The sequence below is a fragment of the Barbus barbus genome, assembly GCF_936440315.1.
Source record: "Barbus barbus genome assembly, chromosome: 13".
Lineage (NCBI taxonomy): Eukaryota > Metazoa > Chordata > Actinopteri > Cypriniformes > Cyprinidae > Barbus > Barbus barbus.
This window is the reverse complement of record NC_136741.1, coordinates 18,850,098-19,107,866: the sequence shown is the minus strand read 5'-3', so window position 1 is coordinate 19,107,866 and position 257,769 is coordinate 18,850,098. Positions and strand designations below refer to the sequence as shown.

At 36.8% G+C, this 257,769-nt stretch overlaps 5 protein-coding genes across 7 annotated transcripts; 3 read left to right on the top strand and 2 right to left on the bottom strand.

The window, feature by feature from the left end:
- Positions 1 to 24,522: 24,522 nt before the first annotated feature.
- On the top strand, positions 24,523 to 46,249 carry LOC306878979 (pituitary adenylate cyclase-activating polypeptide type I receptor-like; the record flags this gene model as incomplete). Its single annotated transcript, XM_079431620.1, has 13 exons — positions 24,523 to 24,582; positions 32,225 to 32,321; positions 39,078 to 39,188; positions 40,152 to 40,252; positions 40,404 to 40,501; positions 41,590 to 41,722; positions 42,166 to 42,319; positions 43,089 to 43,149; positions 43,272 to 43,341; positions 43,469 to 43,560; positions 43,682 to 43,811; positions 44,118 to 44,159; positions 44,646 to 46,249. 13 exons carry the CDS (start codon positions 24,523 to 24,525, stop codon positions 44,832 to 44,834), a joined length of 1,338 nt encoding a protein of 445 aa, XP_079287746.1. The 3' UTR covers positions 44,835 to 46,249.
- A 3,819-nt stretch (positions 46,250 to 50,068) lies between these two features.
- On the bottom strand, positions 50,069 to 81,865 carry ghrhrb (growth hormone releasing hormone receptor b; the record flags this gene model as incomplete). The annotated part of the gene is made up of 13 exons (XM_079432019.1): positions 50,069 to 50,251; positions 51,626 to 51,667; positions 51,941 to 52,070; positions 52,380 to 52,471; positions 52,809 to 52,878; positions 53,022 to 53,082; positions 53,980 to 54,133; positions 54,785 to 54,917; positions 55,023 to 55,120; positions 58,253 to 58,353; positions 67,538 to 67,645; positions 77,196 to 77,304; positions 81,782 to 81,865. 13 exons carry the CDS (start codon positions 81,863 to 81,865, stop codon positions 50,069 to 50,071), a joined length of 1,365 nt encoding a protein of 454 aa, XP_079288145.1.
- Positions 81,866 to 93,931: 12,066 nt separating this feature from the next.
- Positions 93,932 to 102,259, bottom strand: LOC306879397 (ubiquitin carboxyl-terminal hydrolase CYLD-like). Of its 3 annotated transcripts, XM_079432316.1 has the most exons (16): positions 102,175 to 102,259; positions 101,998 to 102,026; positions 101,166 to 101,754; positions 100,544 to 100,828; positions 99,749 to 99,830; positions 99,396 to 99,571; positions 99,110 to 99,263; positions 98,784 to 98,925; positions 98,439 to 98,543; positions 98,065 to 98,156; positions 97,763 to 97,829; positions 97,215 to 97,356; positions 96,843 to 96,951; positions 96,600 to 96,718; positions 96,115 to 96,340; positions 93,932 to 95,285 (listed from the first exon to the last, which is right to left on the bottom strand). In XM_079432316.1, the coding sequence occupies exons 3-16, from the start codon at positions 101,598 to 101,600 to the stop codon at positions 95,101 to 95,103; spliced, it is 2,319 nt and encodes a 772-aa protein (XP_079288442.1). In that variant the 5' UTR covers positions 101,601 to 101,754; positions 101,998 to 102,026; positions 102,175 to 102,259; the 3' UTR covers positions 93,932 to 95,100. The 3 variants fall into 3 exon arrangements, with proteins under 3 accessions (XP_079288442.1, XP_079288443.1, XP_079288444.1); XM_079432317.1 differs by having other exon boundaries at positions 101,998 to 102,255; XM_079432318.1 differs by having other exon boundaries at positions 101,166 to 102,026; positions 102,175 to 102,245.
- A 23-nt stretch (positions 102,260 to 102,282) lies between these two features.
- On the top strand, positions 102,283 to 194,046 carry zc3h3 (zinc finger CCCH-type containing 3). Its single transcript, XM_079431239.1, has 12 exons — positions 102,283 to 102,373; positions 105,544 to 106,984; positions 107,739 to 107,935; positions 159,858 to 159,996; positions 176,202 to 176,347; positions 177,644 to 177,716; positions 177,824 to 177,982; positions 178,073 to 178,142; positions 182,142 to 182,273; positions 189,429 to 189,592; positions 189,795 to 189,964; positions 193,512 to 194,046. The coding sequence occupies exons 1-12, from the start codon at positions 102,328 to 102,330 to the stop codon at positions 193,580 to 193,582; spliced, it is 2,808 nt and encodes a 935-aa protein (XP_079287365.1). The 5' UTR covers positions 102,283 to 102,327; the 3' UTR covers positions 193,583 to 194,046.
- Positions 194,047 to 199,849: 5,803 nt separating this feature from the next.
- mafaa (MAF bZIP transcription factor Aa) lies at positions 199,850 to 203,853 on the top strand. Its single transcript, XM_079431644.1, has one exon. The coding sequence runs from the start codon at positions 200,635 to 200,637 to the stop codon at positions 201,580 to 201,582; it is 948 nt and encodes a 315-aa protein (XP_079287770.1). The 5' UTR covers positions 199,850 to 200,634; the 3' UTR covers positions 201,583 to 203,853.
- The last annotated feature ends 53,916 nt before the right edge of the window (positions 203,854 to 257,769 follow it).

Sequence of the window (257,769 nt, the reverse complement as noted above, 5' to 3'; positions counted from 1 at the left end):
TAAAAGCGTCTGCTAAATGCAAGGAAACTCTAATGCACATAGTAATCATATTAATTATTTTATTCATATTGGATAGTGATGTCCAGTTAGAAGGATTCAGTCCTCCAAAGGACCTACTGTTTTTCTTCTCCGTTATAACAATTAGATTCACTCCAATGCAATGCATTTTCCTCAACTCTTTTCTCTGATGAAGGAAATTCACAAAACACACCATACAAACCTATTTCTTTGCCTTGCAATGTAAGAGAAAAGTGGCCAAAGAGCTGAGATAGTTGCAAAATCCTCTGTGGGGTTCTACGTCATCCCAAGGAGGAACTTTAATTAGATTTGACAGCAATTATCCAAATGCCAGCGCCTCCTCTGCCAGTGCAAATCTCCTCTGTAGCCCTTAACACCCTGTCCCTGATGTGAGGCCCAAGTAATGGGGGTACTACTGAGACTAAGGTCAATTACTGGCTAATTAGTAGGTGGACTGTGTCACACAGAATAACAAATGTTCATAAAATGCTCTGCATTGTTAATGACTTCTATGTCTGAGAGAAGAGTTTGAAGGCAGGGAAAGTCTGGCAAACTTGATATTTAGTATTAGGGGCCATTTACATAGACTGTTTTGCATTCCACTGCGAAGCTTTTATATTCATTTTATGTCTACATGTGCTAGACATACACGTTAGACCACTGTGTTCATGTCTTTTGTGGTTCAAGTTCACTTGTATTTTTCCCATTTTACTGCTTGTGTATCGTGTTTTTGCGTTTGACTGTGCTACTTCTGTACTGTTGTCTGTGTGAACATCCATTAGATGGACGAGTCTGACCAGAGTTTGCAGAGTTTAGCTCCAACCAGCTTTGACACAATTCCCTCGAAGTTTCTAGTGTTCTACTTTCTAGTCTAAAGACCTTTATTTGCTGGTTCAGGTGTGATTAATTAGGATTGGAGCGAAACTCTGCAGGACAATGGCCCTCCAGGAACAGGACACCCCTGACCATTGTGCTTGCATCTTGTGCCTTTTGCAGCGTCTCATAAAGTGTTAAAAGAAATTCAGCTTTTTAAAAATGCCTTGCAATCTTTATTTTTTTCCTATTTTACTGCTTGTCCCTCACCGTTTTGCATTCGACTGTGCTATACTTTTCCATTGATTTTCCATGTAAACATGCGCTGGATGAACGTGTTTGACTGTTGGCCTTGCATCTTTCATCTTTTGCAGCATCTCGGACGTGACATGGTGTTAAAAAAAAATTAATCTGAAGTTCTTTAAATAGACCTTTCATTTTTTTGCCTTCCTCTTCTGAATCCTAATGCACTTTTCCATAGTTTTTCTATCTAAATATGCACTACTAATGTGTTTGACCACTGTGCTCACATCTTGCGTCTTTTTCAATGCCTCGCACATGGTAAGTTGTTCTAAAAATGGCATGCTTAAGTTAAAAGAAGTTCAAATTTGAAAAAAGGTGCTGCTTCACTGCTCACACATCACAGTTTTGCATTCCACTATTCTACTTTTTTCATTGTTTTTCTATTAAAGAATCCGCTGGATGAACATGTTTGACTGTTGACCTTTTTCATTCCACTGAATGACATTTTTAAACACAAAAGCTCATTCTGAATGGTCACATAACATGTATTTCTTTCCCTTCTATCTTAGAAATACAACAAAATCAACAATCACCAAAACGAAGACAATTTAACTGTCTTCATTATGTTCTGATAGTGTACATTGTTTTTATTACTGTACATGACCCTTACACTGTACAAGCCAATAAACTATGATTATATGCCACAGAATTCTTTAATATTGAATTATACACCAAAGATTAAAGTAGTTCAAAACAAACTGTCCTATTCACATTGTGACAAGGCCACCGAGAGGGCAACTAATCCATATACAGGCTAAGGACGTGTTCATGGAACATCTCCATGGCAACAACATGAAAAAAGCTTGTGCTTTCACTATGCAGCATCTTCTGATCCTCAACATTTTATGATTCATCTTGATGCTATTAGACGCTTGTTTTAGCTTTTGAAATCCCCATATAACGATTTAGATTTTAACAGAGACATTTATTATCATTTCCTCTTGTGCTCAAGGCAAATCTCATAAAGCTGATCTTTAGTGCACAGGGAAATTACTTCCTGATGTCCCCATGATTGGATGAATTTGTTTCTCTGTACTTTCAGTCAATGAAACATCTGCAACATCTATGCACATCCATTCTACTACACATCTAATCTACTACTGTTTCCCCTCAAATTTGACCCTTTTTGTTTGTAGGGGAGACCTATGAATAAATTCTCCAAAATACTGGAAAGGAAATTGATTTTGTAATGTGTTCAAAGAACTGGATAATAAAATCACAAGAGGACCAGATTAAAACACTACAAACCAAGTAAAACAACAAAAATGTGCATTTTAAATAAAAACAGCCTATAAGCTTCTAAAACAAAACTTTGTCTCTCCCAATGAACGTTTTAATAAATACATAGTTTTTATTACTGTACATGACCCTAACACTGTACAAGACAATAAACAACCTACTGTAAGCACATATGAGCCAGTAATTGGACACAGCTGCATTGGTTTACTGGAAAATTCAAATTAGGGTGGTCTCTAAAAAAGCCTCAATTGCATACTTATTAGCTGTGAAATATTTTCACTGTCTTCTCCAGTGCATGTTAATGTCAATTTGAAGGACAGACTACATGTATAAAGATCATCTATCAAAACGATCAGGGCAAATGTTCTGTCAATTCCCATTTCAATGAAACCAGAATGTTAAATATTTTCATGGCCTGCCTGTTATTACTAGACTGCAAAACTGTAAATTTATCATGCATTTGTTTGCATATTTTACTTTATGTTTAATGTGCAACAACAGTGCTGTGGCTGAGCATGTTGGAGAATAAGACCCCTGTTATTCAAAATAGCTCTGTACACATTTCTGAGTCTGACAGTATACAATTACAACACAACTGCAGGGATTACTGTGATAAATGCTGGGATTTCGCCTGAGATTTCTACACAAAGCACAATTATTGCATTGCATCCTGAAGAAAAAGCACTCTGCTCACACTGTACATAAAATATTAAAAAGTTATATAAAAAAGATATAAACTAAGCTTTTTCCTAAGAGATCATAGTTTCTAAAATATTAAAAACTGAGCTATAATGACTATGTAAAAGGAGAAAATTGTGTAAAAACATTAAATAAATAAATAAAATGAACTCTAATACATGTTTTATCTCTATATTGCAATTTGCTTACAATGTGCTCTTGTGCTTTTATTACTGTAAAAGGGTTACATAAAAATAAATATATTGCTTGAAAACATCGTATTGACCCTGCTTAACTGACCCCAAATTGATGCAGTTTCTCATTTTCTTGTAATCCATCCTGGGTGGCTTTATATCAGCTTTACAGTATTTAGACAGGGAAATAGTTTGACGAAATAGTGACATTCTCCTCTGGCCAGACAAAATCAGCAGTTTAAATCTAGGCTAAAGCAGAATCAGATTGTGCAAAGGACTCATCTGGTTCCTGTGGTCTGTCCCGATGGCCTTCTTGGAGACAGGTTCTTCACTGGGGATCAGTCTCTGGGGCTCTAGGTGTCCTGGCTGTAGAGGTCATCTCTAGGTGCTGATCCACCATCTGATCTGGATACAGTCTGGATCTGGGTGGCTACGGTGACCTCAGAATAAGAAAGAAACAGACTAATATAAGCGTAGATGCCATTCTTCTAACAATGTAACAAGTACATCAGGTGTTTTGGGAAGTGTTCCCTGTTCCGGTTGACCTAATTAATGCAGTCTAACAATCCTTTAATGGATTTGAATTATAGAAATGCGATAGTGTATTATGTGTAAGCCAGGTTAAAGAGATGGGTCTTTAATCTAGATTTAAACTGACAGAGTGTGTTTGCTTCCCAAACAGTGTTAGGTAGTGTCTCCCGCCTGCAATTGATTTTGATATTCTAGGTATTATCAAATGGTCAGAGTTTTGATATCGCAGCGGACGTGAAGGACTATAACGCGATAAGAGCTCACTCAAATACTGAGGGGCCAAACCATTCAGGGCTTTATAGGTAATTAGCAAGATCTTAAAATGTATACAATGTTTAATAGGGAGCCAGTGCAGTGTTGACAGAACTGGGCTAATGTGGTCATTCTTCCTGGTTCTAGTAAGAACTCTAGCTGATGCATTTTGAACCAGCTGGAGTTTGTTTATTAAACGTGCAGAGCAACCACCCAATAAAGAATTACAATATTCTAGCCTCGAGGTCATGAATTCATGAATTAATGTTTCTGCATTTGACATTGAGAGCATGGGTCGTAATTTAGATATATTTTTAAGATGGGAAAATGCAGTTTTACAAATGCTAGAAACATGTTTTTCGAAGGAAAGATTGCTATGAAAAAGTACGCCTAGGTTCCTAACTGATGACAAAGAATTTACAGAGCAGCCATCAAGTATTAGATCTAGGTTATTACATGCAAAAGTTTTTGGTCCAATAATTAACACCTCTGTTTTTTCAGAATTTAGCAGTAAGAAATTGCTAGTCATCCAGTTTTTGATATCAACTATACATTCCGTTAGTTTTTCAAATTGGTAAGTTTCAACAGGTCGCGAAGAAATATAGAGCTGGGTATCATCAGCATAACAGTGAAAGCTAACACCATGTTACCTAATGATATCTCCCAAGAGTAACATGTAAAGCGTGAAAAGTAAGGGGCCAAGTACTGAGCCTTGAGGTACTCCATACTGCACTTGTGATTAGTATGATACCTCTTCATTTACTGCCACAAATTGATGGCGGTCAGATAAGTACGATTTGAACCATGCCAGTGCACTTCCTCTAATGCCAAAATAATTTTCTAGTCTATTTAAAAGAATGTTGTGGTCGATAGTGTCAAACGCGGAGCTAAGATCCAGTAGCACTAATAGAGAGATACAACCACGATCAGATGATAAAAGCAGGTAGTTTGTAACTCTAATGAAAGCAGTCTCAGTACTATGATATGGTCTAAAACCTGACTGGAAATCCTCACATATATAATTTTTCTCTGAGAAGGAACATAGTTGTGATGATACTACCTTTTCTAATATCTTTGACAGAAAAGGGAGATTCGAGATCAGTCGGTAATTAATTAATTCTTTGGGGTCAAGTTGTGTTTTTTTTTTAACGAGAGGCTTAATCACAGCCAGTTTGAAGGTTTTTGGGACATATTCTAATGACAATGATGAGTTAATAATATTCAGAAGAGGATCTATTACTTCTGGAAGCACCTCTTTTAGGAGTTTAGATGGAACAGGGTCTAAAATACAGGTTGTTGGTTTAGATGATTTAAGTTTATACAATTCTTCATTTCCAATAGAAGAGAATGAGTGGAATTGTTCCTCAGGGGATCTATAGTGCATCTGATGCGATACTGTGGCTGACAGCTGCATGGTTACAATTTTATCTCTAATAGTTTCGATCTTGGAAGTAAAGTAGTTCATAAAGTCATTACTACTGTGCTGCAGGGTAATGTCTGCACCTGCTGATGTTATATTTTTTGTTAATTTAGCCACTGTATTAAATAAATACTCTGGGTTGTGTTTGTTTTCTTCTAAAAGAGATGTAAAGTAAGCAGATCTAGCAGTTTTTAATGCTTTTCTGTAGGATAGGGTACATTCCCGCCAAGCAATACGAAATACCTCTAATTTTGTTTTTCTCCAGCTGCGCTCCATTTTCTAGGCTGCTCTATTTAGGGCCCGAGTGTGCTCATTATACCACGGTGTTGGACTCTTCTCCTTAATCTTTCTTAAGCGTAAAGGAGAAACCGTATCTAAAGTGCTAGAAAAGTGAGAGTCAATAGTTTCTGTTACATCATCAAGTTGTTCTGAGCTATTGGATATGCTGAGGAATTGAGATAAATCAGGATTATTTATAAAGTAGTCTTTTGTGAGACTACCATCACTTCTACCATATTTGTAACAAGGAGTTGGCTTTACAGCTTTAGCTATATGGAATGCTATATGGAATATACACGAAACTAGATAATGATCTGAGATATCATCGCTCTGCTGCAATATTTCAACACCACTGACATCAATTCCATATGACAGTATTAAATCTAGAGTATGATTTCGACAATGAGTAGGTCCTGAAACGTGTTGTTTAACACCAATGGAGTTTAGATTGTCTATAAATGCTGATCCCAATGAATCTCTTTCATTATCAACATGGATATTAAAATCACCAGCAATTAGGACTTTATCTGCAGCCAGCACTACCTCAGATAGAAAATCAGCAAATTTTTTAATAAAGTCTGTATGGTGCCCTGGTGGTCTGTATACAGTAGCCAGTACAATCATCGCAGGGGATTTATCATTAACACTTGTTTCTTTGGATAACGTTATATGAAGCACCATTACTTCGAAGGAATTATACTAGAAACCCGACCTCTGAGAAAAACTGAATGAAAATATTGCTATAAATTGTGGCAACACCTTCCCCTTTACCTTTTGGATGCGGTTCATGTTTGTAACCATAACCTTGGGGGTATAGACTTGTTTAAATTAATGTAGTCATCTGGTTTTAGCCAGGTTTCTGTCAAAGAAAGCACATCTAGTTTATGGTCAGTGATCATATAATTTACAAAAGTGCTTTTGTAGAAAGGGATCTAATATTCAATAAGCCAAGCTTTATCATTTGTTTATCTGTATTATATCTGTTATTTATTTGTTGAGCATCAATTAAATTGTTACTCTTACTTTGGTTTGGATGTCTTCTGTATTTTCTAGTTCGGGGAACAGACAGAGTCTATATAGTGTGATATCTAGGTGAAAGAGTCTGTATGTGCTGACAATTAACTGACTTCTGTAATGTGAGGCGGCTAGCAGATGGTCGGTTTAGCCAGTCTGTCTGCTTCCTGACCTGGGCCCCAGTTAGTCAAGTACGAACTCTAAGACTATGTGTCATATTTCTAGAGAGAAGAGCGGCACCACCCCAAGAGGGATGAAGACCATCTTTTTTCAACAGGTCAGGTCTGCCCCAAAAATTCTTCCAATTGTCTATGAAACCTAACAAAGGCCATTTGGAAGTGAGCTGCCACCCTCATATCTGTGTGTCATAGTCTGGTGAATTGTGATGCATAAACAGAGAGTGAAAATAAAGTACAAAACTGATCAAAGGAAGAAGGGTAGTCGATGTCATAATTTTTGATAAAAAGCAGACTAAATTAGTGAGAAATTGTATATTTAGCGTGTCTGGCTGAATTAACTTTCTGTTTTGACAACAAGGTTGCAGATGAGGGTGAATGAAAGGACAATCTCATAATGCCATTCAGATCTTCTTGCATATTAATTACTATAACAAACCATCTTTTTCACTTCTCCTGTATTCTACAGTCATCAATACCGTGAAATACAGTAGCCTACATTAGTTTGCAAAGTAGCTGTCCTGGAGAATGCTAGAATTCAGCAGCTGGCTCAAGGGCACAAAATAGCTGTAGGTCAGAAGTGGAATCACTAATAAGCTCCTGAGGATGTGTGAAGAAGAGCTTGATTTCTCCATCAGTCACTGAAACCTATAATAATGTTTAAATATTAAACGTGGTACATGCTCTTAAAGTGATAGCTAGCCTACTTATAATAAAGTGCTAAATGTTTTTCTCTGTACATTGAAAGTCAGTGGGATCCAAAACAACACAAATATCTTCTTTTGTCTTATATAGAAGACAAAAATTCATACAGGTTTGGGTAAGCAGCGATAGTTTGTATCGCTCACTCACTAAATATAACATCAGTAATAATTTAATGCACAATTCACAATGGTCATGTCAGGTCTAGCATGTGCATGCAATTTGACATTTTTCTAAAATAACAGATCATTTCAGTAACAATCAATACAGATATTTTTAAAACATCTTTTTGAGTGAGTTAAGAAAAAAGACTTGTAATTTTTAAGGTTCAAACTAAATCATTACTTAAAAAAATTAAATATGTGTATATGTTTGGGTCGATATTGGTAGTAATATTACAAATGAAATTTCTATGTACACTGATGTCAGCTGTCTAATCTCTTTCCTGCTGACATGCATCCTGCTCACCTCTAAAATGCACACTTGCATTCTTTCTTCTCTTTCTCAGTTCTGTGCTGGTCTTGTAATGATTTCTGGCCAGAGGATTCATCCAGGTCAGGATATTCTTGCCTATAGAATCCCACACTCAGACATAAAAATACAAACAAAGTGACAATGTGGTTAACAAAAAAAGAAAAATCACTTACAGTATAAATAGCTTAAACTTTCCATTTTTGCTGATATGTTAAAAAATAATATATTGAAAATTCCTTATTCATTACTTTGAATATCAACAAAATTTGCTTATTTTACACAGAGATGAAAGGGGCCAAATGGCTAGTTTGTGTAAAGGACTGGGATATGTAAGCTAATATTATTTTTCCCCCCATTAACATTTACACGTTTTTATCATTATCGGTCCTACATTATCTCATTATCATTATGAATAGATAGACAAAACAGAAGGCATTCATTCCCACTCTGCTCTATGTTTGTATTCAGATGACGGAATATCTGTCAGGCTCTATATTGGTTGCATTGGTCTCCATGACAATTCAGCTGCTTAGAGACTTAATTGAAGAGACGGGGCAGAGTGGCACAAGGACCACATGTAGAGATTTTCATTGACTGGAGCTGCTCCAGAAGCACACAGGCAAACATGCTCCTCCAAGTAAGAGAATAAACAAGAGCAAGGTCACGAATGAATAGCAGGCTTTTTAGGATTTTCAGGTTACTTTGAACTTTATTCAGTTGTCCTTGTATAGGGCCAAACCTGCCAACCTGGTACAGGACCAAAAATAGGGTTTGTTGAGTTCTTGGTTGATTGTTTCCACCACTAATTGTGGCTGTTTTATAAAGACAGAAAAATAACGAAAATGCCTGAAGCAACTAGTTCCACTTCTCTTACTAATTAGTATTTTGCATCTCTATATAATGTCCATCACACTAAAAAAAATACTTCTTTGCTTTCTCTTCTTCATCCTTGTACTTTAACGTTTATCATCAATCCTACATAAACCTCTCTTAGCAAAATCAGATTTCCACCATTTTCTGTTTTTGTTTTTTTTCCTTCACTCTCCACAACCCAGCTTTAAGGTGGAATCTGTTTCCATGACAACACCAATAGTCTCAGAAAACTAAGGAGATGATTATTTTTGCATGCTTAAACATAAGCAGTCTCTGTCCGCTACAACATATGTCCTACCTCTGTCTACACATAGACGTGTATGATACCTGGTTTCTCTCTCTGGAACACACATCAATTCATTTAAAGAAATGTTTTATGTTTCTCTATAAACCAGCAGAATTCAGCTTGGCTGTATATCAGTCAATATACAAGCCATTGTTTTCTGACTAGAACACTCTTCCTGAGAGGATACAAAGTGACAGTGAAGGGGGTAAAAACAAAGACAGACAATGGGAGACTGACATCAAAAGCTACTTAAAAAGTCATACATGTCATTTTGAACACAAAACAATCAATCCTGTTTTCAGTATCCTCGTATGTTATTCATAGAACAAAATATATTACTAACGATTGCCTCAAACATTTAATTTTATTTGAAAATTGCTGGTTGTTGTGATTAACAAACTATTGTGTTTGCCCTTACAAAATCATCCATGGTTTTACCACAGTAAAAGTGTTTTTTTGGCGGGGTTATTGATTTCCATTTGTAACCACAGTTCTTGAATGAATCAATGCATTTGAACTGATCCTTTGAGTGAATAATTAATTGATTCACTCATAAAATCCAGTCAATCGTTAAGTGAATGAATCAAAGACAGACAAAAAAACTGACAAAAGACCGTCACTTTTCGCCACCCACAGGCGTAAAAATAAAATATTATAATTATTACAAAAATAATCATCATAAAATATCATTACAGATGCCGTCATATGTGTTTGCAAATCAACAAAATGGTCACAATTTTAACAAATAGCCTATTTTAAACAAAGATCATTTAATAATTTTTATAACATTATTAATATTGTGCAGATTTTGAAAAATGCATGTTAATTTATGAATTTAACTTAAATTTAATTTTATAAATTTTATTGTTAAGTTCTTTCACTTTATTTTTATACCCATCATTACACACATTTACCTGACTAGGAGCCCTTTTGTCCATCTTCAGTGATTATTTACGTGTGGTGATGCAACGATGACAATGCAAATGATGATACAATGACTTCAAGCATATTCTATTTTTTAATATAAGAAACCCTGTAGTAATTATTGCCAGTTGGCATTTACTTGCATCATTTACTGGCATCCACTCAGCTATCTAAGAATCTAAGCAATATGTTTAAATCTGCAAGGCTTCACTTTCTTAGCATTTATGACCATAAATCTTCTTTTAAAAGCAAAATTCAAAAATACAGCACAACAGTGTTTAACAATCACATAAGAACAGGGAAAGAAAAGCTTACAAGGTACCAATAAGACAGAGGCCATTTGGCCATTGCCACTCTCTAAGTTTGCCCTGCAGACGAAGAGTCCACTTCAAATCCATTTGGATCCTGAGATCCATTCAAGCCTGAGGGGCCATACTGGAGGAATCAAAGGCTGCTTGAGAGCCAAGAAACAGGGCTTGAATGAACTCTAGCCACCAGATATTAGACTAGAAGAGACTCCGACTCAAACAGCTGCAGCTGGAGAGCATCGCACACAAAAAACGAATAGCCATGAAGTTCAGTAATGTAACATAATGTGTTAGCACAGAGGACCTCTCACTCTTTTCAGGGTCATAAAGGCAAAATATTTTAACATGCTCTGACCCAGCAGCACTCTCTTTTGACTACTGTCATTGCTTTCAATGCACTCGCATACACATACAGTACACACACCACTTGAGTATCCACCTTTCTTTTTCCCACACTCCTCAGCTATCTCTGCTTCTTCACATCCAAAATGCCTGTTACCGTGGTAACCACACTCAGTGCCATAATATTTCCCACCTTTCAATGAGGCACAGGCACGTGCGGGGGGGGTTACTGTTTACAGCGATTAGTTACTGTTTTGACCATTTACAGTAACTACAGGGGGTTTACAGCGATTAGTTACTGTTTTGACAGTTTACAGTAACTACAGGGGGTTTACAGCGATTAGTTACTGTTTTGACAGTTTACAGTAACTACAGGGGGTTTACAGCGATTAGTTACTGTTTTGACAGTTTGTACAAAACAGTAACTAATCGCTCAAAAGTTGGAAAAGGCTCTCCAGCCATATATGCTTCTTTCAGTGAGTGGGTCGACGGAAGTAAAAAAAAAAACAAACAAACAATATTTTAAACGTTTTCATCAATAATCAAAGCTAGTGTGTCGATTTAATTAAAAATCCACGTTATATATTTTAGAATATTACATAATTCATCAATGCCCATTAGTCATGTAGCTATAATACACCAACCAATCATGATCTGGCAAAAGAAGTTAAAATTTCATTGGACAATATGTGAAGTGGAGCGTTTATTTTCCGTTCTTATAAATGGGTTGAAAATTGCATGGGACAGAAGAGCTTATTTGTGGAGCGATCTGGATCTTCTCATTTTATAAATCAAATTACATCGCTGGGAAAATGTATGCTAAATGACTACAAAAGCACTGCCCAAAATTTGCAATAATGGTAATCAGTAGGCTATTCAATTCACTTATATTCATGTAAAATATACATCGTTTACTAATTGATGAAACTATCCCAAGTGCCACCTATAGGCCTGTTATGTGAAGTGTAGGCTGGTGAAATGGTGACTTGAAACGACTTTATTATATTACCATTTTTGATAATGGAAAGTGTCTTATGCTCATCAAGCCTGCATTTATTGATCAAAAATACAGAAAAAAACTGTAGCCTAATATTGTGAAATATTATTACAATTTCAAGAATGTTTTTTTTTTCTATTTTAATATACATTTATACTATTTTAATAAAATATCATTTATTTATGTGATTCAAAGCTGAATTTTTCAGCATCATTACTCCATTCTTCAATGCATGGTCCTTCAGAAATCATTCTAATATGCTGATTTATTATCAGTGTTGGAAACAGTTGTGCTGCTTATTTATTTATTTATTGGAACCTGTGATACTTTTTTGGGGGGTTCATTGATACATAAAAAGTTAAGAAGAACAGCATTTATTCAAAATAGAGATGTTTTCTAACAATATCAATCTTCACTGTTTGTATCAATTTAACAAATCCTTGCTGAATAAAAACTAATTTCTATATATAAAAAAAAAACTGACCTCAAGCTTTTGAATATTGTTAAAAAAGTTATATTTTAAATAAATGCTGTTCTTATTTAACATTTTATTCATCAAAGGATCCTGAAAAAAGTATCACATGTTTTCAACATTGCTAATAAATCTGCATTGCATAAAATACATTAAGTAAATAAACTAAATTAATAAAGTTTATTAGAATATTGATCAAATAAATGCAGGCTTGATGACTATAAGTGACTTCTTGCAAAAATATAAAATAGTAATATATCCAATCTTTTGACCTATAATTTTTTTCCTCTTATATTGCCCCTTTTTTTTTACATTTGAGCCCCTGCCCCTGAGGAACTCTCTGCACCTCCCTGATGAGGCATCATAGAGCGATATCCACATCACAGATATGAATTTGGGTGCCAGCAGAATGAGAGTTCAAACAACAGATAAAAACATCACAATAATCCACAACAGTCATGACTCCAGTCCATCTATTAACATCTTGAAAAGCAAAAAGCTTTGTGTTTGTAATAAAACCCTTCCTTCAAAGCCTTGCTCAATCTGAGGGCATCCGTTCACTGCAGAGGATCCATTGGTGAGCAATTTATGTAATGCTAAATTTCTCATAATCTCTTCTAATGGAGAAACAAACTCATCTACATTTTCAGTGAATTTTTCATTTACGGGTGAACTATTCCTTTCAGACGAGCATTGAGAACTGGGCATGTCAGAAGGCACCGCTATAGCAGTAATTGATGCTGGGAATTTGGCAGCATAGATTAGGTGAGGTATAAAATTGTTACACAATAATAGGTAATAAATATAAATGTAATTTTTCCGTTTTTGTGGAGATTTTTACTGTGCAGTCCTCACCTTTTTACATTTGTGGTGTTCCTTTTCAAAATGTTCATGCTACAAAAACCTGCATATAAATTCCTTGTTATCCTATATTATTACCAGATATTGGATTCAATAAAAGGCTGGTCATTTTTGACAAAGAACACCAAATTAGGTAGAGGAGTTTAAGTGCAGAACAAGGGTTAAGAAGGAAAGGTAATTAAAAAAGGTGATATGCAATAAGTCACAGAAATGGCATAGAAAGACAAACAACATCTCAACAGTTGTAAAGACAAACAGCCAAGCTCTTGCACTCAAATTTGACACCATTCTCTATCCGTTCTTCCTCATCTTCTATGTCTCCATCTCTATTTTTCATGAGAAAATGTGTCCCTTTCTGTCTTGCCCTCCTACACAGCCAGCTAGTGATGAGTCAATCTCCTGCAGTTGCTTTAGTGCACATGCTTTTGTATTAAAGAAAAAAGACACAAACTGACACCTCAGAGCAAAGATAAAGCTGTCTCCATCTTTTTTAGAGTGACATAACCGCCTAGTTTGGAGCGTTTGGAGAGTGCAACATTTTCTGTCACCTTCTGACATCTATTACTAATATCGAAATTAGTAAGAGTCTGGGAATCTAGTGTTGATTCCGCCATGTTTTAGGTCACGCTCAGTGTAAACACACAAATCACCACAGAAAAAAGCCGACCGTTACTATTAATGTTTTTTGAAAAACATCTTACATACTCTTAGAATAAAACGGACTAATATGTAAATCTCTTTAAATAAAAAAATGGCTCTGTGGTTTGTCTGAGAGGCTGCAAATATTCATTATTCAGTCTCCTTCACTACAGTGGTACTGATACAGGCTAAATGCTAAAACACTTTGGTTAGAGCAGCAAAACCATGCCTATTTTTTTAAAGGGGAGAATACATAGCTAGATCTTAAACAGTGGATTGTTTAGCATTGTTATATATCACAGTATTGCCCAGTAAATCTGCTCCGTGTAAAGAATTAAGCCATTATAGAGGTAACAGAACTTACTGTAATCTGCTTTGAAATAATGTGTATTGTGGATGCTATGCAAATAAATAATGAGCCAAGTTGAAGATTCTTACTGCTAGATGCCGAACAATGATGCAAGCGATCAATAAATGAATGAATGAAACTTCCTTACAAACAAGTGGCCGGGGATCAAGCTGCCACAGAAAATATTTCCATAGGCCTATATGATTTTCTGTTATTTGTAGTGTGAGGGCTTACAGTTTAATGCAAATCACTGTATATATTAAATCTGCAGAGATCAATTAAGCCATATCTTATTTGAGTTGTTACCGAGTTTCAGTTTAACTTTCATCCGAGTTCCGATGTGAATGTAGACATTATATAGGCTATTATTTGATGTTTATGTGATTCAACTTAAGATTGAGTTTGAATGATTAAAGCTTACTGTATCAATAGCGTTAAAAGCAGAGGTATTTCATGCAGACATTGATAAGGGCTTTATGGTATTAATGTCTGCAGGAAATACCTCTGCTTTTTCAGCTTTCTAAGGCCGAAAAAGCATGTTTTTCACACCTGCCGTGCAAAGGGCTATGGCAAATGATGTAAAGTGAGCCTTAACCACTCCAACATGATCTTAAGTAGAATAATAGAAACATTAAATAATATCAACGTTTATATTCACTATATTATCCAGGTCTCCTGTGACCTAAATTCCCAGAATGCATTGCCGCTGTGACGACACATTCTGACTTTTTTCTCATAATTGTGAGATATAGGCTAGACTCGCAACTGCGTGTTAAAGTCCGGTTTTGAGGGGAAAAAAGACTATGTTGTCAGAATTGCGAGTTTATATCACACAATTCTGAGAAAAAAAGTCAGAATTGTGAGATAAAAAGTCGCAATATCCTTTTTATTATTTTTTTATTCAGTGGCGGAAACGGGCTTCTATAGTAACTTAACTCTCGTCTTTTTATGAATGTATATAGGCCTATTGTATATTTTTGACTCATTCTCTAGCTGTCCTCTATACTGATGCCAGTATATCCAAGGGCTCCCAGTTAAAGTTACTTCTTATAAATAAATAAATAACACACAGCCAAGCTATACAATTGTTAATTCTTACTTTTAAAGGTCCCAAAGTTGCGGTCTGTTCATTGATATAAATACATCATTATAAAACGCGGTGTATTTCGAATCTGTAGCTTGTTGTGTAAGTTTTTACAAGTTCTGCAAAAAAAAAAAAAAAAAAAAAAAAACCTGTCTTGTTGAGCTGAAGCTTGTTTGAGCTATGTCAGTAAATCTTTGACAGCAACTTGCAGCAGACTGTATTTTACACTCCATAAAAATGTTTGAAATGGTCGGAATTTTATAAATCATGGGTTTTCTTCCAACGCTGGGTGACCTAACATGATCGATGAAACATTTCATCGGCAGCTGTCCAGGGTCCTGAGGCGTTTCTGGAGTATGTAGCCTACTGCAGCGCATCTGTCTCCTGATATGGGTCAAGCATGAGCTGAATAGTGAAATAACTCACTGATCAGAGCAGAACAAAGGATAATGTAGGATACTGACAGTCACGCTCTTTTACTCTTATCCACGAAGTGTCTCCTACAGTCCAGAGTGCGTATTATATGATTACATTTGGAGGGTCGACTTTTTAAAAGTTATTTCTGTCAATTTATGGGTAGCCTACAATTTGTTGAGGCCCGTCTTGCGCAACGCAAGATGTCTTTGTATATAAACACAATACACTAAATGACTTGTAAATAAAACACAGATTAGCCGTGTAGCCTAGCCTACTTTTTTTTTTTTTTTACAAGAAAATACTATTTTAGACTTTCTACATAAAAGTGTCACGTTTAATTCAATGTGTTACTTGCTGTTTCTTTGTAATTAATTGTAATTGTAATTGTAATGAAAATTTACTAGCGGTTTCGGTTACATTTTATTTTAAGGTGTCCTTGTTACAGTGTAATTATAGCCTACATTTACCTACTGAGCAATATTAATTAACTATATGTACTTACTATATGGTTAGGGTTACTTGCATGTAATTATGCATAATTGTTATTGTAATTGTAAGTAGGCTATATGTAAAGTGTAACAAGGACACCTTAAAATAACGTTTTACAACTTTTCAGTGTAACAACTACATTTTAAAATAATAAATGATAAATGATCTATTTAGGCTAGTATAAATGTATTTATGACGTTTAAATATATATATAAAAATGTATAGCTAAATTATATATGTATAGCCCTATACAGAACCTAAAGAAAAGCGTTCATCCTCGATCTGAGATGCTTTCTGTGGTTACCTCCTCACGCGAAAGCTAGTTCTGTTCTTGTCTTTTGACCTGTAGGCCTATGCATGCATATGTGTGTGTAAAAAAAAAAAGTATTTTATGGTCTACCAACACCTTTGATTTCCCCTGACCTCTGATTGTAGAGCTTTATTTTTGGACTGGACTTATTGGAGAGAGAGAGAGAGAGAGAGAGAGAGAGAGAGATGGGGGTGTTTGAAGGGGTTCATCTAAATGCGCAGCGCATATCAGGGATCATTGTGAGTCTGCGCGGATAACCGCTCAGCAGAGGAGTGTTACAACAATATAGAGAATAGCGAGTAAAATCCAGACCACATCCCTTACTTCAAACCTGGTCTTTTCTATGAGTTTATGTGCGTGCATTTGTTCATTTATTGCCTTAAATAGTCTGTTCCCTCTTTCATCATTGAGACACACACACACACACACACACACACACAGAGAGAGACCGCAGAAGTTTTTCGGGGCGTCTTGAGGGAATGTTTGTGCACCAGCGCGCGCCGCAGCAGTTACAACGCCTGTGACTGACAGCGCGAGACACTCTGCATTCTGCATCGTGTTGATACGTCCTTTCTCAACACCCTTCTGCCTACCGGGACGGTAAGATTCATGATTCATTGTATAATCATTCTCGCAGTGACCATTTAGTGAATTCTGTATCGAAACGTATTTCATTCATTTTGCTGCATGCCTGTAATGAAATGCAATGTAGGGTACAGTACGGATCCATAGCTCTGGTATGGGTGAATTATGGAGTGAATACTTCCATTTTACATGTCAGTTTTTATATTATGCATTTTGCTATGGATTCGTTGGTCGAAATGCTATTTAATGTGTTTGGTTGGAGAGTGGTTTGAAGACCGTCTGCGATGTACTGTAGCCTATGTTTAGTAGTAGCAGCAAGCTGGGAGTTGTGCGGTTTGCAGGAATTATTAATTTGATCATTTACCGTTTACGGGGAATGTGCATTCTTTATTATAAAACCGAATTTTTAAAAGAAAAAAAGAAAGAAAATACAAGTCCAGCGTGCAACATCGCCCCGTTTTAAGTACAGATCACTGTCATGGAGCTGCTGCTCATGTTCTTATTAAAACACGTTAGTAATTGAGCTTGCATGATAACCTATAACGTAACTTAAAGCATTATTATGTTTTTAATGTAGCCTAGATCACAGAATTTGACCACAGTATTATGATGATTTCTTATTCATATTATTGCTTCATTAATAGTCAATTACTTACAAGACTTTGATTGTATGTATTGTACATGAATTATAAATGTTGAAACCTTATTGCAATAGCCACGCCACACCCAAACTAGTGTGATGATTATGCCACAAAATGGCAGCATCAACTTCTAAGGGAATATGTAGCTATCTCTATTACTTTATATGCATTTCATATATTGCAGATATTGCAGAAACTCATAACATTTAAATAGCCTATACAAAAAAACGAAAATTGCATTCAGTTTGTTGAATTTTGTATATATAGGCCTATTAAAGCACGGTATTTTTGCATCTTTTCGTTTTCTTTACTCCATTGCTGAGTAGTTCATTCCTTATTTTAAGATATATTTAAGATATATATAATTTACATTATGCATTACATCATATTAAATATATTTGCAAATTTTCCAGTGTGTGAAGTCACCTTTTACCCTTAAATCAACTTTCTTTTCCTTTTTTTTTTTTTTTTTTTTTGTATGTTTACTAGCCCTGGTGGTGTGATTTTTAAAAGTCCTGATTGCATATGCATAAAATGATGCTATTATTACTTGTTGATCTTTATTTTGAAGGAACTCAGCATAAACAAACCTTTGATTCAATTTGATTGCAATGAATATGAGATCAGTCTGTCTCCTTCCTTCTACTTTCCTCTCCCTGTTTGTGTTGAATAGTATAAAATATCCACCCTCTGTAACTGCTATGTCGGTATTCATTTCTATTCTTGTTGCTCTCTGGTGTCTTTTGAAACAGACCACTCAAGTTATTGTGTTGCATGTGTAAATGAACTGTTTTACAATTTTACACCCAGTTCAGTTCTATGGGCCTCTGCTAGTGCACCATTAAAAATTACACCACATCATAAGGTGTTCAGTTACAAACACGCACCTCTAATAATCTAAGAATTGAAGATAAACAGGTTTATATGTGTTCCATATTGAGTTGAGATCCCAGTTTAACATATTTTAAAAAGAGGTGAGACATTAGTACTGCAGGCCTTTCCACATTTCATTGAAGACAACTTGAAATTTGAATTGATAAAGGCATCACTTTTGGACTAAATAAAGGGTTGGTCTTTATTTTCTGCATATAGTATGCCTCAATAAATAGGCCTATAACTTTATGAAACACTCCATGCATTTTCATGAAATGTGTAACTATGCAAACAATAAAGTCAGATAAGTGTACAGCTTAATGGAAACCTATGTGACAACTCATGAAAGACAAATTGAGTGTTTCAGTAAGGCTATTACATGTAAAAATGTAGTGCATTTTTGTTATCACTGTTATATAAGTTTTATATGCTTATTTTGACATTTTATGGATCAGAATGTACATACATATTTTTAATCTGGACTTTTTAGTTCTTGCTTATAAGACATTTTTATGATTTTATGATTAACATGCACAAAGAAGCAATAATAAACTAATGTGTGTAATGGTATATAATAGAGAAGTGTTTCTCACTGTGTGTGTGTGTGTGCATGTTTATTTATGAGGACACAAATTTGTATAATGACATGGGTATGACAGAGGTATTACAATATGAAGGTGGTTTATGAGGACACTGCCTATGTCCCCGTAATTCAAAAGGCTTAAAAAACATACTAAATGGTGTTTTTTTGAAAATCTAAACATGCACAAAGTTTCCTGTGAGGGCTAAGTTTAGGTGTAGGGCAATAGCACACACAGTTTTTTCAGTATAAAAACCATTACGCCTATGGAGAAACCAACATGTGTGCGTGTGTGTGTATAATATATATATATATATATATATATATATATATATATATATATATATATATATATATATATATATATATATATATATATTGTTTTCAAATATATTTATATACACACAGTATGATATATTTATACACACAGCAGGATATTCTATCACATGTACCCAAATTATGAAGTGCATTACTGAACATTAATTTACATACAATACGATATAAGTAATTTGTCACATATTTTTCCACATAACAAAAGACGCAATTCCTTATATATTATTCATATATTATTGTAATATACACAATATATTATTCAGTATATTTTCAATACGAATTTAATTTAATATTTTGATCATAAATATATAAATAAAATGTATTTTCTTTACGTAAGGGAGGTCACAGAATCAACCCATGCATAACCTGGCAGAAAGACACCAGGAGTGATTACCGTCTGCTGATTGCGTGTCTAATGCCATTAGTTTGTATTGTATTCCTATATACAGCAACACACTAACAGATGTGAGAGTAAATGTACTTGTACACATACGTTTTAGTTCACACTTTGTGACGGACCATCTCTGATTACCTCACTATTTTCTGTGTGTTCAGCATTTTTTTACATTGGGCATAAATTCTACATTCACATTTTGCTTGTCTGTTGTCAGCCGCTGACACCCTGTTTAAATGATTTGTGCTTGTATCACATACACTACAGTGCTGCTTTGATAATAAATCACTCTGTTACCTGGGGGCTCATGGCACAGTAATTGAAGTCACCCCATGCAATCCCTTGTGATTTGTACTGAGAGAAAAGGATAAAGAGAGAAGGAGACTCCAAATTCCCTAATTCCTGATTTACGCTATGTATTCTCTCAGTGTTTTAAACAGAGAAATGTGTCTATATGCTAATGGTAATCCCCCTCCTTCCTCTTCAAACAACAATTGACAATCTGAATATAGCTGTGCAGACTTTAGTGACTTAGTTCACGATTGGTCAGCCTAGTTCGGCATTAACACACTCTAATGTGATGTATGAAGAATATTCAGTGGAGAAATGAGGCCAGAGATCCATCTTATGCATGTGCGACAGATTTCATCCATCCTTAAGGATGAAAATGGATACATCCACTGCATATCCCTTTCTTTCCCCCCATATTCTTTCTTTCTTTCTTTCTTTCTTTCTTTCTTTCTTTCTTTCTTTCTTTCTTTCTTTCTTTCTTTCTTTCTGCACACTAAACCTGTCTGGATATATTGTGAGTGGTGGAGTGACAAATTAACTTTAGCTTCAAATGACCACTAGCTAGTGGAGCAGGGCAGATCTAATACATCTATACAGCAATATTGGAACATTGCAACGTTGTGGTGTCTTTGCGCTGTGGGTGAGTCTGGTAGATATTATTGTGGGGAGTGAAAACCAGGGTTGTCAGCTGGTCAGACTGACATGCCTTATTACCTCTGCAAAGTCATTTGGAGTGTGATAATAACCTTGGCTGGATCACTGGCCTCGGGAGGTTGGGGAGAGCTGGCTGGTTCTTGTTTACACCAGCATCCTATTTAGAATAGTTTTGTACTTGTTGTGATTGAGTTTCAGGAATTTAATCTTTTATATTTAAAGTTTAGCAAAAGCATTAGACACAATGACTGTCTATTTGAAACGAAACCAGTACAAACTAACACTTCCAATAAAAATGGAAATCTTATAAGCACTACCATTTAAAAGTTTGGGGTCAGTAGTTTTTTTTTTTTAGAAGAAATGAATACTTATATTCAACAAAGATGCATTAATTTGACCAAAAGTAAACTTTTACATTGTTACAGAATATTTCAGTTTCAATGCTGTTCTGTTAAACTTTCTATTCATCAAAGAATGCTGGGGAAAATGTGTCATGATTTTCTCAAAAAATATTAAACAGCACAACTTTTTTTTCAACATTGATAATAATAGGATTTTTTTCTTGAGCAGCAAATCAGCATATTAGAATGATTTCTGAAGGATCATGTGACAGGACTGGGGTAATATGTTGAACATTTAGCTTTGCCATCACAGGAATTACATTTCAAAATCTATTCAAACATTTAAATTGTAATATTACTATTTTAATGTATTTTTGATCAAGTAAATGCCGCCTGGGTGAACATTTACTAAAAATATATTAAAACAACTCATAAAAAGATAAAAATGTCAAGATTGTTAACACATATACAAAACCAAATCTCATTACTTCTGAAATAGTATGTGAAAATAAATCACATTTCAGCCCAGAGTAAATTTGCATTGGATGTCATAGACCTAAAAGCCAGGAAAATGCTTAAGGCATGGCACTAAATCTGTCACATACTGTAGGGTATGAAGTGCCACCTGTCCCTGAAGTATGCCCTTTAGCTAGCCAAGCTGTCAGTAGTAGTGTTTGACCTCCAAATGCTAACAACCTCCACATAATATTTTGCCAATTTAGACAAAATATCATGTATATATTCAGTTGCTTTGGTAAAAGCAATCCAGCCTATCAGTTCCCTCATACAGGATGGCCCACCTCCCATTTGTTGTTCTGTCAGTAGAATTAATTGTGCCTAATTGTAAAGGCATGTCCTTTTGTGGAGAGGATTTGCTGTGGTAAATGTGCCCTGGGGAGCGTGCAAAGGGAAAGTGTTTAGGCATGCAGCCTCTTCGTGGCCTCTGTTAGCTTGAGCACACACTCTGGAATGTTGACACTCAAACACATGTGCAAATACTGCCATACTATCAGCCATAGTCACACTTCAAAGGCAGCGGAAACACACGTGCACAGCGCAGACATACATTTTCAAATATACACACTCCTAGAAACGACATTCATTGTAAAAAAAAAAAACTATGTTTTTTTCTCAGTTGTCTTTGGATGTTTTGACATTTAGTTGGATTTTGTGAACACTTTCCACAGTGAAAGTGCTAAAAAATGGCTTATTTTAAAGGGAAAGGAAAAAACTGGCAAGCATGCTTCTCTTAATTGTTACACGCTGGTCTGTTTTCGCTTGTGTGCTGTAAATGTCACTTTTTTGTGCATGCGTGCATGTTTGTTTTTGCGAACATCCTTGTCTAGCATGTCTCAGTGTGATCTTGAGGCATCGCTGGGGGAGTTCTCAGCCAGTCAGCTTCATTATACCCTCTAATTACAGCAAGAGCGGTTTCCAGAGCAGCTGTTCCGCTCGTTCCTCCCTATCTCCCTCCAGCCCTCCATCCAGCCACGTATCCATCAATCCATCACACTTATGCTCTGTTTATCTCTTTCATTCTCCCATCTGAGCTTACCAAAGTCTCCCCTACAGCTCCTTCCTCCCCCTACCTTCATGAGATTGGTGCTTGTGATGAAGAGAATTGAATCAGCAATTATCTCTAAGCAATACCGTGAGTTGCGTCATAAGGCTGCGCTCTATGATATGGGATATTATGGATAAACAACTTAACAATAATAGGCCATATATTCTCCGCTAGACACGTGTATGGTTTGTGGCCAGTGTAGTTGGCGGCATATGTATGTATGGTGTAATACTGTATATCTACAGTACAGCCCAATCAATGTTGAGAAAACAAAGCTATTTTATGAGGTGGTGATTTCATATAAATTTGTATGATGCAATCTGTACAAAATACTTCAATTATTCAAAAAAAATAAATAAAATAAGCATGAAGGTTTACCCTGAACCCCACCCTTAAACCCAAATATCTATGGGGCATCGGCAGATCGTATAAAATTGTATGAATAATGTTGTACAAATTCATATAAATTAGCTACCAATTTAAAAAACATAAAATAATCAGATCTGAGCATGTGAAATGTCTTTGGACATTGCATTGAACAAGATAGGATGTCATGCTCTGTGGTGCCTTTTTCAAATAATACATTTAAGTAATAAATTTGAGTGGAAATCAATGGAATGCACATAATATACCTGTACATACAAAACTGCCTACTGTTATATACCTGTACATACAATTGTCAATTTGTATATTGTTATTCCTTATTTACATGTTCTTTTTATTATCTGTGTCTTTTGTTCTGTCACTGTCATTCTGTTGCACTGTGGTAGCTTCTGTCAAGAAAACAAATTCCTCGTATGTGTAAACATAACATGGCAATAAAGCTCATTCTGATTCTGATAATTTGACAAAACTAGCAATATTTACCTTTTCCGTATTTTCTTCATGCATCACCTGTCTCGTATTTAATTTTAAACATTTTCTTGACTAATGCTTTTGTCTCCTTGGTAATTTGGTATTTTGGTAACTTGGTAATTTGATAATGATATATATATAATGTTAATAATGTTAAATACTTGATTTTTACAGCATCGTTTGTTTTTAAATGTAATACTTTTTTGATGGACTTTCATGGCCTTGTGAAGGTCTGTGTCTAGAAATATAGAAATACAAGTAGAGTAAATAGCCTAGACATAAACAAACAAAAAAAAAAAAAATCTGAAAATGATTCTAAAAGACAAGACAATTGAAGAGTTCAGATGCAAAAGCCTCTAAGTGCCGTCTGAAATTTTCTTCTAAAATTAGCATTTGTATCAGGCTCCTATATTTATGTTCAGTTATTTCACTTTTATTGCATAGACAAGGACCTATACACTGCCATTAGAGTAAAATTACTGAACCTAAACATAGGAGCCTGATAAAAATACTCATTTTAGATGAAAATTTCAGATGGCACTTAGAGGTTTTTGCATCTGAACTTTTCAATTTTAGATAATTTTAATTACCTTCAAATTAAAATGAATTATTCTCTGAGGTTTTTTTTTTTTCGATAGCATTAATTTACCTGTATCTGGTTAATATGAACTCACTTTTGATTGTGAGGAAAACCGCACATGAGTGAACTGTTACCTTTATATTCCTACAAGGTTGCACATACACTGCTCTTGAGGTTTGACATTCTTTGACACCGTTTGACTGAACTCAGCTGGATTAAGCAGGAACTAAAATCTCATTTCCATCTAAAACCTTTTTTTTTCAGATCTGATGGTGATTTGAAGAACTGCACCAGATTTCCAGTGTACCGGTTTACCATCCAGCGCTTTGCTGTTCCCCTCTGCTGCTGCTGATCGGTGGATATAATCGAATCAGTGCTCCAAACAAAATGGCTTCCACAGTGAGAAAATGTCAGCACCTGTTTTTAACACTCATCCTTCTCCCTTTGGTAAGCTATGTGCACATTCTATCTTATATAAACAAGGCAGATCCATTGGATTATTGGGCCTGAATTACATAAAAGTACCACTGATTTAAACATGATGGAATTGAAAAGCACAATACATTCCTACGGTAATTGTAAAATGGAGACAGACCATTCTAGAAGATATATAAGTCTTCGGAGAAGAAATATTCCGAAGAGGAGAATAAAAGGTTTGAATGAGACAGAGAGCGTGTGGGAGAAGAAGGAAGAGAGAGAAAGAGCGTGAGAGAAATTTATAGCAGGTGGGGTCTGGGGGAGAAAAAAAGACACACGCACATCCCTTTTCATCTTCTTTCTCTTGTTATTGTTTTCTGTAAATAATCCACATACAATAGGTCAAATGTAAAGGCATTTATTGTTTCCTGGATGACTGCTTGTTTCATACATATGGTATCCTCTCATAACTGAGCGGAGAAGTGCCTTCTTTGTTTACATGAAGAACCGTTCTCACTTTGGTCTACTGTCTGTGCCTCCAGCTGAGGAGAAACAAATGTCCAAGGGCAATTTACGTCACATACACACTGGCACTTAGACGGTTCCTGGCATCCAATGATCATTGGCACCAGACAGGCCAAATGTAAACTGCCCAAGAGCCAAAACAGTTATGGTACAGTGAGTATTTCAAGCAACAAAGGCTATGCTGTTTTATATCACTTTTAGTTGATACTAAAAGCTGGCAGTGGCATTGCAATGGAAAGTTTACATAAGGTTATACTTCAGCTCTGTCTCAGTTAGCAGATTTAATTATGACCATTACAGGATGAACAATGTTACTTCTGCTGACAAAAAAATATTTTCAAGTGTCTGTTTAGTAGAGTTGAATGAATGCCAATAAAAGGTTCAAAAAAATGTATGAACTAGAGACAAAATAAACTTTCATTATTATTAACAAATGAGTAAAGGCCAAAAAAAATAAAAATGCTATAAAACAACAATTGAGGTCGGTAGAGTGTAGTACTATAAATTCATTGAAATTACAAAACTTTTAGGCTATTATGCACAATAGGGATACAGTTCCAAGTCATGATTTTGACTAGATTTTGCTATTTGTATCCTTTCATATTGATCTGATCACCACACCTAAGCAACAATTTTAGAAATAAATCTAATCAGCAATAAAAAATGTAAAAACGCTCAAACTAATTGTGACCCTGTCTGTGAAATCCAGGCTAAAGTCTGAAAATCTAATTATGAGATAGCAAACACACTGAAAAAATGATACATTGAATTTACTAGTTTTTTTAAGGTAAGTGGTTGCAATCAATTTATTTTAGCTACATTTAAATAAACTAATTTTGCTGAAAGTTAGTCAACTAAATTTGATTATTTAAATGTAGCAAAAATAGATTGATTGCAACCACTTACCTTAATAAAAATAGTATAATTTTTTTCAGTGCACCAAAGTTTGATTTCATCCATTAATTTCACTATGATTTCAATCTTTGACATGGTCTTACTCAGTCAATATAAAAGATACCAAGGTTACATTTTCACAGAATGTTCTTTACCTTATGAAGGATGATTTTATGCAGAAAATAGTAAATCACCAAAAATGACTTTAGCTGGGTTTTCACAGACAGGGTCACAATTATATACTATGAGCTTGTTCATACTATAATATACACATCTTTCCCCTTACACATAATGTTACAAAATTCTAAATGACAGATTTAGAAGGTTTAGGTTAGATTTTGATTCCCTTTATGCTAATGCTCACGGTAATATAAGATTAAAAGAAAGTTTCCCTACAGATATCAACTAATCCCACAGATCACTTAGGTTTTTTTCCTTCCAGTTCCAGTTAATCTGGGGATTACTGATGTGATACACTGTATGGGATTATTGTTACAAGAGAAAAACAATGGAAACTTGCAATGAGTATCTCCTCTCCTTTCCTATTTCAATCTGTTTCCAGCATGAAATGACATGCTGTTTTTCATTAAATCTGAAGTATGCATTTTTTAAACTTTAAAATGCTTCCTGCCAGCTTCTATCACATCATAATATGCACAAACAACTTTAAATAAGAATATGAACTTTAAATAAGACAACTATAATTTGTTTGCCATTTACCTGAGTGTAAATCCCATGTGACATTCCCACACCCACACTGAAGACAGCAGACAGAGAAAAATAAATCCATTTCACACTTTTCAAAAACTGGTATAAATAAATTTCAATTCCACAAGAATTAATGTGTTCTACTTTTGTAGTGGCATAGAAAGATAAAGGGGACAAAAAAAGTAGAAGAAAAAATGTAGTTTGACAGCAAAAGAAGCAGGAGGGGAAAAAAGAAAGAAAGAAAAGTACTGGGAATGAACTAGTTTTATGGATTTGCTTGTTTGTATGAATTTTTGTGTTGCTGTCATGATGTAGGAGTGAATTGCGTAGTCTCTTTACGATGGAAATCAGCTTTGTGATGCAGCCCGGGTGAGGGGTGAGAGCTTACACAGCCCTCATGAATATTAATGTAGGTGCTCATGTTTATTAAATTTTGCTCCTGTTTTCAAGGCAATGCACAAGGAGCACGGTGCTCTGAGACCAGTTAACGAAGTAACCACAATCTCAGGGGTCTCACATCAGCAGTATTAAGGAGAGTTTCAAAAGTGATTAGTTTATTATTATCTCATAATGTGATTTCATATTCTGTTGTGCATTGTAGGTAGTTCTGTTGATGAAGGATTTTTCTTTTAACATGGGAATCTGTTCAGGTTTAAAGGCATAGTTCACCAAAAATTTAAATTGCTGAAAATTTACTAACCATCAGGCCATCAAAGATGAATTTGTTTCTTTATCATTACATCACTTGGCCACAAATGCATCCTCTGCAGTGAATGAGTGCCGTCAGAATGAGTTCAAACTGCTAATAGAAACATCACAATAATCCAAGAGTAACGAGTCCATCAATTAACGTGCCTAGTCCATCAATTAACGTGTTAAAGAAACAAATCCAAGGTATTTGAACTTTAAACTCTTGCTTCTGGCCAAAATACGAGTCCATAGTTCATTATAACTGCTGTCAATCGATAAAAAAAATTAACCATTGCAGTTACTTGCAGAGTTATCTTCCTTGTGTGGGGTTGTGCTCCAGCACGGCTCCAGCACGGCTCCAGCGCGGATGAATCTAATGTTTTGTATGTGTATGTGTGGCAGTCAGTCACTTCAACATTGTGGATGTTTACTGTACTTTGCAATCACAGATTCTAGCCTACGTCTTAGAATATATGACCCAAATAAGAATTTTTCACCGTATATTGCCATCTGAACAAGTAAGTAACAAGTCTGCCACATTTGTTCTGACCAACTGAGGAAAAAATCAGTACAATAAATCGTGCTACCAATGGTGATTAAACAATCGGTTAGCTCATATCACATCAAATCGTGCAAATTATTATTATTGTTATACTTTATTCTCAAATTATTAATGTTAACAACATCAGCATTGTGTGATTATGAGTTTAGTGTGTATTAACGTGTAGATTTCAATTTCTGTACAGTCTAATGTAATTGTCATGCCATTCAAATTTCCTGTTAAGATATTCAAAAAGCAAATGCAAACCCAAAAAGCAAATTATGATCCCTTCGAACTGGTTTTCTTTAAAATACATATCTTGTGTAATCCCAGGCTATCTGTAATCAGAAGCACGTTTAAAACTGGAATATAATTTAATTTCATTCACATGTGTTTCATAAACACATAATCCTTTCTGGATTACAATCCGCCATCAAAATAATACATTTAATTATTCCAGCTGCTGTGAGAAAAGGTTAAATGATCTGCAGGATCCTCACGCGCAATAGCCAAGTAGCCGGGACAACTTCTTTATGTTTACAGACGTGACGTAATGACGCAGTGCCATGCTCGAATTTCCCGCGAAAACCTACCCCGTTTTGATGGCGGATTGTAATCCAGAAAGGATTATGTGTTTATGAAACACATGTGAATGAAATGAAATTATATTCCAGTTTTAAACGTGCTTCTGATTACAGATAGCCAGCGTGGGATTACATACATTTTTGTATTTTAAATAGAACCAGTTTGAAGGAAGATTAATTAGCTTTTTGGATTAAAAGAATTTCTTAATATGAAATTATAATGGTATGAGAATTACCATTATATTAGATATTATAAGATATTAGACTGTACAAAAATTTTAATCTACACGCTAATACTATACTCATAGTCACGCATGAGTACTCACCAGCGGTTTAGACATTAATGGCTGTGTGTTGAGTTATTTTGAGGGGACAGCAAATTTAAACTGTTATACAAGCTGTACACTCACTACTTTACATTGTAGCAAAGTGTCATTTCTTCAGTGTTGTCACATGAAAAGATATAATAAAATATTTACAAAAATGTGAGGGGTGTACTCGCTTCTGTAAGATACTGTAGATGTGATATGAGCTAACTGATCGTTAGCTTTAATCACCGTTGGTAGCGCGATTTATTGTAATGCTTTTTTTCCTCAGTTGGGCAGAACAAACGTGGGAGACTTGTTACTTACTTGATCAGATGGCAATATACAGTGAAAATTCTGATTTGGGTCATATATTCCAAGACGTAGACTAAGACGTAGATCTGTGATTGCGAAGTACAGTAAATATCCACACCGGTGCGGTGACTGACAGCTACACATTTGCCCCAAAATATTAGATTCATCCGCGCTGGAGCCGTGCCGGAACACCGGATCACGACCCCACGCACGGAAGATAATTCCGCAAGACACTGCAATTCCAGGGTTTCAAACATAGAGGGCGACAAAGACGTAAAAGTTACGGACTGCAGCTTTAATTGAACTTATGACAGTCTTCACATAAACCCATGTAATAAATGTCATATTTACCTGTGCCCTTCAGCAATTATGAAATATACAGAAATTAAATAAAGTTATCAAACACTAAATTCTAAATTAAATATAGATGAAAGCTACAAAAAGTTATTGAAAGTTATAAGCTTAATAAAAGTTACTGATTTCCTCTTTTTTCTTTTGTTCTTTGAATAACAGACGTCACAGCAGCTGGGTTATTAGGTTATTTGGCTGCTGTTACTTTAAGAGCTGCTGCTGCTGAACATGATGCGGATCTGACACACATGCTCGTAGTTTCATTCGCGCTTCAATATGAAATGATACAGGCTACAGTGTAAACTGCCATATTTGTGCGTGCAGTTTAAGAGCGCTCACTACAAGCACAGTATAACATCTGACAGGACAGGAAAATTAATTTTTACTAACATATCTCATCTGAATGCAGTTCACTGTTGTTCTGCTGAAGCTCCCTCGTCACCTTGCGCTCGTTTGACTAATGCCTGGCACTGTGGAGTGCGCATCTGGAAAAGTCTTCCATTTGATGTGGTCGTAAAGATGTCCTGCATCTAAAAAACGCAATCCTTTAAATAAAAAGAGATAGAAGCAGCAGTTATGACCCTGCGTTAACTGCGTTAAATATTTTTATTTAAACTGCGTTAAATATTTCTCTCCACCCTCAATACCACGACTGAGGTGCCCTTGAGCAAGGCACCGAACCCACAACTGCTCCCCGGGTGCCGCAGCATAAATGGCTGCCCGCTGCTCCGGGTGTGTGTTCACGGTGTGTGTGTGTTCACTGCTGTGTGTGCGCACGTTGGATGGGTTAAATGCAGAGCACGAATTCCGAGTATGGGTCACCATACTTGGCTGTATGTCACGTCACTTTCACTTTGTCACTTTCAAACTGGAAAAATTATTGTGCCAATTATAACACTTCCTCCAGTGAAAAAGTCCATCACCTGTTGTCCTCTAACATCCTAATCCACTATCAAAAATTTCTCAGACAAGATGAATTTTCACTGGAGGAAATGTTATTATAGATTATGAACTCGTAATTGGCCAGAAACAATTGTTTAAAGATGGATACCTTAATTATGGATTTGCACAAGGGATTCATTGATGAGTTTTCTCTCACATTTTGCTTTGGCCTTCAACGTTATCTCAAAGTTTTCAAACAATATTTCTAATACATAAACATTTCACAATATGGTTTATTAAACCCCTTTATGTCACTTCACTTAACTACAATTGTAAACACAACTGTAACCTAGTTGACAGCAACAAACAAGTATTTGCTCATATCCATTAGTAAAGCTTGCATACATGTGAGCATCAAGATGTACTCAAACAGACAATAACAGTATTGACAGAGTTAACAGTAACAGTATAACTGAATTGATTTGTATCTATTGAAACTGTTCAACTGGATGGAGAACACCACCTTCTGTGTGAAGAAACATATGTGCTGTGGAACATTAGTCAATTTTGTTTTTCTACAAAAATATAAGATGAATGGCCTGGTAGTGCATGAAGCAGGAAGGAGCTATTGTTTAAAGTGTACACTGAGTGGGAGTGATAAGAAAGAACACGTTTGGTTTGGCTCAGAATTTCATTCGACCCTGGGCTGAAGATATTTAATGTCTTGTGTGCTGTGTGTGGGTCTGTGTAATATTGTCTCTATTTGAAAACCGTTTAACATTAAGATAAGCAATATTCAAGACCTGCTAGAAGTGGGCAGCAGTTTATATGAATATTATTTTTTTCTCCTAACACAAAAGTAAAGAATGGTTTTAAGAAAGCACCACAGCAGCAATGGAAGATTACTAATTATATTTACCAATAAACAAAGCTTTGTTTATTTTCTCTCTTGGCCCTTCTAAAATTGTAAGTCGCTTTGGATAAAAGTGTCTGCCACATGACTAAATGTAAATGATCTAGAACTTAAACTGTGTTTTATAATTATGAATCCCGTCTCATTAATGCATATTAGATGTTAAGTGGAATGATGTTTATTGTCTGTAATTTTGAAGCGGGTTTAAACACATATAGTAATTTGGAATGCAATAATTGCATTGAATTTATCATTAGTGAATCATTTAATTTATCATAATGAAAATCTCACTGTCTTTGGCTGCTGTCATTGTTTATTTAGTAACCTTGTACTCTGTCAGTTTGGATGTATCATCACAGGCTATAAGAACTGTTGACGGATAAAGTGTTGCTTTCTAAAAGTTTAGACATTAATCTAATATGATCCAGGGGCCCGTAAGGGGTGCTTTGTAAAAAATACAGAAGAAAAAAAGGGAAAAAATACCTTCTGAAAAAATAAGTTCCTGAATTAGAGATTATTGCTCTTTCATACTTTCATACATATAATAATAATAATAAAATAATTTGAAATCAGTCTCTTTATTTTCTGCCAGTGTTTAAAACGGCTGTTAGTTCTATATTTAAGTGCTTAACACTGTTAAGTTCACACACAAGTCGGATATTTAAAGAAAAAGAAAAAAATTATAAAAAATAGAAAAATGAAATCTTGATAAAATCGTACTCACCCTCAGGCCATCCAAGATGTAGATGAGCTTGTTTCTTCATCGGAACAGATTTTAGCAAAAATTTAGCATTACAAAACTAGCTCATCAAAGCATCTTCTGCATGGGTGCCATTAGAAACTGCATACTTTATAAGTAGATACTTCTTTTGAAAAAGTACTAACTTTTACAAAGTATGTTCTACACGAACAGCTGTTTTGTCTAAATCTAACATTTCACTCTTTTAAATATTGTATCTTTCAGATCTACTGCATGCACCCAGACTGTGTCATTCAGTTAGAAAAAGAGAAGTGCACGGAAAGGATGGCCATGGATGACCCTAGCAGTGAACCTGAAATGGGTAAGAACTGCATTTATGTATTGCCTCTGTGTTTGTATTTACTAGTTTAGAGACAAATTTGTCCCAAGAAGCCATCCGGGGACATTTTTAATTGGAAAAATGTAAAAACTTTTGTCATAATAATAACAATAGTTATAACAATAAAACTACATTTACATAAATTGTATGATAAAACAATCCTCTGCATGATAGAGAAACAATGAAATGTGTGAGTCTGTGTGTGTTTTGGTGATGTGTTTTTTGTGGTGGTGGTACTTATTATGTGTCAGACTGCAAGTACATTATGCATATTTGCTGATTCAATCCACACAGTTTTTGAGTCAATTTTAGAGCCCCACATACAGTAAATGCTGCATGTTACCTTTTTGTTATGCAGTGCAAAGCTATTAGTGTTTAACTGTGAAGTCAAGCAATAGACTTACCAGCGACTAAATATTTTAGTCATCTAAATATAGCATGCTTGCATATGTTTATAATAAAAACATTTTTAAATAAGCTTAAAAATTAGTTTCAATTTAGATTATGGATTTTAGAAGTGATCTGAAATAAATGCGTCATGATATTAAGCTTAAAGCTGTCAGACTAAGCTGGAGAATGTAAGACCTTGTGATGGTTCACAGGAAGTGGGGGTAAGATCATAAGCACAGAGCTTTTCCAGAACTGACTCTGACACCCCTCTAGTGCTGTCTGCATGTGGCATTGATAATAATCCTTTGGACAGTCACAATCACAGTCAGTAATGAAATGCTGACATTTTGATTTGACAAGAAGCTGTCCTTAGGGAATGGATTCCTGCGTTAACATGAAACTAGAGATGCCCACGGTTTTAGGCTATAAACTGAAACTTAGGGAGGGGACCGGCTAACAAAAATAGGTTCCAAGAACATTTTGCAAACGTTTTGAGAACATTATTAAAAACCAGTTAACTTGAACAAATGTTTAAGTTAGCTCTGAGAATGTTACCTGTTAGCTGGGGGAATACATGTAAATTAAATGTTCATTGTACAAATGTACATTAAAGGGATGGTTCACCCCAAAAGTAAATTCTGTCATTAATTAGTCACCTTCATGTTGTTCCAAACCCATAAGACCTTCATTCATCTTCGGAACATAAATTCAGATATTTTCGATGAAAACCAAGGGCTTTATGACCCTGCATAGACAGCAACGCAACTGACACGTTCAAGACCCAGAAAGGTAGTAAGGACATCACTAAAATAGTCCATGTGACATCAGTGCGGTGAAGACTGACACGGAAGAGAATAAATTGTTGAATACAGTTGTTATTTTTGTTTTCTTTATGCACAAAAAGTAAAAGTATCCTTAGTACCTTTCTGGGCCTTGAACGTGTCAGTTGTGTTGCTGTCTATGCAGGGTCAGAAAGCGCTCGGATTTATATAAAATATCTTAATTTGTATTCAAAGATGATAGGTTTTATAGGTTTGGAACAACATGAGGGTGAGTAATTAATGAGAGAATTTTCATTTTTGAGTGAACTATTCCTTTAAAGCAAATATAAATGCAGAAAGCACAACACACAAGATTACTCGAAACTTGCTGTGGTTTGTGTGGGCTACAGTAGCCTGTTTACATCACTTCATCTTTATCTCATTATTTTGCCTAATTTACTCATTTACTTTGCCTATTTTTAGCTGCTGAAAATAACCACTGATTGGATCATTGGCTCTTTGAATCATTTATTTCATAAGTCGTCATAATTCATAAGTTAGGACTTGTAATGCTCTCAGAAATTCTCCCACAATATGAAAAGCAGTGATGTGCAGTATTTCAGGAAGATTCTGGAGAACAAAGACAAACAGCCCTGTCTTTTATCTAATCACTCATCTGTGTCCAATTTACACAAGTAATTAAAGCTGTTCTCAGGAGAGAAATCATAATCATAATCATTTTGAGTGAGCGTTGCACTGTATCCCTGGAAGAACATTTTCCTCCTTGCATCCACAAAGAATAGAACTATGCTTGTTTGTGTTCACAAATATATAATATTTCTTTATATGAATTTCTTAATCTATAAATACAGTATATTTGCTTGTAGAACAATCTCCAAGCAGTATTTTACATTAAAACACTGCCTTGGGTCTGTGCTATAACAGAGCTTATGGCTGTAACGGAGCCAACGGGACATGAGGCGAGTGGATCTAAGTGCAAGCTTTTATTAGTGAACATAGTCAAAACACAAGCAGGGTCAAACAACAGCAAGCGGGTATAGCACAGGCACGATACAAAGAGTAAACGTAGGGCAAGCGTGGGTCTTTGATCGACGAACAATATCCAGAGGGCTTGACAAGAGGGGTAGTCTGATAACGTGAGCAATATTCCAGACGAGGAACAAACAGAGTCTGAGCGGCAAGACAAGGGTTAATCCAAGGGACACGAGCAGGAATCAGGAAACAAGGCGACATAAAAATGACAAGACTAAACTAGAACTAGAAACTAGGCTCAGCAAAGCAGCTATCGGTCACGAATCCTGACCATGAACTTACATTCGCCCACCACCAGGTCACTCACTCACCACAGGGACTCTTGCTCTACACTAACTGTTGCACGCCACCTCAGACTTCAATTCTCATAATCCATTGCACTGACGACACACAGCTGATTGCACTGATCACACACCCTACATAAACCATGGACTTCCTCTTCCTCTCTGCCGAGTATTGTTTAGCGTATATCTTAGCGATAGCTACTCTACGGAGCCCACTCAGTTGTTAGTCTTTCCTTGTTAGTTTTCTCGTGTTTTGATTCCTGCCCGTGTTTCCTGGATTAACCCTTTGCCTTGTCGTTCGGACTTTGTTTGCCCCTCGTTTGGATCTTTGCTCGTGTACCTGGATTATCTCTCTGCCTTGCCCTCGACCCACGCTTGCCCTAGGATCACTCTTGTGTCTTGTCCGTGCCATATCTGTTTGCCGTTGTTTGACCCTGCCTGTGTATTGACTATGTTTATGAATAATAACAGTTTGCACTTGGAACCGCAAGTCTCACGTCTCGTTCACCCCATTACACCATCACTTGGAGAGTTATAAACGCAGAACAATACTAGAGACTAAACAGAAAACACACATGGACTGTCTTGGTACAGTAGTTCACACTAGGAGAGTGCTACACGCCAGACAATACAACTAGATCAGGATCTGAGTGGGCTTTATGTAGTGTGTGTAATAGCTCTTAGGTGAGCGTGTGATTGGTGACAGCTGTGTGATCAGTGCATTCAGCTGTGTATGTGCAATCAGTGCAATCAGCTGTGTGTGTGTCATCAGCGCAATGGATGATGGGAAATGCAGTCCAGTGTGAAGTGTGGTGTGAGAGTTAATATGATGGAGAGGCGAACTCTTGTGGCAGTCAGACAAAAGACCACGAACCAGATTCGTGACAATGGCCAACTAAACAGACAAGGCTTTGGAATATGTAGTGGTATTATTTTTGGACCATTTTCCATTAATTTCCTTTTATGCAGCTGTATTATTTGGGCTTTATCCAGTTTCTGGAGCTTGCTCAAGCACAAGCTCCTCCTTTGGGTCTGTGTTTGGCACTGCTGCAGGGAAAATGAGATTGATATAAACACCTAACATGACAGACAACAAAGAGTGTTTGACAGTTGTTGGTCTTTAATAGCTACTCAGTGCCTATATGAGTGATACATATCAGTTTGCTTTATGCAGGAGTCTTTACTGAGGCAGTACTGTCGGAGGTCCATCGATTATTCATTTCAAATAAATGTTTATAAAAAAAATAAATAAAAAAAAATACATTAAAAGTTGCTAAAGAGAAAATGTGCAACCGCAGTTATTATTTTAATGACTTTGGAATGTAAGCATGACTTCATTAATATGATACTAGGCACATGTTATTATAAATCTGACTTAAAATGCAACATCCAGTTTTGCACAATATGTAACAGGGGTCCCTGCTCCATCTTTGTATCCCATCATGGAAATTACTAAATTTCACTTTACTTCATTTTTACTTTAAATGTTATTTTATTAGGTAGAAATTGCTATTTGTGGGAATAATGAAAAAAATCTAGAAAACTGTAATCACAAATCACAATTGAAGTCACAATGTTTGTCACATTGAAGAACATTTCTGAAATTACATTAATAAAGTTAATTATTTTATGTATATATATTACATATATAAATCTTACAAAATTACATGTTATTATTAATATAATTTATCCTACAAAGAGTCCTATGCTTGAAAAAGATTTACGATTCCTGTTTTAAATGAAAAGGTGCTTAAGACTTTGGAATGAAAAACTCCATCTTAAACAAAAAATGTTGGACATAAACCAAAATGAAATAAACCAAACAACCAAACAATTAATTCTGATTCTGATTGTTATAATTCAAGAGACAAGATGTTTGAGTGCTTGGCTTGAGATGCAGAGTATTTAAAACACTTGCTTGGCCTTTTGTTATTATAAATGTTTGACATTTACACAGACCACCAAGAAGCAAATGTCAACCTTGCCTTGTTTGAATTTATGCATGCAATTTAAAGTGTACACTTGGGCGATTTATAAGGTTGCAGGAAAGAGTGTTGTATGTGAGCTTACTAATAAGAATGTAAGAATGCAAAAGGAATGGACAAAGAAAATCTCCAAAACGAACTATAAAGCGACTAGATAAAATATATTGTTAGTTCTTCTGTTTTAATGAAGTCTTTGTAAGAATGTCAGGGTAATATTTTGAAAGCACTGTGAAAACATTCTAACATTTGATGGGGCTGAGAGCAGAGGAAAAACACAGCTGGCAGATGTGGTTCTGCTCATGCAAATCAAGATCAGCAGGCTTTTTTTTTTCTAGCACACACACACAGACGCTTGCTCTCTTTACTATTTCTCTTTGAATCCTTAATCCTTGATGGAGATGATAAGATGCTTTAGCATCACATGGTTAGTTCACTATATTCCCTCTGAATATATCACTCGAGGGATTTATTGAAGAGCAATGCCAAAATAAAAATAGATAAAGGGATAGATAAATAAATAAGCTAAGATGTTCTGCATGCTCATATACACATACGCAGACACACAATTAAAAAAAATAGCTCAAAGCCATGCTGATAGCATGTGATTATGTGTAGAGAAAGACAGAGAGAGAGAGAGAGAATAACAAAAATAACAAAGATCGACGTGGTTAAAGTTTCTAATTATTTTAACGGAAATTTGGCGAAAAAAAAAAAACATTTGATTAATATTTATTGACTATTGTATTTTTTTCTATAATAAAATGCTGTGGCATTGTTTTGATTGAATTCTTACACTCTGTTGCCTTACTGAAGCAGATGGAAGCCTCATTTTGTTGCTTGTCATTTGCGCTGATTTTCACTGTATCATAAGAATGGCTGTCAAGTAGCACACCTAAATATATCTTAAACTAGGCTGTTCTATTCTCAGGTGCTGTAAATACCCCAATAAAAACTGGTTCAGAGGCAGTTACCACAAAACTTTAATCTTGAGATTTTATAAGCCCAGAAGTTCAACATTTTAAATGAAATAGTTTTAATTACAGTAGTATGAGTGTTGCCCCATACAAAACTGTAATACGTACATATATTAAATTTCCATTTATATTTAGTATATTGTCATATAAAGTAAAAACATATATGCAATATTGTAAATTGGAGCAATTTAATATATTAACACATGGCATATATGATTGCTACCTGTTATACATAAAATTAGGGGTGGAATGGTTCAACTTTTTCATGGTTTGGTTTGTATCACGGTTTTAGAGTCACCGTTTCGGTACGGTTCGGTATGTTTAGGGAAAAACTATGCTGCCAAATAAAAATAAAGAAAATAAGAATAATCTAACTAGCCTACAAGCAACAGCATATAAATACAATAGAGTAAAGATACAAATAAAATAGGTCAATAGCATTAGTTTTTAGGTACAGAAATTGAATAAAGTAATCAAATGTAAAACAGCATTGCATAATTTGACTGTATAAATTAAAGATTAATCTTTATTAAAGTCACAAAAGCGATTCAATCAAGAGCAGTGAGTGATTTCTTTGTTGTTGCTGTTTGATTAATATTAATAAAGTGCTGTTGTTTATAATGTACATTCAGCCTGCTATGTCTGCTATATCGGATACTTACCAAGACGGGTATTTTGAGATATTTTTTTGTGTGAACTTGTCCATTCAAACACAATACTTCAGAGAGAGTTTAATATTTGCGCGCTTTCTGAGGCGCGGGATTGCGCGCTTCTGATGAGCGCACGCACAAATATTCTCACTGCCCGCGCGAGCTCGCATCCTCTGGCTCTTAAATTTTCAAACTGGCAAAGCTTACATGGGTTTAGTTTAAACACAGATATCGACTTGTGCTGATCAGGTCTCACCTGTGCGCGCTATCAGCACCCGGGTGATGACGGAATAAATGCTCATATTCCAGCATACGCACTCGCACTGAACAAGAGTGAATGGTTTGTCCACTTTTTTTTTCTTTCTTCATCGCAGTTGAATGCGCATCCATCAACAGAAGCATACATTAGCCGAACCCTGTTTTTTTACGTGTTATTTATAACAAACCATAGCTATTGCAGATGCTTTGTCAGATTTAAGTTGAACCGCGGTCCTAGCGCGTGCCGAACCGTGTGTGGAGAACCGTACGGTTCGATTTTTTTTTCCGCGAACAGTTCCACCTCTACATAAAATGTACATACTTGTTGGTTAGGCAGAGATTTAAAGCTATGCTATTCCATGTCTTCCTGTGTAATCCTCTAGTATGCCGATGGATGTGGGACAACCTCACCTGCTGGCAGCCAGCAAAAATTGGTCAAGTGGTCTGGATGCCCTGTCCTGAGCTATTTGAAGTCATGAGTGAGGAGAATGATGGTGAGTAAACATGAACAATACCTCAAATTGTGGGACTTATTGAGAAGATATGATATTAAAATGCCCCTATTATGGGTTATGAAAGGCTCATTCCCCACTAACAGGTTGACATGCATGCAAGGTCAAAAAACAATTTCATTGTCTTATAATCAGTGTTGTGCAAGTTACTTCTAAACTGTAATACATTATAGATTACTTGTTACTGCTATTTAAAAGTAAGTCCTTTCCTTACAATATTACTGTCTCAGAATTGTAATGCCTTACATGATTCCTGTATTACTTTTGAGTTACTTTCACCAAAATAACTACAGAATTAGAACATTCTAAAATGTCAAAATGTACTGCAGATTTTACATTCAGTAGTGGGCGATATGGTGTAGCATAATGACTGTGGGCTATCCAGGCATCTCGTACATTAGTCTTCTGCCATCTTCACCCATTAACCGCTTTTCCACTGGCCAGTGCGAGCCGGGGCTTACAGCGAGCCGAGTGGGGCTAATAGCCTCGGAGCTCGAGCACAGAAGCCGAAATCATGCCGTGTTTCCACTGTCGGGCCAGTTGCCCCGCGGCACTCCTGTAAAACCCACCCTAAACACGCCTTCACTGGACTACGTCATACAATACAAAGTTCCACCAGGGAGATGAATGAAATAAAAAAAAAAAAAGAAAAATGGGTGGGTTCAAACAAAAGGTGCTATCTTCTAAGTTGTGTATCAGATCCAGATGAAAATACCTGTAAATAAAAGCTGAAATGTTAATCTCTCATCTCATATTCATCTTTTGATGTCAAACCCAAATGTTTTCAGTCTACAGCAAAAATAAAGGAATTGGCCTTACTGTTCCAATACTTTTGGAGGGCACTGTATATATTTCACAAAATAATTTGATTTATTATTGTTTGGCTCTTCATTATTTCTTTTTTTTTTCTTCATGAAATATATGGGATTTTTGCACCTTTTGTAGAGTTTGGAAAGGTCAGTCGTAACTGCACCGAGAATGGCTGGTCAGAGATGTTCCCTCACTACGTTGATGTTTGCCCTTTTAATGAAAATGGAACAAGTCCAGTAAGTGTCCTTCACCTTTCCTGCTTTCTGTTCCTTCTGTATCTGCTTAGAAGATTCCTAATCCCTTTCAGCCTCCAAAATTTCTAAAGAAATGTATTTACTGTATTGAATAAGCTTGACATCAATTAGAATTTCTTCTCTTTGTTTGCAGGACATGTACTATGTGTCAGTAAAGGCTCTGTATACTGTGGGCTACAGCACCTCACTGGTGTCTCTCGCCACTGCCATGGTCATTCTCTGCAGGTTCAGGTGAGAGGTCAACCCAGGTCAGGAAAGAGGTCATGAGAGTTCATTCTCTTCTTAAAGTGTTACTTTTAGCGCCCAAAGTTTTGTCATTAATCACTTGCCCCCATGTCGTTCCAAACCCATAAAAGCTTTGTTCGTCTTCGGAACACAATTTAAGATATTTTGGATGAAAACTGGGAGGCTTGTGACTGTCCCATTGACTGCATAGTAAATTGCACTATCAAGGTCCAGAAAAGTATGAAAAGCATCGTCAGAATAGTCCATCTGCCATCAGTGGTTCAATCTGAATTTAATGAAGTGACGAGAACACTTTTTCTCCACAAAGAGAACAAAACAACGACTTTATTCAACAATTTGTCTCCTCTGTGTCAGCGTAGCGCCATTATGGAGAATATTTGCTGGACACAAACTCTGTACGCTGTTCTGTGTCAGCCGCTTCAGAGAAAAAACAAAATAATATATGGACTCATTTGTCTTAGTAAAGTGTTTAGAAAAACACCTGCACATAGGTATTAAAGAGCTTTCAATAACAGGCATTTTTATACACAATGTAAATTATATTTGGAGCATAATTATTTAAGTTAAGCCCCTGAAATTAGTCAAATTGAATTAGTATGTAGTTTTTTGGACATACTGAACGAATACACCAAGATGTACAAAAAAGATGCACTTATCAGTGTTTCTTTTTTCAAGGATATATCAAATTGTTTAATCGTGATAGTAAAGACATATTGTTACTAAAGATATATTTTTAAAAATGCTGCTCTGTTAAACTTTCGGTTTATTTTAGAGAACTTTTTTATCAGTTTATAAACTCAGCCTATAAGAATTCAATTTCTGGAGTATTTTGTGACACTGAAGAGTGGAGTATTGGCTGCAAAAAAAAAATCAGCTTTGCCATCACAAGAATAAATTACAAATATACAGGAATAAAATACAAAATATATTAAAATAGAAAATAATTTGAAAGTTTCTAATATATTTTTTGATCAATGATCAATTTGAATAGCTTTTGAATAGCATTGTACATACAGGATGCATTTTTTATGTTTTATATAATGTTTCTTTATTGTGGTTGGCTTTACCCTCAGGAAGCTGCATTGCACCAGGAATTTCATTCATATGAACTTGTTTGTGTCCTTCATCCTGAGGGCCATCTCAGTCTTTATTAAAGACGGCATTTTATATGCAGAGGAGGACAGCAACCATTGCTTTATACACACCGTGAGTCTCAGTCTCTCTCTCTTCACATTGCACACAAATTCCCAGGCAGTCATGGTGATGGTCCCATTAACATCCCGGGTTGCCCATGTCATTTCTTTGAGGAAGGAATTAGTCTCAGAATGACACGTTTGTGTTGCTGTTATGTGCTTTAATTTGCTTCAGATAATGAGGTCTCTGTAGTCACCTCACAGTTGCTTTTTGCTTGGCCAGCTAGCTAAATGTGCTTTGAATGTTTCCCTGTGCAACGGTGTGACTCTTCGGTTTTTAAAGCGATAGTTGACTCAAAAATGAACATTATGTTATCATTTACTCACCCTCATGTCGTTCCAAACCTGGATTACTTTTAGCTCATTTTCCAGTGAGATTATGTAAATGTAAATTATGCTTTAGTTCAAGTAATATTTTGATAATGTGGTATTCACTCTGTGTTGTTCTTTTTGCAGGTGGAGTGTAAAGCAGTGGTGGTATTTTTTCATTATTGTGTTTTGTCAAACTACTTCTGGCTGTTTATTGAGGGCTTGTATCTTTTTACGCTGCTTGTTGAGACATTCTTTCCAGAGAAAAGATACTTCTACTGGTACACTATTATTGGATGGGGTAAGACCAGGGTTATTGTAGCTTGTGTAGTTACTATAACTAAAACCATTTAAAAGTTACTTAAAAAATAAACATTAACTGAAGAAAAAAAGCGTAACAGTAAAGTACACACATAAGTATATTAATGTATAAAATAAATTACAATTTGTGTAAATATAAAATATGTATGTATAAAAAATAAAATATACATGATTTTATATATATATATAAAATATCAAAAATACATTATATGTATTTCATACATATATTTTGTATATATAAAGTGAAATTTGTTATATGTGACCCTGGACCACAAAACCAGTCTTAAGTCGCTGAGGTATATTTGTAGCAATAGCCAAAAATACATTGCGTGGGTCAAAATTATCGATTTTTCTTTTATGCCAAAAATCATAAGGATATTAATTAAAGATCATGATCCATGAAGATATTTTGTAAATTTCTTACCGTAAATATATCAAAACTTTATTGTTTATTAGTAATATGCATTGTTAAGAACTTCATTTGGACAACTTTAAAGGCGATTTTCTCAATATTTAGATTTTTTTTTTTGCACCCTCAGATTACAGATTTTCAAATAGTTGTATCTCGGCCAAATATTGCCCTATAATAACAAACCATACATCAATGGAAAGCTTATTTATTCAGCTTTCATGTGATGTATAAATCTCAATTTAGAAAAATTGACACTGGTTTTGTGGTCCATGTGACATGTGAATATGTGAAAATCTGAAATTACTTATATTTATTTAGATTACCCATGTTTTTCCAGGTACTCCAACAATCTGTGTGGCTGTCTGGGCAGTCTTAAGAGCTCATTTTGATAACATTGGGTAAGATAAAGGATTTATTTATAATATATATATAACTAAATGTTATGTAATGAAAAAAACAACAACCTTAAAATAAAATGAAAAACCAATCAAATTGGATAAATGTCTGACATTACCTGCAGTTGCTGGGATATTAATGACAATGCTGCCATCTGGTGGGTGATCAAGGGTCCCGTTCTTGCCTCTATCATGGTATGTATGGATAGTACATATTCCATCACAAAAGACTTTTGACTGTAAACTATTGCATTATTGTATTGATTCATTCAGAGGGGCAGAAATAATTATTCACCATATCTCTTGTCTTTCTTGCCCTCAGATCAACTTTATACTCTTTATTGGCATCATTATAATCCTGGTGCAGAAGTTGCAGTCTCCAGATATTGGAGGGAACGAGTCCAGCATTTATCTGTTAGTCATATACATACATATACATGTACCATAATATTTTTTCTATATTCCCATTTCTAAGAAGAACATCATTACAATCGGATGTGGAGTCTTTTTATGACTTGATTGGTGTGATTGACAGGCGTCTGGCTCGCTCCACTCTACTTCTAATTCCTCTATTTGGAATTCACTATACCGTGTTTGCTTTCACACCAGAAGATGTCAGCAAAAGAGAAAGACTTGTGTTTGAACTTGGTCTTGGTTCTTTTCAGGTAGAAGCCCCTATTGTCTTCTTATGTTTGTACAAAGAGACAACATGATTTATTTTAATTTATTAATTTATATTTCATGTGTATTTTGTACACTGTAATGTATAGTCTCTTTGTTATTATTTCGTATGTATTGTATTATTTTGATGTCATTGCCCATCTGAACTGAAAAAGTATTACTTCTTCCACCTTCATTTATCCAATATATTTACATACAGTATCTTTTATATCTTAAACAAGATTATAATAATTGTTACTGCTTAACCAACCACTTTTTTTATATTTAACAATTTTCATTTTTCTTCTCAGGGGTTTGTAGTAGCTGTCCTTTACTGCTTTCTTAATGGAGAGGTAAGTCCTTTAAGTGCTACTGAAAAGAAAATATTGTGTGCAATTTGGTTTAGCATTGGGGAAAATAACTACCACACTTCTAATGGACTCCTATGGGAAAAGTCAAAATAAATGTATATTACTTTTTCTTTTTTTTTCTTTTTTTTTAAAGAAAAACACTTTGCAATTGAGGAATGTATTTTTTAAAAGCATTTTCAGTAACTGTTTTGGATAAAAGCATGTTAATTTTAATATAAATTTATTTTACTATACTTTTTTTAGCATTTTATGAAATATAGTTTCATTATTATAAATTCATCCAAATAAAGCAGTGTCTCTGGAGGGCCTTTCTCATTGCAGTGCTCATTACACCGGCCTTACATGTAAATTATTAACTAGCTGGATTTAAAATTCAAGCTTGTCCATGTGCAGCATGGAAATAGATCTGCAGATCTTCACCTGTAGGACCCAATCATCTTAATAATCCACTGAGGTTTCTCCCCAAAGGTGCAATCAGAAATCAAACGAAAATGGCGCAGCTGGACGGTGAACCGGTACTTTGCTGTGGATATGAAGCACAGGCATCCGTCCCTGGCCAGCAGTGGTGTGAATGGGGGCACACAGCTCTCCATCCTCAGCAAGAGCAGCTCACAGATCCGTATGTCCAGCCTGCAGGCTGAAACACTGGCCACATGAGCGCTCAGAGGACCAAACTCCTTAGAACTAGAGCTACAAAATAACCTACGTCAACATCCAAGTCCTGTTTCATCTTTTGAGTCTGTATAGTGTCGGTTGAAGCTGTAATATCTGTCAGCCGTCTATAGATGACAGGCTTTTGCTATGGAACTCTGAGGAGCTCACAACCAATAGTCTATTGTGTGCCAAGGAAACATGGATACCTTTGGTGCAGACTTACGGATGAATCAGATTTGATCTGAACTGAAAGGATTACAGGCCGAGGGGAAATAATGAATCCATAGGAATCCAGTATTTAGGATGTTTTCATCCAGACAGCTTTAGTTCGTGAACAAGGTGGATATTTTTGTACATATCAACATCACTCTCTCATGTGTTTGTTTCTCTGTCTGTGAAGATGTGACAATTCGAGATTCCCAACAGACAGTAGCCGACCTCACCGCAATGGGATATGGGACATGAAAAGTCATTTTTGAAGGAGAAGAAACCACATATTTCACACAGGAGCTTAATGAATAACTGATCCACAGTTCCTAATACCAATTTAATATGTAAATATTTTCATATGTTGTACTTGTAGAATGAAGGACTGAAGGAAAATCAAGGACTACGAAGTTTAAGGATCCACATTGTGGGTGCTTCTTGGGCACAGTGTTGGAATCTTTTACACAGTCAAAACTAACATTAGCAAAGAAAAACTAATATTTGAAACCTCATTAAAACAGTGAGTAACTTAACTTGCCAATTTGTTTTCATGAGTGGATTCCTCTTGTACTTGTACATGTGCTCCTATTTTTTTAAACAGCCACTACTACAGAAAATGTCTGTTAGGATACAACAATGCAACAAAGTTCATACCACAATGTTTGGCATATTAATATATAAGTGGGTAATATTGGTGTAATAGATTTGTAATATACATGTTGATTCCTCCCCCACAAAATTATATTACTACTAGCTGTCATACAGTGAATTTACAGCAAAGAATTATGAAACTTTACATTCATATCATGAATAATTTCTGTTTAAAGGCTGAGCATTTTCTTATAGCTTTTCTGACTCATAATATTTGATATTTTGCTCATTTTGTAATTTAATATCATAAAAGCATTTACAAATAGAGCACTTTTAAGATTCCAAAGAAGATTTTTTGAATATTTGACCCCTTAAGACGTAATTTGCCGTACAAGTTTGCAAGTCTTTGCTACTGATGTCACTGCATATGAAGATGTTTTTTGCTTCTTCAAAGTGCCTTTTTTGCACAAAAGAGACAAACTGCAACACATAACTGCATCACTCTGTGAAAGTGCTTTTATTGTGCTTCAGTAAACCAAGAGGCCTTCAGAGAATTCAAGCTAGTTTTTTTTCTTGGGCATATATTTCTACAGGCCTTAAATTTTCTTTCAGTAATGCTGAAGAAAGAAAGAAAGAAAGAAAGAAAGAAAGAAAGAAAGAAAGAAAGAAAGAAAGAAAGAAAGAAAGAAAGAAAGAAAGAAAGAAAAGGTTTGTGCATTATGTAATTTGATATAAAACACCAATTCAAAAAACTGAAAAAAAGCTTATTTTGGGAATTTGGAGAATAATTGTTTTACATTTAAATTGATACAATCATTATGCTTTACAATTTTTCTCCCAATTTAGTTATATATTATATATATCCTTTTGTGAAGCATTATTTCATTTCATATTTATATTATTTCAACAAATGCCTTGTTTTTCAAACGATAACTGCAAAATGAAGATGCACACAAGGTCAAAAAATTTAATGTTTTTATATGATCAATATTTATTTATATGTAAAACTACACTGTATTTTAGATTTTTTTTTTTTGAGTAATTGTTGATCATTTTAATTTGACTTTAAGTGGAATGTTTAGTGTGTACAATTGTAAAAAAAAAAAAAAAAAAAAAAAGAAAAAAGTGAGGGTGAATCCTAGCCTGATGTCATTTTGATCTAGGTCTGATCAGTTATTATGATCCATGTAGGACACTTATCATCTTTTCAAGATTTAAAATGAATTTTATTTCAATAAATGTAATTTTAGCATATTCAATCATAAAGCAATCATAAAGAATTATGATTAGTAAGTAATAAACAGCTGACTAATAATTGTTGAATATTCTGTACAGTAAATTCAATTGAAACATTGTCTTTTCAAGAGATGTTACTTCTGTCAAATCTGTCTCTAATTCAGTGACACGATCAGTGTGCTTTCATGTTACTCTCTGAGTAAACAAGCTTTAGCAATACATTGTGGACAGAGAAACAAGTGGTAATACTTTTTGGTGTAAATGTCCAAATAACACAAAAGTTAGTGTGTAACTGCGGCCGTTTCACACATCCTAAGCTGGGGTTTTATTTTAAAAATGAGAATTGTAAGTCATTTGAATTGTGATTTAAGAGCTCTTGGTGAAAACGTTGTTTAAATGTGTAGTTCTCAGCATCACTGGCTATTCCTCTTAAACAATGCATGCATTTCCTGTGATCTTTTGGGCGCTAAAGCACACAAAGAAAGTGGGTGGTTTATTATATTGATGTACAGCAATATTGTTGTTGTTTTACGAGAAAATACCACATTGACAAAAATAAGTGAGTATTACCCATAGGGCCAACAAGCATGTGCACTTTCTTGAAAACACATTATGACAATTTTTATTATATCCAGGGAATTATTACAGAGCTTTTTGTAGGTTGAGAACATTTTAAATGACATATTTTGGTCAAACAAACACCTCTCTATGACCTCTCATTCAAAGTAGAAGACACACAAACTAGCCCAGAACTAAAAAACTCGCACATTTTATACCTCATACAACATTCAACAGAAATGACTGAACTTTCAGCACATGAGCCTGCAATCACCACTGCACATTTCAACTGCTGAATAAACATAAAATGGGCTGATGGGAAGCAAAGTAATCTGTCAGCGTTACAACGGTATGGAGATGAAAATGTGTGGGGTTTTATATTTCACAAGACAGATATTACATGTGTTTTTCTTCCCTGTAAGTGAAAATGTATCATAACTAATGCTGTAGAATAAGCTATGTCTTTAGATTTAATATATGAAACGTTGCTTTATTGAAGAATCTTTTTTTTTGGATGTGTGGAGGAGTACATTTTGTTTCTGATTTTAAACTAACATCACAAAAAAACAAGAATATAGTATTTAGAATACAGTGGTTTGACAGACTTGTAATGACTAGATTCATTTGAATGTTCTAGATGATGTTAACTGCAGCTAAACTTGCTTTTGTGGAGAGTTTGGCTTTTTCTTTTTCTTTGTGCATATTTTATGTCACTGACTGTGATGTGAAATTATTTTTTGTTGGATGTATGGTAAATTTGCACATTATAGACGTCATTTTGAAACATCATTAAATGTTTTTGACAAGTGAATATGAAGTTGAACTTTTCTAATAATAATATTTTTTGTATTAGGACATAATATGTTAAAGGCAGTAAAACTGCAGATGATTATGTAAGTTTATAAACAATGTCAACTTTGTGGAAAAATACAAAATACAGTAAGAGTAGGTGCATTTACATATATCCCATAATAATTCAACATCATAAAGCACATAATAAAAATATTTACTCCATACATTTAACATTGAACAAAGCTAATACACATCTGAATATATTAAGGCAGGTTGGTGAATGTAGCAACAACGCTTACACAATCAAGACAACAGAAGTTATCTGAATGGGTAACATTTTCACAAGCTGAAAAAGACAATACACAACACAACATTAAAAACAATTAGAGAATAAATACATTTTAGCATATACTGTAACCATATATCAGAAAGTTCACAGTCTTTTGTAACTGAATGCTTTCGAATTCATGGTCCCGAATTCATATTCTATCCACTTATTTTTTAAAACAAAACAAAAAATGCAAAAAGCATATGAGAAATTCTTCACACCTATTAAAATATATCAACACTGATGTGTGCCTCCAAATCAATGTTAGAATTATTATTCATGAAAATAGATGTTAAAATGAATTAATTTATAATTTATGAATTTATATTTAAAATTAAAAGACCAAATAACAGAGCACAAATGTCGGCAAATATAGTAACTACATCAAGTAAAATATATAAATATATACACAGTTAGCAACAATAAAACAAGATAACCTTTCTACCAAACAAGAAACTTTACAGTCTAGTGCTCCAGATGTGTGCACTGCAAAATAATTCTTAAATAGGCCATTTTCAAAACAGTATTATTCACTATAACTACTCAAAATACTCGTATCAATATGATTAATCATCTATATTATTTGTTTCTTCTTTGCAAGTACGCCTACTCTTTGTATAAGACTGATTGTGTTTTTTAATAAAACATTTTCATTATCACTCAATCCTAATGATTTTTTTTTATTTAAACATTTAAACATGGTTTATAATTAATAAAATATCTTGAAAATACCCAACATTTAAGAAAAATACTTTGGATGCCCTATAGAAATGTTATATTTCTTTATACATACAGGGCCAGTGCACTGTGCAATATGTTGCCTTGAAACACAATTGACAAAATAAGAGTATGCATTTATGAATATGAAAATACCTTTAATTGTTAGCGATTTTATGTGGAGAATCCAAAATGAGGTCTCTGTTTACTGTAAGGCAATTAGCTGTGTTCAACATCTATGCATCTATGCAATCTCAACTTTCAAGCCAAGCAGACCATATACTACGGAGTGACAAATACAAATGATCATCGTTTGCTAAAGAAGGCAAGCTGCTCTTTTTTTGATGGGTTAAAGGGGTGTACTGTCCCTTTAATCTGGTCTCTAAATAGTGCATTTAATTTAAATAAAACAAAACAACATGATTTGTGCTTCTGCATTATGAATAAATAGAGAGCAATTTCTGATCAGCATCAAGTTGAAAGCTTGTTTCAGTAATGCGTAGAAAAAAACAACATTGAATTTTTCTAGCAACCATTTTATAACTTTATCACAATGCATGAACCTAAAAATTTTCAATGAATTTAATCTTTTAGAGCAGGGTTCTTCAAAACTGGCCTTTAACTCCAGCCTTAAAGAAACACACCTAAACCAGGCCGTCAAGATCTTCAGGATTACTGACAAGTTACAGGCAGGTGAGTTTAATCAGGGTTAAAGAGGACAGTGAACCTCACTGAAGGACCAGTTAAGAGGTTTCAAGAAAGAGAAAGAGAGGAAGAGAAACAGGGAATTAAATTAATTGTAAAGATTTCAAATGGATGACGCACTGTTGTGGGACTCAGTTAAGGGCAGCTCCTTAGGGCTGGACTTCTCTAAAACTGAGATTTGTGTTACTGTGCTGCTCTCAGTAAAGAGGGTTCGTCTTCTCTTACTGTATCTCAAATAATTTTGTGTCTGCCACTTCCACAGTCTCTTCTTCAGTTCTGCTTGTACCTGAAAACACAAACACATGCATGTGCATTTTTGAAAGCAGAATGTATTTCCTAAATTCCTATACACTACCAGTCAAAAGTTTAGATCAGATTTTGTAATGTTTTGAAAGAAGCTGACATTCGCGCACAAAGCGTTGGTATTGATTCCTAAACAGATAGGGGACGTTACCGATTTTTTCTGGGATATTTCCTTTGAAAATGAAATTTAACCACAGTGCTCACCAAGGCTGCATATGTTTGATGAAAAATAATGTTAAAGGGGACCTATTATTCAAAAATCACTTTTATAAACTGTTTGAACACAGTTGTGTGGCCGCAGGGTGTGAAAACAACCAGTCTATAATGTTAAAAATCCACGCTCTCTGTCCTTTTAGCATAAACACAGCCCTGGGTGAGAAATTGAGGTCTGCCATTACTGGAGATATATACAATGTCAGCGCCAAAGAGGCTTTACAAGTGTTGTGTTTTGGGATGCACTAATGAACATAGAAGTCGCCATAATCTCCCCTCATCTGAGCCCAGGACACTGTGGTTAAATTTCATTTTCAAAGGAAATATCCCGGAAAAAATCGGTAACGTCCCCTATCTGTTTAGGAATCAATACCAACACTTTGTGCGTGAATAGGAATGTGGTGGTTAAATGTGTAAATTGCAATGTGAGTGGATCGTTTGCAGTTGTCGAGCTCATAATCAGAAGTGGGACTTATAAAATTTGTGATAGCATGAGACCAGCTATGTAGTTATTTTTATCCCGCCGTGCTCCCTGTCTGTGTAATTCATAAACGTGAATTTATTATGCACAGTATAATCAGATGACTGACTTTGAAACCGAGTAGTTTTCTGTAAAGATAACAGGCTTGTATTAATAGTGAAATGTTTATTTGCAAAGGCTAGCACTGTCTGCTAATGCGGAGATTCAAGAGCTCTTGAAGCTCCGCCCTCTTCTCCGGGAGCAACAGCTCACTCCCATTTAAAGCAACATACTCAAATCAGCGCATTTTGGCTCACACCCTAAAAGTGGCAATTTTAACAAGCTATAAAAATTTATCTGTGGGGTATATTGAGCTAAAACTTCACATATACCCTCTGGGGACATCAGAGACTTATTTTACATCTTGTAAAAAGGAGCATAATAGGTCCCCTTTAAAACAGTATTATCGTTATAACTATTAATTATAACTGTTATCTATTTTAATACATTTTAAAATGTAATTTATTCCTGTGATGGCAAAGCTGATTACTCCAGTCTTCAATGTCACATGATCTTAATAAAATTTAACTGTAACTGATTCAGAAGCATAAAAAAAAAAAACATTATTCTAAACTTTTGAGCATTGGTATATTTATTTACTATTAGGAAACACTTATGGCTTACCTCTCCATTGAGAAAACAGTATAACAGAGCCACAACAAAACCCTGAGATATACAGAAAAACAGTATAACAGTCAGTTAGTAAGGATGCATTAATAATTACAGTACAGCTCAACTGAGTAAAACATATGCAGCTATTAGTTGACATAAATGGTATTACATTTTATATTATATATATTTTACATTTACTCAATATAGTATATTTACATATTTGCCATATTTATGACACAAATGGTCATATATAAAGTGATATCACAAAATATTGTACATATGAGCATTAGTATTCTGTGAATTTCATAGATGTTGGGCTGTACACACCTGAAAGGGGCCCAGGCCAAGTTCAAGAAAGTGGCGAGCGTTTTCTCCTGTGTTCTCTGGCAGGAAGGCAAAAACCATGTAGTGCATGCCAAACAGAGGGATCAGGAAAAGGGTAGACTTGGCCAGTCTCCTACAAGTATACATGAAGTTCAGCATTACTTCACATTAATAACAAACAACGAAAGTACATTTTTGATGCAATTGTTTCATGCGGGCATAATGGGCAACTGTGAAATGAGGGGTGAGAACCAGAAGGGCGTAAGTGACATTTTTGGTGAGATGGAGATATATACATCAAATGAAAATTCTTAATGAGCTCTTTCTACTGGCAAAAGTACTGTCATCCATAAGTGTACAAATTTGTATTATAAACAATTGAAATCAGTACATTTTTAGATTATTTGCTGCCTTTGTTTTGAGTGTGCTTTATATTCCTTACATGAAGTGGTTGGTATCACCGCCACCCATTCCTGGAGACTTCAGCTTCTGCACAAGAATCCGGATCACATTTATGAAGATGAAGAAATTGATCTATAAAAAAAGTGTCTCTGTATAATAGATGAAGGAAAACACTCATATACTGTACACTACACATCAACATACTGTGGATATAAGATATATTCAGAAAGAAACAATCAAAATGACTGGGGCAAAAGAAAAATGTAAGTATTTAAGAACATTACATACTGTCTTACATAACTTTTAACTTTACTTTCATATGTTAGAAAATGTCATTTTGATATTGCACAACCATGGCACATGAAAAATTCATAATTCTGTATATTTTGCACAATTCTATTGCTATCAATGTTTTCCATTATATTCAGGATGTAGTATTATATATTTGATCAAATCAGCTGTACTTTACCAGGAGAGACACTGTGATTGGTCCTTTGATAATCCACCAAAAGTAAGCAACATCTGTGTCATCCCAGCACCTGCAACATAAGTTTATGATTATTTATGAGAAGACCAGTAACTGCACTTTTGCAAACAGTGAAAAATTAATTTTTCAGTATTCATCACTATATATCATAGTATCACACAATAGCTTAAAGAGTTAAGATCAATCTGGACTTACCCCCTGTTATCCCAAAAATTCCTGGCTAGAACCCAGATGGTCAGTATTAATGCTGGTAGACCTACAGGATACAGAGAACTAAATAAATAAAATTTCATCAAATTGTAAAACATGTTTGTTACTATGATGACAAAGAATCAAGAATAGGTTTCATATCTCAATTTCTACACTGGTAAAATGTAATATATTTTAAATACATACATTTTATACAAAGTATAGTTCAAATCTATTAACATATTTATTGACATTTTGCTCAAGACTTACTGATATAAAAATTATTATTAAACATTATTTGGAGTACTACTTGTGCACAATGCAGATTTCTTAATATTAAGCATAACATCGTTTTAATGTCACTGTTGATGAGGATTGTATGATCTTTGAATAATATCAGTCGATATCAATTATACTTCAGTATATCTATCACAATTAAAGTGCATTAAGTACACAATTAGTTGTTCGAAATTAGCAGATTTTAAGTATACCAGTTTAGTATCCCAAAAATACAATTGGAGGGTATTTTATTAATCACATAAATATGTAAATGTATTTGTAGTATATTTAGCATGAAATAAATGTATTTCAAATACATTCAATTTATTTTTGACTAGGGTAATACTGGGATCTATTGAAATCTATTTTCCATCTCATGCCTACAGGTGTCACCAATGGAACATAATACTATCATACTATCATATACTACACTACACTAAGGTAATGCCATTACTTCAGTCTTCAGACAGATTATCCTTCAGAAATCATTTTAATATGCTGATTTGGTGTTCAGTTATTATTATTGAAATCAGATTTCAGTTTTTTGTAGAAAAAAAGGCAATATTACTGTTTAACCTGTTAAAAACTTTTTACAATAATTGTAGTGTAAATTAGAAATATTTCATCATATTGTTTATTATATAACAATATCTTCCCAAGTATCTTCTATAGGACCCATACTTACCCCAGCCAATAAGTATGTACCACCAGAAATACTTCTTTTGTGAGACAAAAGTTAGAGCTAGAAGAGTCTGTAGATACATCCCCTCCACCAGCAGCCAGAAGTAGTTAGCCAGGATACTGAACTGGAAGAAAGCTACCGCTGCCTTGCAAGAGGTCTGAAGAAGAAAACATTCAGAATTCATCAGTAGTACTATAATTGTTCTGTCAAGATGTACTGTACGTTCTTAGAGGACAAAAGAAGATACAAAAGTACACATACTGTCTGAGTGGCAATTGCCACAGCATGTAGCAAATTTTAAGACCTATGCATTACAAATAAAATTATTATATTGTTGCAGTGCTTAGATGTTTCAACAGTATAATTTTAGGGTGGATAAATTAAGTAGTGCTGATAAGAAACAGCACAAATACCATCACAGAGAAGTGGGAAGAAGAGTGTTAGCTATGTAAGAAGTGGTTTTTGTACTTCATAGAAGGTGTTTGTGAGTTCTAGCGGAGGCAGATCTTGAAAAGTGTGCCTTTAAGGCACAGATGAGTCGACTGATACTGAGAGGGGCGGAAAAATGAATGCAGAAATTGTGAAGCTAGTGTCACTATGCTGACAGAAACTGGCGTAAAGCTTAGAAATTTCTTTACTGTTTCAGATCGATGCTGCAGTGTCATACATAGTGACCTTATACATTTACTGACCACAAGGCTGATTGGGAACACAAGCTCTGTCATGTTGAATAGCGTGCATTAGCTTACTGAATGACGTCTATAAAAAACTAATTCTGCATGAGCCTGTGACAGCTGGTGAGCCTCACTGTTGACATGAAGCAGTGGTCCAGATTCTCATCGGCAAAGAGAACCGCATCTTTGATGAAGATCGCACTGGCTCGCAGGATGAAGGAGGCAAAGAGATTGATGTGAATGTAGTTTCTTGTGCAGTGGAACTTCCTGTTTTGGGAAGAGTAAAATAGAATGTCAAATTTTTCAACAAATTGTCACAAACTTGTTTAAATGTGTTTGGTTGCATGAGCTTTGTGAGGATTCTCATTGTACCTGAAGGCTGTAAACACAAAGATGGCAGAGATGAGGGAAATCAGAGAGGTAGCGTAACCTGCAGTGTACACCTGCCTGAAAGTGGAGTAATATGATGTCTAGAACATAGGGAAAAAATTAAGAAAAAAGGAAAAGGAATTATTTCCAGAGAAATATCAGTCTTTTATAAAGAGATTTTACAATGAAATGGAAAGTCTTTTCATTTTGATTTGTGCACTTCAACACATTTTTGTTGTCCTTGAGGTTTATTCTTTACGTACAAGCACACATTTCTGTGTCGATTGTTCATAAATCTATTCTTAAATAAACTGTCCCATTAAACTGAATGTGACGATTTGACTTTGCAAACAATTCACTCAGATATTTATTTTGCTTGTTGTTGCACAAAGGTGCTTTGACTTTATGCAATAATCTTACATTAAAAAGCTAGAACACAAAGAAGTCCATATATTACATTCTTCAATTTTTTTTTACTTTTATCAACAGGCTTGCTGTATCTTTGGTTTCTTAGTAATTCTAAACGTACTCGGTTACTATCGTAACCTCGGTTCCCTGAGATATGGGAACGAGTACTGCATCGTAAGACTCTTGTATGGGAAAAACTCCTTTTTTCCTCTTCACTGAAGCCTTTTGAATCACGCAGTAAAACTGCACGTCCATTGGTTCGTGCAGTGCTATAAAATCGAACCAATGGCTCGTCGGCAGCGATGAGCGAGCCTATGGCTATGCAGCCCACCAGAGCCCGCCAAAATGGGGGGTGGGGGTTTCTGGCTATATAAGCGGCCGCTTCGCCGCCACAAATCAGATTTCTTTGAATGAAGCGACTGAGGCGTGCAGCTCATAGCACGGCCAGGAACGCAGTACTCGTTCCCATATCTCAGGGAACCGAGGTTACAATAATAACCGAGTACATTCCCTGTCGATATTTCACTCGTACTGCGTCGTAAGACGCTTGTATGGGAACCAGTTCAATTACACCGCTATGACCTGGGCTCTGAATCGGAGTGGAGAGCACCTTAGGTACATAACCCAGCCTTGTTTTCAGGACGACCTTGGAGTCGTTAGGCCCAAATTCCAGGCAAGCAGGGTTGACAGAAAGGGCCTGTAGGTCTCCTACCCGCTTAACCGACGCCAGTGCCAACAGCAGAGTGCAATGGTTCAAACGGGGGGCCTCTCAAGGCCCTTAGCACGGTTGGTAAGTCCCAAGGTGGAACTGTACGAGGGCGAGGAGGGTTCACTCTCCTGGCGCCTCGTATAAACTGGACCACTGCACTATTTCTGCCCACCGAACGACCAGCAATAGGGGCATGAAAAGCCGCTTTAGCTGAAGCGTAAACTTTGATGGTGGATGGGGAACGTTGTTTATCCAGCATCTCCAGCAGAAATTAAAGAACCACTGATACCTCAGAGGTGACTGGGTCTAAGTCACGGTCTTGACACCAAGCCGAGAAAATGGACCATTTCAGAGCATAGAGGCGTCTGGTAGACGGGGCTCTAGCTTCCGCCATAGTGTTTAAGACACGCTCTGGGAGGACAAAAGGTTGAGTGGCCACACATGCAGGGCCCATAACTCGGGCCGTGGATGCCACAGCGTGCCGTTCGCTTGAGAGAGGAGATCCCGTCTCAAGGGAGTGGGCCACAGGGCTGCTTCCAGCAGCTGGAATAGTTCCGACTCCCACGGCTGTTCCTCCAGAACGGGGCTATTAGGAGAAGCCTGTGCCGTTGTTCCCTGACTCATCTGAGTACCTGAAGTAGCAGAGCGATTGGAGGGAACGCATAGAGCAGAAGACTGGACCACTCGTGGACCAGGGCATACGTGCTCTTTGTGAAATAGATTGGGCAGTGAGAGTTATCTTCGGAGGCAGAGAGATCTACTCGAGCTCTGCCGAAGATGTCCCAGATTTTCTGAACCGTGAACGGGTGGAGCGTCCATTCCTCTGAGGAGACGTAGTTCCTTGACAACATGTCTGCTCCTTGGTTCATTTTGCCTGGCCCATCCTCGTTTTATCGTAGCCATCACCCACTCTGACACACCGGGGATGGCCTGCCAGGCCTCGGCCTGTGTGGCAAGAGGTTGAATCGGCTCTAAAGACTGGCTACATAAGGTCAAGACGCTTAAGGTAGGCAGAAGAGGATATTTGCTCTCTTTTTGAAAATGTATGTGTTTTATATTGTCCGCTATCGCAGCGGTCGGACACACGGGCGCTAGAGCGGGCTCGTGGTGAACCGATAACACACTTCCCTCCGTCTCTTAATAGACAGGATGAAATGCAAATGCATTAGATTGAGAGACCCTATGAATCCAGATGCTTTGGACATACTGATATTAAAAGCAGGTCATCTTATTCTGGAATTACAGCATATGGAATAAACTATATTTCAGGTGCATATATAACCGCATTGCTGCTTCTCCTGATGCAGGCACAGGCGAATGTCATTATGAAAATAGAGTTTAAGTGGTACAGATTAAATTTAGCACTCAGGAGAGAGTATTATGTTCTTGTATGACTGATTCAACTACCGGTAATTGGCTTGTTCACATTAGGAAAACACTCAACTATTAACCTTGGACTGCTTGTTTGTGTGTGTGTACTGAACATTATCATATCATCTCTCATTTTTCATTCAAAGTATTGTCTCTTTTCTTATTACCATATGACTGAAAAAAAGAAAAAGTAAAAAAAAAGAAAAAGAGATCATATAAGGGAACTGCCAGGTAGAGGAAAGGTTTTTTACTTTGAAGTGGGTAAGCTATTTTTTATTGGTAATATGAATACAATTTGCTCCCATCAACAAAAGCAATGTGGTCTTAACCCGGAGAACAAAAAATTAAGAGATGTTTTCAAAGAAAATGAATGAGTGCAAAAGAGATCAACAAATGAGCTTGACCGTAAACGTTTGTGGCAGATTGTTGGTCTGACACCGGAGCAAAGAAAGCAACAGTGCAAAGTCCCTCTGGACAGTGTTTAAAAAGTTGAGAGAAATGCTCAACTTTATGCAAATAAGAGACAAAAAAAAAATAGTTAATGCTAGTTAATGCTAACCAGCCTTTTAAATTTAAAAGAGCAAGCTCATTGGCTGCGTATGCAACATGAACCAATCAGCCTGTGCCAAGTATAGTGTAACGCTGTGAATATCATTAGTTTCATGACAGAACTTGGCATATACTATTACTATGCCATAAGATACTCTGAGGAGATGTACAATATTGCATGTAGTAAAGTTTTCACCTCGGTTTCTGATTCCACGTCCTCCACAATCTCACAAGCATTCTCATAGGATGGGTAGATTTTTGTCCAGCCACTCTTGGTGCAATTCCTAATTATGAAACCTGCATTAAAATAATGTTGAACATTATGATCAGCATGGAACATAGGTTACATTTTGATGCATCATTTGTTAAGGAGAAAATTGTAAAATTAGTCACAAAAATGAAGCAGATGTTTCATTTGTTCTAGAGTTTATACCACATTTTAAAATGCTCTATGAAACTACTGTATAAGCTCAATAACTTTAAATCTTAATTACTAAGGATGACGCTGTCTCTTCTACAGTAATCCACAGGTCCTTCCTCTCATTAACATTTGACAGTAAAGGGATTATGTTTTTATTAGTCTGCTTAAACCTTTTGCTGCATTTCATGATATTTAGATACAGTATGTGGATAGAGAGCTCAGATGGATCAATCCAATTAGGTTTATATACAGTTTTTATGTGTTCTCCAGCATAGGACTTACTGTATGTTCTGGCTGCATGTCACAGTATAATGAGATTGTGCCCCAGTCTATGGTTATAATATAACAGACAGAATCATAAAGAGTATGTGAAATTGCAATAGGAGTCTGAAATTGTTAATCGGAGGAATCTGAAATGTGCTTTTTTTCTATGAAACACAAGCTATAGAGGTTTTCTTTGAAAATAAAAAGTTAAGATCGAAACATTGATTAATTCAGCAATGTAACAAGTGGCTGTTTTTTTTTTTTTTTTTTTGTGAGTCAATGAATCATTCACTCGAACCGATTCATTAAAAAAAAAAGAGAGATTAATTCAGGAATAAAACCACTACAACTTTTTTTGTAGTGGCTTTGTTGAAGAGGTTTGGAAGCACTAGAATTTCATTGTACACAAAAACAATAAGGGTCCAATGGTTCAATGCAAGCAGTAAATCAAAGACCTCTTTCTCTTGCAACCCTTGAACATAGAAACCTGTGGATTCTAATGCAACTCAAACCCTAATACACTGCATGCCGAGACAATGAATCACGATGAATGTTCTCTCTCTCCATTTGGATCTTCCAGACTTTTGATTAAATTATCTAACAGTGTTCTATTAAAACATGACTTGAATAAGTGAGGTCACCTGTCACTCAGGGACACATACAAATTTGATCAACCGGATAAATCTGATTCTATTGAGTCTGTGTGTACAAGTGGGTTATGTCAGTGATTACGTAATATATATATATATATATATAAAATGGGGAAGAAAGGGGATTTAAGTGACTTTGAACGTGGAATGGTTGTTGGTGACAGAAAAAGAGGAAATATCTAGTGAGCGGAAGTTGTGTGGACGAAAATGCCTTGTTGATGTCAGAGGTCAGAGGAAAATGCATGGGCAGACTGGTTAGAGATGATAGAAAGGCAACAGTAACTCAAATAACCACTCGTTACAACCAAGGTATGCAGAATACCATCTCTGAACGCACAACACGTCGAACCCTGAAGCAGATGGGCTACAGCAAATCTCTAAGGAAGGTTTCCAACACCTCGTTGAATCTATGCCACAAAGAATTAAGGCAGTTCTGAAGGCAAAAGGGGGTCCAAACCGGTACTAGCAAGGTGTACCTAATAAAGTGGCCAGTGAGTGTATATACATTGCATTTATTTCTATTCAACATTTAGGGAAGCTACATGAGGAAGCTTAAGAGAGAGGAATGAAGTATACTATAGGTTTTTATTCATGTTTCATGTTTTCAGTTCAAGTATATCTAGTCATGTCTTTTACTTCAGTTTAGTTTCAGTCATGTTTCATGTTTTGACATTTGTTGTGTATGTCATGTAGCTAAGTAACTAATTACGTTACTTAGCTACTTTTTATGGAAAGTAATCCTTTATGTTACTTTTGCGTTACTTTTTAAATATGAGCAGGGCTTGATTGTTTTTAATACAAGAAGTTCTAATCATTGCAAATGTAAAAGCCCTTTAACACCAAAAAGTGTAATGAATAAGCCTCAGGCTGAAGGAAAAATTCAATTCACATCTGTAAAGTACAACGCAGGAGAAGAGGGTTCAACACTCTTTAGCAATAAAACACAATGAAGCACAATTGTTAGTTTATCTAAAGTCATTTTTGCTTATTAGTATGGTTGAACTGGATCATCAAAGGTCAGCAGCAAAGACATTGATTAATAAAATGGGATTAGATACATTTGTGTTATTTAACATATTTAATTATTGCAGGTTTGCGTCATATTCCGAGTTTGCATTTCACTGATTTAATTCATTTTGATGAATACTAAATCAGTTTTTTGCGAGTGGGATGAATTAATGCACATTCACATTTAGTCTAGAACTACAGTAACAGCATGTTCACACAGCGCATTGTCAGTCAATAAATGGGAAAAAAGTAACTGGTGTTACTTTTTTTGAAAAAGTAACTCAGATATATTCTTGTAAATTAAAAAGTAATGCATTACTTTACTAGTTACTTGAAAAAAGTAATATTATTACGTAACTCGAGTTACTTGTAATGCGTTACCCCCAACACTGCTGGCAGCTACATTACACTATGCTTCTAAAAATCCAAAATTAAAAATATGATACTATAAACATCAACTGTCCTGTAAGCAGAGGTGGAAAGTAACGAATTACATTTACTCGCGTTACTGTAATTGAGTAGCTTTTTTGTGTACTTCCACTTTAATTCCAAGTAATTTTTAAAATCTGTAATTTTACTTTTACTTAATTATATTTAGTTTGAAGTATTGTACTTCGCTACATTTTAAAACACATTAATTACTGAGTAAAATTTTTTTATAAAAACCACTCACTGGAAACTACTGCAGTAAATAATGGGCAGGAGAAGAAACTGGTGCTAAAATCACAAGAAAGAAGCAGACGGACAAGACAGGCGTTATGGTGCAGACCCAGCTGAAAATAAAACCCCGTCGTATTCGGCTGAAGTTGAACTCGAAGGAAATTAAGTGAACCCCTATTTATGCTCTATTATGCAGTGTAAATGTTTGCCTAGGAAGACCAAACTAGCAGCTTATAAAATCTCGACATCAACCCTTCGCAAGGATGTAGAGGTAAATACTTGCATCATTGCATTGGTGGCTAAAACGAAGCTTTGACAGTTTAGCAAGAGGTTCTGCACAAATTAGCCAAAAAGACAGTGGTGCAGGGTGTGCGATATATATAGTCTGCGATATTGTAATTGTTGTTTTAACGATGTGCGATTTGACAGAACAGTATTTTGCCAAAAACACTCCTACAGAGTGCAGTGAAGTCTAGATTAGACTAGTGTGCGTGTGCTTGAGTGCATTCTTTCACTGCGTGATTCAGTCTGTTAAAATGCATTTAGAATATCACAAAATTGAAGATATAGAGACAGAAAATGTATATATTTGTCATTTTATATAGTAAATCAATATCACACAAAGAATTATGTGTTTTCTCCAAAAATCAGCATGATTACATATATATATATATATATATATATATATATATATATATATATATATTTTTTTTTTTTTTTTTTTTTTTACAACAGTTCAAAAAACAATAAGTTAATTAAGAGACTTGCGTTTTAGACACCATATTGCCTGTTTTTGCTCTATTTCGTCAATAAAAATAATTCCAAACACAGCCACAGCACTGTTTTGCGTCTCTGAGCAACATGAAGGTGCTTCGTTCCTGAATGAATCAACTGTTAAAATGATTCGGTTCAATCGCAACATCTCACTTATTCACAGTGACTTTCTGCCACCTACTGGCGGTTTTAATTTCACATTTAATTTCAACATTTTATGTCTTATATATCAAAACATTATTTGTCACTGCAGGTTAAATGCATTCATGTCCTGCATTAAACAGTGTGTAAATACGTCTAAATACCACTTCAGATGAAGCTTCTGTGTGTCTTTTGCATTACAAAGATGAATTTTGTTGATACTGATTTAATTTGTCTGGAAACAGCCCAAATGTCTTATTCTAAATAACTGATTCCTTTAATTAAAAACAACTAGTTTGAGATTTATAGGCCTATCCAATGGGTGTCAAACTCAGTTCCTGGAGGGCCGCAGCCCTGCCGAGTTTAGTTCCAACCCTGCTCCAACACACATACCATGTAGTTTTCAAATAAGCCTAAATGATTAGATTAGCTGAATCAGATGTGTTTAATTAGGGTTATATCTAAACTGTGCGGGGCTGTGGCCCTCCAGGAACTGAGTTTGACACCCTTGGCCTATCCCAGTTTTGCCTCCCTCCCACTGTTAAAAAGTAACTAAGTAATTACAAACATTTTATATGAGCTACTGAGTAGATTTTTAGACTGGTACTTTTACTTGTACTTAAGTAAAATTTCCTTAATGTAATGGTACTTTTACTTGAGTAGAATATTTTCGTACTCTTTCCACTTCCGCCTGTAAAACATTCTAGTCACTCTTAAAAATGTTTAGCAACAAAAAAGAAAAAGGTATGATGAGAAATTATACTTTTGAATGTATTTGCATAGCACACTTCATTTGGACTATGCCTTAGTTAACACTGTAAGGCTTGATATCACAGCTAGCCTATAACCTTCTGTCTCCTCACCTACACTTATCTTGGCCATTCTGAAGGACTGCTAACTGGGTGGTTCAGTGCTAGCTTGCCAATGGGAATTCTTTCCACCTGCTGTTTCTAGCATTACCATAAAGCGGAGTTCATAATGTACCGTAAGTCTATCTCCCTGAAGCCACAGTGGGGGAAGACAGAGTTGTGAGGACCTGACCAGATGCTTTCTGTGCTGGAGATGTCATGCATTGGCCTAGGGGGATTGAAGAGCTGGAACAACCAGCGCTAAAAGCCACTGCTATAATGCCTGCTTTAACCCACTTTGATTTTTAATATTTTTATTATTTCCTTGGCACATTTTCAGCAAGATTTGGAACGGAGAGATGTAGATATCTGCAGGTCCATTGTGTTCTTACGTATTCATAGAGGTGTGTAGGGGGATGGAAGAACAGCATGATGCAGATAGCAGTTGTGTCATGAGTGTTGATTTTTCTTAGCCTCCACAACCTTTGTATTGATTTCTCAAAAGCCCTGGAGCAGATATGCTGGGTTCATGATTTTTAAATGTTTTTCAATGCCAATGTGCATAACTTATGTGTATCTCCTATTTCCTATGGTGCACTGAAGAAAAAAATTATAATAATTTGTTACAGACAAATGTTTGACTGCACATAGAGAATTATATTCATTGAAAGCGAATAAAGTTTAGAAACAATTACATCACAAATAATATAATAACAGACAAGTTAATCAGACAATCTGTGTTTTCACATTTTTTCAGTGTACCATACTTAAAATATTTTCTCCAGCTATATGAAAATCTAATTTTCAATTAAGATAAAACTAAAAACTTTTACTGTTTTTTTCACAATGTGTCACGTTGCACTCGAGCAAGGAACGAGGAGACACGGAGATTTCCAGTTCTGAGTTTTATTCCAGAAAACCAATAACACAGACCGTGGCGCTTCGGGCATGGACAAACACACATGACGTATAATACCAGACACAGGGGCAGGGAAACACAGGGCTTATAAACATGGAGAAATCAACAAGGAAGAACAGAAACAGGTGCGGGGCAATTACACACAGGGCTAGGGACAAATTAACTAATGAGCAGGGAACGAGGACAGGAACAGAAAGGCCAAATATGGACACGAGAGGCGGGGGAACACGAGACACAGACTGACACAATGTTTCATTTAGTTTGCTATAAATAATGACAACTTCTACAAAAATGCATCATATTTTCTATTATGTACCAACAAAAATGAATAAATAAAACAAAATAAACTCCTGCTGTCAGTAAAGCTAGCCTGTATAGTCTGTATAACACTCCCAAAATACTATTTAAACAAAATTGTTTCTTTTTTCTATGGAGAGTGGACAAAACTGAAGTAAAAAAAGAATAAAACTATGATTTTCCATTAGACAAATATAAAAATGCTCTTTAAATAAATGCCACCGTTGTTTCACTTTTTTCAGTGTGTTCTAATGCAACACAATAAAGTTAAAAATGCAAACTTTATTGTCCTCTGGGCTGCACTGCCCAGCATTAAATCTCATTGGCCCCAAATCCTGCTGCTCTTAACTAAAATAAACCATCCAACATCCAACTAGAATGGTGATGAAGTCAAGTCGTACGGCAGTTTTGCATTAAAGATGGTAAAATTGCTTAAAAACTGTCATCTTGTGACAGATTAGGACCTCTAACATGTACAGTGACAGTAGTCTGTAAAATGTGCTACCAATTTCCTATAGGCAACACTTAAAATCCATCATGAGTACAATTTGCTTGCTCACAGGTTAGAAAAACATTGAGAAATAACTGTAATATTTACTCAACCTGTGAAAACAAATACACTCAGTGTCCCTTAGCAACTATTAAAAGAGTTTATGATATCCGGATATTCAGAGCTCTAGCTATGAATTTACAGAGCACTCATGATGTTTCTCGGTGCGTGTTTCTCTTGTCACTTTTATTGCCCTGAGTTGGTGCACAAGAGACCAACCAAAGGGTATGATCTGGCATGGAATGTGCTGTAAAAGATGAATGTGTGTGATTTTTGGAAGTGGTTTAAAATTACATGATGACAGCTTCTTAGGGTACTCATAATATTGGCTATGCGGTTTGCACAGAATCTACCAACTCATCTAATCCATGTCATTTTATTCAGCCGATAAATTCAGTCTTAAAAATTAGCTTTGTTCTTACTGCTATTTGATAACAGCCACAGTAAAACAAATATATGGGTCAATGACGTGACGCCTACATTTTCTGTCCGATTGCATTTTTGCATAAATGCATAAAATGATGCCATATATAAGAAGTACCTCTCCCACATATGTACCAACTTTAATTTTTCAAAAAACATTAGTTATTTGTAATTTTTCTGTTATTCAAAGAGTCAAAACATCAGGTGGTGTGAGCATCTGGCCATACCTTTTGTTTTGGAAACATCTTTGAAATTACCCTAAATTTATTCAGATTAATTTTCTGCAATATTTGGCATGTTTTCCAAAGTGTTTTGTAATCCTGTATAAAATTGCAAAGCATTTGTATTTATATTTCCATCATAATATTCAAACAAACTTTGTCTGATAATCTCCATTTTATGAAATATCATGTGGTGTGACCATCAAGAGACTACCATTTTGGTACTTTTATGTTGAAATCCATTCAAAGATAATCCATCATATAACAATTTGCCATGGACCCATAGAAGCATCAAGCTGGTTTGTAACTTACATTTACATTTATTCATTTAGCCGACACTTTTATCCAAAGCGACTTACAATTGCTATATATGTCAGAGGTCGCACGCCTCTGGAGCAACTAGGGGTTAAGTGTCTTGCTCAGGGACACATTGGTGTCTCACAGTGGATTCGAACCCGGGTCTCTCACACCAAAGGCATGTGTCTTATCCACTGCGCCATCACCACCCACTAACTCTCTTTCAAATTTGAAAAAAATAACCTTTTTAATGGCTGGTATGTAGTTACCACATTTGGATATCATGTGGTATGACCTCAAAAAAACAATGAACATTAAGTTGTTTCTACAAGCATTTATTTTTATCATAAATTTCATAGTGACCTTTCATGGGAAGCTAGCTTGTTTTGTTGAAGTGGCTGATTCTGTGCTTGTAAATTTTGACTGAATTTGAAAATATCATGTCGTGTGACCAAATATCATGTGGTGCGACCAATGCAGAGTGTTTTCCATTATAGATAAGTGTCCCAGATTCAAAGTTTTTGTGCTTTTATAGTCAATTAATGGTTTATGTACACAAAATACTTTATTTTAATATAATTTGGAATAGATTTTTATGAAGTTTGGGTAATTTCGAGCGGTTTGTGTGTAATCTTTGTACAATATGAGAAAAAATACAAAAGAATAGGAATTTAGAGCAGCTAATTTCAGTGTGGTAATTATGCATTTATTAGTCATTTATTATATATTTATTAATAACTATTTTAATCTATTTTACCAGATTCCACTGCCAAGCAAAGTAAAATAAACTCTCACCATAGGCAGCATGTTAATTCTGACCCTGCAGTCTAGCACAAACTCCAGATGTAATTTTCTGCTGTAAGAAAGATATTTATGATTTCATCTCAGAACCTGAGCCAGCAACTCTAAATTGACCCTTAGCAAGACCCGTCCTTAGTTACTGTTGCTACGTCAGACAAACCATCCGACAAACCATGGCACTTTTATGCCATACACCACAAACAAAGTCTCAGAGTTAAAATTTAGTCATTTTTTTAAGAAATTCAAACAACAAATACTGTTTTGTGGCTCTTTAATGTGTCGTGACAGATCGCTGTAGCACCTCAGTTCAAGCGGCATGTGACCGATCATCTCTTACTAGTTATAGCACAAAATAAACATGAATGTACATCAGAAGGTATCTAAAGATGTCAATAAACACTATTTTTCAAGTTCAAGTCCACCGACGTTAATCTACTCTCCTGTCTGGTTTGTTTGTCGGACAATAATGGCAGATTTGGTATTATGATTGCTCAGATTGTCTGTTAATAAAATTCCGGTGAAGGGTCAATTGAGCAGCCAAGGTTGGACAAAGTTTAGAAATAACTGGGTCTAAAAAAAATGACTGCAGTTAATGCCATATGCTGAACTTTTCACACGTTTCCTTAAATAGATTTTTAATGATGTAAGATCTTTGGTGTCATTTGGAGCGACCACTCATCATGTGGCGCGACCAATAATAGCAATAACTGAATTAAATAAAAAATAAATTAGCTAATTTCTGTGGCTGAAATATGAATCACTGCTATAGTATGCTTAAGTGAATGGTATTTTAAAAATAGTTTTCTCAGTTTTATGCAATTTACAGAAAAAAGTCTGCTAACTACAATTAAAAAGGCAACTCTGAAATTATAGAACAAAAATATGAGATCATTATTTACAAAAACTCAAAAGAAATGGAAATAGTTTGTTTCTAAACACTTCAGTTTCTGAGAACATCTAAAAAAAATGTTAAGCATGTTAAGGAAATTAATTAATTTTAATATAAATCATGGTCGCACCACATGATTCATCTAGATGAAAAAACACTGAAATCGCTTAATTTAAAATTTTAATATGAATTTACGTGTACACAACCTTCTTAATGTTTGAACAATTACAAAAGATATGACTATAATCTTTTATACGAAAATCCTTATACGTCAATGACCAATATATAAAAAAGCTGCATGGGATAGCAGTAGCTTACCATGATTAATCGTGAAGAACTGAGACACTTCGTAACAGGAGACGTTGACAACCTGTCCGACCTCTGCATTGTACCAACACCAAAAATCATCCCACTCGGTACGACATCCTGAAATACACAAAAACAAAGAAATAACTAATAAACAGATAGGTCACACTTTATTTTAAGTTCTCACTGATAAATAGACAGACAGACAGACAGAGGAGCAGATGAAAAGCAGATGATGGACATTAAAATGGCAAAGGAGAGTGATAAAGGGCATAGACACACTCGCACATAAAATTGATAAAAAGGTTTAGATAAGCTAGGCATCTCCACTCTTCACGGGTGAGCATCTGTCTGAGGAATATAAGAAAACTGTGGAAACCGAAGATTCTGAGCATAATGAGAGCCACAGGGATCATATTTGGTCATGACTACATAAATATGACTGCCACATCTAAGCAACCGATCTTATTTCCACTGCTCACAGATCTATATCCTCAGTATATTATAAACACATACAGTACACTAATGTTGTTATTGTTAACTAAAACTGTAAAAATGATTTCCACTATTTCAAATAAAGCTGAAATAAAATAAGTATAAATATTATATTTAAATAAATAAATAAAATTAGAAATGTTGCCATGGCATTCAACTGAAATTCTATTTAATTACTAACATTTTTAAAACTAAATTGGAAACAAAAAATAAATTAGCTAAATAGCTTTGTTTGTTCTAAATTGTATTTGCTTAAAAACTTAACAAAAAACCCATAACAAATTTGTTAAAACAAATTAAAATAAAAAGTGAAAAAAACATTATATAATAGAACAATACTTAAATAGGCCTAATGCTCATATCTAAACACTGACAAACTAAATAGGTATTAAATTGGGGAACAGATTCATCCTCACTGAAAAACTGTTGCTCACTTCTAGCAGTTCCACAATAATACATAATATAAAAATTCCTAAAGTCTGCTTCAGGTTTTCAAATCATTTTTTTATTTAAAACCACTCTCATTTTTTCAACCTTGAAATATCAGTTTCAAAATCATTCTAATGCTACAGATGCTGTTTCTTTCCAACACTCCTCCCAAACGTCTATTCTGCATATGAACAATATAGCGAATATATTATGTCCAGATTACATCCACACTACACACATTCATGCTATATAGAACATACTCTTTTATGGAAGTGATTACTTATTCAAAAAAAGTACCTACTAAAGAGAGTATGCGATTTTGGATGCAGCCTCTGTAAGTTTGTTGAGTACAAAATTGCTTTACAGCAGCAACAAATGCACATGTACAGCTATTCACTGTAATTATGACAGTGATTTCCACTCACTTAACTGTAGGGGGCTTCAAAATCACAAGAATGCACAAAACTATATACATTTGTTCTTAAATGATTGCTTAATTTCAGTTCAGCTTTTCTAATTTTACTCACTTGCCACTTACAGCTACTTATCTCTCTTCACCATATTTTAATGTACATAATTGTCAGTCCTGTGTCAATGTGTGTGTCATGTGTTCCCGCTTCATGTTTCCATATTTGGTTTGTTTCCTGTCCTTGTTTAGTGTGATTATCAGTTAATTCTTGTCCAGCTGTGTTTGTCTCATTATCTATGATTATCCTGTGTATTTATAGTCCTGTCTGTTCAGTTTGATTTTGTCTGGTCTACTCTTACTCCCCGGTGTTCCTGTGTGTCTGCCTTGTCTTGCCCTGTTTGGAATTATTAAAGACTGTTATTTTGAGTTACATCCTCGTCTTCGTGTTCCTCGTTCCTCCCTGCTGTGTGCACCGTGACAGAAGACCAGACCTAAACTGAAAGTAAGCGGCGCCCCTTGACCTTTTGTTTTGTTCCTGCCTGCCTGTTTCCCCCGCGGCATGGAAGTCGCCGCTCGTCCTTCCGCCATAGCCCGCATATGCAGCGTGGGAGTTCGGCGGGATCGCTGCGAGTCTGCTGGCCGAGAGTCCCTCAAGTCCGCCACCGTCCGCGGCTCACCCAAGCCCGCCGTTCGCAGGAGATCAACGCCGCCATCCACGGCTCACCCAAGCCTGCCGACTCCGGCCCGCCAGCAAGTTCCTATGGATCCAGTCCACACATCACGACCAGGAGTGCCGTGCCATGTCCCCGGAGTCATGGTTTTTAAGTCTTGTTGTGCCCACAGGAACATTTTAATCACCTTGTCATGTCGGTCTTGTCTTGTCCACGGAGACTCGTCGGGGTCGGGGTCGGGGTCGGGAGACTCGTCTAGTCCTGTCTGGTCAGTTTGATTTTGTCTGGTCTACTCGTTACTCCCCGGAGTTCCTGTGTGTCTGCCCTGCCTTGTCTTGCCCTGTTTGGAGTTATTAAAGACTATTATTTTGAGTTACATCTTCGTCTTCGTGTTCCTCGTTCCTAACTGCTGTGTGCACCGTGACAAGTTTTTCAAATTATTTATTCATTGATCACATAGAACCACAACAACACCTGACATCATCAACCAGCCTTTGCAGTAATGGAGAAATATTTGAGAGAGAGCGATAAGACTGAACATCATAGGGAGAGATGAAAAAGTATATGAGGAAAAGTATAATAAGTGTGTAACTCTCTGGAAGGCACAGACATTTATGGAAGCCTGGGCTGCTCCCCACTGGAATGAGAGACTTTGAAGGCCCAATGCCACCTCATTAATATAAGTATTATATACATTATATAATACTTATAATGTATTACATTTATTTTTTATGGCCAGGCCATCTGACTGCCTGTGTTGTCTCTAACAGGACAAGCAGAATTATATCAAATATGATTCATGAAATGTGAACATGTTACTTATAGACTTCTTGAGTACAGTTGTAAAATGATTAAGTATTTGAAGATCATTTTTGAAAAGCACATCTTTAAGATTCTGAAACTGATAATGGCATTGAGTTCTCAGTAGTGCATTTCACTGAAATAGCTAAATGGCTGTGCCTCTGTGTATTCATTCAGTGCATTGACACAGACACTAAGTAAAAACATAATGTATTATATTAATATGATAGTATGTATTAATCCTGATATGAAATGTTATTTCATAGCTATTTATCAGAAATCTTTCCTTTAATATATTTAACAACTGTATTTGCCTTTAGGGACTCTCTATTTTATTATAAATAATCTGTTAGGTTACCATGAATATGTACCAATGTGCCATAATCTACCACCAAACATCTAATTCACCACTTGAACATAATACCCTAAAACAACAAAGCACATTAAAAAATTATAATAATTAAAGTCAGCTTGTTTGTTGCCATTTGGAGATAATTATTGCAGATACACTTTTATTGATATCACTTTGAAATCAATTTAAATTAGAATAAAAAAATATTAAGTATTCCCAATTGCTTTTAAGAGCTTGACAGAATGATAATAGCAATGAACATGGCATTCTACATGCTTTCAAGTCATATTTTTATTCAAGTAAAGATATTTGGAGAAATATATAACAGCAAATCATTGAACCCATCACTTTCACAGCTACCGTTTTTTGGTATTTGATAACACATGAAATAATGCCTCTCCCAGTGATGATGGAAGGGAGGAAAGGGCAAGAGATGCACTGTGTGTAATGTGGCGTGCAAGGGCAAGATGTAAAACCATCCAATCTTTTTTTTTTTTTTTCTGGGAGTTGCTGAATGAATATAATTTAATTGTAAATTAAGGGGCTCTGCAGTTTCTCAACACTTCCATGGTATAATTTTCTCATTTTTAATATATCCTATTGTTCTCCATAGACAATAATTTCATGCAGGAGAACATGTTGTACTGAACGCCCACCTGATTGGCTGAGCGTTAAGAAGTGGCCACTAAGTCCTACCCAGCATCTTTCCTCTCTAACTTAGTGTCAAGTCCAGGCCACTCTGTAATACATCAAAAGAGGGACATGGCGCCTGCCCTCCTCCCCTCTGTAAGATCAGTGTTAATTAAAGTCTATGTGGTGTAACAAGCAAAGAAACGTGGGTTTCAATTAAGAAGTCAAGGGCAGCATTTACACCTGCACTGATTCTGGTATACTGACTTCTATAAACCTCTGAGTATGTCTGAACCACACTAGCCAATGCTCTATAACAATGGAAACGAGACACCTATATCAGCCCAGGGAGGCCTAATATCTGGAAAGATTCTCATTTATCTTAATCCTGGATTAGTTCTCCAGCCAGCTTGCTTTGAGACAATCACCTGAGGCGTAAATGGGATAAATTACTCTAAAGCTGAAGGAAAGTATGTCATGGCAATGCTAATTGGCTGACAACACCACAAGAAAGTGCACAGTCCGACAGGAAACAGGAATAATATACAAAATGTCAATTTGACACTTTTGAGTGTCCTCTAAAAACAGATTGGGTTCTTAAAAATATTATAAAAAGCAATGTTAATATTAAAATATATAATGAAAATTAACATTTTTTAAATAATAACATGTAAATTATTTAATTAGACAGAAAATACACTAATGATTTATTACAATTTAAAATAACATTTTTTTTTTTGGAATATATTTTAAAATCTAATTTTCTTCCTGGCCATTGCTCCAGTCTTCAGTTTCACAAAATCCTTCATAAATTATTGTAATATGCTGACTTTGTGCTCAGTTATTATAAATCATTTTTTAACAGCAACATTTCAGCTTATTGACTACATATAATCTTAGGAAACTCATTATATTTTGCATTCTAAATTTTTAAATGATGTTTGCTCCACTAACTTAATTAGGAAATGAATTTGGGGAAGTCGTAGCCTAATGGTTAGAGAGTCGGACTCGTAATCCAAAGGTTGTGGGTTTGCGTCTCAGGCCGGCAGGGATTGTGGGGGGGGTCTCTCCACCCTCAATACCACGACTGAGGTGCCCTTGAGCAAGGCACTGAACCCCCAACTGCTCCCCGGGCGCCGCAGCATAAAAATGGCTGCCCACTGCTCCGGGTGTGTGTGTTCATTGCTGTGTGTGTGCACTTTGGATGGGTTAATTGCAGAGCACAAATTCTGAGTATGGGTCACCATACTTGGCCGTATGTCACGTCACTTTCACTTTCATTTGTCTCATCAGCATTTGTCATGCCCACAGAGGCTGCTTTCTTATTTGTATACTTTCATTTGCAGGTATGAGACAGTGCTTGAGTCACCACTTACAGTACTCTGCCAAATAGAGTCTCTTGAGAAATTAGAAGATACACCGTTGAGATTTTTGAAATATCATTTTGCTGCATTACAAAGACAGATCCTCTTTATGGAGAGTTTGTGGTCGTGAAAATTACTGGAAAGGCATTCTCTATGCAGGAGCATCGTATAATTACATTTCAGTGTAATTCATAATCCCTTGTATCAGTTTAAACTCTGCTAAATATAGTTTAAATGCCAACAGTGACTAATGATAATGAAATTCTGCTCAAAGTCCACACAACTGCAGCTAATATGAGCTTTAGTATGAGGTTCAGTGCAAAAAGATACTGTCATTTTAAAATCTTTCCAGAGTTTGAAGGCAGCTAAACTGAAAAGAGTTTCATTTACATATAAAAGAAGGCTGTGTCCAATGTGTTAAGAGTGTGTATATTTAATAAACAGATCTGAATATTAAACAGCATTGAATAGTCATGTGCTTCATCTTTCCTGCTGCTGTAATGTGTGTTGAGAACACTTGGGTGTCCAAACCTGTTTATGGAAATAATTTAATTAGCTTACTAAGGGTGGTACAGAGGTCACCATTGATTTCATGGAAAACAATATACTACTCTGGAGTCTTCAAGGATGTCCATATGGACAGGGGCGTGTCTACGTGGTGGCCAGTGGTGGCACCGGCCCCCCCTGAAATTTAGCTGGCCACCCCAGGTGCCCCCCCCCCCCCCCCCCCCCACCAGATGTCTTGCGATAGGCTTGTTTTTAGTTCATTTCTAACTGTATCTGGCGTGTCTTGGCATGTGTAGGCAGCTGTCTAGGGCCGCTTTCTTCTCTTCTTTATTAATTTTAGACATTTTAGCGTGATCTAAATGACAAATGTCGAGAGCGCATAATGTTACGCAATCATGTAATGCACGAGCACAAATCTCTCCACTCGCAAGCGGATTTCCTTCAATCGCACAAAACTGGACGTGTGCTTTTAAATCTACATTGTTCTTTTATGAATTGGCTCGGGTCTCACTCAGATATTGTGTGTATGCTCAAACGTTTTCCTCACATCACTGAAGACCAGAAAAGCATTTTTTTTCTAATTCAAGTGAAGAGTAGGCTTTTCTCACTAAATGGAAGCAAGCTGAATATAGTTAGCCTTCTCTAGTTATTCATTTTATTAATACTTATTTTAGTTAAGTGCTTAAATTGTAAATATGCATTTATTAAATTATTTTATGTCGTACATTTGTATTTTGTTGTTTTTGTATATAGTTATAGAAGCACATCAACCAGGTTCCAGAAATAATCACTAAGGCTGCTTCTGAAATAAGTGGGGGTGCTCTCTTAATGCACATTTTCACATATTTTGTTCCTTCTATTGCTATCAATATGCTGCTACTTCGAGAGTGAATCCCGCATAAATATGCAGATGTCCTTCCCAAAACTTTTCAACGTGTGTGTGGGCAAAAAACAAAGTTCTACATTTTAAATGGATTGCTTAGAAAGCTCGCAAAGTGTGCTCATAACCAATAAAGCTGTCACTCTTTGTTCATCGCGATCTCACAAAGTTCTGTGAGGACCAATGAATCTCACACTGTGCAATTAATAGCCTATATAATATAGGCCTATTAACATCGTGTATCCAACCCCTCCCCCCGGCCACCCTCTTTTAAGGCAGTGCCCCAGACTGGCCCCCCCATTTAAAATGCTCTAGACACGCCCCTGCATATGGAACAACTCAAAAGATATCTATCTATCTATACTGTTGTTTGTCTAACATTTTTTTTATTTTATTGCATTTAATATGCCTAACCTTATATTTTATTTCTGTTTTGTCGAATATAATGCAAACCAACCAAAGGAAAAAGGGAAAGCCACAAACTGGAATAACTGGAAGAGTTAAATTCATTTCCTATTAAGTTTACCTAAACCATAAATATGTATGTATGTGTATATATGTATACACACACACACACACACACACACCGGCCACTTTAGTTGGTACACGTGCAATTGCTTGGTAACACCATTTGCTAATCAGCCAATCACATGGCAGCAACTCGATGCATTTAGGCATCTAGATGTGGTGAAGACGACTTGCTGAAGTTCAAACCGAGCATCAGAATGGGGAAGAAAGGGGATTTAAGTGACTTTGAACGTGGAATGGTTGTTGGTGCCAGATGGGCTGGTCTGAGTATTTCAAAAACTGCTGATCTACTGGGATTTTCATGCACAATCATCGCTAGGGTTTACAGAGAATGGTCTGAAAAAGATCAAATATCCAGTGAGCGGCAGTTGTGTGGACGAAAATGCCTTGTTGATGTCAGAGGAGAATGGGCAGACTGGTTAGAGATGATAGAAAGGCAACAGTAACTCAAATAACCACTCGTTACAACTAAGGTATGCAGAAAACCATCTCTGAACGCACAACATGTCGAACCCTGAAGCAGATGGGCTACAACAGCAGAAGACCTTATTGTCATCCTGAGAGGATGTGCCGCTCCTGTCAGCTAAGAACAGGAAATGGAGGCTACAATTCGCACAGGCTCACCAAAATTGGACAATAGAAGACTGGAAAAACGTTGCCTGGTCTGATTAGTCTCGATTTCTTCTGCGACATTCAGATGGTAGGGTCAGAATTTGGCGTGAAGAACATGAAAGCATGGATCCATCCTGCCTTGTCTCAACGGTTCAGGCTGGTGGTGGTGGTGTAATGGTGTGGGGGATATTTTCTTGGCACCCTTTGGGCCTCTTAGTACCAATTGAGCATCGTTTAAACGCCACAGCCTACCAGAGTATTGTTGCTGACCATGTCCATCCCTTTATGACTACAGTGTATCCATCTTCTGATGGCTACTTCCAGCAGGATAATGCACCATGTCACAAAGCTCAAATCATCTCAGACTGTTTTCTTGAACATGACAATGAGTTCACTTTACTCAAATGGCCTCCACAGTCACCAGATCTCAATCCAATAGAGCACCTTTGGGATGTGGTGGAACGGGAGATTCGCATCATGGATGTACAGCCGACAAATCTGCAGCAACTGCGTGATGCTATCATGTCAATATGGACCAAAATCTCTGAGGAATGTTTCCAACACCTTGTTGAATCTATGCCATGAAGAATTAAGGCAGTTCTGAAGGCAAAAGGGGGTCCAACCCGGTACTAGCAAGGTGTACCTAATAAAGTGGCCAGTGAGTATGTATATATATATATATATACTTTTTTAAAGACAACATAAGTGTACATGTTTATCCATAAAGTGCTTTATAGATCATTTCTAAAGTTGACTAGGCTGTTATGAAAAGACAAAAAAATCAATATTCCTGAAAAGCAGTAAACCTCTGTCTACAAATATTACGGTTAATGCATCTTAAAACCTTAGTGAACAGAATCATGCCTAAAATATGATTCATTATCCTTTGATCACTGACAATGAAAGCACAGTGCAAGGAGTTGTATTGATCCTCTGTACTGATCCTCACCCTTCATCAGCAGCCAAAATTGAACTTCTGTTTGAATAACTGCCTTTAATCTCCTAAATCTCAACACATAATTGCATTCTTTATTTACTTTGCCTGACCTGGGCTTTATAGGAAAGTGTAATGCTTAAAATTGTAAACCTAGTTTTCAGCTCACCAGTCAATCAGAAACACTCTCAGTCTGAGAATCATGCTCATCACAAATCTCTCAAAAAATCATGCCCATCTCAAAAAAATGTCCAATTACCAAACAGCAAATGGACATTAAGGACATAAAGAGATGTTAAAGGGGTCATCGGATGCAAAATTCACTTTTCAAGTTGTTTGAACATAAATGTGTGTTGGAAGTGTGTGTACACATCCATCCTATAATGATTCTGAGATTCCGGTCAGAATGACGTAGTTCTGTACAGGCCGCTCCCACAATAGTTGATTGACAAGGCCGTCTTACCTTAGACCCGCCCTGAGTGAACTGAGTGAGCTGTAAACAGTACGCCATTGTGTCGACTCCGTTGCAGGGGAAGAAAAGATGTCTCCGATTAAGCGACTGAGGTGTTTTGTTGTTGGATGTAATAATGAATAAAGCAGTCATCATTTACTCCCGACATCTGAGCCGCTGAAGACGTAGAGGATTAATGTTACTTTCGCTTTGAAGTGAATGCGCCGATCCCCAATCTGCCTAAATGCATCTATATTCGCGTGAATCATTTGTGATTCAGGGTCATCTACAGAAGAAGTGAGTATAAGGGTTTTTTATGAATCTTTGCAAAATCGCCTTTCCTAATAACGTGCTAGTTAGCCAGTTTCGCAGCTACAGTATTGCTCGTCACCCTATGGAAGAGAGGGGCGGGGTCAGCAGAGCTCATTAGCATTTAAAGCAACATGGACTAAAAAAGGTGTTTTTTACACTACCATTCAGAAATTTTAACCAAAGTATGTTATAGACATTTCATTAAGACCCTAAAGAATCATATCAACATGTCGAAAATGGGCATCCGATGACCCCTTTAAGTAATAAGGATTATAATTCAGATGGGCGAGCTCACCAGTGATATTGTTGCTGTTGCGGGCCTCTTGTCTTTGAGTGTGAATGCATTGCTCTTGAGCCTTCATATGCTCAGCCACCACAGCACATGCTGGATGAATCGTTTCCACCTGATGATGATTAAAAAAAATGTGTGAGGCAAATGAAAGCACAAACTGCAATACATATTAAGAAAACTGCATAAACATGCTGAGCCTATTAGAGAAAACTGGTTAAAGAGCAGTTTCACAATTTCAGTCACTTGCCATTAAGTCAAATTGACAATCAGGAAAAATTCTAACATTTCAAATATAATTTTCATTCATTTAACTTTATTTGTGTTTTACAGAAGAAAGATCACATGGGTTTCGAAAAGACAAAAGGGTGAAGAATAGTTATTTTTTTGGGGTTAACAGATTTGAAATACACTGTATGTCTATATAAAGGATCTAAATATTTATCAGACTGAGACTTAAAACATCTTGTCAATAAACCCCAGCCACATGGCAAAATTAGTCTGAAAAATCTCATTATCTCCGAAGCAGCCATTGAACCAATTTGAGCCTCTCTTGCCATCACTATAATTAAATGTATTACAGATAGACAGAGAAATAGAGAATGAACGTATAACAAAATGTGTGGGATGCCGTCTCATCGACAACATAAAAAGGAAAAGTTGCTTCTGTTTCACCTCTTTGCTGCATAAAAAAAACCTGTAATGGCCGCCCACTTATTCCTGAGAGGATTGAGAGAGAGTCAGAGGTGGGTGAATGCTAATGATCCGATTAAGCCTGAGGTTACGGGGGAACGAGCAGTAGCAACAGATTCAGAAGTTCCTGAAACAGACCTACATCTCCAAAGGAAAACAGAGATGGTGAATAATAACAATACTAGGAAAAAAAGTGAATTGTTGTATTTATTCTAGAGGGATGCCACAGGGGTCTGTGTGTCATATCAATCATCCTCTACATGTAAATCGAATCAATAGTATGACGTCAGCATGGAAATCAAGGATAAACGTTCCAGATATGTTGACAATTATTCATCCAGTGGTGAAAGTCGTGTTTATGCTCCCTTCACTGAGCTAATAGGCAGAAATGGATTTTGTTGGAACACACGTTGATGCAGTCAGTGAAAACGCTAGTGTGAATGTGTTTACGGCTGTTTATGTTTAGAAAAGTCTGCATGTTTGCATGTTTATTTGCCTGCGAGTGCTTGCTAATGCTTGTGTTCTCTCCAAATTCAAAACCAGAACAGATGGTTGCACTGTTGGTTTCGGTGACCTCTGTCATCTGCTGGCAGGTGCGATAAGAGAGGAGGGGATGTGGATGAGTTAGGGAAGTTTTCTCAGGGTTAGATGCAGTGCATTTATACAACATAGTTAAAGAATGTCTCACAAATATGTCTCACATATCTCAAACTGAATCATCAGGGTCGACAACTGATTTCAAATACCAAGCAAAAAACACCCATCTTATAAAACAGAAGAATGGTAATAATTAAAAAAAATAAGTCGCTGTTAACCCACTATATTTTAAAGAACGTTATTGGTTGACAATTTGAATGGAGCCACAGGACAAATACCCATGACGTCTACCTGTGCACTACCAAAACACTGCAATGTTTCCACCAATTATATAGGTTTTTCTGCTTCTAGCCTATACACAAAATATAAAATGTAAAATTTAGATTAACATACATTGTCATTAATTACTCCAATAATGATTAAAACATCAAAGTAACAGTAATCCATTGAACTCCAGCAAAAGATAAGTCATTAGAAGGCACACTTAAAGTAAATTTAAACTTGTCAAAGTTTCACAATTGGCCTCAATTGGAATCTGACATTATTAACATCGAACCTGGTGCCAGGTTATGAAAAGATAGGAACCTTTTTTCGAAGAATAGTGACTTTTACAAAGCTTTCATATGGCTTGGTAATTCTTGGAATGCAGTATGCACAATGCATTTAAGTATCCACTGTTTTAATAGAGCTTTTGCTTTTGTTATTTTGGATTCTTATGTTTTACAGATGACAGAAGACAGGATTTCAACCAACATGAAGGTGAGTAAATGATAAACCCTAAAAGTTTATTCTTGGCTAATGATAAACCCCCCTCCCCACCCCCCACCCCCCACCCCCCACACACACACAAAAAAGTTGATCAAAAGGTAAACGAATCGATTACTCTGAAATGAGCCGAATACGACAGCAGAGTGACATATTTGGTGGTAGAGGATAAAAATAGACTGAAATTTACTGATCAGATATAAACCATAAAAGGAAATTGTATTTTGTTTTCATTTGCATTCTATAAAAATATAATTTGCATAAATGAAGAGCACTTTTGTAAAACTGAATGTTTTGTAGTTAGGGAAAAAGATGCAGGTTTGCTTTGAAACACCACACAGTATAATGGCAAAACTGTTTAATCAATTCTCCTCTAAATTTATTTTAAATATTTGTTTTTTTTTTATTTGTATAAAAGAAGAAATCAAAAAGCATCGGTTTAAAAAACAGACACACATCATGTTTTCAAGTTTGCATTTGTGTGTGTGAGTATCTATAAAGAGTGTGAATATTCAAAAGATTGATGGAGATTTGTGTGGGAAAATTTGGCAAGACAAACTGCTGCAGTTATTTAAAAATGTTACGCCACTGAATGCATAATTACCTCTTTTCTTATGCTTACATTGCATGTATCAGCATATTAAACCCAACCATATACTACAAATCTCCCTGGCATTTCCTCAAGCCAAGGCCAAGGCTCAACTCGGACATGTAGAAATTGTGAAGGGAAAAGTGATGAGAAAATACCTTGACGCATCACTCCAACAAATTTAATTTGAGCCACAGAATGTAAAATCGCTCTCAGAATCCCCAGAGTGAGTGAGAGAGAAAAAAAGTGCAGAGAAAAAACAAACAAACAAACCAGTTGCATCCTACCAGCACTGGTGACACATCTGGGCAATAAAGCAATTGGTTTCAATTAAACAATCCACAGGATTTGACTGCTCCTATGTGGCTCTAAAAGTCCCCAAAAGGTCATGTCTCCTATCACAGCAAAACCAATTACGGCACATCTGCTGATAAAGGGTGTTCAAGGCCGTTTCCATATGTCTCCCCACAAATTTGCATTATAAAATGTATCATTGGCCCAAAAATGGTTGAGCAGTGTGCTAAAAATCCCTTTATGGCTACATATTTAAATCTCTCAAACAGATAAGTAAATGGACACCTGTTGTCTTGAATCACTCTAACCTTTGCACTGGTGACCTGTTCAGAAATAGTGAATAAGTTAAGAGGGCAAATAAAGATGAAAAATAACTGACCGATAAGAATCCTCTTATTAGTCAGATAGCATCCAGTGGCCCTGAGGAAGAGGCTCATGAACACATGGAATCATTATTATAGGAAATGGACCTCCATTCAGGAAAGGAAAGCCATATCATTAGAGGGAGTACCAAACAACAACTACATTTAATTACAATATTGATTTGTGCTCTTCTTGTGGAGCCTGTGATCCTCAGAAATTATTATGATGATACAACTTTGCATAACACAAAGGTTTGGTAAACCTGGATAGAGTTTGTTTTGGCCAATTAGTCACATGAATTGCACACTTAATTTTCATGACAGGAACCTAATTTTGCCACTCGGGTTAAAACATGACAGTGTTCTTGTACTGGAAATGGTCATCAAAACATCATTAAAAGGAGGCCAGGATCTCAGGTCAGTACTGCTAATCAAATCAACATCTGTGACACATCAGCATCACAACATTAAATATAGCAGATACAGCACATTAAATATAGCACTGGACTGATCCCTAGATGATACAGTGGCGATCAAATGGCATGGATTATATTTCATCTACATCATTAGCTCAGTATGATGCCTTTTAAAATAAATGTATCTTTTGTGCATATCTATTTATTTTTACATTTATATTTATTCTCTCTCAAGGACATCTCTCCTAAATCTGCATCTATCCTAAATCTGTCATTCCAACAGCATACACCATACTTTGTCTACATCAGTTGTACAGTGTGATGCTTTCTAAAATAAATATGGAAATATCTCTCAAGGAAATCTCACCTGATTCTGGAAGCAAATGCTAATATTTGCCATGAAATTTAGGAAAGTCAAATCAATCTTATGGTTTGTCAAGCTATACCCAATTTAAAACAGCATTTGTTAATTATTTCATCATAACTATAATTACATATTCGTATGACTTCATATTAACTTGTTACAAAAAGGGTGAATAGAAATAATGATCATGTGTCCAAATTATACTGTAACATTACACAATATATACGTGAATATGTATTTTAACATACAATAAGGTTAATTGGGAAAATGAAATCCATAAATATGTTATACAACTAGCCTAACAATTTTTTTTTTTTATCGGGGACATGCAGCCCACAGCAGAAACCACTGGCTGCAATGCATATGATCAATTTGCAAAGACTTTCAATAATTTTAATCTAAATCATGGAACTGCACAAAACTGATTGCTATATAGCCTATAGTGTATCAATAAAATATTACAATATTTTGTATAAATGTTAAGCGCATAGAATCACACATTGATTACTTACTGCCTTCCAGTTGCTCTGGTGAATCCCCAAACTCAGTAAAACGGCGACCAGTCTTACAGTTGACCAAGTTCTGAAGAGAAACATAATTAAGGCTCCGGTATAATAGGAAAGAATGAAGTTTGTTAGTGTCTAACTAAATAACACAGGAGGCTCTGTTAGTACTCTGGATGTTTTCCAGAAGTCTCGATGTCTCCAAACATACTGCAAGCTGCCGTTTGGCACAAATGCTCAGTCCTACATAATGTCTTATGGAGCTCGTAATATTTGTAATTGAATCACGCGTCTCTTCCTCATAACAGAGCGTCAACAACCTGTCGTTGTGAGTTCCCAGCCCACACTGGGCAGAAGAGTGGCGCGCGTGGGGAAATGAAGGCACGGTACGCCTCCCCTTTACGCACGAAATACCGGTGACTTCACTCATTAGATAAACTCCGATTTCCAGTCACACACTTATTAAAACTGTTTAGGGGAAAACACACAAAACAGCCAAATTGCCCGCGAGAGAATGGGACGGAGGCTTGCAGTTACGTAAATTCATGAACTCCTGAAACAATTAATTGGAGTAAAATATTATTGTTTATAGTATTACAGTCATTCTTGAGACATGGGACAAAACGTGTCCAGCAATTGTAACTGCTATCAGGTTTAACAAATTAAAATACTTTCAATTGTAAATGTTGTGGGGATTAATAATTGGAGGTATTTAACACAATTATCCCCTTCGATTTAATGTGATCATTATTATGTGAAATCTATGACAATAATTGTCTTCTCACTACATCTTCTGTCCACAGAGAAGGGTTCAATCATTCGTATGCTATAAAATGGTTAAAATGTTTTATTTATTTTTTAGGATAAAAAGAGCTTGTTTTATCAAAAGCAACACTTAATAATATCTCATATCAAAGCAAGGTTGTTTTTCAGTGACACATGCATGTTTCATAAGGTTTCAAAGTTGTGTCCCCACTTTTTGTCAACACCGTCAGACATTCCTTAAAATGTAATAAAATCAGGGAATATCAGGGGCAGCTGTCACTAAACGAACCCCTTGCCACATTCCTCCTCTGCAGAGTATATCAGTGTCAGACAGACTCTGGCCAGTTTTATAGTTTTAGAATACTTTAAATCCTAATGTTAATATTTCCTGGTCACAAACATGATATGTCAACACCATCTTCCAATTTCTGAGGAAAATATTTGAAATATTTAGATCATTTTATTCTCCTGAAGCAGGTTCCATTAGCATCTAGCATCAACAGAAAAAAACAAAATGGCTACTACATGAAGTGCATTTGTTTTGTGAAAGGAATGCCAAATTTGTCAACACCGTCAGATTTTGTGTTCCAATAATATATCAAAATACTTAAATGTGACTCTTGAATAACAGCTTTATAAACAATGACATACTCACTGTTTGTTGTGTTTGTTTTAATACGATAATTGATTGATTCAATGTATTTGATAATTAGACTAGAAGGTTTACACCATCAGATGTCTCAGCTCTGTCAGTTCTGTCACCTTCGTCAGAGGAATATTTTGATAATATTTCATTATGATATTTTATATGTGTTGAGGAATTGTTGGTCACATGTGAAAGTGTAATCTGTCTACTAACATGAGAATGTGTTTTGAAATGTTAAAAACATCTTGAATGCTGTTAAAGAGAAAGTTGAAATTGTTTTTTTAACAATCACTAGGACCCATTTCTCAGTACTTAAGTCTTAAGTAAGTCGGTTCTCTTTATCATAAATTTCACTTCCAGAATCTAAGTTGCCATTATCACTATTTTTATTTTCTTTGACAAATCACGTAGGATACAGATATCTATAATGTATTAATTCTTCCAAAACACTTCAAACATGTCTAAAATTAAGTCATTCAACAAACACACTTTGTTACTCATAAAACAATGTATTATGCAATGTTTTCTTTTGTAAAATGACACCTCTCTACTATTTAGAATCCATTGCATTGTTACATTACAGTACAAAATTATTCCTGAGCTGTCCCCTTATGTTTAGAAATTGAATTAGAAGAATTAGAAAAAGTATCTTAACTATTGAGAAAAGTTATATTTGTGTGTAAAACTGCAAAAAAAAAAAAATAATAATAATAATAAAAAAAAAAGAAAGAAAGAAATAATAGACTTCAACTGCCAGTTTAAGAATATGGTCGTATTAGGTTTTTGAGCTTAATCACATACAATGTTTGAGGGAGGGCCATGAGATGAGGAAAGAAAATGCTACATTGGGAGACCTGTATGCGAGGAATTTATTTGAATAATCTGTTCATTGCCTTGTGATTCCAACAGCAGTGAAAAAAACGGACATTGCATATGTACCACACTGTAGGACAAAGGCTTTTTTAAATATATATTCTGCCTTTTTGTGTAACCACTGAGTTCCTCTAAAACCTGCCCACATATTTTCACAAGTCAAAAGATCGAAGGTTTTTTGTGCAGTCAAGCTGATACACCGCAGGGTCTGGATTAAGTTCAAATTCGTGAACAACATGAAGAGTGACCAATTGATAGCACAAATTCATAAGCTCGGGTTGGAGGTTTTTTATTGTGAGGAGGAAAAAGAAAGATGAAAGAGACCTTCACCTCATCTCTGTAATTGGTCAGTTAATTATCTAATATCATATTGCGATAAATTATGAATGGCTCTCACCGTTTTATTCCTAATGATGGTCCCTATTGTCTTTTCCTCCATACCTAAATTATATATTTTTTCAGTAATCAGGTCTTTTCATTGCCCTCATTTATCCCTTTTCAATTTCATTGTCTGAACTGTGATTGTCTTGTCTGAATGGTCATTTAGCATATTTAATGAACAGCAGTGACTATCACAAGTAAGCTTATGGTCACAATTGAGCATCTGTGTTGCTTAAGCTGTCCCTTAAGGAAAAGACAATTTGCATATGTATTTGATGTTTTTATCCAGCAAGGGAAAACATTTTCTTAGCTGGACTGTAGACCCCTATTGCTTCCAGCTGCCTTGTCATGCTGAGAGAAAGAATGAGCAAATTAGTTTTAAGGGCAGATTGTCATAAACATTGATTTCCATGACAGCTGTCCTCAAAAGAAACCTGATTTAAACTTACTGACCAATAAGACTGTGTGGTAAACATCCATTGTGTTGTGTGATAAATACTCAGTTCTGTGACTAATGGCCAGATTCAATTTTCGGACTTTTTCATAGAAAAAATAGAGCAGTATTCTACTTCTCCATCTCTCTCCCACTTTCACTCTCACTCATTTGTTCTCTATATAGTGAAGTGAAGTGACATACTGCCAAGTATGGTGACCCATTCTCGGAATTCGTGCTCTGCATTTAACCCATCCAACGTGCGCACACACAGCAGTGAACACACACACACCGTGAACACACCCGGAGCAGTGGGCAGCCATTTATGCTGCGGCGCCCGGGGAGCAGTTGGGGGTTCGGTGCCTTGCTCAAGGGCACCTCAGTCGTGGTATTGAGGGTGGAGAGAGCGCTGGACATTCACTCCCCCCACCTACAATCCCTGCCTGCCCGAGACTCGAACCCGCAACCTTTGGATTACGAGTCCAACTCTCTAACCATTAGGCCACGACTTCCCCACATATAGAGGTAGCAAACAACAAAATCATCTCAGTCAGAAGAAGAGAAAAAAAATATTCTGAGTCATCAGAAGATTCCATAAAACCCCAAGGTGCTGACATTTAAAAAAAAATGTAAAGGAATGAAGAAATATGGTTTTTGGGGATGATGAATTTGTTTTAATACATTGCAATATATAATCAGAGGTTGACAGTAATGAAGTACATTTACTTGAGTATAAAGGACATACTACCACAACAAAATTAACAAATAATCTAACTCTTGCATGCTCTTTAAAACATTTTCCTCTCTCCTTTGTCCTCCTCATCCCCCTCCTTCTTTAACAGGTGACGACTTTGCCACATTCTTCTTTAATAAAATTAAAACCATCAGCACAAGTTCTCCACACCACAAACTGTCAAACATCTTACATCAAACATCTTACCAGCACACATACACTTGCTCACATCCTTCTCTCCTCTCTCTGAGGCAGAAGTCTCCAAACTAATCCTTTCCAATCATCCTGCTACTTGTCAGCTTGATCCAATTCCATCTCATCTCCTCATTTGTACCTGCACTCACTCACATCATTAACACATCTCTTCACACTGGTGTTTTTCCCTCTGCATTTAAACAGGCTCATATAGCCCCACTACTTAAGAAACCCACCCTTAACCCATCTCTTAGAGAAATACAGACCAATTTCCCTTCTTCCTTTCACTGCAGACACTTGAACGAGTTGTGTTCAACCAAGTCTCTGCTTTTCTCACACAAAAAACACCTTCTGGAAAGTAACCGGTCTGGCTTCAGAAGTGGGCATTCAATCGAGACTGCCTTGCTCTCGGTTGTTGAAGCCTTAAGACTTGCAAGAGCTGCTTCCAAATCTTCAATACTTGCTGGATTTGTCCACTGCTTTTGACACGGTTAACCACCAGATCCTTCTGTCAACAGTACTGGCAAAGGGCATCTCATGAACCACACTCCAGTGGTTTGAGTCTTACCTCTCAGATAGGTCCTTTGAGATATCTTGGAGGGGTGAGGTGTCCAAGTCACAACAACTGGGGTGCCTCAAGGCTCAGTTCTTGAACCACTTCTCTTCTTTGTCTACATGGCATCACTAGGTTCTGTCATTCAGAAACATGACTTTTTATATCACTGCTATGCTGATGACACTCAACTCTACCTCTTATTCCTTCCTGATGACCCAATAATAGCTGCTCACATCTCAGCATTTCTAACAGACCTTCAACTCAACATTGGCCCTCTAACACTAGCGTTCTGTGTATCAAACAGTTAGAGAGCATTTTTGTTATTTTTGTTTTGATATCAAACAAATCTTGCTGTATTTTTTGTTAAACCAGTGTTGTTGTTTTAAAGTTATACAGCTACACTTGTGTTGCTGGGATTTAAAGAAGGGTTTTTTTCTCTCTTTTCTTTTCTTTTCTTTTCTTTTCAGTCTGTATTTACAGCAATTTCACTGTCCACTCAGTTCAAATGTGGATGAATGGCTATATGTAGATCTGTGCACACTGTCAGAGCTGTGTAAGATCACTGCCATGTTTTTAACATTCTAAAAGCTCTTTATTCCAAAGATACAAGCTAGTCAGGTAAGTTATTGCAAATATTACATACAAAAATAATAGAACATGCATGTTGACATAAAAAAAGGAAATGTACTTTTGTTCTTATGTACTTTTAAAAGTAGGTTCTGTACTTTCACTTAAATAAAAAATCTGTCTTTACAACTTTCAATTGAAATGGAATAATATTTGACCAGCACTATCTCAAGTAATGAAGTTGTGTCCACCTCTGTATATTGCAGTACACCAAAGGGAAATATCCAGAAAAGGACACTGAATGCAATATCTTTGGTAATTTCTAAATTTCTACAGATAAATTATTATTATTATTTTTTTTAAATTGCAAACAAAATATTGGAGCAAATGTACAAGAAAATACTATTGATGTTTCTTCAGAATTATTTGTTAAAATAATGTAGATCAATTGATCTATTGATCGACGCACGGATGGTTAAAAATCTAAAGTAAATCTCTCCAAAATACTATCACAAACCTTCTTGCTTACATGTTGGTAATTAATCATAGAGAGAAATAATTGGCCTGTGAAATAACTTACAGAGAAAATCAAAGGTCAGATCAAAAGAAGAAACAAAGGTCTGCCTTCAAACATGTCATAAAAAGTGCAGTTTCCAACTTTAATGTTTTTGTACCCTAATTGCATTCAGAAAATTAAAAAATATAATATGAATAAAATATTTGAAAATTGATCTGTTATAATCAGATATACAGTAGTTTTACCTGGTGATTTGAATAATTATTAGTTAATATTAAACTTAATATTTGTGCAGTTTTGGTTACCCAACCCACAATAACTGACTGTGAATTGTGTCAAAACATAAGTGCATTCACAGTATATTTAACAATTTGCTTGATTGTATGGAGGACCAAACCTGCATAAATTAAATATGAATAAATTAATAAATGAATGAATGAATAAATAAATATATTAATGAATAAATAGATAAATAAATGTGATAATAGGAAAATAAATTAATTAATAAACAACTTGATAAAATAAATATGATTCATTTGTAATAAAATTCATTTTTCCCCCTTAATTTATTTTCTGCTTTTATACATTTATAAAAAAAAAATTAACTTTTATTCTTTTTTAATGTATTTTTATATTATTTATACATTTATTTTTAGATTTATTTATATATTTATGCATTCACTTTTTTTAGAATGGTTTATTCCCACATGTATTTATTTTTAGATTTATTTATTTATTTATTCATTTATTTTTACTTTTTCGTGTGTAACATGGAAATGAGGAAGGTGGTCCTTGTGTAGCTTCAGTGCATCATTGGTTGAGAGCTCACGCATCGAATCGTCAGGCCAGCTAAACGATAGAGATGAGAGTTTTCAAAGAAAATGGCGGCAAGTAGTAATTCGTTGTCCAGTTTGCTACAGGATGTGGCAGATCAGCTGGAGAGTTGCAAGTTATTTTCACCTAACATTATTCGCATTAGTGCCGAAATATTTAAAATATTTTCCAGAAATAAAAACAGGAAGCTGAAGCTACTTATGTGATCTCCCACAGCATCGTCGTAATCGAGTCTGGACCCGTCAACATCAGACCCTAGGGTGATGACACCCAGTGGATGGTTGGTTTCTAGTCTAATAACTATTCTGTAATCACGGAAACAGTCTTGACTCTAAATAACTGAAATGGTTGCATTTCTTAACCACCAATGGCTTCTATGAAAATTGGAACAATCCAGGGTCGCGTTTCCCTACCCTTGGCCCATGGCGCTTTTGGGAAACACGACCCTGTATTTTTTGGTTCTTCTTCCCATGATTGTCAATTGGGTAAAAAAAAAAAACGGTAACTGATTTTTTTCTTATTGAATGCATGAAAAAAAACAAAAACAATAACAATAGTCATCGTCAAATCACAACACCAGTCCAGGATAAATCAGTCCTTCAGTCTCTAGAGGAAGTGCCAAGTCCTTCAACAAATCTATCTATCTATATGTATATGTATAGTACCAAAAGTATAATTACAAAATGGGGACATTTTAACACAAAAACAATAGTATGCTTTAAAAAATGTGTAATAGAAAGTACAAAAGGATTGAGATTTTATTTATTTATTTATTCCTTGTTTAACCAAATAGTGGATCATTTAAAATCTAATAAGAACTGTAATTACGGTATGTACAATGGTTTGCAGCACTCTTGTATAAATTATATGTGGAACACAGAAGAGATTCGGTAGACCAGGACACAGTAAAGATGTTGTTTCCCATTCAAGATGACAAACATGATAATTTAATTTATTAACATTGCAGATAAGCATCTACCTCAACAACTCTGTCATATTTTAAGTACGTCTTACAGCGGGACTCAGGCTTCAGAAAACAAATCTAATGATGCCTTTACTTAAAGAGAAGAAAGCAGATTTTATTAGTATTCTTCGAATTTTGAATTTAAGCTTTTTGAGAGCCTAATGAACCTAAAATAGAAGGCATACAAAATGTGACATGCTGTGGAGGACTCTTCATTAACACTTTGAAAAACCCCTAAATTGAGAACAATGTACATTTTGACTCTAAAATCCATACTAACCCACAGAAACATCTCCTCTATTGATGTCCTTGACCGGTTCATTGTCAGTTTGAACTAATTTTCAGAGTCTGGAAAATATGTTGAATGTGCCACCTATAAAAACCAAGACCTTCTCAAATCTCTCACTTTGTTAACAGTTCAAACATGCCCTAATATGCTATTACCATAAAATCATCACTTTTCCATTAGAAAGTGTCAGCATTTATTGGGATGTGTGCAACAAACCGATGCATGTGCTCCTTTTATCAGTCTCTTGACTTTCATCTTCCTTCATCTGTGGAGTTATTCTTTATGCACATTAATGGAGGATGTGTTTGATGTCCGTTAGGTATCTAAGCTTATGATCAGCAAAATGAATGACCTTTGCTGTGCTCAGGGAGATTGTGATCTACAATATAAGACTTTATGCAGACTTTCACTGGAAACAAAATCTGGCCAAAATGCATGTTTTAATGCTGTAAATATATTTTGTTTAAACCTTCAAACCTGTCAAAATATTTTACGTTAGGACAACAATCTTAAAATACATTGTGCATATATATATATATATATAGATATATAGATATAGATAAGTAAAGAACAGTAGCCTTTTACAACAAGTCATAAATATCTGTGCAATTAATATATTAGCTGTAATTACATACTATTTAACATCAAGTTGATATTTAGATCCTACTTGTAATTTTTTTTTTTTTTTTCAGCAGCTGTATCTGTCAGGCTGAGAAGCATGCATTCACTGGCTCTTTGAAAGAGCTTAATTTAACAGAAGGGTGTAATGGAGCCACTGGCCTTTCTCTTATGAGGTGAACCACACAGCGGTGACATTAGAAGGGCCACTACCTCCTATTACAGTTCACTAATTTGATTCCTGTAACACAGGCCCACATACATGCACTCCTGACATTCACACTCACACATTTCAGATGGAAAACTTAAAGGACACTAAAAGCCGTGTCACTGCTTCCACAAAGCAGTACAAAAAGCAAGGACCCCAAAAGCATGCATTCAACACTAGTAAAGTAAAATATGTACAGAATGAAGCCATTCACTAGATAAAATGTAATCATATCGTTTGTTTAATTATTAGATGCATGCGTGAAAGAACATGAGGACATCAATGATGTCTCATGCCTGAAGTGCAGATGGTGTCATGGTAACACAAGGTAACTGTGCATAAATGATATGTTCCTGTGGAGTTGCAGTGAAGTATACACAAGTTAGGTGCATACAAATGCAACATGAATAACCTGGAGAAAGCAAACTACTAAATCTTTGATTATCAGTATAGAAACCATCAAATGTCAAGCTTTGCTAGAAATAATTATACAAATACATGTGTAGGTGTGCTTTTATAAATTGTTCTGCTGTCAACCTACCGTATAAAAATTCCCATGAAACAGATTTTCTTGGTCTTAAGGATCTATTTGATTAGTAACGGAGCAGTCTTTTTAATACATAAAATGCTTTAAGCAACACATGATGTTGATAATGACTGTGCATCTGCTGTGTTGGCTAACAATAGTAATAAATAACAGTGCTATGGACAATTGCAACGATGTCCTTATTACCAAATGAAGTAACAAAGGTCTTATGGATTTGGAACAACATGAGGGTGAGTAATTAATTAAAGAATTTTCATTTTTGGGTGAACTATCCCTTTAAGTGCAAAAGTTAAAAAAAAAAAAAAAAAGTAGCTGAGAATATGCAGTGATTTTTAGCAATACAAATTAATATTTGTAATGTAACCACAAACATAACATTTTACACAACCTAAAATAGACAAATGCAAGAGAGAAGGCAGATTTAAAAAAACAAAACCAAAAATGTATAAATAAAGCTCACAGCGCACATTTATTATTATTATATTGATTACACAACCAAAGTGCAGTCCTTAACTGAACCTATTGCATCTAATTAGAATTTTAATTCTCTCATATAAATCACATCTAGCAAAACATTCATATTCCTGGAAAAACTAAAGATTCTTAATGTCTTTCTTTCAGTCTGTTATGGACTGATCGGGACAAACAGACATAATCTAAGGACTTGACCATGGATGACAATCGAAACAAGTAATCATGCACAACACACCTGCTCATACCTCCTCCTACACACGCAATTATTCCAAAGCTGCTGACATAGCACAAAGGCAAGATCCTGTTTCTGTGTCTAGCCCTCTCAATTACACCAACACAGCAGCCATGGTCTGCAACACTCTGCACATCAGTCTTTGCACATAGCAGGTGTGCAGTGAAGTAAGTGTTATCCTCATTAATGATTGCTTTCTCCATATAACCTGTTACGTAACCTCTGAAAAGTCCTCCTTGATTCTGCACTCTTTATTCCATAGAACAGAGACCATAACAATGTCTTGGTGAATAATAAGGGAGTTGTGTTCAACATGTTGAAGGTTTAATTGGGATTTCATCCTGTTTTGTTCTGAAACCTTATAAAGGTTATTGACAGAATCATAGATGTCGTATAGCCAGGTGTTTGAATTGTGGCACAAAGTAGTTCTCGTTCCATTGCAACCAATTCGGGCCAAGAACTGCCTGTTTTTGTGTGTGTGTGTGGGGGGGGGGGGGGGGGGGGGGGGTGTAGACTTGCTCACAAATGGACGTCAGAATGAGATTCCAAACTGCTGATAAAGCACAACTCCAGTCGATCATTTAACATCTTGGACGTGAAAATCTGTGAATATGAATTAAGCAAATTCATCATCAAGACACTTTAACTTCAAACTGTTAAAATATAAGTCCTCTATTTATAATATTGCTTTCGCCAATGAAAAAAGTAATCTGAATGAGGAGAGAAATATGAATCAAGCACTGTTTACACGCAAAAACAGTCCAAAACAGTTCTAATCAAATATTTTTCATACAAACATGCATCTTTTCACCTCACAAGACGTTAAATTGTATAGATTACTTGTGGAATATTGTAATGCTTTATTCAACTCTAATTCTGATGGCACCCATTCACTGTTGATTCATTTTTGAGTAGGTGAAGTACTGCAAAACAAAATTCAAATCTGTTCCAATGAAGTAACAAACTCATCTTGGATGGCCTGATCCAAAATGGGTTGTGTGGTAAAATCAGAAATGTCCATATCAGATTTTACTCATAAATAATTGTTTAGCGTTCAAGCAGTCATGTATATATTGATATTGAAATGTGAGTGATCTTCTAAGGGCCTAGTGCAACCCTTGTGGCTTTCCTGGTAACTACTTTTCGCTAAACCACATTCAGTAACCTTTAATTAATTTTTAACTCCAGAAATGTTTAGCACCAGGAACCAGTGCTCTCCATTATGTATTAAAAAGAACAATTGTGTGTAAAAGTACTTCTGATTCAATTAAGGCAAAGTATGTCACAACACATGCATTTAATGTAATGAACTGATGACACAAATTAGAAAATTTCATATCCTGGCACTATTCTTAACAGGTAATCCTATTTATCTGATCGATCAGATTTGTCAGGTGAAATGAGTTGATACTGACATAGTGCTGACCTCTGTCTGCATAATGAGATCATCACGCAGGCAACGCTTTATTGATTTAGAGTCAGGCATTAGTACATTTCCTGTGCCTGTAAAGCAGCGCTTGCTGATCACAGGTCTGCTCTTTTCTGTGTTTTTGACAGTGCTTTGTGAATTCAACATGTGCTGGTTGTGTATTCACACATTCTCTTTGTTATAAACCAAGTCAAGAGGACTCACAATGACAGCATGGATATAAAAGAAAAAAGGGAAGACTTTTCATCGAAAGAGACAAAAAGAAAGAGAAAGGAAGTGCGTATAAGGGCATGGTGTTTATTTTTTGGAGGACAGAAAGTTTAAGATACATACATACAGGTGCATCTCAATAAATTAGAATGTTGTGGAAAAGTTCATTTATTTCAGTAATTCAACTCAAATTGTGAAACTCGTGTATTAAATAAATTCAGTGCACACAGACTGAAGTAGTTTAAGTCTTTGGTTCTTTTAATTGTGATGATTTAGGCACATTTAAAGGTTCATATATATATATATATATATATAAAGTTGTAGGTGAGAAAATTATTGTAGTATGTTTTACAAGAAAATATTTAAAAACATGACATTTAATTCAGTGTGCTACTTGCAGTTTCTATGTAATAATTTATGAAATATACGAGCAATTTCAAAGTGAAAATTGTTTAAATTTTCCAATACAATACAATTTATTAGTATTTGTTTTGCACATTCACAACCAATTTAGTTTCTAAAACCAGATTATTATTATTATTTTTTATTATCAAAATTTTAATTGTGACACTGTTAGATTAGTCTTGCTGTCATCTTCTCACTCCAGGTAATCCTTTTAAAACTATAATCTAATAACACAGCTATATGTAATCTTTAGCAATTCAGCAAATGAAAATTTCCATACTGTACATTATAACATAGTGATCGCTAAATTCACTTTTTATTTAATGTGATTTAAAGCAGCAGAAAGAATCAAGTCAGGAAGTAATTTGTCTCTACGTATATGGGAAGAAAATAAATATTATAACTTAGTGTAAATGTTTACAGTGAAGCCTGTTGCTTAAGGCATCTAAAGTACCTAAATCCAAGTGTATTAGCTGTATCACAGCACAGATTATCCCAAATCCCCCTTTTCTATCCAGTCTTAAGGAAAGATTTCAGTAGAAGTGCTGTTGAGAGCCCTAGCTTTCCACCTCTTGCAGTCTAAACAACTACTGTTCTGTCACTTAAAGTTTATGATGTAACGAAAAACACAAACATGCAAAGTTTATCTCTAGTTTATCCCGGTTTAGTAAGGGGAGAAATGTAATGAGCTGAGATCTGAGGCTCTCACACGCACACACACATATTCATTTTTTTGGTTGATTTTTTTCACTGGAATAAAATCAAATACACTAAAACAAACCAATTTAAGAATCAAAATATTTTGACACATAATTTGTGACAGTGATTATTACATACAGTATTGCTTACAATGTTATTCAGTAGCCAGAAAGCTTCATACAGAACCTCAAGAACCAATACAATTGAAAATTACAACTGGAATTCTGCAAGTCATCAACTTCATGTGTTATATAAACAAAATCTTTATCTTGTCAGTATTAAATGTAAACAAAAATGTCTCGACTCCCTTTTCTATTAACATGAATTAGGCAGCAAGCTTCAATAGGTCAGCAATATGCATTCGAAAAGAAAATATAAAAACTCTTCCCATTTTAGTAAGATTAGAAAATGATATATATTATTTCTTGTACACATACTTTGAAAATGTGTATACTTTTATTCAAGTCTAAATCACTTATTTAGGATATCAGCTGCATCATCTTCGTCCAGCATGTTTAAAATAGTGTACCGCCCACCCAGGCAATGCAATATGGGAATTCCATACAGAAAGTACATCATTCCAAAAGAAAGTGTAAATATTTGACTGATAAATGCTCAAATAGGGAGCAGAAGCATATAGTTTCACAATTTCCCTTAAAAAGAACATATTATTAGAATCCATTACTAAGCAGATCTATTCATAGATAATCAGATTGCACAGTCTCATTTATTGACATGTACGTATAGATTTAATCATCTATATAGAGACATGGTCTTGCTCTGATAAAGGTACATGTAACCGTCGCAGAAGAGACGCTTCGCCACACCTTCCATCTCTCGAGGCACTTGATTAGCCAGCTGAGCCAGAGGCATATGTAGGTACTGGCCAACCTCAGGACATGCACGTACTTCTGGGATATTATAGCCATCACTTTCACCTACAAACAGGAAAGTGTATGATCTACATGTTCAAACCCAGTGTTAAAGGGATAGTTCACACAAAAATGAAAATTCTGTCGTTAATTACTCGCCCTCATGTCATTCCAATTCTAAACCTGTAAGACCTTCGTTCATCTTCAGAACACAAATTAAGATATTTTTTGATGCATTCCGAGAGCTGTCTGACCTTCCCATAGACAGCAAGGATCCTTACACAATCAAGGACATCGGTAAAATAATCCATGTGACATCAAGGGTTCAACCGTAATCTTACGAAGTTATGAGAATACTTTTTGTGCGCAAAGAAAACAAAAATAACGACTTTATTCAACAATTCGTCTCCCACGCATCACCCTATAGCGCCATTTTGGAGAGTATCAAAAATGTAAACGTATGTATGCGGATACGTTGTTTACGTTTAGATTAAAGAGTAAACAACGTAAACAGTGTGTCTGCATATGGTGCTGCTGACACAAAACAGCAAACGTCGTTGCATAATTGTTGAATAAAGTCATTATTTTTGTTTTCTTGGCACACAAAAAGTATTTTCGTAGCTTCGTAAAATTACGGTTGAACCTCTGATGTCACAAGGATTATTTTAACGATCTCCTTGCTACATTTCTGAGCCTTGATCGGTAAGGATCCTTGCTGTCTATGGAGGGTCTGAGAGATCTCGGAATGCATCAAAAATATCTTAATTTGTATTCCGAAGATGAACAAAGGTCTTACAGGTTTGGAACGACATGAGGGTGAGTAATTAATGACAGAATTTTCATTTTTGGTTGAACTATCCCTTTACACTCAAACCAAGCACACTTGCTTACTTACCAACACGGTCAGCCATGCTATCAAAGAAGATCCAGTCAGTATCTTGAGGTCCATATTTGACGAAAGAGACATAGTGGCTGGTCTCTATACACAGCACAGCACACAGCTCGAGTTTCTCTCGTGGAGGAGTGCGGCAATCAGACGCTGAACTCTGAGAGTAAGAGAAGCCCTGAGGAAGAAGCAGGGTGCTGGGTTTGTGGTATTGACGCTGCTGGTGAGAGTGCACCTACACAAACAAATCAGTTCCAAGGTTATTTAACATATAATGTTGCATTAAAATGTAGGAAATAGTATATAAATAAGTTAATGATTTATGATATATACAGTACATGATTTACTTTACTGTATATAATCCCTTTTAATAATTAGTCTGAAAATTTAATAAGCAAGCCTATGAAAATACCCATAAGAAAGGACTGAATTTATGCATTATAAATTTATACAGAATATTCTGATAAATGCAGAATGCATATTTAACACCCTACCTGAGAGGAACATTTTACACAGAAATATTTGAATCCTGTATCACTAAACACCGTGTCTCTGAAGCACTCCGCACACTCCTGATTTGCTAGCTGACCACACAACACACACGGCTGAGGACCTAATGAGCAAGTAAATATATAACACACCTCAGGTGACTTAATAGAACACATAGAAAGAGGAAAGCACATTACTATGAAAACCCCAAGACATTAATATTTGTATAGATGTTTAGGACAAGTTACCATCCGCGATAAGACCTGTGATGTCCAGTTCTGTAGAAGGAATTATTTTTGGAAACATTTTGAAACTCTTTCCTGAGCGAGGCATAGTAAGAATCAGGCAGGAAGGCACCTGGAGGCATAAATAAATCAAATTCAGTGTAACAGCTAGATAACACAACAACTTGTACATCTAGATTGTGGATCCATTTCAATTATATATTGGGAAAAACACAGAGGATGTATATTCATTTAGGTCACACCAGAAATATTTAAGAGAAACAGTACCATCTGCAGGTCAATTATGGAATGTCCAACCAAAATAATGCAAATAAAGAACTGAAAGCAGAATTTTAAAACACTCAAACACAAAATAAATGAAAAGAAGAATGATACCTCTGCTAGTTTGAGACTGTTGCTGTAAAATGAATGTTCCAGTAGCTGCTGAACTGTCGGCAGGACTAAATGGTGGTTATAATCCATAAAGATTTGGTAGTAGTAACAGTTTTGCAATTTTTGTGTGCTTCCTGATTGGCTGCTAACGGCAGATAAAGTGATAAACATATATTAATGCATAAACTCCAAAAAACTTCTATAAATCTGAAGACATTCTATTAAAATGCAAAGACATATTCAGCAGAAATAAACAATTTTTCTAAAAACTATAACAGAATAATTTTCATGATTTTCAGTTTGGTTACAGTTTATTGAATGTCAATCTTCCATCTTTGCAAAGAGATCATAATGCTAAAATATTCGGACGGTGTTTCCAACTTGTAGTTTATATGCGTGTGTATGTTTTAAATGGTATAGTTGGGATCAATTATTTGGTTCTTCCCCAAATTCCTAGGGATAAACAATGAAATCATGAAGGAACTAGAATAGCTAAATTCCTCATGATTCCTGTCCCTACTGACAAATAAAACAATGAAAAGTTTCCCTACCAGAGTATGAGTGGCGGATCCAGAAAGAGAATCTCCTGCATGATGAGAGAGAGGAACTCCTCGGGATCTGCACACATCAGGAAAAACACGATGCTTAGTGCAATTCTATAAAACAGCCAAGAGATCTATTATAGATAATAAGATATAAATAATTTGTGGAAACAGCTGTGCAATATTTTGGATCTGTATTTTGATGACTTGCAGAGAAATGTAAAGTTGGACATTTTCCTTCAATATTCTGTTTGAAACTTGACATCATTAACAAAGCTGAATATGGCTATGACATCAAGAAGACAGCGTACCCTTCTCATCTGTGGTGTAAGTGGGGCAGTGTTCCCGTTTCTGTAATTGTTTCCGAAGATTCATCACACTGTTCTCTGATACAAAACCTTGTCTGTAAATTAGGAGAGAAAATTAGGTTATTCAAGCTCTCCTATAAGTATGTATGTATGTATATTAAATGTAATATACATATATTATATACACATATATTATATACATAATATACATATATTATATATGTGTGTATATAATATATATATAATATATATATATTATATACACACATACATACTATAAGTGTTATTGAAATTTCTGTTTAGCATGACTTTCAAATTGAAATTTTACAAGGTAAAAATGTTATCAATACAAAGCCAAATGCAGGTCACAAGCTCACTTGCGGAGAGGGTTGACAATGTTCTTTAGCAGAATGCTTTGAATGGTTTCATGTTCTGTGGTCTTAAAAAGCAGAGAATCCAGAACTGATGAACAGGAAAACACACTGGACAAAAAAAAACAGAAATAAGATCACGCCATATTATTGAACTGTTGATAAATTAAACCAGAGATATTTAATTATTTTTTTATTTGTTGACTCTACTTCTACATTCTACAATTATATTTAATGTATGTTAAAGAAAAACTAAATATTTAACATACATTAAATATAGTTTAATATACATTATAATACATCATCATACATTAAAATTCCATGTAAATCATGTCTTAGATGAGTTCTAACCTGAACAGGGCAGAGTCCATATAACAGGAGTTGCAGTGACCCTGAATGCCTTTCATCTTACCAATCAATCGGTTTGACACATCTTCTGTTCTAATAGGTGGTACGTTCTCCTGTTCCTCATATACAATTGCCTCATCATTATCTGTCACAGAGAAGAAGAATGAGACACACAAGGAACGCTGCACAAGTTCCACTACAGTAGGTGGCATCATAATCTACCTGTCCATGGTAAAGTTTCACTTTCTGCTAATAAATACCTGACACACTCACTTTAAGTACAATACACTGTAATTTCACAGAAATGTAACAATATCTTTAGATCTTACCAGAGTGTCCATTGGACAGCTTCTTCTTTATACCAGAAAACCGATCATCAGGCCGACAAGATGACAGTTTCACAAATAAACCACAATGAAGAGGACAGTTAAAGTACCGTTTTCCTTTATATGTTCCATCATTCACACCGGCACTACCGTCCTCCTAAGAAAAAAACACATATATTACAGTCTTAGTTTAACAAATGGTGAAAATGGCTTGTAGTTTTATTTCATTTCAGAGCTACAGGAATTTCTGAAAGATTACAACTGTTGAACTGGTATAGAGAGAATCTACCAGTTCTAGTCCAGCAGTCTTCTCAAGGAAATCAGGTAAATATCCAATCCAGCGGACAATTCCATAAACTAGTGTTTTTCCCAAAAACTGCACCAGGGAGCCAACAGTAATTTCGTCAGAATCAGTAACACCCCCCATCCCTGGGCCCTGAGAAGTGTCCATTTTTTCAGTTTCATCTGGTCATAAGAAAACATAAACGAAGTATATTTTAAAAGTAACTCCATTACATTGAAAGGATAGAAATTATTGTTTGCATGAGTGTCTATAGCCAAATACTTAAAATAAGGTTGTACTGTGTGTTCTTCTATTCTATAAGTGTACATAAAACCTGCGGCGACACAGGCATATGTTACCTTTATTTAACAGCTCCTCTTTAATGACACAATCCAGTGGGAGCATTATCTCTCCTCCTTGCTTACCCTCGTCATCCTTATCCTGAGAAGAAGTGCAAGTTCAAAGTGCAAGTTTTTGCAAACGATATCGATAACGATACATTATTGTGTCAGTGTAAACTACAAAAACATGCATTTGTGAAAACAGTGACGTTTCACACGTATTACAAGTTTGCATAGTGTTTCTTTACAAAGTGACATTACAACTACTGGCCGGGCATAGATAATACAGCATTTTAAGTTGTTTTCATTAATCTGTGTGAACGGGGATCGTTTTGACAATGTTGTCATCTGTATTCTAAAAACGCAAAGGAAAAACTTTTCTTTAACAAAAACTTAAGCAAATCGTTATCATGTAAACGTACCCTAAGATATAGAACATTATTCTGGGATTAGTATTTTTTTGAACATTCAGGTAATTATTTTTTTTTTAGACTTGTTTCTATCATCCTACCAACCCAGTTTTGTTTTTATCTTTAGATCTAAGGAAAGTGTTCAAAGAGAATATTACAAAAAATAGTTCACCCGAAAATACAATTTCTGTCATTATTTATTCACTCCTATGTCATTTCAAACCTGTATGCTGTTATTTATTTATTTTTCTTTCTGTGGAACACAAAAGGTGACATCCTTAAAAAATTTCCCCTTCTTTGTTCAACTAAAGAAATAAAGTTATACAGACTTAGAACCACAGTGAGTAAATTCATGTTTGGGAGAAATATTAATTCTTAGACACTCTAAGGAGTAAGTACTCACAGTAGATATAAGAACCATTTTGCCATCTGGGTGGTCCTTTATATCCATAACCATGCCATGGTGAACATTTTTGTCACCAAAAAAGGTTACTCTGTCCCCAGCTTTGAGAGGCTCAGTAGACGTCATGGACAGAGAAGACTGACTTGGTAGCAGCGGTGCTGAAGGTTTATGATCCACTGGTTTGATTCTTGCAAAAGAGGCAAAAATGCCTGAGTTTTTAGGACATGTGAAATATGTTTTGTGGTGGAAGGAACCATCATTTTGGCCTTTTCCTGTATCTCCACCCTAAGAATAAAAGAGAATATAAAGCTGATGATACACTGGGCAGCTTTTTTTGAGCTATGTTGCTTGGGCACTTTCCCACTGAGAATGGGTAACAAATCTTATATGGATACTTTAAATCGGTTATGGGCCCTCTGTCTCTGTCTCACCTGGTTGCCCATTGACGTTAACATTAACCAAAATTGCCCAGCAACATTGCTCAAAAAGTTGCCCCGTGTATCATCAGCCTAAGACTTACACAACCACATTACCCTTAGTGGGTTGTTTGTATTACTCTACCTCTGTTCTGTCTTCAACAATACTACAGACACAATCTCACTCATGCAAACAGGATACTCACCTGTAGTTCCACCCCAAAGAAGACTCCTCTTATAGGATCAGAAATAGAAGATATGAGACTGCCAATGTATCGAATCACACCTTTGAGCCATTGCCCTTTATATTCAACGAGAACCCAACTGCCTTCAGACAGATTTGAAGCCTTCTCTAAAGCCTCAGGATCTTTCAGAGCCAACACTCGCAATTCATTGGATTCAAGAGCCAGCATTAATTCTGCTGATCTGCGTGTCAATGGCTTTAGGAGAACTTTATCAAGGTATTCATTATGGAGTTTGCCCATACGAAATACAGGCACAATGTCTGTGTCGTTTCCCTTTTCCCTAGCATAAAAAAGTTGTTTGTCTATGAAACATAATTCACCAGCATCTATGCACCCAAGTGATGAAGGCGGTTTTGCAGTTATGATGAAATACAATTTGTTGTCAGCTGTAGCCATATCTTGAAAAGGTCACTTGGAAAAGTGAAGTATGTCAGGCTTTCAGGTTGACACCAGTGTTTCCAGTGTGGGCATGGGCCTATAGCATTGGTGTTATGTTACTTGCTCACTTCCTCTGAGTAATGCACTTTCCTCCTCTTTGTCATTTAAACACCTTCAAGTTAAAAACGAAAACAATTTAAAACAACTACGTTGGTAGATAGGAAGAGCTGCGTAGACAGCCTCTGTAAAACAGTCAACAGTTAGTCATTTTTGTTTGTTATTAGTTTATTGATATATTGATCTGGAATACTATATGGCTAATAAAACCATAAAGTTTTTTAACTTCCACTCTCTTCATAAAATGAATAATTCCCAATTATATTGAGCAAACATTCGATCTATGCACTTTACTTACCGATGTCAGTAGTAGGCTACTTTCGATTTCTGTAACCCAAAACGAAACTGTTAGAATGCAAAACTGTCAGCCTTCTTCCAAATACGTAGACTTAAAAGGTTGTTAGAATAAAGATAATAATGTGATCATAAGTTTATAATGTTGCTCTGAATGAAACTACGCTCTAGACATTCCTACCGGTCTGTAAAGTTTCGAACAACCAGGCGTAGTTCTGCTAAAAACCACAACTTTAGAATCATCTGTTGAGAGGCGTGCTGTGATTGGATGTTGCCTTTAAACGTAATCAGAGGCGTCGTCGCGGTTTGATGACATCTGTGTTTTGGTGTGAAGATGGCTGAACGGGAAGCGCTAAAAAGAGAAATAGAGGAATTGCAAAGTAAGCGTGACAGCTTTATTTATATGGCGATCTTCTAGTATAATTCAACAGTGGTTTTAAGCCTTTTTCACAACTCTACGTTCGTTATTAGCCACATTTACCTTGTGAATGAAGTATTCAGTAACACCGTGGCTAACCGTTATTCACTAAAACTAAGATATCCACTAATTTGAAAACGTTTATATGTTTTTTTAATTTCTGACTTACAATAGTTTGTTAGATTTCATTTTTCCTCGTTGTTTGTACTGGTTCAGGAATAAACAAATCTCTGGGCGAAAATGACAACCAACCACAGTGAAAGAAATGTCCCACATTTTATGTATGTTCATTTTGAATGCCTCTGTTCGTTTATCTGTTATTTAAATTTGGTATGTCTGATAATATTCTATTCTAGATTCTTTCTTAGTAGCTATTGAATAACTAATATAAACTGACTTTGATTAAAAATTAAAATCCATTCAGAGTTAAACAAAAAGGATTTCCAAACTTTGAAACCAATTAGATCAAAATCTCGTGCCAATCATAAGGTAAAGACCTGTAAGGAGATGGGGACCAGACAATTGAATACAACGTAGCCTATTCTAGAACAGTGTTTATTGTTTTAAAATATCATTTACAATATGTGTTTGATTACAGATACCTTGCATTTGATTTTATTGTTAACAGCAATATTCTATTATTGATTTATATTTTGTTTCACTTATTTAAAGTTTAAAAGATTTTAAAAATAATTTAAAAGTGTCACTTTATTTAATTTTCTGACATCGTTGTAGAGAGATTCTGTCTGGTGTTTAACATTAATCAGACTGTCTTTTCCCAAGGGGCATCTCCGCTTATTATTTCAAGATCTCTGGTAGCCCTTCGGGCAGGTACTCTTCAGATTTTGGTAGCCCGAAAATTAATTTAACTAGCCCAAATAAAATAAAGACCATAAATGTCAATCAAAAACATTTTAAATACACAAATATCAACGAATATCAAGGAAAGTGTTTTATTTTACTATTTACAAGGTATCTGCAGAATTCTTAATCTATTTAAGGCAATTTGAAAAATTATTTCTTATACCATTTGACATTTAAAACTGTCTAAGTCCTTAAAAACGTCAATTTAGTTGTATCAAATTTAAGGACCCATAGGAGCAATGTTCCCTCTAATTTTTTTTTTCTTGCTGAGCAAAACTTTTCTCTATTGGGCGGACATTTCGGTCACCCGAGCAAAAGCATTCTTTATACCAGACCTGTACAGCATGCACACAAAAAAGTGTGTAACTTTTAACTTTAATGTGCTATTTATATTTGATTTGACCCTTGATGTAACTAAATGATGTACATTTTAGGTGACCTGAGAAAACATTTTCACTGTACAATACACTGCAGTTCAAAGGTTTGGATCAATAAAGTTTTTTAAAGAAGTTTCTTTTGCTCATCAAGGCTCTATCTATTTGATAAAAAATGCTGAATATTATTTCACAAAATAACATTGTGCAATATTATTGCAATTTAAAATAAACTTTCTATTTGAATATACTTTAAAATTTAATTAATTCCTGTGAAGCAAAGCAGTATTTTCAGAGTCACACGATCCTTTAGAAGTCATTCTAACACGCTGATTTTTAATCAATGTTGGAAACACAATGTTGTACTGCTTTTTTTTTTTTTTTTTTTTTTTTATATATATACTGTATTTTTGGGGACCTGTGATATTTAAAAAAAATTAAAAGTTAAAAAGAACAGTGTTTCGTCAAAATAGAGATTTTGTTTTACAATATAATCTATTCAAAAGTTTGGGGTCAGAATTTTTTTTCTTTCTTTTTAAAGATACTTTAAAAAAAGTTTAAAGAAAGTTAAATAAACTTTATTCAGCAAGGATGTGTTAAATGGATAAAATTGATAGTAAAGACTTCTATTGTTAGAAAATATTTCTATTTTGAATAAATGCTGTTCTTTTAAACTTTTTATTAATCAAAGAAAAAAGAAACACAGGTTCCAAAAAAAAATATTAAGCAGCACAACAGTTTTAACGCTGATAACAAATCAGCATATTAAAATGATTTCTGAAGGATCATGTGACACTGAAGGCTGGAGTAATGATGCTGAAAATTCAGCTTTGATCACAGAAATAAATACTATTTTATAGTATATGTATTAAAATAGGAAACCAATATTAGAGATTGCAATAATATTTCACTATATCACTGTTTTTTTCTGTATTTTTGAAATTAATACAGCCTTGATGAGCAAGAGACTCAAAGTCAAAGACTCAAAAACAAGGTCAATTATTTATCAGGTTTATAATATAGCCCTAACATAATATTTTATCAAAACAAACTATTTAAACTGATAGAATAGAATAGAATAGAATACAAACTGAAGCCAAACTTAAGCTGAGATCTGTAAATTAAATATAAAAAACGTGAACACATGAATTCTTCTATAGCTGTCTAAACATCATAATGAAGTACAGTTTGTACAATACTCTTGTGTGTGACTGTACATGTTTCAGAGTTTTGTTACCCATCCTCCGTTATTTCCAGCACTTAATCAAGCCACTCTTCATTAATACATGAGGACGTTTTAATTCACATGCCATTGCGTTTGCGTTGTCTCTCGTGTTGAGCGCACTGCAACCATTGAAGTATTCAGTTTCTGCAGCGACTCATTTGGTGCACATGGTTCTCTTTCTATGAAACCTGTAAACCACATTCACCGGCTCTAACTCTGTTGTGACATCAGCTCTATAGCGGTTTGCCCGAGCATTGCTATTCTTTCCCTTTTACTGGCGGCATTCAATCAAATGGCTTCCCAACTAATTTTTGTGTGCGCGAGGCACATTATTTCTTCTGCGCGGCCGCGCGCACGCTCAGCTTAGAGGGAGCGTTGCGTGGGAGCCCTGTATTGAAGGTAGCCCGTCGGGCAGGGTAGTGATACATTTTGGTAGCTCGACTGGAAAACACAATAGCCCCGGGACGTCGGGCTAGCGATTTTGCGAGCCCTGATTATTATTATTATTATTATTTTATGATGTTATTTTGATGTTTTTTTTTTTTCTCTGGAATAGAGTGTAGTGAAAAGAGATAGCCACACGTCTGTTACAGACCTTGCATTTACTGAAGTCAATTTCACTCATTTTTAAATAATCGGGTCCTTACATGCTGCTTCTTTACTTTGCAGACCTCATTAATGACTATAAAAGTACTCATGGTGACGTTCCCTCAAGTCCTACAGAGTGGGGTCGTGTCTCCAGGAGGGGCCGGGGCCAGAGTCGGGGTCATGCCTCACACTACACACAGTCATATTCATCACTGCCACAACCGTATGTGCCTCATTCTTCTGGCAGCTGGAGGAAAACATACTCGCTTAACAACAAGACCAACAGGGCAGTTGGGAGCCATGTGTCTCATCCAGCTGTGGACCACCTGAACCAGCCTCAAAATCATATCACTACATCTGGAGCCGCTTCTGATACTGAGAATAGTGCTGGACCTTTTGGAAACAGTGTTTTATTTAAAAAGTTGAAAGCTGAACAAATCACAGATAATTCTACAACATCTTCACTTAATATCCAAAATGAGACTTCGAAGGAGAGGAAAAGTGAAGCAAGTGAAAAAAGGACTGTGCTTATACCTTCACCAGGAAAAAAGGATCATGGCTGCCTATCTACCAATGCACTAACTGACTCTGCTTCAACATCTGACCCTGAAATGAAGATAAAACCCACTTTGAAATCATCCCCAGCTGTGAACAATCCCTCAATCCCTTCACCTGTCAAACCTTCAGCTCCAGTTCAAGTGAAACCACACTTTTCCACTGCTGCCTTATCCAATAGGACTTTTGTAATGCCAACATCCAGTAGAGATTGTATTGTGGCTTCATCTGCCTCTAACCTTCAGTCTCAGGCTTCCTTGAGTCCCACAAAGCTTCAGCTTAAGCTAGACTCAACTCAGACACGTGTAGCCTCGCCATGTCATAAAAAATCTCAGTTTACTTGGGTGAAAAACCAAGAGATGGTAAATGTAAAAAGCACACCTAAGCCAGTGACCTCTGGATCCTCTCCTGGGACAGCCACTGTCAGACGAGTGTCCAGCTCCATTAAGAAGGTGTCTCGGAAGCCTAATCTTTCCCTCGGAGCTCCTAAGACATCAAAGTACACCTGGGTGTCTTCCGCTTGCTCCTCGTCAACAGCTGGGAAACCAAACACTTTAACAAAAACGCCACGCAAGCCCCTTTCACCCAAATCTCTTAAAACCCCCGTAAGAACATCTCAAGGTGGACTTGAGGTACCAATGAAAGAAAAGAGATGTGCCACAACCTTAACTTTATCAAAAAAGTCTAAAGCTACAGGTGCCTCCACATCCCATGCTGACCATGCCAGCCGCTATCGCTGGAAAGCATCTGGACAAAGCGCAACAGCAAATGCATCTAGCTCAACTTCTAGGACTACCCATAAGGGCACAGTCTATCAATGGACAGCTAACAAGAATGGTCAAAAGGGGGAAAAGGGATCTATTCTGTCCTCAAACCCCACCCACATGAACCCTACTACCACCCCACTGTCAGCTGGTGCTTTCAAGCTCAGGAGTCGAACTAAGATAATCAGAAGATCTGCTAGCAGGTGAGAGTTCTGCTTTAAGATTGTGATGTATATACCATTATGCAAGGGGATGTGAGAAATCAGAATTAATTTTAGGGATGTGCTGATATTAAAATTCTGGCTGGCCCAATCATTCTATGGCCAAAATCTGATAAATTGATATTACATTTTGTATAATATTTTGTATAAAATAAATGAAAATAAAACACTAAAAAAGTGAAATCAGACATCACAACACTGTAATTTAATGTTATTTATCATTGTAGACAGATATATTTTTTCCTTTTGCAGGAGTAGTTATATGTCCTGTTAAAAAGGACTGATGACAAATAACAGTACTTGCCTAACATGTTGAGATGCATGATGTTTTGTTAGTGGAATTATTAAACACAAGCAAATGTGTATTTGTGACATATATCAAATAATGTGACAATGCTGACATAGACAGGTCTGAAATGGACAAAACAAAAGATCTAAAACATAGAAATGTCCTGGAACATGTTTCATCACAAACTGTAGAAACCCAGTGTAATATATGACCTCTTTAAAATGTAGAATGATTGCTAGTTGCAAGTGTCACAGCAGGTGGCAGTATTGTTCTTAAACTCTCCTCTAGATGGCAGCACATAATTCCTTAAATTTCCTTTGCACTTCCATCAAAGCAAGCAAACATTTACTTTTTATTGACTTTTGTAACATGCCAACATTTCTAAAAACATTTTTTACAGAAATTCTTACAGCATATTATGTATGTTTTATGTATGCCTATATTCAGTCCCTCCTTAGAGAGAAGATGCAGCCCCATTGTGCAGACTGTAAGGAGCCGGTATTCGTTGCAGAGACGGACACACACACAGGTGAAGACTCCAACCAATGCCAGGCGAGCACCGTCAAAAGTGCTGGTTTCGTTTGGCAGACACAAGCTCCGTCGTCTCTCTCTCACCTCCACCTCACTTGGGACCTCAAGATCAGGTCAGTTACTATGACTGCACATTCACAAAATGCTTTGCAGCTCTCAAAACCCAATACAACCCTACCTCTGCCTTTTTAAATGAACTGATTGTTTTTACCCCCTCTGTGACTAACTGGTCTAATTAGTAATCAACACAAAATGGTCTCTGGAAAATTCATTATCGCTGCTTTGTTTGTATTCCTCAGAGAGAGGTTGAGGTGGGCTTTATGTTCCCATGGAAACACAAAGCTGCAGCAGAGATGAACAGTACACTGGGTACTGTCATGAAAATAAAGTCTTACTGTAGATGAAATCATGGAAATCTTCCTGTCAGTCTCAGAAACTTGGCTATATTTTTTACATGTTCTGATATGTAATTTTAAATAGTTTAATATACCATTTTGAGGCCCACATTTTTGACTTGATATTGATAAGTGTGCACATAGCAATAATTTATTTACCCTTATTATTCTTACATCTTAATCACTTTAAGGCTGGAATACACAACATAAATTTTGGCTTGTTTTGCAGTCTGGATTTGTCCAGTCTGCAGATTTTGTGCAATCAGAGTTTTTAGTTTTAGATAATGATTCTTATGGAAGCCCGTTTCCGCCACTGAATAAAAAATAAAAAAGGTAATTGCGACTTTTTATCTAATCATTCTGAGTTTTTTTCTTATAATTGCAAGTTTACATCTAGATAATTACAAGTTTGCATTTGCTTTCCTCGCAATTGTGATGTTTTCTCAGAAATGCGAGTATAGCAATAGCAAGTTACTAAATCAGAATTGTTAAGTATAAACACCCAATTCTGAAAAATATATATATATTTTTTTCCTCTTCAGAATTGGACTTCATGACTTTTATTTATTTTAAATTTTTAAGTTTATTTTTTAAACTCGTAATTTAGACTTTTTCTCAGAATTGTGTGATACAAATTCAGCATTGCTTGGCATAAAGTCAAAAGTGCGTGATACAACTAGAGTTTATGTATCACAATTCTGACTTTATTACTCGCAGTTGTGAGTTTATACCTCACGATTCTATGAAAAAAGTCAGAACTGTGAGATTTAAACTTGCAATTGCGAGAAAAAATAAATATAAAATTGTTTAATAAAAAATAAAAAAAAATGTATATATATATAAATATAATATATATATATATATTACAATCACCGGCCACTTTATTAGGTACACCTTGCTAGTACCGGGTTGGACCCCCTTTTGCCTTCAGAGCTGCCTTAATTCTTTGTGGCATAGATTCAACAAGGTGTTTGAAACATTCCTCAGAGATTTTGGTCCATATTGACATGATAGCATCACACAGTTGCTGCAGATTTGTCGGCTGCACATCCATGATGCGAATCTCTTCCACCACATCCCAAAGGTGATCTATTGGATTGAGATCTGGTGACTGGAGGCCATTTGAGTAAAGTGAACTCATTGTCATGTTCAAGAAACCAGTCTGAGATGATTTGAGCTTTGTGACATGGTGCATTATCTTGCTAGAAGTAGCCATCAGAAGATGGGTACACTGTAGTCATAAAGGGATGGACATGGTCAGCAACAATACTCAGGTAGGTTGTGGTGTTTAAACGATGCTTAATTGGTACTAAGAGGCCCAAAGTGTGCCAAGAAAATATCCCCCACACCATTACACCACCACCACCAGCCTGAACGTTGAGACAAGGCAGGATGGATCCATTCTTTCATGTTCTTCACGCCAAATTCTGACCCTACCATCTGAATGTCGCAGCAGAAATTGAGACTCATCAGACCAGGCAACATTTTTCCAATCTTCTATTGTCCAATTTTGGTGAGCCTGTGCGAATTGTAGCCTCCATTTCCTGTTCTTAGCTGACAGGAGCGGCACCCGGTGTGGTTTGCTGCTGCTGTAGCCCATCTGCTTCAGGGTTCGACGTGTTGTGCATTCAGAGATGGTATTCTGCATACCTTGGTTGTAACGAGTGGTGATTTGAGTTACTGTTGCCTTTCTATCATCTCTAACCAGTCTGCCCATTCTCCTCTGACCTCTGACATCAACAAGGCATTTTCGTCCACACAACTGCCGCTCACTGGATATTTTCTCTTTTTCGGACCATTCTCTGTAAACCCTAGAGATGGTTGTGTGTGAAAATCCCAGTAGATCAGCAGTTTTTGAAATACTCAGACCAGCCCGTCTGGCACCAACAACCATTCCATGTTCAAAGTCACTTAAATCCCCTTTCTTCCTCATTCTGATGCTCGGTTTGAACTTCAGCAAGTCGTCTTCACATGTAGATGAGTTGCTGCCATGTGATTGGCTGATTAGCAATTTGTGTTACCAAGCAATTGAACAGGTGTACCTAATAAAGTGGCCGGTGAGTGTATATTATTATTCATTGGCGGAAATGGGCTTCCATAGATTCTGTCCAGTTGGAGGAATATCAAATATGTTAGATTTTTTTTAATTTTAGAAAATAATTTTTATTTTTTTTTCATGCATATTCTATCAACAAAGCACACATTTATGTGTGGGCTTGTTGTGTTTGAAACGACGTGAAAGTCCGGTAGTGTGTGATCCTCAGTCGTAGTGTATGATGCCCAGTTTTTCCTGTGTAACCATTTAGATACTAAGTTATGATGCTTTTTTTGGAATTACATTTTATTAGTTGAACAGTTGGTTTGTTGTTAAACAACAGCACAACCCATTGAACACCCTGTACTTCTATCTCTCAAGCTTCCTTTTTATTCCCCTCAAAAATTAAACATTGCGATACCCTGACTCAGGTCTATTGGATGTTATAATCTGATCCGAAATGGTACTGTGCTTTGAGAGCCATTCGATTATAAGCCATCACTAGGCCTGCATGGAATATTGTGAGAATATTATGTGATAATATTGCTGCAAAATTCACAGCTTCTCTGCTTCTGATAGCTTAGGTCTTTTAATAGACTACTGTTTAACACATTTGACCTTATTTACTTCCTACAAAGGTATTTCTTCGTCTGACATTTCCTAATTCTGAAAGATCATGAATTAAGTCTGTTGGATGTGACTGTACACCCCCAATAGAGGGCAGCATGTTCCCAGCACCCTGACTGGTTTAAGAAGTAGGTTTGGGTGTGATGGCCCGTATCCACAGGGGATAGGAGGAGTTAATTAATTGCCCAATCGGGCTGTGATGGTGTACATGTGCCGATAGCGGGTAATTTGCAGCAGTGGCACGGCGAATACGGCTACACTATCAAACCCTGCCAGCGCTCTCGCTCAGTAGATAAAAAGGAGCTAATGCGTAATTATCCCTTTGCAAATTGGATTGTTTTAACGAACTGGAGAATATAAGCCCAACCTGATGGAAAGCAATCACTGTTTTTACAGCCAGCTCCACCCCCTCCACCCCATCCACAATCTCACGGTAATCGCGTGCGCTCTGTTTCTGCGCACATTAGAGTAGCAGTATTACCATAAAACTGCCTTCCTTTTGCATACCTGTAAATTGCCTGTGTCTCTTCCTACCAAGGTCTTGTAATAGGAAGTTTTGTCTTGTTCCAGCCAGGTGCTGTTTCTTTGGGGTGGATGTGAAGAGAGAGTGGGCAAGCAGGAAAGACAGGGCGGGTGATGGAGGTGTTAAGCCAGAGGGACTCTGTGCAGGAGATAAGAGTGGCTAATAAAGAGCAAATTGAATTACTAATGAGGAGAAAGAGGGCAGCCGCGTTAAAAAACGCCACTAACTGCCTCTCCTCACTGCCATGGCCACCGCCGCGTGACATCTCTTAATTCCTTCTCTGATGAGTGCCCACCACATGTCTCTCTCTCCCTCCCTCTCTATCTGTTTACCGAGGCTGGTTGGTTATCTGTTGGGGGATTTAAAGGGGCATAAACCTAAGTGAGCAGTTAGGAGCGTAATGAATTGCGGGCAGGGGAGAAGCGCCTCGATAATCCCATAAAATAGATAAATGACAGAACACAATTGTGAGGAGATGTGAGGGAGAGAGAAAAGGAGAAGAGAGGAAATGAAGCCGCCTGAAGCGTCTCAATGGAATTTTATCTTAGGACACTTAAGGGTTCATAGACAAATAAAGGCAACTTAGTGTGGACTGATTAGTCTTCACTCCGTACAGAACAGCTTCATATATTTGTGGATGCATTTACACCCGTGCAAGGTCTTCCCATGGTTTGCATTCAGTTTTTTTTTCCAGCTCTTCACAATCATGAACAGTAGTTGCGCAATCTTCATTTTTTCTTCACTTTCTTTTTTTTCTTGGATAATAATAGCTAACAAGGACATGAAAAAAACAGAATACAGACTGATGAGTTCATCAGTAATATCAAACAACAATCAGATTATATCAGTGGTCAGCATATTTAAACAATCCAAACTTGTTCGCAAGCTAGTTAAAGATTTTGTGCATAGGTTGTGTAAGTAATGTAGATTCACTGACAAATATGGGTTTTGAGTTTTATTATTATTATTATTATTATTTAATAATATTCTATAACATTAAACATGTACATACACCTGAACTAATCAAGGTCTGAACGGTTACTAGGAAGCTACAGGCAGGTGAGTTTTTATTAGGATTGGATCTGAACTCTGCAGGGCTGCGGCTCTCCAGGACTGGAGTTCGCCATCCCTGCTTTACTTGTTGACTAGCCAGTTACTCATGTGCACTACAGTTCAAAAGTTCAGGGGCTGTAAGAAGATGATCGATCGTTCATTTATTCAAAGATATGAATACTTTTATTCAGCAAGGGTGTGTTAAATTTATCAAAAGTGAAAGTAAATGCATTTATTATATTACAAAATAATTATTTCAAATAAATCTGTTTTTTTTTTTTTTTTTACTTTCGAATTCATCAAAGATTCCTGTGAAAAAGAAAGCATCATGGTTTTCACAAAATATTAGAAGTGCAACCATTTTCAACATTAATAATTAATGACTGCTAAAAATTCAGCATTGCCATCATAGAAACAAATTTCATTTAATTTTTTTTTTTTTTTTTTTTTTTTTTTTTGCGTTGCCTGACTTGAAATTTAGTTGATACAAAATCCTGCTCCATATAACTGCATCTCTGTTCTTATTGGCTGTTATTGTATTGTCACACAACAGCTTTGCATTCAGTGTGCACAGACTGAAAAACTGGTTTTGTTGTTTGTATATTTATTTATTTACTTTTACTTTTTTCGCAATTCAATATTTGCTAAATTTCTGGTGTCAAATCTTTATGTGGGTTATTTAACAGCCTGTGGCTTCAGATCTCCCCCTCGTTCATGTTTGTGTAGGCAGCCTCTCTCCCATGTGTTTAAGTGATTAACTTGAGGGAGAGTTGCTGTGGCTTTATTTGGTATGATATATGCACACCTCCACCCTACCCCCTCCCATTCCACACGCACAAATACACACTGCTCAGGTCAAAGTTTTATCATCTCCTCTGCAAACGATTGGTATTTTAATGTGTAAATCAGAGGGCAGCATGTATCTTTTTCAGCTTTCGCGCATGCACATGCTAACCTGCTCAGGCAATGATATGGAAGGTTTACGATTAAGCTGGAGTCGGACACATCACTCTTCTCGTAAATACATACTCGCATAGTCATGTTACCGCAATTCCACAAACACGCCCATATACACACCTTAGCCCTGACTACATCCATAGGGGTCCTATTACTGTACAATATTTGCACCTTTTTATTTGCCCGTAAATCACTTGTCTGATCTTTCACAGCTCTGATGTTGCTGTCATTTTCCACTCGATCTGATGGTGCCGTCCCTCACCAGCTCACGTAAAGTTTACACACATGCAGATGGTGGCCACACACTCAAATGTCAACAGCAGCTAAATATAGGCTTGCAACGATAATCTTTTAGGTTTTAATTTTTTTTTTGTATATTTGTATGAAAAAGCTTTTATGATCTGATCATTTACGTCATTAACTCGCATTACAATTAGGAGGAAGTGTGCAGAGGTATTTTAATCTATTCATTGATGCAGCCTAATTCACAGGGTCCCTGCATAGTGTTCATTGCTCCCTGTACAACAAGCAAGTGATATCAATAGAAGTTCAGGTCATTTGACAGAATTTGTTCAGTGGTATCAGTTAAGTTTAGCACGTATTATGTTCGTTGTGAAGTGCAGTGTAAGGAAGGTAATGTTTATTATATATTTATACAGTTTATATGTATATTTTTTTTATCTTCATGCATTACATTCTGTCACTTTATATAGGCACAAAGTATCTTTTCCATAGATTAACACAATACCTCTCCCCTCAGGGCACAACCACAAACTTGGTCAATGTAAATAAACATTCACATATCCTGTCAACCGGGAGTTAAATTGGGATTTTGGAATTGGGGGAACCCTAACATCTGGCTTGGACCCCCCCCACACACACACACACAAAAATTAAAAAACAGATAGGCGTACACGTATCAAACACAGACTTTTGAATGGTATTCTTTTTTTTTTAAATATGTTTTTGAAAAGAATTATTTTATGCTCTACAAAAATATAATTTATTTCTGTGTTGGCAAAGCTGAATTTTCAGCAGCTATTACTCCAGTCGTCAGTGTCACGGGATCCTTCAGAAATAATTTCTGGAATTCTTTTTTTTTTTTTTTTTTTTTGTTGATGGAAAAATAGTATAAGAGCAGTATTTATTTCAAATATAAATAGTTTGTAACATTGTAAATGTCTTTTACTGTCACTTTTTTCAGTGACAGTATATATATATATATGTATGTATGTATGTATGTACATCAAAAAAAATTATATCATCTTGTAGAGCCCTGGCTATGTGTGTTTTATAGGGTATATTATATTTTATATTCTCTATGTATATATTGTATCATTAACTGTTCATTTTTTATGCATCTGCATCTCTCCCAGAAAAATAATTTATACAAAACATTGAAAATATTTTAAAGGTCTAGCCATTATCTTAATCACCTGGTGCCCCCCTATTGGCTGGTGCCCCAGGGCACTCGCCCAATCCCGTCTATGGATAATCCGGCCCTGTGTGCACTGCAATTTATACATTTAAAAAAGCGTTGTACATTCTGTAATTCACATCATCTTATTGGTCCTCAATTTAAGTACATTATTTCAAATCGTTTTACAGTGTTTCCAACACACTTTTTCACAACACGCATCACATGCTCAAACTCATCAAAAGTCAACAATTTCAACAAGCAACAACGACTTATCCAAGTGACTGCTGCAAAACGCACGCGAGAGAGACGAGACCGAACGTGGCACTTGCGGGAGTTAACACTGTACGCAATACCCGCAACCTCACCAAATTTCAGGCCGTGTAGATAGGCAAGCATATATACAAATCATTTAGTAAGCAGAAATTTACCTTAACATATTAGAGGAAGATGCAACTGAATTGATGCTTGAAGAATGCACTTCCAGCAGCCATGATAAACAGCAGTTGGCGGTTTAAGTTTTCTATGCACAATTTGATTTGACGAAAGTCACGAGACCGATTACTATCTCTTTATCCAATCACATTAATGGATAAAAATAAAATTGAAATAAGCATAACGACCACAAACGGAGGAAAATAGCAGAGTAAAAGTACTGATACATGTACTTAAGTAAAAGTACACAATTTTTAAACTACTCAAAAAAGTACAATTACTGATTAAAACTACTTAATTACTGTAACGTGAGTATTTGTAATTCGTTACTTCATACATACCCCTGGTGCTGGAATGCTGTTTTGTATTATCCCGACCAAATTAAACCCCCCTACTGGCAACCATACACGCATTGTAAATTTTAGAGATGAGACAGTCAGTGTCCTCCTGCCTTTAGGAGCGTTCGCTCCTAATGTGGTTTGTTTGTTTATTTTAGTTTGTTTTTTGCATCACTCGCTAGTTCACACTTCCTTTAGTTTCTGGCACTTTTTTTCACACCACCGCTGCTCCCTCATCTGCTTGATCTCATTCCCGCCCCCCCCAACCCACCACCCCCCATTCTTACATATGACTCTGCCATATTGAGTAAGCATCCCAGCTCCAGTCGTGTAATAAATACCCTGTTTATGACAAATGTGTGTCAGCCGACCCTGGTTTACTTGATCCACATGCCTTCCTGATCCTAGGTTAACATTTTGTGGTGTATTATTGTTAGTTATGGATATGTGATTGTATTGCATTTGCATGAATACAACACAAGTTTGAATGTAAAGGGAGAAAGCCACTAGGGAAACCAAGCACAATAATAACATAAATGGTGGATTAATCCAAATGCAAAAGAAATAGGAGATATTTATGAGGGCCAACATAGTGTCTTTACTTCTCTCAACTGTCACCCGAGATATATTTGCTCTAAATACCACAATGCCACAGTGGTTTCATCGACTGCGTCAGCCACGCTTGTACTCTCACACTGTCGACCCTCAGTCTCTGGGACGAACATTCTGCTCATTCCACATCGCTTTCTCAGGCCCTGCATGTCAAGCAGATGGGCCAACTCACACTTTAATGGGGTGTAATCTCTCCCCTCCACCAGTGTCCACTGGATAAACATCCAACTTCTCCAATTCGTGCACGCACACACCAACCTGTTCATAATGTGTCCAGCAGGCCTGTCTTTGGGAGGACCACTCACCACCTGTTAACAGCTATTATGTGTGTGTGTGTGTGTGTGTGTGTTCAGTATATCTCAACTTGTCTGTCCTTCAGCTGTCTGTTGTCAGTTTCTCTCTGTCTGGTTGCTGTTGTTACAACTGCCAATAACTTTCACCATGTTCTCTCTAGCTCCGTTTATTTTACTTTACCTCAAAAGGTGTCATCTATAGTCCAAGATTTTACAAGCTTTTGTGAGAACGAAAAAAAGAAAGAAAAAAAGTGATACATAAATTGCATTTAGTGTGACATAAAAAAAGAAAAAAAGTGCTGTACTGGCTCTTAGGACACACAAGTTGTATTTACACAAGCTTATTTTTTATATTTATTTATTTTTTGACCTTTTTTTTTGCTTGCAGTTTATACTTAAGGTGTAACTGACTGTTTAAATTTTATGACAAAGTAGGCTATCAGTCTTTAATACAAATGCCACCATACACTGCTTTTCAAAAGTTTCAAAAACATTTGACAAAAATCTTACCGACCCCATACCTTTGAATGAAAGTGTGTAGATACCATTTATTATTTAGTATTGATTAATTTATTATTCAATTTAATCTTTACATTTTTGTAAAAAAACAAAAACAAAACAAAACAAAAAAACATGCTGATTGGCATCTCATAGATCCAGAAAGAAAGAAAGAAAGAAAGAAAGAACAAATGAGAACGAAAGAATGATCAAATGAGAACGAAGGAACGAATGAAAGAACAAATGAAAGAACGAACGAAAAAAAGAAAGTAAGAGAAAGAATACAGTTTATATTAATATATAAATATAAATGTTATTTAAAACAATAGAATATATAAGAAATATGAATAATTATATAATATTTATTAATTATATAATAATATTATTAGTATAAAAATATATATAAAAAAAAACATTTGACTGATTTAGTATATTCAACAAATCTGAAGAATGAAATTGGTTTACCGTGCAATTTTGACAATGGACATCATAGAGCACAGAAAAACTTTTAGCAGGGCAGCTTCTGTATATAAATAGATGTTTACAAATCATTTGGTCAGAATGTAGTAACATACCATGGTAGCACCCAGCATACAACCACGGGACAACTGATCAACCTCAAACTCTTTAACGAAAAGACCCCTGTGCTCAACATGGATTCCCAGTGTGTAATTTGTGTACAGTCACTGACAGATGTAGAGAGACATTATCCAATGCTCTTGTGCCTTGCTTCTCTCGCCCGGGCCTCTGGCTGCTCCCTTGTCAAACTGTCAGCTGGCCATAATTAAAGCTGCTCACTGCTCGGCCTTGCGTGACACACCCAAGCAGCAACTCAACTAACAGCCACCTGTCAGGCACACCCGTCCCCTGCGCTTATGTGTAAACTGCATGAGAACACCTGCAGATTAACTGGAAGGAGATGAGGCCACTTACTTTCTATGAAGTTTGAGATGTGTGTCTAGTATATGCTTACAGGGAAATGTTTAAGTACAAGCAGAAATAGAAAATGTGTTGTCAAACGGTTTGCACACATTTTCACATTGGAGCTAGTTTTGAGTTTGTGCGGTAAAGGGTTGATGTGTGAGATCATTTGTTGAGTGTTTGTGCCAGCAGTTGAAGGCTAAGTGATGAAAAGTGTAATCCAAACGCCAATGAAACAGGACACTGCACTTACACTCTTTCCTTCCCTGTTTTGGGGGTAAATGTTTTCTTGGTATCCCGAGGGGTCTCCGGTAACCCAAGGGACAGAATAAATCCGAAACCTTAAACAGGACACACCTGCTAATTATTTAAGAACATACACATCATTTATCACCTCCAACACATGCATTGTTTAGTTATGTATTTGTCCGGGACTTACAAACATGCTTGCCTTTACAGTTTATTGGTATTTTGTCAGTCCAATTATAGCTTTACTTGAATAATTAATGTTGACGTGTTATTGTCATCATGTAGTTACTGTAGTGATAAATAATTACCAGTAATCACCCAAAATACATTATTATTATTATTATAAATTGACTATTGATATATGTAAGTTTACATAAATTGTTAATTATAAATACATTTATTTACCATTTTTTTACCACTTTACTATTTATTTAAATAGTAAATAAATGTATTTAATAATAATAATGTTTTAGAACTGAATTTTTAGCTGTAATATTTTAGAGCACACTGCTCCCCTTGTGTGTCTGTTATTCAAGTGTACTTTTTGGACACTGAACACTGTTCCTTTTGCGTCAGTCTTATGTAGCACAACATAAAGTTCACTTAGTTGTTTTAAGACCATGGCTAAGTTCCTACAAATGGCACGTTATAATATTACCTCTTGCCCAAGCCCTTTAAGTTTCCCTTTTCCAGTAATATGATCTTAGTAGCCCCTCCCACGCACCCTTCATCTGTCCACACGGTGTGAAGTGTTACCATAATAATCACAGTAAATTGTCATTGCGTGGGAAGCAGACTTTGCGGTCTAAGGCCAGCCAAACACATCCATAATGAGGCTGTTTGGCCCTCTCTTAGAGTGGATTGGGACAGGTTCATGGGGTTAAAGGTTTCTGACTGGGAGGGGGCAGTCTTCAGGCCTTATTTTAAACCAGTAAGACACTCCGTTTTCTGGAGGAAAGCTGGTGTCACAGAGGTCATGTTTACAGGGGGGTTGTTCTTCCAGAAAAAGAGACACATTCACTTGCTCTGTTTTTTTTTTTTGGACCTCTACTCAACATGCTAAACTAACTTTCTTATGGTTTTGAAGATGACCCATGATGTTTTCTTTAGGTTTATTGTGATGATCCCAAAATGATTAAGAATGTACTAAAATATATATTTTTTTTTTCTAATTTCTGCAGTTTATAATAAAATCACTTTTTCATTAATAGGATATGAGAGAATATGCCGATGACTGTTGAAAGACAGGTGTATGAAGAAGATGAAGTGAAGGAATTAGAAAGACTGATTAATATCCATTTATATTTTTGGCTGTTATGTGAGCCCACATATGTTCATATCATTTTTAGTAACCATATCCGAGAACAGTTTCAACACATTGCAGTCAATTACAGGTCTTGCAGGCAAAGTATAGCCATTTACACCACCTTCACTGGTGCAGCTTCACTTGGTCTTTGGCCTTTGATCTGCCTTGTTCACTCTGTTCAAGTTGCTAGTTGCCAAGTTACTTTCCAAGTTGCTAATTACAAACCCAAAGCACATGAAACTGTGACTCTTAAAGCTGAAGTGTCATTTTCTGTGCCACTATAGTGACCAAATGGATTTGCAGAATTAGTTTTTGTTTTGTTTTTTTACCTGCAAACCACCTTGTTCATCTCTCTCTCTCTCTCTCTCTCTCTCTCTCTCTCTCTCTCTCTCTCTCTCTCTCTCTCTCTCTCTCTCTCTCTCTCTCTCTCTCTCACACTCTCTTTTTTATTTAGTTCTTTTACAGAAGACGATTGAGTTAAAGTTGATAAAGTTAAAGAGAAAGTTTGGTAACACTTTCTATGAAGCCTGTATTTATAGTACATTATAAAGGTATTCTTAAGGCATTATAATGAATGCATAATGCATTATAAATAACTTTATCATATGTTGTATCATCTCATGAATATTCATAAGGACAGTTTTAATGTATTATAATAGTTACTTATTTGTGGTTATAGCTTTTAAGAGTATGATGGTTTATAACACACAATGAACACGATCCATCCGCTTAAGTTACAATGTATTATATTTCTCATATCTTGCCACCTTACTTATGTTACTTTACTTAAAGTAGACAAAGACCACTTATAAGTAATAATAATAACAATAATATTTTTTTTCTCAAACAGCCATAAGATCACATATCAGATCAGATGAATGTGTAATATGACACATTTGCTTCAAACTACAGTGTCCTCCAAAAGTATTGGAACAGTGAAGATAGGGGTGGGCGATATGAGCTAAAATTCATATCACGGTATTTTCCACTGTCCAGACGGTATCGATATTATATTGCGATATGAGGGAAAAAAACTGTAATCACATTTTAGTAGACCTTAGTTAAATTACAGACATAATATGTATTTTAACCTTGTATAACTAGAAGAAAAAAAAACATGTTTTCAAGATCTAAAGCAAAAATAGAATGGTCTAACTTTAGATGTGTGAAATTCAGTGTTGGGCAGTAACTAGTTACAAGTAATTTAGTTACTGTAATAATATTACTTTTTGCAGTAACTAGTAGTGTAACTAATTACTAATACGATTTCAGTAATAATATTACAGTGACCACCCATAAAACAGCTTAGTTACTTTTGATGCCTCAACCTCGCTGATTTAAAACCAAACAATCAAATAATTCCTACATTTATTTTCATAATTTTCACGACTCGATGTGATGTGATGTCCCCAGTGCAGCAGGCAAGCTTGGAATATAGAAAAGCTTGCATTCAGCAGATGGAAATATTGCATTATATTGATTTTGTCAGGAAAAAAAAGATGATCTGAACACTATCGTGTAATTTGTGGCTTTACTTTACTCTGGCATTACATCCCACCCACATCCCTCTGATCAGCATATGGTACATTATATTACTATAATTAAAAATCTTTTTGGAAAATTAAACCGTTTCTTACAAACTTATGTGATTTGATAAAATACATAATGAAATATAATTGTATATGGGTAACGGAGAAATTACAATTAGCAAAATTGGCGGGTGGTGATGGCGCAGTGGATAAGACACATGCCTTTGGTGTGAGAGACCCGGGTTCGAATCCACTGTGAGACACCAATGTGTCCCTGAGCAAGACACTTAACCCCTAGTTGCTCCAGAGGCGTGCGACCTCTGACATATATAGCAATTGTAAGTCGCTTTGGATAAAAGCGTCAGATAAATGAATAAATGTAAATGCAAAAGAAAAACAGCACTGAAAGAACATGCAAATTCACTCTCTGACAGCAGATGGCGCTTGTGGCCTCAATTTAGCGTTCCTTTGGTTACCGCTACCGCTATGAACATGGAGGTAAGAGAAAAATAAATATTAACCCCCTTCCCCTAATTCATTATTTCTATTTTTCTTGCTATATTTCGAGCATTGTGAACAGTGGTATTGTGCTGCCTGCTCCAGTATTTTCTCTCTTGGGTCCGTGTTCTGAGTCTCTGTCCTGTGTTAATGGCCGTTTACAGACTTAGTAATATTACCACACAAATTACATTTTGGGAAATTATTGTAATCCAGTTTGTGTGCAGTTCCAAAAAGCCGATCGTGTGTTTGGAGCAAAACTCTGATTTATGTCTGATCAAGCGGGGCATCTCTCTGATGACGCAGTTATGGCCGCGGGAAAAAAAAATCTTTGTCTGTCCATCCAATGAAATCCATGAATATGTAACTGTATCCACGGTATAGCAAAATCCATATCATGGCACAACATAATACCGGTAGTCACGTTAATACCGGTATAGCTCCCACCCCTAAGTGAAGACAAAATTGCTCTGTTGGCTGTGGAGTCAATACATTTACAAATATGATTAAAAGATGAATATGAGACAAAACTACAGAATGTCACATTTTATTATTGGGTGATTCAACACATAGATGTTTTACCAGCTAACCAGCTTATTGGAACAGTTGCCTCACAGGTCTTTCTAAGTGATCAGCTGTGTCCTGTTGCATTAATTCTTCAGATATTAAAAGCAGGGAATGTCGTATCAGTTATATCCATTACTTCTGCATTCTGAATCTTGCATTTGATGATGACACACACAAACCAGGATGAAGATGAGGGAGCTGACTTTGAGAGAAAAACAAGCAATTTGGATGATAAAAGAAAAGAGGAAGTCAATTAGCAAAAACAAAGGGCATGGAGAAATCAAGAGTTTGGAAACCACCAGCGACACCAGCAACCAACAACGACCTGATCAGCTGAGAAAACAACAGTAGTTGATGACAGACAAATCATAAAAGCTGTGAAAATGAACCCTAAGACATGTCTGTAAAATCACCAACAACTTCCAGAAAGCTGGGGTGATGCTCTGACGATTTACAGTCCTCAGGAGACTTTGACACAGAATTACAGATGCTTTACAGCAAGATGCAAACCTCTGACCAGCACCAAAAATAGAAAGACAAAATTAGAGTTTGCAAAAAAGCACAAAGGTGAGCCAGAAGAGTTTTGGAACTGTGTTTATGGACCGATGAGACAAAGATGAACCTTTATCTAAGTGATGGGAAAGGGAAAAATGTGGAGGAAAAAAAGGGAACTGCAAATGATCCCAAGCATACAGCCTCATCTGTAAAGCATGGTGGAGGTGGTGTCATGGCATGGGCATGCATGGCTGCCTCTGGAACAGGCCCTCTCAACTTTACTGATGACTTAATGTATGATGACAGTAGCAGAATGAATTTGGAAGGGTACAAAACCATCTTGCCTACCAATATTCAAGAAAGTGCCACCATATTCATTGGGAAGTGCTTCATATTGCATCAGGACAATGACCCAAAACACCCTGCAAGTTCAGTCAAGGAATTTATAAGGGCAAAGAAATGGAAAGTCTTAGATTGCCCAAGTCAATCTCCAGATTTAGTTAATATATTTATTCAGCAAGAGTGCATTATCAAAAGTGCCATTTAAAATGTTACAAGTACTTCTATTTCAAATAAATGCTGTTCTTTTGAACTTTCTATTCATCAAAGAATACTGAAAAAAAAAATGTCACGGTTTGTGGGACAATGTACCAGTATTATGCAGCACAACTGAAGGATCATGTGTCACTGAAGACTGGAGAAATTGCTGCTGAAAATTCTGCTTTATCATCACAGGAATAAAATAGATTTAAAAAACGTTATTTACATTTTTTAAAATAACAATATAAATGCATCCTTTGTGAGATTAAGAGACTGAGATTTTTTTATTTTCTTCAAAAATGACCCCAAACTTTTAAGTTCCCATATGCAAAATATTGTAAATCTGTACTTCCAATCCACAGTGCATGTGGAGAGGATGATTGACTTGTTTACTATAAACAAACTTGACCCTTTGGCCCTAAGCATATTCTAGAATTGCTTCATTTCACTGCATGTATGAATTACACAGCTTGTTGAAAAGAAAAAGGAAAATCTAAACAATCAATAGGAGGATGTCAATAAAACAACCACAGTTCAGTTCAAGCAGAGCTTGTGTTACTCACATCACCATCCATATGGGCTTGAATCAACTTCTGTGACCATAGACTAATGGTATATTTCTGTCCCTTCCACTCCCTCTATCTTTTCTTCTCTATGACGGAGTGATGAAATTTTCCTAATTAACTGGCTGGCTGTAGCTGTACGCTGGCCAGAGAGGCCATCCAGGGGCTAGAGTACACACATAACTCCCAAACCCACAGTCCGCTCCACCTGGCCCACAGCCCATGACGGAGGGGGGAACTGTGAAACCCGACCCTAATCACTCTCAACTTTCCATTTCTGTTGATGTGGCCCAGACATTGGAGCTCATGCTCTATTCTGGGCCTGAGAAGTAAGCCAGCAAACCATGCAGCCATCCCTTCATTCGCCTTTCCCTAATTTTTTAAATCTCTCACCTGGCCCATTTTTTGTTCACGATGGGCTTTTTTGGCACAGCCCAAAGTTTCGCTCCGTCATGTCCCTTTTCTGCCTTCCCTCTCTCCCACTTGGACTCAATCTTTATTTTGCTCTCAAGGGAGCAGTTAAGTGCCTTCAGGCCTCTCAGAGACTCCTGGCCACGATTGGCATGCAAGTTCCCCAGCTCAACACCCCCTATCCAAGTAAGCTCCATAAACCCTGCACACACACACATACACACACAGACTGCCCCAACAAGCTATCTTAGTCATCCTCACAGGTGGCTGTCCAAATTTAAAACCACAGGCAGGCTGTGTGTGTTATCCTGGGAAATGTGTGGGAGCTTGTTTAACACACAAAGTTCACAGACTGATGGACAGATGAGATCTGGGAAGTGAGTGTTGTCAATGGAAGGCCCCCAGCTTTCTCTTTCACTTTCTCTTTATCCAGTCTTTTATTTTTGGTTTCTTTTGCTTTTGATTTTTACTCTTTTGAACGGTTTTTAAATATTTCATTCAGTGCAGTGATTCTCAATTTGTACCCAGGTTTTACATGGGACATCAAATGGCAACTCGACACAGTATCTTGTATGCAATTAAACAAATATATTTGTTAAAGTGCCCCTATCAACTTTTTCCTGAGTAACTCATGAGTGCCACCATGATGGATTCTAACTTCCGTTTGGATTCTCTCATTTCACAGTAATGGCAATAAACTTAAATAAAATTCCTGCAAAATCTGTCCGTCTCCAACTGTGTATTCGTTGCATTCTGTGTCAAATGCTGACAAAAGATAACAAGCATGGTTTGCAGCAGTTATAATACTGTGTGTAAAATAAAAAAAAATAATATGTGCTCTTATTATTTTGTGAACAAAATCATTTTCTGATACATGCTGTACGCGGTAGACCAATCACAACAGATTCGGCCATCTGACCAATCAGAGAGTAGGCTCACGGAAAGGAGGGGTTTAGAGAGACTGAATCTTAGAACTGCTTCAAACAAATCGCTTGAGAAGTGTTGAAAAATGAGGTGATATTAAATGCATATTTTGAGAAAACAAAAGCCTTTTTTGACCTTGCATGCATTTAAACCTGTTGTAGTAGACTCCCAAAACAATATTAGGAACCTTAAAAATGGCATAATAGGGGAATTTAAAATCAAACATTGTAATTTATCAACTGAAGTTATAAGCTCAATAACATGCAAGTGTATTAAAAGTTTAAAATATTTGTCGGTGGCAATAGCCTTGAGGGCAGTGCGCCATTGCGCTACGGGCATCCCGAAACGAATCCTGGCTCGAGGACCTTTCCAGTTTTTGCCTCCCTTTCTCTCCCAATTCGCTTCCTGTCAACTCTAAACTATCCTATCACAATACAATTCCAAAAAATAGATATATAAAAAAGACTGATTTGAGTTTATTGACTGATGGACCAGTTTGGTTCTTAAAGTGCCCCTATTATGCCTTTTCGAATATTACCTTTCATGCAGTGTGTCATGTAGCTGTATGCGAAAATAAACTATCTGCAAAGTTGTGAATCCGACAGTGTATGGAAGCAGAATAATGAAAATAGTTTTTGAAACATAAAGCATGGTGAATTCCACAAATCGGAAAAAAAAAGATGCATTGCGAATAATTGCGAATAATAACAACGACGCGTAACGCGCCTCAGTGAACTAATACAGTGATATAAGACCTCAGATCTCAGAATACACTTTACTGATGATTATGCAAACTATATCGGCAGTTAAAGCAGTTTCCCTAAGAAATCGGTTAAAGAAAACGCATTACGCGGCTCCGTTGCAATGACAGCTATTATTAGGCTTGTTTGAGATGCGCCTCGTCTGAAGTGTAGGCGAGAGTAGACGCTACAGTGAGGGGAGGAGTGAAATAAGCTCAGTCAAGATGGACAGTTCTGACCTCTCGAAGTAGAACCGATAGCTGCGAGATCAAAGGCGGATATCGCGTTATTGTCACTCATGTGCTGTGCTGCTGATAAACGTGATATAATTTCAGTTCTGTTGCTTTTATATGTATATAAATATGATGAACAAAACACTCAAAGTGCTTGCTATTTAATCCCATTCAAAAGAAAGACATATTTATCATCCATTTCTACTTTAATACAAGCATGTATTTTAGATTTTTAGAGAAATATGACAACAATCGCATATCTCACACAGAGATTGCACTGTCATCGTGTTTGGGAATATTCAAGAATAATTTAAATACACACACATGAAATCAGATTTTTTAAAAAAAATTAAACATTTTAGAAAGCAGCATCAGTTGTCTGAACCAGTGAGCATAAGATGAGTTGTTAGCAAGCCGTTTCCCATCATGCTTTTGATCAGCGCAGTCGGTGGAGAGCAACTGCGCTCGACTGCACAATCCGACACGGCCGCCTCGCTGTCGCTAGAAAAACAAATCAATAACATCTTTTAAAATAAATAAATAAAAAGTCAGAGTTACATCGGTCCGCCTTGTTCTGATGTCATGCTGACGTGTGCCAAAAAACTCTCATGACGGCTAAAATGTTTAATTTATTTTAAAAATCTGATTTCATGTGACTGTATTTAAATTATGCTTGAATATTCCCAAACACTATGACAGTGCGATCTCTGTGTGAGATATGTGATTGTTGTCATATTTCTATAAAAATCTAAAATACATGTTTGTATTAATGATAAATACGCCTTTCTTTTGTATGGGATTAAATAGCAAGCACTTTGAGTGTCTTGCTCATCATATTTATGCTTCGCACGAGTCGTTTACAAATTATTTAGAAACGAGGTAAAATGAAATGTTTTTTGAGAAAATTCAAGTGTTTTTTGACCTTGCGTGCATGGAATCCTGTTTTAGGACACTCATAAAACAATATTAGCAACCTTAAAAATGGCATAATCAAGAAGAACAGTATAATGGCTGTATGACATTCATTCTTTGCATCAAAAAATTGTATTAGTTTATCTTTAGCTTACTTAAATCCACTAAAGTGTGTGTGTGTGTCCGTTTAATTATGGATGATTGTTTGTGTTGGTCTGTCTGCCTGCACTTTTGTTAAAGGACTTTAAGATAACTGCTAATTCCACTAGTATCGATCAGCTGGGATTGGTGGGTATAGTTTTATAGGCTCCCACTCAGACTACATAATTAATGCTTAGCGTATTTAATTAGTAAGATTTGCTCTGAACTAAGAGAGTAATCGAGTCCAGTCTAGTAGGGGGGCTAGTTCTGATGTTACAGTATGGGTTTGTGTACATTTTTGTCTTGCACTGGAATCATGACTTCCTGCACATGTGTTCAGGGGGATGGAGATTTGAGTCATATCATGTCCGGATTCCATTGCCTTTATCTTGCTTACCACTTTTTTGAAAATGCAAACTAGAGTGCTAGAGTGATTCTGCAACTAATGTAGCTCATCTATTGGTTTTATTCCCACACAGCACCTGTTTCAGGACAGTGTTGAGCATGGTTCCTGCTGCTATTTCTACACCTGTATCAGTTTGCCACACAGCATGCAGACATCGGCACACACTAGGTCAGGGAAATCTACCAAAACAATTCCAGATTTTCTTTAGTTTGTCGGAGTGTCTCTTGAGTTAGTTAGTTATACATTTATTTTTATGCTCACTGTTGCCATGCTGCACTTTAAATGACCCAATACATTTTAGGTGTTGATTTTTTCCGTTTTGATGTCTTTCCTCTTCTTTTGAAATTAAGCTTATAGGTACTTCTTTTTTTAGATGAAAACACAATATGTATTGTGTAGTTCTGTTATATCCAGTATTACCAAGTATGAAATATCTGACATGAAGGCTTAGTTGTGGCAAACATTGTTAATATTTAGGGGGGGGGGGGGGGGGGGGGGGGTATTTTTATTTTTGCAAAGGTTTTAATGTGAGAGAGATCTTTTTTTGTTCATTACTGATCATCACCTGCAGAGGGAGCCTTTTACCCCATTCATCATTCAAACCACTTGATGATTTAGTTAGTACAAAGATTGTAAGCTTCATCGGTTGTATCCTTTAGTAGATTTGTCTTCCAGAGTAACAGCTTAATTGTTAGCAGACAAGTTTTTTTACACTGAGACACAGGACAAACATGTCCCAGAGGGGCAGTGTGAATGGCAATAGTGTGTTGTAAATGCACCTGTCTCTGCCTGAGAATTGTGCCGAGGGTCTTTCCCACACCTGTGGGGCTCTCATATCCCACACACTTATGCATCATCCAAATAAAGATTCTCAGTAATTAGAGGGAAGACATTACTGAAGCACACATACACACATGGGAATTTAGAGATTGTGATCTAAAGAAAGAAAGGAAGATGTCACCTTTTAAAATACACTGAAAATATTTTTATGTAGAAGCAATCTTCACTCAGCAATTTCTAGTAAATTTTACAAATAATTACAAAGAATTTTTCAAGGGATAGTTCAACCAAAAACGAAAATCCTGTCATCATTTACTCTCCCTCAAAGTTGTTTCAACCCTGTCTAAGTACATTTCTTCTGTTGAACACAAAAGAAGATATTTTGGGGGAAAAAAGCTGATTATCCCCATTGACTTCCACGTTTGGTTACCCATATTCTTCAAAATATCTTCTTTTGAGTTCAACAGAAAAAAGAAATGCATAGAGGATTAGAATAATTTGAGGGTGAGTAAATGATGACAGAATTTTCACTTCTGGGTGAACTATACCTGTAAATAACATTGAATATAATGTGAAATTTATGAAGTAGAAAATCGAAGTAGTTTTTATTTTTTTTTACAGTATGCATATATACTGCTGTGTCTCATATAATGAAGTTTATTGCTGTACATACTTTCCTTTAAAAAAAAATTAGCGAAATGTTCATCCCCCCCCCCCCCCCCCCAGAAAAAAAAGAGAATTCAGTCACCATTTAATTTGTTCACAATTAACCAGTCTAATTTGTTATGACAAGGAATTCCAGAACATTCGTGTATTAAAAGAAACTACACTCCTTTTTTTCCCTTCTGTAGCTCTGACATGACATAATTATATGTGGTTTTGCACATCATGCCGTGTATTACAATATATGTGCATTTGTTTTTCATTTTCCTGTGTGAGCAGCACCAGAGAGAGGGGCGGGGGGGGCTGGATGGTATTGATCAGGGCCAGTTCATTTTCTGTTGTCCCCAGTGAGTTGCTCTGTGGGAAATAGCTAGTTTGTCTCCTGTCACGGTGGTTGTAGAGCAACCTGGGATCCATTCTGGTCACTTATCTGGTCAGGCTTTGCAAATTTACTTTCTATACTGTTTCCTCCTCCTACTGTCTGCTTGTTATTGTTGAGTGGGTTACTCTGGAAGCACTAATATCTCATTACATAAGAATTCGCTTAATTTCTACAAATTACATCAACCTTTAAGAGATAAGCAATAGTGCTGGTCATTGGCTTTAATATGAAGGTAAATTTGGTGCAAAACAGCTGAGCGTCTGTGACAGCAGAATTTGCAGTTGTAGAGAATAGCCACACATGTGTATCAGTAAATTTGAAGCCACAGACAAAAGTTGCACACTTGTAGATGTTTTTCTCTCTCCCACAAACACAACACAATAGTTACACCTTCTCGGATCCTTCATTGCAGAGACACAAATCCTATTCTACGAATCACAAATCAAAAAACTCGTACTCTCACATTTTGCTGCTATTGCTGCAGTGAATATGGTGTAAAACACATTCACACACCTGCATCAAAAATGTGAAGTCACGGACGAATTTTGTACATCCACAGATCAGTATTTGAATTCTTGCAATGAGATTTGCACACATGTAGAATGTTTTCTTACATATATATATATATATATATATATATATATATATATATATATATTGTGGCGGGAGGAGCCAACGACAGACACAGTGGGCGTGGCGTCAAGCCTCGGAGAGGTTTTTATTAAACAATATTTAAAATAAAGTGTCCAAAGGGGGAAAAGTGTCCAAAATAAACAGGGATCTGGTGTCCTCGTTGTGCTGCGGGGCTCGTGAAGGAGGGCAGTGTTCAGGAGGGAAGGGTCCAGGTAAGGGGCGGAGTCCGGCGGCCGCACGCGCTCCCGTCTGGAGGTCCCGGGGCGCGGGTGACGGCGGCTTCTGTGGCGGCTTCGTCCAACTCCTTCATCCCCGGGTGCTCGACGGGATTCCACGGCCCGGCGTCCTTGCCCGACGGCCGTATCGCGGGTGCAGTGTCGGCCGGACTGCGGGTCCGGCCGCTCGCGTCTCTGGCGGCGGCAGGTAGTTCCCTCTACGCTCCCTTTCCTGGACCCACGAGGACACCAGCGTGCATGCACGGGGAAGAGACCGGTCTCCCGAGGAGAGGCGCGCTCGGAGTTTAAACGGCGGCGGTGATGAGGCTCCATTCACGTCAGGTGCGCCTCATCACACGCCGCCAGCCCTGGCTGTTTCAGCGCCCCTCCTCTCTCTCACACACCCACTCCCGTCGGGAGCCTGGTGAAGGGCGGCGAATAAGGGACGGGGTGGTGATGATGGACAGGGGGGAGGCAGCCGACTCGTCACATTCCCCCCCCCAAGCGACATCCCCGTCCGAGGGTCGCCGCCCACGCAGGAGTGCTACCTTCCTCAACCAGGCTCCAGCGGTCGGAGTGGGCGGGGCAGGGATTCCTCTCCGGGCAACGCTCCCTCTCGCACCGCGCCGGAGCCGGGACAGAGAAAGCGGGTTTTAGTTGACAGCCTCAACCAACCACGGGGTAAAGATGACAAATAGACAGAATGTCACTTACCCCACTGGTGGCTGGGAGGCTGTCCCCGTCCTTCCTCCGTCCCCGTACGGGCTCTACGGCTTCTTGCGAGCGAGAGGGGATGACGTCATCAGATGTTGCCCAACTGTGCTGTCTAGGCTCCGCCTGCCCGCATTCTCCACCACTGTGGCGGGAGGAGCCAACGACAGACACAGTGGGCGTGGCGTCAAGCCTCGGAGAGGTTTTTATTAAACAATATTTAAAATAAAGTGTCCAAAGGGGGAAAAGTGTCCAAAATAAACAGGGATCTGGTGTCCTCGTTGTGCTGCGGGGCTCGTGAAGGAGGGCAGTGTTCAGGAGGGAAGGGTCCAGGTAAGGGGCGGAGTCCGGCGGCCGCACGCGCTCCCGTCTGGAGGTCCCGGGGCGCGGGTGACGGCGGCTTCTGTGGCGGCTTCGTCCAACTCCTTCATCCCCGGGTGCTCGACGGGATTCCACGGCCCGGCGTCCTTGCCCGACGGCCGTATCGCGGGTGCAGTGTCGGCCGGACTGCGGGTCCGGCCGCTCGCGTCTCTGGCGGCGGCAGGTAGTTCCCTCTACGCTCCCTTTCCTGGACCCACGTGGACACCAGCGTGCATGCACGGGGAAGAGACCGGTCTCCCGAGGAGAGGCGCGCTCGGAGTTTAAACGGCGGCGGTGATGAGGCTCCATTCACGTCAGGTGCGCCTCATCACACGCCGCCAGCCCTGGCTGTTTCAGCGCCCCTCCTCTCTCTCACACACCCACTCCCGTCGGGAGCCTGGTGAAGGGCGGCGAATAAGGGACGGGGTGGTGATGATGGACAGGGGGGAGGCAGCCGACTCGTCACAATATATATATATATATATAAATATAATTTTTTTATTTATTTTTTTTCCCTCAGATGCTTTTTCGAGCACAAACACAAGTACACAACGACAACGGCTTGAATCTGCTGCTACGAGTCTTAACGCTGTTTTTCACCTGCAAATGACTAGTTTCGTGCTCTCTATCCCTTTGCACCACATATCTGTGTGATAAATGGTGCAAAAGTGATTTGTGCATCTGTAGAGGCAACAGCGAGCACTCTTCAGAGAACAGAGGATTTCAGCCAATCAGAAGAGCTAGTTTGGGCGCCTATCAGCAGGGAGGAAAAAAAAAACTTCTTCCGGAGCGGACAGCGGCAAACAATAAAGGTTTTTTTCTTTCTTTTTCTGAAATCACTCACAGTTATACTGTACAGTATATTTGTTTATAGTTTAGATATTAAATGAGTTTAGCTCCAACCCTGATAAAACTCACCTACCTGTAGCCTTCTAGTAGTGCTAATCAGTGTTGGGAACTAGATACTAGTAACTTAGTTACTGTAATAATATTAGTTTTTGCAGTAACTGGTAGTGTAACTAATTACTAATAAGATTTCCGTGATAAAATTACAGTTACTATCCATAAAACAGCTTGGTTTTTTGATGCCTCAACCCCGCTGATTTCAAATCTAACAATCAAATAATTCCTAGATTTATTTTCATAATTTTCACGACTCGCACATGCATGTGATGTCTCCAGTACAGCAGGCAAGCTTGGAATATGGAAAAGCTTACATTCAGCAGATGGAAATATTGCATTATATTGATTTTGTCAGGAAAAAAGATGATCTGAACACTGTTGTTTAAGTTATGGCTGTACTTTACTCTGGCATTACATCCCACCCACATCCCTCCCATCAACATGTGCTACATTATATTACTATAATTAAACATCTTTTTGAAATATCAAACAGTTTCTTACAAACTTATGTGATTTGATAAAATACATAATGAAATGTATATGTAATGGAGAACTTACAATTAGCTTAAAGCTGCACATGACAGTTACTGAGATAAATACAACACTTCTACTTGAATGTCACTAGTGATCACCACTGAGTGTTTGTAATAACTTCTGACTGCGATCCAATGTGGATTTTGGTCAAATGATGAGGCAGAAATATGTTATTAGTAACATTCTAGAAGAATTTTATGTGGAAGATACACAGTTACAACTTCTGTGGGGCTTGATGAAACAGTAATGTAACTAACTACTGTTGCCCTAAAGTAACAATATTACTTTTGAAAGGAGTAACTAGTAATGAGTAATATATTACATTCTTTGAGTAACTAGCCCAACACTGGTCCTAATGAAGTTAACTGGTAGAGGTGTGTTTGATTAGGGTTAAAGCTAAACTGCACGAGTGTCCTCCAGTACCAAGTTTGCCCATCCCTGCTTCAACTCACAAAGAGGATTCATAAAAGATAAACCCATTAATTACATACTGTAGATAATTATGAGAGTGTCATTTACAAGATGATTAAATATATTTTAAAAGATTATAAACAAATGTACAGTATAACAGTGAGTGATTTCAGAAAAAGAAAGAAAATCTACCTTTATTGGTATTTGCTGCTATTATTTTACAACCCCATAAAGAGCACAATAACTCATTAGCATTTGTCTTTATAATATTCTTTTTAATTGTTGAACATGTTCTTTTAAAAATATATAAATTACAAATCTTCATCTCTAGCATGTTGAGCTGAAAAAGGCCATCACCACAGTCCCCTGAGGACAGTATCTGCAGCATGACAAAACAGATTTCACAGAAATAAAATACAGTAAAAATTTGTTTGTGTTGTTAAATTTCAGTCATTTTGGCAAAGTTGACAAGCTCTCTGATGAGAAACACCACGAGGGGATTCAGGCTGATGCTTTGTCTTTGCGCACTCTTTCCAGTAATCCATCTGATCTGTGACTCTGAATGGCATTTGGTGCTACCAGGGTTGATTCTCAGAATGAACCTGCAAGCACAAGAAAATAAATAAATAAATCAAAGAAGTGTTTACAGAAGTTGCCCTAACTGCCAGATTTGTGATTAATTAAAAATACGATATACTCTCTGAACGCACCTACAAGGAAGGTGCATAATTAGTTGATAATCCATCACAAGTCATTAAATTTATAATCCATTCCTTATAATGCATTCCTGTACATCAAACATTAGATCAAAGTCAATTCACCATTATTTTATATACGGCTTTTTACAATGCAGATTGTGTCAAAGCAGCTTTACAATATTAAACAGGGAAATAGTGTGTCGAGATAGTGTCGTTCTCCTCTGGCCAGACGAAACCAGCAGGTTGTTCCATGCTGCAGCAGAATCAGATTGTGTAAAGGACTCATCTGGTTCCTGTGGTCTGTCCCGATGGCCGTCTTGGAGACAGGGTCTCCACTGGGGATCAGTCTCTGGGGCTCATCTAGGTGTCCTGGCTGTAGCGGTCATCTCTAGGTGCTGATCCACCATCTGATCTGGATACAGTCTGGATCTGGGCGGCTACGGTGATCTCGGAATAAGAAAGAAACAGACTAATATTAGCGTAGATGCCATTCTTCTAACAATGTAACAAGTACATCAGGTGTTTTGGTAAGTGTTCCCGGTTCCGGTTGACCTAATTAATGCAGTCTAACAATCCTTTAATGGATTTGAATTATAGAAATGTGATAGTGTATTATGTGTAAGCCAGGTTAAAGAGATGGGTCTTTAATCTAGATTTAAACTGACAGAGTGAGTCTGGTTCCCAAACAGTGTTAGGTAGATTGTTCCAGAGTTTGGGCGCTAAATAGGAAAAGGATCTGCCGCCCGGAGTTGATTTTGATATTCTAGGTATTATCAAATGGCCAGAGTTTTGAGATCGCAGCGGACGTGAAGGACTAAAATACGATAAGAGCTCACTCAAATACTGAGGTGCCAAACTATTCAGGGCTTTATAGGTAATTAGCAAGATCTTAAAATGTATACAGTGTTTATTAGGGAGCCAGTGCAGTGTTGACAGAACTGGGCTAATGTGGTCATACTTCCTGGTTCTAGTAAGAACTCTAGCTGATGCATTTTAAACCAGCTGGAGTTTGTTTATTATTATTAAACGTACAGAACAACCACCCAATAAAGCATTACAATAATCTAGCCTCGAGGTCATGAACGCATGTATTAATGTTTCTGCATTTGACATAGCTTAGTGTTATATTGCTGAAATAATGGGGTTGATTCCCAGGGAATGGATAATGATTTAAAAACAAACAAACAAAAAACCTTTAACTAGTTTAATTCGGCTAACTTACCAGTTGATGTTATCCCTGTTATGATGGCTATCACAAAAGAAGCCTCCAACTGGAATGTATTGCAGATGATATGATCCAGAGCACAAACTAGAAAATAATAATAATAAAAAAGCAGTAATTGAAAATACTGTTTGGGTAACTTAACTCAATAAAATGTGTACATAATGGAGCACAAGTTGCTTTGGATTAAAGCATCTGGCAAATGCAGGAATGTAAATATAATGTAAAATCAAATGTATTTTGAGTTACCTAATTTAAATAAAATTGACAGCTGGCCATTTGATGATTCTGCCCCTCATAGTCAGCATCACTGTTTGTGCTTGGAGCAATCTCCTGTAACAGAGTCACAATCCTGTCAGTGTTGCTGTAGTTTATGGTCAGAGAAAAAACTACCATACAATAACAGATCTTACAGGTTATATAAAATAAACAACATTCATAATATTTGTTAGCCAAACTTCCTATATATTGCTAGTCCGTTCCTATACAGCCTGTGGGTTAATGAGCAGCAGCCAGTGTCTAATTCGGCTAATATAGTTGATGGCAGCTTACTCACCTGTTGTTAACACCTCTATGATTCAATCACAAGAAAAGACTCCAATACACCTCCGTTGCAGGTGACATTACCAATAGACTAAAACCTGAAAATAAAATACAAAAGATGTACATAACAGCGGTATGTCTTAACTAATTTTTCTTTACTATTTTCACGTTAGCTCGCTGTTATGTAACATCTGACATAACCTGAGATAAAAAGGCAATGTAGAATTATTCTGCTTCCCTGATTAATTCGGTAAACTGATGTTATAACTTACTTTACCAGCTGATGTAATCACCGTAATGATGGCTCCAAACCACACCCTAGATGTTGCAGACGATAAAATCCACAAACTTGAACATAAAAACATGAACAACTATAAAAAATAACAAAAACCGGATACAGTGTAACTCTTCTGATTGGCTGAAATTCTCTGATCTCTGAAGAGTGCTCGCTGTTGCCTCTACAGATGCACAAATCACTTTTGCACCATTTATCACACAGATATGTGGTTCAAAAGGATAGAGAGCGCGAAACTAGTCATTTGCAGGTGAAAAACAGCGTTAAGACTCGTAGCAGCAGATTCAAGCTGTTGTCGTTGTGTACTTGTGTTTGTGCTCGAAAAAGCATCTGAGGAAAAAAATATATATATGTAAGAAAACATTCTACATGTGTGCAAATCTCATTGCAAGAATTCAAATACTGATCTGTGGATGTACAAAATTCGTCCGTGACTTCACATTTTTGATGCAGGTGTGTGGATGTGTTTTGCACCATATTCACTGCAGCAATAGCAGCAAAATGTGAGAGTACGAGTTTTTTGATTTGTGATTCGTAGAATAGGATTTGTGTCTCTGCAATGAAGGATCCGAGAAGGTGTAACTATTGTGTTGTGTTTGTGGGAGAGAGAAAAACATCTACAAGTGTGCAACTTTTGTCTGTGGCTTCAAATTTACTGATACACATGTGTGGCTATTCTCTACAACTACAAATTCTGCTGTCACAGACGCTCAGCTGTTTTGCACCAAATTTACCTTCATACTTTAATGTCATATACATGTAATAAACCAGGATTTTGAAGATTTCTTAATCAGCTTAAAGGAAATGAACTCTTTGTCCACTTCTTATTAACAAACTTGAGCAATAAATGTGTAATGTGTGTAGAAAGCTTTCTCTTAGGTTAACATTTAGACAGAAATCTTTATAAAAATAGTCTATTACTATTTATATAAATTGTGTTTGTAAAGTAATGTACTGTGTGACATGTATCTGCCATCATGCTAGCAAATGGTACACCATTGATCAGCTCAGTACGGTGTATTTCTTCCTGACACAGACTGATAGTCAGGCTGGCTTAAGCATTTATTCAATATTTTGGGGCCATCTGTATGTTTAAAAAGTGACAGCAGATCCCACGTTAACATTAACTCTGCTTCCCATGTGTGAAGCACTAAGGCGGAAGAGTCTTGGCTTTAGGGACAACGGACGGCGTAGTATTGATTGTGTGCAGTGGTCAATCGGTCTTAAACACTAGTGGCTTCAGTGTTTAAATGTTTTGCATTTTCCCTTCCTCACACCACTTGTGTACATTTCATTGTTAGAATAATCACTGTCCAATTACTATTTTTATTCTTTATTGTGCGTAAAACTTAATTTGACCAAATTTTTTGTTGTTGATTTGTGCTGATTTGGTGTATACAGCATTAGTTAATGTGACCCTGGACCACAAAACCAGTCTTAATTCGCTGGGGTATATTTGCAGCTATAGCCAAAAATACATTGTATGGGTCAAAATTATCTATTTTTCTTTTATGCCAAAAATCATTATGATATTAAGTAAAGATTAGAGATGCACCGATTGCAATTTTCTTGGCCGATTCCGATTTTTTTGGAAGTGTGACCTGCCGATACCGATTTTGCCGATTCAGATTTTCTTTGTAAGAACTATAATTGACAGCATATGCAAACAAAAATCTATGCAAATTTCAATGCAAAAATTATTTACATAATAAAATAAATTGTTAAACATTACAATTCCCCCAATCTCGACTAAGTTGCAGATTTTCTCTCACTTAAACAACTCTTAAAATAAAGTGCTCTGTGACTGGAAAGAGGAAGAAATGGTTAACTTAAAATGAGTTGCTGTATGTAACAAAACAGATGTAATTTCCCACTATGTTTATAAATGGTCTTTTTTTCCCCCTAACCTAACCTTATTAATTGTCATCTTTCACATCAAATTTTTACTTTGTTTCAATTAATTCAGTTAGTATAATAAGAAACTGTAGAGTTGTTACCATTCAAATGAAATTAGTATTAACAAACTCCATCTTTCCACTGCTGAGGAAACAGAAGCTGCATCTGAAGTGGCATTAGATATATTTACTCAGACAGTTTGATGAAGCTGAGGTGCCATAAATGCATTTACACTGCAAAATTTTAAATGCATAAATAATTTTATAATGTTTTACACATTTTTTTAAACATACAAATAAATGTTGAAAAAATGTAATGATACTTTTAAATATGACTAAACCACCAGTAGGTGGCGGCAAGTGTCTGTTTTAATGAGTGAGTCATTTATTCATTCATTCAACCGATTCATTCAAAAGGCTGATTCATTCAGAAATAAGGCAAGTGACTGTCCTTATGAATGGTCCACTGAATCATTGACTCACTCGATTCGTTCAATAACGTGGATTCATTCAGTAACGAAACACCGCTGTGTGTTGTTCGGAGACACACAACAGTTCTGCTGTGGCTTTGATCTGAACTATTTTCGTCAGTGAAAATGAGCAAAAACAGTCAATATTTTGTCGCTTAATTTTAACTTCTTGCTTATTGAAATACTAAGGCTAATGATGCTAAAGCTACCATTGTCTCTGTCTGTTTTCAATGGTGCTGCCTTCATGAATGATCGTGAATAGGAATGTGGTGGTTAAAAGTTGCATATGAAAGCAATGTGAGTCGATTGCTTGAGTTTGTTGAGCTCATAATCACGAGTGGGACTTTTAAAGTTTGTGATATCATGCCATGCACCATGAGACCAGCTTGGCCATGTTGTTATTTTTATCCCGCCGTGCTCCCTGTCTGTGTAATTCACAAACGCAAATTTATTATGCACAGTACAAACAGATGACTGACTTTGAAACAGAGTACGTTTTCTGTAAAGATAACAGGCTTGTACTAATAGGGGAATGTTTATTTGCAAAGGCTAGCACTGCTATTGCCAGAGCATGAGCTCTTGAAGCTCTGCCCTCTTCTCTGGGAACACCAGCTCATTTGCATTAAAGCAACATACTCAAATACAGAGCGTTTTGGCTCACACCCTAAAAGTGTCAATTTTAACAAGGTATAAAAAAATGATCTGTGGGGTATTTTGAGCTAAAACTTCACATACACACTCTGGGGATATCAGAGACTTATTTTACATCTTGTAAAAAGGAGCATAATAGGTCCCCTTTAAAATTAAAATTATTCTTAGGCGAAACAACAAATCTTTACCCCTTCCTCAAATCGAGCAGATCTCAGATGCCTGTTTGTGTGACGTCACACGTACGGAGGCCCCTCCCCCGATTGATGATTGACCAGTAGCGTTTTAGCACAGACTGCACTGGTGTCTTACCTCAGACCCGCCCTGAGTGAGCTGTCATCAGTTGTTTCACTGCCGGAGCAGATGTAGACAAGAATGACTCCTAAGCGATTGAGGTGTTTTGTTGTTGGATGTAATAATGAACATAGCAGTAGTCATTTACTCCTGTCATCTGAGGCGCTGAAGAGGATAACGTTTGGTTCTGAAGGGAATGCGCCCTCAGTCTACCTAAATGCGTCTGTTCACGCGAATCATTCATGATACAGCTTCACCTCCAGAAGAAGTGAGTACAAGGTTTTTTAAATGAATCTTTGCAAATCGCCTTTCCTAATAATGTACTAATTAGCAAGTTTCACAATGAATGCGGCTAAAGTAAACAATCCCTCAGAGAGTGGCTCGGAAGAGAGGGGCGGAGTCAGTAGAGCTCATTAACATTTAAAGGAGAATGACACAATACCGCTTGCTCTGACAAGAGCTGTTTTTGACAGGGTAAAAAAGGTGTTTTTTACACTACCAATGAAACATTTTAACCAAACTATGTTACAGACTTTTGACAATAATGTCAACTTGTGGAAAATGGACATTATATGACTCCTTTAAAGGCAATTTTCCTCAGATTCCAGATTTTCAAATAGTTGTGTCTCGGCCAAATATTATCCTATCTTACATCAATGGAAAGCTTATTTATTCAGCTTTCTGATGATGTATAAATCTCAATTTCTAAAAATTTACCCTTATGACTGGTTTTGTGGTCCAGGGTCACATATTATATCTGAGCTGTTTAATAAATATAGTCAGGCTGTAAGTCCTTCGGCATGCAACAGACACCCAATCTAATGTTGCATAAGCCATGGCCTTTTCAAATGGAGCTCTGACCGCATATTATAAGAAACCATAGAGAGAAACACAATTTATGATCACCTTTTATAACAGGACTCGACTGTGCAGGTATGAGTGTAGGATGGGATAACAAATAGAAATGTTTATTTTGTTTAATGCTGCATATTGTTAAAGTGTTAAATACACTTGTTAACTAATTGTGTGGTGTGTAATAAGATCTTTTTATGGTCTAAATGATAGTGTTCCTTTATGCAGCTCTGCGGTTAGGGTTAGTGAATACCAGCTGGACTATTTTAAGCGCCAGTGATTTGTTCCTTTCTCTGCCCTGCCAGGGCACTTGTCATGTCCCAGATCCCCTTTCATGGAATTCTCCACTTAACGAGTTTGTGGATATTAATGACCAACTTGAAGTGAAGCCTCTTAGCTTACAACAGTGACGGGACACGGTCTCTCTCTCTCATTCCCTCCCTTTGCCATTATGAAAAGGTGGTAGATTTGTCATTGCCTGGCACAGATCCCATGCCTGGCAGGTGCCCTGGTGAGAAATCTGGTAGTAACCCCTCCCAAATGACATGTTTCAGGCTAGCCGTGTGAATAATCTGAAGGTCAGTGGCTTACCCTTTTTCAACGCCCTTGCAGTTGTCCTGATGACATTGAGGGCAGCTGCTCCAGCGGTTAGGTGCTCTCCTCTTTGCCCATTCTGAACAGATGCCTGTTCCCTTTCGTGCCAGCCTTACCCAGAGGGACCAATTAAACTTACAGCAGCTGCTGGCATCAGTGCCAGTCAGAGCGGAAGGAGGAGTGTGAAGTGATGAAGAGATGTGAAGGGACTTGAGACGTGAGGGACACTACGGCGTCTTGTACTTTCTGTCCTCTTAACACCTGCTAGACACTCAAAGGTCTAGGTGTGAAGACGGGTCCTTGCAATCACTAAACCTGGCAGTCCACCACTGACCTTTCCCCTGTGAACCCTGACTAAATTGGATTTAGAATTTTGCACCTTTTGTCTGATATCATGTTGAGGAATGGAAGGATAATTCTAATACTGTTATACACACAAATAAGGAAGTAGTTTCCCCAAAAATGTAAATTCTGTTAGGATTTAGTTTTTACTAATGTGGGATGTGGGTTGTCAAAAAAATAAAAAAATTAAATAACACACTGCCATTCAAAAGTTTTGGGTCAGTAATAGGAATGTGCACAATGACTAATTTCATTAATGTTTAAATGGAAATTTTGTAACCAGCTAGTTGACTACAATAAGAATAAAAACCAGTTGAAAAAAGGGATAATGTCCTGATAGAAAATTACCAGTACATTTTCCATTACATTTACGGACATTACCTTCAACCCTAAGGCATAACACAGTGTAATGCGATTCAAAATGTAGGTCAAACACCTGTTAAAAAAATCTATGCGGAAAATTCCTTATGTCATATGAACGCAGCACATTGCAATGTGTTTTCATGTCCTTTTCTTAAAGTGTAGTCTACCCCTGAATAACTGTCTGTATAAGTGATCTATTTGAAATAGACTATTTAATATAGCAATCAAATGGTCAAATCCTATACTGAATGCTGCTGGAATATCTGTATTTTCCTTCATAACTGGTAATACAGCAAAAAAATAAAAAATAATGCTCCAGAAATATTCATAATGCATAATTTTTAAAAAGTAACATTAAATGTGACAATAATTTAAAGGGGTGGTTGATTGTGATTTCACTTTTTTAACGTTAGTTTGTGTGTAATGTATCGTCTTTTAAAATTCTGTCAGTTTAATGCCTACAAAAACAACTGGTAAGGGACTACAACGAGTTACTTCCCGGGTCCAATACGTCACGGACCCAGATAAACCTTGCCCCGGGAACACGTAACGAAGGGGGCGAGGCCATGCTGCGCTGTTTTAGAGAAGAGGTAGAGAAAACTAGGGGTGGGCGTAAAATTCTATTCATATATGAATCGCGATTTTTGTCTTCTAACGATTTTAATGGATTTACAAGTTTCAAAATCATATGTTTAAAGCAGTGCTTCATAATACTGTCACTCGTGTCGCCCTGCTCTGCATCTCTCTCTCATTCAGATCGTCAGATCAGCTCCAACAAACTGTTCCAATTATACACTTTTTCTCGTTTTCACACATCAATGAGAAGCGTTATACATGGACGCGTGTGCAGTTGCCGTGCTGTATTAAGGCTTTAATTAGGATAAAGCCGTATATTAAAATCTAACAGAAGCAGTAGCACTTTCAAATAACAGCGTATCTAAAAGTATGAACCAGCAACAAACAAAAAAAAAAACATACCATTAAAAGCCATGCTTGCACAGGTTCTGCGCGATCCTCTTCACGAATATCCTCTCCGTCTCATTCGGGCTCAAATTGATAAGCAATATAGATGATGCCATTGTTTACAATACAACCGGAGCACATGTTACTGAGGTAAGGGGCAGGATTTTCAGACGCGCACTAGAGGCGGTTTAGTCAATCACAACACACTGGACCAGCTAACCAATCAGAGCCCATTACGCATTTCTGAGGGAGGGGCTTCATAAAACCAGGAAGTAATTGGGGCGTTTATCAGAGAGGGGCAGAGAGGTGTGGAATAAAGGTGAATTATGTGAAAAATAATGCGTTTTAAAATAAAATAAGCATGAATACATGTTTGACTGCACCCCATATACACAATCAAGCCTAGGAAAAAAAACAATCAACCACCCCTTTAAATGTAGCCTAGCAGTAGTATCATTTAGTTGACTAGTCGACCAGTCTCGCACATCCCTAGGCATTTTTTTTTTTTATTAATAATAATGGGCTGGTTACCAAAATAATTTTTAGTTGCAGTCCTTCTGAAACTAGTCCTTAGTCCTTCTAAGTATGATAGCTTGGTGTCAAAAACGGTCTTTTTCAAACATGGTTGCTTAAAACACAGCAAGTATCAATGATTTTGAGAACCATTGATGTTTGATGTAACTGATGCCAAAACTGGTGGGACACAGAATGAATATTTCGAATGCCAAAGAAAGACAGGCATCATTGCATTACAGGTCTCATTGGGTTCAATTGCCATAATTTACGATCCTGCTTAGTTGAAACGCAGCCCTCGACAAGACCATCTCAAGCTTCTGCCCCTCCTACTAGGTGAGTGTTTACCACAATGACACTTTCATGACCTCCATAAGTCACTCAGGGAGCCATCGACACTCACAAGCACAGGGTTAGTGACTGCTCGGTCGCGCTCAATATCTCACTCAGTGAGTGGAACCCAAGTTTTTTAGTCAGTCGAATGCTCATACTTGATTGAGCATGGACAGCCAAACACCAACTCCTTTTAGCAACACGCTTATTCACACCCAGTGATTAATGATGCCCTGCAAGGAGAATGCCGTCCAGGGTTTTGTCCAGACTCTTAGCTGCCCTTGGTGGTGGACAGGTGGCTGACAGGTGAAGTGTATGTTAGAGTTTGTGAGAGCGTCTTCTGCTCTCAGTGGACATACTCACTTAACCCAGAATGCATCAGTCAAGTTTATTCGCTCTGTCACCTAGGGCTGTGTATTGGCAAGAATCTGGCGATACGATACGTATCACGATACAGGAGTTGCGATATATATTGCGATACTGTAAGCAAGGCGATATATTGGGATATTTCTTATTTTAGGAATAGGATATATATTTTTTAGGAAAGCTGTTATTAAGAACACACTGCCATATGCAAACCTTAGCAAAAAATAAATAAATAAAAATAGTTTAACCAGAACCCACTGGGATCTGCATTTGCAATAATCAGTCCCTATAACATTCAACATTATTGAACCACTTTTTGTGCAGTACGAGTAAAGGGGGAAATATTCAAGTGCTTGCATGATTCTTTAGTTAAATGTATGTATAAAATGTATTTTATAAAATTATAAAAATATATATTTATAGACTCTACTTTAAAGGTTCACAGTTTAAGTTTACAATTGTGACATGCAATGTCATAACATTTGATCTGAACAAAAAAATTACATCTGCTTAACATCAATGAAAAATAAAGTGCTATCTGCTTAACATCAATGAAAAATAAAGTGCTTGCAGGATTCCTAAAGAAAACAAAACAATTGTAAAACAATCAAATAAATACAGATGTTAAACATTCAAAGAACTTTTCAACTTGGATTTCACAGGTTTTTCAGTTTGTATTTGTTCCGTGTGGAGACCACGACGCGCGCATCGCCCCAACTGCACAAAACGCCCCCGAATTGCGAGAGAAAGCTGCAGCTGCACGACGACTCTACCACCCCCCGCGCAAAGTCTCTTCAACATGGGACGCGGCAAGTGGCAGAACCGAGGTTGCGCTCGCGCCGCGGTCCCGGGGCGGACATTACCACAAAAGCCCAAATGGCGCCACACTTCAGCTTTGTACATTGAAACGAGAACTGGAACAATTCTTTCATCCTCCACTACTGGCAGCGAACTATATTAACGCTAACATTAGTGGAGTGCCCTGATGCTAGTATTTCCTGTCACTGTTTAAGTTCAGAGATGAAGACTGATATCTAGCGGTCGGGATATGAACTCAAAATGAAACAACTGCCATGAATCTTGCCATGATTTTTTTTTTTTTATATCGATATTGCGTTTTGGAGAATCGATACAGTATCGCCAAACAAAATATTGCGATACTCACGTGTATCGATATTTTCTTACACCCCTACTGTCACCACACAGGATGTTTACACGACACAAATGCACACATGTACGGTACCCATGTTCATTCTGTGAATAGATGTCAACACATGACATAATCACACCCTTGGATATCTAGTATAACCTTCTGTTTGCTAAATTTGTTGTCCCTATTTTTGCGTGTCTTTAAGACGCTCATGCTTCCATGTTTTAAAAACATGCTTCCATCTCTCAAAAGATATACAGCTCTCAAATGTGACAGGCATGGTTTCAGATCCCCAGTGCTTTATTGTTTGTTGGCCCTCGGGGCACTTAACCTTCATAAGTGCCCCTGTGCAATAGACACATGCCAGAAAGGTGTAACTTTTTGAATCTTTGGCTCAACTGACAAGCACTTGTTTCTTCTGACCTTAGTCGCAACCCTGAGGCACTTCCTTGGAATGTGAATCTCATGGGACTTAATGTGACTTTAACTAAATAAGGTTATAGGTCAATGACAAGTTGCTTTTTTTTTTCTTTGTTTGGGTCTGTTAATGTATTTAAAAATATATTAAAATTAAAATTAATTTTAAAATTCATAAGATAGGTCCTACTAGCATGCATTCATTAATTCGTTTGTTCATTCATTTTCATGTTTTTTTAAAAGACAGCTTTCTTTATGAAATTGCAAGGTTCAGCTTGTAAAAGGTTGTGCTGTTTCTAGAGGTCGACCGATGTATCAGTTTTGCCAATTAATCGGCACCGATAGTTGATTGCTAGAACTATCGGCAAAAATCCATGCTGATAGTTTCCCGAGTTGTATCTGTTGTCTGAGTGGCTGAGAAGGGTCCGCTATCATTATACTGTGCGAGAGCGGCCTCTAGAGGCGTAAATCACTGACACCTTGTGTTATTTGTTTTGACACATGAGGCTGTACCCTGCACAGGGCAGGAAAATTCTGCCCCATTCACATAGTTTTTAGTTATAGTTATACACTCACCTAAAGGATTATTAGGAACACCATACTAATACTGTGTTTGACCCCCTTTCGCCTTCAGAACTGCCTTAATTCTACATGGCATTGATTCAACAAGGTGCTGAAAGCATTCTTTAGAAATGTTGGCCCATATTGATAGGATAGCATCTTGCAGTTGATGGAGATTTGTGGGATGCACATCCAGGGCATGAAGCTCCCGTTCCACCACATCCCAAAGATGCTCTATTGGGTTGAGATCTGGTGACTGTGGGGGCCATTTTAGTACAGTGAACTCATTGTCATGTTCAAGAAACCAATTTGAAATGATTCGAGCTTTGTGACATGGTGCATTATCCTGCTGGAAGTAGCCATCAGAGGATGGGTACATGGTGGTCATAAAGGGATGGACATGGTCAGAAACAATGCTCAGGTAGGCCGTGGCATTTAAACGATGCCCAATTGGCACTAAGGGGCCTAAAGTGTGCCAAGAAAACATCCCCCACACCATTACACCACCACCACCAGCACCAGCCTGCACAGTGGTAACAAGGCATGATGGATCCATGTTCTCATTCTGTTTACACCAAATTCTGACTCTACCATCTGAATGTCTCAACAGAAATCGAGACTCATCAGACCAGGCAACATTTTTCCAGTCTTCAACCATCCAATTTTGGTGAGCTCGTGCAAATTGTAGCCTCTTTTTCCTATTTGTAGTGGAGATGAGTGGTACCCGGTGGGGTCTTCTGCTGTTGTAGCCCATCCGCCTCAAGGTTGTGCGTGTTGTGGCTTCACAAATACTTTGCTGCATACCTCGGTTGTAACGAGTGGTTATTTCAGTCAAAGTTGCTCTTCTATCAGCTTGAATCAGTCGGCCCATTCTCCTCTGACCTCTAGCATCAACAAGGCATTTTCGCCCACAGGACTGCCGCATACTGGATGTTTTTCCCTTTTCACACCATTCTTTGTAAATCCTAGAAATGGTTGTGCGTGAAAATCCCAGTAATTGAGCAGATTGTGAAATACTCAGACCGGCCCGTCTGGCACCAACAACCATGCCACGCTCAAAATTGCTTAAATCACCTTTCTTTCCCATTCTGACATTCAGTTTGGAGTTCAGGAGTTTGTCTTGACCAGGACCACACCCCTAAATGCATTGAAGCAACTGCCATGTGATTGGTTGATTAGATAATTGCATTAATAAGAAATTGAACAGGTGTTCCTAATAATCCTTTAGGTGAGTGTAGTTCATAGTTTTAATTAAATTGCATTATATTGGTCCCAAATCTTTGTTAATGTACATAATGACTTCACCCTAGGCTGTAAAATTGTGCATTTTTCAGCAAAGCTTTTGTCTTTCTGTGGCTCTAATAAAGTCTGTAGCTTTATATAAAGAGCTGTAATATAGCTTGAACTTTCACTTTCTGTTTGCTCTGTTTTTTGTTTTTTTTTACTTAACACTGAACTTCAAACTTACAGTATGTATGCCACATTGTTCATTCTTGAAGTAAAGATGGCCAACTTTAAGCATGACTGTTGAAATGAAATAACACTTTACAATAAGAGCCCATTTGTAACATTAAGATTAATGGAAGCTGTAGAAGTATTGTTCCTTGTTAGAGTGTGTTAATTTCAAACGTTTACTATTACTAATATGTTTCTTCTGTTAACATTCGTTAATAAATTATGAACCAAAGTTAATGATCAATATAATAAGTAATATTAATATTACCAAGGGGTGGGATGGGTTGGGGTGGGTTTTAAATTTGTACAGCTGCTTTTTGTTTTGTACTACTGTTCCACAAAATAAAACTTAATAAACAGTTGTTAACAAAAAAAAATTATGGTTCAGTATTGTTTTTTTAAATAGTAAAGCACTATTTTGTTTTTTTGTTCAGTATACATTTTAAAAACAATCGGTTGATTAATCGGTAAAATCCATTATCAGTCGACCTCTTGTTGTGACTCTCCAAACTTAATGAGACTAATTAATTGACATGAAAATTAGTGAAATTTGTATATAAAAATGTGGAAATGTCATTAATTTTAATTTGTTAATTTTTTTTGAAGATGTTATATAATAAAAAAACATCAAACCAACATGAATATGAATTGTTAAATTAAATACAATATAAATATAAATAAGCAAATATATATATGCTTTAACTAGGTTTTTTTAAAATGTACTTTTTTTTTTTCTTTATCATGAACATTCATGTTTGTCATTGACCCATACACAAAAAGTGAACTCTCAGAAATGATCATCACAGTGCAGTGCACCTTAAATGAGTACAGTATCCTGTAAAACGTATGGTTTATTGCACAGTTTTGTTTTGATAGGAGTCCAGTGCCCTCAAGCTAAGGGCAAGGTCATAATACTTTCATCTCATCTCTTATTCATGACTTTAATGCCATAACTGGATGAAAACAGCACTACTGAATGTAAGGAAGCCGGTGTCATTACGCATTCAAGTTTTTCTTGTTTGGTCTCTAGCCAACAGTGACACACAACATCATGCATGTGGAGGGAAAGCAATGCTGGAATCCCAAAGGACTAAATATTAGCAATATGGAAACATTTCCATGATGTAGGCTCTATGGTGTTGACGGCCTGTGAAAGGCTTCTAGCATGAATCCAAAAGTAACTTAAATGTTAACACAGTAAAATTGCAGCAGACGTGTGAATTACGACTGTCAACCTCCATTTCTGGCTTTATAAGCAGTCAGGGATGCTCAGTGTAGATCGTGTTGCTCTTATTAGTCCTAGCCATCTTGGGTCAAGTCATCAGTTGATGTAGAAGTAGGGTGAGTATTTATGTGTGTTAATGTGGTGTTGGTTTCCGTGACGATAGCATCGCACCCAATGACTGATGAGGCCTGGCCTCATGGGCGACACTTGAGCCTTTCCTGATTTTGACTGGTATGGCACCACGGAGCCATCCACTGGTCCATGGTTCATGGTAAGGAGGTTCTTCTTGTACCCTGTCTCTCATCGGATCTCTCCAAAGTACATCAACTGTCTTGCTGCCCTTAGCAGATCCTCTGAGCCTCAGAGGGCTCTTCTTATATTTCCGCACTTTAAAACTTCCCAAGGTCACATCCTGTCCATGCACAAACACTTGGCTGAACAACAGGTCTCAGAGGTGGGCAGAGATCTTTGTTGGCACACTTCACATAAAAGCCACAGACACGTACATTTACATGAGCTCTGTAGTTTGTGCCAGGATTGAAAAGAGACATCTTGGTATTTTGGGTCGGGGTGCAGTGGCCTCCCTCCAGTCACTGACTGTTCCTCTTGATTCCTCCTATTCAACTTAAGGGAGCAAATGTCACCACATTACGCAGCTTTGTTAACTTGCATAACAGACGTTGGGATATTTTTAAATACAGTGTACCTAAGGTCACTTCTTGCTAGGGCCGGGTATCGAGTTTGACCGAATTGCCTCTACCATTGAAAAATGTTTTGTCGTTCAGTGAATATAGCAGTCGTCATTTACTCCTGACATCTGAGCCACTAAAGACGCAGAGGATTAACATTAACATACTTTCGCTTTGAAGTGAATTCGCCGATCCCCAATCTGCCTAAATGCGTCTGTTCGTGCGAATCATTCGTGATCCAGCCTCACCTACAGAAGAAGTGAGTATAAGGGTTTTTTATGAATCTTTGCAAATCTCCTTTCCTAATAACGTGCTAGTTAGCCAGTTTTGCAGCTGAAGTAAACAGAACTGCTCGTCACCCCACGAAGGAGAGGGGCGGGTCAGCAGAGCTCATTAGCATTTAAAGCAACATGGACTATTATAGCTTGTTAAAAACAGAGCTGATTTTGACAGGTTTAGAAAGGTGTTTTTACACTACTATTGAGAAATTTTAACCAAAGTATGTTATAGACTTTTAACCCTCAAAATTGCGACAAGACGTCATACTTCATGAAATGGGCTGTAGTTCCTAATCTGGTGTAATGGCTCATTTGTATTCCCTTCCACTAGATGGCAGACATGTAGTACTTCGATTCTAGACCAAAATTGTTCGAGGAAATAGCAGAGTAAGCGAGCTATCGTGTCATTGATGCGGAAGCAATTCAGTTCATAGCGTCTGAGTAAATTGTGAGATTTGTGAGAGAAAATCGCCAAACGGCTAATAAAAAGTTGTACTGTGAGGATGTGTTGCAAATGTCATTCGCCGATTCTGACTCTGAAGGGGAATATTTGCCTTTTGGAAATGACGATCGGCCGTCTAATGATCGCGCTTCTCCCGGTACATCTTTTCCGCGCAATGGTGCCGCTGCGCAAGGCGCGATCGTTCACAAAGCACAAACAAGTGATAATTTCAACACTTTGCCCAACGGGGATGGGGGTGGCAGGGGTGGACGTGGTCTTAGTGTCCATAGAAGAGCTGTTGCTCTCTGATAATCGGCCAGATTGCGTCGTTTGTTATGATCGCACGCGCTCCAATGGCAGCCAGCAGACAGTACAGGTGCAGTCAGTTTGGGGCAGGTCTGTGCGCTGTGCCATGCAATGAGAGGTACCATAATCTCAAGAACTATAAACTGTCACATAGATACCTGATTGGGCAGATAGCTGGTCAACTGATAAAAAATAGGCACATGTATTTTACTATGGCACAGTAATATAGTAATAATTTACTACTTTCTCCTGTTTTACTGTTGATTTCCTCTTTTCCTGATCATTTGGAATGAGGCAAAAAAACAACAACAACATGCAAATAAGTTCAAACATCCATTCAATATCTATTATTTCCTGAATATTACTGATGAACTGATCAAAAAGTAGGCTACTGTTCACATGCGTTTTACTACTATATAATATAGTAATATAGTAATAATTTAGTACTTTCTCCTGTTTTATTGTTGGTTTCCTCTTTTCTGATTATTTGGAATGAGGAGAAAAAGACAAAAAAAACACAAAATCAAACATCAATTCAATATCTAATATTTCCTAAATATTATGAAATTCAAGAGGGCCGCCCCTGATGACGTCATAATATGCAAATTAGATGAGTATATTTACACCCCACATAAACTTTCGGTCATGCCCAACATTTTTCTAATTTACAGTAGATTTCTATCTTTTAAGCCATTTCAAGCCACAAGCTTTTGAAATCTTGATGTCAAAATCCAGCATTTTTTCCAAAAAACCCTGGCGCCTAAAGGGTTAATTAAGACCCTAAAGAATCATATCAACTTGTGCAAAAAGGGCATCTGATGACCCATTTTAAGTTTCACTTTCCATAATCCGTGACCAACAGATGAGCATCTTGGCGGCAAGGATTTAAATCTTTAACAATACAGAGTGAAAGACTGGATTTTTTCGATCAGGTAGGATACATTTCAGCTGGTGTATATATATCGTGTATAAATTATTTATTTAGTATAAGATGCATTTGGTTGAGTTGCGCTGCAGTAAATTGCTTCATTGTAGTACTACGGTGATATCTCTTCAGCGCACTGCGCGAGCAGGACAAACAACAATGCAGAATATTAATAACTATGACTGGGACTGTCATATACATAACATTATAATGAGAACACTATTATAATAAAACGCGGTGAATTTTTAGAGTTTCGTTGCCGTGATTCTGCACATCGTTGCGTGAAGAACGCGTCCACAAAAGGAGTTCATTCATAGCTACGCAGACATGTTCATGTGCATTAATTCCGGGTAATTTATATAGATAGCCTATAAGTCGTAAAATTAACGTTATGTTGTATAAATAACGAAGCATATTCTACAGTGCCCTCCATAAGTATTGGAACAGTAAAGACAAAATTGCTCTTTTGCCTGTGGAGTCAAGAAATGTGCAAATATGATTAAAAGATGAATATGAGACAAAACTACAGAAGATCACATTTTATTATTAGCCGTTTCAACACATATGTTTTTCCAAATAAAAAGAACAGCACTTTTAGAATTCATCCCACTCATTGATGTGAGCATGAGTATTGGGACAGTTGAACATAAGGCAGATATAAAAGATTAAAAGCTATTATTTAGTTGCAGATCCCTTGCGCACAATCACAGCAGTGAGTCTGTGACCCATAGACATCACCAGACTCTTGGTCTCGTCCTTTGAAATGCTTTTCCCAGCCTTTAATGCTGCCAATACCAATTCATTCTGCTACTGTCATCATACATTAAGTCATCAGTAAAGTTGAGAGGGCCTGTTCCAGAGGCAGCCGTGCATGCTCATGCCATGACACCACCTCCACCATGCTTTACAGATGAGGCTGTATACTTGGGATCATTGCAGTTCCCTTTTTTTCTGCACATTTTTGCTTTCCCATCACTCAGATAAAGGTTCATCTTTGTCTCATCGGTCCATAAACACATTTCCAAAACTCTTCTGGCTCACCTTTGTGCTTTTTTGCAAACTCTAATCTTGCCTTTCTATTTTTGGTGCTGGTCAGAGGTTTGCATCTTGCTGTGTAGCATCTGTAATTCTGGGTCAAAGTCTCCTGAGGACAGTAGATTGTCAGAGCATCACCCCAGCTTTCTGGAAGTTGTTGGTGATTTTACAGACACCTCTTTTATGGTCCATTTTCACAGCTTTTATGATTTGTCTGTCATCAGCTACTGATGTTTTCTCAGCCGATCAGGTCGTTGTTGGTTGCTGGTGTCGCTGGTGGTTTCCAAACTCTTGATTTCTCCATGCCCTTTGTTTTTGCTAGAGCTCTAACTGACTTCCTCTTTTCTTTTAGCATCCAAATTGCTTGCTTTTCTCTCAAACTCAGCTCCCTCATCTTCATCCTGGTTTGTGTGTCATCATTGAATGCAAGATTCAGAATACAGAAGTAATGGATATAACTGACACGACACATTCCCTGCTTTTAATATCTGAAGAATTAATGCAACAGGACACAGCTGATCACTTAGAAAGACCTGTGAGGCAACTGTTCCAATATTAAGGCTCACATCAGATAGAGGGATGAAACTCTGAAACAGCTCAAATGCAGAACATTAATAACTACTGTCATATAGCCTACATAACGTTATAATTAGGGATGCAACAATACCATTTCTTCAGAACCGATCCTGCAAATTCTGAGTATCTGCCGATACCGATCCAATCCGATACCAGCGCAGTTTTTTTAAATCGATATAGAATTTCTATACTTCTGTGTCTGTGCGTGTTACTCTTTTGTGTGTTAAACACAATCTACTACATATAGATAACTTCATTTTAATGAAAAATAACAAATGAAAAATATGTAATCATAATCTATGACAAAAATACTATTATAAACTTAGTTTATAATACAGCAAAAGATACTCTAGAAAAATCATGGGTGCACAATAATTTTATAAAACCTAGTGAAACATTTTTATTTACAAATAAAAGTGAATAAGTGTAGGACTTAATCTGGTGAAATTATACACATTGCTCTTTGAATTGTTGTAAAATACATTCATGAAAAAACAAGCAAATACATTTATATATAAATATATAGGCTACTATACAATTAAAATAAATTTCTTTTAAATCTATAGCACAGTAATGAAGGCAGCAACATATAGATAGGACAGAACAAGAAAGACTGTTAATAATCTTTCATTGCGCAAAAGTATTATAATATGTAAGGCTCCAATATAGAGCAGCAGAAAGCTCTTATGCGCATCCCGTGCGCAGAATGATGCGCTTGAAGCGACACGGAGTCACAGCGCGCAGCCCTCTGAGTCCGCATAGAAATGTTCAAAGTACAAAGGGAAGAGATATTGATGCGTAGTGTATTAAATCTGTGCCTAAGTTTATTAAGCCTTTTCTTTGAACAGTTTTAAACCTCAGTAACTGCGCTCTTGAAGAGAGTTTGACTGTAGTAACCGAACGCAACATGCAGTTTGAACGCTGAATGGAGGATGACAATTACCGTATCTGAGTCGATACCGATCCTGAGTATCGGATCGATGCATCCCTAGTTATAATGAGAGCACTGTTGTAAAAAAAATTTGTGAATTCTTAGGGTTTCGCTGACCTTTTTTATATCTTTTAATCAAAACAAACATTATTTTTATATCTGCGAGGCGTCTGTTACATTTTCCCTGTGTGTTAACATCAGTAATTATGACTGTCGAATGTCTGACTTGACTCTTGGTAATGTATTTTGCCCCCGCCCCCAAACATATGATAACATATGATTTGACTATTGGCAAGATTCGAAAAATCTGATTCGACTATGAAAATCCTTAGTCGGGGATACCCCTAATTTACACTAGTGTGTTTTAGAATGAAAATGAGCCTCGTCTATACTGGCATTTCCACTGGATATCAGAAAACACCACATGACGGAAAACACGTGTTGCATGACCATTCATGATATAAACTCTGATGTATAGGGTATGTTCAAAGTAGAGTAAATCACCTTTTGAAAGTAATTTGACACTTCAAATTTATCGATTACATTGTTACGCCAGTAGGTGGCGAAAAGGGGCTATTATAATGTTTATGTGTTTGAATCATTCAAGAGATTCGTTCAAAAATGTTGATTCATTCAGTAACCAAACAAGTAGCCTAGGTAAATCTTTGAGTGAGTCATTGAATCATTCATTCATAAATTACATGTGATTTTGACTGGGGAGTTAAACTGCATGCCCTTGTCTCCATTTGGCCTTGTGTTTGTTGCCAACTATGATATGATTGCTCTGCCTTCACATATGGTTTCAGGAATTCCTGTTAAACAGCTGGCCCATAGCACTGGCACTTAGAATCATTGACGAAACTGTTTAGAGAAAGACAGGCATGCAGAGTACAACCAGACAATAGTCCACAACTCACAGTTCCCTTTGATCCAGTCCCTGCCAAGAGAGCGTTCCGGAGCTATACCACACTCCTCCTCTGCCACACTTGTTTTGTCCCATGAGACTCTACGCTGCCTTAACACTAGTTTGATAGCGGTGTTAAGTGTTGCTGGTTTACCGGAGAAGCATTTAATGGCAGCTGTGCCGTCCCACTGGGAATCAGAGGATGAGCCCCTGGGGGATTGTTGCAGAAGCAGGAGGGGTATCTCTCACTGTCAGTAATGAGATTAATGATGTGACAGAGATGGAACGGTGGAGAATCGGACCGCTGTTAAACGGAATTAGTTGTCAAATTTGGAGACGGGATCAGAGAACATGAGATGACACGGCTTGATAATCCCTAAGAGGATGCAGGGTGTCACTGCTGCCCTGTCATAACATTGATGAGGAGCGCAGGGAACATTCCAGAAAGTGTGAAATAAATACTATAGCAGTTGTCACACTATGAGTATCTCCATTTCAGTTCCAGAGAACACGTTAGGACAAGTGGTGCAGCTTGAATGTCTGTACTTCCTTTTGTTCCTGTTTTCCCTCCTTTCCCCAGCTTTCTCCCTTGTCCTTTTTTTAAACATTTATTTTTGGCATTTTTGCCTTTATTTGGACAGGACAGTTTAGAGAGTTGAGAGAAAGTGAAGTAGTAAAGAGAGAAGGTGACAGGATTGTCGAGTGACAGGATTGAAAAGGACCACAAGCCAGAACTCGAAATTTGGTCGGCAGAAGAACAACTGCGCTATCTGTTGGAGTGCTTGCCACAAGCTTCCAAGGAAAGGACATGGCGTGTGGGCGAGTATGGTGTCCCATGCTCAGAATTTGTGCTCTGCATGTTCTCACCCATCCAAGTGCACACACGCAGCAGTGAGTAGTGAACAAACAGACACCCAAACAGTGGGCAGCCATTTATGCATTTGGGGGTTTGGTGCCTTGCTCATGGGTCTGACCTCAATTGTGGTACTGAAGGTGGAAGAGAGCCCTGTACATTCCTACCTACAATTCCTGTATGTACCAAGACTCGAACCCGCAACCATTAGGCCATGACTGCCCTTGAAAAATGTGCCATATGTTATGTTATTCGAACCCATGACCTGGAAGGTTCGGGGCTAGCGGTTTAGCAGAGTGCGCCACTTTTGGTGCAGAGTACTTTAAATACCTTTCTTCCTTCCTATCCTCTTTCCTTTCTTTCCTTCTTTTCATTCCTTAAATCATTTATTTCCTTCCTACATACCTTAATTTCCTTACTTTTTTATATTCATTCATTCATTTCCCTCTTTCCTTCCCTCATTTTTTTCCCGGCTATATATATACCCATTACATTTCTGTTTACCTTACAAACTTTCCTTTGCTTGTTTTTTCCCCTCGCTACCTATCTACCGGTTACATTTCTTCTTTATTCCTTCCTTTACTCCCTGCTTCCTTCTTACCCATCTACCTATCTACCATACTTTGCTTTCCATCCTTTCTTTCTTCCTTCTTGCCTTTACTTTTCCTTCTTTCTTTCCTGCATATCTACCTATTGTAGGATTTTTCCTTCCTTCGTACTTACCTACCTTACTTTGCCTTCTTTCCTTCCAACCTATCTGCATACCTTAACATTCCATCCTTCCTTCCTTCTTTTCCTCCTTTGCTTCCTTCTTTCCTACCTGTCTACCTAACTTACTTTGCCTACCTTTCTTTGATTTCCTCTTGCATACTAACCTACCTTACTTACTTAGCCTTCCATCTTTCATTTCTTTCTACATACCTTCCTTCCTTCCTTCCTTCCTTCCTTAAATCATTGTTGCAGACCATTTAATCTAATCTATATGCCATTGTTTACTCTTATTCAGCTTTGTAGTCCTATGGTGTATATGTCATGTACAAAGCATCTTAAAAACATCTGAGAAGCTGAACTAGACTGCTGGCCTCTAAATTGGTGGCAATCATATAATTTCCAAGACTTCCTCTGGATTGTTTGTAGTTGTGCTTTTCCAAAAAAGCTTTTCCTTTTAACGTTAACGTCACCACTCAGTTATCCCAACGTCCCAACATAAAGTCCAGAGATTTGACAGAAAAATAACATGGGAACCTGTCAGAAAAATGAGTCTGTGTGTGTGACAGAGAGGGATAGATATAGGTGTGAGCTCGCAGCGCTGAAGCCGAAGTGAGTTGAGTAAATAATCGGCCGTCTGAGGAGCCGCGGGTGCGGGGCTGGTGTGTCAGCAGGCGATGGATGAGTCCCCAGGCCTGATTGTAAAGCCCAGCAGGTTGTATTGGTTGAGTGAGTCTGTGCCGAGTGGAGTCTCAATCTTCCCTCTAACAGGCCACTGACAGGCCTTTACCACACACATATACACACACTTGCGAGTACACACATCAATAAAAGTGTCCTGACAGGGACCACAGCCTCAGCTTTGGTACCTAGCACGCAGTACTACACTAAACTGGCTGCACACACGCACACAAATACATGGGTGGCATCAATTCTGTGGCGATATCATTAAACAATAGGTAAGGTGGAACAATACAGCGAAGTGCGTAATATACGGCTGGCTTTGTAAGACACAAGCTCTCTGACAAGCCATATTTGTCATCCACTGGGACGCAGGCAGGTCCGACATCTGCGGTACAGATGAGAGGTGTGTGAAAAAGTGATTTTGAGCCAGACAACTAATCTCGCAGCCTCACATATTCGACCCCTTGTCGCAGGCCCACACACAAGTGTGTTTGCTCCCTCGCTTATGCAGTCTGGTCATACACTCCAGAGCTCAAACACTCCATCACATAAAGCACACATAAACCCTCATAAAGGGTCCTCTGTATTACACACAGTCGGACACATCCCTTCGCTGTGTGCCATATGGGCCGAGATTTGATCATTGGTAAATGTTTGTCGAAGATGAATTCCCCGGCTGATACTGAAGTGTGTGTGCGAGTATGGGTCCAGTGATAAATGGAGAAGGGTGCCCTAGTGTAGAAGACCGGGAAAAATAGGAGGAGGAAGGTTTTCTATTGCGACAGGAAATGTGAGTTTATTTTATAACATTATGGAATGGCCATTAAATGCACCCCGGAAAGAGTAGCTGTTCAGATAACCGGGAAAAGGCGTATTACCAAAACAATTTCTTTCTTTCTTTCTTTCTTTCTTTCTTTCTTTCTTTCTTTCTTTCTTTCTTTCTTTCTTTCTTTCTTTCTTTCTTTCTTTCTTTCTTTCTGCTTTGTTTTTCCTCCTTTCTTCCTTTTTCCTATCTTTTACTCTTACACTTTTTTCCCTTCTGTCTATTCCTTCTGTCTATTCATTCATTCATTCATTCCCACCTTTTTCTTTCTTTCCTTGCTTCTTACTTCCGTTTTCTTCCTTCAATTTTTCCATTCCCCATCCATTCATTCGTTTATTCCTTCATTCATTCTAGTGCTGTTGAACGATTAATCGCATCCAAATTTACATGTATATACATTTATGTTTATATTATTATATTTTATATTATATAAAAATATATTTAATATATAAACATAACATAATTTTCTCAAATGTATACATGCATGTATTTATATATACATAATAAATATACACAGTATACACTCATATTATGTAAACAAAAACTTTTATTTTGGATGTGCTTAATCGTGATTAATCGTTTGACAGCACTAATTCATTCATTCATTCATGTCCTTTTTTATTCCGTCCCTCCTACTTTACTTTTGTTCATGTTTTCCTTCCTTACTTTCTTCCTTCCTTCTGTTTTTTCCTTTCCCCATTCATTCATTCATTCATTCATTCATTCATTCATTCATTCATTCATTCATTCATGTCCTTTTTATTCTTTCCCTCCTACTTCACTTTTGTTCATATTTTCCTTCCTTTCTTTCTTCCTTCCTTCTTTCTTTCCTTTCTTCTACCTTCCTTCCATTATTTCCTTTCCTAATTTATTTTATTTTTCATTCCTATCATTCATTCCTATCATTTTCTTTCTTCCTGCTTCACGCCTTCCAATTATTAATTTATTTTTTATTTCCTCCTTTCTTTCTTTTTCTTTCTTTATTTCTTACTTCCCTCCTTACTTCCTTCCTTCTTTTTCTTCCCTCCTTTCTTTCTTTCTTTTTTCTTCGTTTCTTACTTCCCTCCTTTCTTTCTTTATTTTTTCTTCATTCCTTCCTTCCTTCCTTTATTTCTTTCTTACTTCCCTCCTTTTTCTTTCTTTCTTTCTTTCTTTCTTTCTTTCTTTCTTTCTTTCTTTCTTTCTTTCTTTCTTTCTTTCTTTCTTTCTTTCTTTCTTTCTTTCTTTCTCTTTCTTTGCAATTAAGGATTCTTTTAATCCATTTAGTGAAATCATTGTTACATGTTAGAGAAGCACAACTAAGAATTTACTCTTGCCAAATCTGCACTGCATATAATTAGTTTAAACAGAACTACCATCTGCTTACAAACCTTTTCATAAACAGCTGTAAATGGTTTATCAAAATAAACTTTCAGCCAAAGACTTTCTGCTCTGTATTTTTCCTCCACTAACCCTCTCTGATTTCTTAAGATCTTTAAGTAATTCTATTCTCCCACTGACTTGTCTGACATGCTAAATAAATCTTTGGGGTTTTTAGCTCTGGTGTACAGCGGCAACGAGCGAAAGCCGCCATGCCGAGTCCATCTTTTACTCAGCCCGCATGCATGCAGCCCAGCCACTCATAAAGCAACATGATGGATAAATGAATACAGAAAGAAATAAATAAAAGCCACACTTATTCTCTCCCGCACATCCTTTCCTCCGCCTCTCTGATGGATCTGTGAAATTATATAAGGAATAAGACTTGGAGGGAGAACGAAAGAAGGGGCTGGGTTGGATAGACGGATATGATTTATTAGGCTGATAAAAATTCAGCCTTTGTTATTCAGTCATTTTTCCATGTGCAGCTTATTAAAGAGCGCACCTGCCAGAAGAAGAGTTTGTGTGCGCCAGTGGGTGTATGTCTAAATGTGTGTGTCCCGTGGAGTAGGACGACTCAGACCTCACAGAGCCAGTTTAGATGACACCCTTTGTGTTCAGTTCTGTATTTTCCTGTCTTGCAATGGCTCCCTTTAGACCTGGCATTAATATCATGTGTTTTCAGTGATCAAATCACAATCGATAACACTTAACCACATTAAAAGCCAAGGGTAATTGCACCCAAGACACATTGTGATTGAATCACTGAAACCACAAAATATTTTTTAATCTGTCAAAATGATGGAAAGAATTTCTATCAATATCGTAAATAACTTCTATGTAAACACCATTGTCCATTTTGCAAATGCAAGTTATCAAGATACAAAACACATTTATACTAAGTGTAAAAGTGGCAGATGATCATTTGTAAGTGTGTGTGTGTGTGTGTGTGTGTGTGAAATGTGAATGGTATCTATCTCTAGAGTTTATGCAAACCAACTAATGACTCCATTATAACACAAGCAGGCATCATTAGGTGATTAAGCTTTATTGATCAGTGAAGTGACATGTCAACCATTAATTCACTTCCGTGATTTGTCTATTTCTTTGCAGGACCCTTATCTTCGTCATTGCGAAGCCCGGCATCGCATAGGGTCATCAAAACACGCTACAAGATTGACACACGCAGAGCCCATACAATCCACCACAACCCCACTCTTTCTTACAGGGTCAAGAGAATGCATTCTGCCAGGTAAGTGATGGGTTCTTTTCTGGTGGAGGTGGAAATGACCAGCACTTAATCCACTTCCTGTTTGTCTCCACCTCAACAAAGCTAATTTCAATGGCTTTATTCTGTCATAAATTGTACGTTTGCATGTGTGCGTGCATCCTGCTCACAATCTTAGCCCAGCACAACCAATTACCAGCCTGATTAAAACCTCTCTGTTGGCATTCAGTGTTTTTATCAGTGTCTCAGTGCCTAATAAAACATTAAATAACCGCCTGGCCCTTAATAACGCCACATAGAACCATAACTAACTGCCTCATCACCACTGATAATGACAGAGAGAAGGTGCCGCTCGTCATGGTAATCTATTACTGGAGCCATAATATTACACCATAAAGATGTTATGCTACGGTATGGCCCACATGCTCGCGTGGACATGAGGGTGGTCACTGAGACAGAAGCTTTTAATGGTGCCTTGAAATAGTTTTTTAATATGACAACATTAAGTTTTTTGTAATGGGCAATTCACACAAAACCTATTTTTGCATTTAAAAATGTGAGAGATAGGTAAGTGGAATGGGAAAAAAATAATTGTTTTTATAAACATGGTTTATACGTAGGTATTAGTACGTAACGTTTACAAGGGAAAAAAGTACAATATTTTTGTCAATTTTTATTGTTGTTGAAATTTACAATTTGGACGTATTACAACATTTAAAACGTAAAATTTGCTACGTATTTTTAGATAAAAAAAAACCCCATAAAATAATTATTAATCTTTTATATCATTACGATATTTGTATCCATGCGTTTTTATAATTTTATTGATGTGATTTAGATTTTTAGACCCTGTCAGTATTGTATGTTTAATTGCTGTAAAGATGTCAGCATTGTATGTTTAGATGCTGTATTGTATGTTTCAGTGTCTGTGAAAACCAACCTAGTCTCATGGCATTTACGTACCTGGGTGCATTTTTAGTGAGACACGGAATACGTACCAATAACTACATATTACTGCAGTTTCAGTTTCCTAAAGAAACAAACACTAGAGGCAGTAAACCTCCGACACCTTTTACTCCTTTTCACACAAATTTACAGAGTTTTGATTAATAAAGCGTATTTTTCGCACAATTACTTTAAGAATATCATGTTACGACTTCAAAACAATATTAATATGCTGGGAGATTAAAAAATTGATGCTTTTGAATGTTAGCATCGCACTTATCCAGCGTCATATCTATGGGTTTTCATAGACGGAAAGTTTGTTCGGTAGCTCACGGAGTACGGAGCTGTACTTAGAAGGCGAGGAGCTCTGGTTCGAATCCCATGTAACTACGGTTCGACAAAACAGTTCAAATCTGCATGAAAAGAAGTTGAAATGGCACAGTTGCATCAACAAATACGTTTTTATACCAGTTTTGCATTTGTTAACACTATCGGGTAGGTTTAGGGTTGGGTTTGGTGTAGGGCACATTTCCAACACGATAGAGCATTAACTTTTAGGGACAGACCCTAGATATTTGAATTCTGAACCGCTGCAGTACGTATACCTGTAGCAACATAATAAAAACAGCAATGCGTACCTATATCAACATAATAAAAACACAGCAATACGTACCTATATCAACATAATAAAAACACAGCAATACGTAACTATATCAACATAATAAAAACACAGCAATACGTGCCTATATCAACATAATAAAACACAGCAATACGTGCCTATATCAACATAATAAAAACACAGCAATACGTGCCTATATCAACATAATAAAACACAGCAATACGTACCTATATCAACATAATAAAACACAGCAATACGTGCCTATATCAACATAATAAAAACACAGCAATACGTGCCTATATCAACATAATAAAACACAGCAATACGTACCTATATCAACATAATAAAAACACAGCAATACGTACCTATATCAACATAATAAAAACACAGCAATACGTGCCTATATCAACATAATAAAAACACAGCAATACGTACCTATATCAACATAATAAAAACACAGCAATACGTACCTATATCAACATAATAAAAACACAGCAATACATGCCTATATCAACATAATAAAAACACAGCAATACGTGCCTATATCAACATAATAAAAACACAGCAATACGTGCCTATATCAACATAATAAAAACACAGCAATACGTACCTATATCAACATAATAAAAACACAGCAATGCGTGCCTATATCAACATAATAAAACACAGCAATACGTGCCTATATCAACATAATAAAAACACAGCAATACGTGCCTATATCAACATAATAAAACACAGCAATACGTACCTATATCAACATAATAAAACACAGCAATACGTACCTATATCAACATAATAAAACACAGCAATACGTACCTATATCAACATAATAAAAACACAGCAATCTGTACCTATATCAACATAATAAAACACAGCAATACGTACCTATATCAACATAATAAAAACGTGCCAGGGTTCATGTATTTAACCTGTGTTTTAGCGCTGCTCAGTGGACATTTCTCTTTGAAACTGCGGCAAAACGTGCAGTAAGGTACGTAAAACGGTGTCGCACAGAAAGTGCACAGAGGAACGTATTTTTATAAGACCAGGTTGGTGAAAACGTAAGTAAATGTACGTTGTGTAGAACCACATTTTATGTAAAATACATACAGATTCTCATGAGATCACGTTGCATATGCAAGACTTGAGCTCAACGGTCAAAGACATATTCTAGCACATTTTTAGATGGATAAACAATCTAAAGTAAGTGCAGTAAATTGAAAAAAAAAGTGATATACAAAAACAGATCAACAGAAGGTTTATATTTTTATTTATCAGCTTACCCTGTTAAATCCATGGCCTAGCAGCATATACATGCTCCAGACAATGTTGATACAATGGTATTGATGCAAGAGGCAGAGGTTTAGATTCAAATGACAAACAACTTTTTTTCCCCCTTGTATGTGCAGTCTAACAGTTTGTGTGCAAAAGAGAATGGCTGTTGCACAATATGAGGTGTCTAGTTCCCCAGTGTGGTTCTGTTCACACAGAACAAGCCTTTAAAGCAAAATGAAGAAAGGTTGGAAAGCTTCTAGATTGTAAATGCTTATAGAAAGACAGAGAGAAGGAAGAGGGGTCACTGCTGTGTCTGTATGGCATTAGCTTTAGTCTGATAGGAGGCCACTGAGAAATCCTATTCACTTAAGGGTGTAAATGAAGCACTCATGCGTATGGGTGTAAATTTTTTATTCCCCCTCTTATCTACAGAGTTAAAATGATCTTCATAAATCCCCCTGCTGTGTGGGCCTGGCTTAGCCATGTATAAAAAAAGAGAGTGTGGATTAAAGGTGTTATATGTTAAGAAGGGTGCCACATTAAACAAAATAACCTTCTCTTTTATCTCTCTTGCTCTCTTTTACTGGCTTTCTGGTCTTAGTGAGGATACACTGCCTTGAATGGATAGTGCCTAACAAAATCACTTCTTTTTGGTCCTTTCAGGTAGGTTCGGTGCATGATATCACTCTGAGTATCTGATTGGCTGCTTAAGCAGCTGTAACTTTGTGTTAATGGAGAGAGAAGAAGTTGGGGGAGCTGGTCTGTTTATGTCCATTGGTTTTAAATGTAGTTATCCCTGTTCATATCGCATTAGCTGATAATAGTTTCTTGTGGGTAAGTTCACTATGTGTTTATCTTAGTCCGTTTTTGCTACTTATGCTCATTGTTCTCATTTAGGATGGACATGTTTGCTTAGAGATAATCATGGAAAAAAAAAATATATATATTTTTTTTTTTTACTTAAACATATGTTTTTGAATTTTACATAGCAAAGAAACAATGCTATGCCTGATTTAGTAAAACTACTTGTATATGTAGTCATCATGTGGCGGTTGAAAACATTTTGGTCGACAGACATGTAACAGCTGCTCTTGAAATAGATGATTAACAGGTCTACAGGTCAGACTCTCATCTGAGCTCATTACTGAGGAGATGCTGACATTTTGACCTCGGTGGCCTGCACACGAGTATTCAACACTGTTTATGTGTAGTTTGGTTAGATTTGTGTTTGTGTGTATAATTGAGTTTCTAGCTCTTTTCAGATTCATCTGTAATTTATTTGAGACACTGTGTTACATGACACATACTACATAAGTAATGAATATCACACTGAAAGTGTAGCCTAATGGCTTTGTGGAATAGGTAATAAAACTTTATATATATAAATGCTTTCATGATAATTATTAATGTAAATATGCATCCATCCATCAATACACATATATATATATATATATATATATATATATATATATATATATATATATATATATATATATATATATATATATATATATATATATATATATATATATATATATATATATACAGTATATATTTATGTGTGTATGGATGGATGGATGGATGGATGTACATGTATGTTTTGCATATTTACATTAATAATTATCATGAAAGCAGACTTTTATGCCCCCATATAAATACATTTCCAGAAGTAGTCTACATTTCAACATTTGTACTTTTGGAAATGAAATGAAATGATCACTCTGCAGGTCTATTTGCAGTTAAATTTATTTTACTTTATTCATTGTCCAATGTACAAATGTTTGTGTATTCTCTTTCTAAAAGGTGATTAACACTTTTGTACACTTCTTATATGTATCCAGATTTTGCCCTAAAATCTCAAATATTATTTATCACCAACTAAAATATTTAGTATTATGCAACATGGACATAGTAATCTAAAGTGTTACTGATTTTTGCAAGTTTGTGTGCAGGTCAATGATACTTGATTCATGTCATTTAGATTTGCTAGAGCAGTGCTCTCTGATTTTTAATGGATAAGTCAGTGTGTGTTTGTGGGGCTTCATTTGTGTAATGCAGATTTTGTGAGACGCGTGCTTGGCTTCAGACTGCCTTTGAGCTGTGGTGACTTACCGCCATTCATTTAGCTGCCTGCAATAAATATTGATTCATCAAGGGATTTTCAATTTGAACCTCTGTGACGCATTGTGAAATATTACAAGAGAGAGGGAAATGAGAAAGAAAGAGGGATAGCATGGGGGAGAGGAGACAAGGGAAGATTTTTAACGATCCATCTCTTTCATTCATTCATTTGTTGGTGATGCTTATTTTTAGAGTATTTTAGAGTATGGCCATCTGCCACATTCTCATTATATTTACACATTTGGCAGACATTACATTTAAGCTTTTATCTGAAGCGACTTATGGTGCATTCAAGATATGCTTTTTACCAGTACATGCACTTCCTGGGAATCGAACCTGTGATGTTGTCACTGTGCTATAAAGAACAGATGCACAACATGCTTAAAAAAGTCACAATGCCAAGAGTCTCTCCGTTTAAGTTAGGAAACACGCACAGATGGCCAATCACAGTCCACCACCCAAGAGCTCAAGCAGAAGCAGCGTGGAGCCCCTCTCCGTCTCACACATGAGCAGACAGACGCGGGGCTCTTTAGCCCCTCACCCTTCTGTGCAGTGACCCGGCGTCCGGCGCAACGAGCTGGAGAGCGGTGGGAGTGTGTAGTCAGCAATGCGGCTGTGTCTGGTGATTGAGTGTTCGAGGGGGCCGGGTGGGGGAGGAAAGGCCCTCGTAAATCCCCGGCAGCCACCAGAAAATAGATATAATCTCAACATTAACTACATTAATAGTAGCAGGAGTTGAATTAAGAAAGCCGTAAAGCATGGACGCCTGGGCATAAATTACACGAGTCCGTGTGTGTGCACACTCACACACACATACTTACACACGCATACAAACTGCCTCCTCCCATTGCATGCTCTCCGTTTTGTTCTTTCTTTTTTAGATTTTCTCATTTATTATTGTGAATGTAGAGTTTGTTTTTGTTATTGGACCTCTTAAGATCATCTCTTATTCCTCTTGATATTTTAAACATTGATATTGATATTTATAATGATTCATACAACGTTATCAATATTCATATAGTATTTAAAATAATTAAATGTGCAGTAAAACAAAATTTCCTATATTTATATTTCTTCTCATCATAAATATGAATTTTGTTATTATATAAAAAAAATGTATATTAATAATGGTTCTTATAATATTATCATTATCAGTATAATTTATTAACACTGTATTATTGGCATTATTAAAATGTGCATTAAAATACTTAGTAAACTGGTTAATTATAGTGAATTAATGTAATGTAATGTAATGTATCACCCAGGTTGCATTCATTTGAGTGAAAAAGAAAAAAATGGAATGTAAAAATGTAATATTGTGAAATATTATTAAACTTTAAAATAACAGTTTCAATTATTCATAAATATTTAATCATTCATATAATATTATTTAAACTAATTAAAATGTACATTAAAATAAAATACTTGATAAAATCTCTTGATCACAGTTGTTGATATTATATTATTTTATTAGTATTAATATTGTTGATAATAATTATTCATATAATATTAGTAACATCAACATTAATTCATATTACATTATTGAAGTTAATTAATAAATGCACATTCAAGTGCTTGATTAACTTGCTTAATTAAACTCAATTCATTTGTTGCCATTACATACAGAAATATATTTTATATATGTATATATATTTTAAAATAATAATACACAGAGTGAGCAATAGACATTTAATCAAAGCAGCCATAATCATAATATTGATTATTTTTTCACCCTAGCATTCATTTTAGGGCACACATTCACACATTTACTGAATATGAAGCCAGATTTCTTGCTGCTGTTTCATTGAACTCTAACACTGTTCATGTCTGAGAAACAACAAAAAACAATCATAATTTTCACCTTTTATTTTCTTTGGTCGGCACACTCTCACACGTGCAGTCATGCACTCTCTCAGTGTGGGCGGAGCAGCCCGCGTGGCCCTCATCAGGTTTAGTGCTCTGGTATTGATCAGCACAGGATATGCTGCAGCACTGCTCCCCTCTCCTCTCCTCTTCTTCACCACCTCTCCATTCATCTCATCCACCCATTCTGGGAGAGAAGGGAGTGGAGCACAAGGGAGAACAGGAGGAATAAGAGAGGTGAATTGAGAATGCTGAAGGACAAGGTAGAGCAATAGAGCGTAAGAGTTCAGGTATTAACAGGTATTATTTATTATATATATATATATATATATAAGTGCTGTGCTGTCAAACAATTAATCGTGATTAATCGCATTCAAAATAAAAGTTTTTGTTTGCTGCATATATGTGTGTTCTGTGTATATTTATTATGTATATATAAATACACACACATGCAGTATGTATTTTGAAAATATTTACATGTAAATTTATAAATGTATATTTATATTCATATAATTTATATTATAAATAAATATATTAAATATATAAAAATATTTTTTTTCTGAAATATATACATGCATGTGTATTTATATTTAAATAATAAATATACACACTACACATACATATACATATATTATGTAAACAAAAACTTTTATTTTGGATGGAATTAATTGTTTGACAGCACTAATATATAGAGATATATATATATATATATATATATATATATATATAGAGAGAGAGAGAGAGAGAGAGAGAGAGAGAGAGAATTTTTTACTATATTAATGGTATAGTCATTACTCTTCAAGTTCTATAGGATCATTCTCTAGAGTTATTATTTGTAAATCATTCTAATATGCTGATTTGGTACTCAAGAAACTGTTTATTAATTAATTAAAATGGATCGTGCTGCTTAATATTTTTATGAAAACTGTGATACACTTTTTTCATGATCCTTTAATGAATAGAAAGAACTACATTTATTTATAATGAACAAATTAGAAAAAAAAAATATATATATATATATATACCTGGTATATAAATACCTTACTGACCACAGACTTTGTACAGTGTAATTAAGAAAATGCACATTTAGTTCAAAGTGTTTAGTTCAAGAGCATTTATTGTCATAGGCCAATCTGAACCATGCCACGTGTCTGGTATAATAAGCAAAAATACCCACCACTGCAAAAAATAGCCCACCCCGATGACAACTGTCTAATTTACCTCATGTCTTCTGTCCCTCAGTCACCCCCCCCCTTTCATTTTTTTCATCTTTTGCCCACTTGTCTGCCCTTGAGCTGTTGATTTCTTCAAACATTTTAAATGTTTTCCTTCTCTAATAGTCTTTAGTACGGTTATCACTTAAGTTTCCTTCATTATCTACTTTGCTACAAGCAAAATCTCATTTACACAAGGAAAATTGGTTAAGTGAAACCAGCTAGCCCATTTCAAGGGTAACTCTTTTTGTCTATTCTTCAGGATGAGCTTACTAATGCTTTCTCTGCAGCCAAATAGACAAGAAAAGCATTATTGTGAATGCCCGTGCGGCCTGTGAATTCCTCCCTGTCACCAAAACAAAAGTCACATCGTTAATCACCCTGCCGGAGTGCTGATTCGCTCTCTCCTTCATCTGCGCTCGTCCTGCGGTCGAAACACAACAAGACACACATACACGCATGCATGCTCTCATGTGAGAATGCAGAATAGTTTGCATGATGGAAAGCAGCCAGTGACTGTGACTAACTTTTCTGAGTATAACTTTTTTTTTTCCTTTTACAATTAAGAGGTTTTTACTCATACTAATTGTTTGGCCGGCATATGTATGCTTCCCCGACCATCACATGAACCAGCACTGATGTGTTTTTGTCTTGACACAGGTGTAAGTCCCCCATGCTGTCCTCCTTGCTGATGGTTGCTTACCGTGCCCCCTAAATATGCCACATACTAGCAAAAAAAGAGATTTGTGTCTAGTGGGAGTGATAAAAATCATGATGCCTAAGAGATGTTTGCTGTAAAAGCGTTTATTTTGACAGAATGAATTAAAGGGACAAAAATACAGATTCGCTCCAGCCCCTTGAGGGATGGGTCATCATCAGCATATTCAGTACATCTTTGCATTTCATGTATCCTTAACATGAGCACAATATAACTAAGAAAACAAAAAAAAAATATTTTTATGTTCTTAGTTGTTTTAAAATTGTCCCAAGTAACAATAGTTTGATTTATCAATTTGAATTTGTCTGTTACATGCGTTAACTTATTCAAGGCAACTGCAGATTTCTTGTGCAGCAAATGGCTTTTGGTGTGTTACAAATTAAATTTTTTAGGGCAATTTTTTGGTGTGCAGTGCACATTAATCGCAATTAATCGCATCCAAAATAAAAGTTTTTGTTTACATAATATATGTGTGTGTGTACTGTGTATATTTATTATGTATAAATACACACACATGCATGTACATATTTAAAGGGGTCATCGGATGCCCATTTTCCACAAGTTGATATGATTCTTTATGGTCTTAATGAAAAGTCTGTAATATAGTTTGGTTAAAAAAAACAAGTTTTTAAAAAACACCTTTTTAAACCTGTCAAAAACAGCTCTTGTCAGAGCAAGCTGTTTTGTAGCATTTTCCTTTAAATGTTAATGAGCTCTGCTGACCCCGCCCCTCTTTTCCGAGCCGCTCTCTTAGGGACTGTTTACTTTAGCCGTATTCATGGTGAAACTTGCTAATTAGCACATTATTAGGAAGGGATTTGCAAAGATTCATTAAAAACCCTTCTGTAGGTGAAGCTGGATCACGAATGATTCGCGCGAAGAGAGACACATTTAGGTAGATCAGGGGGCGCATTCCCTTCAAAAACAAACGTAATCGTCAGTGTCTTCAGCGGCTCAGATGTCGGGAGTAAATGACGACTGCTATATTCATTATTACATCCAGCAACAGAACGTCTCAATTGCTTAATCGGAGACATGTTTGTGTTCCCGTGCACCGGAGTCGACACAGTGGCGGACAGCTCTCTCACTTCACTCAGGGCGGGTCTAAGGTAAGATGGCCTTGTCAATCAACTATTGTGGGAGTGGTCTGTGCAGAACTACGTCCTTCTGACAGGAATCTCAGAACAGCCTGATTTGAGAAAGGAGATTTAAAAATAGGGATTTAAAAAAAAAAAAACACTGGGTGGATTTTTATCATTATAGAATGGATGTGTACACACACTTCCAACACACATTTATGTTCAAACAACTTGTAAAGTGAATTTTGCATCTGATGACCACTTTACGAAAAATGTTATGTTTATATATTAAATATATTTATATATAATTAATTTTAATATAAATTAGTGGTGTCAAAGTTAATGAACGCAAATTCATTTTAACGTCACTAATTTTATTAATGTGCGTTTAACTCAATGCGCATTTTCTGTTTGACCTGTGACCTAGCCCGTAGTTGGAGAAATGGTGATGTATAGTGTTGCCAACTTAGCAACTTTGCAGACCCCTTTAGCGACCCCCCCCCCCCCCCCCCCCTTCAAAAAAGAGCCTAGCGACAAATCTTTAGGGTTTGCCCAAACCTTATTTAAACTTAGTTTCTGAGACTCGCTGGTATTGCTGCGCGAGGTCTTGCTGTCCCAGCACACGCGCACACTCCTTTCTTTCTCTCTCTGTGCATCTGCTCTGTTCAGCGAGCGGTGGAGAGGAGCAGCGCTTTCAGTTAAACACGGATATTATGTTGCTTCTCTAATTTTAAATGCAAGTATAGCCAAAATCACAACACAGCTATTGTCATTATCTTATGTGTGTTTGATTTTATCAGACGATGGCTCGATTATCAGGATTTTTGTGCAGATTAACATCTTGGAAAGGAGAGCTGATTATGTAGCCTAGTCTTAATGGGTCGCGTTTCAGTCACTATTTCATATTAGTGAAATAGTTAGGCAAACAAATCTAATAATAAATGTACATTTTGCATGTTCAGAAGAAGAGCTGCCCTGTCTGCAAAAATGTAAACAGGTTTGTGTAAGTAAATTGCTCAGTGCAAAGAAAGAGAAGTAATGGGAACCTGGAATTTTTTCCAACATGGTCTCATAAAAATACATATCTCTGTGCACTTTCTGTGCGACACCGTTTTACGTAACTTACTGCACGTTTCGCCGCAGTTTCAAAGAGAAATGTCCTCTGAGCAGCGCTAAAACACAGGTTAAATACATGAACCCTGGCACGTTTTTATTATGTTGATATAGGTACGTATTGCTGTGTTTTATTATGTTGATATAGTTACGTATTGCTGTGTTTTTATTATGTTGATATAGGTACAGATTGCTGTGTTTTTATTATGTTGATATAGGTACGTATTGCTGTGTTTTTATTATGTTGATAGGTACGTATTGCTGTGTTTTTATTATGTTGATATAGGTACGTATTGCTGTTTTTATTATGTTGCTACAGGTATACGTACTGCGGTGGTTCAGAATTCAAATATCTGGGGTCTGTCCCTAAAAGTTAATGCTCTATCGTGTTGGAAATATGCCCTACACCAAACCCAACCCTAAACCTACCCGATAGTGTTAACAAATGCAAAACTGGTATAAAAACTTATTTGTTGATGCAACTGTGCCATTTCAACTTCCTTTCATGCAGATTTGAACTGTTCGAACCGGAGCTCCTCGCCTTATAAGTACTGCTCCGTACTCCGTGAGCTACCGAACAAACCTTCCGTCTATGAAAACCCATAGATATGACGCTGGATAAGTGCGATGCTAACATTCAAAAGCATCCGTTTTCAAATTTCCCAGCATATAATATTGCTTTGAAGTCGTAACATGATATTCTTAAAGTAATTGTGCGAAAAATACGCTTTATTAATCAAAACTCTGTAAATTTGTGTGAAAAGGAGTAAAAGGTGTCGGAGGTTTACTGCCTCTAGTGTTTGTTTCTTTAGGACACTGAAACTGCAGTAATATGTAGTTATTGGTACGTATTTCGTGTCTCACTAAAAAGTGCACCCAGGTACGTAAATGCCATGAGACTAGGTTGCAACCTTTTTTCATGTGTCTAATAGACATTAACATGTTCTTTGAAAAACATCTATGAACATGTCTACTCTTCATGCTCTACTATAGTTTCAATAATAATAAACATACATTTGCATAACGTATCCATATTTGTCCATGCCCATGTTGATTAGAGTATAAAAAGTATTAATTAAAGGGACATTTAGAACAAATAAAAATGAGCGATTAAGTTGCGATTTATCACGAGTTAACTCATGACAATCGTGCGATTTTAAAAATTTGTATATAAATATATACAAATACATGTAAATATTTTCAAAATATATGCTATATGTGTGTGTCTTTTATATATACACAATATATAAAGCGACTAATTGTGATTAATCGTTTGACAGCACTAATATATATACATGATGTATGTAAATGTTTATAAGACAGTCAATATATAAAGAGAACAATGATATATTCGATATCAAAGCAAAGATGTGTAGTTTTAGAAAGTTGTATGTATAATTTGACACAAACCTCAAGAACGGTGACATCTCTTAACATCATAAAACAACAAATAACTAACAATAGTGACTAAAAAACACTAAGTTTAAACAAGTCTGCAAACAGTGATACAGTAACCATATAATTTATTCATGCTGCAGTGCATGCTGGGAACTTACCAACCCTTAACTTTTCAGCAATATTATTCCATTTAAAATTCTTTGTTCAGACAGCTGTTTGACTAGCTGGGACAACATTTTGGTGAATTCTGTTGGTCTTTTTATTTAATTTTTTTTTCTTTCCAAAATAAAGCATTTTTATTATTTCTTAGTATTTTGGTTTCCTTTTTTTTTTAATAGTGCACTTGTCCTACAAGTTTCATCCGAATGATTTCAGTAAAAAATTCTCCTCTCTCATATCCCCCAGCAGACCCTCAGGAAGAGCACATCGACCTTTTTATATCATAGCCTCAGGGTCAGAGCCCCCAAATGCTAAATCACGTCCTACTCTAACAGTGCAATTACAACCCATCGTGTGTCCCATAAAAATAATTCCCCACTGCCATTCAAGTGATACATGGGACGACGTGATATGTACCTCCAGACCCCATCGTATTAGCTTTGCCGGTTCCCTCTGTCTCTGATATCGGATCAGCTCTTACGCCTTCCAGCCTGAGTTACTGCGGTAACAGAAAACACAAACATAACTGATACCAGAACAGCAACTAAAAGTACGTATATTGTGGTGACCTGTGATTTAAAGAGTGCCGGTTGGCTGAAGATAAGGTATCGGCGTTTAAGGGTCAAGGACGACTGGCTGTGAGCTCTAAGGATGATGAAGCTCTCCTCTTTGCGTCCTCTCTTACTTTTATTTCCATCTTTTCCAGAGTTAAAATGAGAGACCCAAGAGGTCGCAAGGCATCTTGTGTTTACAGCTTTCCTCTCGCTTCTTCTTAGACAAAGCCCAGTGGAGGAACATTTGCATGCTATTACTTGTACTCTGCTTCCGAGATTAGGCTTCATGTATTTTATCCATTTGTCACACGGGCTCAGTATGACTGGGGTTAACTGCCTCACATGTTCCATGTCCATGTCATAGCTACATTAGGCTCCATTATGGCTCTTGGGTGCCCTGCCTGAGCTACAGTGAGGGCAGCAACTGTTCTCCCATTATACCTCATTATGGCTCCCATGGCTGCCGTCACTGAGCCGTTGTGGACCTGTGTGGGTTATGATGTGAGACATATGCTCTTACAGCTATAAGGACATAGATGCACTACGGGTTGTTTGTCACTTTGGTCTTCTCCGTGAAGAAAATTGAAGAATCTACAGATCGTCTCTTTCATTTTGTGACATATATCCGAGTGTAATGGATTATTAGTTCACCCAAAAAATGAAAATTCTGTCATCAAATATGATAAACAGAAGCTTAGCTGTATTACTGTACAGAGTTTTTGTGGAATGGGTTAAATGACAGAAATAACAGGATTCATTAAAAATATCTTCATCTGTGTTTCAAAGATGAATGAAAGTCTTATGGGTTTCAGAGGAACACTAGGGTGAATAATTGATGGCAGAATTTTTATATTTGGGTGAACTATCCCTTTAAAATATGAAACTTTGGCTTCTCGTCTCACTAGATTGAATGATACATCATTTACACTTTATTTTAAGGTCCAGTTCTTACTATTAACTGTGACTTTTCCCTCAATAAACTCCTAATTACTGCTTATTAATAGTTAGTAAGGTAGTTAAGTTTGGGTATTGAGGATTAAGGATGTAGAATATGGTCATACAGAATAAGTACTAATAAACAACATATATGCTATAGCAATATAGTATATATAATATAGTAATATGCATGCTAATAAGCAGCTAGTTAGAATTGGTCCTTTTACTAGTGTTTCCGATACATCAAATCAAGTGGATTGTTGAGAAGAGGTTTGCTATTATTATTCTAATTTCTAAACTATCAGACGTATTGCCTGATGAACAATAAAACAGGCAAACATCCCATCGGCTTACATACATTGAAGGTGGTTCCTAAGCCATCTTGCTGCATTACACGATAACACAATCCTCACTCCTGTGGAAGTTTGTACAAAACAGAAGTGAAAGTAGTGGTTGTAACTAGAAATAAAAGATTTATTTTTTAAACGTATTTATTGATTGATTGATTGATTGAAATTTTATCTAAAAAAATCGAATTAGCAGTATTATGGGGTTATTTTTGTTTTATTTCTATAAAGAGTACTATTTCATGGCAGTTCATGGGCCTTTTGGTTATCAATGTGTGTTTGTATAGAAGCCTGTGATGCATTCTGTGTGTGTGGGAGTGCTCAGGCTCAATGTTGATGCTGTGCTGTATGTGTGGGCTGGGGTTGGACATACTGGCCGAGGCAATAGATTGTGTAGTTGAAGCTCTTGTATTGGGTGTAGATTGATGTTGGAGGTGATTTGCTGTTGGGCTCTCGAAACGTTTTGTACTGAAGTTCATGTCTCCTAATACAGAGCAGCTACTCTTACACTCTCAAACTCTCCTTCACACACAACTTCCCCCACAATCAGTCTTAAATATACTCTGAAAGGCGGGATATACTGTATGGCATTGGGTCTATAAAACTGATATGATAATAAGCATGTAACATTCATGGAATTCTTGTTCTCCATGTGTAGCAGTGAATATGTTTTATTAAATTTGTATTGTGCAAGAAAACATACTTTTTTATTTTTAGAAGCAATTAACATTTATAGGGTTTTAAGTATTTAAATGTATTTTTGTCCATTTTGCGCACACATTTCCTAATAATGTGAGGTGTGTGTGTGTGTGTGTGCTTAAGAGGGAGAGGAAGCATCAAAGAGTATGTTTGGGGGGCAGTCTCTCTGCTCTGGCCTCATGCCCTGGCAATTATCTCAATGATTTCCTCCTCTTTTCAATTCTCTCCATTTCCACACGGCCGTCCCCTCCATTAAAGGAGCAATTTACCAGAGTGCTGTGACACAGGAGCCAGGAGAAAGAGAGGTAGATAGAGAGAGCGTGAGAGTGTGGGTATGTTTGGGAAGGTGAGGATGAGATTGGAAAGGGGTGTTGAAGAAAGGACAGTAAGAGGGAAAAAGAATAGCTGCCTTGCTGCCCGTATTCAGGACATGATGCGCACCAAATAGATTTAAACAAAGTTTGTTAAAGAAGGCAGATCTTAAGAAGTCACATTTTCCTTGATATTTTGGAATAAAGTTAATTTGAAAAGTTATAGTTATTTTATACATTGATAATAATAAGAAATGTTTCTTGAGCACTAAATCAGCATATTTGAATGATTTCTGAATAATCATGTGACTGACTGAAGGCTAGAGTAAATGAAATTCAGCTTTACTTTTTTTTTTTCTGATCAGGATTTTTGGAGCCGATCACTGATCACAGGAAGCAGTATCTGCCGATACCATCACCGATACTGGATCTTTTTGAAGCCTTCTTCTTAACATACAGAATTATTTACAGCGATGCTCCAATCAGGATTTTTACAGACATTTATTCAGGGCCTGAATTTCATTTTTGAAAATAGGGGGGTTTCCCCTTATTTGAGTGGTGGAGGTCTCAAAGAAAGTTTTCAAATTACTTTATTTAATAAAGAAACATGAATTGTACCTCACGTTCAGCATTATAATTATTTTACCCACCCTGGACAGAGAGACCACTGATCAAACTTTCCAAAGCGATTATTGGCTGATACTGTTCGGTAGCCGATCAGTCGGAGCACCCCAAATATATAAATATATATAATATATATGTTCATTTATAGTAAATGTTACTATATATAGAATTTTTTTTTTATTATAATTGGTGTTTAAATGTTATAATTTGTCTTTGTCATTTTGCCTTTTTTTTTTTTTTTTTTTATTATTCAGAATCCTCCTGCAGAATCTAGTAAGGACAACTTCAGAAAGGCACTGGAGGGGGCGAAGCATGAGATGGATAGGCGGAGAGCTATACAGAGTCTCAGCCAATAAGCTCTCTCGCACTCAAACCACCTGCACACTTAACAGTAGACCAGGTAACCATTGTGCAGAGATCATTGCCTGACCGTCTGCAAATATTCTAAGCACTAAAATGAAATGTGTGTTGCCCGCTTTTTTGTTTACATGAATATAGCGGTGTTTGGTTTTTTAGGTTTTCGAGAGTCAGTATATATCGGTTGTCTATAAATACACAGTCCAGATTATCAACCCATCCAGAGAGCGAGAGAAAGGGGGCTACAGGTCGCCTTCTGAAATAATAAAGCTGTCATCTGTCACTGGCTACAGGTTGAGAGAGAGACAGAGAGAAAGAGAGAGATGGTGAATGGCCTAGATTAAACCTTAAAGCCCTAGTCAGAAGTGGAATTAAAGATCAGCTCCTGCTCTGTGATGTTCCACACAAACACACATTTCATCTATTTATGATCTCCCCAAAAAACTGTAGTCTCACCACACAATTCTGGTACAGTTAATATACACAGAGTCATCTCTCATTCACTTTTTCACATAGACTTCACAATTGAATCCCACATAACCAGCAAGCCATTTCTCACATGCACTCGGATCCTAAATTCCTTACGCTTTACCCTCATTGCTCTTTCAATCAGTGCTGCATAGAGTACAGTGTTTATATCTACTTCTCTCTCGGATTGCCATTGATGGACCCTGACATATAAATAAACAGCATGGTATCTTGTCTTAGTTGTACTTGCTGGCCTCCATCACTACCAATGAATGTGATGATGACCTTTAATTACATGCTATTAGTCTGGCTTGTTATAAATTAATTTGCTTGTGCACAAGCTTGGATGAGATAGGAGGAGCCTATAGCTCACTTCAAGCTATAATATCTACATTACATTCACAAAGAACTAATACTTTGCTGTTTTAGGTTAAGCTGATGTTTTTAAAGGAATAGGTCATCCAACAATAATAATTAGTTATTTATTTCTTCACCTTCAGTTCAATCCAAACCAAACACAAAACCAAATAATTTATTTTTTCCCCCATAAAAATAAATAAATAAAAATAGATATTTAGTGGAATGTTCATGCTGCTCTTTTCATTTATAGATTGAAAACATTAAGTGAGTCCAGTGACTACCAAGTACCAAAAATACCATAAAAACACTATAAAAGTATTACAAAACCATCATGGCAAAGTCCATCAGACTTGGAAAAATATGTGATTTGTGTGTGACAAACGGATGGAAATTTACATTGTTATTTACTATAAACCTCCTTTTGTGTTTCATGGAAGAAAGTCATGCACTGTCATAAAATGTTACGTAATCCATGATCTTCTATAATTTTCTTTTTCTTTCCATACTACAGGAGAATGGTACAATCCATATGTTTCCTCGACTGGTAATCAGGGAAGAACATCAGCCACACGTTATGTAGCTGGGTTAGTATTGTAATAGATGGTTAATTTCACAGCATAACAATAATTTGTTAATTAACCGTCAATTTGTTTACTGGTTTTGTGATTTAATTTTTTCCAATGCATATCAGTCGTGCTGTGCAGAAGAGTTTAGCTATAATACGGCAGGCCCGACAGAAGAAACAGAAGGCCAAGCAGTACTGCATGTACTATAACCGATTCGGCAAGTGCAACCATGGTGACTCTTGCCCCTACATCCATGACCCTGACAAAGTGGCCGTCTGCACCAGGTACTGAGTGTCTGTGAATACTCTTACATTATACAAAACGTCTAACACTTTTTAAGCTGGCTTCAAATTAAAATCTTGATTGTTTGGCAGGTTTCTCCGAGGCACATGTAAGCAGACAGATGGGACTTGCCCTTTCTCGCATAAAGTAGCCAAAGAGAAGGTAAGTTTTAGGGGGCCTTTAAAGGGTTCTTCCTTCAAAAGCATAGAAATGATTTGATTTAAGCATTCTAATGAACTGTTCGTGTTCAAAAGCTGGACAGCATAAGGGACACTGCTAAAAAAAGTGTCAGAGTCAACCATCTAGCACGTGTCTAGAAAATCCACACAAAATGCTTCTTCAAAGTTTTGATTTAATTTTTATTTTTATGGGGGTTTCTTTTCTGAATCTAAGCATAGTTGCACCAAATTTTTCTGTCAGAGGGCAGATTATAAACTAATTTCGGTCATAACTCAAACATAAAATGTGCAGCTACTGTATTTTATCTTTTGTAGGATAGTATTGACAGTTGGATATATGCAAAAGCCATAAGAATCTTAGCATAAGTCATGACTGGCCGTATGTGGTAGTGTCAGGTTACTGTCAGGGCTTGCTGGCCTGTGGGGTGATAATTAAAGATACTATGTCAGGTGCTCTCAGGTTATAATGGTGTGTTACAGTCTCAATATCTGTGAGGCAATCCCACTAGATTCCAGAGTTACATACTTCGAAGGTCTTTGCCTAGGCATTGCCGTCATGGAGACAAGTGGAGATGGGATCAGTATTGACGCAACATGTGACCAATCATATAGTCTAGATTCTCCCGAAGTGAACATTACGATCTCGTTACTTATCTACCCCTCTCAGACAGACACACACATATGTGCACGGTCATATTTTTCATGGTCATAATTCTTTGGTCTCAAAGTCTGCCGCCTCACCTTGTTAACCTGTTTAGTTTTCAATACCATTATAGAAATATTTGCAGAAGTGTTCTCAGATATTTTTGTTGCAAAATACATTGTAGATCTGCAGTGCAATTTGCAACCAAAAGTATCTGACAATAGCAGGGTTGCTGAGATAAAGTGAGTAGTATTAGGCTCAATATGGCAGCCAACATGAAGGGGGACCCCCGTGTGTAGACTCAGTATGAATCAAATACTCAGAAATCTGTATCTCATATAAGTGTCCATCATTTTAAATATTTGTCATAATCAGTATTTGTTTGTTTCAGTACTTTTAATAACATGGTCCACTAAATTTGCTAAGTTTTCCTTAGGGTTCCCATCATCATGGAAAACATGTAAATGTCATTTTTTCAGGCCTGAAAAAGTAATGGAAAAGAATACAATCTTTAAAAGCCAATTAAATATGTATAATTAATATACAATTCCTTTGAAATAATGTATTAGCTAGATTCTGCTCATGTAGCACTTATGTAAAGTTAAGCTTGCTTGCAAGTCACAGTAATGTGATTTATGGGCAAATGATTCTTTTGAGTCAGCTCTTTTCAGTGAACTGGTCAAACTGATTCACAAAGTATTCTAAATGATTCAACGGCAGATCAAGACTAGCAGATCCAGAATCCACTGCAATTGACTGGTAATGTCCTGGAAGTGTAATGAATTATCTATTGGTCAGTAAAAGTGAGAATCTGGTTTTGGTTTGTTTTTTTTGGTTTTGTTCTAAACTTTGTAAATCATCCCTGATATAGCAAAATTGAAAAAATGAACTGGCATTACATAATTTAAAACCAAATCAGGCCAAACCATTCTTGCCAGACATCAGCAAGTTAAATACATGAACACACTGGAAAGCTGCTATATAGTAGAAATTGAAGTTGTAATTCAATTTGAAAGTGACACTGTATCTGTTGTTTGTGTTGAATACAGGGTTCCTACACGGTTTGGAAAAGTATGGTGAAATATGTAATTTGATTTGTGTAATTTTCAGGTCTGGAAAAGTATGAAAAAAAGAAAGAATATGGAAAAATGTTTGCATGTCCAGACTTTTGCCTGTTTCGTTTTTTTTTTTTATATATATATATATATATATATATATATATATATATATATATAATAGAAAATTAAGAATTTAATGAAAATATATTTATCATACAGGAAGTGTTTTCATAGCAGCTGTTTAGTGATTCTTTAGTGATTGTCAAACACAACTAAAGGTGCACTTTTTCATTATGCAAAATGCAGGTTATAAGCGTTTTGGGTTTCTTTTCACGATATTCTTAGCAATGTACTAAGAATATAGCCTCAAGGCCTTTGCAAAAAAAAAAATAATAATATATATATACATATATATATATATATATATATATATATATATATATATATATATATATATATATATATATATATATATATATATATATATATATATATATATATATATATATATATACACACACACACAAACACACAGACTTTTATGTGCACACAAGAAAACTTAGCATGTAGGACAATGCACATTGAGCCACCTTTTGTGCCATCAGTCCATTTTGCGGTGCAGTTTCTTGGCATGCAAAAAATACCCATGCACATGTGAATAGTTTCTCAAGGGCACAAAAAAATAATTCTTGTGTGCATGCAAAAGTCTTATTTATAATTATTATTAGTAGTAATATTGTCTTTTATGAGCTCTGTATGTTGTCACTTTGAGAAAATCAATGAGAAAATATTTACAGATGACTATTAATGACTACTTAAATACGGTTTAAAAATCTACTGAGATGTTTGGAAATTTGAATCTAGAAAAGTATAGAATTTTGAAATGGAAAATATGTAGGAATGCTGTTAATACGGTAAAGCTGCTTGCTAACTTTTATTTTGTGTGTATATTGAGGCCTTACATAGAAATAATACATTATTTATAATAACAGTAGGAGTGGTAAATGAAGAGGTGTAGTTTAACAGGAATATAAGTGTCTTTCCAGGTTCAGTAAGACACTGTCTGAAACTTTCACCACACTTTCTTCTCACAGTGAGACACCTGTTTCCATTGTTTGTTTGACACAGAAAAAAGCCCCTCCGAGAGCATTCACTTTCTGTAAAACACATATACATTCTCCCTGCTCCACTCTCTCCCTCCCTCTCTTCATATTTTAACACTTGTTCAGACTTTTGCTTGTATTCTGTCCAAGGCCCCACTCAACCAATACCCCCTACACACACACACACACACATCCAAACACACCGAATCACTGCACCTGTGACAGTCGTCACCCTCTACCCCTCCAGTCCACCAAGAGACCAGCTGTCCACTTGTTTTAAAGGAGCAGAGCCACCTCATCGCAGCGCAGGCCCACCTGCTAGTCCCAGCCCCATAAGCCCCCCTCCTCCTGTTCCTCCACAGCCTTGGGGCTCAGTTTAACCCCACACCCTGTGTCATCTGTGTATATGCCATGAAGCATGGCTTGAGTTCATGCCTGCAATTGAAAACGATCCAGTTCCCCCTCCAAATAACTGAGAAACAAGACCCCCAAAGCCCCTTCACCCCAGTCGTGGCTAGCGTCCAATCCCCTCCCCTGCACATAAACACATCATGCAGGTGGTAGGACGCCCCACTTGGGTCAATATTTCTGTTGCAGTTAATTAAACAGAAATTATATGACCCCCATGGAAATGAGATTCCACTTAAGAGGTCAGCGGCCCCCCTCTCGCTCATCGTATGCGCGATCCTCACATTCTATTTTAAACCCAGAGAGCTCTCCGTCACGTTCAGATTATTCATACATGCAGATTATATTCACGAGGAGTCAGTGCAAATCTGTGCCATTGACACATGCACATAATTACTGATTAGACAATGTGTGATAAATGTGTGTTTTGACAGGGACTTCAATTGATACGTGATACAATACTGGTGCCATATGTGTATAACTCACTTACGTTTTCCATCACTTACTTTATATTGACACACATCTGTTAGAAAGGGAATTTAAAAGCTAAACTGTATTGTAACTGCTCTTATTCTTTTAGAAGTTCTTTGGTTTCTCAAACTAACCATATTCATTCACACTTACTCTGTTTAGTGCTGGAGATTGGTTTAATGTTTGCAGTTATCTGAGGTTTGAAATTGTTTAAAATTTGTTTAAAAAAAAATGTTTAATTTGCATAGATCCCTGAAGTCATTTTCAAGCTCTAAATCGCTGTTTGTGTTTCTTTATAGATGCCTGTGTGCTCGTACTTTCTGAAGGGTATCTGTAATAACAGTAGCTGTCCCTACAGCCATGTTTATGTGTCTCGCAAAGCTGATGTGTGCAAAGACTTTGTCCGAGGCTACTGCCCTCAGGGAGATAAGGTAAGACAGTTTGATGGTTTCTATGCAAAAACATGTTGATTAAAATTGAAATCTTCATGTTAAAACATTTATCACATCATGGAATGGCCTTGATCATCCTTTTTGGAATAAAACTTCCTTTTTTATTAATTATTTATTTTATTTATAATTTGTTTTTTAAAACTCTTGAATACTCTAAAATGCTTGGGGAGATGTTTGCTATAAAAAAAATTAAATGAATTGAACTGTGTATATGATTTGAAAGAAATGTATAAAGAATATCTTGTCCTTATTTTAAAACTTTTTCATATAAAATGTATTATAGTTTATTATAGTAAAGTAGCATAGTATTATATACATTTAGTAACTAAAAATAAACAAATTTAGCTCTTTAACCCTGGAAAAAGCATCCACCTGTATTGTACTCAAAAACAAAATTGTGATAAAAGGTGCCTCTATGGCGAGAGATCTAGCATTTGGCACATAACAGATGTGGTTCAACTTTCAGGTCAGCAATGTCACAAATTATTTTCACTTTTACTTGCTTCCTCATAGATGCTGTAAGGTCCTCTTTATTTTAGTGTACATGTAGTTTGACATTCATAGCGTTTGTTGGATTAAAGTGATTTGCAGTCGATGACAGTTTTATAGGTCTTAATGAATGAATGCCGTTTATTGGTGATGATTTTTTTCCAAGAGTTTTAAATAGAGCTCTTAAAAGTTGACTGTGTTCCTAATGTTAATCTGAACTTTCATCAGGGTGCTTATGACATATGCATTTGGTTTCCTTCATGTTTGTGAGTGAATGACATATTGAGGGCAGTAATAAGAGAGGACAACATGACCCACATTTACCAAGTGTCCTCTTATGTCCTTAATCTCGCAGGTTCTAACCCATCCGTGACCTCTATCTTCACCCCAGCTCTCCCACACACACACACACACACACACGTTTCTCTTGTCCCCCATCACACACCTGTCCCTCAGTCTCATTAAGATGTACAGGAGAGTACAAACCTTCGCCTGCATGAAACAGGTGTAGCCACCGTCATGTTGTAGTACCTATTACATTCTTGTTTTCATCCAGTTTGAATACATGACATTGTATGACTTGTACTAGTCACGTTCTTTGTTATATTTTAGAGGCGTTAGCTTAAAGGAATACTTCACTCAAAAATGAACAGATTTCAGAACAGATTTGGATCTTCTCCAGTGAATGGGTGCCGTCAGAATGAGTGAGAATGAATCCAAACAACTGAAAAAAATCATCTGCAAGTAATCGACAACTCCAGTCCATCAGTTGACTTCTTGTGAAGGAAAATGTTTCATCTTTTTAACAAAATAATTCATCATTGAGACTTTAACTTCAAACTGTTCCATCCAGCTAAAATACATGTTCTCTATCCATATTTTAATGTGAGAGGAATGGGCTTTTTCCTCTGGAAGAAGTGTTATAATAGACTGTAATTTTTGTAAGAAGCGATGAGTTGAAGTTCATTTTTTATTTTTTTTTGTGATACAACATACATGACTTTTAACTTTACAGGACATTAATTGATGGACTGGAGTCATGTGGATTATTGTGATGCTTTTATCAGCTGTTTGGACTCATTCTGATGGCACCCATTCACTGTAAAGGATCCATTTGTGAGCAAGTGATGTAATGCTAAATTTCTAATGAACTCATCTACATATTGGATGGCTCTAGGGTGAGTGCAAAATAAATTTTTGGGTGAACTATTCTATTAACAGTGCATTCAGTTTCTTTATTTAAAAAGTTAGTAACACTTTACAGTTAGGGAAGTGGTGTGTGGCCAAGTATGGTGACCCATACTCAGAATTTGTGTTCTGCATTTAACCCATCCAAGTGTACACACAGTAGTGAACATACACCCGGAGCAGTGGGCAGCCAATGCTGCGGCGTCTGGGGAGCAGTTGGGGGTTCGGTGCCCAAGGGTCTCACCTCAGTCGTGGTATTGAGGGTGGAGAGAGTGTTGGTTATTCACTCCCCCACCTACAAACCCTGCCGGACCTGAGACTCGAACCCACGACCTTTACAGTTAGGTTTAGTTCATTAACATTAATTAGGCATCATGAACTAAAAATGAACAATACTTATACAACACTAAACAGTAACTTTGTGCATGCATTTTTAACATTTAAAATTGCATAAATTAACAATTATCATTATTTAACATTCATTTATAATGAACATGAATTATGTAAAGCTACATTTATAAACTAGCATTTCTGAGAAAAATATATTTTTTAAAAAATGCATTAACAAATTGTAGGAAAAAAAATCTTTGTAAAGTAATACCAAAAAAGTGACACCAAAATGTTGTTAAATAAACACAAATAAATATATATAAATACAAAAAAAATAATAATGTCATCAGACGACTTCATGTCATATCTGTAGCCTAATAAAGGACTCTAATTTCTCATAGAATGAGTCACCTCGTGGAGGTGTCCATTTGAGATCACACAACCAACCGAATAATTATCTCTTTAAGCCCTCTGTTATAAAACAATTTTAAGACAAGTCCAAGACAACTGCCACATACTTCAATCGAAAAATTACTTTTTTAACTGTAGTGCCATTTTGCGCTAGATTTTAAAGCGGGAAGCTTTTGAGATAATAACATAATTTATATATGCCAGAACAAAAGTGATTTATTATTTTAAACTGACAGTATGCCTCACTTCATTGTTTTTCTGCAGAAACTTTCATCGCCGTCCCTATCAGTTTCTTCCTCTGGATTTGTCTCATTCTAATGAATTGTTTCTCCGCAGTGTTTTCTGCTTCTCCCGTCTTCGCTCTTTGTCTCTGTCTGTCTCTCGCTCTGTTTTTTTCCCTCCATTTGTTCTTCTTTGCTTTCCCTTCGTCGTAACAAATGCATTCTCTTGCTGTCAGGGCTCATTTAAATATTTGGGGTGAGAATGAGAATATATAAGAAGAGAGATATTAATATTTATTCTATTAGCTGAAGTGCTTAGGTCTGTAATTTTGCTCCGTCCCAAAAGCACTGTCTTAGATATGATGGATAGCACACCATAATTATGGATGTGAAAAAGTGCTGATGACAGCAGTACAGGCGAGAGGCCAGCAATGGATACGCCAGCGGAGCAAGGGTTAAAGCACACTCTCATCCTCTTCATTTCTCCCTCCTCTCTTCTTTTTCCCCTTCTCTGGCTCTCTCTTTCTGTCTGACATTTCACACATTTTTCTGTCCCGTTTCTTCTTTTGTTTGCTGGTCACATCAATTCACACCTCATCCTGATCACTCTTCTTTTGATTCTCCTTCTCTTCCTCTCATCCCTCTATCACTCTGTCACTATTCTCATTTCCTAGCTCTTTATCATAGCTCACACCACCATACATTCTTTCTGTCTCTCTCTCTTTCTTGCTCTCTGTCTCAGTAATGTAAAATGTGCTGACTCTTTCTGCTTTGTGGCCAGTAGAAAGCTCTTCTAATAGGCCCCAGAGACTTCCCAGCCTTTCTTAAATCAAGTGGAAAATTGTTAACTTGCACTGATATAAAGATGTTCCATCCACTTCTCTTTTTTTCTCTCACACTCTTCTCTTTTCCCTCTATTTTGCTGCTTTTATGTAAATTAAAATATATGAGAGAGCGTGGTTGGGGAGGACTCGGGCTTTTGTGTTTTCTTTGCCCAGATCACAGCCGTGAACATCAAAGTTAATGAGGCTTCTCAGTACTGCGTCCATCTCCCATCAGCAGGATTTTCTTCTAATTAGATATGATTTCAAATAGCCAATCAACTTACAAGTTAGGTAAGATTTATATCACCCATACTTTTCCTGTTGGAGCTTCCACTAATTTGTAGGAATTGAATGTTGGTGGAAATGAAAGGAACGGGATTAGGAGTATTTGCTTGCTCGTCATACATATTAACTGTTGGTATAAGTGTGTAGACTTTATTCTTGATCATTATTATCAGTAAAGAAAAGTATCATGAAAAACTATTAGTAAAATATTGAACCAATAATAATGTTTGTAAAAGAACAAAAAATTATTTATTTATTTTGTTTAATTTAATTGTTTAAGGAATAGTTTTCCCAAAAATGAAATTGCTGTCATCATCTTTTGAAGTGTCTTTGTCCATAAAATGAAAGTCAATGAAAGTCAGTGGGGTCCAAAACAATATTGGAACCAACTAACTTTCATTGTGCAGACAAAAAGACACTGAAACCTTTTTTTTTTTTAAATAGCTTCTTTAGTATTCTTCTGAAGAAAGAAAGGTTTGGGATAACATGAGATTGAGTAAATGACAGTATTAATTTTTGGCTGAACTAACCAGGTAAAGCCAGATTTGTCCCACTTGGAAAGGGGATGAAAGAGGGGAAAGAAAAAAAAAAGGAAAGGGAAGTGGTGTGTGGCCAAGTATGGTGACCCATACCATATTTGTGCTCTGCATTTAACCCATTCAAGTGTACACACAGTAGTGAACATACACCCGGAGCAGTGGGAAGCCAATGCTGCGGCTCCCGGGGAGCAGTTGGGGGTTCAGTGCCTTGCTCAAGGGGTCTCCGCTCAGTCGTGGTATTGAGGGTAGAGAGAGTGTTGGTTATTCATTCCTCCACCTACAATCCCTGCCGGACCTGAGACTCGAACCCACGGCCTTTGGGTTACAAGTCCGACTCTAGCCATTACATTAGGCCACGACTGCCTAAAGAGGCAGGTGATTCTGTCAACACTTCCACAATAATATACTGCTGTGCAACAAATTATCAGCTCTTTCGAGTAATAGAGCAGCAGACTCAACAAAAGACTCAACAGACATATGGAAATCCAAATTTTATTTACATTAGCCAAAGCTCTTGAAAAAGACCTGAAAAAGATGTCATGAACCTTGCAAATTTGGGAAAATAGTCATTGTAAGAGGCCACTGTAGCAACTTGACAACTAATAGACAAAACCTTTTTTTCTCCTGAAAGACTGATTAAAAACTTTTTCCCCCTGAATTCAGAATGTAGCATAGCAGCCAACTAACAATTCTGACATTGGGGGGATTCAACCAGCTCTGGCCATCTTAGTGGTCAATATGCATCAAACGGTCTGTTGGCGGCTGAGAGTAGACTCAGTGGATGCAGTCAATGTTGTTGAATTATAAATGCCCCGGAGATGCCAGTGTGCAAAACAGCCCGGACCCATCCTAGACGCCATATTGGCCCTGTTTTTTTAAGCCGACATCGAATACATAGAGTTAGTGAACACTGAAATTGCAGTGGTGTTTCTTTTCATTCAGATCATTGTAGATGTTTTTTTTAAAAAGAAACTGAACCATTTTCTGATGATTTAAGAATACCTGGTTCATATTATGCTTTGATTGGCTGAATGGTTAGCCAGTTAGCATCTCTTTCAGTCAGTGTCCTATATAATTGCATAAAAAAAGGAAGAAACGTCCATTAAATGTGGACTTTTTAGGGGGGGGAAAGTGATTATAACTTTTTATTTAATAATAATAGTCAGACATATAATTAATAATTGTCTATATTGTTGTGAACCAAAAATCAGAATAGTTAAAATTACACATGCCGTGTGATCAGATTATCCCACTTCACATCTCTTGTAATTTCTCACAATTTACACATTGGCTCTATCTGCCTCCTGCCGGACCATTGAATGATTAAAGCTCGACATGGATGTTATCAGTCAAACAAGAAACAAATGGGTGTTTAAAAAAAGAAAGGTCCCAAATGCTCTTCTGAAATGGGGTGGAATTGGAATCGACTGAATTCAAGTGGCAAGGGATTTAGCAAATTGGGCCAATTAGCCATAAGTGTGGTGAGTGATGATGTTGTCTATAGGATGATTTAGGGGGCATTAGAGACCCAGATTCATTGGGTACGATAATCCAGTTACACTAGACTCTGTGTATAGAAAAAATATATACTTTTAGTGTTTTTTCTTTAACAGTAAATAAAGCAAAAGCTGTCATCTTGGATTTAAAGACTATTAGACCATAGTCAGACTATACATGCCTTTTTGAAGTTAGTGTGACAGTCAATGACATACACTTGAACATGCTTTACAAAAATGTTTGTGTGTTTATTTATTTTTTTTACGTGTTTTTTTTTATTGTTGTTTTTTATGTATTTTGTTGTTTTTGGTTTTGCTTTTTTGTTTTGTTTGGTTTGTCTTATGTCTGTTTTTGTTTTGTTTTGTTTATTTTTTATTTGTATTTATTATTTTTTTTGTTTGCTATTTTGTTTTGTTTTGTGTTGATTTAGGTTTTTTGTTGTTTTGTTTTGGTCTTGTCTTGTTTGCATCATATCTGGCTTGTACTTTTGACCTCCTTAATTCTTTAGTAAGGGGTCTTGATCAGCATTTTGGTTAAATAAAAATGTGGTGTCTCTGGTGCTAGAAACTGAAAAAAGCAGCAATCTGATACATATGTGAGACAATTAAAAAAGTAGCACAGCTGGATTACCAAAAAAAAATGTTTCCTGTGTGAACGGTCGCTGGGGGTTTCATTTAACAAAATCTCTCTGGTTTCTAGCTCATTTCTAAGCACCACAAGATAATACCAAATAACTGTAAATTTGGTAATTTTAGGCCGTTTGTGGCTCTGACTTGATCCCTGTTGGGTAAAGTGTCTCTGGGCGGTCTGCCCCAAGGGGTGACAGGGAGTCCACAGTGTTCCCGGACACACGATCCTTTAGACACCCTTCCCTCCCACACACATACAGACACTCTCTCTCTCTCTGTTTATTTCTGGAGCAACATGCCCCACACTCGCCCAGTCTCTCTCTCTCACTTATACACGCGTCTCGCGCTCCTCACCCCATAGTGGGGTATAATTAGCTCCTCTGACAGGTGGGAGGGATCGGGTCTCTCGAAGAATGAAGTTACCAATTTACGCCCAAATTACACGGGCACACAGACACTCTCACCTACTCTCACTTACACACACAAACACATGCTCACCTTCTCTCACATATCAGATACATGCACCTACTGATGTGTGATCACAAGCAAACACTTACTTTTGCTAACTTCAGTGCACTCCTACAGAGTGTGGCACATATGAAATCTCTATTTCCTTTTAACCTGACAATGTCCCACATGTTCATAACCAACCCATAAAACATCCATTTTCAATCTGAATATGAAGAAATAAAGCATTAAGAATGTTCTGCTCTCTTCACAGTGTAAGAAGAAACACACGCTGGTGTGTCCAGAGTTCTCCAGTACCGGCGTGTGTCCACGTGGATCCAAATGCAAACTGCACCACAGACAGAGCTTGAAACGCTCCGGCTGTAACACAAGCTTTGGACCGGCCAAGAAAGCCCGTACTAGAGACATTTTAAAAAGGTCAGGAGGATCAGGAACTGATCTCTTTCTCCTTTCTGTACTGTTGAAAAAATATTATCATTATTTGAATAATATTATTATAGGGAAGCGACCTGAATAACCATGTAAATCTCCCATAAGCATGCTGATTATTATTATATATAAAATATATTTTTTTTAATCTTGTAAAAATCTTGTATTATTTGGTGTTTTGCCGCCTTAGTTCAGAGGAAGTTCAGACACAATCTACAGAGTCCATACAGGCAGATGAGGGCTCGTCCTGCTCGGGTCCTGAGAAGCTGCCTTCCTTCATCTCCTTGTCCAGCTCTCCTGACATGTCAGAGAACCCTGAAACCCCAAAGGTCCCCCCTGCAGCAGGCCCACAGGCCAAAGGTGTGTACTTGTTTGTCTACAGGACTTCAGATTTAACAGATTCAGTATAAAATAATAATTATAACATACAGTATATACATTGTATATGAACACTAAAGCTACACTTGATGAATAATGAATAAATGTTATTGCACTAGTTAAATATAAAACCAGGTGGTACTTTAAAGAAAGCTAACAAAACGTTTCACATTTGTTAGCATAAATGATTGTTATTAAAAATTCAGATAAAATGTAGTTAATGTGATGACAACTACACCTGTTGTTACTCTGCCAGGACGTCTGTGTAAAAATTGAGGAAATTACTTAATATGCATACCAAAAATTGGACTAATTAGAAAAATATTCCTCAGAAAAATTAACTTAGCTCTAATAATAGGTCTTGCAAAATTAGTTTGCAGATGCCACTTGTTTTGCATCTAATGCATTGCAATAATTTAAAATAGGCTTGTTAAGTGTGGCTTAAGAGTCCAAAAACTTTTTAGGGTCACTGTATATATAAAGAGTAAGGTGGTAATAAATATTTATTGAGTACGAAGTTAGGCTATTTAATATGCAGTGATGGGGTTAATAATATCGAGGGGGTTGATATTGTTTAAGAGAGGGGCTACATGAGGTATATAATACTTACTGAGGGGTTACTAATATTTAGGTTTGTTGTTAAGGACAGGCACAGCTGAAGCTGGCATGTCTCTCTCACTACTAGAGGATTAGTGGAGAGGGGCCCCTATATCCTCACACACACACACACACACACACACACACGCCAGCCGCACCCTATGGAACAGTGTCTTTCTCTCTCCACACTTAATAAGACAAACTTGATATACTTCCCTCACACAAACGGCATTTTTTCAGCAAGAAATGCTCAACTTCTCTTAAAGGTTCTGAGAATCTGGTTCTAACTTTTTAGTATTCATCTGAACTCTTTTCAACTCTTCAGTCTTCTTTCTCATGCTTTAATACTTCCTTTCTTAAATTAGTTACTGCAGAGCAGAAACTGCTGTCATTAACCTCTGACTTTACACCCTAACAGTGGCTTTTCACAGTCATATGGTCATACTGAAGCGTGGCATACACTCATTCTCTTCTCTATACGCAAATATTTAAAAATGTATACCTCAGGGTTTCTGATTCGTTTTAGCTCATGTTCATGCATGTAGTGTTTCCTTCTATTTCCAAAGTGTTCATGAGTGATGGCAAGTATCATGTCTGCATATTTATACAGATTTATGCTTGTTATACATACACACACATCCCTCTGCCAACTTCCTATTTCTCTCATGCCAAGTTCCAGCTCAGTTCCCCTTCGGGATCATTGATGGCAGCCCTGTGTCTCAGAATAGCACAGGTGCCCACCAGACCACCATGGCTTTTCACATGTCACTTTCTCATCCTGTTGCCTGAAATCATCTGCTGCATACAGACTGAAAAAATGCTGGTCTCAAATTCACCTCATTATAGCATGAAGTTTAGCGAATTTGGCAATTCTGATTCAATTTGGATTCCTTAACGGTTCTATTAGTTATTTTGAGAAAGAAGCAATGGATAATGTTTGGAAAACTATTTTTACTGCATTTATTATCCTCAGAAATATGTTGGCATATTATGAGATCATTTCAGATTTCAACAAGAGAGTAATAAACAAACAAACAAAAATGTCTATACATGTAGGGTCCTAAAGCTGTTAAAGGCTTGATTGATTGATTGATTGATTGATTGATTGATTGATTGATTGATTGATTAATTTAATTTTCATTATTAATTATTCTTTTTTTTATTTGTCATCATTAAATTTTAAAAAATTATTATTCATTTTTATTTACTATTAGTTTTCATTTATTATTTAAATTTCAGTTATTTTCAATTTTGCTTCCTAACAGGAATTGGAATTTAAAATATATTTTCAATTATATATATAAACACTCACTGACCACTTTATTATGTACACCTTGCTAGTACCGGGTTGGACCCCCTTTTGCCTTCAGAACTGCCTTAATTCTTCGTGGCATAGTTTCAACAAGGTGTTGGAAACATTCCTCAGAGATTTTGGTCCATATTGACATGATAGCATCACGCAGTTGCTGCAGATTTGTCGGCTGTACATCCATGATGCGAATCTCCCGTTCCACCACATCCCAAAGGTGCTCTATTGGATTGAGATCTGGTGACTGTGGAGGCCATTTGATTAAAGTGAACTCATTGTCATGTTCAAGAAACCAGTCTGAGATGATTTGAGCTTTGTGACATGATGCATTATCCTGCTGGAAGTAGCCATCAGAAGATGGGTACACTGTAGTCATAAAGGGATGGACATGGTCAGCAACAATACTTGAGACAGGCAGGATGGATCCATGCTTTCATGTTCTTTACGCCAAATTCTGACCCTGCCATCTGAATGTCGCAGAAGAAATCGAGACTAATCAGACCAGGCAACGTTTTTCCAATCTTCTATTGTCCAATTTTGGTGAGCCTGTGCGAATTGTAGCCTCCATTTCCTGTTCTTAGCTGACAGGAGCGGCACCCGGTGTGGTCTTCTGCTGCTGTAGCCCATCTGCTTCAGGGTTCGACGTGTTGTGCATTCAGAGATGGTATTCTGCATACCTTGGTTGTGACGAGTGGTTATTTGAGTTACTGTTGCCTTTCTATCATCTCTAACCAGTCTGCCCATTCTCCTCTGACCTCTGACATCAACAAGGCATTTTCGTCCACACAACTGCCGCTCACTGGATATTTTCTCTTTTTCGGACCATTCTCTGTAAACCCTAGCGATGGTTGTGCGTGAAAATCCCAGTAGATCAGCAGTTTTTGAAATACTCTGGCACCAACAACCATTCCACGTTCAAAGGCACTTAAATCCCCTTTCTTCCCCATTCTGATGCTCGGTTTGAACTTCAGCAAGTCGTCTTCACCACATTCTAGATGCCTAAATGCATTGAGTTGCTGCCATGTGATTGGCTGATTAGCTATTTGTGTTACCAAGCAATTGAACAGGTGCACATAATAAAGTGGTCGGTGAGTGTATAAATCAACTAAAGTTGTCATACATCACCTAACCCCTCTTAGCTTATTTGTCTTTTTTGCATTGCGGCTCTTGCTTTCAGATTTTCTTTTTTCTTTTTTCTTTTATTTTCTTTTATTTTTTCTTTTATTTTCTTTTATTGTTTTGGATTCCCAACCCTGGTGAGGTTATACTGTTGCCTTCTCTTGGTTCAACCATATTCACACCAAGAGCAGTTAATTGTTACTAATGACAGTTTAACTCTCACTGTAAAGATTATGGCCGTCAAGACGAACTTCTCTCTGCTTTGCATAAATTAGCCCAGACTCTATGCATCACTGCCTGCATCTTCTCTTTCTCCCTCTGTCTCTGTGCTATCACTCATCCTGAGACAATCACACACTCCTGTGTCACTCCTCTATCAGTAAAAACAGAGCAATAGCTACTCCTGTCATTATATAGCAGGTGCTATTTATTTCTTTGTCATGTTTTTACAAACAAAGTTTCCTCTACTTTAATTTTTTCTCTCTTTTCTTCTCTCTATTACAGGAAAGCCACTACATATCAAGCCGCGATTCTTATCTACAACACAGACAGAAAGCTTGTCAAAGGAGGGCTGATGGTGGGTATTTTAATCGGTAATAAACTTTGAAACATTTTAACTTGATTTTTACTTTAATAATATACAGTATAAATTCTCCTGTCACATAATGGTTTACAAGGACATCTTTACTTGAGACGTTCACAGCTACTTTTTGGTGTGAAGTCACGTGTTTGGTTTCAGGAATTTTGAAATGCAGTTCTAAGAACTGATTGAACATTTCTCGGAATATGTTCATAAACATTCAGTTACAGAACTGAATTTATGCATTATAATCAAAAACTATTCTGAAAAAATGCAGACGTTTACAGTGAGTTCTTAGAGTTAGTTTCCAAATGTATATGTAATTCTCAGGAAATTTTTAAAATGGCATTTCTGTAGTGGTTTGTTATGCAAATAAATTGTATTATTTCAAATGCAAGCTTGTGAAAATTTATTTTCAAAAAGTGGAAATAACTAAATAAAATTGCTTTGTGATTTGCACGACTTGTTTGCATATATGGAAGACGGGATTTTTCAGTTCTTTAACCATATTTAACCAGTTTTTCAGTTATTAAACCATATAACATCACAAACCACCTCACTCCCAAGTTGTTTTCCGAATAGCATCGTTTAACGTGAAAAGTATCGGCATTTCTCTACACGTGTTGTGAGGCAGGTGGATGTGAAGTACATCGCTCATCGAACATGTCTGTCACTGTAATTGAGTCTTAAGGAATCTATAGGAAACTGAAAAAAAAAATGTTACATCTCCCTCACACTCCTCAAAACTCATTTTTCTTCTCCTCTCGCTTTTTCCTCTCTAACTACTGTCTGACCAAATCCATCACAACTAACTTCTGACAATGTCATTTTCCTTTTCTTCTCCCTGTCTTTTCCTAAAATGTGCATTTGATTGAGGATCCATTCGTTCCTCCTCCTCTCCGCCAGGTAATGTAATTAGTATGTTGAGTGTTAAACAGTGGTACAGAGAGGATGATGGGAGTTGTAATCCCTTGAACGCCCCTCACTGCGTGGAGACTGCTGATATTCAGACTTTTAATGCTCCGCTGAACCAAGGCCTCGTGCTCCATGCTCTGTGACAAACGACTGCTGGTCGCGACGGGAAACCTGGTTAACCGTCGCCGGCAGCAACGACAGGGGGCATTAATACACCATGGCGAGGGTCTCGCTGCGGAACAGCACACACTCGCTGGCACTGACAAGCCTGCCGCCGTGTTAACGAGATAAAGGCCGTGCCCATGATGCGAGCCACGTTTCCGATGACATAGAGGGATGGAGAGAAGGAAAACACTCCCTCATCTGACTTCTCTGTCTATCTTTCCCGTGTTTAATCGTTCATACAGGAAGGAATACTTCACAAGAATGCATGTTGATATGGGTGTTGTAAAATCAACTAAAGTTGTCATACATCACCTAACCCCTCTTAGCTTATTTGTCTTTTTTGCATTGCGGCGCTTGCGTTCAGCTTTTCTTTTTATTTTAAAGGAATGCCGGAGTTCATAGTTAAGCTCTTGTGGCACAATGTTGGTTATCAAAATAATAATAATAATTCACTAAAAAAATAAGAAATTTGATTTGACCCTCCTTTTATTGAACAAAAGTAAGGTGATTGTATTGGAAGTATCCTTCGACATTCAAATGGATTCAATCATATAGCCACAAGACAAACAATATGCATGTTGCCATGGTTTTATTTTGACAAAATAACACAGTAATGTTTGTTGTGTAAAGTTATGTCCAACTTTGTTGTCTAAATGTGATGCCTAAAACTATAAAATAACCATTTAAATTACTTTGAAGGTGAAATAATGCACACATTTTATCACAAGCATTAACTGAATATTCTGCATAATTTTGTTTACCACAAAATTAATGTTGTTTTGTCAGATATGAGTCTATAAATAAAAAATTCACATTAAATGATTTTGGCAACTTTAATGTTAAAATGCAGTTTCAAATATATAGCCACAAAACATAAACAATATGTTTAACAATATTAACATGATTTCAGTTTGACAAACGTTTGCTGTGTGAAGTTGTGTCCTAAACACAATGCTTAAAAACCTATAATAACCATTAAAATGACATTTTGTACAACCTTACTAATCAAATAATATATACAGTTTAACACAGGAGTAGGTCTAAATGCTTTTTAAAAATTGTATGCTTTATATTTCTGCTTTTAAATAAAGAATTGTCCTTATTCACTTTTATTAATCACTTACTAAACTTTGATGTGAAAAGTTCAGTTTTTCAACTTTGGCTAAATGTAAAGCCTCAAACCCGAAAATACCGTTAAAAGTACAATTTAAACAACTTTACAGCTCAAATAATACATAAGTTTAGAGTTAAAGGCTTTTTTTATTATATGCTTCACGTCTCTAGTTTTAAAATTCTACAAAACTTTCCCTATTTCCCTTGTGCTTCAATGTTACCACATTTTTTTATATATTTTTTTAATAAAACAAAGGACATAGAACTTCAGTTAGTACAGTAAAGTCATAACCTTTGATTTGTACAGAAAGGTGGGAAAAGATGTGAGGTGTGATGCATATATCCGTAGTCATGATGCTCTTTAACAATGGTCACTCACCAGTCTGTTATCTGCATGGGAAGAGAAAGGGAAATTCATGGAGCAATCACTCTTTCTTTTCTCACCCTCCCCTTCCTTCTCGTTCTCTTGCTCTGACGGCGAGGATGTAAGTGCCTTAGACAGATGTCTGCTGCCGCTTGTCTCAAAGCTCAACACGAGCTGCTGAGCTCGGCAAACTCTAATTAAGATCAATATTTCAATTTTTAGTAAAAGCGCATGTGAATGAGAACGAAGGAAGAGAGCGAGAGAGAAAGGAGGAAAACATTCACATTTTTTCGAGGACAATCTCTCTTGAATGAGAAAAGGAAAGAATGAAAGGTCAAGTGTAATTTTCTCTACCTCAATAGATCGCCTAGGCATAAAAAAGACAAACATGTTACAGCTCAGCAAAGACTCCAGCCCATCAATAAAGATCATACCTCCACTGCAAGTAGTTACTCATTAGTATATCTGTCCTCTGTCCTTTTTTTTTCCCTCCTGCTATCTTTTTCCAATCTTTCTGCTTGTGCTTTATGGCTGTTTATCTTATTGAGTTTTAGTGCATTTTTTAAAATCTATTCCTGTGTCCATTTCTACTTTTATTGGTTCTCTTGAAGGAATCTGTCTCTTTTTCTCTTTAACATGCTCTTTTCTGTCGCTCTTTTTAACTCACTTTTTTTCGCTGAGAACTTCATAGAACATTGTATACTTGTTAGTTTGAATATAGTCGAACGATAAATGCTGAGTCTTTGAACGGGCATTTGTGAGATTTTGAGGCCCACAAAAACCTCCTTTCCAAACCTTCTTCCGATAACCCCTTACTCCACCTCGCACCTCTCAACTATTTTGGCTAAAGAGGGGTTAACCGGACAAATCTGTCTCAGTCATTTCCGCAGATGTCTAGTCCAAACCCCCCTTCTCTCTATCACACTATCATACTCTTTTTCTCCTTGGACGTGCTGATGTCCATTTTGCTTAAATCGGTAGAACTGCACCAGCAGCTAACTCCCAATATGCAAAGGCACAATGAAAGCCCTGACTTCAAAATTTATGTCTCAAGCCCTCGGCCACATCCACACCCACCCACCTCCGCTCACTGAATGGACGATGGCGGATCTTCTTAAATGTGACATTTTCAAAGCGGACTGCTTAGCTTGGACTTTGAGGTCCACTCATGCTTATTTGATAAAACCTCCATAATGACTTAGCACACCTTCAACTTCAAATACCTTGATATGATTTGTCCCGTCCTCTTAGGCTTTTCTTTTTTCCCCTCCGTTGGCAGATTTGAGCCTCAAGCGTGTCTGTATTTCACTCATTGGCACCTGGAAAGAAAGTCTTAGCATGTTACATAAAGTTAGTAGAGGTCTCAGATGTAGTAAAAAAGTAAGTTATACATCAGATTTTATCTTGATAATTGATAATGAAGCCTAGAAAATACACATACATTTATACAAATTGGCAAGTATTAAGCATCTGAGCCAACTGCAGAATGAGTACTGCATATGAATGTAAAGACCTGTCAAACTTTAAGGGAATAGTTCACCCAAAAATGAAAATTTGCTGAAAATGTACTCACCCTCATGCCATCCAGAATGTAGGTGAGTTTTTTCTTCATTGGAACAGATTTGGAGAAATTTAGCATTATATCACTTCCTCACCAATGGATTATCTGCAGTGAATGGGTGCCGTCAGAATAAGAGTTCATAAAAGTTCACACGACTGTAGTCCATCAATTAATGTCTTATGAAGTGATAAGATGCATGTTTGTAAAAAACAAATGAATAATTAAGGCATTTTAACTTTACACTGTCGCAAAATAACAGTCCATAATCCTTTGAAATGCAGTGGAAAAAGTCCATTCCCTGATGTTTTCTCACAACAAAATTAGACATATTTGTTCTTAACTATTTTGGTTTATAAACTATAAGCAGTGCTTGATCTGTGCTTAATTCTCTCTTGATTCAGATGAGAACTTTTTCACTGGAGAAAGCAATGTTATGGATAGACAACTCATATTTTAGCCAAAAGCAACACAGCTTTTGCTTCACAAGACATTAATTGATGGACTTGAGTCCTGCATGTATCAGCTGTTTTGACTCATTTTGGCGGCACCCATTCACTGCAGAGGATCCATTGCTGAGCAAGTGATGTTATGCCAAATTCCTCAGAACTGATCCTATGAAGAAAAACATTTCTAGCTACATCTCGGGTGGTCTGAGGGTGAGTACATCTTCATTTTAGTTGAACTATTCCTTTAAGTGACTCTCAATATGGCTTTCTGTCTCTTTTATTTTTAACAAAGCACTATAATAATATTTCAAACATTTTTATATTGATCTATACTCCTAGGTGTCCTTACACTGCAATAAGGACCCGGCCTCGCATAGGGTGCTAAACTGACCCTCATCTTTGGGTAGCCTACTTCCTTTAGCGCGAGACTGGCTCCTCTGATTAAGACATATGCTGTGGTGATGAAGGCGCGCGCTGCGTGGGGCTTAATTATTTGTCGATCCGCGCAGATGAGTCGAGATGCAATTAGAGGTTAATTGCGAAAGAAATCCGGAGCGTGGCTGGCACTGGCGAGGCAGATCATAATTAACTCACCCGCACAAATTGCGCATTTTTCCCTATCCGGCGGAAATGTGGATTGATTTTATTGCTGGATCACGCGCTATTGAGTTCATCACCGCCGATAGGTCATAAGCGGGGAGGAAAGATGCGCTTGTGTTATCCTATCAGATCAATACACTGAATGACTGTTCACGGGGTTACGGCACATTGAGGAAATATGCAGTTTAATACATAATTATCTAATCAATTTCAACTTTAAACGGTCTGTCCAAACACAGTAGGGTTTTTGTAGAATAATTATCCTATGTCATCTAACTGCTGGATTCTAAAGGATGGCTCGCTTTTGAAAATTTAATATGCCTAAATAAATAATAGCAAATAATTAATTGTTAATAAATTGCCTAATTGTTGTGAAAGGAAACGTGATGCATAATTAGTTTAATATTGCTCTGAATTGTCGTTGCACTGGAGTTTATTGAATCACATTTACATTTTTAAATGAGAAATAACTTAGCAGGGTGTTAAAAGTGCAAACATTGTTATTGCGTCGTAATTTCCCTTTCTAAATGTTAATTCAGTTGTTGATGTGTTGGCCTATTAATTTTGCTTTCATTGTAGGCCTATTTCAATTTCTCATAAGATTGACTTTTAGTTTTGAAGTGAAACATAAGCCAATTTAACTATATGGTCATTTAAAAAAAAAAAAAAAAAGCGATGTCTATCAAACATAGAATTAAATTGGTCATGAAAATTAGGCTACGCGTACAATCCATTTTATAAAGTTTTTTTTAAAGTTATACCTAAAGCGTTTGCATTGCATATAACGTTTAAGAAGTGTTTGCTCTGTTCTAAATAAACATTTTCTATGTAAGACAAGCTGGGCTATTGCCTTTCCTCGCGCTCACCTTCCACGTGCGGTTACAGGGGAGGCGTCGCTAGGGGGCGGGAAGAACACCTGTTTAAGCCCCTGTCAGCTGCTGCGCGTTCGGCTCAGCTGCCACATAGAGGCGTCGCTATAGGAATATGCATGTCTACAGCTACGCCTCCTCCCATTGGTCCTTTCCGTTCTCTGGGTGGGACGCTCAGATGGGCCATGTGTATAAAGTGGTACATTGCCTCTTTCAGGGCTTCAGTGATACTGCGTGTTAACGGTGGACAACGGTGCAAAAATAAGCTCTAGCCGTAAACGGAAAGCAACGGTGACAACAGTCCATGTAACTTTAAAAGTGACAGCGGAGGGAGGTGAATTTAGTAGCCAGAAATCCGCATCCTTCGTCGGGCTGCGTCGTAACGTCCCATCAGAGGAACTTAACGTTACACTGAGATTTGTCACGCACATTGTTGCGGTCCCTGTGTAAAAAACTGCTGCAGCAGAAGCAGCATCATTCCTTTGGACTTCGAGGTAAAGTCTGACGTTTTCTGAACTTGACGGGCGCGCGTTTGTTGTGTGACGGACTCTTCTGCGACATGTGAGGAAAGTTCTCGCTTTCTTCGCATGAAAGCTTAAACTTTATTGCCTCCGGTTAGACGGGACTTCAGACACGGAGGTGAAGAAGGATATTTGAAATCTCGGTTACTCAAAGGACGATTACTCTGAAACCACATGTCAGCTTTAACGCAGTGAAGCGAGGACGAGTCAGGTTGGTGGTTTTGAATTCACGAGTCTCGAGTTTCTGCCGCCCTGGCCAGTGATATTAACGCGTGAATTTGACCTGGATAAGTTGTCAACAACAGGCAAACTGGCAGGTGTACAAGTACATTTACATGCATGGGCATACGTATATCACGCTGCACTATAAATAGAAGCTCATGCTTATGTATTAAACCCTGGGCACTCATCTTCAGTCGTTTTCATCAAAGTCCCAGCGAAACCCACGCGTGTCGCTTTGGCTCTTAGGGTAGGTGTCGTCGCATGGACTGACATGGCCACCGATCTCGCCATGAGCGCAGATTTGCCCAACAGCCCCCTGGCTATTGAATATGTCAACGACTTCGACCTCATGAAGTTTGAAGTCAAGAAAGAGCCTCCGGAGGCCGACCGCTATTGCCACCGCCTGCCCCCGGGCTCGCTATCCTCCACCCCAATCAGCACACCCTGCTCCTCGGTGCCTTCCTCGCCAAGTTTCTGTGCCCCCAGTCCCGGATCGCAGCCTGGGCAGAACCTCGGAAATGGCGTCAGCAACAACAACAACAACAGTGGCAACGGCAACAACAACAACCAAGGCTCCTCGGGCAAGCCGCAGCTGGAAGATCTCTACTGGATCCCCAACTACCAGCATCACATCAGTCCAGAGGCCCTCAACCTGACGCCCGAGGACGCGGTGGAAGCGCTTATCGGTAACGCGCACCACCACCACCATCACCACCAGCCCTACGAGGGATATCGCGGTCAGCAGTACGTCGGAGAAGACCTCTCTACGGCCACGAACGGCCACCACCACCCGGTGCACCACCACCACCATCACCACCACGGCCACCACGCGCACGCGCGCCTCGAGGACCGCTTCTCGGACGAGCAGCTGGTGAGCATGACGGTGCGCGAGCTCAACCGGCAACTGAGAGGCTTCAGCAAAGAAGAGGTGATCCGTCTCAAGCAGAAACGGCGAACCCTGAAGAACCGCGGCTATGCGCAGTCTTGCCGCTACAAGCGCGTGCAGCAGCGCCACATGCTCGAGAGCGAAAAGTGCACGCTTCAGAGCCAGGTGGAGCAACTCAAGCAGGACGTGGCGCGTCTGATCAAAGAGCGGGACCTGTACAAGGAGAAGTACGAGAAGCTCGCGAGCCGAACCTTTAACGGAGGCGGCGGCAACACTCGGGACCCGTCCAACGGCACTCACGGCAAAACCACTTCCACGGAATTCTTCATGTGAGAGTGATTCTTGTTAAGGACTTTTTCCGCACCGACGTATTCGTTTTTTTAAACCTTCATTTTTTATGATTTTCAGTGTGAATTTTATTTGCAGTTTTTATCTTAAATACTCAGTGTCCACTTTAGAGCATACACTCTTGAAAATAAATGTCTGATGCCTTAGGAGATCCTTTTTAAATTCCACAAATAAATACTTTGTTTAAGGACTCTAGAGAAACATCTATACTGGTGCTTTAAAGAACCCAAAACCCAATATGCAAATCTAGAGAATCCGTAATGTAACATTCAGCACTTTTTCTTTTCCAAAGAACTACCCACTTTTACCGCCAAAATGGTTATGGACAAACATGTCAAGTCCTTTTCTGAACTTAAAGTGCTGAAAGGAAACACCGAAGAACCTTTATTTTTAAGAGTGTAGTCTAACATTACAGCGACATATTTAAAGTCTTCACTCATTATTTGTGTACATATATTACTGTATACCATAAAAGTCTTAAGGTTAGTGTAATGTTAGGATTATCTTCCACAGATACTGCACGGACCCTTCTACTTCATAACACCTCCGCTCTAAATATGGGATCACGCATAACCTCCAAAGGCCCATCAGTTTTGGATTCTGTAAATTCGTGTTTTTTTGTTTTTGTTTTTGTCTTTATGATTACTGCAAAGTCCGACATGTTTAAAGGCAAACAGACGCTTTCTTATTTTTTTTTTTTATTTTATTTTATTTTTTTTTTTTTGATGAGTCTTAATGGCGATGAGAACATACTGGAAACGAAACTTCAGCCCGTGAAGGGACTTTTTAAGGAACAATGCTAATATTAAAACACTGATTAGCAAGAAAGGGACATAGCAATACATCCTTGGCTTTTCTCAGTCATGAACTGAGGTTGAGGGGACTTATGAACTTTGAGGGCCCTCGAGCATTGCTCAAGTCTGCATTACCCCACCAATCCTGCATGCGGGACATGTATGGTACTCCAAACGCGCCAGGTCCTTTCTCTCTCTTCCTCATACAGCACTTGGATGAAAAGCATGGCCCTTAACCACTCTCTCTTCTCTCTTTTTTTCGTTTCTTCTGCTCGACACAAACCTTGTATGTGAAGGAACTCATGCGTACCTGCGAAATCACATGAAATCCGTTCTTGCATTTCTTTTCTATTGTTTAAAAGTACAGAATAAGAACAAAGGGAAAAAAAACACCGAACTGAGCCAGAGTTATTTATTCCCACTTGTACATATGTAGAGGTCAAATGGTGTTAATTTAACTTTCTTTTTAAAAAGTCCTTTTTGCTTGATTATTTAAAACGTCTTAATACGATGTTTGTATGTAGTAGCATGCAAATGACAAAGATATTCTCATCCTATTGAAAATGTACAATTTCAAAGAAAGCCTACTGCACTAAAATTTGAAGAATTGGGATTTATATAACATTTCTTTTCCTCTGTGTTAATTGCTGTTATGGTGGACATAGTCGATCTAAAGTGCATATAAACACAAGGACATTAATTGCTGCTAATATTCTATGCACCAGATTCGAAAGCAATTAACAGAAGCTCTGATTATGGGAATTTTGTACTTCAAAGTAGAAAACCGGTTAGATATGGATAACAAAAATAACGAAGATCATCTCTTCAAGAACGTTTATATATATATATGTTGAACGACATAAAACTTCAAATAACCGTTATTCATAGGGCAAGAATGGTTGTTTCATCTTTTTATGACATAATAAAACTGTAGCATACTCTGTATAAAGCAGTTGCCTATTGTTTTGAATTGCAACATTGTGATGATAATAGGCTTCCGACCATACTGAATTACACTACAGGTAGATGTCAAGAGATTCAATGCGGATATAATTATACTAGAGGGTTTGTGTGCAAACTTTGCTCTAAGTAATCATGCGCATTTGAGCTTGAAATATAGCCCGTCTTGTTCAGACTAAATGAAGTTGCCAAAGTGGATTATCTAATGCACGTAAATTGTCTTAAGTCAGTTTTCAAATTCTTTCCGACCTGTGTTTGCTTATTTCCTAACAGATCTATCGGCCAGACTCTTAAAATAATGTCTCCAGGTATGCTCCTTTACCTGGGTTAGTATCTGTTTGATATCTCACCTGAAAACCACTGTTAATATTGATTTAATTTATTTCGTTTAAATTATGAATTATGATACAGTTCGATATGAAGCAATCTCTCTGTCTATTGGTCTAATTTGAGGCACAGCGGCTTGAGGTTACATAACCACACGTGTTGTCGTGTGCTGTTTTATGTCAAAAAAAGAAATCAATAAAATGAAAAAAAAAAACTGTACATAGACTATAATTTCTATATATTTATCGAAATTATAAATGTCCTTACGTGTCAGTAAGTCCAAACCAAAATGTTTCGAAATGGAATGTTGTTCAGAATCTTGTTTTCATAATGTTTAATAAAAACTCCTGTCAAATGCATCAGCCTCTTTTCCAATCAATCAACAAGTGTCTTTTCATGTCTAAAATATGTGATCTATTGTTATACGAAAATCAAGATTCAGTTTTTCCAATGACATCTATTAGGCTTAAATTACAGATGTAATGAAAATAATAAAAAGTGCAAGAAATAACGATTTGTATCTTATGTAAAACACCGTCCCTCGTTGCGTGGCACACGAATCATACTATTTCAAAAGTTCAATCTGTTATGATATTTGTTTACGTTTTCAAAAATTAATTTCAATAATTCATTTTAATTCTATGAACTATGGAGATTTAATAGCCCACTAATGTGGCGTAAAGATTTATTTTATCATCGTAAAATAAACATTCATAAATGTTTGATACAGTGGCATTCGTTATTATTAAAATTATTCGTTAAAATTGGCCTAAAACGTTTTGTTTTGAAAAGAAATCATTTAGATGAAAGTCGAAAGATAAGCTATAGCTACAAAAACTCGTATAACAGGGTGATTTTATTCGTATATTCTTCTTATTGTTCTTCTTATTTTTCTTATTATTGCTTATATCCAAGAAGAAATTAATTTTCATTGACACTAAATGTTTGTCTTTTGATCGAAGATAATTAAAAAAGTTTTTGTGGTACGTCGCGATCATATTTTAGTTTACCCGAGTAATAAAACGATTATTTAAAATTATAATTAATATTTTATATATATCTATCTATCTATATATATATATATATATATATATATATATATATATATATATAATGGCAAACATTAAACTCTCATTTATTGTAGGCTAATAGTTTGAGCCGCGATTTACTGTTTAAGGTTATCCAGACTTCGCGACAGTAGCCTACTATTCTGACTAATCTTCCTATTAATTTCCCCTTACTCCCAATTACATCAAATGTGTATTACTATATCATAATAAACGGCTTTCTAATACTAATTGGTTTGAACAAGGCTGTACAAGATTAGTTTGAGAAGATTAACGTGAGAGTTCTCATCTTCTAAATTCGGGTTTCTTTTTCCAGGCTGCTGCAGCCTCTCAGGTTCGCGATCTCTGTGCGAAGATGAAAAAACAGCCTGTTGGTGACTGAACTTTAGTTTTTGTTGAAGTGTTCTGGCCTCAGCACCTGTTGTTGTAAGGCGGATGGTTAGTCCCTAAGTGTTTCTCTTAACCTCTTTTACTTCTGACATTTTTTATCAGTGTTTTTGTGTGCCAGAGGCAACCTAGTTTAAAAGGCTCAGATGATTTCAAATTTAATAAATCAATTTATAGCATAGTTCTTTTTTTCTTATACATCACATGCATGAGAATCTGCAAAGCATTGTAACCATGTCTTTTCTCATTTAAAGAACCATTACTTCACACTGAAGAAAACAGCAAAGAAAATGCTTTAAAATTTGAGAGCGAGAGAGAGAAATGTTTTTGTCTTAATATTAAAGTCCAACATTTTCACTGGCATGATTTGAAGTTCATTCATTAAATTTCAGTGGACGTAATGTTGCATTATTTGCTCTCCATCATACCTGCCACTTATGAGCTATTTCACTCAGCATATTAAGATTAATGGAAATCCCAAATGTTCTAGATTTTTTACACTGTGCTGTCAAAATGTCAGTATAACTCTGTCAGAGTTGCTTTGACCAGTAATGCCCTTTCCCTGTACTCTGTGCAGTGTCATTTGACATTTTTACAATAATTTGTCCTTTTTAATACAATTTGAATAATCCATCAGCTGAAGGTTTTGTTGGAAATAATGAGACCTGTATTCTTGTATATGTGACTTGGTTGGTCTAGTGTGTTTTATGCAGTTTAGTGAATTTAAAGTAAACCAAGGAGGAACACTTGGGTTCACCATCCCAATTGTGATTTTATGTCCATCCTGTTTGTCTGCTATAAACAGGCAAAGTGTAAAAAAAGGACAAAAGTTCTCAGACAAGAGTTGTTTGGAATATTTTCCCAAATCATACAGGAATAGTTTGTCTCTCTTAGAACTTCATTATATTGATTTAAAAGAAAAACATGTATTTTCTTTCCTAAAACACTTTTTTTTCCCTGCAGTGTGTAAATACAAAAGGATATCGTTCTACAGAAATGTTTTTTTTTTCTTCAAGCATCTAAAAGTCAAACAGTCTGATCAGAGCTACTTCACGGTTAGAGGTTAGAGACACTTGACAATTGATACTGCAAGTTTATATCTTTTGTTTTTTTTTGACCAGCCCAGAAGAGCATTTTTGTTTGCCGTTGACTTTTTGTGCCGGCATTGCTACTGTATAACTGACATTGATGCTTTTTTTACTTTTTACTATTAAGAGTAAAAGACGGGAGGACCGGCATGTATCTTTCTCAAATTGAAATTCAGCCTGCGTGACACACACTGAGTAGCTAAACATGACATTTGTCATGTTTCTGTGTTATGCACACAACAGGCCATGTTTGGTTAGAGCAAGAGGTGGCCATTGAGATGCTGTCTGTCCTCGTTCAGTTTCGGCAGCATCCCAGACTGAAGCATTTTTTCAGCGTACCCTCAAACCCATCCCCCACTCTTCTTCCTGACTTCCTCTCATTTCTGCTGTGTCAGAGGAGACAATGTGTGTGACAGACATCACTTCATCTCAACCAGACTGACACTCACACTGTGTTTTTGTCTTAATTACAGGTGTGTATTTATTTGAATTTATGTATTAACATCTGTTAATGCGCAAGTTAATTGGAATAGTATGAATAAAGGACAATGGCTATTTTTGTCTCCTTAATAGGCCTATGTTTTTCTGTTTTTCAGTGACAGTGCGTTCAAGATGGTACCAAAAGGCACGTTTGATCTTGCATGGCAGCCATAGGCCAAGATGCATGTATTGAAAGAGAGGAGAAGAGATGGAGGCAAGTAGGAAGAGAGAGTGAGAGGAAGATGTAGTGTGTTCTTTGGCGTCTAGGCTGCATTGCCAATGAGATTCCCCTGTAGTCAGCGTCTCTATGGCTCAGCTTACAAGAGAGGCAGACACATATTCTCACACACACAATGCACTTCACACACTCACCAGGGCACTTTGTACATTGTGTGTGCACTTGCATAAACCTCATATGTGGGCCTATATGCTGAAATTATTTGAAAGAATATAGCAAGAATCAAGCAAGCAATCTATAGGCCTATGTCATCATGCGTTATATTGGCTGTTAAATGGAAAGCTAAATTAACAACTGGATTCATAACGGTCATTTTCGATAGGTTGCAATAAAAAGCCTCCCCTCTAGAGGTCTGTACGCTGGCCACGTTTATTGGACGTGTTTGAAATCACAGACACAAAATGTCGCAACCCCTAAAATAAATCGACAGCTTGATGAATCGCCTATGAAGCTCTATTAACGCTTAGCAGGTATTAATAATTATTTAGAACGCTCTCAGGATTGAATTAGTGACCCAGGGCGCGGACCGTGCGCGATCCCCAAACGCCGACAAACTCATTACTGCGGAACGGCTCCCTCCACACAGCGAGCGGAGCCACGGCGCAGCACCGACCCGCTGAAAAAAGCAATTTACAGATGGTGAGTGAGCGACCCTTCGCCGCTGCACAACCGGCTGTCACACACACACAAACGCGCGCGCCTGCACGCACACTCGCGCTGACACGCTGTGTGCTGAATAGACAAAGCGAAAAACATGCTATCACAGGGAGAAAATCTGCAACGCAAGCGATTTTTTTCAGTTTTTTTTTTTTCGTGCACCCGAAAATAAACAAATAAATAAACAAACAGACAAACAAATGGCTCCTAATGTTGAACCGTGACTGATTATGAAATGCCAGTACATTTGCATTTTTCAGACTTTCTCACTATGCCAATTAGTGTGTGGAAAGAGCTCTTGTCAGTCACGTCCCGCCGTGAGAGCCTGCAGCTAAACAGTGTACACGTGGAACTCCCTCTGGCTTTGGGTTGGGGTGAACATTGGTCCTGGAGCTACACAAGAAAATATATATTTTTTTAAAGGCAGTATTGTTATTTTTACTCTTGTAAGGCACAAGCAAATATGGCTCTACACTCTTAAAAATAAAGGGTCTTTATTGGCATGAGTGGTTTTACAAAGAACCTTAACCGTCCATGGAACCTTTTCATTCCACAAAAGGTTCTTTAGATTATTAAAATTTTCTTCACACTAAGAAAAAAATGGTTATTTTAAGAACTGTTCCCTGAAAGGTTCTTTGGGGAACCAAAATTGGTTCTTCTATGGCATCGCTGTGAAAACCCCCCTTTGGAACCTTTATTTTTAAGAGTGTAAATGTCTCATTTCATAAAAGTTTTCACCTGGGGGGGAATTATATTTCTGTGTACACGTTGAGTGACAATAAACTGGAAATTCTGGGGGTCTGACAGCTGAAAATTTGAAGGTTTGCCATAGGATGATTAGGTAACACTTTATTTTGATAGTCCACTTTAGACATTCTACTAACAGTAAGTAACTTTTCAACTACATGCCAACTAGCATTCATTAGAGTATTAGTAGACTGTCTGTTTAATATCTTCTAACACTTTATTTTGATGGGTCCACAACATTTAACACACTGACTGTGAGAAACTTTGCAAGTATATGTCAAATTATTCTACTAACCCTAAACCTATCCTAATAGTCTACTTTGAGAGTTAGTAGACATAATTGTAAATGAATGGGAATTTGTTAGTTGCAAAGTTACTTATAGCTAGTAGAATGTCTAAAGTGGACATTCAAAGTAAAGTGCAAGCGATGCTTATATATAAAAAAATGGTTTGAGAAGTAAAGGTAGTGCTCATTCAGACATTGTGGGTTCAAATCCCATAGACCTTAGTAGTCAGGATAGACACCATATTTAATGCATGAATGGAAACATGAGATTGTGAGGGATAGACATATAGATAGTACTGTCATTTATTTTTCACAACACATTTCTTTGAATTTTACCAGATAATATTTTTAAATAGCTACATATTTGCATCAGCTGAATGACTGACACGACAGCATTGTACATTGAACTATACATCTATCCTATACTGCCTTGCTTTTTATTAATAAATATAGCATGAATAAAGTCCTCTCTCCTTATCTATCCTCTTGATTTACCATCATATCAGTGCACTCTGTAAATAAAAAGTGTCAAATAAAGCAAATAAACTATCAGTAATATGTTGGTGTATGGCTGTAGGTACTGGTGTCTTTTCAAAATAAAAAATGTGCTTATATTATTTTATCTATATCTTTGGAGAGAAAGTGGTCATGATATTATAGTAGAATTATGAAATGACTGAGATTCATGTATCCGTCAGCCTGTCCTTCACTCCTCACTCTTTGTTTTACATGCACTAATTGACCTGCAGTAACCTTCAGAAAGAGGTTGTTTTCACTGATTCACTCTGATCCATCCGTTCAGTTCTCCACACAAGTCTGCTGTGTTTGCACCCTTGATCACATTGTTTTTCCGTTCTCCCCACTCACTCTATCAGCTGTAGTTCTTCAGAACAGGTCAGTTCAAGCCTTGCTTGTCGGAGACTCATGCCGTCTATAGGCTAAAGACTATGATACAATTACTCTTTAGTCTCATTCGTGCTCCTTTCATTTGTCATATTGTGGGTGGTGGTTGTGGGTCTCGGTTTGTGTGGCCGTAATGAAAATAAAAGTAATGCAGTGGCTGAACAGGAAGTGTCCTTAGTGACACTGGGGTCAATCAGCAATCAATTGCTGCATTACTCTACTGGACCTGGCCAACAGCCATCAAACACATACACACACTTTGGATTCCTCATCCACAAATTCTCTCCCTCTCTCTTATACCCTGAGGCCCGTTTCACACCGCATGCATAAGAAAAGCAAGCATTTGCGTTGTTTTACACTGACAGCATTTTTGCTGTGTAACCGATTTGCAAGTGATTTCTGGATACATTGACTATTTAAATAATGGCTGTACATTATAAAATAGTTATTGATAGTTGGCTATTGTGAAATATTTCAAACTTAATAGCAGTGAAATGTAATTAAAAATGTTAATTGTCTCGATTCAGTCAGATTTGCTAAATAAAAATTTAAATATTCAATAGATTCATAAACTACTTTTCAAAGGTTTACAGGGTCAATTTATCAAGTGTGTCAGTAAAAAGATTTATAATATTAGCAAAAAAAATCTTTCAAATAAATTCTGTTCTTTTGAACTTTATCAATGAAAATTGAGCAGTACAGATATTGTGAGTGTGTGTGTGTTGATAAAAATAAGAAATGTTTCTTGACCACTAAATCATATTTGAATGAATTCTGAGGGTTCATGTGACATTGAAGACTGGAGTAGGCCTAATGGCTGCTGGAAGTTTAGCTTTGCCATCACAGGAATAAATAAAAATGTTAATATCTTAAAATAGTAAACAGTTATTTAAAATTGTTGTAATATTGCACAATATTGCTGTTCTTACTGTATTTTTCATCAAATAAATGCAGTCTTGGAGAGTATGAGACATCATTCAAAAACATAAAAAATTCATATCGACCCCAATATTTTTGAACAGTAGTGAATTAGTGAATTTTTAGTGTATATTTAATAAATTCACTTTCATTGTATGGACCTATGCAAAACAACGATTCATTTCTCAGAATGTTATCATCATGCATTTAAATGAAATTCTAGTTCAGTTCCCTGTGTTGATGAACAATTAGAATCTGAATTTAGTTTCACAGTGTAAAAACACCATGAACCGAAGAGGCGTGAAATGAGTTTAGATGGAAACAGAGCAAGGGGGAGATGTATATAGGAAGTATGGAGCGTTAGAATGAAGCCAGCGACCAGCCGAGTCCACTGACACTATCATTACTCGTGTAGGTCAGTAAGTGGACCAAAAGCGCTTTCCCTGAATGAACACACACAGAGTCAAGGACCAGGATCACCGCTCATCTGCTGTAAGAGTCTCCCCCTCTCTCTGCCTTTAAACCACAGATGCACAGACAATCATACGCTCCATCTGCACTCGACTGATGCGCCTCTCCATTGGGTGGTGCACTTCAGCAGAGAGAAGGAATTAAGCTCTCTGCTGTCCATGCAGTTGTCTTTTAATTCATTTCAAAATGTGAACAAAAAACAACAAAAAAAATCTAGGTCTTATAGTATGGTGTGTATGAATATATGCAAAGGATCTGTAGTTCAAAGAAAGGACATGACAAGAAGCTCATTAATTCTTAATGTGTCCAGGATGCCAGGAAGTGACCGGTACATGGTAACACAGCTTTTATTTTTCTCACATCCATTTAGCATTACAAGGTTATGATGTTCTGGAAGGAGTTTGAATGAACAGTAATGAGACCCAGTGCTCAACCCGACACCCTGATAAAGAGTGCAAGTGTCTTCACTTCCTTGTATCTGTTGTTATACTTTCCAGAGCGATCTCAAACATTCACAACTATTTAGAAGCGAAGTCTGAGAGCAAGTCTTTGTGCTTTCTACAAATCTTCCTGAACACGTATCTATTTGTTCCTCTTCTTTTTCTTGGCACCTGCTACAGGATGAACGTGGTACAAAGCTAAAATAACAGTACCTATTCAGGAGAGATTCTTTTATAGGGTAGAATGGGGAAAGGTTCATGCTGCCAATGTTAATAAGGGAAATAGATTGAAACATTTTCTCATTTAGTTGTAGCACAAAATGTAAAATAATTCAAATAATTAATATATTTTAAAATGTCAATAATATAAAATATTAAATAAACTATTCTATTAAAATTGTGTTTTGACAGTTTATTTGAGTAGTTGAATGTCTAAGCACAGACTAATATAAAGTGTTATGTCAATATCTAAATACTGAATTGCCCATGTTTTACTTAAAGATATGTTTTAATAGCAACACTATGAAATCAAATTGAGTGATTTTAATAGTTTAAATAGCAAAGATATCTAAAATACAAAAACTATAATTTTTCCTCCATAAATCCAAAACCCTCATTAATAGACAAAAAAAAAAAAAAAACCTTTTGATATTCAGCTTAATATAATATCATGGGTCTCTCTGAAATAGTGAAAAGTTATTTTGTATTTAGTAATAATGTTTAAAATTCTGCAGTAATGTCATTTGAAGCTTATTTTATTTCTTTCACGCTCAATTTAGAAACAACCAAAAAAAAAAAAAAAAAAAAACTTTATGCAGCTCTAATACTTTTAAAGCCAAAGAGGGGCAGATCAAATACTGAGAAATAATTTAATTAAAAAAAAAAAAAAAACTTTTACCTCAAAATGCTGTTTATTACCATTAAAAAAAGGATTAAAAATGCAAAGGTTTACAAGCATTTTTACTGGTTCTCTCAGACTTTTGGACTCACTTTATGTGTGCACAGTGTGTGTGTGTCTAATAGATATCTCACTTAAGTGCCTCCTCTTAATTTGGTAATCTTAGATTTAGTGCACATGATATCTGCTGACAGACAATGCTCCAATATCCAGGCTCTTGGATTGATACCCTGTCCTGATGTTGGCTGTCTCTGTTGTATACTGCAGCCCTGAGGGTCCTCTCTAACACCACCCTGACAAACTGCCACACATTAAGCACTGCATGTGTTTATGTAGCTTTCACCTCAATTGTTTTGTAACCCTCAATTGTTTTTGTTTCAGTAATCTTGTCAATGAACCGAGAAAAGTTGTTGGCATTCTCTCCTTCAATCTATTTTTAAGAACGCACTGACAGATTTATAGGATATCGCGGCCAAACGCTCCATAATATGGCACAGAAAGTGCCTCTAACAAGCTAAAAAGATGCGTATAATGGAAGAAACTCCAAATCAATTACAATGTTTAGTATAAAAAATGTATAGTTTCTCCTCTCATTTGAAAGGCCTCCAGTTCATGTCCTAGTTTACCCTTGTTCCACTTTATAGGTCCTAATAATACAGAAGAGAGCAAAACAGGGCAGAGAGTTTTCCGCTAAAGACTGCACACTCAGCCTGACTCCCACCGAACGGTTGTAGATGGAGGGAGAAAGAAAACAGAAATTGTGGTAAGAATAGTCGCACAAATGACAAGAAACTGGCACATAGTGACAGAAGGAGGTGTATTAGCAGCAGCTGCTGGTTAGTGTGCGAGAGAGACTGACAAATCATCTCTCTGGTCTAAATGGCAGAGAGTATGTCTTGTGGTGAGATGCATTGGCAGTATGAGGTCATGGTGGAAGAAAGGCTGACTTTCCTGCATATCCTATTCCTACACTGCATTACTGAGCGCGGCTATGATGAATTATGACACCCCAGTCGTCTGCGATTTCCTGTTGCGGTGACCCTAATTTAAGCCATTAACTTCAACAACTTCTCTATGCTTATGCATCCTTTTTTCTTTCATAAACACTGAGTTTTTCCTCTTGTTTTCTGTCTTTTTGTTCACTCTACCTCCCTTCTTATCCATTGAGGCATACAGTTTACCTACCTGTCTTGTCTGAGGCCATTTTAAACGGGTGAATATATTCATATCATTTAATCTTTTTGGTTATACATCATTTCAATCATCCACTTTAGACATTCTAACTAAAATTTTGCAAATACATGTCAACTATTTCTTATTGGAGTATTAGTAGTAATCTAACTGTTAGTAGTAGAATAAGCTGATATGTTTTCATATTACTTATAGTCAATAGAATGTCTGTTGGAGGAACATCAAAATTCTACAAATACGGTCTCCTAATACTAATACTGGTAGTTGACAATGTTACTTATATCCAACAGAATGTTAAACGTATCTAGTATTTAAAATCGGGAAATAAATACATTTTAGATATATTAACATTTAGAAAAGGTTTCAGTTTATTTTAAGGTGTCCTTGTTACAGTGTAATTATACATTTAAGTACTGCGTAATATTAAGTAACTATACATGTACTTACTATATGATTAGAGTTAGGAAAAGGGTTTGGTTTAGGGTTACCTACTTGCATGTAATTATGCATAATTTATTGTTATTATAATAGTTAGTACATGTAACGTGTAAAAAGGCCACCTTAAAATAAAGTGTTACCCTTTAGAAAAATAGAAAAGTTTAAGTTTATTTATTTATGAATATTTAAAATTCGCTGTATTATTCTTTTTTTGTGTGGAATTCTGAAAAAATAAGAAAATAATTTAAAAAATTGTTAAATAATAATAATAAAAAACTAACAAAAAACAAATCAAATTGTTTAACTTGAATTGTTAATGCAGTTTAAAAAATATATGTTAAAGAGATGAAATGTGAAAATAAAAAGTCATTTCATCCTATATGAGCTTATTCTTCTGTTGAACAAGATATTTTGAAGAATGTTGGTAACCAACCAGATGACAGAGTAGGCGGTAGCCATTGACGTACATAGTATGGTATTTTTAGGTGCACTATCCTTTTAAATTAAATTAAATTAACATATTTAATTATTAAATTAATAAATAAGCGAAGGTCTAGAAACATATTTACTGGTGCTCTCAGATTTTTGGACCTCACTGCATGTGTGTACAGTGTGTGTTTGCGTGTCTTATAGACACCTCACTTTAGTGCTTCCTCTGTTGCGGTGACCCTAATTTAAGCCATTAACATTTTAATTTCCCACCCAAGAACTCCTCCATGCTCATCCATCCATTTATTCTTTCATAAATCCTACATTTTCCTTCTGTTTTCTGTCTTTTTATTTGCTCTCTCCCCCTTTTGTTCTCTCCTACATCTGAAAGTCAAGTCTTTCCGAAGCTGTCAAGTACATGAACTTGCCTTTGCGTTTCACAATTGATTTCTTATCCATCTGGGCAGACAATTTACAGTACCTACCTGTCTTGTCTGAGGCCATTTTAGAAGGATGAATATATTCATGGCAACATGATTGAGCATGTAAAGCATGTGATGCAGGAAGGTTTCTGCTCCTGTGGGACTGTTCTCATTGAAAAGCAGTCTTTTGTGGCTTCTTCTGAAAAGAGAAAATTGCCTATTTTCTTATCAAATCGCACATTCCCAGAGGAATCACACACACATATGCTCAGTAGAGCCGCTGTTTACGTAGTGTGATTGTGTTTGAGTAAACTGTGCAGCTGTGATGTTGTGCCTCCGGGAGCCAACTCAAGACTCACACCAACTCACTGACACTTGCACCCAAGCTGTCATAAACACACACATGTGCATACAGAACGGCCCACTGTAAACCCCACCTTTACAAGTCAGACCCTTATAAATAAATCACTCCTCAGCCCAGCCTCACCTGCTTCTGTTTATATCACTGAAATATGCATGCCACCTTTATTAACATTTAAGGGCGGATGCCAAGCAATTGCAGGTGCTTTCACACATCAGGTCACATATCAACTAATCCTTGTGCCATCATTTGTACTGTATGATCAAATTAGTGGTGTTATGCTATCCATAAAGATTTTAATACTTGTTATATTTCATATTTATGAATTAAGTTTATAACATTGGACAAATTCAATATCTTGAATTTATTCATGTCCCTCAAGTTTGTCAGAGGCTGCAGTGAGAAATATATATTGTGATTGAGCGCTACAGTATATCTAAAGTGCCCCTATTATGGGTAATGAAAGGTTTTGGTTTTGGGAGTCCCCAACAACAGGCTGACATGCATGCAAGGTCAAAAAAAGTTTAATTGTCTTATAATATGCATTTATTTTTTACCTTATTTGCTCAACGACTCCCAAAAGATTCGTTCAACGATTCATTTTTCCAAACCCCTCTTTTGCATGACTGCTGTGATTGGTCCAATTGCTCTTATTTTCATTTCATCATGCCTGCAATGCCTGATAAAGCAGTGTTTGTGAGCACAGTGCTGCTTTGTGTACAGCGTTACCGGGGAAACCGTTAGTGGCAAAGAATGAATATGCATTTTCATTCAGAACAATGCGAATTGACCAACAAGTATGCTAATGTTTCATGTTGATGTCAACATGAAACGGGTTGGGATTCGTTTTAAAAACAACTCGTTTCAATGATTCAGAATCACTGTCACGAATCCGAACTGTGGCCTTCCGCCCGATAGTCACCAGAGGTTACCCTTCCATCGAATTACCTCTTGCACTACACAACTGTTGCACGCCACTCACGGACTACAATTCCCATCATCCATTGCACTGATGACACACACAGCTGATTGCACTGATCACACAGTTTACTTAAGCCTTGGACTTCCTTAGTCAGATCACCGAGTATTGTATAGCGTTTGTCACTCAATAGCAATAGCTACTCTACGGAGCCCAATTAGTTGTTATAGTCTTGCCTTGTCTGTTTTCTCGTGTTGAGATTTCTGCCCTTGTTTCCTGGATTAACCCTTTGCCTTGCTGTTCGGACTCTGTTTGCTCCTCGCTTGGACTATTGCTCTTGTACCTTGATTATCTCTCTGCCTTACCCTGTTGGATATTGTTCGCCGATCGTCGACCCACTCTTGTTCTAGAAATACCCCTTGTCTTGCCTTTTTCATGTCTGTTTGCGGTTTATTTAACCTTGCCTGTTTGTGACCACGCCTTTGAATAAAGCTTGCACATGGATCCGCACGTCTCACATCTTGTTCGCCCCGTTACAGTCACTCTTTCTTTTGAGAGACAATAACTTTATACACGGTGCACTTTCAGATTTAAAACTTTGCAGGTTGTTTTCATTCATTTAGAGCTGTGTTACACACTGCATGAAAGGTCATTTTCAAAAATCCATAATAGGGGCACTTTAAAGTAACATGTAATACAACTTCAAATGTAATTAAGGCAATAAAATAAAAATATATTATATTATATTATATTATATTATAATTTTGTATTGTAGGCTTAAGACATCTGATGATGAGTCCAAGACAGTAAATACTGACCATGTCAACGTAAATATTTTGATTATTTTGATATTTTTATTTTAATTACTGTATATTCTTAAAGAACTTCATATCTACAGAAAAATGCCTCAGGAACTCTAGCATTCGAAAGCAAGGAGAAAAAAAATTAGCCAAGCCAAACGAGAGGGGCAAGCAAAGTCAATGTGTTATGGTGTTCTCGAGTACACCTCTTGCATTTCCAACCAAAAAGACTTTGGAGAAACTCCCAGTCTACAATTTGAGGGGGAATACAGATATTCATCAAACCTGTCTGGGGAAATTCCCCTGGACCCGATGTATCCATGCCTGAAGATGGGGAACCGAGTGGCTCTGATGAGTCAGATAAATCTTCTCTGTCCCTCTGGAACACTGGGACTTTGGGTTGTCAGAACAATGTTAGATAGTAATAGAAATGTTGAATTTTAGTGTAGTTTTGACAGATATTATACCCCAAAAATTAGACCTCAGTTTTGTTTTCATGTGATATAAATCATGAATATTCAAAGAAGTGATTTAAAACTAAGCAAGTAATCAAACTGATTAATAGATCAATGGAAAACAACTTTATGCTAAGGATGATTGATGGCTGGAAAAGAGGAAATGATGAATAGATAAATACACAGTATAAATGGTGGTCTGGATAACAGATGCCCACCACACATTGGACCAAAATTGTCCTTTTTCTACCATGAGACCTGTGCCGTACAATGAATGAGCTGAGATTCAGAGGCTACAGAGGTGATTCCCATTATGCAGTGCTAGTGCGCTGTGTTTATTATTCATTCAACAGGATGAGAAAGTATAATTTATTTATACTTATTAATAATAATATTTGTCTGCATGTACCACTGCTTGATTGTGTAAGCTTGTAGGCACAGTGGTGTCAGGTGAGACCTGATGTGTTTCAGTGAGACATGCGTGTCAACAGTCGCCAGGGAACGAGTACTCGCTTGTCACTGTGAGAAAGTGAGAGAGGTGGACCAGCTGTGCCACTGAAATAAGAACAGATGGACACACTGTTTCACTCACATGCTGCCTAGCAACAACAAATATCAACATGTTACACTGTTGTCGTCAACTTGTTAAATTTTTGCTTTGATTTAGCTGTTGCTGTAGCAATAGTTGTATTAGCAAGATTTAAAAGTGCCCCTTACACTCACATACAGTATGCTGCATTTATTTAATCTAAAATACAATAAAAACAGTAATATTATGAAATAATCTGACATTTTAAAAGAACTGTTTTCTATTTTAATTTATTCTAAAATGTAATTTATTCTTGTGATTACAAAGCTGAATTTTTGGATACCATTACTCCCATACTTCAGAGTCACATGACCCTTTAGAGATCATTCTAATGTGCCGATTTGGTGTTCAAAACATTTCATATTATAACAATAAATTATTCATAATTACATGCAAGTAACCTTAAACCAAACCCTAGCCATATGTACTAAGTCCATGTAATTACATTTAATCATTTAGCAGACGCTTTTGTCCAAATAAGTGACTTACAAATGAGGACAATGGAAGCAATCAAAATCACCAAAAGAGCAATGATATACAAGTGCTATAACAAGTCTCAGTTAGCTTAACGCAGTACATGTGTCACAGGCTGATGAGGCACAATTACAGGAAGATCAAATAAAAGGTATTTTAATAAGCAAATCCAAAAGACAGGCAATAATATCAACTTAACAGACGAGAACAGACAAAGACTAAGGGAGAACTGAGGACTTATAAAGCATGAACCAAACAAAGGAAACTAATGACATAATTAAGACAACAGGTGAACTGAATGACTAATTAAACAGAATGGGGAAAACTAGGTCACAGGAGAAACAGAAAACCAGACATATAACAACACATAGCAAGGTTGTTGTTTTTTAAAAATTATATAATAAATTAAAAGAAAACCGATAGAATAGAAAAAGAATAGAACAAGCTAGTGTTAGATGCTTTTTTTACTTTTGTTAATTGTATAATAATAAAAAAAGATAGAATACAAAAACATTAAATCTAGTTATTTATTTGATTTTTTTAAAGAATAGAATTAGAATAGAGAGAGCTAGAGTTAGAGGGTCAAATAAAGATGGAATAGATGTGTTTTTAGCCGATTTTTGAAGACGGCTAAGGACTCATCTGCTCGGATTGGGCATTTAAAAGTCTGTGAAAATGATTTTTTGTCTCTTTGGGATGGCACAATTAAACCACATTCACTTGCAGAACGTAAGCTTCTAGAGGGCACATAAGTCTGAAGTAATGAATTTAGGTAAAGGTGTGGAGAGCCAGTGGTGGTTTTGTAGGCAAACATTAATGCCTTGAATTTTATGCGAACAGCTATTGGTAGCCAGTGAAAATTGATAAACAGAGGTGTGACGTGCATTCTTTTTTGGCTCATTAAAAATGTATCTTTCTGCCGCGTTCTGGATTAATTGTAAAGGTTTGCTAGAACTGGCTGGAAGACCTGCCAAGAGAGCATTACAATAGTCCAGCCTGGACAGAACAAGGGCTTGAACAAGAAGTTGTGAAGCATGTTCTGAAAGAAAGGGCCTGATCTTCTTGATGTTGAATTAAGAAAATCTGCAGGACCGGGCAGTTTTAGCAATGTGGTCTGAGAAAGTCAGCTGATCATCTATCATAACTGAAAGGTTTCTGGCTGCTTTTGAAGGAGTTATGGTTAATATGCCAAACTGGATGGTGAAATTGAGATGAAACGATGGGTTTGCTGGAACCACAAGCAGTTCTGTCTTGGCAAGGTTGAGTTGAAGGTGATGGTCCTTCATCCAGCAAGAAATGTCTGTTAGACAAGCTGAGATGCGAGCAGCTATCGTCGGACCATCAGGATGGAATGAGAGGTAGAGTTGAGTGTCATCAGCATAGCAGTGATATGAAAAGCCATGTTTCTGAATGACAGAACCTAGTGATGCCATGTAGACAGAAAAGAGAAGTGGTCCAAGAACTGAGTCCTGAGGCACCCCAGTAGTTAAATGTTGCAACTTCACCTTTCCAAGATACCTTGAAGGACCTATCTGAGAAGTAAGATTGAAAACATTGGAGTATGGTTCCTGACAGGCCCTTTGCTAATAGGGTTGACAGGAGAATCTGGTGGTTAACCGTGTCAAAAGCAGCGGACAGATCCAGTAAGATAAGTATTGAAGATTTGGAATCTGCTCTTGCAAGTCTTAGGGCTTCAGTAACTGAAAGCAAGGCAGTTTCGGTTGAATGTCCACTTCTGAAACCAGACTGGTTGCTGTCGAGGAGGTTGTTCTGTGTGAGAAAGGCAGGGACTTGGTTGAACACAGCTCGTTCAAGTGTTTTAGAAATGAAAGGAAGAAGGGAAACTGGTCTGTAGTTCTCTAAAAGAGATGGGTTAAGGGTGGGTTTCTTAAGTAGTGGGGTTATATGAGCCTGTCTAAATGCTGAGGGAAAAACACCAGTGTGAAGGGAAATTAATAATTAATTAGTTAATTTATAGTACTCTGTTCTTAAATATATAATTACCCTGTAACAAGGACACCTTAAAATCACCTTAAAATAGTGTAACCGAAAACTGTTGTGCTACTAAATATTTTTGTGGAAACTCTAATAATTTTTTCAGGATTCTTTGATAAATAGAGAAATGTTGTATTTGAAATACAACATCTTTTGTAACATTATAAATGTTTTTGCTTTCAGTTTTTAAGGTGTCCTTGGCAAATAAGTGTTAATTTCTTTCAGTCAAAAGAAAAACAAAACAAAAAAAACAGCCTCGCGGGAGGATATAATTTGATCTGGCTGATCTGTACGATGACATTTTACTAATAAGTGGTTTTCTAACATTGCCAATGACTGAAAAGAAGGTCCCTCTACAACTTCATGTTTCCTTGACAAGCCTTTAAGTGTGTGTTCATGCATATGTGTGGGAGAGACCATTGTTGTTAAATATTTAATCAAAGTCCACACACTTAGTAGTGGGAGCAAGCAGTCCAGCAGGAGCAAGTATGCTTTGACAAGAAAAGGAAAGTGACAAAGAGAAGGAAGTGAGACACACAGACCATGTCAGAGGAAAGCATGTGTGATCTTTAAGTGGAACCTTGTTTGGGAACCACAGGAACATGTAATATGACATGATTTGCTTCGTGAGGCACCTACCCAAAACGAAAGCATCAGGTCTATTAAAATTTGATGATCATGTTTCCAGTGGGGAGAAAAAGACATCTGGACTCTACATTAATACAGTCATGATGGATTCATGAGAAAAGCATTGAAGTTAAGCTTGATGGATGTAGAATGGACCATATAATGCAGTAATAGTTTAGTTTTACAATAATATTTATGTCATTAGTATTTGAAGAATTACTTGTATAGATTTATTAACACTGGCTAATTTAGTACTGTAAAAGTAGTAGTAATTATTACAATAATTATTATATTAAATATAACAATAATACTGAAATTAATTGTTTTGTTTTTGTTTGTAATAATAATAACAATTTAAATTATATTATAATACAGATAATTATATTTTATTAATATAGTATTAGTAGTAGTAGTAATAATATTTGATCTAATTGTCAGCAGATAGACACAGGACACAGAGGTAAGTGGTGACTGTGGTGTCTCTCTGACAGTACCCCCTCCTCCAGGGACGGCTCCTGACGCCCTATTATGGCGACAGGGTCGGCCACGGCCTCTGGGTGCGGGACGGTCAGGGTGGTTCTGGTGAAACTCGGCCAGAAGAGAGGGATCCAGCACATCATCCCAGGCCGCCCAGGATCATTCTTTCGGCCCGTATCCCTCCCAGTCTATAAGATATTCCAGCCGTCCACCCCGTCGCCGAGAGTCCAAGATGTCCAGCACCCTGTAGACTTGGGGCTCCTCGATGATCTCGGGAGGAGGAGGTACTGCAGGCTCGTCGGGTTCTGTGACAGAGGGAGAGACAGGCTCGAGGAGTGAGGCATGGAATGCTGGATGGATACGATACCGTGCAGGGAGCTGGAGATGGAAGGTGACCTCATTTATCTGCCTCTCGATGGAAAAAGGACCGATATAGCGGGGACTCAGCTTCCGGCAGGGCAGGCGGAGACGCAGATGCCGGGTGGAGAGCCAGACCTTATCTCCAGGAAGATAGACAGGGGCGGCAGACCAACGGGTATCTGCATATGTCTTGTGTCTTTGCACTGCCTACTGGAGTTGGACATGAGCTGAGTCCCAAACTCTCTCGCTCGCTCGGAACCAGTGGTCGACAGCTGGAACGTCGGAGGGCTTTTCTGTCCAGGGAAACAGAGGGGGTTGGCTTGAAGGAATTTTGTGCATACTCGGCCCACTGAAGGAAGTGGTTCCAGCTGTCTCCTGAATCTTCTGCTCAGTCTGGCCTTTAGCCTGGGGGTGATACTCTGAGGAGAGACTGACGGTGACATCGAGGAGTTTGAAGAATGCCTTCCAGACGCGGGAGACAAACTGTGGCCGACGGTCGGAGAAGACATCTTCTGGGATGCCGAAGGTGCGGAAGAGATTATGGAAGAGGGCCTCTGCTGTTTCGAGGGCTGTGGGTAAACCCCGGAGGGGAATTAACTTGCAGGCTTTGGAGAATCTGTCAACTGCAATGAGTATGCAGGTATAACCTTCTGACTTGGGGAGATCTGTGACGAAGTTGACTCCAACGTGGGACTTGGGGCGATGTGGAATGGGTAATGGGACTAATTTTCTGGCAGGTAAGTGATGTGGAGTCTTGGAGATGGCGCAGACTGAGCATCCACGAACGTACTGGGAGACATCCTGGGCCATACTGGGCCACCAGTACCGAGCTTGGAGGAGCGAGAGAGTACACTGGCTGCCTGGATGTCCAGAGCCCAAGTAAGCATGCAGGGAGCCCAGAAGGGAAGAATGTCAATTCGGTGATGGAGGCGATGCGGATCTGTTCATCCAGGGCCCACCGGATAGGGCTCACAAGGACGGCTAGAGGGAGTATGGGTTCAGGTATGGAGGGTTCGTCGGGGGCATGAATATGTGAGCGGGAATCTGCCTTGACATTCTTACCTCTGGGTCAATACGTGATGGAAAACTGGAACCGGGTGAAGAGGGCCCAGCGAGCCTGCCGGGGGTTTAACCTCTTAGCACTTTGGAGATATTCCAGGTTTTTGTAGGGGTGTTGAGCTCCCTCCAGCCAGTGTCGCCATTCCTCCAGTGCCAGTTTAATGGCGAGCAGCTCCCGATTTCCAATATCGTAGTTCCGCTCTGCTGGGGAAAGCTTCCTTGAGAAGTAAGCACAAGGGTGGAGTCGGGGACTCTCCGTGGTATTGAGACAGCACTGCTCCCACACCGGTGGTGGAGGCATCCACTTCCACTATGAATGGGAGTTGGGGTTCGGGATGTGAGAGGATGGGAGCAGTGCAGAAGGCCTCCTGGAGCTTCTTGTAGGCGGCTCGAGCTTCGGAGTTCCAGGACAGAGACTTGGGTTTCTGACGGAGTATGGAAGTGAGGGGGGCTGAGAGGAGACTGAAGTTCAGAATGAACCTCCGGTAGAAATTTACGAAGCCGAGGAATCGTTGAAGTTCCTTTACTGACTGAGGCTGGGGCCAATCCTGGATGGCTTGGACCTTCCCCTGGTCCATCTGGATCCCATCCGCACTGAGGATGTAGCCGAGGAACTGGACCGTGGGGCGGTGAAACTCCCACTTCTCGAGCTTCAGGTAGAGGCGGTGTTTCCTGAGTTGGCGTAGGACCTGCGTCACGTGATGGCGATGTTCGGCCAGGTTCTGGGAGTAGATCAAGATATCGTCTATGTACACGACGACAAACCGGTGGAGGAACTCCCTGAACACCTCGTTCATAAACCCCTGGAAGACGGACGGAGAGTTGGAAAGGCCATACGGCATGACTCGATATTCATAGTGGCCTGAGGGGGTAATGAACGGCGCCTTCCACTCGTCGCCTTCCTGGATATGAACGAGGTTATAGGCGCTCCTCAGGTTCAACTTCGAGAAGATGCGGGCCCCACTGAGTTTCTCGAGGGCAGCCGGGACCAGGGGAAGAGGATAAGGGAGTTTGACAGTGTGATCACTGAGGGTCGTCCGATAGTCGATGCATGGCCGCAAGCCTCCGTCCTTCTTGCCCACGAAAAAGAAGCTTGAAGCCGCCGGAGAGGTGGAAGGGCTAATTAACTGTTGTTGGAGAGCCTCCTTGATTTAATCCTCCATCGCCTTGCACTCTGGGATGGACAGGGGGTATACTCGACCCTTGGGGAGTATAGCTCCAGGCAGCAGGTCGATGGCACAATCCCATGGCCGATGCGGTGGTAACTTCGTGGCTGCCTGTTTGCTGAACACATCCTGAAACGCCAGGTAGTCAGATGGGATCGTCGGAACCTCACGAGGTTCGGGACTCTCCACTAGGGTGGAATGAACTTAGAGCTTCAGATTACTAACCAGGGGCATAGAGACGTTGGAGAGACAGTTTCGGATGCAGGTTTTACTCCATCGGAGGATCTCGCTGGTATCCCATCTGACTTCGGGGGAATGTTGAGATAGCCTGGGGCATCCCAGGATGATATCGACGGTGGGTCCCTCCAGTACCAGAAAGGAAATCCTCTCCTGATGAAGACAGCCTACTTGCAGAGTACAGGCAGCTGGTGAGGACGGAGAATGAGCAGTTATGTCCGGCTGACAAGCTGTGAGACGCTGGGAGATCTTAACGGCCTTCTGCATGAAGCTCTCCTGTCTGACAGTGTCATCATAGATCGCCATCTGAGCTCTGATCTGTGCATCCAAGCCCTGACGGGAAGCAGTGAGTAGCGCTGCCTCGTTCCATCCACACGAGGCCGCCAGAGTCTGGAACTGCAGAGTATGGTCACTGGCCGAAGAATCTCCCTGACGGAGGCAGATGAGTTGGTCAACAATGGAGAGCGAGCCAGTGGATAGGCCGAAGACCTCCTTGAAGTGGGAGGAGAAAGCATCGAAAGAGTTAATTATAGTGGTCTGTGAGTTCCAGATGGCTCATGCCCAGAGCAATGCCCGTCCGGTTAGCAGGCAAATCAGGCAGGCAACTTTAGCCCGTTCGCTGGAAAATGAATGGGATTGCATCTCTGTGTAGAGTGAAACTTGGAGTAAAAAAACGTTACATTCAACCGCCTCACCCGAATAGTTTGCAGAGATGGCCATGGGACTGACTGAGGCAGAGGCAGACTGAGGGTGTGTGACCGGAGAGAGAGCTGTTTGAAGAGCACTGACCAGCTCTTCGAGGGGATCCGCAGCGGCGGGGTTCGGGAACTCCATCTCCGGTCGTCGGTTCTGGCCTGGTCTTCTGTCAGCAGATAGACACAAGACACAGAGGTAAGTGCAATACAATCAACAGATTTATTGAGTAGTAGCAGAGGGGAAGGAGATGAGCAGAATGTCCAGGTAAGCAGATGGGGAATGGGAATGCCTCTAGGGGCTTATCTGAGTGTGAATGTCCTTATTCCTTTTCCAGGGGATCCGGAGGTGACAGTGGAGCGTGGAGACGGTGGAGAACTGGAGTGGTGGAGAACAGGTATAGGAACACTGGAGCAACTGGTAAGTAGACAAAAAGTAAGTGGGTCAGGTTAGTCAACATGGAATGTTTGACACCAGACAGTGAGTGAATGGGAGTGCAGGGATATAGTGCTGCTGATTAGTGCTGACAGGTGGCGGTGATCAGAAATCAGGATATTGGGATCTGGTGAGTGTCGTTGGTGGAGACTGCGGTGACTGTGGTGACTATCTGCCACTAATATTATTTATATAATAATAATTATCTTATAATTCTGCCTGTTTTCCAGAGTTTTATATTTAAATATTAGTTTTGTATTTATATATTTGGTGGCCTTAACTACTGTATGTACTTACATTTAAATTAGTGTACATGTTTTTACATTGTACTTTTATTTTAAAAATACCTGCATGTATACATATGTAATTAATTAAGGCCGATCCCTCACACCTTATCCCTTAAACCTACACATACCACCAAACCTGTCCCTAACCTTGCCGGTATCCCACCTCAATAGCAGCAAAAGTGTTTTGCAATACAAGATGAACACAATAAGTACATTGTACTAATTTGTTATGTAAGTACATAGTAGTTAAGGCCACCTAATATAAAGTGGGACCATAAGTCCTTCTGTAGTCATCAAGCAGGTCACATAACTATGCATGAAATATTCATTGAGTATGTTTAAGAATCTATTAGCTGCTGCGTGTACATGCGCATACTCCTGCTCAAGTGTGACGGCAGGTGTAACCTTGTTGTGAGACTCCGTTAGAACACCCAGTCAGGGGTCGAGAGATTCAAGGATTGTGTGCGGTTACCGTGGCAATGTTTCACACCCCCCTGGAGTTGAATGTAACCCCTGTGGCATGGATTCACACACGTGTTTAGGACACAGGAAAAAGGTGTGAACTAGATGTGAGAAGAAATGAGGATGCCTTTAGCTTGATTAATAATTAGTAAATTAATTATTAACTGTCAAAGTGCTGAAACCAGGAACCCATGATGAATATTTTTGCTTAGTTTTTTGCCATTTTTTTTTCTTGACTGTATTTCTACTGTATACTATGTGTGCTTTATCATTTAGCATAATATGTGACCCTGGACCACAAAACCAGTCATAAGGGTCAATTTTAAAAAATGTTATATTTATACATTATCATCGTTAGGATAGGACATTTTTTGGCGGAGATACAATTATTTGAAAATCTGAAATCTGAGGGTGCAAAAAAAAAAAAAATATTGAGAAAATCACCTTGAAAGTTGTCCAAATTAAGTTCTTAGCAATGCATATTACTAATCAAAAATTAAGTTTTGATAGATTTACAGTAGGGTTAGTTTATTTTAAATTTATAAAATATCTTCAAGGAACAGGATCTTTACTTAATATCCTAATGATTTTTGGCATAAAAGAAAAATCAGTAATTTTGACACATACAGTGGCTATTTTTTGTTGGCTATTGCTACAAATATACCCGTGCTACCTATGACTGGTTTTGTGGCACAGGGTCACATATAGAGACATTAACATATTACATATATTTACATACACGTTTTCTACATTGAGTTAAAGATAAACATTTTATAAAAGATAAAATTATAAAACATTACAAATGTAATAATAGTAATGCAATTATCATTATTATTATTTTTAAAGAAATATATTTTAAAATATTATTTTCAAAAGATTTTTTATGGATAAGAGCTTGAATTTATGAGAATGTTTGGTTTTGTAATTTTTGTGTGACAGAGCAGATGATAATGCATTGTTCATTTTCAATTATCAGACACTGGAGTATTAACTCACCAAAAGCCACTGAACAATTAACTTCTTTCCTGCCTCCAATAATGAGCACAACAACATGTCCCCAGTGCACTTGTGAGTACAATTCATTAACAACCCTCCTTTCTCTCTCTTTCTCTCTCCCTCTCTCTCTCTGCCAAGAGAAAGAAATAGAAAGAGACTGAATCACAGTGGTCGTTTAGTGAATTATTTATTCTTTCCTTTTCTGTTCCTGTCCTTCATTTCTATCTTTTTTTCTGCCTTGTTTTCTCTCTTGTTATAATAAACTTGAATTGACGTGTAAAGTGAGTTTTGTGTGTATTGAAACCTTGGCCGTGTTCTCCGGCACTAAGACATAACTGTCTTGTGTTCAGAGTTATGTCTGTTGACTGAGGTGAAGGGAAGGTCAGAGGAATCCGTGTCAGAGGGTCACGGGGTCAAAGGTTGTGCTAGTGGACAGACGATGTAGCCTTTAGTGGTCACTGTGGTGAGATGATCAGTATTTTACTATGGAGGTATGTATTCTAGAATATTATTGCATATGATTGATTTTATAATAATTTTTGCCAAAATTGTTTTAATTTGATTTATGCAAAAACACTTCACTTTAAATACTTATATCTGAAAATAAATGTATATTTCCTGACATATGTGATTATATGAACAAATGAATTAACATGCTCAAAATAATATATGTATATAATAATAATAATAATAATAATCAATAAACGTTTTTTTCCAACCCATACAAGACACCAGGGATACGCTGACACAGCACTTCAACCTTTGTCCTCAAAAATCCATTTGCTCAGTCAGATAATGCCCTTGAGGCGAGCATATGTAAACATATTTAACTCATCATAAAACATTTGATAAAAAAGTGCCTGTCAGCAAGAATGGCCATCCATTAATATTAATAGTTACACTTAGAACAATCCACAAGCATTCATTATGCTTATAAGCTATAATTAGCCCTGACAGGAAGGTCGCAATCCTTTTAACTCTAGATGACAGGGAAAATAATCACTATCAGCTAATAAGGATTGTTTTTCTGATCCATTATTAGTGTAACCAGAACATGGAATTTGATTGTCACTTGTGATAAAGTAGATGTAAATTAATTTAAATGAGACGGCACTCTGTGAAAAGTGAATGAAAATATATTACTGTGTGGAAATTTCTGCTTTGATGATCTGCCCATAGTTTGAATTATGTGTTGCGTTGTGTTTTAAGCTTAAAGGAAATGTCTGTAAACTTATTGTAAAATTATTAGTATCTTTTAAATTTTCTATTGATTGATAGAAAATTCCATTGAGTGATAAAATCAATGATAACATTGCAGTGGCATCAGTCATTGCAGTTGTGAGATGACAAAGAACCCTCAATAAATCAGTGGTGTTAGAAGTTCATAAATCATGTCAGTATAGAAATGAATATATAAGCCAGTTTATGAGTCTGGGGCAAATGTTCATTCATCTCTGTGCACTGAAGAGACTGAGGAGAGGAAAGAACTCCCTAAAATAGGATTCTTCTGTTCTGAATGTCTTTCTTTCACACATATATGGTATAATGTGCGAGCTAAATGCAGCCTAAAGTTTATTTTCTCCAAATCAACAACACCGCCGGCACCATTTTTTTATGTGTGTGCGTTGTGCGTGTGTGCATGTTGTTGTGTTGTGATATGTATGTGTGTGTGTGTGTGTTGTGTTGTCTGTGTCTGTGTGTTTAAATACTTATGGTCTTTTTGAATTTTTTTGAAAGTATTTTAAAGTTATGCACTACTAAAGTTTGGGGTTGGTATGTTATATACTGTATATTTGAAAGAAGTCTCTGATGCTCATCAAGGCTGCATTTATTTGATCAAAAATACAGGAAAAAGTAATACTGTAAAATATTAGCACAATTTAAAATATTTGCTTTCTATTTTAATATATTTGACAATGCAATTTAATATGTTGAAAGCTGAATTTTCAACTGTTAAAAAACAGCACTTATTTAAATACAGTAGATCTCTTTTGTAATATTACAAATGCCTTTAATGTCACTTTTGATCAATTTGATGCATCTTTGCTGAATATAGCATTGATTTATTTAATTATAAAAAAAAACACCAGTACTTAATTTTTTTTTAAATAATAATAATTATTATTCTCACATATGGACAAGAGAAAAAAAAAAACATTTTATTTAACAGGGCTTTTAACCCCATGGTATGGCTAACGCTTACACTATGTGTTAAGTCTGTGTGCTGTATGTTTAACCCACACAGTGTTGACAAAATATGAAACATATTTAAATGCCTTTGTGTCTAGTTGTCTTCTGTTTCCCTCTCTTCACCCCTCTCTCTTTATCTGTTTGTCATTTCTTGTCATCTTTGTAGAAACAGCCAGAGGATAAGAAGCCCTGGAGCACCTTGGAGATTCACTGAAAATTAACTCTGTGTGTGTGTACGACTGCTGGAGTGACATTGAGGATCTGCATTATGAAAAAATGTGAATATGTAAGAAACTTCCATTTGTAAGAATGAATGTAGTGGTCAGGTATTTTCACATTGGTTATCTAACATATTCCATTTAGCAAGAAACAGGTGAGAATCGCAGCAAATGAGTAGATTGGTTTAGAATGGAAGGGTATGGATCGGGACACGGTAATATTTTAAACTCGATCAATCCTCAGAGTACACCTGTCTCATTAACTGTGGTCTGTGGTAGCCACTTCTGAATGCATCTCACTCTCCCTGGACAGACCTTGTGTCAGCAAGGTTATTTAGCTGAATACACATCCACTCATCACACTGTAGGAGGGAAACAAACAAGCGCACACACTTACACTCATGTAATCAAAGGTCTAAAGTGCTGAATTCCATGAATTCTTTGATAGCACCTGATAAAAGCGAGAAGATCTCTTTGACTTGTCTTAAGAGAGGACAGTAAAGGCAAAGACAAACCAGAAGGCCTCAGGCCAATTAGACACAAGCAGTTTGTTTGAACTGTGTTGACAGTCTTTCTTCCCTTCATCATACAATCAACAAAGCCCCTAGGAGTGAAAGACGAGGCTTCTTGCTTCAGAGGTGCAACACCACTGCAGAGTGACTGATGGACAGGTCAATGATTGCAGGCAGACACAGTGCAGTTTATGATTTTAAGCAGAGGTTATGCATGGACAGGATACAGGTGCCGCTACAAGCACATCTGGCAGGCTGGTGGTTTGTGGTATTGGTGCAGCCTGTGACTCCATTTATAACTGAGATTAACATTTGTTTTGGGTGACATTTTTTAAATCTGACAATGTTTTAAAATTGGACATGTTCACTTCAAACATATTCAGAGGTCATCAAAATAACTTCTGATCACATTGCGTAAAACACTGTCTAAATTCTTGTGAAGAACACAGCTGTCCAGTCTAAACATTGTCTTCAATACTGTATGTCTGATGCCTAATAAAACAGCAGATATTTTTTTCTTTTTCACTTGTGAACTGAACATTTTTATTGTGTGTCAGGTCCGATCAAGCTATAATTTTGCAAATTATACAAATAGTGTGAAAATGTATTAATTGTATTAATTTTGGCTTTAGCTTTTTAGTTATTTTTTAAGGCAAAAGAGTCAACTGTTTTCTATCTAACATGTTTAAAATACCATTTCCATCACAGACTACTATACTATTAAATTCAATAAACAGTTTGAAATGAGGTAGAAACATTTGACTAATGACAAATATTTGAAGAAAGAATTACAAGAATTCTCTTGTGATGCATGCATGCCCATAATATATGGACATTGTTGGTAGACAATATCATTTTCTGAATTGCTCTGAAGTTCTGAAGTGCTCATAGCTGAAGAAACACCCTGTAAAATGCTCTTTGAGAGTGTAACATTTTAATTCAGATTGTAATTATTACAGATGGGTCAGTCTCTCGCTCCTAATCACTGTGCACACCCTCACCTGTTCCCTGATTGATCACACCTGCACCACATGAGCACCTTCATCAAGATCACTACTTAAGCACACACCTCACCTCACAGCATTCCAGTGTCTGGTCTCTTGATTCGAAGTAGACTCCCTATGCTATCACAGCGACTTACGTGCTACTTACCTCCATCGTGTGCTTACCTCCTGTGTCCTCTCCAGCGTCTTGTCCTCTGTACTCCTACGTCTGTCTCCTCCAGTGATTCCAAGCCTGTATTCCATGGATCCATCTGTGTGAGGTGTGTGCTTCGACCATCCATCCACGAGTTCCTGTCAAGGCGATATTCATTCCCATTATCAACTCATCTCTCCAGTAGCTTGTCTATTGAACTCTTATACTTACCATCTTTAATTACTCTGCTGTTCAATAAATACACATGCATTTGACTTAACCCTTTGTGTGAAGTCTGCTTCCGTAACAGTAATTCCCAACAGAATACAGCAGTCCCAGTTCTTTTAGACTCTCCTTTAAATTAAATGAATTGGTGAGTGTGAAAAGTATGTTTAAAGAGTCTTTTGTATGGATATGTTTAAAGAAATTAATATAAAAGTCAATCAATACTGAAAAAAAAACAGGCTTCCCTTTTTTTTCCTTTTTTTTTTTTTTTTACCAATAAATGTTGGTGACCTTTTTCAGGACATTTCCATTAATGTGTTATTATAAAATAAAAAAATATTTAAAAGTAATTTTGATCTACTACTGAATCAACAAAACCGATAGAGGTTAATACAGGTACTTTTATGGCATACGGTAACATACTGGTATTGTGGGTGATTTATGTAGTCATGAAATCCGAGCTCCTGCTTTCAAAATATAATCCCATATAGCCATATGAGACATGTTTGAGATGTTTCTACAAGGTTTAAACAATATGCCAGAGGTGAGCACTTCAGATCAGATTACTCGAGGCCGATCGTAATAACAGCTGTACACAGAGGTGGACAGTAATGAAATGCATTTACTTGATTACTGTACTTATTTTTTTATTTTTTTTGGAAGCTTATGACTGACTTATGACTAAAAATCGTACTTTTCACTCCACTCCATTTCGAAGTAGAAAGTTATTATATAGCAGCTATGAATATCAGTGAGTGTTTTGTTTTCTTCTCTAAAACTTTTTTTTTTTTTTTTTTGACAGTCTACAAGTTATCTCTCTTGTAGAGTTATGTGAAGTGATTTCCCAGCATTTTTGAACAATGACCAGTTGCAAATGTGATTTATTTACAACAATTCAATAAGTTCATATTGTGATATATAGCCTATTGGACACAATATTGTCTGGGTCCCACTTTATATTAGGTGGCCTTAACTAATGTTTTACTTACATTTAAATTAATCATTTGATACAATGAACTTATTGTGTACATACATGTTTTTACATTGTACTTATATTTTTAAAAATACCTATATGTAATTACATCTGTAATTAATTTCTGTAATTACATTTATAATTACACTGTTGACCTAAGGGACACCTTAACCCACCCTTACACCTACCCATACCACCAAACCTGTCCCTAACCTTACCCGTATCCCACCTCAATAGCAGCAAATGTGTTTTGCAATACAATATGACCACAATTAGTACATTGTACTTATTTTTTGATGTAAGTACATAGTAGTTAAGGCCACCTAATATAAAGTGTGACCATTGTCTGATTTTGCAAAGTTGTGTAAATGAAAATATTACCTTTAAAGCCACAGAAGAACTGTTGTTCTGTGCATGATATCAAAGGACCATTAGAATTAGAATTTCGGAACGTTTGTTTTTGTCAAATAAATCTTTTGCTTTTTTGCCTGTACACTTATATAGCTACAGTTGTGTTGCTGGGTTTTAAAACAGGTTTGATATTTTTTCTCATCAGTATGCATTTACAGCAGTTTCAGTACAGTATCTACTTGGTTCAAATGTGGATGAATGGCTACACTTTTGGTACTTAAGTACTTTTACTTAAGTAAAAATCTGTCTTTACAACTTTTACTTGGAGTAATATTTGACTAGCAGTATCTTTCCTTTCACTCAAGTAACAGAGTTGTTTACTTTGTCCACCTCTGTCTACGGTTTTGCTGTTTGCTGGGCTGCTGATGGTGAAGGCCGACACAGCTCCCTTTGTGCTGAAGCACAGGCCTGAAAGCGCTGCGTCGGGTCTTTACCCACAGCCCACCAAGACATGCCTCCCGATCACCTGAGCCATGAGCTGCCTCCCTCAGCGATTCACATACACGCACACACACCCTTTGACCGCACCCCAACCCCCTTCACACACACCCGCTGAGACGGTCATCAGCATGGTCATTAATTGTGGAGTTCCCCTGAGGCTGATGGAAAGAATGAGTGAGGGAGGAGGCCCAAATGAGAGGAGAACCCTTTTTCGATGCTGGCTGAGGGTACGTCTGCCAGGCCCTTGGGTGGGTTTTGCTCTGTAAGCACTCTTGTGTCTTCGTGCAGCTGAGTATTAATCTGCTTAGGTTCTTTTCATAGAAATATTTTGGATTGTGCATTTTTTCATTTGCATACAGACAGTCATATCATGTTAATCACAATACTTGATTTGTATATGCGATTGTTTATTTATCTGTTCCGCGTGTACAATAGATTTCTCATTGTGTGAACATTCAGACAGCCATACATTTTGCTCTATATTTTGTGGAAACTGTAATACATGTTTTTCCCAAGATGCTTTGATGAATATGAAGTTCAAAAGAACAACATTTTTTTAAGTTATAAATGTTTTTGTCACATTTGATCACTTCAATTTATCCAGCCTAAATATTCAATATGCCTGATATCAACATAAACAGATAAAACAAATATTATTTTAAAATTATTATTTTTTGTATTATTATCTTAATCACATTAAGGCCACATGCCTTCATTATTAAATATTTTCTACTTTCCAAATGCATGTTATTTATATATTTTGTTTATATGAAGAAAATGATTACTTACACAATACTTGAATAGAATATAATACAATAGAATTGAATTGAATTGAATAATGTTTGTAATACTTTAATATTTTTGTTTCATTTCCAATCAAGCTGTAATTTAGCAAATTATGCAAAGTGTGTGACAATATTTAATTGTATTAATTTTAACTTTAGCTGCCCAATACACAATTTAAGATCAGTCAGAAACATTATAATACGAATTAAACAATGTTGTTATTATTATTATTATTATTTTTAATAAATAACCCTAAAATGTGAACAGCAGTGTATTTATTAGGCGTAGTTTAAGATTCATAAGGGTGGATTTTGTTCTGTAAGCACTTTTGTGTGTCCTCATGCAGCTGTGTATTAATCTGCTTAGGTTTCTTTCATACAAATATTTTAGATTGTGCATTTTTTAATTAACATGACAGTCATATAATGTTAACGTCTATTTGTGCATAATTAATCACAATGCGTGATTTGTATATGTGATTGTTTGTTTTTCTGTCCTGCTCGTACAAGTTTTCTCATGGCGTGAGCATCCAGCGAGCCATAAATCCCAGCTGTTTGTCTCATTTCCGTCTCATTAGAGAGAGGAGACAAGCACATGGCTGTGGACCATGAGATTGGTAATTAACACAAGGCCTAACGAAGGCAAAATGAAAACAACAGCTCTACAAACTCAACCCATCAACTCGGACCTGCTGACTATAGAAACAAAAAGCTGAGATGTCCAATGAGGCCTGAGATAAACTAACTTGGAGATCTGACTCCACATCCTCATAATCAAACTCTTCGTTCTCTTCAAGTCGCCCAGTAGGCACTATAAGTGCTAGCTGACTGGATTCAACAACAACTTCGGTCAGCTGTTTATGATGGATTAAATGGGTTCAGGTGATTCTAAAAAAAAGAACAGGCATGCACAAAGAACATATGCATATACTGTATGAACAATCACAATGGAAAGCCGCAAGATTTAAAGTACAATCATAACGTCACCTCAGGGAGTTAAAACGTGTTTAATGATGGTGCATTGAAGCATAGTGTGATAGAGCAAGAAATCCAACTGCAGGGGAAAGGAGAGCAAGGGATAAGAAAAAAAATTGAGAATTCCTCTTGACCTTTGACCTGCGCAGAGTGACAGGCTCATTTGCGCTTGTATTGGCTCTGAGAGTGCGTGTGAGCGCATGTCGGAATGTTTGTGTGACTGTGGGCTAATTCTCCCTGACACCAGGCAGACTCGGAATGCCATCGCTGTCCCTCTACATTAGCCCCTTCTGATCCTCTTGCCACTCACACACTCAGACCGAAGGAGAGGGGAAGAGAACCAGTCACTGCACATTGTCGAAAATAACTATCTGGTATAATGTCACACGCTGTCCCTGGAAGAGCAGTTTACAGTCGGGCATGTTTGGCCCTGCAGACTTTAAAAAAAATGACACTTTTTACAGTGTACAGAATACACATACGTTACTGTTTTAAAATAAATATCCTTTTATAATTAATTTTTCATTACACTCCTGTGCACAAGTTTTAATGTTTTTGAATGTCTCTTAATATTCACCAAGGCTTTATTTACTGTATCAAAAATAAGTAAAAACTGTAATATTGTAAAACATAATTTAAATGAACGGTTTTATATTTTAATATATTTTAAATAATATAAATTAATTACTAATTAATATAAGAATTTCTGTAATTCTGTCATTTCCAACAGCCATTACTCCCGTCTTCAATGTCACATGAAACCATTTTAATATGATATGATTTGGTGCTCAAAAAGCATGCATTATTTTTATTATTATTGTTTTAAAAAGTTTTGAAAAGAAAGTTCAGAAAAGTAGCATTTATTTGCAATAGAAAACTTTTGGAACATTATACCTGTAAGTGTCTTTAATATTAGTTTTGATCAGTTTAATGCATCCTTGCTGAATAAAAATAGCAATTTCTTTCAAAGAAAAAAAATACTGAACACTAAACTTTGAACAGTATTGTTCAATTCAATAATTGTTCTTTCTGGTGGTATTGTTAGCACAACTGAAAATGAATGAATGAATGAATGAATGGCAAAATAAATAGTGAAGTGGTTTATGTTTATTTCACTCTTTGTTTAAATATAGTTTGCAGTTTCAAACATTTTATGGTAGATTTTAATAGTTTAAAATTAGAAAGTGTGGGTTTAAAATAACGGAGTGTCTATTTACACTAAGTGCAAATAGCCCGCCTTGCTGGCAAAGACTGTTTACACTAACTCCGCCCACTAACGTGTGATGGTAAAGCATGTGCTTTTTGACGCGATCGACCCGAGTTCGAGTCCGCCTTTTGTTGAACTTGTTTTTCTCCCTTTTAAAATCTCATAATGCATCAGAAAGTCATTTATTTTCGATAAAAATGAAGAGAATAATCAAAAAGTTGAAAATAAAGTATTGGGTAGGGTTAGGTGTAGGGAGGGATTTATTGTCTCAATAAGGTGGCATCCATTTAATAATTTGAATTAAAACTATAATTTACACTCAATACGTTATTATTGCCTACAGTTTTATAATGTACTACAATACTGAAGTGCAGATAATTGCCACTATTTGCAATAAGTAGTATAAATAACAGAAAACCTTGCTATTTTAACACAGTGTAAATAGAATCTATAGCTATTTGCACTTATTGTAAATAGCATATAGTGAAAAAATACTGCTATTTTCACTTGGTGTAAATAAAATCCATTGCCATTTGCACTAAATATTATCTATCGCTAAAAAAATACGCTATTTGTACTTAGTATAAATAGCATCTAATTGCTATTTACACTTTAAACAGCAAAGCAGCGAGAATAAATAATGAGGGCATGATAAATGTGACCTTCGTATCACGTAAGAAAATTCTGATAATATTGACTCAAATCAAGTTATTGCGCAAATAACCATTCCTCCCGTGTAGCTAAAACACCCATAAGAATGTCTCCCCTCCTCACACACATGCTCTGATGCTCTGGCTTATAGAAATCCAGAGGAGCAGCAGTGTTGATAGCCCCTACTGGTTAATAATGTCACCAGCTGATCCTGTCCTGTGTCCACTATAGTCTAGCTCAAATCCCTGTGTGTGTGTGTGTGTGTGTGTGTGTGTGTGTGTGTGTGCCATGATAAGTCTAGCAGCTCATTCTCTGAACAGTAAATTCGAGAGGCAATATGGGACGTGATGCGAGGACCGAGCTGAGAAACAGAACAGATGAAATTTAATCAATAAAGAAAGCAAAACAAAGGCATTTATTGGAGACAGCTTCTAACAGAATCTCTTGTCACTGACTCCACACAGCTTTACCTCTATCCCAGACATGCTTGAAATCCTTTTAGCAAGCCAAGACAGCATGCTCTTGTTATTTGGATATAATCTTCTGCTTCTACAGGCATGGTTATGTGTGTTTAGAAGCATGATGGAGGGGAAGACCTCAAAGCTTAATCCTGTGATGTACATATTTCCTCCTGAATGTTTTCAGGCCCATGAGCGCCGACGGAGAAATCATGTGAAATTTGAATTTCAGGACATCTAAAAAGATTTATTCAGGCGTGCTTAAAACCTCAGAAAAACCTTATTTTAAAGTCCATAATGCATTCAGATGTGGGAATCAACATAAACTACTGCATTTCTGTGTGTGTGTGTGAGTGTGTTTGTGTGTGCTGGTGCCTTTGCATTTGTGTGTATGAATAGTACAAGACATCTCAACCATAGCAGCATATTCACTAAAGAGTTGCAACACTTTTGCAAACAGTTTATTATCATTTTGAATGTAGCTTTATTTCTATTTTATTTTCAGTGGGTCTTTTTATTTAGTTGATTTAGTTTTAGTTGTTACAGTTTTTTTTTCACTTCACCGTTCTTAGTATAAGTCTAGTTTTATTTTTTCAGAGATTTCAAGTTTTATTTAATTTAGTATAATACAGCTTCTTATTGTCAGTCTTGTTCTCTGTGCCCATATTTGGTGTTTCCTGTTCTTGTCCCCATTCAGTTCTATTAGTCCCAGCTGTGTTTGATTAGTTCTTTATTAGTTTCCAGGTGTGTCTCCTTAGTTCCCTCGTTTAGTCCCTCGTTGTCCTGTGTTTATTAGCCCAGTGTTTCCAGTGTCCTGTGTTCGCTGTTATATGTCATTCTGTGTCCCTACGTGTCTGTTCCTGCCTGCATGTATGCCCTACCTTTTGAGTCATTAAAGAAAGTCTGTTTGCAGTTTACCCTACGTCTTCTCGCGCCTCCCAAGGCAACCATGACAACTTATAAAGTCAATCAGCTGTTACACAGTTTTTATTTTAGGATCTCTGATACTATTGTAGCTTTCAGTATAATGTAAAGTATTCCATTCCATTAAATTGTTCCATTTTCATTTAAATGTTTAAATGTCATTTAAATGTAAAATATGTAGTAATTTTGTTGTTTTTATCATTTAATTGTCTATATAGTTTTTTATTCATTTTTATTTTAGTTTTACTTCAAGAAAATCTAAATGAAGATGAGAATTTAGCTAATATATTTAAAATTATTTCAGTTAATTTTTTTTTTTTTTACTATAACTCTGTTGCTAGTGGCTTTTTCATGTCAAATGTAGGTAGGAAAGGTTAGATTTTATAATATAAAATAAATATAATAATATACTATATAAATAGATTAAATCAGAAGCTAAAATTGAAGTTATTGTTTTTAATTATAAAATATAATAAATATATAATATTGTATTACCATTTAATTTAACTTATTTGTTATACTATTTACTTCAAATAATTTATATAGTATATACAGTAGTAGTCACAAAAAATATTTTAGTTTCAGTTATGCTAGTTTTTATTTTTACTTAAGTTAACAAAAATGTTTTCATTTAGTTTCCATTTTGTTCTCATGTTTTGTAAGTGTATCATCACAACGAGGTAACACAAGGTCCCCTCCAGTCTCTGTGGATAATTCATGATTGTTATGAGTGTAGATGAGGACATGAAGTAAAGTAAGACATTCTGGACTTTGACCACTTGCCATGTTTTAGAATTTGACAGCCAGGCCTTTTTTTTTTTAGTTAGAGTGGCAGTGAGATGGATGAATGAAAATGTGGAAGAGCGAGGGCAAGGGGGGATGACGTTAAGCGAGGTGGCCCTCGACTTGGACGCAATGGCCATCAAACTCAAAGCCAACCTGGTTATTGAAGAGAGGGAGAGAGTGAGGTTAAATAATTGATAGTAAGTATTTCAATAGGCTGCACCTGTCTTTTCTGATGAAGGAAGTGCCAGTCAAGTGGGACCTCAGTTCCGTTTGAAGGGGGGTCAGGAACGCTGTGGAATGTGGATGTGCATTTATGTATGAGCAAATGAGAGGAAAAATGAGAGCACAATGTCTGTTCATAATACATGTGGGTGTAAGGTGCATGTAAACAGCTCATGGAAGTGTGTAGTTTAATGTGCAGACAGGACTGTGACATTAATATGTAAAGATCCTCAAGCTATACTTCAGATCCACCCTCTGCTCCTTGTCCTTGAAAATACTCCTTTTTGATTTCGCCCAAAAGTAGCCAGCATAAATCTGAATGGGTTAAACAATTGTTAATGAAATTGGGGAAAAACACTAGGGAAAAAAGTGCAAGAGTGGCAAATCTCAAGTGAACATCAAATTCAGAATATTCTTCCAGGACCTCAGTGCTTGTGATAGGAGTCTAATGGCCCAAAGTGGTCATCCTAGACATTTAAAGCCTGTCAAAAGCGGACGACAGTTGAGTTGACAGGTGCTCTCATTTAGCTCACTAGCTGGGGCTGATATTAATCAGATATGTTGATGCAGACCAGGACATTAAAAATGAGTTTACCTAAATTGCAGATGCTTCACAACAGCTCTTATAGCAATACTCAAGTAAACTACAGATTTGATCTTAACTTATGACCTATATCCTCCTAGAGAAACAAATATCACAGGAAACATTTTATTGAAAAAAATACACACACACACACACGTACATAGAGACGTTGCTTGCTTGAGCGATTAATTTTTCATAGTAGTAAGTGGGAACCCACTAGTGGCATATCAGAGCTCTCTAAAGCCTCTGGCTATTGCATGTCAACACATGAGAAATGCACTAACTGCCTGCCACCTAGGGAATGGAAAGAGAGATAAAATAAAGAAAGACAAATATTTTTGACTTGTAAAAAACTTAAATTTTCTTACAGTTTAGATTACTAACTGTTCATTTTGTTTTCACATTATTGCATAGTCACATCCACTTTTTTGTCATTAACCAAAACACATTTTACAATTAAATTACATTCTTAATTTAATTAGATGTCATTTATTAACTGTATATTAATTAGTGTGATTATAAAGAGAAAACAGATAATAGAGAGACAAGTGTATGACTACAAAAACACTGACCTACAGGAAATGACTACTTACAATGTTCTTGAAGAGGGCCTTTCTAAAAAGATAATTGTTAATTTCCTCTTTTCTACCCTTCCTTCTTTTCTCTCTCTCTCTTTATTTTCTACGTCCTGATTTAAAGGGAGGTTTACTTGTGTAGTAACTAAATTTTTAAAAGTTAATTCAAAGTTAACTTGCTACTTCTTTTTCCAACTTGCATGTTTTCACAGACTCTCTCACACTTTTATACACCTTTTTTTTCTTGTTTTTAATTTAATTAAATTTTATTATTTAATTTTATTATATTTTATTTTCATACATACAGGGGAGACCGGGACAAGTTGTCAGTATACAAAAAATAATCAACACTTGGCTACAGTTTTGGACAACTATTTATTGATTGTCTGTCTTGTAATGGTGGGCTTGCATGTTTTATTCAATTTTATTGTGTTCACTTGCATTTACATCCCTTTAGTCATTTAGCACTTGCTTACTCAACCAATTCCAAAAAGTATGATTTAAGAATTTTGCAATTCACATACATTGTTCTAATTTAAGACTCAACTTTACAGTAAAAATTTAAACCAACATTTAAAATGTCTCCTAAAAAATGACCCATTTCTGCAACTGATCTTTTGACTCAAAACCTTGTAGATTCTGTCATATTAGCCTTAATCTATAAAACATCTACCCATGCCAACTACATACAGTAATTCGAGGAAAGCACAATTCTAATAAAAAATGGAAGGAGTCAAAAAAATTTAATATTTAGTAAACATTTGCGATTTTGAAATAAAATCTCTCTTTCTGTCTCTGTCTTGCTCTCCCTCCATCTGGTTTGTTTAACACACTGTGTGATTTTGGCCCTCATCTTTTATTTATTCTCTGTTCTCTCTACACACTGATGCTTGTATATCGTCATTACAAGACGTTTGAGTGGGACTGATATATCCAGCCCTCCAGTTTTACAAACCTCTAACCTCTCATAACACTGATTGATTGATTGATTGTCATTTGGTTTGTTTTCTGTGAGATCAGAATTGTGTTTGACAAACAAAACTTTCAACTTTTTCTCTTTCATACAGATCCCTCTCTCCCCCTTACACTGTGTATCTCTCTCTTTAAGCTGGTGAGAAAAGTCTGATGGATCTTTTCAGAAGCTCTTTTGGGGTTACCCATCCACTACTCCTATTATTTCTTAACACGCCTTCTCCAGTGTCATCTCTAGGTTTCTCTATCAATGCACACACACATGCACACATCTATCGTCTCTATAGCGCTGTGAGTGTGATTGGTGGGGCTTTTTTTGGGGTCTGGGGGTTTGCTGGTTTGAATCCCAAGGCTTTGGTCTTCAGTGGTCCTTCCTGATCTGGTTCTCATCCGGTTCTTAGTTTGAGTGGAAGGTATTTCCACTGCTCTTGTCATCCATGGAGAGTCTGGAAAGAGTCTTTCTGTCTCTCTCTCCCCCTCTTTCCTACCAAGGGATTTACAGGCTCTGAAAGGATACAGAAAGCTGTTGATGGATCACACCTGTTCCAGACATAAAATCGCACATCTGTAGTCACCCTTCCACCTTCACAAATGCAAGAGTTTGGAAACCATCATCCATGACACAAGCTGCTAGTTTGTAATATTTAGGCATTCTCGTTTTCACATTATAAAACTATTGGATGAGAAGCAAGAGCAGGCAATAGTTTAAAGTTCACTATATTTAATCATGCACACTCTTTCATACTATCCCTTAATGGACAATGAGGGCGATAAGTAATTAATCAAGAAAAATGTATAGGTGATTTATGTAATTGATTTGGTTTGTTCACTCAAAGGTCTTTGTTGGCCAAATGGCTTGTCTCAGGTTTGGTTCTATATGATTATTACTATTATAAACCTGCATTATAAGGATTTATGCTGCTCACCCGCAGACATTGCTGCCAACACAGCACTAAATTTCAGCATTCAGTCTTAGAACAACCCTCTTTTCCCTCTCTCTCTCTCTCTCTCTCTCTCTCTCTCTCTCTCTCTCTCTCTCTCTCGCTCTCTCTTTCTTAAGGTGGCATCAGTGAGGGAAAAAATAATAAAATAAAGTAACCGAAAAAAAAGAAAAAAAGTTTTATATTGTTGATGGACCTGAGCTACAAGTAACTAACATGAAATAATAATTAATATTTGTCTGTTTATTACCTAATGTTAACAAATATTAATAAAAACGAACAAATGTCATTTTTAATTAATGTTAGTTAATGCATTAATTAATGAGAACTTATTGTAAAGTATTACCTAACCATTTTGTACTCCATGGGGTGGGGGGGGGGGTTATGTGAATGGTATTTTATTGTATTTTTATTTATTACTGAATTAATAATTATGCAGTAATTGCAATAAGTAAAATAAAATAATTTTTGAACATTTCACAGTAAATTTGCTCAAAAATGTAACAAACATTTTGTGATCTCTAACACTGTGATTAAATTCTGGTAACTCATATTCTTTCTTTAAGGACAGGACATTGATTGTACGGCAGGAAGTGACTACAAGAGGGTGAAACGTATGTGAAGTAGCTTTGTGTGTTTGTGTGTGTGTGTGTGTGTGTGTGTGTGTGTGTGTGTGTGCGTGAACAACCGGAGTGCTACATCAATAAATGCCTCCTGTCTTGACCCTTTGCCTCATTTGCCTTCAGCCATAGAGGAAGCGACAATATAGATCAGGATTTGGGACAGGGGCCGTAGAGTGTGTTTGTCTGTGTGTGTGGTGGCAAAGTATAGACTAAAGAGTGGAGTAGGGCCCATCTGTCTTTCCAAGGATTGATCAAGATCAGAATCAATCAGGAAATGATTGAACAAGTGCAGAGGACAAACCGGTTCAGAAATGGATTACTGGTAGAACAGGGGCAGCCTTGCACACTTTACCCTGGTCCATCAGTCCCCTAACAGGTCAAGTTCCACTTCTACATACCGGCTGGAGGAAAATGATCTGAGACATGAGCTGTCTACTCAAGAGTTTAAAATAGACAGCGCTCTTTTTAACTATCTAAAGAAGCTGTCTTTCATGACCCAATAACCTTTGGTTGACCTTCCAGTTTTACAGCAAACTGTGCCATTGACAAAACAAGTGAACTATCATTCACCAGTGTCTATGATAGACTGCAGGGCAAGTAAGCAAGCAAACAAATGGATGGACGGATAGATAGAGAGTGTAGCAGTTAGACTCTGGAGGCCTCGGGACTATTCGCTTCAGTAAGAAGATAAATCGTAGTGCTGGTGAACTCCATGAGTCCATGGATCTTCATCTTGACCTTTGAACTATAGGAAGAAATTACAACAATTAAAAGTCCATTGTACTTGTTGTTCCTGCAGACTGGACAAGCACATGTGTGCGTTTTATTTATATTGTTTGCAATGCATATTAATTGGTAACATTTTACAATTACATTCCATTTGTTAACTTTAGTTAATTTGTAATTTTGTTAATTTAGTTACTAATTACATTAGTTAACACAAACTAACAATGAAAAAGAATAATAAAGCATTTATTAATCTTAGGTAATGTTAAAGTCAACATTTACTAATAAATTTTTAATATCAATATATTTTAATATTATTTAATGGACCTGAGCTGACATGAAAAATGAACAGTTGTATTTTTTAACATTAAAAAAAGATGAATAAATACTGTAACAAATTAATAGCTTATTATTAGTTCATTTTAGTTCATTTTAAATTAAAATGTTAAGTTAATTTTTCTTTAATCACTTGTTTATATTTATTATATATGTATATATTTATATACATTTACTGAATTATCAAAATAAAATGTTTTTGTTTCTTTATTATGGCTAGAAATCAAGAATTGTTTCATTGTAGTCAGAATATACATTATAACTTTCTTTCCTGTCTTTTATTTAATTTTGAAGCAGGAAGACATCAATATTTAATTTACTTACAGGAGAAACATTATATTTTAAATGCATATATCTGCTAAAATTTTATTTTTACATGGACTTAAAGCCACAAAACTTTTATTTAATGGGAATTTGGCACTGACAATGCCTCTCAAAAACTCCCTTGTGTGTTTATTGTGTATTTGTGAGTATGTAGGTGGTTGAGTTATCGACAGGTTCAAGCTGGCGTTTACCCGCTCTTAGAGGAAGTGTCAAGTTCTTCTTTGGTGGGGCAGAAGAAGAGTCCAGCCTGTGGAAGTCTATCTTCTGCACAAAGACGATAAGTTCCCCTTTAACCTCCTTTTCTCCATTCTGAAGTGCTTGACTCTGTCTCACTCTCACACATTCACACATCCGGATAATCCAGCAGATAGGGTTAACGCAATGTGCTCGTCCTATGTGCATATAGTGAGAAGAGCCCAACACACACACATGCACACAAATTCAGTAATCCAGGAGAATGGGTTTACACATTCCACACACCCCATGTCCATCTCCAGGACATACACACACACACACTCTCTCACACACACACATTTACATAGATAGCGCTTAATTTGGCGTGGGCTGCATCGAAGCAGCCAGGCTGTGGAGAATGACCCTGACTAAGCTGAGAATTTACATGGCTAAGCAAAGTGGTTAACCCCTGGAAGCAGGTCCAGAGAAACAGTGTAATGTGATTTCTCTCTTAATGAAATTTATGAAAGGGAAAAGGAGGAGAGAGAGAGAAGGTGTGTGGAGAGGCATTTCACTCTGCAACCTGCCATTAAGGGAAGAGTTACAAAACTTTTCACAACTCACAAGAAGTTCAAGATGGAAATCATCACCGAACTCATAATAAAACTTTGGGTTTCAGAGAGACAGGTCGTGACAGGTTTTGAATACAGCTACTTTTGTGTGTCTGTGTTTTAGTGGAAAAGTTTGTGATATACAATGATAAAAAAAGCCTAGATCTGCGCTTCATATATCACAACTGTTTTATATCATAAAATTGCGACATTATCACAATTTCAACTTGATTGCTCAAAACTGTCATTTATATTTCACAATTGTGACTTCTTTCCTCATAATTGCATCTTTAGTGTAATTGCACATTTTATTTCTCACATTTTTAACTTTATATAATTGTAACCTTTTTCTAATGATTATACTTTATTCAATGTAATTGTGACTTTATATCTTACAAATCGCATTGTGACTTTTTATACTACAAATGCTGTTGTGAAAGGGGCTCTGCATTTAACCCATCCAAGTGTACACACAGTAGTGAACACACACCCGGAGCATGTAGTAATCATGTTTTTTGGGTTCGGTGCCTTGCTCAAGGGTCTCACCTCAGTCGTGGTATTGAGGGTGGAGAGAGTGTTGGTTATTCACTCCCCCCACCTACAATCCCTGCTGGACCTGAGACTCGAACCCACGACCTTTGGGTTACAAGTCCGACTCTCTATCCATTAGGCCACGACTGCCTCGTGTATGCTGTATATCACAATTTGACTTCATCTTATCAAAATATCTAAAAATTATGTTTTATTTTTACAACTCTTTTTGCATGTTTTACTCTGAGGCAGAAGTGTATTTTGGAGAAAAATCGACTAATTTATGTGAAATGGATTCTAATAGTGAAATGTGTTGAACAGCATTTAAGAAAATTAACCATGGTTTTATTATAGTAAACATGTAGTAACCATGTTTTTTGGCGTATTGGTTACCATTTGTGTAACCAATTTTACTATAAATACCAAGGTTAAACTATAGTTAGTGTAGCAAAACCATGGTTAATTTGTAGATTTCACAGGACTTTTTTTTACAGGAGTTATTTGTGGTAAATTTAAAGAAATGTTGTTCTGTAACTTTTGTAGTACACACACCCAAATAGGTGTATTTTAGTAACTTTAAACAGTTTACAAAGAGTCACCTTCAAAATTATTTCAGTACATAACTATCATTGAAAAGCAACCATGAGGTGACAATTAAAATCTGAGCATGAGACACTTATTAGTGGACAGAGAGCAGTTTAAGTTATGAGCAACTGTTCAGCTATTCAGCTGTGTTTGTGATGAATATGTAAATATAGCTCTATATGTGTGTGTGTGTGTGTGTGTGTCAGCATGCTATTGTTTGTTTTTCCTGAATGTGTGCGTGAGAGACAGAAGGTGAATGCTGATCTGAGAGGAAATAGGCCCAGAGTCTGCACATTCGCTCAGGTCCAACTCGCTGTTTTTCAGGGCAGGTGCTGAGGTAGACTTCTTCATGAGCAAGTAGATCTCACCTCCACCTCGCACACACACACACACACACACACACACACACACACTATCCCCTCTCACCCCCAGACCCCGCAGCACTCATCATCACAGTGGCGACGCCAATCGATGTGCCGCGCCCCACTGAGCGTGTCTGCGGCAGGCCGAGCACAGGGCTCCTCCACAGGGATTGTGGGAAATCTGATTTATGATGCCCGTGGTGCTGCTGACCACAAACTTTAACTCTTACCCCACAGTATTCCCTCTTTGCTTTCCTCTCTCCCTCCTTTTTTTGTTTCCTCCTCTTGTGTCTCTTCTACTCTCCTTGCCGTGGTTTCCTGTGTTCCTCTCAAAGTTCTCAAATCGTATTTAATGTCAAGAATAGTTGCAAAGACTCTGTGAGTGAGCAGACCTACATACACAATCACACTCTCACATCTTATAGTAACAGGATGTAGGGCAGGTGAGCGTCAAAGTAGTCGAGGAGAGCTGTGAGATGGATGAGGAGAGGGGAGAGATGATACCATTTCATTGGGATCTGTGGAGGAGATGGAAAAAGAGGTTGAGTTTAAAGAATTGTAGCAGATGTTCATGGCCGCTTTAATGTTCAGACTCTGTCATCTGATGTTCAGCTCTGCCCTGAAGTTCAGCTGGAGCCCTTGGAAAGACAGACAAAGTAAGAAAGAACGGGTAAGGGTAAGTTTAAAAGGTCATGAGCGCATAGAAATAGATATATTTTCACATTTTATTATATGTCATAAAATACATCAGTAACGCCACCTTGTGATTTGTGTGTGTGTGTGTGTGTGTGTGTGGTTTCTAACAAGTGGCTAAATGGGATTTCAGAGATTGTGCAGGACATTAAACAGCATCATGCAATAAAGGAAAACTCATCAACTTGCTAGTCTTCTTTCACAGCATAGTCGTGTGTATAATCATGCAAACTACAGTACAACAACAACAACAAAAAGATGACTGTTTAATACAGTTCTTGCTGGTATACAAAGAAACTGTATGTGCAGACATAACCACACACAGCAGGACGTCTGCACCCCCTGCAGATGCAGTAATCATTCACTCTATAAGTCAGTAAAATGTGTCTCGCAGAATGCTGAATGTTTTAAAGTGGTTTCTTAATACAGATTAACATTATCATGTTGTCCGTGAGGACCTTTACATATCCTTAGCATTTCTGCTTTTTTTGTATAAAATAATGCAGTTATGGTTCACAATATGCACAAAAAAATTATGCATAAAACCCTCTTTTTTTTTACTCGAGTTCATGCCATGAATAAAATCATAGTCCTATTTAGAATTTTCAATCCCATGGGTCCACACTTAACACAGAGAGTTGAGTGTCACACTGATTCTATTCTGACTAGTGTGTGTTAATTTGCAACATTAATGCAAATGAATCCCTGCAGCAGCACTCTGAGAAATTATGCATTTTAATGTTTAAAGGTACGAGACAAAATTGTTATGATAAGTGTAAGATGCATGTATGTGTAAAAACAAATAGCATGTACATGCATCAACAAGTACTTACACAAATACGAAGGCACAAACACACTTAGAGTCTCTGAATACTTAATAAGGACCTATGGGAGAGATCCAAACCTTCTGTGGGACAGGTTAAATCCTCTACACACATATGATCACAATAAATGCATAAACTCTCTGTTTCTCATTTTCTCTCCCTTGTTCTCTTTCTTTCTTCTTCCCAGTGTCTCTCCTGTATTGTATCTGCCCCAAGGGTAATTATAGATGAGATATGGAAATCTGGGTGTATTATTCAGATCTGTAATACACAAACCAAAGGGGAATGGCAATTATTTTCTCTCCTAGTCACCTATTCCACAAAAGCCCTCACAGTAGGGAGTATTTGTGTGAGAACCAGGTTTTGCCTTCATTGTGGGGACTAAATCAATTACAATATGAAGACCAGCCTCTAGTCCACAGAATGAAAATGCCTTAAATCGTACTACATTAAAATGTAATGTAAAGAAAAAATATGACAGTGAAGATGAAGCATTAATCTGCAGGACTCAAATATGACCACTAATCGGTATAATTGACTGTTGTCTCTGGAACCAATTTCCCACAAGTCTACTTTCATGATTCTCATCACTTATTAATTAAAAACAACTTTTCAATTAATGAATAATTAATATTTCAACTCAAATTAATATTTAATATTCATTTGTTTACATATTTGGTGAGAAGGCATGTAATATAATCACCCTTTAGAATGAAACAAGACCCCTCTGTGCGGTGTTGGGGTCTTTATCACCCTGTTGGGGGTTTATTTTTCAGTGATGACTGTACTTTATGACCATCCTTGCTGACTGTACATCATCCCGCACTCATACAACAGAGCTCGGAAACCATAACATAGAGTTTGTAAATGGGCTGCAAAAGGCCACATAAAAAAATATTTTGGTTTTCATGAATTGCTTTCATGTGTTTTCAGTCATGTACCTTGACAATATTTTTACATTCTGTACTTGCTATTAAACAGTTGTCTGTTTTGTTTTGCTTTATTTTTATCTTTGTTTTGTCTGTTTTTTGTGTTTTGTTTTGTTTGGATGGCTTTTTTTTTTTTTTTTTTGCGTGCATGCTTGTTTACCAGCAAAATGCCATCTTTTCTTGTTATTTTTTTTTTTTCATTTATTTAATTTTTGATACACTAATACATGCTAGCTTATATTTATTGTAAAATTTCTTGTAAAAAATAATAATTACACGGGTACAACAACAGCAACTACTACAACAACAACAATAATAATATTAATAGTTGTCCTTATCATCAATTGAGTCTGTTTGTGTAATCAAGTCTGTTTGTGGAATCAATCAAATTTATTCCTTTCTCATTGATCTGATGTGTGTGTAGGAAAATGAGTACACTGAAACTAACGCTTTCTCTATTTCTCTCCCTCTCTGTCTCTCCCTCTCCCTCTCCGTGTAATTCTATATTCACTCCTAAGAGGCTTATGTTTAATATCATAGATGTGCATTTGATGAGATGGCAAGTTTTGAAATGTAACTTTGATAGCTATATCAATATCTCATCACTTTTTCATATCATTGACTAAACACTGCGTCTGTATCTGCCCTGCAGACACATAATTTAAAAAGACCATGGCTCATGTTAGAACATTTATGGCTAGTTGAGATGTTAGTATATTATCATGACATTCTTCATGGTTGACTTTCATGGCCCTCTTTGTTTATCTTTGACTTATGATGAAAAAAAAAAAAATAATAATAATAATAAAAAAATAGCCTACTCTTTTTTACTTTCTAACCTTCTACTCACATCCACTATTGCTAAAAACACACAGTAAACATTTGCATTCGACAACCATCCAATCTCACGCATTACACTACACAGTATGATGCACACAAACACTGGAGCACTCATCCTCATCTTCTTTAACCCATTGGGAATTGTGGGGGATATATTTGTACCGCTTTTCATTTTTTCTTGTATCTTTGCTTCTCCATTACAGCGTGCATTTCTGTGTGGGTGCCTAGCTATGAAAGGACTCAATACCTGGACAAACATAAATAAACCACAGGTGAGAGTTAAACACCCCAAAATAAGGTTAATATAATATAATATAATATAATATATGATTGCTTTTATTATACAGTATATAATTATAAAAAAGTCCCATTAGTTATCATTAGTTAATGCAGTAACTAACAAAGAGCAATATATTCGTTAAGTATTTATTAGTGTTTCGTAAGGTTAGTTAATAAAAACATAACTGCTTGTTCATTGTTAGTTTATGTCAGCTCAAGTCCACACTAATATTAACAGATATCATTTTTGATTTAAAAAATTTAACATTTATTTAGTTGTTACCAACTACTGTCTTATCCACTGCGCCATCACCACCACTTGGTTGGGTGGTGATGGCGCAGTGGATGAGACACATGCCTTTGGTGTGAGAGACCCGGGTTCGAATCCACTGTGAGACACCAATGTGTCCCTGAGCAAGACACTTAACCCCTAGTTGCTCCAGAGGCGTGCGACCTCTGACATATATAGCAATTGTAAGTCGCTTTGGATAAAAGCGTCAGCTAAATGAATAAATGTAAATATATAATATGACTGATAAATTTTACCTTATGTTAATGCTATAAACTAATTTAACATCTAAATTTAAAATGTCAACACAATTTAAGATGTAAAATTATATTGTAGATTTTATTTATTTATTTTTAATCCTAAATGTACAAAAAGGATGAATATCGATCTCTCTTTCTAATGTATTTTTATTTTATTTTTTTCGGTCACAACCCCCATGCCTGCTTCCTCTTTTGCTCCTCTGCTCCCCGCTCTCTCGCTCTCTCTCTGTCCGTTTCGCGGTGTGTCAGGAGTGTGTAAACGGGTGTCAGTGTGGTTGATTGGGGATTAGAATGGAGGTTTATTCACTGCGGGGAAAGTGATGCGGTGATTAGCGTGCTAGTCGCGGTGCCAGCCGCGTGCTGCTGAATTAGCAGCATGTTTGAATGAGATAAAAGGGCCAGGCTTACCCCCTCCACCCTGACTCCACATAATCCCACTACAGCTGTGAAATGAACAGGCCTCTCTTCTGGCCAGCCAGGCCTCAACCTGCCTCAGAGCACACTCACACACACGCACACACTCACAAACTGATATCCCCGGTCTAAAGATGCCGCTCTACAGCACCCACGGGACCACCACCTATGAATTATTACACCGTCCCTTCTACACTTAAGGTAAGGTAACAAAACACAACATCCCATCTCCTTATCAAACTTTCTTTTTTTTTATTTTATTTTTTTTATTCCTTTATGTAAAAAAGCATACATAAACATGGCAGACATAAACTCCCTCCATTATCACCAATCAACTTAGTGACATTTGGACCAGCAAAAATACAGGTAGTGTATATATATATATATATATATATATATCCCTGAACGGGAAATACGCAGTAATAGCAAAACTGATGAGTCAGCTGTTTGAAAGGAAACGATAAACAGAGTAAATAGATAATCCACAGTTCTTTGCCAAAAGCAGTATAAATCAGATTCAGCCTGCATATTTACAAGATTTCAAGAGTAACGCCTCCAGTATTTTCAAAAAGTGTTTTGTGTACCAGAAAATGGAGGTTCAAAATGAGAGTAATTCAGTTCATTGGCCTGATGCTTAAGCCTGAAAACCATAATACAAGATGACTTCAAGTTTCTGCACCATACCTTTTATTTTGTCAAAACAAATCCCCTCCCCCTTTCTCTCTCTCTCTCTTGCTCATTCTCTTTTCCATATTTAGAGACCCACACGTTATTATTTGCCATCTTTATTCTGCTGACTCGGCGGTAAACAAATGAACTGAGATGTACGGCGAACATTATTGGGCAAGATGGCCAATTCTTGCATGGAACCATTAACAAAATGGGCCCCTTCCTTTGTATAATAGTGCTTGCTTTGTCATATGGGAGATTTAATTTTCCACAGTTTAAACATTATTTCCTAAGTTACAAGCAATTAAAGCAATTAAGAGGAAAAACACACTGATACTTGTGTTTGCTTGGGGGAGTCCAAAGCTTTATCTTATATAACTGCTGTTTCATGATAATATAGAAACCTGAGTTACCATTACAAGTGTTTAAGAAACACACTTAATATAAACATTAGTGCAACAGCAACAGACTCACAGGATTTAAAGGGACAGCTAACCCAAAAATAATGATTAAAAAAAAGAAAGAAAAAACTAAATGACTCACCCTTATGTCGTGTCAAATGGGTGTGACTTACTTCCTTCTATGGAACACAATAGAAAATATTTTAAGGAATGTTGGTAACCAAACAGTTTTAGTGACCATTGATTTCCATTTTATGGACAAAAAAACACTGAGACATATCTCACAGTATCTTCTTTATATATTAAATAACATAATGTACAGGTTTGGAATAAAATATGGGTGAGTAAATTAGAAACTGTAAATGCCAGAATTTTTACTTTTGGATGAACTGACCCTTTAAAGCTGAAGAGCATTCATAATTTAAGTGCATTAATTGCATTAAGTGCATTTTTTCATAGAAATTAGTGTTGTCAAATCGATTAATTGTGATTAATCGCATCCAAAATAAAAGTTTATGTGTGTGTGTGTGTGTGTGTGTGTATATGCATACACACACAGTATGTATATATATATATTCATATTTATGTGTGATTTATATGATATATAAATATATCATATAAATGTATCCAAATATATCCATCATGTGCTTTTATTTCTATTTGCATATAAATATATATACATATACATTTGGATGTGATTAATCACGATTAATCAATTTGATGGCCCTAATACAAATACTTTTTACATTTATCAGCTTACTAATCAGAGGAAACTGCAAGCCATTCATTGGTTAGTTTCACCAAAAAGCTAAACAACCGGTTGCCCAATGATTTTTCTCAACCAATGGCAGATGAGAGAATTCAGGGAAAATAATCAGTGTTTTTGCAATTCCATTTGGTGATGCTAGTGGCACTATAGTGGAAATTACACACATAAGCTTTAAAGTAACAACAAACGATGCTGTATGTATTTATGTATGTGTGGAACGGCATTAATAAACTAATAAAGTATTAAACACAAAAGTCTATTAATGCTGCAGACATTGACAGACAGTGTACGCTGAGAAATCTGTATGTACAACATTCCCATGCACTGAACAAATTAAATCCTCTCTCCCTTTCAGAATGTGTCAGTCCTCTCTCTTTCAAGTCTTCATTTGTTCTTCTCGTTATCCGGGTAGACAGAGGAATAAGCAGTTTTCCCTCTGATTCGTTTAGGGAGCATCTGCTAATATCATATTGATGATAATTTTCCTGTAATGCACCATTTGCACTAATTGTGATGCAGGGAGTGAGTAATGTTATCTGACGGCCCCTCGGCTTCTTCACCGCTCCTCACCACTTAATTTCATGATCGGCCCAGAGAGAGGGGATGTGACAAGCTGGTCATAAACAATCATCTCCTCCTCTCTTTTCTCCATCTATCAGGGCCTGCACTTACGTGAAAGTGTGCTATTTATTTAGGTGTTTTTAGGTGTTGCGTTTTGACCCCAACATACACAGACATGAACACACACATACAAACTCTCTCTTTATCTTGCTTTGATTATTATTACAGTAAAGTTACTTATGTCCAATTTTGGTCAGGTACAGTAGCTGTAGGATTAGTTCCTCAGCTATAAAAGGTCTTCCATAGAAGTTGATTGCATTTTTATATTTGCCTTTGTAATCATGGAACATATCACCACACAATTAAGCAAGCAAACAATGAATGAATGAATAAATGAATGAATGAATGAATGATGATAGATAAACCACATACCTAGATATTTATAACAATTAACCACTTCAATCTGTTTACCCGCAAAATACAATTTTTCATCCTTCTAAGAACCATAATTTTCGTTTTATTCAAATTCACTCTCATACCATAAAGATTACAAGATTTTTCCAGCTGTTCAGTATGTTTCTGTAACCCTCCAATTGTATTTGCAATATTAGCCATATCATCAGCATATAACAAGGTCTGTATTTCTGTAATACTTTCGATTTGAATACCTTTACAATTTTTCTTCAACATTGTTATATATTCATTTAAGAAAAGGATAAACAAAAGTGGACTCACCATGCAGCCCTGTCTTACACCAATGGTGCAGCCAAAATATTCTGTTAGACCATCAGTTCCTTTCACACATGATTTAAGTTTAGAGTACATAGATCTCAATACACTAAAAACCTTTCCACCAACGACATCTTAATGAGAGTGAAATACAAAAGATTATGCTGAACACTGTCAAAAGCTTTAGAAAAATCAATAAATATACAATACATCCTTCCTTTTTGCTTTGTAACCACCGACTGTAAAATAAAAATATTATTGTAGAATAACCTAACCTATACCCTGCTTGTTCGTCATAAAACATATTATTTACTTCTACATAAGATACTAATCTCCAGTTCAAGACCTTTGTAAAAAAAAGTTCCCAAGCACATTAAGCAATGAGATCCTCCTATGATTTCCTACATCATTTTATCACCATTCTTGTATAGCGGACAAATCACAGCCTCACACCAAATCTCTGGAAAGTCCCCTGTATCTAGTATTTTGTTATATAAAGACAGCATTATAGGACATAACATATGTGATGCTGCTTTCAGCATCTCAATGATAATACCGTCTGGTCCAGGGGCCTTTCCATTACTCATTGACATAATAGCTTTAAAAATCTTGTTATAAGTAATACTACTATCTAAAATTTCATCTTCATTAAATAATGCAACTTTATGATTATTCACACAATCTGTGACAAAGTTTTCAAAGTCAGCATCTATATTAAATTTTGAATTAGATAATAACTTTATAAAATATTCTAGCCACTTATCATGTGCGATATTATTAGACTGTATATTATTAGACCTTCCATAACGTTTAATATTCTTCCATAGCTGCTGTGTTTTCATGTTTTCCTGTAGTATATTACCTAAAACATTTAAATTATACTGTTTTTTCTTTCTATTACATAATATTTAAATTGTCGTTTCTCAAGAATATAACTGTTCATAGTCTCCGCATTACCTGGTCTTCTGAATTGATTTAAAACACTATATTTTACAGATTTCTGAAATGAACAATCTTCATCCCACCACTGTGGTTGTTTAACTTATATATATATATATATATATATATATATATATATATAAAAGTAAAAAAAAAAAAAGTAAAGTCGTGACGTATTGTCAAGTATGGTGACCCATACTCGAAATTGGTGCTCTGCGTTTAACCCATCCAAGTGCACACACACAGCAGTGAGTAGTGAACAAATGCACACACACACACACACACACCGTGAACACACACCCGGAGCAGTGGGCAGCCATGCTGCAGCGCCCGGGGAGCAGTTGGGGGTTCGGTGCCTTGCTCAAGGGCACCTCAGTCGTGGTATTGAGGGTGGAGAGAGCGCTGGACATTCCCTCCCCCCACCTACAATTCCTGCCGGCCGGGGGCTCGAACTCGCAACCTTTCGATTACAAGTCCGACTCTCTAACCATTAGGCCACGACTTCCCCCAATATATATATATATATATAATCTAAAAAATATCAAATACAAGACAGTTATTTTAAATTGTAATCATATTTATTTTTACAATATTACTGTTTTTACTGTATTTTTGACTGACCCCAAACTTTTGAATGGTAGTGTATGGCATATACATCTGGGAAAAAAGTGTAGTGTTTAAAAAGTCTTTAAATTATGCTAGAAATGAAAATTTTAGGGAACAATTCTGATTCCAGGTTCTGATACGATGAACTTTGGCAGATTGCGGCATGGTGAATTCTTGTAGAAATTATTTTAGATCATTGAACCCCTATTAACTTTATTGTTTAATTCACATGTTGTCACATATGGGTTGCCTAATAAGTCTGCAGTAGATACTTTTTTCTCTGGTCTGGAATTGTCAAAAAAGATAACTATAACTTTATGAATTTTACTCCATAAACCAACCAATGATCTAAAAGAGGTTCATCATGAATGTGTATGGTACCGGAGAGTGTGTGTTATAGAGTGTAGTTATGTATGTTTCTTTGTTTTCTTGTGGTTCTGCATGAGAAAATTTCCAGTGCTGAGAAAGCAAGTCTCCACACACAGAGACACACACATGTACGAATGCATGTACACAAACACACACTGATGCTTGAGGGCACAAATAAACCTCTGGAGGGCCCCATACTTGAGAAATATAACAAGGCTATTGTCACCCTATGTGGATGTCACACTTAAACAAGCAGAGGCAAGCCGGCAAAAGCCACACACTTCTTCTATCTCTGCAGATTAAAAGGACGAAGAAATAAATCCTATCATCTAAAGTGCATCTGCGCAGGAGCAGAGAGGAATCCTTGTAAGAGTTTTGGAATCATTCAAAAGCAATTTGGCCCTCGTCCTAGAGTTTTTAATCACCTCATCAGCTTTTCTGCTAGATTGTTCTAAGCGTCCTCACTGGTCATTGTACTCTAGACTTTTGTAAACCAGAAGTGGCCATTGATACCTCTCAACCTTATGCACACACACACCTTGCACTGTTCATTTGGAACATTTTCAAAGTTAGAAATGATCTGGATTAGTTATATATGTATTAATTATATTTTACTACTTGTAAAAACAAACATGCACATGAGCAAACACATGTGATGAATAGGCAGCACCCTGTTAATCGATAGCTCTCATAGATTGTTGCTTACAGCTGCAGCAGAAGAATGAGATGGATTTGCATATATATAGGGCTGAGTGAACCCATGCACTTTAAGGATGATCAAATATGCTGACCTCAGCATCCGATAAACCAATCAAGTGTGTGTGTGTGTGTTACCACTGACCTCAATCCAGACATGGTCTCTGAGGAGATTTCATACAGTACAATACTGAATAATATTTGTTTGTCTATGATATGACAAAATAATAGGCTGGCCTTTAACTGATTGATGAATAAAACCTGAACATCACATCAGGCCAAAATCAAAAATAAATGTACAGATGTCAACTTTCAGCATTTTCCTTCTTATGCTCAATTGATGAAACATGTAGAATTCATGTAAAAAGTTGTTTGTGACTCCATAGCACTATCATTGTCTGATTATGCTGTGCTAATATGTTGATGCCTGCCTGTAAGGTCACAGTCCACAAATGTGTGTTGGTCAAACTGGATGAAATGGACAGACTAATTATGAAGTAAACAATTTACGAATTTGGGTATTATCACAGAATCAAAAAAGTGACTATTACAAGGACCCCATTGACTTTCATGGTATGAAAACAAAACAAAACAAAACAAAAAACAAAGAATACTAAGACGCCAGCAATTGTTTGGTTTCTCATTGTTAATGCCAGTAACAAATCAAAATAAGAATGGCTTGAAGTAACAAATTAAAATGAATAAAAATTTAACAAATTAACAAATTAAAACAAATTAAAATTACCATATACTGTATGTTGCTTTTTATTATAGTTGTTATTTTGAAGTAATAGAAATTATGTTTAAAAATGTAGATGACACTTTGACATGTTTTTTTAATAAATAGAAATCAAACTATAAAAGTTATAATATTGGTTGATAGTACTGTAAACTGTAAACCGTTTAAACAAATT

Coding starts and splice junctions, on each gene's coding strand:
- mafaa (XM_079431644.1), top strand. CDS start 200,635: ATGGCCACCGATCTCGCCATGAGCGCAGATTTGCCCAACAGCCCCCTG.
- LOC306879397 (XM_079432316.1), bottom strand. CDS start 101,600: ATGGCTACAGCTGACAACAAATTGTATTTCATCATAACTGCAAAACCG. Junction 97,357..97,762: donor GATCCGCCACTCATACTCTG/GTAGGGAAACTT, acceptor ATCTGCCGTTAG/CAGCCAATCAGGAAGCACAC. Junction 95,286..96,114: donor TAGCATGGCTGACCGTGTTG/GTAAGTAAGCAA, acceptor TCCTGTTTGTAG/GTGAAAGTGATGGCTATAAT.
- zc3h3 (XM_079431239.1), top strand. CDS start 102,328: ATGGCTGAACGGGAAGCGCTAAAAAGAGAAATAGAGGAATTGCAAA. Junction 177,983..178,072: donor AAAGTGGCCGTCTGCACCAG/GTACTGAGTGTC, acceptor ATTGTTTGGCAG/GTTTCTCCGAGGCACATGTA. Junction 189,965..193,511: donor AGCAGGCCCACAGGCCAAAG/GTGTGTACTTGT, acceptor TCTCTATTACAG/GAAAGCCACTACATATCAAG.